Source organism: Natator depressus, chromosome 11 (genome assembly GCF_965152275.1).
Source record: "Natator depressus isolate rNatDep1 chromosome 11, rNatDep2.hap1, whole genome shotgun sequence".
NCBI lineage: Eukaryota > Metazoa > Chordata > Testudines > Cheloniidae > Natator > Natator depressus.
This window is the reverse complement of record NC_134244.1, coordinates 41,399,821-41,688,178: the sequence shown is the minus strand read 5'-3', so window position 1 is coordinate 41,688,178 and position 288,358 is coordinate 41,399,821. Positions and strand designations below refer to the sequence as shown.

The 288,358-nt window shown below is 41.9% G+C and overlaps 1 protein-coding gene across 3 annotated transcripts; it reads left to right on the top strand.

Moving 5' to 3' along the window:
* Positions 1–55,122: 55,122 nt before the first annotated feature.
* OLA1 (Obg like ATPase 1) lies at positions 55,123–283,897 on the top strand. 3 transcript variants are annotated; one of them, XM_074967612.1, is made up of 11 exons: positions 55,123–55,258; positions 56,045–56,148; positions 61,196–61,339; positions 88,978–89,105; positions 167,369–167,544; positions 185,503–185,583; positions 185,875–185,972; positions 257,760–257,900; positions 258,591–258,687; positions 260,796–260,918; positions 265,232–265,449. In XM_074967612.1, exons 2-11 carry the CDS (start codon positions 56,045–56,047, stop codon positions 265,331–265,333), a joined length of 1,194 nt encoding a protein of 397 aa, XP_074823713.1. In that variant the 5' UTR covers positions 55,123–55,258; the 3' UTR covers positions 265,334–265,449. The 3 variants fall into 3 exon arrangements, with proteins under 3 accessions (XP_074823713.1, XP_074823714.1, XP_074823712.1); XM_074967613.1 differs by lacking the exons at positions 55,123–55,258; positions 265,232–265,449 and adding exons at positions 55,763–55,902; positions 283,859–283,897; XM_074967611.1 differs by lacking the exon at positions 55,123–55,258 and adding an exon at positions 55,763–55,902.
* The last annotated feature ends 4,461 nt before the right edge of the window (positions 283,898–288,358 follow it).

Here is a 288,358-nt window from a genome sequence, read left to right as displayed (position 1 = left end):
CATAAATACACTATGGCTAAATCAACATAAATCTTTTTTAAGTCTCAGTGTGAGTACTAATAAAGAAGAATGGTCTAATTACATGAAACAGGTTCACTTCCTTTGAACAAATATTGTTTCCCACCTTCCCTTTAACATGGATCTTTTGATCCGTGCAACTACTAAAGTTGCTGTCTTCAGGAGGTAAAGCTGGGAAACAATTCGTTCATTAAAGCTGATTGGAAGGCTCATGGGTTCACATTCAGGAGCGTCAGACGAAATGGTTCTTCTGTTCAAACGGGGCTCTGGAAAAGAATTGCCAAATATTTTCCAAATACATCGATTTAACAGCAGTTAAATGTGAGGTTGCTGTACTATTTCCCGGGAATCCTAGGACGGACACAGAATTTACACACGGATGCTACACGGGGGGAGGGAGGGAGGTGTAAACCTTTCCAAGTTCAGGAGAAGCAATCAGATTCTCTGCCAAACAAGAAACGTGTGGGGGAAACCCGCAAAAATGCCCATCGCTTATACAAATAATTGCATCCTGCCATTCTTTTAGCATCAGGGTTTCCATATGAACATCTCTCTCTCTCTCTCTCTCTCTCTCTCTCTCAATTATGCTTTTCATTTACATGATACAGACTCCACTATGGATTATGAGAACAGCGCCGAGGGGGACCAGGTGATAAATTAATAACTTTAGTTAAGAAAAGGCTTCCCCACTATTCTATGCATTCTTTGCATTATATTAAAAAGGGGGAGGCTATATAGAGAGAGTGTTAAAATACAGCCCATGGTGCCTGTTGAGTCCCTGAATTATTTCCTCTGTAGAGTTTTTCATTTGTGGGCAAAGATGAAGTGCAGCTTTTGATTAGAAGAAAATCTTTTGTAGTTCATAAAAAGGGAATGAGCACAGGGATCAAATAGATCATGGAAATTAAGTGAAAATTATGGAACTCTCCAACAGTTTGTACTTGAGCTTTCATTTTATATTTGTTACATAACTCACTCCCTCCCACTCCCGCCCTTACCCATATAAATAAAGACCCAAAGATGGAGCAGTTGATGAACGAGGCTTTAATCTTTCCTCTAGCTCTAAGGTGCCACTATTTAGAGGTACCAGGGAGATACATTTCCTCGCAGTTGTGAAATCTGCAGGATATATTGAAAAAATCCTTGTCTCTTAAGTGCTCTCCAAATATTTGCCTATAAAACTAATTTTCTTCCGCTAAATTTATTTGACCCATATATTTTAACCCCCCCTTGTTCTATTTATCTCAAACGAAGACACGTTAACAATTAAAGGGAAGACTGCAGTGTCAAAGGAAGGAAGGTGACTGTAGACTGTATGATGATTTTAATTACTACAATTATTGGAAGATTATTCAACAAGCTTCATAGATTTGTTTACTGCATCGATAGGAAAAGCCTCAGGAACATTTTATGAGGATTTTATCATCTTGGTTCACATTCCTTACAACACTGTTATGGTATATAGATTAGACATGACAAGATCAAACCGCAGCAGGTTTGAAGCTCAGCCAATGCTAGCGTTTTTAGAGCTATCTGTATTAAAATTAATGGGTTTCTAAGTAAAGGGAATTGAATTAGCAAACGATTGGATCCATATTTACAGAGCCTAAAGCTACCTTTTGCATATACGTCGGTTAAAGAAGAAGCTCTGATCTCTTCGGAAATTTGGTAGCGTTTTAAGTAGAGAAACATTGGCCATGTTTATTAGTTTTGCTTTCTAGACATACAAGCCAAAATACCAGCGGTATCATTACTTTCAGATTGCCTAACTTCCGCTCCTTCCTTTAGTAGGGCTTATTAGATGTGAGGGTACTCATTTGCATTGTATAAGATAAACGCGACATTAGACACGTTTGCTCAAACGGTGCACCTGAAAAGGGAAGATTATTTTTTTTAAATCTCTCTTTTCCTGTACAGTACTTCTGATATTGGCCTAGTTTTTTATTAACATCTATTGCAAGGTATGACTCAGTATGTTGGTTTGTGACTAAGAAAACTAGCTGTAACCAATAAATCCTACTGTAGGTTTTGCCCATTAATGAATTGCTGATTTCAATCAGGAAAAATACACTGATTCTCTCCCATCTCTATGTTCCCCTCTTCTCCTTTCCCCTTGTCCTGGTATTAGGACTAGGAAAGACGGAGAGCCGTTCATTGTGCTATAATTATTGGATCTCAAGCTTAAGGTGAATTTCAGCTCAGATCATGAACCATTTCACGTTCAAATGCAAGCTTGCAGTACTTTCGTAGTGGCAATTAGGAGCCTATTACAAGCCATTAGATTGATCAATGTACCTTAAACAATGTGAATGATTTATATGGCGAAGAAAAAACCTTCTTGCATCCATTGTACTGTTCCAGAGACCAACCTGGCCCTGTGAGTCCATCCATCACAGCTTTAAACAAGAAAAGCTATTTATTTAGAAAACTTACATGCAAAGAAACAGGCTCGATTCGTTCGTCTTGAGAGGTATTCGAGCATTGTCTGTTTTTCTCTTTATTGTTAAAGAGACGTAGGCTCGAAGAATTCGGGGGGAGGAAAGGGGGCGGAAGAGATTTGCTGGGTTCCAAACGGATTAATTCACCTTGTACCTGAAAGAAGGAAACAAAGAGACTGTTTCCTAAACAATCCCCTAATCTGCTGCGTAGAGGCAATGCAACGAGAAAAGCACTGGGTTACATGTTTGTTTAACGAAGTGTTTGGGTAGCTTTGTAGCCTTTTAATTACATCGGGGACACAGACCCATTAGCCACTGAAGTTATAAAACGGCAAAGAAGCTGAAACCCAATCTCATGAAGGAAGGGCTATACCACAGCGTTCCTTACAATGGCTAAATATTCCAAGTAACCTAGACATGGCTAAATATGTGCGGCGATCAAAGCCAGCCCAGCCACCCCTATAGGCCTGGGTCTGTTTGCAGTTTTCCTTTCAAGACACATTGAACTTCTCACGAGAAGGAAATTCATTCCAGTTTCTGACAGCCCACAAACCATAGGGCTGAGGGAAAGGACTGACCCACTTCACACTTGCCAACACACTTCTGGTTAGGCTTTGCCTACATTCAGGTCGAAACGACCAGAAGCTGGTTTAGTCTTGACTGTAATGGATGGCCACCACTATTCGTTCCTTGCTTTGGTACTAAACCGAACTAGTTTCTGAACTCAGTGCGAGGGTGCATGTTTCTATCTTAATCACACCGTGATTGGATGAGTTGTTTTTACAGTTCTCTGAATGAAATGCTCTGAATTTAAAACACTGGGAAAGAGAAACCCCCCCAAACTCCAAACTAACTAAGCCTTTCTTTAAAATATCCCAAGTGATCCCCGCTGGGGACAACGTAACTAGTGGAAATATTTGTTAATTAAAGTGTGCACAAGAATTGCAATTGCAATGTATGTGCCCTTCGGCTGGACATTTAATCCGACATGTCACAGTAGTGACGATGTTAACTAGCACGAGATTCTAAGCATTAATTTGTCATATGCCAGTTACCGTCTGGTCTGTTGTTTTCTACATTCTAATCGCTAGCAATCCCTTCAGAGCTTGTCAAAAATAACCCTTTATCACATCATTTGATGAGAAGGAGCAGGAGGTAAGCACAGTGCAACAGCATCGGTACAAAGAGACAGGGTGTCAAATCCCATCAAGAGATATGAGCTGCCTTTTTTAAAAAAACAAAACAAAACAGGGACTGGATACTATTAGTTTAGAATCTGTTTTTCCAATTTGTTCCTATGAGATTCAAGCCTATTTATTTACTAATCTAGTTATCAACTGGTTTCTCTTCTTGATTAAAGAAAGACTTAGTAAAATGCATCATCTATCATGTAAACCGAGCAGTAGAGGCAATAGGACGACACGAACTGTCTTTCTCTATAGGAGAGCCTATAATGAGAGAGGGAGTGTTTCTACTGAGTCTGGCATTACCAAACTCGGTTCTTCCCTTTCTTACAGAGCCTACGCCATCAAGAGCTTAACACACAGAAGCCGCAACGTGTCCTGCTTACCTTAAAGTTGTCCTTTCTTCTAGAGAAGACGTGAAAGAAGAATAAAGGACACGGAGGCCCCGTTCAAAGGCTTTCCACGCACCGTCCATTTAGTCATTTGGCTTTAATGTTTTTTTTCTTTCTCTCTCTCTCCTTTTTCCTCCAAAGCTTTGTACTGGACACCTCTCCCGGGAGAGTTACTGTGCCAACTTCTCAGGATAGGTCCTGGCGTTCCCTTACTTTGTCTCTGCGCAGAAAGTACAGCTACTTAAACTGCCTTCCTCAAGCCTAAACCCAGACTTGAATGCTTGCTTACGAAAAAACAGCCTATGCCTTCATAAAGTGCTGCTTGAGGCACTTATGTTACATCTGGGTTGCATTGCCCTGTAATGCTCAGTCTTCTTATTGTGATCAAGTGAACTTTTACTAATCTCCACATTTATTGTTTAGGTAAATAGATGCTGCTTTTAATCAATATGGAGGGCCACACCAATGCAACTCAAAGTAACTTAAGTCAACTGTAAAGAGTTCAATGTGTGTATAATTACAGAGGACGTCAACTATTCACTTCAATCTAATTCAATGTCTCTGTACGGGGAAGGGCGGGTAGGGGAGGGGTAGGGAGGGAGGAAAGGAAAAGAGAAAAAGCCACAGAGGCCATGCAGCAGCCCAGCTGAACTTTCAGGTTGCTTAACAGATCGAAACAGCTAGGTGAGTGCAAGCGTACAAGTGCTATACAACACTTTCTTCCTACACAAAAGATTGATTGCATCTTGCCCTGGCATTAAATGTGCTATTATCAGAAGAAGCTGAAATAATGCATACAGTCATTTTAAAAGAAAGCAGGTTTCCTTTGCCAATACACCTATTATTTCAACAGTACTCAAGAACTGTTTCAATAGGGCAGGTTGTTGCTTACAGAAATACATTTGAATATACACTGAGATTTTTAAAAAACATTTTAGTCTGAGTTATGCCTGAAATTCACATTAAATTTACCATTTGTAAAGGACAGATTAAATGAAAATGGCTTTTAGAAAAATAGAGCTGGAAATTATTTTGGCCTTTCTGACCTGGAAAAGGTGATAATTTACAGCTACACCAGATATTGAACATGTCTGGGCTTTTAGGCATTCGCTAACAGTTTTAGTTCTCTACACAGCTGAACTCGGTCTGGGACCATCCAGGAAATCATCTTTTTTGTTTGATATGCTTAAGAAAGCGGTGAACTGAAGAATTTCCCACTACAGCTGCAAAACTAGCTGAAACAGTTTTGAGGGAGAACTGGTCCTTTTTAGGACAGAACTGAGGCACGAATGCTGATTGTCAACTCTTTATAATATTTTCAAAGCAAATATAGTTAACTTCTCTCTGTTCACAATCAGTGCAATTCTTCTTTCAGTCATTTACATAAATGTCTCCCCACTGGCTATTTCAGACTTAAACAATCAACAGAGCATTCTGTAACTTAAGACAAATGGGGTCAGTGAGTTCCACCTTAAAGGATCACTTTGAGTGGGATTTCTCAAACTTCTAAGTGATTTAGGAGCACGAGTCCTAAGGACTTTTAGTGAGATGTGTTCTTAGGTGCTTTTGAGAAACCCAACCCTTTGCACTCAGTTTCCAAATTCAGAAGCACGATAAACTGGAGTGTGTCAGCAGATCCTAACTGCGAGATGAGATGAGTCAGGAAGTCAGATGGAAACTAGCTTGTTTTCACTTTTTGCAAAATGAAGTAAAATAGGTTTTTCAGACGAGACTTGTGGAATGGACAGGAGGGGATGTCATGTCTGTCGTGCTCCTACTTTATTACTGTGAGTCAGATCCTGTCGTCCTTACCATGTAAAATTCCCATTGAAGACAATGGGTGTTTTACTTGGATAAGGATGGCAAGATCTGGCCATTTGTTGTTGTTAGCTGGTGGATCACATTCACAGAGAGGATAACACGAAACAGGTACTCCTCCTGTATGAAACTATTTTTGTGAAACGTCATGTCAAAATGTCCTTTTTTGTGGTTATGTATAACTTGCTGTCTCCACCTGAATTAGCCTAAGAAGCATTGCCAAATTTTACTCCGAGCTACATAATTGGGGTTGAGAATCACATTACAGATGCTGTAAACATCTGATGTTTCCTTCTGCAGAATGGTATGACTTTAGGTCTTTAAATGACACTTTAGTTTCCACTGCTTTCAGTCCCCCTAGAGCGTATTCCTATTTAGGGTGCTCAACACAATATATACTTGAATTTTAGTCCTGTTTTAATGGGATTGACTAAAACGTTTTAACTAACACGATTATAAATTCTAGTGGAGAGAGGAAACAAATGTTTGCTGCTATCCCTAGGTGGCAACACACCTTTTTAAGTGTCTCGGCCCAAATATCTGTTTAGTGCCTACACTAAAATTTACAATCCGCTGATTAACACACTTTTGAAAATGGGGGGAGTATCAAGAGTAAACATGAGCAATGCTTGAAAAAGCGAGAGGATTTTAAATAGTTGTCAGTTACTAAATCCCGTGATAGGGTATGGAAAAGTATACACTAACATATTGTTTAGTACTAATGCTCGATTGTGATAGTTTGGGAACCATATTTATCACACAACAGTTTGTTCTTCAGTTTACACAAAAGTAAAACCATTTCATTAACTAGATGAAACGTTTGCAAATAAACTAGGATCTTGTGGGAAGTAATAAAACCTTCAAAATACTCAGTTTTAAGTGTGCCAAAAGTGCAGAGTGGGAATACGACACACCCTATTTACTTTAACATGTGCTTACGTTGTCCAGTGGAATCCATGGGCCAATGTTTATTCGTAGGTGTGAGAGTAATCGTATAAACCTAGATATTATTCCAAGCTAATATGTATAGGAACTTGTGAGGGGTAGGAGAAGGATATCTAAGTGAACCTCTCCAAATGAAAACTATTTGCAACTGATCTCTCTCTCTCTCTCACACTCTCTCTCTCACACACACACACACACACACACACACACACACACAAAAACAAAACTATGATTAGATCAGGATGGGGGAAATCCCTTTAGTTACTTTTTAAGAAAATCCAGTCAGATTAATAGTTTGGTAGTTAGATATGTGACTCCCCTTTTTTTACAATATTTTTCAAACCACAGTTGCCATAGCTACCGAATATATGTTTCTTTAAAAATTTTTTAGCTGTTTGAAAAAAAATTCTTGCCAGAATTCTTCCATAATAGCTTCCATTAACTACAGTGACTTTTATTAGTGAGGCCAGCACTGATGTCTCCTGCTATCACAAGCCATTCACAAATCTAGCAGATGTTTTGTTTGCTAAAGCCAATTTAAGCTTTATAAAACATGTATTTTTTCCACCTCCAAAGAGCAAATACCAATAAGGATGGGATTCAACACTGCTAATTTGATAGCAGATAAAGCACTTGATACCTGCCATGATAGCAGGCGGAAGCTAAAAAAATCTAATGGTCCCAGTCATTTCAACAAAATAAAATAATCCCAAAACAAAGGTCCAACAGTCAGACCCATGCTTTCCCATAAGAGTCTTATATACTGGAGTGCCAAAAAAAAAAAAAAGAGAGAGAGAGAGAGAGAGCCATTTACGGAGAGGAGCAGTTAGTGATCTCAGGTTTTACCATTTAATATATTTCTGTTAAACTCTTGAAATAAATGTAGCTGTAAAAGAGAGCAATTTGGTACAACTGAACACCAAGGACTGTTAAATGGAATACACCTAGTATATTTAGTCACAGCAAAAAAACCCCAAATAAATAAATAAAGAATAATGTGCAGTGAGGCTGCCTGATAACATCTGGAAAATTTTCACAGGGTTTTAGGGTTCAGTTATTGACTTGAATAAGGAATAATCACCACAATAACTGCATTTCAGAGTAACAGCCGTGTTAGTCTGTATTCGCAAAAAGAAAAGGAGTACTTGTGGCACCTTAGAGACTAATTTAAATTGGTTAGTCTCTAAGGTGCCACAAGTACTCCTTTTCTTTTTGCGAATAACTGCATTGTTACAGGCCACACAAACTCTAGAGTGACAATATCGTCAGTTTTTGTTTAAATTCCTAATAATTAATTTTATTGTAATAATTAACTTGCCCTTCCAGAGCAGTTCCCTTCTGAAAAATCTCAAAGCACATTATATACACATCAGTTAATAAAGTCACACAACAGCTCCCTGTCATGTTATCTCCATTTTATAGATGGGGAAACTGAGGCACTGTGTAAATTACTTACTCCAGATTACAAACAGGATCAATATCACATTAGATTTCGCATTTACATTCTATGTGTACAAACTTGACCATTTCACCTTTTTAAAGTAGCAAACACAATTTATTCATTCATATTGCACATTTCAGAAGCTGCACTTTTCTTAAAGGTATACATTCAATAAACCTACTTATTGTAGCTATTTACATTCAGACAGTCCTCTTTGAACTAGAAAGTTTTTTAAATGTAATTTTGTTGCAAATGGCATGGTATCCAAAAAAACAGCTGCATGACTTTTAAGGTTATAACTTCAAGTTTAAGAACCCCTGCCTTAAATTCCAAAATAAGGGTGTGTAAGCTGTGTGTGGTAGTCTTAAGGTTTAGTGAATGGAAAACTAATAAAAGATTATTTTTCTTGGTGTGTGTGTGTGTCTTTTTAGCGAAATGGTAATTTTTTAGGTCTTCTACACTTATTGACTTAAGAATATATCGCTACATACATATGGAACACTTTCTATCCATCAGTTTTAGCAGCTGAGCATGCAATCCGTACTCATGTAAGTAATGCTTATTAACTCCAGTGGTGATACTACAGATTTACACTATTATAATAGAGATAAAGACCTACCCATTGATTTCAGTTAGACTACTCCCATAAGTAAAGGTCAAAGGATCAAGCCCAATGTTTTGTTGGTGTGGTCATTAATGACTTTAGTGAAAGGTCTGTGTTTAAAGCAGCATTTTATATTTTAGTTTCTGTTGTCTGGCAGAAAGAATCACAACTGATATATTTAGGTTAAAATTTCATGAGGGATAGCAATCTCTTCCTTTGCATGTTGGTTTTTATTATTGTGTAACTGAAGGGATAAAACTTTCTATAATTATTTCCCCCCCCACCCCATCCTTTCAAAGTGTTACAAAAATATACACACATATTAATATATTGCAGCTTTTCAGAATGCTGAACTTTAGAGGAGTAACAGCCGGTCCAGAATTGTAGTTTCTCTTTTTGGTTTAGAAACACTGCTGTGAGGAGTCTGATCTAATACTCTCTGATCACTCAGGTCACTTTAAAATAAAAAGTGGAAGTGACACCTCAGACTACTGCAATTTAGAATGACTGATAATATTAAGAATCTTTATCTTCACACCTGGCCCACTAGTTTTTATTTGCTGCATCTTTGTTACCCAGGTCAAGATCCTGTAATACCAGCAATGAGTTTGCTGTATTGAAAGAAAGTGACAAGTAATACATGTTCCTTTGTAATACTGCATATTTTTTGAATGAGCATACGGGTGAGATGTATTATATTTAGCTAACAATTTAAAATCTTTTGTTCATATGCTTTAATAATATAGTCCTATTTCATTGTGTCATCAGAAGTTGCTCTAGGATGTGTAAAAATCCATAAGAAACCTTTCAAATGTAGAACTAATGGCACTATTTGAATTTCTGTACATTTACTGTGGTCTTTGATAATGATTATATCAAATGTGGGTGAGGTAATATATTTTATTGGACCAACTTCTGTTGGTGCAAGAGACAAGCTTTTGAGCTTATACACAACTCTTCTTCAGCTCAAAAGCTTGTCTCTCTCTCCAACAGAAGCTGGTCCAATGAAAGATATTACCTCACCCTCTTTGTCTCTCTAATATCCTCGGACCAACATGGCTACAACAACACTGCATACATCAAATTTACTGTAGGTATCCAAAATTATTTCTGAAATCAATACACACGCTCCTTATAGCTTACTCATCTCAGAAGTTATGAAAACTCTCAGTGTTGATCTTAATTACTTTAACATGACTTTTTATTAGCCTTGTGATTTAAAATAATTACACAAAATGCTTCTTGCTAACTTTTTAAATAAAAACTGCTGCATTGTGTTAATAGAGTTGAATGTTCATCTGTCAACTCTCTACAAAAGGGTTGCTCTTTGAAATGTTCTCTAGAGCTTTAGGGCATTTGAGTGTCTCAGGTTGTGGTTTTATAAGTTTTTGATGATGGAAAACTGTTTAATAAACAATCTGAAAAATATTTAAAGTTTGATTAATAACATACAGTGCCATATCATTTACATAATATAAAATATGAAGTTTAACTTTAACATGTGGCCGAAAGGGTATGTATTCCACATGGTTGGAAAAATGGGAACAGGAGCACTCCCATTATCTGAGCAGGAGGAAAATAATAGTTACATTAAGCCACTAAATAATTTTTTTAGAGTATATTAAACTATTACCTCTCATTGGGCCAGAACATATCCTCTGCATTTGTGGATGGAGGGGATGAAAATCCCATGCATCGCCACCCAGGAGGGTATGGAATTCAGGAGTGCTGCACCTTTGCCCCTCATTACATGTACATCCATTGTTTGGTCACTTTTCAAACACTTTTAAGTTCTAAAAAAGAGGAAAGTGTAAGTTGCATTTCTGTGTTGGAATAACTCAGGAATCAAATTTGGATTTTACAAATAGCATTTTCTATTATAGAAACAAAATTTAGGCTAATTATTACAGTTGATAAAAATGGGCCATTGTGAATTCACAATATGTTGTCACTGATCATGTTCAACTGCAATGTTCTTATTAACCAGATATAGCATAAGGACTTGAAACAAAGGATGATATACTGCCTTTATGCCATCTGTGCATGAAATTCTCATTGACATCAGTTTTGGTTGTGCATGTAGACTGGAAATAGTATATTGCCAAACACGTGTATAGTTAAGTGGTTCACAGCATGTATCTGTGGCAGTTTCCATGTTTAACTTTTGAACTGCTAATTTTACACAATCCTTCAAAAAATACAGAATTGCAGATCTGCATGTCCTCTCCGTTGGTGAAGGCAGATCTAAAAAAAGTGGCATTGTCTTGGTTAAAATACAGAAGTTCCTTCTACAGTATGCTACTATCTGAAATATCCATCCACATTTGGGTCATTCTGCCTTCAGATCTAGACATGCATTTTGAGGTGAACCAAATTGAGGATCTGTGAGATTTGATTATCCTCCCCAAATATGCTTCATTCCAGATTCACATGGAACTCATACTTAAGCTCCAAAAGGGGAAATGGATGGATGTTTAGTAAAAAAAAAAACAAACCATGCTTAGCAAGACATACTAATTATATATATTCTTCTTAGCTTTACATCTATTTCTGGAGCAGTATTACCAACACTCATAATTTCATCTCATGACTCATGATTTTTGGAGGATTGTTTCTTTTTTAATTTTCCCAGGATATCACAATTGCTGGCATCAAATTCACAAATTTTCCTGTATTAAAAATGGCCTCCATCTCACATTGCTTTAAATGGGATTGAAGCCAGAGACAGCCAAAGACTGATTAGGTGGAGCTGCTCAGTCTTCTATGCTGACTAGCTGCCTAGGTCTTCAAAGGTTCTGGACACACATTGTTTATTGAAAGAAATGTGACTGTTTATCTTTTTATACATTTTATTAAAATTCTTAAACTGAAAAAATATACATATCACTCTTAAACTGAAATAAAATATAGATATCACCAAAGCAAAGCTATTAATAATAAACTAAACTAAAAAGGAAACAATACTACTATCACATCAAGATAAAATCAAACAAATTAGTCTCAAAATTGGATTGGATTTAAATAATCAAATGAATACCAAAAATAATCAAGACTTTTCAATTATAAGAATAAGTCTAAAAAGTTCAACTATATATCCCAACTGAAAATGTTGCCAAAGTCTATCCAATTTAGGGCTTGAATGGTTAAGTATTTTAATACTGAAGCCAAATTATTGTCTAATATCTAAACCACAACCTCAGAGCCAATTATAAAGCTTCCTTGTTAGACTATAGTTCTTATGTGATGACTAACTCTTTCCTCTCCCCTCAACAGACATGTGATACAGAGTTTAATAGAGCACACTTGATAAGCAGAAGTTTGGCAACTCTTTTATTTACCAGAAATTATGGATGACAATCTCAAGTCTCCAAGAACTTTTAAATACAGTACTCATTTTAGTGACCATCTACATGAGACAATATTTAGGGCTGTTTAAATTAGAGGAACTTTTCTTTCCAGCACCTTCCCTGTGAGAGTTTTATTGGTATTCACAGACACGTGCACTCAGACAAACTTGTACTTTCACACCCTACAGTTAAATAGGCTGGGACATCTCCCAGTTAAGAAAAACAGAAGACTCAAATAGAAAAAGGAAAAATAAGATAAAAGAGGGAGGTATTTGCAAACTTTTCAGCTTCCATAGTTTTCGGAACTGTCCTAGAGTAGGAACTGAAACTTCAGTCAAGGAGCCAGACAGTGATATTCTGCTAGCACAGTGCTTCTTGCTAGTGGGCCTCCTCTGGATGCAGGGAGACTGTGCAAAGGCTGTAGTGGCCTCTTTGTTGATGTTGCGACTTCCTCTCCTTGAGGTAGCAGTACTGGAGATTCTGGAAATTCAGTCTTCCTTTGGGTGGCTTGCTGATCTGGAAGGCGAGGCTTTTCAGTCTTACTCTTGATTCATATGATTTGCAAACTTTGCTCATTCTGCCTTGCAGCACCTTATTCTTCAGCCAAATCAGGTGCGAGGCTCATCTTGGAATTTAATCCAGCCAGGTTCTAATTAGGTCATCCTGTGTGAATTTGAACTTGGAAAAGTCTTGCTGAAATCAGCAATGTAAAAATATTTAATGTTTACATACCACCATACATATCACTGACATCTGTGACTCTCCAAAAATATCAGATACATGGGGTAACTTTTGAGGAAGAGGGCATGGTCTTATCTGGGGTGAAAAGGTCTTGAGCTGACGTGTCACCAGTTTAAGGAAAATTGAATATAAAAAATCCTATAAAAGAAGCTGGCTGAAAAAGAACCCTAGGAACAACTAGTTACTCAACATTCATCCATCAGCAAAATTAAAAATATGTTCAAAGTTATGATCAGTTTTATCATCTTCAGTTTTTTCTCTGAAACTAAGCATTGACAATATTCTCTTTATTTTGGAAATAAGCTGTTTGATTTACAGCCCATCGTCTGGAATCATCATCTCAACTGAGAAAAGTTGGTTTAAATCTATCAAAATTAAACCCACTCAAAACATAAAATTTTGAAGTTTATACACAGTCTGAATTCCCATATAAACTATTGCTTATGCACTGCCCTCGCTCCAGATAGTCACAGTTTCCTTACAGTCTTTGCACATGGAAGTGAGGCTGTCTGTAGTACAGATGGCCACCAACATTCATTTATTTCAATGAGGCTGAAGTCAGGCTGCCTTCAGGAAAGATGGCTGCTGCTTTAATATTATGACGCTGGTCAGGAAACCATGATGAGACAATAAAAAAAGGAAGGAGGTTGAAAAGGTGCAGGAGGAGACATAACAATGTAGGAAAATATGGCAGTAGGAGACTGAGAGGGTGCAGAAGTAGGTGGTATGCTGGGGAGAGATGACTCAAGGTTCGGAGAGAGAGATTGAGAGGGTGCAAGGAATGCTGGAAGCAGGAAAAGACTGAGGGGGCTCCAAGGGAATCTGTATGCAGGGAAATCAGAGTACAGGGAGGGTAACCGAGGAGGTCCAGGAGAATGGGATTACAAGAGACAGACGGTGATTGGACTAGATGACCTCCTGAGGTCCCTTCCAACCCTGATATTCTATGACAGAAGGGCAGGTAAAAGTCGGTGCAAGATAATGGGAGGCACAGGGAGTGAGAGTGAAAGGAACAGAGGAATGTGTAGAGCAGGAGGAAGACTGCAGAGATGCAAGGGGACACTGAGGGGTGGCTGAGTGGGAAAATGTGAGGGGTATGATATTGGAAAAGAGAGAGAAATATGGGGCAGTTGGGAGACAGAAGACTATGGGAGCGCATGGAGAGAGAATGTGAATAGAAGAATGGGCAAGACAAGGATGGAGATGGGAAAGGAAGAGACAGGATAGTGTCAAGGTGTTGGAGGGAGATTGGTAGAATTGCAGTAGGTGAGGGTAAGTGGATTCTCACTTTGAGTAGTCAGTGGGGAGGCTTGCATTTTCACATATAAATTTAAGGTTGAATTTTGAACCTGAAATGATGACATACACTTGTGGCTAGCAGCTTTCCCCAGAAGGCTCAAAAACTGGAGGGTAAATAATCCCCTCCCCCCCCCCCCCCAAGTAAAAAAGTCTGGTTATTATTAAGAGAATCTCTTGAGTTTTTGTTTGTTTGTTTTTTGTTGTCACAGGGTAGCTGGCCCTTTAAGGGGAAATGAGACCTAGCCCACCTGTGACATTGTTAACTTGTCTCTCCAGGTTGGGAAAATGAAGATGGGTCATGTGATTCAATCAGTCTAGGGTAAATAAGGGAGAGGCCTGGGTAAGCAAAGAGAAACTGTAGCAAAGACCTGGATTCGGAGGCTCCTGTAAGAGATCCAGAAAAGCTAGGAGAACAACAGAGTGGGCTGTTGCTTGCTAGTGTTTCTGAGACACAGAAAAGACAACTCAGAGTTTTGGAACCTCTCTTGAAGGGAAGGACTCTAGGTATGATGGCCTGAGAGTAGCTGCTTGAAGAGTAGGGATATATTCCATCCAGCAGCCCTTCCCAGTCATTTTTAGCTGAAGAGCAAACTGAGACTGAAAAACTTCCCCAGGACTGACAGAAAATGCCAAAGCTGAGTATGAATGTTTGTGTGATAATGGGCTTTATTTTGGGGGCTTTGAGGATTGTTTTGAACTGTTGATATTATTAAATCAGCCCCCAGACAGGGGTGTTAGTCATAAGAAAGCCTTTGTGGATTATTTCTAGGAAACTGAGGTAGGGCTGCTGCATTGCCACCCCTGGCCCCAAGGCTGTCCTCTGAGAGATGGTGACCCTCTTGCAGGGTTTGACATGATGATTGAACTCTTGTGGATGGAATACTGGTGGAGTATAAATTATAAACCCCCTCCCCCCCAGTGAAAAAGTTCCCCCCTCCCCCAGTGAAAATACTGGTGGAGTATAAACCCCCCCCCTTCCCCCCAGTGAAAAAGTTTTTCCTAATATCCAACCTAATCCCCCCCCCCCACCCCCACTGCAACTTGAGACCATTACTCCTTGTTCTGTCATCTGGTACCACTGAGAACAGGCTAGATCCATCCTCTTTGGAGCCCCCTTTCAGGTAGTTGAAAGCAGCTATCAAATCCCCCCTCATTCTTCTCTTCTGTAGACTAAATAATCCCAGTTCCCTCAGCCTTTCCTCATAAATCATGGCTCCAGCCCCCTAATCATTTTTGTTGCCCTCTGCTGGACTCTTTCCAATTTTTCCACATCCTTCTTGTAGTGTGAGGCCCAAAACTGGACACACTATTCCAGATGAGGCCTCACCAATGTCAAATAGAGAGGAATGATCACATTCCCCGATCTGCTGGCAATGCTCCTACTTATACAGCCCAAAATGCCGTCAGCCTTCTTGGCAACAAGGGCACACTGTTGATTCTCATCCACTGTAACCCCAAGGTCCTTTTCTGCAGAACTGCTGCCTAGCCACTCGGTCTAGTCTGTATCAGTGCATTGGATTCTTCTGTCCTAAGTGCAGGACTCTGCACTTGTCCTTGTTGAACCTCATCAGATTTCTTTTGGCCCAATCCTCCAATTTGTCTAGGTCTCTCTGTATCCTATCCCTACCCTCCAGCGTATCTACCTCTCCTCCCAGTTTAGTGTCATCTGCAAACTTGCTGAGGGTGCAATCCACACCATCCTCCAGATCATTTGTGAAGATACTGAACAAAACCGGCCCCAGGACCAACCCTTGGGGCACTCCACTTGATGCCGGCTGCCAACTAGACATGGAGCCATTGATCACTACCCATTGATCCCGATGATCTAGCCAGCTTTCTATCCACCTTATAGTCCATTCATCCAGCCCATACTTCTTTAACTTGCTGGCAAGAATACTGGGAGACTGTGTCAAAGCTTTGCTAAAGTCAAGGAATAACACATCCACTGCTTTCCCCTCATCCACAGAACCAGTTATCTCATCATAGAAGGCAATTAGATTAGTCAGGCATGACTTGCCTTTGGTGAATCCACGCTGACTGTTCCTCATCACTTTCCTCTCCTCAAAGTGCTTCAAAATTGATTCCTTGAGGACCTGCTCCATGACTTTTTCCAGGGACTGAGGTGAGGCTGACTGGCATGTAGTTCTCTGGATCCCCCTCCTTCCCTTTTTTAAAGATGGACACTACATTAGTCTTTTTCCAGTCATCTGGGACCTCCCCCCGATTGCCATGAGTTTTCAAAGATAGTGGCTCTGCAATCACATCTGCCAACTCCTTTAACACCCTTGGATACAGTGCATCCGGCCCCGTGGACTTGTGCTCATCCAGCTTTTCTAAGTAGTCCTGAACCACTTCTTTCTCCACAGAGGGCTGGTCACCACCTCCTCCCCATACTGTGCTGCCCAGTGCAGTGGGAGCTGACCTTGTTCATGAAGACGGAGGCAAAAAAAGCATTGAGTACATTAGCTTTTTCCACATCCTCTGTCACTAGGTAGCCTCCCCCATTCAATAAGGGGCCCACACTTTCCCTGACCACCACCTTGTTGCTAACATACCTCTAGATACCCTTCTTGTTACTCTTAACATCCCTTGCTAGTTGCAACTGCAGGTATGATTTGGCCTTCCTGATTTCACTCCTGCATACCTGAGCAATATTTTTATACTCCTCTCTGGTCATTTGTCCAAGATTCTGGTTCTTGTAAGATGCTTTTTTGTGTTTGAGACTAGCACGGATTTCACTGTTAAGCCAAGCTGGTCGCCTGCCATATTTACTATTCTTTCTACACATCGGGATGGTTTGTTCCTGCAATCTCAATAAAATACAACCAGCTCTCCTGGACTCCTTTCCCCCTCATGTTATTCTCCCACGGGATCCTGCCCATCAGTTCCCTGAGGGAGTCAGTCTGCTTTTCTGAAGTCCAGGGTTGCACATGTCCATCCTACTTCAGGTTTGTGCTTGCCCAGTGCACCAATGTTGGAAACTTTTCCTTTATCAATACCCCTCGGAGTTGCATGTGCCCTCCACTGCCTTGTGCTGCTGCACAATCGTATTTCAAGCAGAGCTGACCTCAGTAGGGGAAAGAGGGTAGGTCATGGAATGGACACATGCAACACCTCTAGAAGAACAACAGTTACGGAACAGGTTAGTAACTTTTTTTTTCTTCTGAGTGATTGCATATGTCCTTTCCATTTCAGATGACTCACAAGCAGCTCAATCCAGAGGTGAGGTTCATAGTCTCTCTGAATAACAACTGAAAGGACTACTCGACCAAACTTGGCATTGTCTCTGGAATGCTGAAATATGGCATAATGAGTTGTGAATGAAATGTGTGTACCAATGATCAAGTTGCAGCCCTTCAAATGTCTGTCATATGCACTTGAGCTAAAAAAGCTACAGCAGTTGCTTGAGTTCTTGCCAAGCATGCTACCTTGCTTGATGGGGTGACTCTGGCAATGTCACGTAGCACATATATATGCAGGGGGAAATCCTGGGAAAACTGGAGGCCCTTCATCTTGTCTGCAACTGTTATGAACAGTTGGGAAGACCTAAACAATCTGGTTCTGGCTTCATAAAAAGCTAACGCTCTTCTGACATGAATGAAGCTTAGGAAAGAAAGTTGCTAAGTCAATCTCTTGATTAAGGTGGAATTGAAGTATTACTTAGTCACAGATTTTGGATGTGGTTATAAGTAAACTTTGTCCTTATAACAGCCTGTGTAAGGCGGGTCAGCTACCAATGTTCATAATTACACCACATTTCTTGCAGACGTAATAGATACCAAAAATATTACTTTGGATAATATCCAAAATATTGGATCAGTGAAGTGAGGAGTAGATAGCCATCGGTTCAAAAGGTGGATCTGTCAACATTGTTAATGCCAGATTCAAATCCCTGGGAGGATAGGATCTGCTGCCTGGGGATATAACTTGTCCAGACCCTTTAAGAACATAATTGACATTGGATTTGAGAATATTTGTTGAAGTGGAAATAATTCTCCTTATGGTCAAAGCAGAAAGGTAAGTGGGTCTAGTAAAAGGCTTTCTTCTATTTAGAAGGATGTTTTGTACATTCCCTGAACACTCTGCCTCCTGGGGTGTTAACTCTGGAGCACCCACGTGGTAAGATAGAGAGCAAATGGGTTGGGATGCAGGAGGTAGTCAAGGGAGATAAGCTCAGGTTCTGGAGGTAGTATCAAAGGAGGCCTGATGAAGATGCTCTGCAGAGGAGAGAACCAATAGTGCAAGGCCAAGCTGGTGCTCTATGGATTGTGTGAGCCTCCTCCTATGTGAGCTTGGTCAACACCATGGAAGTGGGAGGATAGGCACACATCAGATTCTCCTGCTGTTTTGGACAGACTGTGTCCATCGGAGACCCCTGACTGACCTGCCCTTGAACAGAATATATGGTGATTACTGTTGTGCCAAGTAGCAAACAAGTCTATGTGAAGGACCCCCCCCCCCAGTCCTCAGGTTAGGAAAAATGAGTGTCTCAATATCTGGCCTGAGAGACCACTCATGATTTCTGCTGAAAGATCTGATCAGGTGATCTGCCAAGCTGTTATGAACCCCAGGAAGATGGGATGCTTTTAGGTGAATCACACTGGTGATACAAAACTCTCAAAGTTGTGTTGCCTCTTGACAGAGACTGTCAGATTTGCTCTCTCCCTGTCTGTCAATGTAGAATGTCACAACAGTGTTGTCTGTGGAGACATGCAGAGTCTGTCCCTTGATGTGAGAGAGACAAGCCTAACAGGTCAGATGAAGAACCCTCAACTCCCACACGTTTATGTGGAGAGCTAAATCTTGCTGTGACCATAGACCATGAGTCCATTGTTTATCCCTAAGTGAGCTCCCCAACTTAGAGAAGATGTGTCTGTAACCAGTCAGTGTGGGTAGGGGAGGGGCAAAGGGAACTCCCAAACACGTGTTGGTTGGATCCATCCACCTGTTCAAGGAGGCTAGCACTCCTGTGGGCACCTGAATGAGCATGTTCAATTGGAAACAAGCTGGGGAGTACACTGACTTCAACCAGCCCTGCAGTTTTCTGAGATGAAGTTCGGCATGCCAAACCACATACATGCAGGAGGCCCTTTGCCCCATCAATCTGAGGCAGTTACTTAAAGTTGTAATTGGATGGGCTTTTAGCTCTGTGGAAATGGGTAATGTTCTTGTCATCGTCATCGTTGTTGTCATCTGGAATCTGGACTGAGGTAGGAAAGCCCTGGTGACTGTAGAATCCAAGATCGCCTCTATAAACTCTATCCTCTGAACTGGGGACAAGACTGACTTGTCCTCATTGATCAACAGACCCAAAACACTGGAGAGAGACTAGATCTTTGCTAGATTGAGTTCTACCTGATTCTTGGATGAACCTCCAGAACCATTTGGATGCCATCTACATTATTGTTGCTTGCTGTGCACTGCACAATATCTGTAAGGCCAAAGGTGAGTCATTTCACCAGGAGTGGAGTCCAAGCACTGCTGCAATGGTACATGCAACTAGAAACGGCACCTATCATTACTGGGGCAGAAGCCACACACACAAAGGAAATCAGGGATGCTTTTTGCATCTGCATAATGGGTTTGCAGGGTGACATGGATGAATGGGAATGACATAATATAGACTGTTACAGGTTTTTATGAATTTTATGTTTTATAAAAACTGTTTTATTTCAGCACAGCTTATGGATTACTGTGATGTTTTTTGTATTCATTTTAATGTAGTCTGATTCTTCATCCTTGTTTTCAAATTCAATGCTCTACTTTAAACTTGTAAGTAAATAAGTCGTAATTTAAAAATCTTTTAGGCAGACTAGCTGCTGTCAAGATGTAAAAGAAGGTAAATAAAAACTGCATAATAAGAAATCAGAAGAAAAAAGGACAAAACAGCCAAACTATAGACATTGTCACGAGACTATTTTCAATGTTGGTGTGTCCCCTGTGGTGGTGGTCTCTTGAGCCCTTCAAGTAGGTTGCACATGCATGGACTGCAGTTGAACAGGAGTGGAGGAATATACAGAGTACGTTTGACTGTTTAATATGTTCATTGCCTGGGCTATGGACCAGCCAATTCCAGAACTGCCAAAAGGCTGCATAGGCTATAGGACATGGTAGTGGAGAGCGGACTTGGAGTATAGAGCTGGTGCTGCAGCTCAAGATAGAGCCTGCAGCCTGGTTGCCATGAGATTGAACAACCTCTGAAACAATTCCTGCTGCTGCATGCTGTCTTCTTCCCTCAGTCTCTATTCTTGCTCCAGGAACTGGGCTACCAAACTTGTCTCAGGCTGGTCAGGTTCTCTGTTTTTCTTCTCCCTTTGATAAGAAAGCTGCTCCATCAGCTTTACCAAAAATGTCCAGCGTCACTTGATTCCTGACTCTCTCTCCCTCCTTGTACGCTGGTGACAGTGTGCTCCCCCAGGATGTTAGTTCCTTTTTTCTGTCCAGCAGAGGTCGAAGGGCCTGCTAAGGAAAATGAGAGCACTTTATTGTCTGCCCAAGAGGGGGGGAAAATACACTTTTACCACTTGCGTGGGCTACATCCCATCAAGATCAAAGGATGAGGCATTTTATCATTTTTATTTTATTCATACAAAATTAATTACCTTGTACAGAAGCTCCAGCAAGCCAACACATGTCACAGTAAGAGGCACATACCAAAATAAAAAAAAAAGGTGTGTATATATCCCCACACTGTTGCTATCTATCATTTTTATAATCCTTTCAGGTAGGGCAAATTCTGGAGGACATCATTGTTCTGGAGCTCCCTGAGTTGAAGTGTGAAAACAGTTACTAACCTGTTCTGTGACTTTTTGTTTTTTGAGATGTGTTGTCCAGTGCACTAGCATCAGAGATTCTGCCCTTAGCAGTACTCATCTGGCAGCACATGTGCCCTCTGCTGCGTTGTGCTGCTGTATGAAGGTATAAAGGGTGGGGACACTTCTGGCTCCCTCCTCAGTTCCTTTTTACTGGACAGAGTCCGATATAGAGAAGGAGAGTTGGTCATGTAATGGACATGTTATTCAAGATGTTTTGCACAAAAGTTACAGAACAGGTTAGTAACTTTTTTTTCTTTACGTGCTTGCAAATATCCATTTCCCTGCAGGTGACACACAAGCAGTTCAGTCCAGAGCTAGGATCAGAGTATACCTGAACAATGATTAAGGAGTACACCTCCAAACTCTGCTTGTGGATCCAGGGTGATCTGTAACTGCTCTGGCAGCATAGCCAGATTCATGACCTGGCATCAGCACCCTGGTTATTTCCGCTACTTGATCTAGCAGATGCAGTCTCTTTCTTCTGCAATGGTGCCTCTGACTGAGGGGTTATAAGTATGCCATCCTCATTCAGCAGATGGTTATACAGCACTGTGTGTTCTGTGCTTGCCACAGTTCCCAATACTCAATCAGATTCCTCATAGAAGAGGCAGGTGGTAGACAGGGAGCTCCCTGAGGTGCAGTTGGCTTCATGGTAGTTGGTCTTCAGCTGCTTGACTTGCTCCTGGCACTGATAGGTGGTTGGGTGGATCCTCTGGCACTAGCCTTGCCAAGATATTTATGTACACATGATCATTTCTGGTGTTCTTGCTGAAGTCAAATGTTTTGCTTTCCTCTCACCACATTTTTACCAGAATTCAGCTGTGTTCCTCTGGCCAGCTAGTAGGGCCCTTGATGTAGGACTTCTTGTTAGCGCTGGCTCTAGCGAACGCATGGAAGTGTTAACTGTGTTTCCAGTTGAACAGTCAGTATGGAAATGAAGGATTAAACATCGAGCAGAGCTGTATTTGAATCAGGAGGTTGTATCCTGTTTCTGGGAATTGAGTGGGAAGATCGGGGATGGAAGGGCCAGGATAGCATTGGTGGACTCTCCAGGTAGGAGCATGGCTTTAGCTACATCCACACTGCAAAATGAGTGGGTTTGGACCTATGCCACAGACCTGAGTCCTGTCAGGTTTCTGGTGTGAGTCAGAAGATTATTCTTTTGAGTGTGTGGTCAGTAGTGGGGTTTGAGCTCAAACCTCTGTCTGTACCCAGGTTTACCATGCAGTGTAGACCTACATACTTACCCTCCGTATCATGAGCAAAAAATTGGTCACCTCTCATTCAGGTAAGTGGTGAAGATGTCTACCACTCTTCTACTCTTTTACCCCCTGTCTAGAGATCCTGTGTGAGAGTGCAACAGGGCACACTGACCAATTAAAACAAGCTACAGGTCTAGCACTTCCCCATTCTCAATGGAAATCTGGATGTTGTCGTATTCCAGACTGATGGAAGCTGTAGGTCTCACAAGGACTGCTGGGAATGGAGGCCGAACATAAGCAGCTCTCTTTCTTCAGAACAAGAGGTACCCGGAAGGAGTAAGTCCTGTGGTGGCACTCTTCAGTTAAAGGACTGGTGAAAGAGTCGGGGGCGGGGGTTAGGGGGAAGGGTGTGTGAAAGAGTTTGGAAGAGGCTTAAAGTAACATCCAGATAGCTAGGTAAGTGCCTCTATGTGAGGGTCATTTGACCAGCTGTTGAGAAATCCCAAGAAAGAAAGCTAAGGGTCTGTAATAGGGCCAAGTAAAAGGCAGGAAGAGTTCACAACTGAATCAAGTGCCCATTTTGTCATCTAGGGCTCAAGGCTGAAATCCCTGTAAGAGGGAGGACAGCAGCTCTACTTCAGATATAGGGGACCACTGGGGGATGCCTTTATTATAACCGAGAAGGCTGGGGAATTTGCTTTTATTTGGAATTTTTGTGTTGTTGCTTCTGTCAGTTTGGATTTTCTCAGTTCAGCTGGACAGCAAAACAAATTTACTAGTGAGGGAAATTGAGGCAGTGGCCACATTCCTTGACAAGAATCTAAGATCTAGCCAAACAGTGTTTTACTCCCAACTGCTTTAGTCTGTCTTTGATCATGTTACTGACCAGCAGAGAGAGAACAAGCAGGAATGTCATAAACCTGATGGCTGGGAGTTCTGCGTTTTAGGGGACTTGCAACAAGCTCTCATCCTTGAGTACATCTCCATATGCAGAAGCACTGTGAGGACAGCAATCCAGAGAGGGACCTCCATGAAACAGAAGGCTGTTCTAAATAGTTGATTTTTGCCCAGGCAAGGGTTCCCAGCTCAATCAGTGGTGTAGTTAAACAGCTGTCATTGATGTGCCAGGTTCACACTGCCAGAGAACCTAGCAGAGAGAAACAAGGGGGGGGAAGTGCTGTTAAACAGTCACTGCATCCTCAGAGGGGATACTGAATAGAGCATCAGTGCCCTCAACTCAAAGCTCCAGGCCAAATCAAGGCAACAGGGTAAACTCCAAGGATCACAAGCTATTGAAAATGGCTGTGAAAGAAACTTGAGCAGTAACTTCAAAGGGACCAGTTTTAAGCTAAGCAGCTTGACACGTAGGTCCAAGCCTAGAAAGCCTAAAATAAACACTCAGAGATTTAAGCTTCAAGTGATACAAAGAAACGAAGAGATGAAGACTGACAAGATGGGGGGGGAGGGTGGAAACGACGACAAAAAAAATAATATATAATCCTTTAACAAGGGCTGCACCATTGGAACCATTTGACCACTTCTGTGGGGATCTCCTCTTTTGACTGTTGTTGGAAAGGAACTGGCTAGAATGATCTGGGGCTTGTATGATATCTGAGATTGGAATATATTCAGCAAGAATTAGGAAGGAGTATATTACTATTCCAAAGGAGAGAATATTTGAGTAAGTGAGCCATTGTAACTTGTAGCTACAAAGGGGGAAAACTGGGCATTTAGGGCCCAATCCTGCTCCACTGAAGTTTCAGTGGAAGAAGGTTCAAGCCCTTTGTTAGTCTACATTACAAATGGTTTTGTAAATGATTTTCATTCCTGAGTTTCCTCAGAGCTGGGATTGAGTTTTACATATCTCTGAACAAGATGCATCATCCAAATGCAAAATCAAGAACTAAAGGACAGCATGTGGATTTTTTTTTAAATGCTTCATAGAGGATTTAGGGTCAAATCCTGGTCCCACTGAATTCAGCTGGAGTCTTGCAATTAACATAAGTGAGACCAGGAATGGAAAACATAAAGGGCTATATTGTACCTTGACCCTCTGAAGTCAGCATGAGCGGAAAATTTGTCCCATTATTGATACTTTACCATATATTGACCCCTATCTGCATACAGCATATAGTCTATTATAATTTTTTTTAAGTATGTATTTGAAATTATTATTCACCACAATGAATGGCTATTGTCCGGTCAGACACTTAAGAAATCTAGAATTTACATTTGGTTTCCATCACATCTGATGATGTAACTAATTTAATTAATTCTTCTACCACTTACAGCTTTACCTTAATGTAATGTGTTTTATTCTAAGCATTCAGAACCTCACATTAGAACAGTTCTGTTGTGATCTCAACTTTTTAAATAAGCATTTTGAAGTCAATACTTCCTGTATGTAAAATCCTAACACGCTATTTCCATAAAATAGTAGCTATTTTTGTAAACATTACAAAGTGATTATATATTTTCACCTCTTTGTTCAAAGGCATTTAGAACTAGAGCTTATTGTTCAACCTGAATAGCATTTTGGAACCAGTATCCTAAGATGTAGATATTGTAAGCAAAAGTGTGAATTATTAAGGCATGACAGAATAGTCGCCAATAGATTACAAAATATATTTTTTTAAAAAAAGCATTTTTTTACAAACATGGTACAGACTCTGCTGTGGCACTGTATGCTCTAAAAGCTGCGGGTACATTTTAGAAAACACTGATGAAGCCATTACGGCTCCATCCATTTGTTCATAGTATACATCATTATTCAAGAAATTTAAGAACCATAATGATGGAAAATCACATAGAAAGAAAAGAAAAGGAACATGGACTTTGTCAGAAACAAGGGCTACATTTTTATTCAAGAGGTCCATAATGATGGAAAATCACAGTGAAAGGCAGAGACGAAACAGGGATCCCATAAAGGACATGACACACCGCAGTAGTATAAGTAGGAGAACTGTCAGAGCAAGTGCACAAAAATAAAGACAACAAAATTAACTAGAGAAGAACTGGACTAGGGAATGAAGCACAAAACACAAATAAATCACAGCAAATGCTGAAGATTAATTTCAAATAATCTACTGACAATAAACCAGGAGACATGCTACATCAATATTAATGAAGCTGAAATAGAACTTGAAACAACCACAACCACAAAATGACACACAAAGCATTTTCTTTTAAATAGATTGTAGATTGGATCACAGGGCCATCAGAAAAATGAACAGAATTCATAAAAAAAAAAAATTGTATGGCTAGCAGTGTGATAAACAATTACAACATAAATCCTAAAGATAAACTATAGAAAGATTAACCATCATGGTAAAAAAGCAACAACACTTTTTCAACAATTTGTAGATGGGTGGGGAAGAGGAGAAGAATTTATTTTGACACCTAACAATATATTGAAATTTTAAAGAATCTTGCACAGCTTCAGGTCAGGCTAGGATTCTCAAAACTGCCCAAGAGAGTTAGGCATCCAGCTTCTATTAACAAACTCCTTTAGGCAAGTTTGAAAATCTCACCCATTATTCTCTACAGTCAGCCACAATTCCTCTGCAAGAATATATCCCACTTTACAGTTACATTATACTTCAGGAAATAAATTATTTATTGTTCCCAACATTGAAAGGAAAAAGAATAAATAGATATTCTATACAGGTTGGCAGTTAGAACTCTAAGCAGCCACAAAACTAAATCTTCCTGCTAATATTATTTAAGCTACCACACTCACATTAGGCAACCATGACTATAGGGCTTTCAGGGATTTTTGACATTAAAAATTTCTGCCCCATTTTCTTCTAGTTACATAGCATATAGTTAGAGATGAGGGGGACTACATTTAAGGACCTGATTTCTGAAAAAGACCTATACAAATACATAATTTCTCAGATGATGATATCAAGAATCCTGTGAATTGTAACTAGCATGTCAGACATTCTAAGAATTGCTTTGCCTAGAAAGAGGACCAAATGCGTACTTTACCTGATAAAGACAATTCTCCTCATCAGAAAATTCCTTGTGATAAACTTAGTTCTGGTGGTGTAGAGCTGCAATCAGTTGATCTGTTTTACATATGTAACAGCAATGTATCTGACACAACAATGACCACAAAAGGGTTCCCTCCTATCATAAGTTACTATTGGTAAGATGGGGGAAGGAAAAACTTCAGAAGGCAGTTATCTATTCCTTTTCAGCATTCATATACAACAGAATATTCAAAGATGAAGCATAATACATTGTTATAAGCAGCACAACAATCATAGTATAACCACTGACTTTTAAACAAAAGTTTTACTTAAAACAATGGCATGATAAGTTGACAATGCCTTACACACAAGAATGTAACTGGATTGTTTGTATCCCTGAGTGGGGAAAAAAGAGTGCTTGTGACAGCCATGTGTTTTTGTATTTCTTTACAGAGGCCACAGAGGGGAAGCTATAATTAAACCTTAAATTTAGGGTAAGTGTTCACTTTATGCAGATTTAGGCACCTGGGTCTGGAAATCCAGGTTAGCCAAGTCTGGGTATGTGCATCCACAGTATTAAGCCACTCTCAAGTCTTACCCTTGTAGTTGTGTCCACACTGGTGCTGTACTAACTTGGGTTAGGCATTAAGATTTCTGGGGGGATATCACATGGTTCTTAGTGCTGCACTGCTCTATTAACTGTTTCATAGTGTATTGTGGGAGAACTTGTCTGTCCTTTCCTGGCCCCTGTGTTCTTAGCAAGTGTTCTTAGCACACAGGCTCATTAAACTAAAACATTTCCAACTTGGCATGTATCAAACTGTTTGTGGAGATGTTTCAGTTAGTAGCAAGGAATGGATCCAGCTCAGGATGATGACCTGTTCCAGCTGTTGACAATAATGCAATACTCATTTGTGGAATATCAGGTGAATGAAGGGCATGAAATATGGTACAGGGCAATTTGGCAGCAGCTTATCACCTTGATAAGGCAGCAGTGTGCCTTGATGAGGAGATCATACAGACATGGTGGAGTGGAGACAACTGATGCTGGGCTTGATAGCTGTGGATTCCCCCTACATTGACTGGTGGTTCTGCAACAGGACCACAGGCACAGAGGGGTGTTAGTACATCATCCTGCAAACCTGGGATGACCAGCAGTGGGTACCAGAGTGGATTTGATTTAAATCACGAGTCAGAAAATCTTGATTTAATCATGTATTTCTATATAAAAGAGCATTCTTGTTGGTTGTTATAACGTTAATACATATTCATCACGACTCAGAGATGTAGGTTTCATTTTTAGAAAGTACATATTATACATTTTTAAAGTAATTTATTTTGAAAACTTTTCAGATTAGTTTTACAGAAAATGAATGATTGGTTATTTCAATTACCAAAGGTAATTGAAGCAGATATTTATGAAGTCATTGGGAGGTGATCACCAATTCAACAGGTTAATCATTAATATTTGGAAAATTTTCTTGCCATCCTGTATTAGGAGGAGAACATCAGCAGGCCTTGCATTTCTTTTTTGCACTGTTTGCATTTTGCACACATGCCTGTCTTACCCACAGGTAGAGGAACTTCATTAAAATATTCCCAAACTGGGTCTCTCTTACAGCCTGCTGCCATTATAGGTTTTCCCTTCTAGTCAGAGAATGGTATAGTAGATCTCAAATCAATGAAGGCTGCACTCAGAAAGACATCAAGACTTCTGGAATATGCTGCTCAAACAGTTTCACTTTTGTTTCTACTGCCTGTCCCTCCCTTCTCACCTTTATCTCCAGACTTCTTCTCCTTGTCCAGATCTATTCCGCCCCCAATAATCTTCTATTAATTGAACTTTTTGAAACTTTGCACTTTTAGAGAGAGGTAAGGGATTGACTGTCTATACAAATTTGCAGAGGGACAATAGGGTTGAAGTCTGTTATTTCTCACCTTTATTTATTTTATTTTAAAACATTTTTGCTGTTAACAAGCATGTTATCTCTGGAGACACAAATCCAATTTGAGAACTGCAAATCTAAGCATCTCTGATGGTATTTTCTAGCCTGAGCACTGAGTCCCATTGAGTTGATAGAAAGACTAACCTAAATAATCTATACAGAAGCCCCTGGAACATAAAATTGGATCCCTAATCCATGTACTATTGGAACTCATTTACAAAACTTTTCTTAAACATTACATGAATATATTGTCTCATACTATAGAATTTGAATTTATAATCCCTATTCCATGATGAGACATTCTATCTCAAAGATATATCTTAATTAAAACTATCTTGTAGACTTTTTTCCTCAAAAAACATTTTATAAAAAAATCTGATTTAAATTAAAAAAAAAACAACCCACAATTGATTTTTATCCACCCTGATGGGTACAGAACTTCCACATGAAGAAGGACAGCATCGAGGAGATGCAGATGAGATAGGCCAGGCCAGGCCAGGCCAGGCCAGAAGTGGGTTGCTATCTGGAAAGTGGCTACCCTAGACTAATTACAAGTCTGTGAGTAATCAATTTGGTATTGGTGAGTTACTGTTGGTATTGTAGTGATAGAGGTGTGCAAGGCAATTATTGCTGTGCTTTACCTATGGGTGGTGAAGATTGCTAATATCCCCAGAGTAATGGCTGGCTTTGAACGAATGTGATTCCCGAACTGTGCAGGGGTCACTGATGGCACATGTGCCCATTGTCTGCCCCTACACCTGGTGTACATAAATATAGGGTGACCAGATGTCCTGTTTTTAAAGGGACAGTCCTGTTTTTTGGGACTTTTTCTTATAAAGACGCCTATTACCCCTGACCCCCGTCCCGTTTTTTTTTTGTTTTTTTTTTTCCCACAGTTCCTATCTGGTCACTCTACATAGATATGTAAATTGGAAGGGACACTACTCATTATGCAAGCGCTGGTTGACTATAGAGGCAGGTTCATGAACACTAACATGGGAGGCCCTGGAAGGTTGCGTGATGCCAGGATAATAATCTCTACTTTGCCAGCATGCAGCAGTGCATGCTACAATACATGAGTAGTTGCATGTTTAAATTTTTTCCCCTCTGCTTGGAATCCATCTTGGATCACACAAGTCCAGTGGGGGGGCGGGGAGGAGTGAGAAGAGGAAGGAGGGCCAGGGAAATAGCATTTTGTCTGCCTTCCACTGAAGCAAAACCCACCCCACAGCACACAATATCCACACAATAATGAGATAGGTGGGACAGCTTTGCCAGTTTATGACCAATGTTATAATACCCCCCCAAATTGTCAAGCTGTCTGGAGTGGCTCACAAATGTGGGTGCTATCCCCAGGGCAGACTGTTACAACTAGGGCACAAACCCAGAGGTGAAAGTAAGCCGGTCCGATCAGATACAGCGTACTGGCAAGAGCCAGTACGCCGTGCCAGACCAGACTGGCTTCCCCAGCGGTGATTTAAAGGGCCCAGGGCTCCGGCCGCTACAGGGAGCCCCGGACCCTTTAAAGCGCCACCAGAGCTCTGGCAGCGGGGCTCAGGTGGGGGCTCCCCGCAGTGGCCAGAGCTCCGGGCCCTTTAAATCCCTGCCTGAGCCCAGCTGCCAGAGCCTCGGGGCTCTAGCAGCCAGGCTCCAGCAGGGACTTAAAATGCCCGGAGCTCTGCCTGGTAGCTCTGGGGTGATTCAAAAGGCCCCAGGGCTCCCAGCCAGAGCCCTGGGGCCTTTAAATCGCCTCTTCCAGTTGAGGCTACACCACCACTCAGGACTCCGTGTACCAATAACAGGTGAGTCAGACTGGTTTTCAGCTATGCACTTGGCAGTGTTCAGTGAGGCCTACAGGCCTTGGCATGAGCTGGCATCTGGTCTGCCAGCGTCGCAGGCATCATCGTCTAACTAGCCAGCTGTGATGCTGCTTTCTTTCTGGCCCATTCCTTGGTCTCCCCTGCAGAACAAATCCTGGGAATCCGGATTGAGGGAATAATGGCTGTCCTCTGAAGCAGTCGATATCTGCCCCAATTCCTCCAGACCTGCAGTGCACGGTTTGTTTAGGATCTTCCAGTCCCTCTGCTCTGCTCAGGCAAGAACCTCATCCATTCTCAAAAGCCCATCCAGCACAACAGCGAGCTCCATGCCTGGGGCAGGGCTGAGCATCCAGTCAAACTCCTTGCAGTAGAGACAGGTTATCAGTGAGTTGCCAGACTTGCACTTGGAGTCTTTGACCTTGTTCTGCATGCCCTTCAGACTTTTGATTCTTTCCTGCATTGAATTACTGTCTCTTAACCCCTCCTCTGCCAGCCATTTGAAGATGTTCCTGAGAGGTGCTGATTTTGGGTACATCTCCACAAATTGCGGAATTTACTAATTGCACGCCAGAGGCCCACTAGAACCTTGATGTGAGCCTCTGGACAGCTAGCAGCATGCTGGGATGAGGATCTCCTGCAGGTAATCTCTGTTCAAGTGCTATGTGGACATGGAGTAGGATGCATGGAATGTGGGTTGAAATGCTGATCCAGTGTGTATAAACCAGTAAGTTTGAAGAAGAAGGGAGCAGGTAGAAGGGCAGAAAAATATGACCCCAGGGGAATTGTGGGATGTGATTGGAGGACTGTCAGCACCTGAGTTCTGTAACTTGGTTACAGCCTGTGTGCACCCTGCAAAGTGGCTGAGTTTCAGTTTGAGTTAAAGCAGATCCCTGGCTCTAACCTATAAACTAAAGCTGGCCGAAGTTCAAAGCACCTCCAAAAACAGGTAAAAAGTTGTTGTGTGTGGATAGTAGCATGGTTAGAGCTAAAACCTGACTAAGAGCCTGGGTTAATTCTGCAGTGAAGATGTACCCACAGCAATCACATCATCCAGCGCAGAAAGTGAACCATTTTTTGGAAGTGGAATATGGTAACTGTTTACATCTCATAGCAATACTGCACAAGAACTTAGAATAGAAAGTGAAAAATATTTTTTCCAAATTAAATTACTGGGAAAATACTAGTTGTGAGTGCAGCTTTACTCTGCTAACTTTTTCTCAGATGGAGAATTAGGAAGTAAGCTACAACGTAACTGAGATGGCTCTTTTCTAAACAATTAGATGCAGCAAAATAGTTACATGATCCTCTCCTAAAAATGAGAACACTGCTGTGAAATTTAAAATATTGTTGTCCAAGGGTTTAGTTGTAAGCTGAATAACTGGAATTTTCATGATACAGAACTAAAACTTGTCTTGTGATTAATATTTTCACAGGAATCAAACTAGAGGATTCCCTGAGCAATTGGGTTCTACACAAACTTTAGGCTTTTATGTGTTCAAATCTTTGTCTGCAAATTAGCCTTTCTACCTACATCACTATCATCCCAAGGGTAGAATGGGTACCTAGAGCCCATTCTTCTAGGATTGCAGTGCTCATATCGTATTCCTGAATCTTACTGAGTTGTACACCCACTTGATCACCCTTACAATGTACTTGTACATCAGGCAGTGCCTCTGGGAGATGATCGCTGTCTCAAACTCCCTAGACTTTTATACATCTTTTCTCTGCAGTGGAATTTCTCCACCAAGATGCATACTATCTCCCCACTAACATCTTTCTTACCTGCATAGCTATGATGCTCTTTGCTTCTCTAATGAGTAAGGCTACAGGAACATGTCACAGCTCCTTTGAGTGCATTACACTGACCTCTGATAGCATCCAGCCAGTTTTAGTCTCCATCATTATTGTAGAAAGTGCTATCTTTAAAGTGACACAGCTGTTGTAATCTTGTAAGAACTCCAGCTGACATGGGTAAGGTTGCAGCCTGTTCCAGATCTTAAAGAACTCTTCTGTATTTAGTATTTTGTGAACAATGTCCCTTTTTCAGCTATTGTCCTTGAGTAACTTTTTTTCCCCACACCCCAGAAATACAGACTAATGATGTAATAGTCAATGGTATCCTAACACATTAAAGTGTATCAAAAATACTAAGGAGAAAAATTACTCAATGGTGCCCTTCAAAGTGTGTTTTGTTTTTTCATTTTACAATCTTTGACACACTGTATGTAATTTGAGAAAAGAGTAGTTTTTACTTCATCGCTCATGGACTGTGTTTGAATCTTTTCCAACTCCACTGATGCAATTTATCAGATAACCCTATCATAGTCCTTCTCTTCCCTAAAATATACTGGATCCTATGGGAGTGACTCTCCACTGCCTGGACCTGGTGTAGTCATGTACACCTGTACATAGTGATTGATAAGTGCTAACAAACCAAATCTGTAGCATTTGTAATAACTTTACACAGTTGCTAATGACTACACCAGATGCATGAGAGTGGAGTATCAAACTCTATCTGTAAACACTTGTATGCTCAGCTTTTTTTTTTTAAAGGGTGTAGTAAGAATGAATTTTTTTTAAAATAAAAGGTAGGATATTTTTAAGAGAAAAAGAACAAATTGGAGAGTTTCAAGATGTCACTATAACTATACTCATTCTCTGAAGTAAGGCATTTTTCCACTTGAAAAGAGTTGAACGTGCATTAGTCTCATCCCAACTTGAGTTTGGGAGCCTTGCTTTCCCCTAAAACCAATTCTGAGTGCAATTTATCAAAACAAGACCTGTGTTAATAGATCATGATTTGTAGAAGAAATAGGAATTGATTGTGTTGATATAGGAAGGCAATATACAAAAGTAGTGCTCTTCCATCAAATTACAGTGCCACTGATATTTGTATTGCCATGTAGCAGGTCACAAACCATGCACCAATCTTCCCAGTGTGGGTTTTCTTCCTGCCTACCACCTTGACTCTTCTTGGTGGCAAAGTCCAAATACATTAAAGAATCTTATAACAAAGGTCAAACAAGATGTCCCCTCCGTCGACCTCTCTATCGGGATTTCAGACTCTCTCCAGATCTGGCAATTACAGTCAGTGTGCAGTAATAAAGTTCAAACTCTGATTTTAAAAAAACTGCACCTCCACAGGGTTTCTTCCTCCCAGGTATTCATGCTGGGTTGCTGACTCTCTTCAAAGATCTGGTGGGCACAGAAGTGTTGAACAGAGTACTGTAACAAAGTCCAAAACCATCCCCTCCCTGGGGTTTCTTCCTTTCCAGCATTCCTGCTGGGATTCCTGAATTCTCCAGAGATCTAGAAATATAGTGCAGACACCATTTTCCCTGCCTCTATAAGACAGTAGCTCCAACTTCTTCCACAGTCTCTGCATTCTATGAGGAGAAAGTGGCTTTTGTCCCGCTCCCTTTCTGAAGATTTGTTCTGGCTGGCTGAGACAGAGGGGAGCCCTGCCCTGCCCTGCCCTGCCCACTCTTCCAGGCTCCAGTCCCCAGCACTAAGTAGAACGGAGAGTGAGTTTGTCTTTTAACCACCAGCTGATACCTTGAGACCACTTTGTTACTCCTAACCACTGTTTCTTTTGTGCCTGGTGATACATTTTTAGGAACAACCCTGGAATGGGTTAGAATGGTCCTTGAGCCCTCTGCAGCCTTAAAGAGCTAGTATATCTGCCTGCCTCCCAAAATGTACATTATTTTCTTTTTGATGTAAGTTGGTACTTGCTCTTACACTACTCTCTTACTGGGCTAATGAAACAGTTTGGAAACTGGGCCTATAATTTTGTTATTTTTCAGATATTTCCCCTTCAGCTAATTTTTATCTCTCTGGTAGAGTCTCTTCTTTGCTATTCTCACCATGAAAATCACAATAAAAGTTTTAAATTTCGAATTTCAGTTGAAGTTGCCAGTCCAATAATCTAGCAATAGGCAGTACTATGTGAAATATCCAGATCTGATACTCTCTATCCATCCTTTGCTTCTGGCCTTCCAGGGGCTGGGAGCACTGCAGAAGTTACGGAAAAGACACCTTATGTAACTGTAACACATTCTGTGGCTAATTTAGGAGCAGCACTGACTGCAGCTCCTACATTCTGCATTTCTTAGTAGGGAGGACAATGAGCACAACACAGAACCTTGAGAGTGAGTGGAATAAATATAAAATACCAAGGATAAATTGTAATTAAAAAAAATAGGACTTAATTGAGGATGCATCCTGAAAGGGAACTGGATGACTCCAGGGAATAAGAAAATATTGTCACTTAGAAAAATTACTATTCTGGGGAACAAATCAGCCCGGTGATGAGTGCCCTTAAATTCTGCTGAATGAATGTTGAAGGCGCTCACCACCTGACTGAATTGTGCCCTGAATAATACTTTTTAAAATGTCCATGTTTTCATTCCAAAGAGCCATCCAATTCCCTTCAGTTAGCCAGACACCCATACCAGCCAGGACACAGGGTATGCAAAGGCAACATCGCCCCTCCAACCCCCTTGGCTGCACTGCTTAGTCACAGCAAGGATCAGCATCTTTGTATTTACTCTTTCAATTCTATAAAACCTCTCATTTTTGCAGTTGATGATGATTTTGGAGTACATGTATGTTCTAGGCAGCAAAAGGCAAAGAGCATGTTAGTGGCACAAACCATAAGGTGTTTGCAGTATTACGCTGCCTTAAACATTGTTTTTAATCGAGTACAGTTTCTGGCAGACTGTTTGACTTCTGCATGTGTTTTAGTTGTACAATAAGCTATATTTCTGCAGTACTTCTGTGCTGCAGAGTGAAGTTGTCTTTGAGGTCACTTCTATCTCGATTGTTTTTCTCCACTTTTACAACAAATTATTTATATATAACTATGAATTAATTTAAAATACATTTGTCAGTTTATACTGCAGCTTTCATCAATATCAAAGAGCTGTACAGAAAAGTACTCAACACAATGTTTAAAAAAATCACTTGAAAACAGAAATATTTTAAGATTAACCTTAAAAATAGGAAGAGAATAATTGGTGTGAATGTTATATTGCAATGATAGAACCCGACCCTGCAAACACTTAACTGTTTAACTTTTCTACCATAAGTAGCCCCACTGAAATAGCAGCAGTGGTAAGGATCTCTCTCACTCTCTGTTCATCTATACTCCCAGATATCAGGACTAGTGTTGTATGTATTGTAGGATCCCTATAAATGTTCTTCTCTGATGAAATGCTGCCTGTGGGAGGGATTTGGTTTATAAATAGACTATTCTAATTTTTTATTGCCTTTGCTACAAAACACAGCTCCTGGCATAGAGAAGCATCCAGAAATAGGAAAATGTAAGTCAAAGAAAGAGAGAGAAAAAGGAGAGAGATGTGAGCACTTTCAAAACTGCCCTCCTTAAAGTAAGAAGAAAAATTTAAAAAGCAAAGGGAAAAACAAACCCTGCTATTGAAGAGTTCTCTGGAATAGAGAATTTCAGGTCCCCTCACACATATACATGACTGATGAAGTACAATTATGAAACTTTTAAAATAAATCAACAAAAATAACTCGGTACAATGTGACTACAGCAAGGATATACAAAAAAGCTTAAGGACCAACAGAAAACTAAACATGTTCATATAGTGGCCATAAAATGATGTAAGGGCGTGTATCACTTGGCACAATTTTAACTAATGGAAACAGTGTGCTTGTGTTGAATAGTCTTCAAGTATATAACTTATCCACTGAACAGTATACAAAAAATATTCTTAAGGAATACGATGAGGTGTTTAAAAGCCTGGGATGTATTTATGCTATAAATCCCTGTGTTAAGAAAAATACATGCACCACATAAAGGAGTGAGTCTCAACCTTTTCCATACTGCGGCCCCCTTTTCCATACTAGGACCATCCCAATAGCCCTCTCCCATTCATCCAGGCTGTAGAGGGCCCTGACCCCAGATGGAGTTTGCAACCTCCAGGATGAGAACTTCTACAAAATCAAATGTTTAACTTGACTAGATGGTAACATTTAATGTTACCGAGCTGAATTAGGGCACCAGATGTCTGGTCATCAGTGTAAAATCAAACAAGTGAAGGATTTTTATAGATTGAAGAGGTTTGAATAAGGCTATCAAACACAAGTGCTATCCCCTGAGAGAAGTTCAGAAGGTCATGCCTTGTCTTTAAAATGCAAGTGACAAAGGAGTGTGACTGAACCCAAGAAAGGTGGAGGCAAATGGAAATGCACTGAAAAAAGATGTTCCTATAGAGAGATTCATGGACTTGTTAACATCTAAGCAATTCATCCCTAACTTGTCACAATGAAATATTCCCATCAGACTGTTGTTTGAGGACAGTACAGAATACCACTAAGCAGACTGGCAAGAGAAAAACTTTCTGGAATTAAAAAATTGAAACATTGGTACTGAAATATATTGAAATTAACAAAGAGCTTCAGAGCTCAGTCAGGGCAAGCTTTTATGGGTTAAGGGGTTGTGTCTCTGCAAGATGATCATCCAACAACATATGTTCCCAAAGCACTGATTAAAACACAACAGTACTATGTTCAGATTGAAAAAAAAAAAAACAACTCGCAATTGTTTTTCGTTGCAAATGATTTCATTAGTATGTTTGGGGCAGAAATGTTATAAGGTAGAAACAGACCATTAATCGTTGGAAACTATATTACAGAAACCATTGCAAAGTACCTTCTAGATTTAAGAAAATAATAATTAAATTGCAAAAATACTCATTAAATGAGAAATATAGACCCAATAAGAAACTTCTTATTTTAGGTTCTCTTGAAAGCATGCCCATCGATCAGTGGTTCCAAATCTTTTTACTAAGGTGACTGGACAACTGCATTTTATCTTCTTTTGTGACCCAGCCTGCCACCTGCAGGGGTCAGGAAGGGATTTCCTTCTGAGAGGTGGTTATGGGGTTTTGTTTTGTTTTTTTTTAAATCTCTTTCCTTGGAAGCATCAGGGATGGCCACGGCTAGAGATGGGACATAGGACGGAGAGGGCCAGGGCTCTGAGGTGGCACCAAGCTCTCTCTCTCTCTCTCTCTCTCTCTCTCTCTCTCAGGTGTTTGCCTGATTCTTGTGCACATGCTCAGAGGCTAACTGATCACCATATGTGGGGTTGGGAAGGAATTTTCCCCCGTGTCAGACTGCCAGTGACCTTTGAGATTTTTCACCTTCCTTTTCAGCGTGAGGATGAAGGTCACTTGGCAGAATTATCTGGGTATATCGCCCTTAATCATTTCTCTTCAATTGTGGGGCCTCAGGCACTGGTGCATCCTGGTCGTGCCTATTCTCTGCATGTGGCACATAACAGCCTAGTCTCCTGTCCAGTCTAGTCAATGTCAGTTGTTGGGTTTAGCGGGCGGGTGCTGGGTGGTGGTGGTGGCGTGTGACACACAGAAGGTCAGACTAGATGATCTGGTGGCCCTTCTGGCCTTAAATTCCATGACTTTGACATCCAGGGTCTCCCCTCCACAGTAGGCCTGCAACCCATCTAGAACCACCTGACAATCCACCATTTGGGAAACACTGCTATAGAACAAGCAAAGTGCTTCTGGGAGCATATGAAGTATATATGACTCAGGTACTCTGTTTTCAAAACAAAATTTGACAAATTCAAATGAGAAATTAAAAATTACCCTACAATACTGGGAGCGAGTGATCATAGATTCTAGCCAACAGAAAAAAAACACCTCCAGTCATAAAAGCTCTTTGGGACTATACAGACAAAATTGTTGCATATGATAGGATTGTCACAATAACACATAGCATGAGATCAGAAATGATAATAATAGTCTATAGTGCCCATAGGAGTGTTAACAAGTGTAAAAATGGAGCCTGAGATTTCCTTTCCTGGCCAGATATGAATGCTGCTTTCTCAATGCCTGGCCACAGTAGCAGATTGGATGTTAGGCTATCTGAGGCTCAATAAGAAGGCAGAAGATAAAAAGGAAGAGGTGCTGGTTGATTAGAAGTAGCATCTAGAAAGTACAGCAAGGAAAGTGTCTGCCTGCATGACTAAAAGGGAGTGTACATCCCTTGTAGTTGAAGTTAATAATTTAGGGGGGTGAAGGATATGGGGCTGTACTGTCGTAAAATTAATAAGTATTGTATCTTGACCTGGTTATTGGAATGTTTACTGTATGAATATGTTGGGTTAATTTAATAGCAGGCTGTTGAAAATACAAGCAGGAAATGAAATAATGACCTGAGATAAGACATATCCTGGTAAACACATGGAGGTGGGGGAATAAAGAGGAAAAGCCTGAGCTATTAACTGAAGAGCTTAACATGTAGGCTCCAGCTAAGTTACACTGCTTATTTTGCCAGTGCTGGGAACCAACAGATCAAAAGCAGTATAAACAGTTGAAAAGGACTCTCCATGTAGAGGCTAGAGAGTTGCTGTTCAGGTGAACAGTCTGAGACCCACAACCCCAGAGGTCAAAGATTTGGGGAAAGATAGACCTGCCTAAAATTCCAGGTAAGATAGGCAGGCGGGGTAGACATTTCGTTGTTTTTTAAATCTCCTTTCTCTTATGTTATGCTTTGTTCCTACTGATTAGATTAAACAATCCTTGAGTTTGAGAAGGCTGCCTGGTCACTTTATTCCAGTGTTTCTCAAACAGGGGGTCCTGACCTAAAAGGGGTGCAAGCCTATTGTAGGGGTGTCACAATATTACCACCCTTACTTCTGCGCTGTTTTCAGAGTTGGATGGCCAGAGAGCTATGGCAGCTGGCTGGGCCCCAAGCTCTAAAGGCAGGGCTGCCACCAGCAGCAGCACAGAAGTAAGGGTGGTATGGTATGGGGGGGTCATCATTTTTTGCAGGGGGGAGTTGTCACAGCCTGAAATATTTTCAAATGGGGTCCCAGAAAAAGAAGTTTGAGAATCCCTGCATTCACTGCTGGTCAGAGGCTCTCAAAAGGGGAGATTGGACCTGCTTGGGTAAGCATGAATAAGGATACTGTAACCCAAGACCCAGTCTGAAAGGGATAATAACTGGATTTCACTGCAGGAGGGATAAAGGCACAAAGCCTAACACCTGAGGGGGTGCACTCAGAGAAACCAGAGTGGGGTCAGAGGTGCAGCTAGGCCTGTAACCGTAACAAGGGGTACTTCTGGGTCTCAGATTATTCGTGGAGACCAAGTTAGTGTGGGTTTTTCATTTGTGTTTAATGCAACAGTTGTGATAATTTCTCTGTGATCTTTGGAATTTCTTGAGCACCTATTATCTACATCAGTGGTTCTCAAAATTGTTGAGAAAGGGGTCAGTGGTTTTGTACTGGTGACCCCTTTCAAATAGAAAGCCTCTGAGTGTGATGCCCCCCCTTATAAATTAAATACACTTTTTTATATATTTAACACCATTATAAATGCTGGATGTAAAGCTGTGTTTGGGGTGGAGGCTAACAGCTTGCGACCCCCCCCCCCATGTAATAACCTCGCAACCCCCTGAGAGGTCCCAACCCCCAATTTGAGAACCCGCCCTGATCTACATGGTATTTAAGCATGATTGATATAGAGCTTAATACAGTTTTCCTTATATTTGTGACCTCCAGGTAGATTTATTGAAATGAAAGTTACATGAGGCTACCCTGAAGATGACTTGGAAACTGGTGCACAATATGGTAGTCTGCTTCCTTAGTGCTTTTAGTCAAAAGGGGCATATTACATCCATGCTCTAAGGACTGAAAAAGTTCCATATTTACTTCCAGGCATAACTCAAAGTTCTGCTATTACTTGTTATATGGACATATAGTTTGGGTCCTAGATGTATGTAAAACTGCCTCTGTCTCTAAACACTCTGGGCCTTCCTGTCACAAAATGAAAACATGTTTCTTCATGTCCAAGATTATATTCCTTTTATAGAGCTGGTGTACAAACTGGTTATAGTCTAACCTTGACTCCTCAGCAAAGAACATCTCTAGCGATTCTTAAACTCTGAGAATTTTATTTTATAGACTTAAAGTAGGACATGCTGTAAGAACAGTTTTTACTGCTCTCTATCTGTCAGTTTTCTAAGCAGGCAACACTTGATGGAGTCTATCTTTAATGGTTCAGAAAAACTCTCAGCCTGAGTTACCGAGTGTTTCTTTTGAAAATCTTAGATTCTTGGTCTGACATTTCTAATATTCTTTATCTATAATTTGTTTTTAATAGACTGTGAAAGTTCAGCTTTTTCTTCTGAAATCCTCTGAGAGCATCAGGTCAGACACAAACCCTAATATCAATACCTAACTTCACATTTCAGATATTTTGAAACCACACTTTTCAGGTTTCTCCATCATTCACAATTTCCTGTTTTTTGTCACCTTTTCCAGTACAAGATTTTCCCTGATCCAGCTCAGCCACTAATTGACATTATAACTTGTGATACAATATTCCCAAACCCCAGGATGCTACCACAGACTGGAGTCCTTCTGAGGCTGGAAGAAGTTGCTTAAGTCATGAAATTCAGAAGTGTGCACAAAAGAAGGGCTGGGTCATATCTGTACATTTATGAAAGCCTTGTTTTGTCCCTTCTATAGCTTCCCCTTCCTGGATGCATGGAGGGTAGCCAGGCATCCAGTTTTCGACTGGAATGCCTGGTCGAAAAGGAACCATGGCAGCTCTGGTCAGCACTGTTGACTGGACCGCTAAAAGTCCGGTCGGCAGCACAGCGGGGCTAAGACAGGCTCCCTGCCTGCCCTGGCTCTGCGTGGCTCCCAGAAGCGGTTGGCATGTCCAGCTCCTAGGAGCAGGGGCAGCCACTGGGGGTTCCACGCACTGCCCCCGCCCTGAGCTCCAGCTCCACAGCTCCCATTGGCTGGGAACCATGGCCAATGGGAGCTGCAGAGGCGGCGCCTGTGGGTGTGGACAGTGCACAGAGGCCCTTGGCCCCTCTGCCTAGGAGCTGGACATGCCAGTTACCTCAGGTGGCTCCCAGAAGTAAGTGCCGCCCAGCTGGAGCCCACACCCTGAACCTCCTCCCCCACCCCGAACCTCCTCACGCACCCCAACCCTAGTCCTGATCCCCCTCCTGTCCCCCAAATCCCCCGCACACCCTCTCCTGCACCCCTGCCCCAGCCCGTAGCCCCCTCCCACACCCTGAACTCCTCACTTCTGGCCCCACCTCAGAGCCCACGTGCCCAGCCAAAGCCCTCACCCTCTCCCACACCCCAACCCCTGCCTTAGCCTGGTTAAAGTGAGTGATGGTGGGGGAGAGCGAGTGACGGAAGGATGGGGGATGGAATGAGCAGGGGCGGGGCATCGGAGCCTTAGGGAAGGGAAGGAGCAATGGTGTTCGGTTTTGTGTGATTAGAAAGTTGGCAACTATGTATACATGCCATTCTGCTACAGTTGAGGTCAGTGGAGCTACTTGAGCTGGAGCTCCTTTGCTATAAGAGGTTTTGGGCTCCTGGCAGGGTGCTGTCCATGAAGTCAGCTTGGCTCTGGAATTCACTTCCCCGTGTTGGTCTTCCAGAGCCCAGATTTATTAACTTTTGAACATATTCCATAGGCATGTGGGGAGGTGACCATGGGGAAACTTTATGATTTTATTTGGAGCTCTGTTTGCCATTTGGATCATTAAAGGTTAAATATTTAAGCCAGGATGAATAGTTTATTATTTTATTATAATAATTAAATTGGAATTTTTAATGTTGTAAATGTGGCCAGATTTGTGTTGGTACAAATGTGTTGTAAATGGCCTCTTGTTGGGTGCATGACATCCTTTATAAATAAATGCAAAAGACTTGTATATGCACAACTGTCTCTTATTCTGAGAGTCCTAATGCACCACAGTGATGAGTGTGGTATAAGAACCTGAACAGGTTTTCTCTTTTCAAAATGTGATCACTTCCTGGCTGAGCCAAAGGAGCACTGTTGCTGTTCAGCCTGTCTTAATAGGAGCTGGGAGTGCTACCTTCACAGCATTCTCAGGATTGCTGAGTCAGAAAACAGAAGATTAAAGAATTTGAACCCAGATCTCTATTTGGTAGTGAATAGCATTTCTCTCTAGGCTATAAAACTAATGTTTCTTTTTCATTCAAGTTATTGTTTTGAGAAGAGTCCAGGTTCTTGTTTGCAGCTTCCTATAAGCCATAATCATCTCAGAAAGCTTTTGGAGATCATATTCACTAAAAGAGCCTAGATACAAGGGTGTCCTAAATAATAGCATCACATATTTTGACAAGAACAATTTAGGCTGAAAGAACTGTTGTTTTCTTGCTGAAGGCTTTTTTTTTTTTTGCCCTTTATTTATTTATTTGTTTGAAGGAAAGGGCAACAGATGAACTGAGAAATAAGGGAACTAATTTTCAATTAAATAAAATATTTTTAAAGACACAATAAATAATTATACATAGAACTAGGATAACCCGGTCATTATTTACATTCCTGGGGATCTCTGAGGATAATGGTATACAAGGCCATATGCAATTATAACAAAAAAGGATTTCAGGGACATCAAGGAGTCAAAAAGTAGTCATTGTCTGGCCCCTGTAACTGAAGCAGGTCCAGCTCCCCTGTGACAGACCATGTACTTCCAAGTGGGCCAATTAAGGGGGTGGGGCTGCACCTGGAGCTATAAAGGATGTCTGTGAAAAGAAATTTGGGTGAGGGAGAGCAAGTTAGGGAGATGCAGGAAGCAAGACTGCCAGAGTTTTCTGGGAGGGGAGGTAGTAAAAGACTGAGATGGAAAGGGTGTGCTGGGAAATTGTTTTTGGTTGTTGGTTTAAGTTTGGATAATAAAAACTTGCCTCATAGAGACTGTGGGTGTGGTAGTGAGTCCCTGACAAGCTGCCGAGAAGCCCTATTTCATGACGTGATGGAGAATCTGAACACCTTGATCGGCTCCTTATACAAGGGGAGAGTAAGGAAGATTCTTACTGCAAAGTGGAAAAGAAAGATGGGAACTGAAGGTCTTGACAGCGACTGGTCCCACCTAGTTGGGTGATTAAGAAAGATGAAGGAGATATACGTAGGGGTGATGGCGCAGCAGCCACAGATGACTATGTTACAGTGTCAGCAGGCACAGCAGCAAAAAACTTGGGCAATGCTCCAGCAGTTGATGGAGAGCTTGCAAAAGCAACAAGAGGCACAATTTGGCAATGATGGCAAGAAGCCCACTTCAAGCAATAGGAGTGGCTGCAGAAGGCCAAGGGTCTCAGGAGAATGCAGGAATTTCAATCAGTCCCTGGCAAGAGGGGAGTGACTCAGCAGAGATTCCAGGGAGCGGAGGCTTGCTGCACTACAGAGGACCTGGATGGTATGGATTCACAGGCGCCAGCTTTGAGAGTTCCCAGGGGTGCTCGACCCCCAATCCACCCCTTCTGCCAAGCCCCCACCCTGCCTCCACTCTTCCCTTTCCAACCCCCCCCAGCACCTCCTGCATGCCACTGAACAGCTGATCATGGCGGGTGGGTTGCGCTGGCGGAGTGGGGGGAGAGACGGGCAGGAGCTGATCAGTGGGGCTGCCAGTGAGGGGCTGCCACTATTTTTGTGTGTGTGTGGGAGCACGCACAGAGTTGGCGCCTATGTATGGATTAGGTGCTTGGTCCCTTGTGGACTGTTCTAAAGTTTTTGGTGAAAAACTTGGGGAACTTCTTATGTGTATATGATGTGTACTGTGAAATGTTCTATGGAATGTTTTGAGTAATATGTCTTTGGGGAAGATGTTTTGGTTTGGGATGAGAGTAGCCCTGTAGGTTCCTTGAAGGTCAAACACAAACTGTGTGTGAGAGAGGTAGGTTTTTTTTTTTTTTTTTTTTTTTAAAGGATAGGAGGTTAGCACTTGGAGATTAGAAAGGATCAGGGAGAGAGCCAGTAAGAGGGAGTCTTTCAGTGAGTCAGAGCAGAGTGGTTCAGTCAGAAAGAGCAGACTCCAGGGGACTAGAGGAGTCCGCTGAAAGGAAGCAGAAGGTGGCTCCTGGGAGAACACTGAAGGCAGCAGAGAAGCAAGATGGGTTTGCTGGCTGGTGTCCCCAAGATGGAGAGCCAGAGCCAAGGGCTAGAGGAGGCTGAAGGCAGGAGGAGCAGCAGCAGAGCTTACCTGCTGACATCTCCAAGCCTGGAGAGCTGGATCCAGAGGAACCATGAGAGGGCCAGGGGAAGTGAGGGATGCTCCCTGCAGAATGGCTGTGAGGGTTCCTGCTTGGAAGAATAGGGTTACATTCCAGTTGGAAGAGCTGGAGTGGCCTGGTACAAGGGCAGGGAAGGACTGACAGAGTCCAAGTGTGGTCAAAGATGCCCACGTGTGATAGGTAGTACACTGTGGGATGAGATGTTGGGTGATCTTAAGGACTGTTTGCACGGGGATGAGAAATGAATTATATATTTGGAATGTTATTAAGGATTATTTGAACTATGCTCTCGTAATAAACCATGTTTATGGACTAGAGGGTAAGCCTTGCATGGAATTGGGTTACATAAGAGGGAAAACTGAGGCAGGTGCGCCTGTCATGCCACGGTTTGATGGTGGAGGGTGCTCTGGGAGGGGTTGTCCTTCTTACGGTCATCATATTTACTTCACATCTTTTTTCAGTATGGAACTAATTTTTTTATTTAATACAGTTCAGGAGAGTTGGCAGTCTGGGTGACACTTATTACTAGTTAGCTCTCTTCAGTCCATTTACATGCTAAACTTATACAGTGAGGACTGTTACTAGGGATTGATGAGAGAATTCCCTATTCCGGTAGCTGTGGCTGCAACTCCATAGCTGCCTACCATGTGATTTAGTGCCTCAGTGCATAGCACAATCCTCTACAAGCCCCTATGGAGTTATTTTCCTGGTGGATCTATGACCTCTGAAGACATATCACACATGCCCCTGCCTTGGTCTAGCCTGATTTAGCATAATCAATCAGATAGGGCACCACAATGGGAGTTAAGATTCTATTCTGTTCTGCTCAAGTTCTTGTACTCATTTCACTGGTCTGTGCCTCAATTTCCTCCTTTGTACTATAAGGATAAACATATTCTGCCTCTGTAAAGTGCTTTGGGTTTTATGGATGTAAAGCTGCAGTATAGATTCTAAGCAACTATTATTTGTTGTGGAAAAACACCATGGAGCAATGCTCCGTGAGCTCAACGTTGCTGAGTCACCAGGGGTGTCCCCTCTGCAGCCTATCCCCATGTCCTTCTAGAGACCTGTGCAAGGAGGAAGCAGGATTTGCCCTTGCAGAGAGAAGAATGCGTGAAAAAGAAAAACCTCACAGCTTTGATTACCTGTAGTCAAAAAATGGGAACAGGCCTCAGTTGTAGCCCTTTGCTCACACAGCACAGGATGTGTGAACCCTGAGAGGATGCTTCTCTTTTCAGGTGGGGTTGCCACTCTGTTTATCCTCCTCAGCCCCGCTGGCCCTGGCTGCTTCTCCTCCTCTATCCCATTTCTCTGCTTCATTTCACCTCTGTTGCTTTCCTATTAACTTTCCCTTACTGCCTGTTCCCGCCTTCTCAGGATGGATCCTGCTGCTGTCACTTGCACCTTCCTCAGAGCTTTCTTCCTCTGCCCAACCGCCATGGAGCCTTTTGGATTCCAACATTCCAAACCTTCTGTGTTAAGAAAATAGCACCCAAAGTCTGTCTGATCAGGGAGTAGTCAATAAGATCAATCACTCCAATGTAGTTGAACTTGAAGGGGGAACGGTCGTATTTGGATTGAATCTTTTGAGATTAATAGTAGCTTTTACTGTCTGTTTAAATAGCAGTTGATTATCTTTTCCTATGGGCCACATTCTAATCTGTCAATTGGCAGTTGTTCTGCATTGATACAGGCATAACAGATCAAAATCAGCTCCTATCACTCTTGTCTTTGCATGCTGGTATTGAAATGGATATAAAATTACCTTGAGCAAAAAGTGATATATAAAAATGTAGAAAGTTTATTTTCAGTCACACACACACACACACACACACACACACACAAGATGCCAATGTTAGTCTGGTGGGTCCTGCGCTTTTCTTGGTGGGGAGCTAAGATACTACCCTTTGCCCCTGCTCTTGGGTGCCAAGGGCCCCACTATTAGCCCAGGAAGGTGGTAGAGAAGGGAAGCGGGGGAGGGGTCTGGGTTTGCTTCTCGCTCTGAGTCCTAGCCCCTCTCAACGCCTGCAGGTTTCTTACCCTCATCCCCCTTAGGTGGGGTTACCCTCAGTCCTTAAATGCTATGGGGAAGGAAGTCTCCCTGTCCTGCTGGGGTACAGTGTCCCTTACTTCAGAACTCAGGTCTTCCAAATTTCTCAACACACCTCCAAGCTCCAGTCCTTCCTCCTTCTCTAGCTACCAGAAGCAGGGGGGTTTTATTAGGTTCCTAACAGGGCCTTTATTGACTTCAGGTGCTCCAATTAACCTGCAGCCACCTTTCCTAGTCTACAGGGAACCACACCTTAATTAGCCTTGAGTTTATATATTCCCCCTCTAGCACTCTCCCACTGTTCTCTCTCTCACACTCACAGGCTGAAAAGAAACTTTCTACATTGATTTTTATGTCTAAATTTGAAACAAGGGAAAGCACTTGTATACATCATGTTGCAAACCATTGGCTTTTCTATAACAAAGTGAACTTAAAAAATATTTCAGCTAAGGAATACAACTTTTTTTCTTTCCCCTAAGTGACTGAGACATGTGTATGTCTTATTGTTTTTAATGTAATCCTGAAATTGCTGTATGTAGTTTTCTGGTTGCAACTTTGTTGATTTACAGTTGGTGAATTTGTTATGTTTGCATTCAGTAATTGCCATTATACTGTATTATAATGTATTTGCTCATGTCATTCACTTTCATATCACCATCATTATAGATACTCTGTGCTGGATTAGATTATTCATTAATCAATTGTGTCATGACAAAGAAAGATGACCTGGATGTGACCCACCAGGAGTTCTTGTCAACCCATATGATTCAGCAAGTTTTTTTTCTTTTTGCTCCTGCTGGACTACTTAAAATTCTTAATGCTCCCTCAAAAGTGACACAAGCACCTTTAAGAGCTTTAGCCTCCATTGCTGTGTGTCAAGTTGCCTCTAACCAGCTATGGGGTTTTGATATTTGTAGAAGTTTGCTACAGAGTGCAGATGAGCAAAGGCCTACATGTTTTACCTCATCTCTGTGTTTATGTGTGGGATGAGGAGTATGCATCTGTGAGCTTCATTATATCTTCTTACATAAGTGGAGTCATTTGAAGACACACACGGTACATCTACCCTGCAGTGAAAGCCCAAGCTTAGTTTCAGGCTCAAGCACAACGCTCCCTTCAATCTATCTATAATTTTGTCTGATGTGTGTCCAGCCTTCACAGGATGGTGGGTTCGAGCTGAGTCCCATGGAGGCTTGGGCCCAAATTCCATTGTTTTGCAGTATGGATGCATCTCAGGCTCTGGCCCCCACATTTGGGTCCTTAGAGTCTGCCACACTATTCCACGTGGGATTGTGTCCTTTGTCTTTTCTATATCAAGACTGGTCAATTGATTTCCAGGAAATGGAAGCAACTCCCCCTGGTTCAAATATAGCTGTTTGATGTTTAACCCCTTCCATTTTGTTCTGATCACTGAGCTGCAAGCAGAGTGAACCTTCTCCTGTACTTGTAATGGTCACCAGTATGAAGAAGTCCTTTGCCAAGCACACGACTAGCTGGTCACAGGAGCACAGACAGATTTGGTTAATCTCTGGTGTGAGGTTGATATTAGCAAAGTTCCAGGAAGACCATCTGTACTAGCAAACAAGCTGTTAGCATTGTTTCACCAGACTAGTGACCAGTGCAGGGAGCAGATTAAGTAGCTCAAAACTGACAATCTGAAAGCCATGGATGAGAACCAAACCTCTGGAAACTCACCATCATCACCTTTTATGAGGAGTTTGAGTGTTGGCTACTGCACTGAGCCACCAGTGCTTCACAACAGCCTGGTCAGCCAGGATGGAGACCTTCTTACCCTTGAATCCAATATAGGACGGGAAGAGAGCCAGCAAGAAGTGGATGCTGCTGCTGAAGTGACTCTTGTGCTCAAACCAGTCTGAGGAGGATTTCCGACTGGAGCAGCTGCAGCACATTCTGGGTCCCTACTTGGAGAAGCTTCGCAATACCCCCCTCCCAACCCTGGAAGAGTGTCCCACTGCGGAATCAACAATAGAAACACAAAAAGAAAAGGAGTACTTGTGGCACCTTAGAGACTAACCAATTTATTTGAGCATAAGCTTTCGTGAGCTACAGCTCACTTCATCGTATGCATACTGTGGAAAATACGGAAGATGTTTTTATACACACAAACCATGAAAAAATGGGTGTTTATCACTACAAAAGGTTTTCTCTCCCCCCACCCTACTCTCCTGCTGGTAATAGCTTATCTAAAGTGATCACTCTCCTTACAATGTGTATGATAATCAAGGTGGGCCATTTCCAGCACAAATCCAGGGTTTAACAAGAACGTCTGAGGAACAGTGGGAGGGGGAAAAAAAATAATAAGGGGAAATAGGTTACTTTTTATAATGAATCAACCATTCCCAGTCTCTATTCAAGTCTAAGTTAATTGTATCCAATTTGCAAATTAATTCCAATTCAGCAGTCTCTCGTTGGAGTCTGTTTTCGAAGTTTTTTTGTTGAATGATAGTCACTTTGAGATCAGAAATTGAGTGACCAGAGAGATTGAGGTGTTCTCCGACTGGTTTATGAATGTTATAATTCTTGACATCTGATTTGTGTCCATTTATTCTTTTACGTAGAGACTGTCCAGTTTGCCCAATGTACATGGCAGAGGGGCACTGCTGGCACATGATGGCATATATCACATTGGTGGATGTGCAGGTGAACGAGCCTTTGATAGTGTGGCTGATGTTACTAGGCCCTGTGATGGTGTCCCCTGAATAGATATGTGGGCACATTTGGCAACGGGCTTTGTTTCAAGGATAGAGGCAGAAGTAGACCCTCAGCGTACTAAATTTCTGGCTCTCCCAACCCCAACAGGCCAAGTTGGTCTTCAATTTTTAAACCAAAAGCAACTGTAAATTTTAGCTTACCACGGTTTCTGGACTTTTTTTTTTTTTTTTTAAAACCAGGATTAACTCAGTTATGTTCAAGGGCTTGGGAACAGAGACATTTCTCTCTGTAAAAATGAGCTTCAGTATATTCTCAGTATCGTTTTTTGGGCTTGAGGTTCCACAAGGCACTTTTACCTGCTGATGTGTCGAATTTATTTTTGAAGCACTGAAACAATAATGCACTGTTAGATACTTGCATTTAGGTCCTTCAGTCTTTGCTGGTCCTTCCACGCTGGCAGTGCAGGCCCATGGCTGCAATTCCCTGGGATGCAGAACTGTCATGGATTGGTTCAAACAGCAGTGTTTCTGTGATGAACTGATGGCTGACATTCTAGAGAGGGCCAATAAACAGGTCCATAATCAGAGGGAGAAGAATTCATGACAGGTGGAAAGACATGGACAGGCTGCAAAGCAAGAGGACAGATTTTCAGCATGAGGGAAGAGGCTTGCAGCACAGTTTCTAGAGCAGGAACATCAGCTGAGGGAAGAAGACAGATTCCAGAAGAAAGAACTGTTCAATAGGCTGCTTATGCTTATGGCTGCCAGGGTACAGGCTCCTGCTGCACCCACATCATGTTCTGAGTCCCCTCCATGGTACCATGTTTGGACAATTCCATGGTTGAGTGGACAGTGCAGTTGGGACTTAGCAGCTGGGCACGGCAAATCTACACCATGTAGTTATCCACCCTGTGCAGTTTCCCTCACCCACTTCATGCTTCCATTGTGGTGCAGACCCTGGCATCGCTGAGTGGAAGCATTTACAGATGCAAGTATGTGCTAAACATGAAAGGAAGGGAAAGTAGAATGAGGGAGGGTCAAGGGACATGCAACAGTAGGGCATTCATTTTTTGGAAATGGTTTCACTGTTTGCACTGTTCATGCACTGTGTTTTTGTTTAAAGGTTTTGGTGTTGGTTTCTTACTGGTGTTGTAATGGCAGCTGGTCTGCCTGGCAATGATTTAATATTGTGGTTTTCTAATACTTGTTCAAAAATAAATGTTTGTTTTTATTTTATTAAGAAATGTTATTGCTGTCACTGCATCACATACTGTTTGCTATACACATTATAAAAGGTAAACACATGATAAAAGACAACTGGAAAGCTGTATACAAACAGTATTTCTCAATGCATTTCTCTACATCAAGCCATACTATAAATCCTCAATTGTTGCCACATGTCCCTTCCCCATTTCATAAGAAGTCATGCCATGCACTGTACTTATGAATGGCAATCAATTCCCCTCAGCCCCAGTTCACAAACAGTCCTGTCATCAGAAGGAACAATGCATGACAATCAACCCTCCCTTTCACAATAAATAATGAAATGGGGAGGGAGGGAGACAGTACCTCATTTACTGTAAACATTGCACAAACATTCATAAATGTACTATTTATCCCTTTTTTCATTGGCCCATGCAAGTCTGTAATGTGACAGAACAGAGCATCCCTGCTTGGTGTTGCCTGGGTACATCCTGCCCCATGGCTATCCCTAGGGGGGGTGCAGACCCTGTCCCCACTCCACCCCTTCCCCCCAGCCCCTGCCCTGCCTCTTCCCACCCCTGCTCCAACCCCACCCCCACTCCACCGCTTCCCCCAAGTCCCTTCCCCCCTCCTCCCGCCTCTGCCCCACCTCTTTCCAGCTTTCTTCCCTGACTGACACTAGGAGCTGGCAGCGTGGGCTGGGATTAGGTCGCTCACTGCTGCCAGCGCCAGGCCCCCTGTTAACCTCCCCAGGCTGCCCTGGACTCTGAGTCCCGAAATGCAGGGCCTCCAAAGCGCAGGGCCTGGGGTGGTTGCCCCAGTCCGTTTTATGGATGTGACAGCTCTGTCCTGCCCAAGCTGTGATAGATGCACTTTATAATTGAGTGTATTGATTCAGCAATCCATACTGTCACAGTTTCATTCAGGAGCAAATGGCTCACCTTTGGCTTCACAAAGATTGTGTAGAGCACGGCAAGCCACAATAATGTGAACAGCCTGGATGACACTGGAATCCAAATGTTTCTATAAATAGCGCCAGCCAGATTAAAGTCTGCCAAATGCACATTCAATCACCATTCTGCACCGCTGAGATGTAATTAAACCTTTTTACCAGGCTGTCTGAGATCAGGATATAGTTTCATAAGCCAAGGCAAAAGGGGGTATTTGGGGTCCCCCAGGATAACACTGGGGACAGTTACTCCATTTATGACAATGCCATCCAGTGGGTATGGTGTCCCAGCCTGCCCATTAATGTAGATTTCTGATGGGTGGAAAACCCTGGCATCACAAACCTTTCCAGTGCAGCCCACGTTGGCACGTACAAGGGCCTTCATAATAATAGAGTAGTACCTGTTGTGATTTATGTGATATTACTTTTTGGGGAGGGTGAATTATGGCCACGTGATTTGCATATATGGCCCCTATGCATTTCGGAAATCCCATTCTCTCAAAACTAGCAATTACTTCAGGGATCTTGTTTATGCCCACTACCTTTGGATAAATCACATGCCTGATTGCCTCAAAAACCTCTGCGACCCCTTTACACATGGTTGACTTTCCAACATTGAATGGTTGGCAATAGACGTGTAGCAGTTTGGGATAGCCAGTTTCCACATAGTTATAGCAACCTGTTTCTGGACCAGTATGGCTGCTCTCATTTGTCTGTCCTGACACTGAAGGTTTGGGGCAAGCTGCTCACAAGCTCCAGAAATGTACCTTTCTTCATGTAAAAGTGCTGGACTCATTGCTGGTCATCCCTGGTGATGGAATCCTGCCAGTCTGTGCTTGTGGCCCTGCTCCAGAAGTGTTGGTTGAGGGCATCAGCAGCTACACCAAGAATCACAAGCAGCATCAGCCAGTTCAATTCTTTCATGTCTGTGTTGTCCCCTTTTTCCACCAGGCACCTTTGTTTGCTCAGAAAACACTGTCAGAATGTCCACCAGTGTCTGATGGATGCTCTATCTGTTAGCAGAAACAGGAGTGAAAGCAAACAAGCAAGAGAAGCTCTTGAAATGGTGACTCCTTCATGTGGTTGGCTTTTGTTTCTGGGAGCATGCAGATCTAAAAGACGTCTCAACAAGAAGTGTTGGTGAGCTGCGACAATTTCCTGTAATGCATGGGGTGGGCAGTCAGTTTCCCCATATTCCATCTCAAACCAGAGTGGTCACAGCTGGGGAGAGCACTAGGAAGCCTGGGTTATGCTGGTTTGACTCGAATCTGCATACTGCAGGGTAGACATTGGAGCCCTGGATTTGGGCCTGGGTCCTGAAATTCTAAACTGAGGGTGCATGTGCACTGTGTACATTTAAGCCTTGGGCTTGCAAACCTAGGGTCCATGGACTTGAGTTCCACTAACTCTGATCTTACATGGCAGTGTAGACATACCTTTAAGGTTTAGGCTGATCACAAGAAGCTGGGATAATTTGAGAGCACAAATTGGCTTCAGTAGGAATTTTCTGTGGAAAGTGCTTGAGGAGTTGGGGTCTGTATAGGAGAAATTTTTCTAAAAGTGAGATTTTAAATCTCATTAAAACCCAGAGAGCAAAATCCTTCATCACAAATGAGCTATGATAAACACATGTAATGTAAAAGTGTGAGTCTTTCTCCTAATGAGTGAAACTAAGCAAGTATTATAACAGTTCACTTCATCGGATGCATACTGTGGAAAGTGTAGAAGATCTTATTATATACACACAAAGCATGAAGAGTTCCCAGAAGTCACCTACTACAGGACAGGCCTAACAAAGAAAATAACAGAACGCCACTAGCTGTCACCTTCAGCCCCCAACTAAAACCCCTCCAATGCATTATTAAGGATCTACAACCTATCCTGAAGGATGACCCAACACTCTCTCACAAATCCTGGGAGACAGGCCAGTCCTTGCCTACAGACAGCCCCCCAACCTGAAGCAAATACTCACCAGCAACCACATACCACACAACAGAACCACTAACCCAGGAACCTATCCTTGCAACAAAGCCCGTTGCCAACTGTGCCCACATATCTATTCAGGGGACACCATCACAGGGCCTAATCACATCAGCCACACTATCAGAGGCTCGTTCACCTGCACATCCACCAATGTGATATATGCCATCATGTGCCAGCAATGCCCCTCTGCCATGTACGTTGGTCAAACTGGACAGTCTCTACGTAAAAGAGTAAATGGACACAAATCAGATGTCAAGAATTATAACATTCATAAACCAGTCGGAGAACACTTCAATCTCTCTGGTCACGCGATTACAGACATGAAAGTTGCTATTTTACAACAAAAAAACTTCAAATCCAGACTCCAGCGAGAAACTGCTGAATTGGAATTAATTTGCAAATTGGATACAATTAACTTAGGCTTGAATAGAGACTGGGAGTGGCTTAGTCATTATGCAAGGTAGCTTATTTCCCCTTGTTTTTTCCTACCCCACCCCCCCAGACGTTCTTGTTAAACCCTGGATTTGTGCTGGAAATGGCCCACCTTGATTATCATACACAATGTAAGGAGAGTGGTCACTTTGGATAAGCTATTACCAGCAGGAGAGTGAGTTTGTGTGTGGGGCGGGGGGGTGAGAAAACCTGGATTTGTGCTGGAAATGGCCCAACTTGATTATCATACACATTGTAAGGAGAGTGATCACTTTAGATAAGCTATTACCAGCAGGAGAGTGGGGTGAGAGGAGGTATTTTTTCATGCTTTGTGTGTATATAATAAGATCTTCTACACTTTCCACAGTATGCATCCGATGAAGTGAGCTGTAGCTCACGAAAGCTTATGCTCAAATAAATTGGTTAGTCTCTAAGGTGCCACAAGTACTCCTTTTCTTTTTGCGAATACAGACTAACACGGCTGTTACTCTGAAACCTGTCATTATAACAGTGGTTCTCAAACTTTTATACTTTAACATAGCAAGCCTCTGAGTGTGACTCCCCATATAAACAAAACCACTCTTTTTCTATTTAACACCATTACAAATGCTGGCTTCAAAGCAAGGTTTGGGTAGAGGCTGACAGCTCGTGACCCCCCATATAATAACCTTGTGACTCCCTGAGGGGTCCCGACCCCAAGTTTGAGAACTCCTGCATTATAAAATGGATTCTGAGCAGCATTCACACTATACAGCCTTCTCTCTGTAGTACTTTTAAATCATGCCCACTGCTTGGGTGATTGTCTGTAAAAAATGGCTAAATAGAAGCTGAGCCAAGGAGTTCTGAGTTGAAAAGAGAGTACAAAACAACTCTACCAGGGCATCTGAACAGGAAGTCAAGTCCAGTGAGTGAAAGTGTGCACTGAACCACAGCCATCCCAGGTAGAAATAAGGAGTGAGTTAGAGTAAAAATATTTATTTACATAGTACCCATAATCCAGTGTTTTATAGCATATGTATAGTGACTTTCATCCCCAAGGATCCGAAAGCATTTTACCAATGACATAAGAACGATATCATTCAATTGCACAGCACAGAAGTGTGGCAAGCAGCACTCTGCCAAAGTTGGGTGACAGGGGTGGGCTGGGGAAGGAAAGGGACATTATACAAGGATTCACGGCTATTTGTTTACGAAAAATGCCCTGGGATCTGCAGACTAGCCAGGCCCCGGTTTCTACAATCTTATCTGGAAACACCCCCCCTGCACCCCAGAGCCGCGTGACCAGCCGGGCACGAAAGCAGCAGCAAGAGTTTGTGGCCGCAGGTGAGGGGTGACAGCCAGTTTACCAGGCACTAATTTTGAATACAAAGAATCTGAGGAGCCTGACCTCTGCGCCACTGTACATTTGGAGTAATTTCCCCTTGCCCCGCTGCTCGCTCTCGGAGGCCAGCTGCCGCCCCCGTACGGAAGCAGCTCTTTTATTGCCGTGAGAGCCCTGCGGCTGGAGGGGCAGGGACCGCGCCTGTCTCTGGCCACGCACGGGGCCGCAGTGAACGCGTAACAGGTAACGTTAGAGGTGGGCCGGAGCAGCTGGGCGTGGGGAGAGCCGCTCCTGCTGGGTCTGTGGCAGGCCCAGCTGCCCAGGGCGGGGAGAGCCGAACCGTGCGCGCCCCGCACACGGGCTGGGCGAGGGCGAGCTAGCGCCTGACGCCCCCACCCCCCTTCAACCGCCGCCAGAGCCTCCCGCAACGCCCGCGCGAGCACGAGGCTCCCCCTCCTTTTGCGTGACCTTTCCTCTCTGGGCGTCCCCGCGGGCCCCGCCTGTTCCGCCTGCTGCTGGGGCGCCAGCGTGTGTGGCCGCCGTGTTCGCGCTCTCGTGGTTGAGGCCGGCGGGGGCAGTGTAAATATAACCCCCCTCATCGCAGCAAGGTGAACCCCCCCGCTCCGCCCCGGGCGGTATCTAGCGCGGGGGAGCTGGGTGCTGTCACCGCCGCACCGGTTCCTTTCCGGCCCGTCGGGAACGGGGGGCCGCGGAGCAGGCCTCGTGCAGCTCTGCGCCCCTCTACCAGCTGCCCCGGCGTGGGCTGGGGTTCAGCCGCCTCCCATGGGCTGGGGCACGGGGCAGCAGCGGGCCTCCGGCTGGCAGCACCCTCCCCCGGTGGGCCGCTGCCCTGCTCTCTGGTCAGCGGCCAGGGAGCGGCGCCCAGCCCTGGCGTGGGGCGCTTCGGCCTCGCCGTGCCTAGGCGCCCGACTCGGTGCCCAGCTGGCCCAGTGCCCGCCCGGCAGTCTCCGCCGTGCCCCTTACGTCCGCACGCGTCAGGCTTGGAAGCGGAGCAGGAGGCGGTAGCTGCCTCGGACAGGCCGAGTGGGGTGTGTGTTAAATTTCGCTCCCCCTCTTAGTCTCTGAGCCGGTTATTTTTAGCTCAGCCTTGCAGGGGATTTGCAGAAGCTGCAGCAGCCAAATCCATCTTCTCAGCCACGCGAGGTCTCTGTGCTGCGTGAGGGGGCCATGCGCTGCTCTGCCCGGCTGCTGCTGCTGCCTGCGGTGCCCTGCTGTCATGGCTCCCAGAAAGGTACCTGTAATCTCTCTGGGAAGGGAAACGTGTGTAGGGCGTCCGCACGCTGCCTGTTGTAGGCTCTGAGGGACTAGAAAGGAACTGGGGGGGTGGGGAACCGGGCTCCAAATATTAAACGTTTTCTATGTTGTCATTTCAGATGCCCCCCAAAAAGGGAGGTGATGATGGGGTTAAGCCACATCCAATCATTGGAAGATTTGGGACGTCGCTGAAAATCGGCATTGTTGGGCTGCCAAATGTTGGGTAGGTAACTGAGAGGAGAAGCTTTGGGCTTATCCATCCTCCAGACTGTAGCTGGTTGTGTTTAGTATGCATCTTAGCAGTCAAGTGTTGAAAACGTACAGGATGGAACAAAACTTTATGCTTTATTTTATGTGTTTATTAGTTAGATGAAGTGATCTGATTAGGCTCCATTGGTTGTTGAATTTGTTTGCATCGCAGTCATGATCTGGCTTGTCAATTTTATTATATTTGTTTGAATGTGAAGAAACAACAATCAGAGGGCTAAAATGTAATATAGTCATATACACAAATTTGTACATTAAAGCCTATCCTCTGGAAATGAAAAGCAAGTGAATAACTAAATCTGTATAAAGTGTTTGAGGCGTTGACTCCAATTCATTTGTGAAACAAATAGGTAGTTTGTGTGTGTGGTTTTTTTGTTAATGATCAAAATGCACTATGTTTGCGGTGTTGGCTTAAATCGGAACATTTCTGAAAGCCACTCATTTGAAAACTGGTTATATTTTGTGTGGAAACATGTCTAAAATGAAGGATAAAATCTAATTTTTTTTTTTAAGTTTGAATTGCTTTTAGGTTGAGAACATGAAAAATACTATCCTGTTCTACAATAACCTTACATAAAGGGCTGAAAAAATTATAGTGGAGAGAGAATATACTGAAAGAAACAATCCTTTATTGCCAGGGAGATAATGTTAGTAATCTGTTATTACCATTCCTAACTTTCATGCTTCTGTGGGCTGTATGTTGTAATAGTAGCAAATAATGGGTAAATTTAAGAGGGAAGACTGTAGACAGGGCAGGTTAATGATGCCACAATCATAAGCACTAAGAATAACTTTTATATTTTCCCTTCTTGGTCAAGTTTTCTGAGGTCTGTGAATGAAATGAGTTTATATAAAAATTTAGTGCTACATTGTTTGTGTGAGAGAAATTTGATAGGAAGTGTGATAATAGCTCTTTTCATCTGTAGAGCTCAAAAGCCCCTATCAAAGAGGTTAAGTGACTTCTCTTTAATTGAAGATGTTGGAATAACTGGGAAATGCATGAAGTTTATGGTAGATTATTAATAGTCATTGGTGATTATGCTACATTTGGAAAACTGACGCTAAGGTGAGGTTGCATAACAACATGGGGCACAAATGTTCAAACTTGCTGATCATTCGGTTTAGGCCTCTGTTACTCTGCAGCAGAATGTTGTGGTCCAATCTGACGCCATTTGTCTCACATCAAGATGGTTAATGTTCATCTGTATTCCACCATGCGCATCATAACTAGCACGATTTGACCCGCATCAGTGCTGTGGCTCCCCATGTTAAACATCACTCTTCCGCACATCTGCCATGAGGATGCTACAGACAGAATGGTTGACAAGATCAGGGCAGACCTGAGCTTACCACTATACACAGAACTCTTTGACCACCCAAGAATGTGCTTCTTGTCGAGACACCTATTATGGGCAACTTCCCCTGCCCAGATTTCTCTGTGACGTAAGTGTGGCATGAATAATGGTCTGCAGTGGACGTCAGAAACCAGTGTCTTATAACTGACCTGACCATGCGTTTACTCAGCTTTTATTTGCCATGCTGCTTATGGACCACCTGAACCGTTTTTGAATGGGCCAGGGTCAGTGTGCAGCAAGCCTTCACGCCTGGGTCCAAAGAAGGATCCTACGTGCTGCTGTGTCCAAAGATAGTGTCGGTTACTGACGATTGCCCTCTGTTAGTTGTCCCCTGGAATTATTTTAGTCCCGGGTTCAATTGTTCCCTCCCGTAGGCTGGGGGGTGGAACCTCTGGATATGCTCCCAGATCTCAATAGGTGATCAGTTTGGTGGTGGTTTACTTTTTAAAAAATCTTCCTCCTCACATTAAATTTGTATAGTACAAACAGGAATAAAACTTTTAGTTGTTAAATGATTGCAGCATTTTCTTTTTCACTGGCTTATAAAGTATTTTATACAAATATGAAAATAAACTTAGACACTGTTAATTGTTTTGGAATTGATCGTAAACAATTCTGATAACTTCACAACTTAAATGGTATTTTTTTTTTATTTTTATATATAATTTTAAAGAAAAAGGATATGTTGCTTTCCTGTTAGCCAAGAAGTTCCTTTTAAAACTTTCTTAGGACAGCAGCACCAAAAATACTCTTGTAATTATTATTTATACAGGGTATTGCTGTAATACTAATTTAACCATAAATTTCTTTATTAAATCTAAAGACTAGATGCTATTTATACAATTGATCTAAACATGCCTAAAAAGCCTAAATAATAAGCAATTTACTATATCCAACTAGCAACAAAACATTTATAAGCATTTGATCAAGATATTTACAAACAGGTTAAACCCAGGGATGCTTAGAGACATATTGGTCATCTCCAGCTTGGTCAGGCAGATGTTACCATCCCTTGAAGAGTTTACCTTTTGTAATACTCTTTAACCCAACAACTTAGCTAAGGCCAGATGAAGCCATTTTTTAAATAATACATAAAAAAATCTTATTGCTCCTAGTATGTAACTAAGTGTTTTATTTCTATTACTTCAGCACAAACATTAAATATGAACACTGATATATCAAAGGGTCACTTCAACAACACGACGCTTTTCTCATGATCTCACTCTTATTTGGTCATGTACTTTTGGTCTTATTGCTTATGCTAATATCCAACTCCATTTAAAGCCATCGTTCACCCAAATCTTCTAATGTGGGCCTACATTCCTATACCCTCCTTGCTATTTCATTGCATTCTCTGCTCACACCTGCTTGTGCACACGTTTTTGCAGAGCCTGGTGAAAGTTATGTACCAGAAACAAGAATATTGTCAGATATACCAAGTAAACAAACTGGAGTTTTGTCACACTAGTAGGCTAAAAGAAAAGGAGTACTTGTGGCACCTGAGAGACTAACCAATTTATTTGAGCATAAGCTTTCGTGAGCTACAGCTGCAGCCGATGAAGTGAGCTGTAGCTCACGAAAGCTTATGCTCAAATAAATTTGTTAGTCTCTCAGGTGCCATAAGTACTCCTTTTCTTTTTGTGAATACAGACTAACACGGCTGCTACCCTGAAACTAGTAGGCTAATAATTCTCAGATGAAAATGTAATTTTTAAGTGGATAGCATCTCTTTGAGACAAATGGTATTAGGTACGATGCATGTAATAACAAAATAAACTCTCTGATGGTTGTATTGTATATTTAACTCATTCAACTTTCAAAATTCTGATTTTAATAATGGGATTTTTTCATAGCTTTCTATAAGCCACCAAGAATCTTTCTGAAATTAAAAGGGCAATAATAGCAACACAGGAAAAAATAGAATAGTAGACTTATAACTCATGGTCTGATCCAAAGAATATTGAAGGTAATGGGAGCCTTTTTGTTCTCTTCAATGGACTAACGTATTAGGCATTCAGAGAGGATTGAGGAGTCAAGTAAAGTTCAAAACAAATGGCAGACTGAGCGATATATAAGCAGTCTGTAACATGGTGTGAGTGAAAATGCTCTACTTAATAGTTTGATATTGATAGCAGTTCTACTATTGGTGGCTAGCTCACATGGTAAAGAAAGTTTAAGATACTTCTATCTCTCAACTAGAGGAATAGTGTATCCATATAGAATATTTCAAATTGTTTAATATGATGTCCTTTTCAGACTTCTCCTCTTTAGATTTTCCTCTCATCTCTTGTCTCCTTGCCTATTTAAATCTAAATGTTCTGCCCAGCACAAGTAATAAAGATGCTATGGATCTAAATAATGCCCAAGGTATTTAAAGAACAAGAGTTTGTAGAAACAGGGAAAGGGTTTCAAACTCTCATTTGTCAGTGTGGAACTACTTCAGTTGGATAAGAAAATAATTGTTTCATGCCTGGCCATTTTATCTTATTTTGCATGGTAGGAAAAAGTGTAGTTTTTGCCCTGAGAACAAAACATTTTTGTGATCTGCTTTTGGTTTACTGTACCTCTATTTTTGTTTTTGATAACATTTAGTGAGAAAATTTTAAAGACACAAATGAGGGTTGGGTTTCCATTTTCCCCTTTGTACCTTTGAAAGCATCTTGTACTAGAAGAGGGACAGCTGATAATGTTTAATGAATTTTTAACTCCTCTTCTGGTCTGTACTAGTTCATGGTGGTATGATCTTTGTTCATAATATTAATTATTTTGTGGGATCCGGTCTTTGTATTTTGGATCTCAGAATAGAATGAGAGAATTTTTTATCTTGTTCTTTTTAATACCTCTAAATCAGAAATCGGCAAACTATAGCCCGCGGGCCACATCCAGCCCCTGAGCTCTCGGCGGGGGAGGCTAGCCTCCGGCCCCTCCCCTGCTGTTCCCCCTCCCCCGTGGCTATGCTGCCACGCAGGTAGCACCGCTTGCGCCCGCTCACCTCCCAGGCGTTCCAATAAGCCTGTCCTGCCACTCTGAGCAGCATGGTAAGGGTGGGGGGGGGGGGCTTTGGATGAGGGACAGAAGGTCCCAGGCATTAGTCAGGGGACAGAGGGTGGTTGGATGGGGCGGAGGTTTGGGGGTGGTCAGGGAACGGGGGGGTTGGATAGGGGGTGGGGTACTGGAGGGTCGGGGGGTCCTGAGAGTGGGAGGACAGGGAGTGGAGGGGTTGGATGGGGTCCGGGGGGGCCGTTAGGGATGGGGGGTCCTGGGAGGGGGCGGTCAGGGGACAAGCGGGGGGGGTTGGATGGGTTGGGGGGCCTGTCAGGGGCTAGGGGCCTGGGTAGGGGTCAGGGCAGTCAGGGGACAGGGAGCAGGCAGGGTTGGATACGGGGGGAGGTCCTGGGGGGGCAGTCAGGGGCTGGGGTTCCTGGGAGGGGGTGGTTAGGGGACAAGGAGCGGGGGGGGGGTTGGATGGGTCATGGGTTTTGAGGGGGGTGGATAGGGGGCTGGGATCAGGCTGTTTGGGGAGGCACAGCCTTCCCTACCTGGCCCTCCATACCGTTTCGCAACCCTGATGTGGCCCTTGGGCCAAAAAGTTTGCTAACCCCTGCTCTAAATGAAACTGGATTAAGAGGGTCTTCTTTTTGTTTTTAGGAAATCAACATTCTTTAATGTGTTAACAAAAAGTCAGGCAGCAGCAGAAAACTTCCCTTTCTGCACTATTGATCCAAATGAGTCTCGGGTACCTGTGCCAGATGATAGGTTCGACTTCCTATGCCAGTACCATAAGCCTCCAAGGTAACTCTAAATCTTATTTTTTTTCCAACTAAAATGCTTTTTTAACAAAAACTGTCCTAAATTATTGTAAAAGATGAATGTCAGTTCAGTGCTGGCTTTTTTTCTTTAATCACCTTCTTCTAAAGACTACTTCAGTGTGTGTGATTTTAGTTTAGAATTAAGACCTCTTAGAATGTGACTTGAAATGTACAAGTAATTGGAATCTTGTGCCTTCCATCTGACATCTGTGATAGAACAATTAGGAACATAGGAATTGCCATTCCTGATCAGACTATGTAGTCCAGTATTCTCTCATCCCAGAGTGAACAATTATGATTTAAGCTGCCCACTGAGGATCTTTATCAGTTAGAGCTGGTTTATGCCATGATGGGTTTACATCTTATTTTTTATCCTATTTTAAAGTAAATGTATATGCTCTAATTGTCCCTAAAAATATTCTAATCCCTTTTTAAAATTTTACTGAGCTCAGGGCCTCAATGATGATGTATTAGTGAGTTGCACAGGTTATTTTTTTTCTAACTGGTCCACTATTTACTTTGGTGGTTGTAAATTTGCTTTTGAGTTTCATTAAATGTCGTCATTTTTTTTTTAATAAGAGGAAAAAGGTCTGCTCTTAGTTAACCTCTTTCTACTATTATTTTATATGCTTCTATGATATTTTCATTTGTCTCCTATAAACAGTTAAAGAAACAGACATGCATATAAAAGCTTCCAATCAATTTTATCGCCTGTCTCGACTCTTCTTTCTGTTATAAGACATATTAAAGTTATATCTAATATGTTCAGCATCAGACTTGGAGTATACATACGTAAAAGCCAAAAATCTTAATTTTAAGATGACCCCTTTTTATTTGCTTTTGGAAGTCAAAAACTGTATAAACACCTTTCTTTATCGCTTAGAAATTCTAGTTTTGAGGCTGCTGATGTAGCCAGATCATAATCAGTGTGAAATAATCAGACAATAAATGTGGTGTATCTCTGCATTTTGCATGGTTTGTTACAACTCAATTTTAGTACCAAATCAGCAGTAGAACTAAAAGGGATAATGAAATTGTTGGCCAAATATTAATTTCTTAAAACTTGCAAACCTGTTGCTAACTGTAATTGATAGGTACATATTTCTAATACTTTTCAAATAGTTTTTCTAATACTGGAAATCAAATTAGTATAGAGATCTTTGTTATAGATTTCTTCTAATATGATCACTGATAGCATAAGTGATGCTATGCAGGATGTAGAGTAAAGTTTTAGTTCTTGCCCCAGTGAGCTTGCAATCTAAGAAAACAAAACTACAAAATAGCTTATTGTAGAAACACCAGACGTAGTGGTTGCAAGGCATAATGGCTCAGTTGTCGTTTTCTTGAATCCTACTCCAAGACATAGTGGTGTGTTAACACTGATGGGCCTTATGGAAGAATGGTGTTTTGAGGAGGAGAAGGTAGGGGATTGAAATCCTTCTGGGGTCTGTGTTCTAAAGTAAAGGTGGTGACATGGGTGAAAAAATCAAAGGGATAATTTTTTCTTGATCTTAATGCAGTTTAAGCGGAAAAACTTCTGTTTTAATTCAATTTCTGTTCTTTTTATAGAAACAGTATTGACACTTTTAAAGTAGCCAGTTAGTACTCTTTTTCCCATTTCTTAAATATTACTGAATATTGTCTCTTGCTAAACCTTTAGGCATAAATAGTCACAGTTACATGAAAGTCACAGTTTGAACAGCACTCTGATTCATTTTTACAAGCTTGCTTGACTTTATAGATACTCAAAGGATATGGGAATTAGACTGTTTCCCCTGCAGAATTGGGGCTGCAGAGCTGCTGGCCACTGGCCTCTGCAGTGCCCCACTTGGCGGGGGTAGAGGCTCTGCATGGTCTGGCTGCTGGACTTTTTCCTCATTCTCCAGGGGATGGGAGAGTGACTGAAAAACCCAGCTCTGGCAAAGGGTGAGAAAGGGCAGGGCCACGTCACACCATATTCCCTGGTGGAACAGTAAAGAAACTGGGGGGAGTAAAGGGTCTGGGGGTGCAAGTGTCTGTGCTGGCGGCTGCCCTGTGGCTGGGCTCTGGGGGGAGGAGGGTGCAAGTGTCCCCACAGCTGGGCTCTGGGGGAGGGGCGTTCAGGTGTCTGGGGGCCCCATCCAGCACCCCCCAACTGGATTGTTGTAGGAGTTTCTTTAACTCTCTACCCCTGGAGGAGTCTTTCGTTGTTATGGGCATTGTTGATAGGTATTTTGAAAAAAATTACCAAAATAATTGAAACTGGAGTGATTATACTGTTGTTTTTGACAGATAAAATATGCAGAATTTTAAAATATTGTGTGCAGAATTTTTAATTTTTTGGCAGAGAACTCCCCCAGGAGTAGGTATTGCTACCTTTACTTCTGCGGTGCCTTCAGAGCTGGGTAGCTGGAGAGCAGCAGATGCTGGCTGGCCGCCCAGCTCTGAAGGCAGCCAGCAGCGGCACAGAAGTAAAAATGGAAATACCCTTCCATGACACCCTTATTTCTGCATTGCTGCTGGCAGTGGTGCTACCTTCAGAATTTGGCTCCCAGCTAGCAGCCGCAGAGCTTCCTGCAATAGGGGGAGGTTCCTGGAGATGGGTCTGACCCAGCCCCGGGAGTGGCTCCTGCAGGGGAAAAGGAAGTCCTGTCCCTCACCAGCCTGGCTAGGACAAGCCATAGGAGCCCTTTGTACGGTAGGAGCCCTCGGCCATAGTGCCCCCAGCCCTGGCCTTCCCTGGCTCCAGGCCCAGTGCCCTGGCACTTGGGGGTTAAATGGGCCTTGGGCTGGCTGTGTTTGGGGTTGACCACAGAGCCCCCCCTTTCCAACCACAGTGCCCTGGGCAGTCGCACACATTGCCCACCCATCGGGCTGGTTCTGCCCCCACACCATGCCACCCTCGCTTCTGTGCTAGTGCTGCGTTCAGAGCTGTGTGCTCGGCTAGTAGCCGCTGCTCTCCGGCTGCCCAGCTCTGATGGCAGCACTGCCGCCAGCAATAGCGCAGAAGGGTGGCAATATCGCCACCCCTCCATGGCCCCTTTTTGGGTTGGGATCTCCATGGTTACACTGAAATTTCAGTGTAAGTATCTGAAATCGTGAAATTTAAAATTTTTAAAATCCTATGATGGTGAAAAGAAAAGGAGTACTTGTGGCACCTTAGAGACTAACCAATTTATTTGAGCATAAGCTTTCGTGAGCTTATGCTCAAATAAACTGGTTAGTCTCTAAGGTGCCACAAGTACTCCTTTTCTTTTTGCGAATTCAGACTAACATGGCTGTTACTCTGAAACCTATGATGGTGAAGTTGACCAAAATGGGCGGTTAATTTGGTAGGGCCCCACATATTTTGCAGCTTACACTCTTTTAAATCTGCAACCATAAACAATGTCACATTCCTTTACAACAGGCATTTGTTTCTTCTCCTACAGCCAGAATACAATAATATCCTCTCCAAACTTAGCAATTTAAATGCAGTTCTGTATGCTATTTCTCTTGAAGGATACACAATGAATGTTTATATTTTCTGTGTCAACACTAGCATTGTACACTTTAGTTACTTCAATAATCTCAGTTCAGCACCTCAAGACTTTGTTTATTCTATCGCCTAAACAGTTCCGTGCATCTTATTACACTGTAAATCATTACAAAACCATTTATTCAATAAGTTCAGAGTTAAGTCTGTATGTTTTGTGAATTTGAGAGAAGATTGTAGGGTAGTGATTAATGAAGTGGTGGCTTTTTTTATTGTTTTGTGTATGGTAAATGCATTTAATATTACTGAAATACAAGTTAAGGTTTTTTTTTTCTCTTGAAACTTTAAATAGTATTGCAAACCAATAATTTGAAATAGCTTTCAAATAAAAGTTAGCAATAAGTTGCTTTTTTTCCTTATAATTAAAAAGACTATCCTGAATCTCTTTATTTACTGGATTGTCAGATATTTGGGATGAGATTCCTCCCCACCGCCCCCAAAGTTCTCCGTGCTAGCTGAAATCTGCTCATATTAAAATAAACAATGGGAGTTTTACCATTCACTTCGATGGGAACAGAATTGGGCCATCTCTGAGCCCTTTTGAAAATCGTACCTGTGGTCTAATATATGCAACAATTTTTGAGATAAAAACAAAGCATTTAACTCCACATAGGAATATACACAATTTATCTGGATAAAGCACTGCCATGTCTGCAACCGTATAAGATAATCCGTCTTTCCAGAACCACATAAATTTACAGGCCAAAGTTTCTCTAAAACGTATGATTACATAAAATCATCTTTGGCCTCATTCTGTTTATCTTGCACTTCAACTTGTTTGTGCGCCAATTTAAGTCAGCTTGTGTGTGACACTTATATTCTGGCATTAAAAGTAAATGTGCCAGCAGTGAAACAGAATTTAAAGACCACAGTTTGGACTGTCTTTTTTTTTTTTTTTTGCCTGGCAGGAGAGAGCAAAATTTAGTTCCAGTAGTGTATTTTGTTGCTTTGGTAACTTTGTATTCAATCTCTAAAAACCAGGCATCTACAGTAGATTCATCCTGATTCCCTTACGTCTCTTAGTTTCTTATTAATAAGATGTCTTTCTTAATAAGATGGTGCAGACAATCTTGACTCTTTCATTTTTACTTCTTCGAGTGCTTGCTCATGTCCACACACACCTAAGTTGAATGCTCACCACATACACCAGTGCTAGAAGTTTTTTCCCTCAACAGTATCCATAGAGGACCAGCTTTGGTGCCCCCTGGAGTGGCATGCATATACCACGATATATAGGGCACCGCCAGTTCCCACTACCCTCAGTTCATTCTTGCCACCAGTGATGGTGCTGGAACTGTTGCTGCTTCAACTAGTGCGGTTGCTGCTCATTTGTATGAACTAGTTATTTCTTGTATTATAGTGAACATAGTTTTCTGTTAGTGTTTATAAATCCCTTAGCTATAGTTAGAGACTTCGTAGGTCCCGAACGGGACTTTGCCTCAGGATGGGGCATGCCCCGGTCCCCAGGCTTTAAGCCCTGTGATTACCCCAGGAGGCCCATGCCTGTTAGGGATCCACACAGCAGTTGTCTGCGTTGCTTGGGCGAAGGGCACATTAGTGAAAAGCACAAAATTTGCAAGTCCTTCAAGCCAAGGACTAAGAAGGAGCGCTCTTAAATGAATATCGCGCTCCTTCTGGAGTCTGCCCTCACCCCAGCACCGGAGCAGCTCTCCGACTCGGTGCCGAGCACCGTGACCTTGGTATGCAGCGCCCCACTGGGATCGTCCACGGGCTGGCACTGATCCCCATCCATGGCTCTGACCAAGAAGCCCAAGAAGATAGTGCAAGGCCAGTCTCCAGCCTCCCACAAGGGAAAGGATAAGACACAGTGTGATCAAGGTCCAATGCCAGGCAGCTCTTCACCCACATCGGGATCTCTGGCCCAAGCTCCAGTGGAGCGATGTAGCCCAACCCGCTCCCCGCCGGCTACCCCGGATAGTGGCAGAGGCCTCCATCAGCTCCAGGTACTGTCCATGCCAGAGGCCCTGCAGGCAGCGCAGGAGATCATGTCCCACCCAGTGCCACCCACGCTGGCTCCTGTGGTTCCCTGGTCACAGGGTAAACCCATGTTCAGACCGCTTCGGTCCCCATCTCAGCGTCACCATTCCCCGTCAAGGGGGGGGCGTCCTGCCAGCGCTCGCCCTCCTGTAGCCACCATGCATCTGACCGCGAAAGGCAGATGCGGTGCAGTCTCATTTGCTCCCTGGACCTTGCATATGGGCAGAGAGGCTTGAAGCTCAGCTCGGTGGCTACTGGGTGCAGACCTTTGGAGGCACGCGGCCCCCAGGTCCTGATACCTGATATCTCTGAGACCATGGTATCACTCCAGGGACCTGTCGAGAGATCGACGTTGCCATTCCTCAGACTTTCACTGATCCCCTAGGAGGGCATCTCCACATGCGGGTGCATCCCGGCACTGGGCCCGTTCTGACTCCTGGTCCCACTCCTCATCCCTGTACTGCTTGTCAAGCATGAGATGTAGATTGCTGGTTCCAATTCATCAAGTGCCACCGGTTCATAAGACCCTGCTCCAGATTGGACTCTAGGCGGCGTGACCAGCACCAGTCAGGACAGAGCCACCGTTCTGCTTCGTCCTGGTTGTCTGGGAGTGACTGCTCAGGATCCAGCCCTGGTTTGGAGCGAGGTTCCCTGATGGTGGGACAAGTTCCAGTACCAACTATGTTGGCACCGAAACTGGCCCCGTGGCCTCGGGCGCAGTGGCTGGTGCTGTGATACCCATGGAACCCGTGGGGGTTCACCCAGCCCTCCCAGACCACCCACTCAGTGTCTGGAGCATCGGAGAGACCAGCTGTCTCTCTCTCCCGCCCTCCTCCGGTGCAGAAAACCTCGGGCGCAAGGACCCTGCAGGTCCAAGAGGGAGCAGGGGAACAAGCCACTGGGCCACTGATGGTTTTTGAGGACCCTACGGCACTGGCATCTTCATAGTTGTTGCCAGACGAGGCTATAACGGGGTCCCCTCTCCCGGTTCCTCCGGATGATGCTGAAGCGCACTAGGAATTACTGAAGAGGGTCACTACCAACCTGGGTCTTCAGGCAGAGGAGCTAGAGGAGCCCTCAGACTCTCTCTTCGATGTCCTCTGCTTCACAGCCCCGGCCATGGTGGCTCTTCCCCTTCATGATGGGATCTCTAAGATCACTAATGCCTTGTGGCAAACACCCTCTGCCCTCCTGGAGATGAGTGGCAGGGAGGAGCACAAGTACTTTGTGCCATCCAAAGGCCACGAGTAGCTGTACACCCACCCTGCTCCCAACTTCCTAGTGATAGACTCATAGACTTTAAGGTCAGAAGGGACCATTATGATCGTCTAGTCTGACCTCCTGCACAACGCAGGCCACAGAATCTCATCCACCCACTCCTGTAACAAACCTCTAACCTATGTCTGAGCTACTGAAGTCCTCAAATCATGGTTTAAAAACTTCAAGGTGCAGAGAATCCTCCAGCAAGTGACCCATGCCCCACACTGCAGAGGAAGGCGAAAAACCCCCAGGGCCTCTTCCAATCTGCCCTGGAGAAAAATTCCTTCCCGATCCCAAATACGGCGATCAGCTAAACGCTGGGCATGTGGGCAAGACTCACCAGCCAGACACCCAGGAAAGAATTCTCTGTAGTAACTCAGATCCTACCCCATCTAACATCCCATCACAGGCCATTGGGCATATCTACCGCTAATAGTTGAGGATGAATTAATTTCCAAAATTAGGCTATTCCATTATCATCCCTTCCATAAATTTATCAAGCTTAGTCTTGAAGCCAGATATGTCTTTTGCCCCCACTGCTTCCCGTGGAAGGCTGTTCCAGAACTTCACTCCTCTGATGGTTAGAAACCTTCGTCTAATTTCAAGTGTAAACTTCCTGATGGTCAGTTTATATCCATTTGTTCTTATGTCCACATTGATACTGAGATTAAATAATTCTTCTCCCTCCGTGGTATTTATCCCTCTGATATATTTATAGAGAGCAATCATATCTCGTCTCAGCCTTCTTTTGGTTAAGCTAAACAAGCCAAGCTCCTTGAGTCTCCTTTCATAAGACCGGTTTTCCATTCCTTGGATCATCCTAGTAGCCCTTCTCTGTACCTGTTCCAGTTTTGAATTCATCCTTCTTAAACATGGGAGACCAGAACTGCACACAATATTGCAGATGAGGTCTCACCAGTGTCTTGAATAGTGGTACTAACACCTCCTTATCTCTGGAAATACTAGAAATACCTCACCTGATGCATCCAAAGACCAGATTAGCTTTTTTTCACGGCCACATCACATTGCCGGCTCTTAGTCATCCTGTGATCAACTGATACTCCGAGGTCCTTCTCCTCCTCTGTTACTTCCAAGTGATGCGTCCCCAGCTTATAACTAAAATTCTTGTTATTAATCCCTAAATGCATGACCTTGCACTTCTCACTATTAAATTTAATCCTATTACCATTACTCCAGTTTACAAGGTCATCCAGATCTTCCTGTATGATATCCTGGTCTTTCTCTGTATTGGCAATACCTCTCAGCTTTGTGTCATCCACAGACTTTATTAGTACATTCCAGCTTTTTGTGCCAAGGTCAGTAATAAAAAGATTGGTCCCAAAACCGATCGCTGAGGAACTCCACTAGTAACCTCCTTCCAGCCTGACAGTTCACCTTTCAGAGTGACCCGTTATAGTCTCCCCTTTAACCAGTTCCTTATCCACCTTTCAGTTTTCACATTGATCCCCATCTTTTCCAGTTTAGCTAATAATTCCCCATGTGGAACCCTATCAAATGCCTTACTGAAATAGAGGTAAAGTAAATCCATTGCACTTCCTTTGTCTAAAAAATCTGTTACCTTCTCATCGAAGGAGATCAGGTTGGTTTGACATGATCTACCTTTTGTAAAACCATGTTGTATTTTGTCCCAATTACCATTGACCTCAATGTCCTTAACTACTTCAAAATTTTTTCCAAGGCCTTGCATACTACAGATGTCAAACTAACAGGCCTGTAGTTACCCGGATCACTTTTTTTCCTTTCTTAAAAATAGGAACTGTGTTAGAAGCGGTTAACCACCAGGAGCAATGAGATCAACCTGGGGCTACCCCTAAGAACAGAGTCCAAGAGACTAGACTTGTTTGGGCACAAGGTTTATTCATTCTCTAGCCTACAGTTGAGGTTGGCTAGATTGTCTGACTCGATGGGTAGTGATCAATGGCTCCATGTCAAGTTGGCAGCCGGTATCAAGTGGAGTGCCCCAAGGGTCGGTCCTCGGGCCGGTTTTGTTCAATATCTTTAATGATCTGGAAGATGGTGTGGATTGCACCCTCAGCAAGTTTGCAGATGACACTAAACTGGGAGGAGAGGTAGATACGCTGGAGGGTAGGGATAGGATACAGAGGGCCCTAGACAAATTAGAGGATTGGGCCAAAAGAAATCTGATGAGGCTCAACAACGACAAGTGCAGGACTCTGCACTTAGGACAGAAGAATCCCATGCACCGCTACAGACTAGGGACCGAATGGCTCGGCGGCAGTTCTGCAGAAAAGGACCTTGGGGTTACAGTGGATGAGAAGCTGGATATGAGTCAACAGTGTGCCCTTGTTGCCAAGAAGGTCAATTGCATTTTGGGATGTATAAGTAGGGGCATTGCCAGCAGATCGAGGGAGGTGATCGTTTGACACTGGTGAGGTCTCATCTGGAGTACTGTGTCCAGTTTCGGGCCCCACACTACAAGAAGGATGTGGAAAAATTGGAAAACGTCCAGCGGAGGGCAACAAAAATGATTAGGGGGCTGGAGCACATGACTTATGAGGAGAGGCTGAGGGAACTGGGATTGTTTAGTCTGCGGAAGAGAAGATTGAGGGGGGTATTTGATAGTTGCTTTCAGCTACCTGAAAGGGGGTTCCAAAGAGGATGGCTCTAGACTGTTCTCAGTGGTAGCTGATGACAGAATGAGGAGTAATGGTCTCAAGTTGCAGTGGGGGAGATTTAGGTTGGATATTAGTGAAAAAGTTTTTCCTAGGAGGGTGGTGAAACACTGGAATGCGTTACCTAGGGAGGTGGTGGAATCTCCTTCCGTAGATATTTTTAAGGTCAGGCTTGACAAAGCCCTGGCTGGGATGATTTAGTTGGGGATTGGTCCTGCTTTGAGCAGGGGGTTGGACTAGATGACCTTCTGAGGTCCCTTCCAACCCTGATATTCTATGAACCATCAAACCCTCCTGGGACGCTATGATTTTAACATGTGGCAAGCCATGGCTGAGTTGAGGGCTCTCTTCCTGAAGCTTCTAGGAAGGAGTTCCGGGCAATAATGGAGGAGGGTATGACTGCGGCCAGGGTGACGCTCTAAGCAGTGGCAGACACTGCTGCCCGAACCATAGCCTTGGCTGTTGCCATGCACCGGGTGTCCTGGCTGCTCCTCTCTGGCTTGTCCATGGAGGCTCAGCTGTTGATGCAAGACCTTCCCTTCGATGGGCAAGCCCTGTTTGCGGAACAGACTGACAATAAGCTCCATGGCCTAAAGGACTCCTGCACGACCCTTAAAACGCTAGGCCTGTGCGTTCCCGGCCTTGCCCGCAACATTCAAACCTCAGGAGCCTCCCCATAAGAAATCTAGAGGCTACAAGTGGCATCCTAGCCAACAGGCCTTTCTGTCGAGCTCAACCCGCAATAAGCAGGCGGGCAAGTGCTCATTTTGAGGGTACGCCTGAAGGCGATCTATCTGACTGTTCCCAGGATCTATCCTCACCCTATACTTGCTAGCTTTCCTCATTGTGGGGGCATCTATAACATCGGACCGATGGGTCCTTCAGTACGGTGGCGCAGGGTTACACCCTTCAGTTACTTTCTACCCATCCTTCCCACCCCCCTCCCCGTCCCTCTTCAGGGACCCCTCTCACAAGAGTTTCCTTGTGCAGGAGGCAGAGGGGCTACTGCAGCTAGGTGTGGTGGAGGTTGTTCCTCTAGAGTACCAGGAATTAGGGGTTCTATTCCCGCTACTCTTTTAATCCCAAGGGCGGTCTGTGACGTATCCTGGACCGGCAAGACTTGAACCGCTTCCTAGCGATGATGAAGTTTCACCTGGTCTCCCTGGCCTCCATCATCCCCTCCCTGGATCCGGGAGACTGGTATGCAGCCCTTGATCTGAAAAATGCATACTTTCACATCGCCATCTTTGAGGGAACCAAGCACTTCCTCCAGTTTACGGTAGGTCCCAACCACTATCAGTTTGCAGTCCTCCTGTTTGACCTAGCGACAGCACTGTGCGTGTTTACCAAGTGCATGTTGGTGGTGGCTGCTTACCTCGGACATTGGGGTGGCCAGATCTACCCATACCTCGACGACTGGCTAGTCAAGGGCAGCTCCAGGTCCAAAGGGATGTCATGATGCTGTTAGCCACTTGCTATCACCTTGGCATGTTGGTAAACGGCAAAAAATCCACATTAGTTCTTGTACAGAGGATAGAGTTCATCAGAACGGTGCTTGACTCGACCTGCACCAGGGCGTTCCTGCCACTGGAGAGATTCAGGACACAGACGGACCTCATTGCAGAAGTCTCTGCGTTTCCCCTGACCACAGCCAGGGTGTGCCTGTGCCTCCTAGGTCACCTGGCAGCATGCACATATGTGGTGCACCACGCCAGGCTCTGAATGTGACCCCTGCAGCAATGGCTGGCGATGATCTACTCCCAATGCAGGGACCACCTGGAAGAGGTCATTACCATCCACGCAATGATACTTACCTCACTGCGATGGTGGACTGACCCTGGGAAAGTCCTGTAAGGAGTTTCCTTTGTCAGCATTCAGTTGAGTTGGTTTTGGACACCTCTGACCTCAGCTGGGGGGGCGCACCTCGGCACCCTCCAGACCCAAGATATGTGGTCCCCAGAGGAAATGATGCTACACGTAAATGTCAAAGAGCTCAGGGTGGCATGCAGAGCTTGCGCGGTCTTTCTTCCTCAGCTGTCGGGCAAAGTGGTCAGAGTCCTGACGGACAGTACAGCCTCGATGTTCTACATCAACAAACGAGGGGGAGCGTGATCCTCGGCCCTCTGCCAAGAGGCACTCCATCTCTGGAACTTCTGCATTGGCCACGGAATCCACCTAGAAGCATGTCACCTTCTGGGTGCCAAGAACACGCTAGCAGATCAGCTAAGCAGGGACTTCTCCTCTCACCACAAGTGGGTGCTCCACCCATAGGTACCTGGCACAACCTTCCAGAGGTGGGGAACTCCCCAAGTGGATTTGTCCACCACCAGGCAGAACAGGTGGTTACACAGTTTTGCTCCAGATGGGGTCTGGGAAAGGGCAAGAGCTCCCTCTCTGATGCCTTCCTCCTGCTGTGGGCAGGAAGCCTGATGTATGCGTTCCCTCCAATTCTGCTCATCAGCAAGGTCCTAGTGAAAATCGAGAGACCAGGCTCAGGTTATCGGGATTGCCCCAGCATGGCCTCTCCAGCACTGATTTAGGATGCTATCAAGCTTGTTAGTTTTCCCTCTGTGGCCCCTGCCTACCAACCGAAATTGCTGTCGTAGGATCACAGTTGACTCTTGGACTCCAACCTTGCGCCCCTCCACCTCACTGCGTGGATATTGTGTGGCTGAACCCTGAGGAACAGGCCTGTTCAGAAGGGGTCCAGAAGGTCCTCCTTGAGAGTAGAAAGCCCTCGACTAGACAGACTTATCCAGCAAAGTGGATGAGGTTCTCCCATTGGGTGGCTGAACGGGGCATCTCCCCTTTGAGTTCTTCCATGCAGTCAATCTTAGGCTACCTGCTTCATTTAAGGAACCAGGGCCTGGCACGCTCCTCTATCAGGGTGCATCTGGTGGCCATTTCCGCCTTTCATCCACCAATCCAGGGGCAGACTGGTGTTCTCCCAGGACATGACAATTAAGTTCCTCAGAGGCCTTGAGAGACTTTTTCCTCAAGTTCAGGCTCCAGCCCCTCAGTGTGATCTCAATTTGGTTTTGTCCAAGCTCACAGGCCCGCCCGCCCTTTGAGACTTGGCCTCGTGCTTCCTGTCTCACCTATCGTGGAAAGTAGCTTTCCTGGTGGCGGTGATGTCAGCGAGGCGAGTCTCCAAGCTGCGAGCCCTGACCTCAGAATTGCCATACACGGTCTTGTATAAGGACAAGGTCCAGCTTTGGCCCCACCCGGCCTTCCTTCCCAAGGTGGTGTCTACTTTCCACATGAGCCAGGGCATCTTCCTTCTGGTCTTCTACCCTAAGCCCCATGAGATGCTTTGGATGTAAGAAGGGCCCTGGTTTTCTACCTAGATCGGACAAACCCTTTCCGTAAGTTGACTCAGCTTTTCATGTTTACAGTCCAGGTCACTTTTTGAATTTTTTAATGTTTTCCTCCAAAGCACCTGCAACCCCTCCCAGCTTGGTATTGTCCGCAAATTTTATAAGTGTACTCTCTATGCCATTATTTACATCATTGATGAAGATATTGAACAGAACTGGAGTCAGAACTGATCCCTGCGGGACCCCACTTGTTATGGCCTTACAGCATGACTGTGAACCATTAACTACTCTCTGGGAACGGTTTTCCAACCATTTTTGCACTCCCGTTATAGTAGCTTCATCTAATTGCATTTCCCTAGTTAGTTTATGAGAAGGTCATGTGAGACTGTATCAAAAGCTTTACTAAAGTATACCACATCTCCTCCTCCTCCTCCTCCTCTTCTCTCCCCCCCCCCCCCCACACACAAGGCTGTTAGCTCTCTTTGAGAGGGTATCAGGTTGGTTTGACACAATTTTTTCTTGACAAATCCATGCTGACTGTTACTTATCACCTTAGTATTGTTTAGATAATTGCGAATTGATTGCTTAATTATTTGCTCCATTATCTTTCTGGGGAGAGAAGTTAAACTGACTGGTCTGTAATTCCTCAGGTTGTCCTTATTTCCCTTTTTATAGATGGGCCCTATATTTCCCCTTTTCCAGTCTTCTGGAGTCTCTCTCCCGTCTTCCATGACTTTTCAAAGGTAATCGCTAATGGCTCAGATATCTCCTCAGTCAACTCCTTGAGTATTCTGGGATGCATTTCATCAGGCCCTGGTGACTTGAAGACATGTAATTTGTCCAAGTAATTTTTAACTTGTTCTCTTCCTATTTTAGCCTCTGATCCTACCTCATTTTCACTGGGATTCACTATGTTAGATGTCCAATCACCACCAACCTTCTTGGAGCAAACCGAAACAAAGAAGTCCTTAAGCACCTCTGCCATTTCCACATTTTCTGTTATTTCTCTTCCTCTCCCCACCCACCCCGCATTTAGTAATGCGGCCACCCGAGGGCTTTGTCATGTGGTCACTGCCTTGTGGGTGGTGATGGGGGGGGGGCAAAACATTGTTAACAACATACAAATATAATTTTTCACAGAAACAAATTTACTAGCTGGCAAGTCTTTAATAATAATTTAAAAAAAGGCAACCAAAAAAGCAAGAGCAGCAGCAACAACAAAAAGAAAAGAACATGAAAAACACATTATTTTGTTTCTGTTCTGTTTAGGTCCAGTAAAGAATAGACAACTGTACATTTTTATTATTGAGTCTGCAATAAAAACCTACATAAATAAATTACAATGACGTGTGTGTCTGTATATAATATGCATTTTTATTTTTCCTAAAGTTAATTAAGGCCATGTCTACACTACACTTTCATTGTTAAAACTTTTGTTGTTCAGAGGCATGAACGCCCCCCCCCCCCCCCCCCCCGAAGGACAAAAGTTTTAACAATGAAAAACACCAGTGTGGACCGTGCTTCATTGGCGGTAGACCCTCTCCCAGTGACTAAGCTAACCCCCCTCGTTGGGGGCGGTTTTATTTTTTTTTAACTGGGAGAGCGCTCTCCCAGCAAAAAAGAGTGGCTATGCTGTGCACTTTACAACAGCGTGGCTGTGCCGCTGCAACCGCGCCATTGTAAAGTGCACAGTGTAGATATAGCTTAAGTAGTTTAGGAAAAATTGTCAGAGCAGTCACCAGCAAGAGTTGATGGCCGTGCGCTGAGGCTACCAAAATTTTTCTTGTGAGAATCCCTAGAGGGTGCTGTCTGGATGTTCCTGGGTGGAGGAGGGAAAATGCAAACTTTTTTGTGTGGAAGCAAGCCCAAATACGTTAAAATAGCTGGGAAGACAATTAGAGTTCTGCAGTCTTCAGTCATTCTTGGGAGCTGTCTGGGTGTACAGTGCTTCTGGTTATTATATTATGTGCTAAATATGGCAGGCTGCTGCTGCTACCTGTTCCATTGTTGACTGCTACTCATTGTGTCTGCAGGTGGACTGCTGATAGGAAGCATGGCATAACACCAAAAATGCTTTGTAGGAAACATTCTTTGTTGGGGAAAAGTCCTTACTGATTCAGAAATCTGTTTACAGCATTACAGTTTCAAGAGTGAGTATTATTTAAAATAAATCTTTTAGCGAGGTCTCATTTTTAAGCCTTAGAGTCAGTAATGGCACCAAATATCTTTATTTATAGTTCTCTATCATTTTGCCAAACCCAGTTGTGGTGGGCACTTGGCTGATGCTAAATTCTCATGGGGAGAAGCTTAGTTTTTAAAGCTTCCGTTTTGAGCCACAGAAGGCAGATGCAGGCAGCCAGATGTGAAGAGCTTTTAATTTGCTCATTCTATGGATACAGTATACTTCACTTACAAAACTGAGCCCAACAAATACATTTACATTACAAATTTTTGAGGTCCTTGCAGTCTCCAAAATCTGCTCTAGCTTTTCAGTGGTCTTTATTTTAAAGTTCCTACTCAAACACTAACTAAGTTTGGTTAAAAAGAAAAGTGTTGAAATGTCAAAAATGTAAAGGCAGCAGCTGTCAAGTCAGTGAAGTCTGTTCATGCCAGCTTGCTTGGCTTAATCAGAACAGGAGTGCAGGCACTCATGTATCTGAAAACTAAGTCAGGAAAAAGCCAAGTGGACTGCATTATATTTTCAAGCCGTTGGCAGGTGCTTATAGCACTCCAAAATTGCTATGGAAGCAGATCATCTGATGGTGAAACCGCTAATACTTCTGTGACTGACCATAACACAAAGAAAACAAACCATGTAAGTTCTCAAAGAGGGCAGCCTTTAAGAGGTACAGATGAAAGACTAACTTCAGCTTTGTTACACTGATCCAAATTTAAAGTGTTTGTTCATCATTGCTTAAGAAGACTTGCACAGCTACCAGATGAATGAGTGCTATGTCTGATAAGTATCATTCTTTCAAATATCTGACAGGGACTGTGTTTATATATTGGTAAAAGGAAAATCATGCCATTTATTAACTATAATATTTGCTTTACTTACTGCCCTCCAATGAGAGTATTAGTAGGCAACCCATGGCTATCTACTATTTAAAGAGGGGCTTCCTTCATCTAATCTACCTCAAACAGAAACTTGTATGGACAGATGAACCTGGCACTGTGACCTGGAGATAAATAACTAATTTGGGCTCTGCCAGACAGATGCAGTAGTGGAGACTTCCTCCAGAATTAAAATCTGAGGACTTTTCAGCAAATACACTGGATGGTATCAACTGCTGGGATGGCTCATATATAGAGAATTAACCTCTTATGTTTGTAGGACCCTGGATCAAATAGCATTTAGTAGGCTAAAAAGCAATGCCTTCGATTGCACTAGTAAGCAGATAGGAGATAAGTGCAAAGCCATCGCATTAAGGAATGTACATTAATCAACTTTATAAAGTCAAGCAGGTAGACTACTGGAAGCTTCAAGTAGTCTAAACTGCAAGTGGTCTTCAGGGATAGCCTTATGTAGATTGGCGTGCACTGATCCTAAGTAGATTTGATAAAAGGGCATCCTGGTGCACCTCCAAGAAAAAAGGTTGCAATCACCTAACTGACATCACGTGTAAAAATATGCTTTTGGCTATTGCGGCAACCTGAGAAGCCAGAAGCACTTTTAAGGGACCCATGGGTTGCAAATTTCTGTCTCAAATTGTGGGGTGTGTGCAAGCTCTTTCAAAAGAGGAAACAAATGCAGCACCCACCAAACCCGCTAGTATAATTTCTGTCTTGTATATGAACTGAATACAAAAATATTATGCAACCTCTTTTCTGAAGACTTTGCAACAAATGTGTAGCATCTTGTAGTACTGCATACTACTGTGTATGAGGCCATCTATGAAAACAACTTGAGAAATACATTGTCAAACATGCTCAAGCAACATGGAAACAGATGAAAGTATTGTGTGGCTGTATGTAGGGATCTAAGTCACAAATGTGAATTTATAGAGGCATTGCTTTCAGAGACATTTAGTTACTTTTAGATAATCTCCTCCTCTTCCAAGAGGGGTCAGATTGAGAGTTTTCAGGGGGAAAGGGAAGTGTAAGGTAGTACTTGTCCAAACTCTTTTCACAAGACTAGATATGTACACTTGAAATGCTAAAAAGAGATGCTGCTCTGAGTTGTATGTGTGGATGGAGTATGATCATGTGTGATTGCTTGGCTCCACTGCATCCTTCAGGGTTGTCTGCTTTGTGGGGGCAAGGGGAATAAATTGTGATAGTCTCCCAAGACCATCTGTTCTTGAAGCAAAAATGTGCTCTCATTCACAGTAGCTCGTGCAGATCTTCACAGTATTCTTTCCTCCTCTTTATTCCATGCTTTGAGCAGTGAAATACTTTAAATGTCAATATTGTTAATTATCATTACTAGGATCTGAGTTAAGATCCATTGAGGTGAATGAGGCAGTTCTTTAAGCTATAATTTGTGTCTCTGCAAATTCAGCAGACGTGTCTGTATCGCTCTGTACACTCTTTGAAGATTGTCCTCACAACCATAACAAACTAGAACCCCTTTTTTTAAAATGAAAGTTGAAAGCATTGAATTGGCATGCTGGCATGTACTGGTACCTCAACCAAGCTGTTTTTTAGTTCTATAGAATTTCAAAGATAAACTTTCAGTGTCAGTGTGCTTTAATGATGTATAATACTGTAAACATGCTATCACTTGGGACTTAGCATCTGAAAATAATATATTGCTTATATACTCATATAGGGCTCATTCTTCAATTTATCAAGTTATTTCTAACTTTCAGATCAGTAGCATATGCATGTGAATACTGTAAGCAAAATTGTGCATAAAATAGCTTGATATTACAGTACAACAGATACGCAAAGGAAGAATGAATTTTGTTAATATAGTTTTAGATTGGGGTTCTATGAAAAACACAAATTGTATACAGTGCTACTTAAGATATGAAAATAAAACAAACATTTTGTTAATTTGCTAATACTAGTCTAGAAATGTGATCTTTCAGTTACAGGTTGAGATGGCATAACTACTGTTCTAAGGTCTCTCTCCAAAGGCAAACCAAAACCATCCTGTTAAATGTATAATATGTGAACTGCTGACAGTTTTAAAATATAGGGGCCATCCTTAGTTTTTTCAGTTTTGAAAGATTTTGCTGATTTGTAATTCCTTTATGCTTCCAGTGGTATTTCCTCATTTTAACTGATACTAATCTTAAAAATGGAAGAAACTGTGAGATGCCTGTATGCACCATAAAGAAGGCAATTTTTCATGACTCAGAGATACTGGGCCATTACGAAAATTAAGTTAGTTAAATTTGTGAGAGAAATGTAAAATCATAGTGTTTTTTTGAGACAGTATGTGATCATTCAATAACCATAAAAACAAAAGAACATGGAAGGTTGCATAGTCAGTATTAACACTGGCATTCCTGACTCACATGCTTAACTGCAACCTTAATATCTTATTAATATTATTTTGCATTTAATCTGTGAATGATAGTGACCTTGTTTTATATCAGTGTTGCAATGAGCTACCCGAGTCTATCACCTCTATCAATCAGGTGGCTGTCACGCTGTCTGGAGTGGTTCACGACCATGAATGCCAACCTTAAGGCAGACTGTCAAAAAGCAGGATAGACACCCCAAACTATTTGTATGTTCTGTAATTAGATTTCACTAACCCAGTAACAAATGTGAACTCCTGAAACAGTATGACACTGCTTTGGAGTCAGATAGCCCCTTGGGCACTCGTGCCACCCAGGTAAGCTGGATTTAGTGATAGTTGGTTGCCATACACCGAAGATGACAAAAGATTCAGGTTGCTTCCAGTCCCAACAGACCAATCACTTATCCTAGGTCAATTTGTACCTCAGATGTCATACCAAAGACAATGCTTGTAGCCATTCCTATAGTAAACTAAGGATTTATTAACTAGGAAAAAGAAATGAGATTTATTGACAGGTTAAAGCAGGTAAACACATACACACAAATGAGTTAGTCTATGGTTCTAAAAGGTGACAGAGTTATAGTAAGCTGTCAGCACCCAGGTTGACCCTGGGGATCTCTGCTTCTGTTTCATAGCTCCAGCCCTGTCAGAGTCCAAACAGTAAAAGAGATGAAAAATTTTCTTGTTCAGTCTTTATTTTCTTCTTCCAGAATTCAAGCTAATGGGATGAGCCCTTTTGCGCGTAGCCTGTGGAGGGTCAATTAGCGAAGTCTTTGTATCGTGATGTCCCACAATTGGCCATTTAGTTTTGATACTCCTTCCTGATGGCAAGAGACGATTCTGTCTGACAGGTTGACAGTTTCAGGGCAAATATTTTTTTACAGTTAAAGCAAAAACTTACTTACATCTGTATCACATGCTGTTTGGTAATATTTAAGTGAAATTAATACATGCAGCAATTTAAAAGCATTTCATAAAGTCTAAACACGTTGTTATAAGTTCAGTACCCATCTTAACCATACTAATTCATGTTGCTGGTTTGCATCAATGAATTTGTTAGTGTTTGGCTGAGGCCTAAAGCCTTGGCAAGAGCTGGCACCTGGTTTGCCAGCATCACAGTGGCACCTCCTGTTTCTGATAATATTACACTTGGACTTAGTGGGACAGATAGTAAATGTTGGCCTCCAGGCCTGTTATCTGGAAACTGCACTTTTCCCTTCACGCTTCTGGACATCTTTGCTCAGAGATTTTCCTTTAGCAGTGTCTGTTCAACCCATGCATGTGCTCTGTGCAACCTTGCACTGCACACTGAGGATATTTGGGACTTTGTGTGTGAATTGCCTACATTTCCTTCTCTACTGCCTTAGCCTGAGATGGAACACTAGTGTGTCCACCTTGCGTTTTCCTCTGCGCATTCTGCAGTTGTTCTTTTAGTCGGTTTAGTGTTTCCAGTTGGTGGTTGTTAGTACAGAATTAGAAAGGTTTCCCCCCCTTTTCTTTTTTACCCCTCTTTTTTACATTTTTTAAAAATATCTTCCAGGGAGCTTATTTTGCCTGGCTGAGTATGCCTGGTTTGACTGATAGGTTGAGGGTTCAGTTCCTCCCTCACCTCTTCCTGCAACCTTTTACCCACCTCCCCACTTTTGAAGACTGCCTTCCCCAATTCCAACAGGCTTGACAGCCTATTACAACAGCCAAGCCCAGAATATCATAGGAATATGCTCAGCAGGCGCTTCTTCGCAGGCTATAAATGGGAGTTGGACTCTCAAATTATTTCACAGGATATTTCAAATGTGGTGGACCTCTTCACCACATTCAGCAACAAGAAGCGTCCTTGGATCATCTTTGGAGGATGCTGTTCTCCTTCCCTGAACGAAGTCTTTTCTGTGCATTTCCTCCAACCCTGCTAATACTATGAGTGATTAACAAGATCAGATAAGACAAGGCTAGGGTTATCCTTATAGTACCGACCAGGCTGAGACAGAGTCAGAGTCCTGACCTGCTTCACCTGTGTCTCCAATGGTCATTTAAACTTCCAACCATCCTACATCTTCTCTCCCTGGATGCAAGTCCCATGCTTCAGGATTAGAAGCCACCTGCCTGACAGGAGTACCACAGGTATTACTCAACAGTAGAAGGGAATCAACTGGAATTACTTACCTTCAGTGGTTGAATCTTTTCCGTTTCTGTTGTCACCATCACCATCTTGTGCTTTTAATCCTCTTCACTTTTAGTGGTCTTGGATTACCTGCTGAACATGAAGAAATCAGTGTTGTCAGTTTAGCTCTGTTAAGGTTCGTCTAGTTGTGATGTCAGCATTTCATTCCTTGCTAAAAGGGTGTTCCAGATTTGCACGCCTTATGCTGTCAAGATTTATTAAGGGTTTGGGGAACATCTTCCCCAAGTTAAGGATCCTACTGTTACATGGGATCTCAAACTGGTACTTAAATACCTCATAGGACCTTCCATTTGAAGCTATGGCAACCTGCTCCTTGCGTCGCTTATCTGTGAAGACAGCCTTTCTAGTAGCATTACACCAGCCCACAAGGTTGCGATAATTGGGGCCTTGATGGCGGACACCTCCCCCCATTTACAGTGGTTTTCAAGGACAAGATCTCTTCATGGTCACACTCTCTAAATTCTCAGCTAAGTGCTGTTGGATTTTCATCTTAACTAGGCCATTGATCTACCAGCGTTTTTTCCTTAAATCACATAAATCTCAATGTGAGACCTCCTTTCATATTTTAGATGTTAGACAGGCATTGGCCTTCTACTTAGATTGGACCAAGCAGTTTTAAAGATCACTTAGAGACAAACAGTCTATCGCAGGGAGATCCAGTGTGGTCCACAATCTTTACACAGACTTTTGTGTTGGATCTCTGGGTGTGTCATTGCTTGCTAAGAAGGAACTGGTGCTCTACCCCTCTCCTCCCTCTGCTTTCCCCCATCTCCCAAGGATAATAGCACGTTCTCCCAGATCACAGTTGACTTTCATAACTTTATTCAGGAACGTTCTGTTTTGAGCTGCTACATAGGTTTCTATATGCTATACCTTAGTCCATTCCATCAGATCTGATGAGGCACTTGGTACTGCTGTACTGTCTTCTGTCTTGGACTCAATTCAGAAGCTCCCTTCTGGGGATACTGCTCGGTAGTCATCTGAAGTGGAACATCTAAAGGGACACTACTTGAAGAGGTAACTCACCCGAGCACTAACTGTGGTTCTTAGAGATGCGTGTCTTCCCTCCCTCTTCTCTTCCCCACCCCCCATTGGTGCTCTGCTACCTGCGTTCCTTTCCCTTTTTTTCAGATCGTTCTTTGTTGGATATTTAGATAGAGAAGGAACTGAGCTGTGGGCGGTCTGTCACACCGGCCTATATACCTTCGGTGTGTGACACAACGTTCTATAGAGCAGTGGTTCTCAAAGCCGGTCCGTCCCTTGTTCAGGGAAAGCCTCTGGCGGGCCGGGCCGGTTTGTTTACCTGCCACGTCCGCACCTTCGGCCGATCGCGGCTCCCACTGGCCGTGGTTCGCCGCTCCAGGCCAATGGGGGCTGCAGGAAGGGTGGACAGCACATCCCTTTTAAATTCACTTTGAAGTGCAACTTTGATGTATTTTGCCCCCGCCATTCAGAAAATCAAAGGAAATCATAAAATAAAAGGCATAGGCGGGGGTGTGTGTGATATATGCGAGAGAGCCAAAAAAATGTACTATGTAAATATTTCCTTCATCATATATCTTTTTGTAGGTTTGATTCAGTTCTTGTTTTCTAAATCATTGCTTTGGAAGATGCATGGGTGACATCTTGGATATTCATCGGTCAGTTAATGTTTGTTACAGCACAGTGGAGAATGGGTAAAGGGATGAACTCTCAGAGAATATGGACTCCTCTTAATGCATATTTCTCAGAAGACCCAATTAAAATAATAAAAGGCAAAATTAAGTTTTTGGAAGAGGCTAATATGACCTCTAACTTATTGGTACTCGCATTAGTGAATGTCAAATAATTGTATAAAGCCAAGTAGAAAAAATAAAAGTAGAAGCTCACATATTACTGTATTTGCCAATCATTAAACTTAAATACAGAAAGAGAATTTTCTTCACTTTGTTTATATTTTTGTCTAGTAGTTTGTCCTTAGATAAGGCAGAAATATTAAAATTTACTAAAGCAGGAGCAAGTGTATGAGGAAATAAAACAGGAAGGCTCCTTACTTGGCTTTTTAAAAGGGAGAAACTCAAAATGCAGTTAATGGTTTTGGATGAATCAGGGAAATGATCAACATCTGCAAATCAGATTTGGAACACTTTACTATATACACATATGAATCCCATTGTTTATAACAAATATAGAAGACTACTTAGCTGAGAGAAACTTACGGTTGAAAAGAAATTGGAGTGAGTAAAAGGAGAACGTCAGAAGTTTCCAAAGTTTCAGGAAGCCGGCGCAGGACTAGAGGATATTTCATACCAAAAACCATTCCTCTCCTTCAAAATCCTGCAGCTGTATAATTGAGAAAGAGAACTTTCTTCTCATGAGTTCAGATTAGTTGTAATTGGTCTATATTTTTAACCAAAGATTCCACAGAAGATGAATCTGATAAACTTTTCTCCTTTTATTGAATTGGTATTATAAAACTTTCACAAGGCTTGATAAAATAACTACATTTATAGTTTGTTTAGAGATACTACGCAACCATAAGGAATATATTGAATAATATTTATAGCGCAGCAAACACAATTGAAGACTCAGTGTAAAAAAGCAAAAACAAAACCCAGCTATCTGAGTTCTAGATGATAAGGCCCTTAGCAGGGTGGAGTGGCATTTCCTTCCAACAATAGTGGAAATTTGGATTTTGTCTTATTCCTTAAAATGGCTATGGCTAGAACTGAAAGAAATGTATCAGTTAGAAAGAGAGTTTGAGCCCTGTTCTATACTTACTAAGTATGAAGATGCCAGAGGTTGAAGAGCTGGCTGTCCCTGTGATGCAATAATCCCAATTCCAGAAGAAAGGCGGTTCACGAATAAGAATCCAAGATCATGGCAAGACAGATAGAAAAAAGGGTTAGAGCAACAACACAGCACTGCTTGACACCAGTACAGATGGTGAACAAGTTCGTCTCCACCCCATTACAGAGGATGGTGGCGGTCATCCCATCATGAAGTAGCCTGAGAATACAAATGAACTTCAGTGGCCAACCAAACTTAGACAGGACCTTCTATATCCCTTCATGATTGATGGAATCAAAAGCCTTAGGTCAATTAATGCCATAAACTATAGTTGGTGGTGTTCTCTACACTGTCCTTGCCTGTGTCTTATCTCAACCCTCCCCCAAGCACTTCATGGCTTCTCCTTGAATACCCCAACCTAGTCTTTAATTCCGTGTTCCTTGTGCAAGTCCCAGTCTTTCCCAACCCCACTCCAACTCCTTGTCCAATCTGTCTTCTGCCTGCTGGTTCCCTTTCCCACTACAGGGGCACAGCTGCAGCACTGCATCTAATCAGGTCACCAGGATTGTTATTACTGACTTCAGTATGCTGATGACTCTGCTATCCTTGCGTGCACACAGTCCACCCTAGATCTTTTCTCAGGCATCTATCATAGCCTGGGACTTTCCCTCAACATTGGGAAAACTAAAATGCTCCATCAGCCTGCCCCAGCACAAATAGCCCCCCTTCTCCCACAAATTGTCATCGGTAGTGAGCCCCTGGAAAACATTGAGCATTTCCCTTACCTTGGTAGCCACCTCTCCCAGACAACCAATCTAGATGCGGAGATTGAACATAGGATCTGTTGTGCCAGTGTGTCTTTAGAACTGCGCAACTTTCCGATCTTTATTGCTAGAGATTTGCAAATGGAAACTAAGATCCTGGTCTACAGTGCAGTAGTCATCCCCACCCTCCTTTATGGGTTTGGGACATGGATGGCATACCAAAGCGATTTTAAGCGCCTGGAGTGATAGTAGCGCTGCCTTAGGAAGATTCCCCATATCAGATAGGAAGACCATTGCACCAATGCCAGCTTTCTCTCTGCAGCTAACATCACCAGTGTTGGGGCGAAGATTATGAAACATCAACTTAGCTGAGCTGGTCGTTGTGTGCAGGTGTCTGGTCCTTGTCTTCCGAAGCAAATTCTCTTCTCTTAACTTAATCATGGTAAGAGGACCCGTGAGGGACAGAGGAAATGCTGCAAGGATTCCCTGAAAGTATATCTTAAGAAGGGGGCCATTGATCCCACGAATTGGGGAAGAGCTGGCTGGCAATAGACTTCAGTAGCGTTGCATCATACATCAAGCCTCAGCCTGTTTTTGAAGAGAATCACCTTGCTCAAGAGTGAGGCTGAGAAATGGCAGAGGAAAAAGGAAATTGTACAGTATCCCAGCCAGCAGTACTGCTCTCTTTAAGCAATCACCATGTCAAAAACTGTAGAGCACAGATTCGACGATTCCACCATCATCCATGATGTTTCCCCTGGCAGACATCCTCCTTGTATCGAGGGATTGCTGCCGCCGCCGCACACTTACTGAAATCAACCTAGCTCCGGGGCTCAGGAATTTTTCATATCCCTGAATGCTGTAGTTAAGCTGACCTAAACGCTGGTGTAGAAGTGGCTAGCTTGACTTAAGAATTCTTCTGTTGACCTAGCTACCACCACTCAGGGAGGCAGATTACTGACATGGATGGAAAAAAACCCTTCTGTTGAAATATAGAAAGCAGTCTGCCCTACGGCATTCCAGCGTCATATAGACAGTGCTGCAGCAGTGTCCCTATAATGCCCATAGTGTAGGCATGCCCTGATACTAGGTAGGCAAGGAGACAGGGAAAGGGAGCCAGTTGGGGGAAGACTGAAATTGGACAAGAAGTTGGAGTGGAGGTGAGAGAGACTGGGACTTGTACAGGGAGCTTGGAATGAAAGAATAGGTTAGAGCAGGGGTGGGCTGACTTTTTTTGCCCCGAGGGCCACATTGGGGTTGCAAAACTGAATGGAGGATCCACGTAGGAAAGGCTGTGCCTCCCCAAACAGCCTGGCCTCCTCCCCCTCCCACTTACTGCCCCCCTCAGAACCCATGACCCATCCAACCCTCCCTGCTCCTTGTCTTCTGACCGCCCCCTCCTGGGACCCCAACCCCATCCAACCCCCCCCGCTTCCCATCCCCTGACCGCTGCCTCCCAGACCCCCGCTGCCTGGGACACCACCCCCTAGCCAACCACCCCTGCTCACTGTCCCCTGACTGCCCTGCCCCCTATCCACACCCCAGCCTCCTGCCAGGCCCCCCAGGACTCCCACGCTTATTCAACCCCCCCCCCGTTCCCTGCCTCCGTGGGCCGTAGTTTGCCCACCTCTGGTTAGAGGTATGTGAGGAGAGTGGGACTGAGAGGAAGAACCACAAAGTGGTTGGGGGAGAATTGAGATAAGACTGGGGCAGGGACAGGCTGGAGGGGACAGAAATAGAAAGGATTGGGCTTGTGGGGAGTAAGGGAAGGATCTGGGACAACTAGAACACACTCCTTTGTGGAACTTTGTGTTTCTGAATCCTAAGATTTGTCTATTCTCAACAATCTTTGAAACCCACTGGCAAAGTATGTCTTATCCCAGTGTTGTATCAAGTTGAAGATGACAGCCTGCTGCTATCAGTTACTTCATTAGGTCAAGTGGCAGAAGCCTATGCTGTGAATCTGCTTGTGATCCATATGGATGTTAGCATAATTCCTTATAATTTAGGCTAAGATTTTGTCATGGTTATTTTTAGTAAAAGTCAAGGGCAATAAACAAAAATTCACAGAAGTCCGTGACCTGTCTGTGACTTTTTTGCTGCTGCGGCTCTGTGGTTTCCCCCTGCCACTGTGGTGGCTGGGAGTTGTGGGGTTCCCCCTCTGCCCGTGGCAGCTGGAAGCTGCAGGGGAGGGCCTCCTCTGCCTATGGCAGCTGGGAGCTGCAGGGTGGCCATATTTCCCAAAGAGAAAACAGGACACCCACTCGCCCAAGGTGTCTCATTCCCCTGTTGCGAGACTGTCGCCCATCAATGGGAACCATGCAGGGTGCCCCCTGTCACTGGAACCTTCCCAGGGGCCCACTGGCTGCCAGCTCCAGAGTCCTGCAGCCCCTGGGGCTGAAGCAGAGAATGTCACGCAGGTCTCTGGAAGTCACAGTTTCCGTGTCTTCCATGACATAAATGTAGCCTTACTTATAATGTAAGGTTTTTTCAGTTTGCTTCCTAAAAATGCGGTCCTGTTGGAGGAAAAAGAGTGTGTGTGCATGTAATTACAGAGTGCTTAGTAATGCATATGCATTAATATTGCACAGCCAGCCTTAATTCTAGCATTTTCTAAATTTTGTTTGACTTTGAAACTTTAGGTTCTTTTAACATTGTTTTTGGTCCATGATATGGACCTCTAGATCTGATTATGCTATTAATGTACTAGAGAATTCCCTTTGCTTATGGGAATCCTAATCTGATTGCTTAAAGACGTTTTAAATCTTCAAGCTGCTCGAACCCTACAAAGCAGACTTAGGTGGGACAAAGGATCTGGTCTTAAATGCCTGACCTTTATATATATTATGTCTGAGTAACAAGGTTTTGTATGAGTTTGTTTTTCCTGAAAAAAAAATGTGGAAGGTTATATAATGCCCTTCCCTGTCGTTAGATCAGGAGTGTATCTCTTTAGACAGTTAAGGATTCAAATTCTTCAAACATTATATTCATGAAAGGTGACCAGAAGAGGGGAAAAAACAGATTTGTACGTTTTTCTTCTTTGTGTATAAAAAGGTTTGAAATGCTTAAAAACAAAAATCTCTTTCTTGTGTTTACATTCCTGATATTTCTGAGATAGTTTTATTTTCCCTGGTTTGCGGAAGGCTTTGGGGAGTCGGATATGACTTAGGAGTGCTTTCCACCCTTAGTTGAAAGGGTGTGAATGCTGAATCCCTAATAAAAGATTTTTTTTTTTTTTGTCCTTTCAGTTTTAGGTATTTAAAACTTAGGTATTTAAAAATTGAATGTTTTAACATTTAAAAAACAAGCCAGACTATTTATTTTAAAAGGTTTGAATAAAAATTGCTTCTCTTAATCAAATCCAAGGTTTTTCTGAGGTTAAACCTACGAGTTATCTATAGAGTCTACCAGGAAAAATAGTAGACAAGACCTGTATTTAAAATGCATTCAGAAATTTGTCTCATTTTATATCTATATGATCTGTATTTTTTTTAAATAGATCAGGCAGCCTTTATACATCAAAAACAAGAAAAAGGGGACAAAAGACAATTGTTTCTTTTACAGATCTATTTTAAAAACAGAAATAGAGCCCATATTAACCTAAGTACTTCGTAGTATTTTGGATTTCTTTATGTGCTAGACAGTTTTAGTTGATATTGTTTGGTAATGAAACCTTTAACTTTTATCTTTCAGCAAGATTCCAGCCTTTCTGAACGTAGTGGATATTGCTGGTCTTGTGAAAGGAGCCCATGCTGGCCAGGGCCTAGGAAATGCCTTTTTGTCTCATATTAGCGCCTGTGATGGAATCTTTCATCTGATGCGTATGTAAATTCGTTAATTCATGTGAACTGTTTAGCGTAAGAATAATATTGTAACGTTTTGTTAAACAAAAACTATACAGTTAAGTAGAAAATGTCTATTTAAATGGGAAAAAATTTCTTCAGTTATACAATTGATGCCTATTGGGATTCTTTTCATACATGTTTTCGAGAACTCTCCCATTCTCAGATATGTAGTGACTTATTTACTCTTGATGGCATTGTTTGGTGTTCCAGCAAATGTAACCTTGAACTGATTTTTTGGGTTTGTAGTAACTTTATCTTTATCTTGTTTTCGGGGGAGGCTCAGAATGGAGGGATATCTTTAATTTCACAAACAAGGAGGAATGATAAGTGTTAATGGAAGGCTGAACAGTGTGAGGGGAACGTGTGGTGGTTTATAAACTGGTTACAGCACTACCTGCATCTCTGTTCTTTCTGATCTCTGAGTGCATCTCCTCAGATCTTGGACCTGCACAATCCAAGGATATAGTGATCACAATGTGCTGGGCTTCCTGATTACAGGCATCCAGAAGAGGTCCAGGCAACAACTGAGGATCTACCCTTTGAGGGCAAAGTGCCTGAATGGACAAGACACTCTATAGTCCCTTAAGGATTTGAAGATGACACTGAGATCTCAGGGAATTTATGCCCCATTCCATACCCTAGCCCCTCCAGGTATCTGCTGCCTCAAAGACAGAAAACACTCTGGTTTCCAACCAGAATATCCTCTGAAAAAGACCACGCTTTTACAGTTTCAGGGTAACTGCACCTCTGATCTCCCCTCTGTGGTCCTTTTGAGGAATGCCTGCTCAGTTCTCAGGCCTCTAGCTTTCTCCTCTTTCTGGGCAAGGACCTACATCCTACCCCTTCTGACTGGGAGTTTTATGCTGCAGTCCCTGTGCATGTCACTGTGATTATCCCAAGCAGGTCTGATAAAAGTCCAGCCCGGGGTCCTTAGTTTCTCTATAACGACAGTGATAGTGTTTTTTACTAGTGACCACACAGATTTTCCAGATCAGAATATGTTTATTTACAGAGAAGAAGCATACAGACAAAACCTATTCAAGTGCATGTCTTCATAATGAACACCAATAAAAATTTCTTGATTCCCTCTATAAGGATAATTCACCTGGGAGTGGAAATTGCTACTTCTGTGGCAAAGGTCTACTTGTCACTGGACAGATTCCACAAGATCCAGAACCTGATGTCCAGGTTGGTAAGATTTACCAGGCCACTCTGTGTCTGCAGCCACTGGGCTTCCTGGTTTTATGTATAGGAATCATCCCATGGCAAGGCCTCATATCAGGTGTCTGTAAGCTTTTTCTCTTAAAAGGGTGGAAACGTTCATTGCAATGCATGCAAGATCAGGTACTAGTTCCATACCAGTGCCAAAGACTTTAAAATGGGTGGAAAATCCCAGAGATCATTCACAGGGGTCTTTCCATATGCCTTCCAGACCCATGGGTACTGACAAATGATGCCAGTCTATGGGATGGGGGGTACATCTGGGGCACAACAGAATGCAAGGTATCTGGAACCCTAGGGAAAGAAACCAGAGTATCAACCTGTTGGTCTAGACCAGGGTGGGCAAACTACGGCCCGTGGGCTGCATCCGGCCCACTGGATGTTTTAATCTGTCCCTCAAGCTCCTGCCAGGGAGAGGGATTGGGAGCTTTCCCCACTCCGGTGCTCCAGCCAAGGAGTGGGGTTGGAAGCTTGCCTTGCTCTGCACTGCGTCGCTCCCGGAAGCAGGAGCAGCCCTGGGGCTCCACACGCTGCCCCCACCCCAAGTGCCAGCTCTGAAGCTCCCATTGGCCAGATACCGCGGCCAATGGGAGCTGCGGGGGTCGTGCCTGCAGATGGGGCAGCGCACAGAGCAGCATGGCCCCGCCTCCAGAGGGGGGTGGGCCACTGTTTGTTTCCAGGAGCTGCTTCAGGTGAGCGCTGCCTGGATCCTGCACCCCTGAGCCCCCCACCATGCCCCCAACCCTGTGCCCCAGCCCTGATCGCCCTCCAAATCCTTTGATCCCAGTCCGTAGCACCCTCCTGCACCCCAAATCCTTCATCCCCAGCCCCACCCCAGTCTGCTGCTCCAGCCGAGAGCACCCTCCCGTCCTCCATCCCAGCCTGGAGCGCTCTTCTGCACCCCAAACCTCTCATACCCAGTCCCACCCCAGAGTCTGTACCCCCAGCCGGAGCCCTCATCCCCCCCCGTGCTCCCGAATCACCTGCCCGAGCCAGTCCTCCATACAATTTCCATACCAAGATGTGGTCCTCAGGCCAAAAAGTATTCCCACCCCTGGTCTAGACTGACAGCTCTGAGCTCATACTAAGGTTCCAGTTACCTAGAGGGGGATTATGTTCTGGAGCAGTTGAACAACTCAATCACTGTGGCCTGTATGCACAAACCGGGGGAACAGGGAGAGTAACTCTACGTGCAAAAGCAATGGAAGTAATGGAATAGGCATAAAAGAATTGAAAAGGCAGTCTGGCTCAGCAGATGCACTGGCAACAACTCAGAATGGTGCCTAAATCAGGAAGTCTTCACTCTGATCTCACAGGGATTCAGCCTCTTGGTTGTTGACCTGTTTGCCAGTCACAAGAACACAAAGCGGCAGGGATGCAGATCCCAAGGCCCTGGAGACTGATGCTTTTTCACACAGATGGCCACAAGGCCTGCTATATACATTCCCTCCCTTTCCACTTTTAGGAAAGGTGGGTCCAGAGTATAAGGCATGAAGAAGCAAAGTGATAGTACTAGCTCTGCATTGGCCAAAGAGACCATGGTTCTCTGATCTGATGGAATTGAAATTAGAATTACCATTGCAGCTTCCATTGAGACCAGACATCCTTTACCAAGGCCCTCTCTGTTCTGACCCAGACTGTCTGACAGTCTGGCTATTGAGAGGGAAATGTTAGCTGCATTTGATCTATCTTCCAAAGTGATCAGAACTCTCCTCTACCCCAGGAGAGCTTGCACACTAAAGGCCTGCTACGCCATCTGGACCAGGCTTAGCTTCTGGTGTCAAGAATACAATAAAAATCCCAAGGAGCCTGGTGATATATCCGCAAGGAAGTACGTAAACAAGGACTCTTTCTTCTCAAGGAAGGAAGCAAGCAAGCTATGAAACCTGTGCCCTCTTAACTCTGATAGAAGTCTGTCTTTCACCAACCATGAGTGGTCATTGCTGAAATCCATCAGCAGTTCAATATTCTACAGGTGGATGAATCTGGTGAGAGACCTGTTTGCCACCAAGGACAGTGCCAAGTGCCGTAACTTCTGTTTTGGAGGAGGCATGAATCCAGGTGCTTTGCCAGGTGCCTTTTTTTTGCTCCTTCCCATTGATTCTGTTCATCCCCAGCCTGATTGCTGAAGCCAGAGAAGACTGGGCCAGACTCATTCTCATAGTTCCCTACTGGGCAAGGCAGTGCTGGCTGACAGACCTGCAAATGTCCATGCAGCCATAGATCAGGCTGTCAGCTCATGCTCCTCATTCTTGCTATCTTGAAGAAGATACTGCTTGCTGGTCACCTATAATGTGATCCACAATTACACCTACTCAAAGAATAGTTAGTTACCCTATAGTAACTTCCTTTGAGACGTTGTAGTCAGTATGGCTCCCACCGCTCTGTCCTTCATGCCTGCATACGGGAGCATAGGGCACAGGGCATATGCATGGCCCCAACAGACAATGCTATTTAAAAGATTCTGAGCTCACACGCCAGAGGCGCATGTGCCTCTGCAGTGGAATCCACACTGACTAAAACATTTTGAAGAACCAGTTAATTTAGGGTAAGTAACTTTTAATGTTCTTTTAATGATGGAACATATTATAGGAAGGTAGAGGGCCAGATCCTCGCTCAAGTAAATTTGATGTGGGTTCATTGAAGCTGACTTACTCCAGCTGAGGTGCTGGCTCAGAATCTGGAGGCCTTACTGCTTTGTGAATTGACATATGTAAATAGTCATAAACTGCTTGAATATTGCTTGATATGTGTTTGTTATAATTAGGAAACAAAATACATATGTGAAAAACTACTTTTCTTCAAGGTCAGTTTTTGTATAAAGCAGTATGGCAATCTTTTTTTTTTTTTTTTTTAAACCATGTAGTCAGCTACAGTTGTAATCATGCTCAATATTTTTGAAATCTTGTTTTACAGGTATCCTTAATGCACTTTTGTTTGTTGGCAAGATATTCTGAGGTATTGCAGCAGTTATGAAATTATTGTTGCTTTAGGTCTTATTTTCTCCCTAAGAATGAACAAGGCAATGCTGGTGCCTTTTAGATTAGCTCTATCTCACTTTTGCTTGCCCTTCTAGCAACAAGAATGAATGAAACTGCGTTATATTATTATTTTTTTTAACCAAAATTGAAGTCTGTTAGACTTTAAGGTGTGCTGATTGCTCTGTAGACATGAAGAACTTAAGTAATATCTAGGGGTATATTTATTTCTAATTTGAAGCAAATTAGTTTGGATATGAGATGTCAAGTTTTTTTCCTAATGTAAGCTACCTATTTTTTTTTTTTTTTTTTTTTTTGGTACTTTCTCCATAATGCTATAGGGAAAAAATTATGTGGTGAGGGAGACTCTGCATTTTTCCTATCATTTTATTGTTGCAACAAATTTGGGGTTAATTGGCAAGAATATTATACATACCTAGGTCATATATGTGGAATTGCTTTCAGTACTAGGTACTCACAGTATTTGTACTCAAATATGTCTTTGGTCATCTCAACAAAATATTGTACAATGTTTCCAAAAGGGCATATTTTTTTAAATTTGTTTCAGTTAATAGTGTTAATACATCTGAACCATCACAGTGGCTAGATGAAAACTGTCAGTTTTTAGTTACCTGAACCTATCATTTAGAACAAAAGCATGCCAACCATTTGATTTACAGTAGGGTAAAAAATTAAAACTGTGGTTTGAAAGTAAATGGTTCCAGTAGTGCATCTTATAAACATACATTGAAGCTCGCTTTTAAAATCTAATTCAGTAAATATAAGCAAGAATAAAAATTAGTTTTAATTATTGCTGAAGGAATCTGTCCCACAGCTCTTGTTTTACTGCAGTGGTACTATAATACAAAATCTTTGTTCTCGCCACTTAATATGAAAATATGAATATAAGTATTTAAGGATTAAAAGAGGAATCTAGATACACAGTACCTGAAACTGTGCAAACTCTGATATATGAACCAAAAAAAAGCATTTGTGTGATTGTGTGTATGTGTGTGTGTGAGCAAAGATCTATAAGTTGCACAAAACAGTCTGAATGTGAAAACACTGGCAAACTCTACTTTGAAAAATGCAATTAATAGTGTCAGTTTTTAATCTCAACAAAAATGCATAATTATTAGTTGATACACTAGTCATTTTTAGCCAAGACAGACTCTCCATTTATTTACACGGTGCCGTCTAATTCCATTTATTTAGGGGAGTGCAGATTGAACGTGGGGAGATCATTACTGTAAAAACAAAAAAACCCATGCCCCTTACTTTAAAAAAAGTCAGATCATGCAGAATAATTTTAAACCCCTACTAACTCAAGCCAATCAAAATTCTTTTAAAATATCAGAGTGCATATGTTGAACTCAAGGAGTGTCTCCATGCCACATTACATTAAAAAAAAAAAAATACAACCAACCAACTATAGCGCTTCAGCTGTTCCAGACAGAAACCTGTAATCACAAACAGCTTTTATAATGGCAAGTAGGTTTTCTACAGAGAATCCTCTGTTTCGCATAGCTTAGTATTGGATTACCTTGTCAGTAGTTGTTAGAGAAGCATCCATTGGTGGAATTCTTGATGCCCAAAGAAGCCTGTAAACTGTGACCCAGCCCCAATCTGCATTATTTTTCTCCCAGATTACAGCATGTACATGCACTTTTTTTGGTCCTACAGAATTTTGAAGTCCTAGATTGTGAAGCTACTTTTTCTTTTTAAACTATTCTTACGGTAGCTTCATTCTTTCACATTACTATCCCCATTAGAAAGGTTCATTTAGACATCAAGAGAAGCAGCAACAATTGTTTTAACTCGGAACAAAAGCAGTTTTCTGGACAAGTTTCTGTGGCCTCTTCCCATAGTCTCAAGACAGAATGTTTGTGTTCCCAGAGAGCCTGGAGCCAGGTTGGATGGAAGAATTATTCACTTTTCTCCTTGGGCAATCTTTTTTTCCTTTTTCCTAGCTGCATAGGGCAAATGAGTTTTGAAAATAATAGAGAATGTTCTTTCAAAGTCCTCTGTATGCCGACTTCCTACTCCATTCCTTCTGTATCTCTTTTTATCTGAATGTAATGAAGGGTGAGATTATTGCTGTATTTGAGTTACCAACAAAAGTAATAGTTTCTTGTTGTTGTGGGAAAATGTTTTATTCCTCTTGTGGAGATGTTGGCAGCGATCATTCCTTCTTTATGTTCACAGGATTTGTTCAGGCCTGAGGGATGCTTATTTCCACATCTGTCCAGTCACGTCACAGGAAATACTACTTTTAAAAAATATATATTTTGGTGGGAGAGAATTATTTTCCATGCCAACTCTTATTCTGTAGGTTTTCAGCAGGTCCCTTAGTTTTCCTACAATGTCGGCAGAAATTGTGGCACACTTGAGATATTGGGTATTCTTGATATGCTTGGATGATTATCATTAAAAGCTCAGGTGCCTCAAGGAAATCTCCTTTCTGAAAGCTGTTTGCTCTCTCTTCCAGTAATTGGACCTCAGAATAAACCAGAAGTCAGCATTGATTCCAACTCCAAAGTTTACTTTCTTATGAGCGGTTTGAGATTCATGCAAGAACATACCTTATTCTAGATAGGCTTCTGTACATTCGGGTGCAAAAAGATACAATTACTTGAGACTTTCAGGTTGTTATACAGACACTGAAGATGCTGGGGCTTGTGGCTGTTTGCATACTTATGTGATCCCCTATGCCGGATTATGAATGAAACCTCTTCAGAGCTGGTTCAGGGCACATTACAGACCAAAGATCATATGTGCAGCTGGCGCAAATCAGTGCAGCTGTACTGAAGGCACTACAAAATTCTGCACTGGCCCCAAATGTGGATAGCCTTTCCAAGTGGTTGCAAGTGCTTCTGTTGCTGATAAATTTGCTGCAGTTGAGTGTGGATATTTTTGCATAACGAAATATGTGGGATTTGGGACACTCAGTCTGTACTAGAATAATGGTAGGCAAGGAGGCAGCTAGTCTGGAGTGGATGCTCATTCCTATGAGAGAGAAGTTTGGGGAGAGAGTCTTGTGCTGAAGCTTCAAGCAGCTCTTCAGGTTCATAGAAACTTGGTTTCTGGGGAAGAACTACAGCTGGCCCAAGTGTAAACAGACAATATTGCTACAATTCATTTTTTTGAAATCTCAAAGAAAGGAGCTTTCTGGGTACTATGTCAGGGGTCTGGTAAACCTTCTCTTCCAGAAATGAGACTACTAGGTACAAAATACAACATGAAGAATTTCCATTATTATGCCAGCCCAAGCACAGACGTAAGTTGTATGACAGATGCGTTCTTACTCAAATGAGATAAAGACCTTCTCTGTGTGTGAATTTTCACGGATTCCTTTAGTGCCTTGACCAAGATATGAGAGAGAAATATTTTGGTTGCCCTGACATGGTCATATTATTGGTGGTTCTCCAGCCATCTGGATATGGCAGTAGAAGCTCCTGTACAGTGCCAGAGTGCAGTTGAGCTCCATCTCAATAGCACAGGGGTGGGCAAACTGCGGCCCGCAGGCTGCCTCCGGCCAGTTGGACCTTTTAATCTGGCCCTCGAACTCCCGCCCAGCAGCAGGGTTGGGAGCTTTCCCTGCTTCGGTGCTCCAGTCAAGGAGTGGGGTCAGGGTCTTGCATTGCTCCGCTCCGCACGGCTCCCGGAAGCAGGAGCAGCTAGGGGGCTCTGCACCCTGCCCCTGCCCCAAGTGCTGGCTCTGCAGGTCCCATTGGCTGGAAACCGTGGCCAATGGGAGCTGTGGGGGTGGTGCCTGCCAATGGGGCAGCGTGCAGAGCGGTGTGACCCGCCTCCGGAGAGGGGATGGACTGCTGTTTCCAGGAGCCACTTCCGGTAAGTGCCACCCGAATCCTGTTCCCCTGCCCCAGCCCTGATCATCCTCCAAACCGCTCCATCCCAGCCCGGAGCACCCTCCTGCACCCCAAACCCCTCATCCCCAGCCACACCCCAGAGTCTGCACCCCCAGTTGGAGCCTCACCCCCCCCCCCCCCCCGGTGCGTCCCAATCCCCTGCCCCAGCCAGCCCTCCAAACAATTTCCATACTGAGATGTGGCCCTCAGCCAAAAAGTTATGCCCACCCCTGCAATAGCAGAATCAGGGTCTTTTGGACCAAGCTCCTTATCAACCGCCAAGGAGTTGACTTACACTGTTTGTCAAGTGTGCCAGAATGCAGGGGGTGAACAGGTGAGCCTGTGCTCTGATCACTTAGATGTTAATTAGTTCCCACTGAGAAAGCTGATGCGGATAATTAGACAGGCTGGCTGGCTGGGATCCAGGAGGAGCCAGTTAGCCCTTCAGCCCAGGGCTAATAGAGGCAAGAAGGAAGTGCTAAGGTGGGGCGGGAGAGGAGACATGGACTAGTTGAGCCTAGTTACCTAGAGGCCTTGGGAGGAAGACCTGTTTCCTTAAGGTCCTAGGGAGACGGCCAAAAAGCAGAGTGATGTAAATAGACTGTTGCACAGGGATTGTTGTGGAAATGGTGGAGGGAATTTAAAATAAAAGGGTACAGTGAAGGTACAAACGCAAGAGCCTATGCCGTTTCTGCTGGGAAGAAGGCAGGACAGGCGTCATGGCAGATTACATCAGGGAACTACATATACTTAGGTTGCAAAAGCCTTCTGTGTGGAAAGCATAGGCATTAAAAGGATTTCTCTGTGGTTCATAGATAAAGGTTTTAATCCTATTTCTTCATTGATTCAGGATGTGTTCAGCTATTCGGGTGACCTTTGAAAGAAAGGTCTGGTAGTATTATAACAGAAACTGTAGTCAGCTGCCATATCAGGATTCATTAGTGTTTACCAAATGTACTATTTAAATGTTTTTGAAGAGGTTATTATATGCTTACGGGCCTAGGTGGATTTCAGATAACAACCTTGGCTAAACAGATGAAGATCTGGCTTTTGTCCCAAAGAATGTAAATGTAAATTTAGATGTGACACCATGAATGAGAATAACATACAGTAGTTGAATAGGCTATGGTAGGACACGTGCTGATTTTTTCAGTGTGCCAGGGGATGCTTGACCCCTAGTTCTGCCCCAAGGCCCCACCCCTGCCCCTCCTCTTCCTGTCCCGTTCTGTGTCCTCCCCCAAGTGTGCCATGCCTTTGCTCCTCCCCTCTTTCCCCCCTCCCCAGCTCATTGTGGCAGGCAGGAGGCACAGCGAGGTGCTGATCGGCGGGGCCCACCAGCTGTCGGGAGGCGCTGGGAGGGCATGGGGGAGCTGATGGGGAGCTGCCAGTGGGTGCTCAGCACCCGCCATTTTTTCCCCATTCTCCATCCCCACAGCATCCATGAAGTAGGAACCTATGAGGTAGGACAAGACTTGCAGATTACAGCAATGACAAAAGTCTTACAGGGAAGAACATTGGATTTTTGAATAATTAGTAAATTATACAAAAAGCCATATATAAGTTATGTGGAATAGTTTATCTCTTAGTTTAGCACTCCAGGGTAATAAATAAAATCTGTTTTTCAGTGCAGAATAATAAAATTTCAGTATTGTTTCAAATATATTGTTGTTTCTCTCTCTCATGGGCACATTGTTATAGACATTGCATATATATTAGTTCTTGCCTAAAGAGTATGAACTGAAAAGTAATTGTTTGGTATCTTTAACCAAAAAAGTAGTCATGTAGTTTTCTGACAAATTGACTTCTGAAAAGAAAAAATTCCAGAAAACTACATTTTTGGGCACAGGCCAAGTATGGAACATTTTGTTCCCAAGGTTAGATTTTTAAATTTATTTTTTAAAAAAATCATTGGGGAGTGAGTGAAAATGGGAAATTTTAATTGAAACTGTTCTCTATCCGCAGTAGCTTTTGCTCCCATGTTAATGCTATGGTGATATGACACAAATTCTTTAAGCACTTAAGTAACTGAAGCTTTGTCCAGCTTCCATTTTTCTATGTTTGTTCTATATTCTATGAATGATTTTCATATTACTGTGCTCTTTGTAGTGTTTTGGGCACATTTGGGTTGGTGGTGAATTGGAGTAGGAATATTTTCATTGTTGTACAATGTAGATTTTTTTACTAAGGTGGGAGCAATGTTTCTCTCTCAATTGCAAAGCTTTAACTACCTTTCAGCTTTACAGCAGGGTAGTCACAAGCACATATATCAAATTGCTTTCTTCTCAGCATGGTGGGTTTGAAATAGGATCCTTGGTATAAGTGTTAATTTGAAGATCCAACCTTAAATAATGTCTGATATCAGGATGAAGCAAATGGTAGATTTAATAGTTCCCTCTTGATTTCCCCCTTCTTCTCCACCCCCGCCCAACTTTGTTTTTAAACCTTTACCATACTGAGGAAGTTGTTTTTCTAAGCTTGCTTCTAAAGCCTGTTTTCCATTTTAATTCAGATTTCATCTGCCTCACTGCACTGGAGTAGGGACCCTATTTTCTAGAAAACATGTTCTCCCCCCCCCCCCCCATCTGTCATATTTTTTGTTTCTTTAAGCAAACCTTGTATTTTCTTTGTTTTGTTTTGTTTTTTTTAAGTTACAGGAAATCAGAGGGAAATTTTTGTTAGTAAATTACTTCATGCTCTTTTTTAAAAAAAAAAAAAAAATCTTGGTTTAGGAGATATCTGGTAGTTCTGTTGAAATCTCAGACTGTGTTAAGTGAATAGCAAATAATAATTCAGCGTGGTAAATAACACTGGAAAATTCATGGGAGTGCTTAGCAATAAGTCAGGCTTTTGTTTGGGAACAGACAGGACAGAATTATGTCTTATAACCATCCTACTGCAAAATCACATTGGAGGAGAAGTGACTGGTTTCACTAGTCTTCTCCACAAGAATCATTCCCTAAAAAGTTTTAATTAATCACTTTGTTACACAGGTTTAAGACTATGTAACTCCATTAATGTTCACCACATTCCAGCTTAAGTTGCTGAACAGGGTTTGGAAACATATATAAATCCATTCTGCATGAATTAAAATTTGCACACGATGAATTCAGACCATGTGACCTATTTAAAATATTAAGGATCTAATTCAGCTAGTCCTGGAACCCACAAGAGGAGAGGCAGTTCTTGATTTAGTCCTAAGTGGAGCACAAAATCTGGTCTAACAGGTGAATATAGCTGGACTGCTTGGTAATAGTGACCATAATATAATTAAATTTAACATCCCTGTGGTGGGAAAAACACCATAGCAGCCCCACACTGTAGCATTTAATTTCAGAAAGGGGGGTACATAAAAATGAGGAAGTTAGTGAAACAGAAATTAAAGGGTAAAGTGCAAAAAGTGAAACCCCTGCAAACTGCATGGAAACTTTTTAAAGACTCCATAATAAAGGCTCAACTTAAATGTATACCCCAAATTAAAAAAAATAGAGAACCAAAAAAGTGCCACTGTGGCTAAACAACAAAGTAAAAAGAAGCAGTGAGAGGCAAAAAGGCATCCTTTAAAAAAGGAAAGTTAAATCCTAGTCAGGAAAATAGAAAGGAGCATAAACTCTGGCAAATAAAATATAAAAATATAATTAGGAAGGCCAAAAAAGAATTTGAAGAACAGCTAGCCAAAGACTCAAAGTAATAGGAAAAGAATTTAAGTACATCAGAAGCAGGAAGCCTGCTAAACAACCAGTGGGGCAGTGGGCGATCAAGATGCTAAAGGAACGCTGAAGGATGATAAGGGCATTGCAGAGAAACTAAATGAATTCTTTGCATCTGTCCTCATGGCTGAAGATGTGAGGGAGATTCCCAAACCTGAGCCATTCTTTTTAGGTGACAAATCTGAGGAACTGTCCCAGATTGAGGCGTCATAAGAGGTGGTTTTGGAACAAATTGATAAACTAAACAGTAATAAGTCACCAGGACCAGATGGTATTCACCCAACAGTTCTGAAGGAACTCAAATGTGAAATTGCAGAACTACTAACTGTAGTCTGTAACCTATCATTTAAATCAGCTTCTGTACCAAATGACTGGAGGATAGCGAAAAAGGTGACAATTTTTAAAAAGGGCTCCAAAGGTGGTCCTGGCAATTACAGGCCTGTAAGCCTGACTTCAGTCAAGACTATAGTAAAGAACAAAATTGTCAGATACATAGATGGACATAATTTGTTGTGGAAGAGGCAACATGGGTTTGACAACAAGGGAAATCAGTCTACTAGAATTCTTTGAGGGGTCAACAAGCATGTGGACAAGGGGGATCCAGTGGATATAGTGTACTCAGATTTTCAGGAAGCCTTTGACGAGTTCCCTCACCAAAGGCTCTTAAGCAAAGTGAGCAGTCATGGGATAAGAAGGAAGGTCCTCTCATGGATTGATAACTGGCTAAAAGAGAGGAAACAAAGGGTAAGAATAAATGATCAGTTTTCAGAATGGAGAGAGGTAAATAGTGGTGTCCTGCAGGGTCTGTACTGGGCCCAGTCTTATTCAATATATTCATGAATGATCTGGAAAAAGGCTAAAGAGTGGGGTGGCAAAATTTGTAGATGATGCAAAACCCTCAAGATAATTAAGTCCCAGGCAGACTGCAAAGAGCTACAAAGGATCTCAGGTGACTGGACAATAACATGGCAGATTAAATTCAATGTTGATAAATGCAAAGTAGTGCGCATTGGAAACATAATCCCAACTATACATATAAAATGAAGGGGTCTAAATTAGCTGTCACCATTCAAGAAAGAGATCTTGGAGTCATTGTGGAAAGTTTTCTGAAAATATCCACTCAATGTGCAGCAGCAGTCAAAAAAGCGAACAGAATGTTGCGAATCCTTAAGAAAAGGATAGATAATAAGACAAAAAAATATTGCCTCTATAAATCCATGGTACACCCACATCTTGATACTACATGCAGATGTGGTTGCCCCATCTCAAAAAAGATATATTGGAAAAGGTTCAGAAAAGGGCAACAAAAATTATTAGGGGTATGGAACGGCTTCTGTATGAGGAGAGATTAATAAGACTGGCACTTTTCAGCTTGGAAGAGAGGTGACCGGAGGGGGGGGGGAATATGATTGAGGTCTATAAAATCATGACTGGTGTGGAAAAAGTAAATAAGGAAGTTTTATTTATTCCTTCTCAACACAAGAACTAGGGGTCACCAAATAAAATTAACAGGCAGCAGGTTTAAAACAAAAGGAAATATTTTTTCACAGAACGCACAGTCAACCTGTGGAACTCCTTGCCAGAGGATACTGTGAAGGCCAAGACTATAACAGGGTTCAAAAAAGAACTAGATAAATTCATGGAGGATAGGTCCATCAATGGCTATTAGCCAGGATGGACAGGGATGGTGTCCCTAGCTTCTGTTTGCCAGAGGCTGGGAATGAGCAATGTGGAATGGATCACTTGATGATTACTTGTTCTGTTCATTCCCTCTGGGGCACCTAGCATTTGGCCATTGACAGGATAGGAAGACAGGATAACTGGGCTAGATGGGCCTTTGGTCTGATCCAGTATGGCCTTTCTTATGTTCTCAGTACTGCATTACTCCAGTTTTACATTGGTGTAACTCTACTGAAAACTGGGTTGGAAAACTGTTTCAATGTGATTTTTTTTTTCCCCCACTAAATTTAAGCTAGAGTTAATTGGGCTTTATTTTGTGCCTCCTGTTTCTCAGTAGGGTTACTGAATGTATTACCTTAAGTTCCCTAAATTTGATTTTTAAAGAGGAAATCCTTTTTTACGAGTACAGTGCTGATTGCAAAATGACTTCCATAAATAACTAAGAAAGATAACTTATTTTGTATCGTTTACCCTCAGGACTTAATATACTTTTTTAGAAATTTTAAATACAAATTTTGGGCAAGGCAGAACATTTGCTATAAATATGTGATTGATCAAATGTTTATTTTTTTGTAGCTATGTATGTTCTGGGTATGCAATATTTTTGTGATCTCAAAGTAGAAATCATCCTTGCTGATTTATGCTGCTGGAAACTGACAGCTATAAAGAGGAGATATATGATGATATATCACTTAGCTACATTACATTGCACCAGCATTTCAGTGAATAAAGAATCTTGTCCCCATGTGTAATCTTTGCATTGGCAATTATATAATGGCATCATTTCTTTTGTGCTGTAGTTTGGTTGTGTCACTATTTTCTGATATTTGTAACTTACATGTCAAAACTCACCCTGAAATGAATCAAAACAAGAATGGCATCGGTGTCTCTCACACAGTTTTAAACTATATTTTTATTGTAAGTTTTAGCTAAAAGTTTTAGATGCCCTTTTAAGATGCATTTACACGCTCTTTTGTTTCCATGTAACTAAAATTAATTGCAACTGTTAACTTTTTAAATAATGTAGGATAATCCCTTATTGCTGTGGGTGCTGGTGTTTTGGTGTGGTTTGTGTTTCCCAGATTAACAGGATTTAGGTTGGAAGGCTATGACAGATACAGAGGCAGCAGTGGGAGTGACCCAAGTAGTGGAAGACACAATGAAGATGACTGGATGTGGAAGCTGTGGTAAGTACATGATCCTGGAGGGGGTACCTGGAAAGAGTTTTTTGTCTGCATGAAGTGCCTCCTGATAAAGCTGATGGAAGAAAAGATCAGAGGACTGGAGATGCAGGTGGAAAGTCTGGTTGAGTTTAGAAGGGAGTTCAAGCAGATTATGGAGCAAAGACATGAGGCGGCTGAAGGGAAAAGCTCAGACTTGCAGATGGAAGCAGGACCGAAGAACTCTGAGGGGAGAGTGCTTGGTGAAGAAAATGGACAGTGGAAGCATGTGACTAAGAGAACCAAGCAGAGGAAAAGATGGGCTAGTGAAGGAGAAATAGAGCTCAAGAACAAGTTTGCAGAGTTGGAAAATGAAGAAGGGGCTCAACAGTTGGTCACTGAAGGTGGAAGGGCAAGGAAGAAGAGAAGAGTGGCTAGTCCTATAGGAAAAGGGGAAGAGTCAAAGGAGACTACACCAAATATGAGCCCCAGGAGGATACAGGATGGGTTGAAGAGGATTACAAGGGAGAATAGGAATGGAAAGAACTTGCAGCCAGAGGGAACAGGGGATAGACTGGAGAAACGCACCGTCACCAGGAAAAGGCAGGTCTACGTGATCGGGAACTCCTTACTGAGAGGAATGGACAGGCTTGTAACCAGAGCTGATCCAGAGAATAGAAGGGTGTGCTGTCTTCCAGGTGCTAAGATACGGGATGTGGACCTGAGGTTGAAGAGGATCCTAAAGGGAGCCGGAAAGAATCCACTGATCGTCCTTCATGTGGGAACAAATGATATGGCTAGATTCTCGCTGGAACGTATCAAGGGAGACTATGCCAGGCTGGGGAAGATGCTTAAGGAAATCGAGGCTCAGGTGATCTTCAGTGGGATTCTGCCTGTTCCTAGAGAAGGGTAAGAAAGGTGTGACAGAATTATGACTATCAACAGATGGCTCATGCAGCGGTGCTATAAGGAGGGCTTTGGGATATATGGCCACTGGGAGGCATTCATGGACAGAGAGCAGGTCTCTTGGGATGGACTTCATCTGAGAAATAAGAAATAAGTGATGAAATGGATAAGACATAGTCCGTCTGGGCAAAAATCACATTGGGGAAGAAAACTACTAGAGTCCGCGCCGTGATAGTGCTTGGGGTGTGCTATAGACTGCTGGCATCCAATTGGGATATGGATAGAGCCCTCTTTAATGTTTTTAATGAAGTAAATACTAATGGAAACTGCGTGATCATGGGAGACTTTAACTTCCCAGATATAGACTGGAGGACAAGTGCTAGGAATAATAATAGGGCTCAGATTTTCCTCGATGCGATAGCTGATAGATTCCTTCATCAAGTAGTTGCTGAACCGACAATAGGGGATGCCATTTTAGATTTGGTTTTGGTGAGTAGTGAGGACCTCAAAGAAGAAATGGTTGTAAGCAAAACCTTGGTTCAAGTGATCATGAGCTAATTCAGTTCAAACTGAACAGAAGGATAAACAAAAATAAATCTGCGACTAGGGTTTTTTATTTCAAAAGGGCTGACTTTCAAAAATTAAGGAAATTAGTTAGGGAAGTGGATTGGACTGAAAAACTTATGGATCTAAAGGCTCACATTCTTTACCCGATTAGGCACAAACATTCTATAGCCAGAATTTTTAATGAATCTGTAAACCAGAGGTTGTACTGTATGACTGGAGAATTGCTAACATAGTTCTTATTTTTAAGAAAGGGGGGAAAAAAGTGATCCGGGTAACTACAGGCCTGTTTGACATCTGTAGTACGCAAGGTCTTGGAAAAAATTTTTGAAGGAGAAAGTAGTTAAGGACATTGAGGTCCATGGTAAATGGGACAAAATACAACATGGTTTTACAAAAGGTAGATCGTGCCAAACTAACCTGATCTCCTTCTTTGAGAGAATACAGATTTTTTTTTTTTTTTTTTTTTTTAAGACAAAGGAAATGCAGTGGATCCAATTTACCTAGATTTTTAGTAAGGCGTTTGATACGGTGCCACATGGGGAATTAGTTAAATTGGAAAAATGGGGATCAATATAAAAATTGAAAGGTGGATAAGGAATTGGTTAAATGGGAGACTACAGCGGGTCATACCGAAAGGTGAACTGTCAGGCTGGAGGGAGGTTACCAGTGGAGCTCCTCAGGGATCGGTTTTGGGACCAATCTTATTTAATCTTTTTATTAATGACCTCGGCACAAAAAGTGGGAGTGTGCTAATAAAGTTTGCGGATGATGCAAATCTAAGAGGTATTGCCAATACAGAGAAGGACAGGGATACCCTACAGGAGGATCTGGATGACCTTGTAAACTGAAGTAATAGTAATAGGATGAAATTTAATAGTGAGAAGCGTAAGGTCATGCATTTAGGGATTAATAACAAGAATTTTAGTTATAAGCTGGGGACGCATCAATTAGAAGTAATGGAGGAGGAGAAGGACCTTGGAGTATTGGTTGACCACAGGATGACTATGAGCCGCCAGTGTGATATGGCCGTGAAAAAAGCTAATGCGGTCTTGGGATGCATCAGGTGAGGTATTTCCAGAGATAAGGAGGTGTTAGTACCACTATACAAGGCACAGGTGAGACCTCATCTGGAATATTTTGTGCAGGTCTGGTCTCCCAAGCTTAAGAAGGATGAATACAAACTGGAACAGGTACAGAGAAGGGCTACTAGGATGATTCGAGGAATGGAAAACCTGTCTTATGAAAGGAGACTCAAGGAGCTTGGCTTGTTTAGCCTAACCAAAAGAAGGCTGAGAGGAGATACGATTGCTATCTATAAATATATCAGAGGGATAAATACCAGAGAGGGAGGATAATTATTTAAGCTCAGTACCAATGTGGACACAAGAACAAATGGATATAAACTGGCCATCGGGAAGTTTAGATTTGAAATTAGATGAAGGTTTCTAACCATCAGAGGAGTGAAGTTCTGGAACAGCCTTCCAAGAGAAGCAGTGGGGGCAGAAGACCTATCTGGCTTCAAGATTAAACTCAATAAGTTTATGGAGGAGAAGATATGGTGGGATAACATGATTTCAGCAATTAATTGGTCTTTAACTATTCATGGTAAATAGGCCCAATGGCCTGTGATGGAATGTTAGATGGGGTGGGATCTGAGTTACTACAGAGACTTCTTTCCTGAGTATCTGGCTGGTGAGTCTTGCCCACATGCTCAGGGTTCAGCTGATCGCCATATTTGGGGTCGGGAAGGAATTTTCTTCCAGGGCAGATTGGAAGAGGCCCTGGAGGTTTTTCACCTTCCTCTGCAGCATGGGGCACAGGTCACTTGCTGGAGGATTCTCTGCACCTTGAAGTCTTTAAACCATGATACGAGGACTTCAGTAGCTCAGACACAGGTGAGAGGTTTATTGCAGGAGAGGGTGGGTGAGAGTCTGTGGCCTGCATTGTGCAGGAGGTCAGACTAGATGATCATAATGGTCCCTTCTGACCTTAGTATCTATGAATCATATGCAAGAAGTGCTAGCTATGATGGAAGAATGTGGAGTGATACACACACATGCAAGAGTATAATGTACTAGCATCAGCCAGTTTGAAAAGAAAAGCCAGTACTAGTGCCATTGGATTTTTCTCAATAAATACAAAGGACAGCAGCACAGTAGTCTGTTTTTTGTGTAGAAAAAGTTCTGGTAGAGAGAAAAAACATTAATAGAGGTATCTGTTCAAATAAACCACTTGAGAAATAAGCATGCAGGATTGGGGTAAGCATTTGCATAGCATGTAGCAGAGTAGATGGTGGAAATTGGGAGTAGATTAGAGGCAAGACCAGACATCCCATTGTGTGACAACCATTATTATCCCTTTACTCATGCCTATTCTGGTATACAGTGCTATGGAAAGAAGTACTGTGATGAAGGCTGGTGCTGCAGACAAATTTTGTCTGATGATATAACCTACTTTTTCAATAAATAGTTGAAAGAGCAACAAAATATAGCATAAACCACTCTAATATGGATGGTTAATACAAAATTGGCCAAAATGCTGGTGATGAACATAAATAATTGTAGTCAATAAGAAGCTAAGAATTTTTGGCTGTTTCAGATTATGCAGTTCCCAGTAACAAATTTAAAGGAAAAATTGATTCTTCGAGTAGTGTCCCTATCGGTGCTCCACTGTAGGTGTATCTGCATCCCAGCGCTGCTGATCAGAGAACTTTGGTAGCAGTGTCCAGTTGGCCTGCACATGCGGTGTGTCTCCTCGTGCTGTGCCATGAGGCTAGCCCCAGTGCACATGGGTTAACTGTCCTCAGTTCCTTCTCAACCACCCCAGCTAGAGATAGATGGCACTTTAGTTGTCCATTCACGTATCATTAACTCTTTTTTGCAATTGCTATTTTTTAGCTGCCTTTGAAGCGTCTTTTGTGTGTTTAACTCGTTCTACTGTTTGTTTTCCCATTGCCGAAAAGGAAAAAAAGACTTGTTCTTTGTAAACCGCTGGAGAGGTACAGGGGAAACAGAACCCCTGGAAAAGAGTAAGCCCCAGCTCTCTCGGTGTCAAGAAGTGCTGCACTTGTAGTAAGGTGATCCTGGTTGCGGACAAGCACTCCCAGTGCATCCGTTGTCTCGGTGAAGGCCACAGCCAATGAAAGCGTTCCCTCTGCCAGCAGTTCCAGCTAAGATCCTGTAAAGACAAAGAGCGTCGCCAAAAAATTATCTTTATGGAGGTAGCTCTCCAACCCCAGCTTTCTCGCAGGCATGAGTCTTCCCCTCAGCCTTAGACTTCGAAGGATAGTGGGTCAAAGAAACAGACTGGGAACTCCTCTCTGAAGTCAAAAAAAAGAGAATGGAAAGTCCTCTCACCAAGTCTAGGGATATCCAAAAGCAATCGCCATCTTGCTTGGTATTCTCGGCACCGCCGGCACCAAGACCACAATCTGACATCACGATGACTGTCAGTATCTGGTACTGCTGACAGGCCCATGGACTCTTTGGGCACAGGAACCAAATCTTCTGTCCAGAGAGAGAAAGGAAAACACCCTAGAAAGATGCTTCTGGTACACGAGTCAACATCAGTACCGCCATTGACAATAGTCTGCCCAGCAACAGAGAGACTGGTACAGACAAGGTCTCCATCTCCCTTGGCACCACCATGGGATGATCGGTACCAGCAGAATTCCACCAGGCTGGTGACCTGGGCATGATAGAGGTACCCGGCTCTCCACCCTTTGATACCGATGTCATGGCACTGAGCCTTTGCCAGGCATGTTGAATATTCCCGCAATCATGCCTATCCCCCTGTCGAGTGAGGGGTTGGATAGTGAGCCTGAAGAGTACTTTCACAGTACTTCTCCCAAGCTCCATATGGGACCCACTATCAACAGGTTCCAGGAATATACCCACAGATGGCACCACCACCATCTTGTTACGGCCACCCATGGGCACCTCCGCCGGGCCCTATGCCACTACAGTGGCCATACTGGGATCCTTGGGCACACACTGCCAGCACTGAGGGCCTCAGAGCCTTGGGAGACAGAGGAGCAAGAAGGGCACATGGAGGAGGAGGTAATACCTAAAGCCATATCCTCCTCTTCCCCGGACAAAGTGGTCATGCCTTCACCACTGTCCATGTCCGACAACTTCTGTCTCTTCTAGGAGCTGGCAAAAAGAGTAGCGGATACCCTTCGCATACCATTGGAGGAGGTCAAAAACACACACCACCAGCTCATCAATATCCTCCACTCACTGTTGTCCTCGAAGATCGCTGCCCTAATCAACAAAGCTATTGTAGACCCTGCTAAAACAGTGCGACAAAACCCTGCATTGGTATCCCCGACGTGCAAGTGTGCAGACAAGAAATACTATGTGCCTGCAAAGGAATCAGAGTTCCTTTTCTCCCACCTGCCACTCACTTCTATCATGGTGGATGCTGTAAGCTCTCGTGGCTGGCAACATCATTTCAGGGCAACTCCCTAGAGCAGGGAATGGAAGCGCCTCGATCTCCTTGGCAGGAAGGCATATTTCTCTGCCACCTTACAATTTCTTATTGCCAGTTACCAGGTGCTCATGGCAACCTACTATTACACAAATTACAATAAACTGAATGACTATTGATAAGCTGTCAGAGTGTCATCGGGAATCCTTCAAGGCCATCATTATGGAGGGACAACTGGTGGCAAAAACATTGTTGCAGTCAGCCCTCGATGCCACCAACATGGCAGCCAGATCCATCTCCATGGTTGCGGTGATGATATAGGCATCTGGCTCCACTTTTCGGGGTTCCCGAAGAAGGTGCAGACAACAGTGGAGGACCTCTCCTTCAAGGGTGTGAAGCTCTTTTCTGAGAAGATCGACTCCTCCCTCCACATCTTGAAGATTCCAGGGCCACCCTCAGGTTGCTGGGGGGAAATCTGCACACCGGGGCAAAGGAGACGACATTTTAGTTCCCAATCCAAACACAGAGCTTATTTGTCTCAATTCCCATCACAGCACCATTTATGAGCCACAAAGAAAAAAGGGAAAATTCCCGAAACGTAAGCTGTTCTATCCACAATTTTTGACCCAGCCCCCTGCCTCTAAGCACCAATTTGATGGGCAGGTCGAGGTGCCGCAAGACCACTTTCCACTACTGTCTATGACCGTGCACCCATTTGGCCATGCTTGGCAGCGTTCCGCAGTGCCTGCGAATGTATAATGTTGGACAGATGGATTGGACAATCTCTAGGATCTGGGTACTCCATCCACTTCACCTCTCTACCTCCTTCAAAATGCCCTTCCCTGTCCCTCTTCCGGGACCCTTCTCACAAGAGTCTACTACAACAGGAGATTGACTCCTCCAGTTAGGCACTATAGAACCAGCACCTCAGCATCTACAAGGCAAGGCGTTCTACTCTCATTACTTCCTAATACCTAAAAGGAAGAGTGGTTGGAGACCCATACTTGACCTCAGAGCTCTGAACAAGTTTGTGAAAGCTCAGTAGTTCAAGATGGTCACCTTTGACGATCATTCCATCTCCAGAACAGATACTGGTTTTTGACCCTCGACCTACAGGATACCTACTTTCATATTTCAATACTATCATCTCACAGATGATTTCTCAGATTCACTCTGGGACATGATCATTACCAATAGAGCGTCCTCCCCTTGGGACTCTCATCAGCCCTGAGAGTATTTTTCAAAGTTTTCCTTGGTATCCACTCATTTACTCTTGCAGGGATAATGATCTACCCTTACTTGGATTATTGTCTCCTCAGAGCCTGATTGCTCCAGGAAGCTCATGGAGCCATAGACACCATGATAAACTTGTTTACAGAACTGGGCTTTCAGATCAACACCCAGAAGTCAACCATCATGCCAGTGCAACACCTGGAATTAATAGGGGCTGACTTGCTCTACAGGCTAAAGTCTTACTACCTCGATACAGGTTCCTGTCCCTGGTCTCGCTCATAGACATGGCTCAATGCAGTCCCCAAGTACCAGTCAGACTCTGACTCCAACTGCTGGCATACGGCGGCAGGCACGGCTATGATATTGCACGCCAGACTCCACATGTGGTGCCTCCAGGTATGGTTCATTTTGGTTTACAGACTGAACAGAGACTGTCTGGACAAACCCGTCACTGCCTACCAGGATCAAAAACTCCTTGGACTGGTGGAGGAACCCAGCTAATGTACACAAAGGGATCCCCTTCTCGCAGACATCTGCATCACACATAAGATGGGACGCACATTTTAACAGCCTCCGAGCACAAGGCAGATGGACACCTGTGGCGATATCACTACACATCAATCTCCGTGAACTGAGAGTGGTCAGGAATGCCTGCGCCCATTTCCTCCTGCTGATGGCAGGATCACATACAAAGATCCTAACAGATAACATAGCCTGCATGTACAACATCAACTGCCAGGGAGGGGCCAGGTTTCCCTCCTGATGCACAGAAGCCATGAGACAATGGAACTGGTGCATCTCTCCCAACGTCACCTAGTCCGGGGCTTACCTCCTGGGCATGCAGAACTTGATAGTAGACAACCTCAGTCCCAAATTCCTGCATGATCATGAGTGGGAGATGCGTCTGCCAGTACTCCATGACTTGTTCACACGATGGGGAACACTGTCTACAGACCTGTTTGCCCCTTACCAGAAAAAGAAGTGTCCACACTACTGTTCCAGAGTGGGGATGGGATAGCACTCTCTGGGTGATGCTGTTCTCCCTTCGGAGAAGGACTTTGTTTATGCCTTTTCCCCGTTTCTTCTATTGCTGAAGGTCCTGCTAAAAATAAAAAGGGACGGAACTCAGGTCATCCTGACTGCTCCTACTTGGTTGACACAGACCTGGTACCCTTACTTGACACAGCTGCAACATGCCTGCCAATTTCCCAACCATTCCACTCCTCCTCTTGCAGGATAAAAGGTGTACCCTACACCACCTAAAAGCATGTCTCCTGCATGGTTCCAGCACCTAGGAAGTTCCTGCTCAAAAGAAGTACAAGAGGTTCTATTACACTGTAGAAAGTCCTCCACATGACTGACTGACTTGCAGTAATGGTCCAGGTTTCAGATTTGGTGCATGTCCCAACAAATCTCTCCAATGTGAGCAACTCTTCCACATATTCTGGAATATGCTCTGACCCTTAACAAATTGAAGTTATCCCTAAACTCTCTTAGGGTCCATCTAGCAGCTATCCTAGCTTTTCACCAGTCCATAGAGGGGTACTCGGTACTATCGCACCCAACCACTAAAATGTTCCTTAAGGGTATAATAAACCTCTTCCCTCAACCTTGACTCCCTACCCCCCCATGGGACCTAAACCTGGTTCTGAAAGATCCCCGCCCCCCCCCCCTTCGAACCCATGGCCACCTGTTTGCTAATGTACCTATCAGTGCAAATGGCCTTCCTGATAGCAATTACCTTGGCTAGAAGAATAGGGGAGATACATGTGCCATCCAAGCTGCTCTTTCGTCCCTCCCTCCCCCTCCACCCCCAAGTATTCTTTCCAGACAAGGTTATATTGAGGCCGCATCGAAAATTCATTGCTAAGGTAACCTCTCCTTTTCACATGAATCAGTCAGTTCACTTTCCAGTCTTCTACCAAGCCTCACCAAGACAATAGGGAGGCTGTACTATGTATCTTAGACGTTAGAAGAGCCCTAGCATTCTATTTTGATAGGACAAAGGCCTTCAAGAAGTCTCCTAGACTTTTCCTCTCTGTGGTGTAAAGATCCAAGGGCTCAACGACATCAGCCGAAAGACACTCTTAAGTGGGTCTCGAATTGCATCATACAGTGCTACCAAATTAGTAACGTGACCCCTCCAGACTCAATTTGTACACATTCCACAAGATAGATTCCTCATCTATTGTCACCTTCAAGGATATCCCTATCTCAGAGATCTGCAGGGTGGTGACATGGGCGTCAATCCACACCTTCACAGAACTCTATGCGATCACTGGAGACTGCCTCCGATGCCATCTTCGGCTCCATAGTACTGTCATCTGTAATTGACCTGATTCCGAAGTGCCAGCTCTCCAAAACAGGTTCTACTTGGGAGTCACCTACAGTGGAGCACCTGTAGGGACACTACTCAGAGAAGAACTTACTCATATTGTGCATTAACAATGGTTCTTTGAGATGTGTGTCCCTGTGGGTGCTCCACAAACTGCCCCCTTCCCCTCTACTTTGGAGTTTTCATTTATGACTCTGCGATAGAGAAGGAACTGAGGATGGTTAGGCCCCACATGTTGGCTAACATTGTGGCGCAGCTCAAGGAGAGAGAGAGCGCGTGTGTGGGCCCAACGGACGTTGCTACCGAAGTTCTCCAATCAGCAGCTCAGGGACGCGCACACACCTACAGTGGAGCATCCCTAAGGGCACACCTCTCGAAGAACCATTGTTACTGCACAAGATGAGTAACTTATTTTCAACCAAAGGGGTCCTAGACTATTAAAATCATTCCAAGCATTGCTGTCCAAGATTTTGATATAATCTGAAATAAAATATTGCTGCAATATGTGAACTACTGAGCTTCATGTATGTTACTTTGCAGTGGGTTTGCTTTCCTTTCCAGTGCACTTCAGCTAAAGGCAATGAACAGTTGTCTGTTAGCAAGCAGTGCTGTGAAGCTTTGAAAAGAGCTGCATTTCATGTAGTGTATTGGAAAAGCTTTACGCCAAAAATGCAGTCGCTTCCTCTTGTCTTAATTTAATCTATATAAATACTTCTTGCAGGCTTGAGTTAGGTATTGTGTATTCAGTAACACTTAGGGTTATGTCTTCACTGCAGAGTTAACTCAGGTGATTGGCCCTTTGATCAGTTTAGCCCAGGTGTGAGCAGCCATATTTGCAAAACTGGACCTGGGTTACTATATTCTTGCTGGTGCTTCAGTCACCTGTGTGCTTCGCTAGGATTTCCAGGGATATATGCCCTAGTTCTTCTATACTGTAGTAGTACAAGGTGCTTTAGCAGTGAGTTATGGGAGGATTTGTCTGTCCTGAGCATGAGCAAATTATGGGAAGTCACTGAAGGACTATCAGCACTTGAGTGATTGTAGCCCATGTCCTTATTTCAAAGTGGGTAAGTTATCAGCCAGAGTGAAGTGGGCATTTCAGCTTTAACCCTATCCCCAGCTGGCTCAGCCAGCCTGGGTTTAAAGTCACCACCAAACTTGAGTGGGAGGGCCTGTGTGTGGATGGGATGGGGGTTAGGAGCTCCACTGAAATAAGAGCCCAAACTCTGCAGTGAAGTTTGCCTTCAGAAACAAACCACTGTGGCATATCGTGGTTTTGCATTGTAACTGGTTTATATTTGTTGACAGTGGGGCATAAGTAACTAACTTGAGTTTGTAAAAAATAGAAATACACGTGTCCCCCACAAAACGCTTACTCAAATGGGAAGGTTCCAAATATTTACATACACAATGAGAGACCGATCTCTCTATCTTTTAAATCTTTAGGAAGCATAGAGTCATGGATCTTTAAATGTTCTTTATTGATTAGTGACATGAATTTTCATTATGCATGTACATTGAATTTTGACATCACATGCTGAACGTTTTCATTTTATTTGTACGTGTGTGATAAGGTTTTTTTTCAACCTTAACTACAGTGTTCATTATTGCAAATACTGCATTAGGGTTATAGTTTCTTGACGCATTGCGTACAACTCCTATTAGTTACTTGCGGTTGCAGAAAGAAGGATTTCAGTCTTACTTTTCTTATCTCTGGCCTGTGCCAAATTGTTGGATGTCTTACCATAGTAACTAAACCATGACTCACTACAGATTTATGAAGCCAGCAAACTCATTCTGCTTTAGTTTAATAGATTGTGAGTAACATCCTTTTTTTTCCTTTCCTTTTTTTTTTTTTTTACAGGACAGATTAAACAAAAAAATTAATATCTAAAGGACAGCACCTTTAACAGTGTAACAGCATCTAGTGCAATGCTATATATAGATGGAACTTAAGTTTCCTCAGCAGGAACTTAAAAATATGACCTTGTAGGCCAGAAAGGAGAGCTGCCTACTGAGTGAGCTACAGGGGCAATCTCTCTCAATTCTACAGACTATAGAGAAATTTCTAATATATTGTTCTGTGAGTCACAAAGTACTTGACCAGTAACATTTCCCCCCGAGAATAAAGATCAGGCAGATTATTTTTTTTGAGTCACCAGCATCTGACTTATGTGCAGCTATTTTTTATTATAGTTTTGTTTGTTTCATTCATATGACAGTGTGTGGTTGCTATATAGGCAACACTGACACAAATTTGAAGCATTTTCCGTATAATATTTTCTTAGGAATTATGGTTCCTTATGTTATAGCTAGAGTATAAGGGCTGGCCAGGTGGCCCCTAAATTTTTGTAAACATGTTTATTGGCTTTAAGTGGGTACCTGATATAGATGTACCTGATATATGTACGGTTGCAATACAGTATAATGGATATTGTGATTGCATCTACATAGATAATCAAGTCAAGTGTTGAAGATAAAGTGAGCTGTAGCTCACGAAAGCTGATGCTCAAATAAATTTGTTAGTCTCTAAGGTGCCACAAGTACTCCTGTTCTTTTTGCAGATACAGACTAACACGGCTGCTACTCTGAAACAAGTCAAGTGTGTTAGTCTGTGTCTTAGCTATTCAACAGATGAGGGAATGGCATTATGCAAATCCATGAGGGAATCAAGCAGACTGTGGTGATGGGTGAAGCCTGCAAATATGTGGCCTATCTCTTATTACCGACCACAGCAGCAAAGGTGAGAGTCATGAAGGCTCCAGTCATCATTAGCAGCACATCTGAGGTGATTAAACCTCACTCAAAGGTGATGTGGAAGGTTAAAACCAGGGGGCTAGATTGTTGAATCCATTATGAGGGAGGCATTGGTTATATTTGAAGCTTGTTCTTGCCACCTAATATGCCACCTTGTATACTACCTGGAGGCAGTATTGAGATTCCTTAGGGGAATTGTCTAAATCGGGTGCTATGAGCAGAGACAGTGGTTTGGTGGATTAAACATATCTTTAAATGGATATGGCAAAAGTAACTAACTTGAGTTTGTACAAAATAGAAATACACATTTCTCCCACAAAACCCTCTCTCTCAAATGGGAAGGTTCAAAATATTAACGTACACTTTTGTGAATGAGACACAGATCTCTCTCTATCTTGAGTGTCTGCCCACTTTCTTTCTTTTCACACATTGATCACTTTTCTTCATTTTTTTTACATAGAAATTTTCTGTGTTTTGCCTTGGATTTGTTTGGAAGCTTGAGGGAAATACTTCAGCTTTTTTTTTTTTTTTTTTTTTTTTTTTTTAGCAGCTTGTTATAAGTTGGTGTCTGATAAATTTGAAACCCTGGTCGCCATAAGGCTGGAGAAAGTATGAAGAGCTTTCTTAAACAGAGTGAAATTGACACTGCTACGCACAGGGGCAGAAAACCAGCATTGTAACTGACCAGAGATTTGTTAATATCACTTGGCACCTGTTGCTGAAGTCTACCAGATTAGTGAGTCTGCAGACTCAGAAAGCACTATGTTGGTTCACATTCCATGTTGAGGTAGTTTCCCCCCCAATACATAGCTAATATAAGTTGGAGTAAGAAGGGTTTTTTTCATATCCAATGCATAACTTCAATCTGAAGATGGTTTCTGTAATGGAAGATCAAAATGACATTTCTGTATTTCCAGTAAAAATATTTGTGACTGGAGACGTTTTCTCCTAATGCAGTTCCACTGACAATCCATTATTCTGCCACCTTCCCCTACTGAGCTATTTGTAAGTCCACCATTGGAGTTAGAAGGAATATTTTTATTGATATTTGTGTTTACATCTGTCCTGAAACAAGGACTTGTTTAATTATGGGAAAGGAAAGTTCATACTTCATTTATTTTTAAAAGCTATATACTTGACAGTTGGTTGAAGGAAGTCTCACTCCCCTTCTGGTTGTCTGTGGAAAGTGCATGAATGTTGTCATGGGTGAGGGTAACTTGGTGGACCCCCTGTAGACACCCCTGTTGAGAAATAGAGCCAGAGCCTACATTTTACCTCCCCTTTGGACTAGGTCTCCAGTTACCTCACCCTTGTTTACCAACCAGTTTCCTCAACAGGTCCAACTGGGTTTGGCCCTTGCTATAGACTGTGTTTCAGGAGCTGTGATCAATAGGAGAATGACACCAAGTAACTTCTCCAAAATATGGCAGTATTTATTCATAGGAATGTAGCAATCGGAGAGAAAAGTGTTAACACTAAAAGGCCTGTATGCATATTGTTTTACCTAAGCCCTGACTTATTCCTGGTACCCCCAACATCTGGGTGAGCAGGATGGTCTTCCCCCACCCTCAGTTCCCTAATCTTCTCTGTGATGGAAAGGGCAGCACCATATATTTCACAAACAGTTTCAAGAAGAGGCCATGAGGACCTTGTAATGAAGCTAGAGATGCCAAACAGCTAAGACCAATGCCAGAGGCTACAGGCCCAATGATTTAAGGTCAATTAACACTCAGCATTTCTTGCAGCAAGGCCCACAGCAGTAATTTTAAGGACCGTGATGAGCATTCCTTGGTTCCAAAAGAACTGATAATGGAGTATCCCTTGGAGCAGCAAGGGTGAAAGAGGGTTGATTGGTTTGGTCTTATGGAGGATCAAAAGCAGCTGGAAGGAATTCCTGAAAATCACTGAATGTATAATCTGTTGGTGTTTCGGGGGAATATTTCTCAGATGAAACTTGCAGTGGAGAAGCCAAAATTCTGAAGGATGGTTACTCTGGGTGAAGCTGATGGTTTATATGCAGTGTGGACTGGTGAAATCTGTAGGTTATGGGGTGCTGCAGAAGTCTGAAAGTTTGAGACCACCTTCTGAGATGGTGCTGGGGTTTCAAGGACCCCAGAGTTCTGAGCTTTATGCTTCCCCTTGTCTGCTTTTCTGCATGAAAGCTAAGCTCTGATAGAGGTGGTACCCTGATTCATGGCAGAGAAAGCAAGGGGTGCACACATGTCCTCATTAATGGAATGTGAGGCCTGCACCAAAGGAGTTGAAGTAACAGAGCACCAAAAGGGAACTGGCAATGTAGAGGAGGAGTAGCCAGTGTCCACTGAGTCACTAATTTTGAAGGACTGTCATTTGAGCTTGTTTTAGATGATGGGATAAGGGTGGTACAGAACTGAGGATGGATTTCAAGATTTCACCTACTTAGTAAATGATGGATTCAGTGGTGAAACAGGTAGACACTAGCACTGAGCAGCTCCGGGGTCCCTCTGCTGCTGGCGGGGCTGGGAGCTGCGGGGGGAGGGGCCGCTCACAGCAGCTGGGGTGCTGTGGGGGGCCCCCAGCCTGCAACCATTGAGCAGTTTCAGGGTCCCTCTGCTGCCAGCAATGGTGGTGGCTGGGAGCTGCGGGGGGCTGGGGTGGGGGAGGACTTCTGTCTGTGGCTGCTGAGCAGCTCTGGGGTCCCTCTGCTCCCACCAGCGGCGGCTGGGAGCTGCTTGGAGGAGAGGCTGCTGCTTGCAGCAGCTGAGCTGCTGCAGGGGGGACCCCTGCCAAAAGCTGTGGGAGGGTCCCCTGCTGCCCACAGAGGCTGGGCTGCTTCAGGGTCCCCCGCTGCTGGCTGTGGGGCCCCCCAATGTCATGGAGGTCGGATTCCATGACTTCCGCAACCTCCATGACATAATCTTAGCCTTAGTCATGGCTCATTCCACACCGTGTGTCAGGAAGCTATAAAGTTTTGGATGTGGTGCCTTCCTATTGCATTGGAGAAAGACATTTCTGTAGGCATTCCCACCTATATCACTGTTACCTAGGGTCATACACAAGATTCAAATAGGCATGGCCAAGATTTTTCCAATAGCACCAGTGAGAAGCAGACATCACTGTTGATCCATTGCAACTCACCAAGCCACATTGTCCCATTTGCTTCTATTATTGGACCTGTTGTTCCAGGCAGTAGTCAAGATGCTCCAGACAAATCGACTCTCAGCGTACCTTGTGGCTTGGACGATAAACTTCTAAGGAGCCCCAACTTTTCTTGCTCTGGAATAGTAAAATAGGTTCTCTTGTAGTCCATGACACCTGAAACTAGAAAATGTTATAGGTAGAAGTGGAAGCTTGTGGAATAGATGGCCTTTCTCAGAGCCCATCCCTGTCTCTGTGGTCCAAGGTCATACGCTATACTTCAAAGGCTTGTGCATTTCATTCCTAAAAGTTCATTTAGCTGTAGTTGCAGCATACCAGTAATCCATTAATGAATCCAGTGTGTTTTCCTATACCATATAGAATCATAGAATATCAGGGTTGGAAGGGACCTCAGGAGGTCATCTAGTCCAACCCCCTGCTCAAAGCAGGACCAATCCCCAGTTTTTGCCCCTGATCCCGAAATGGCCCCCTCAAGGATTGAACTCACAACCCTGGGTTTAGCAGGCCAAGGCTCAAACCACTGAGCTATCCCTCCCCCTCATAGTTACCTGATTTCTGAAAGACCATGTCAACATTCTTCTGACTGTAGAAGAGCCTGGTCCTGTGTGGGATTTGGACTTTTTGTAGATTGTAAGGCCAGAGGGCCTCGGATCATCTAGTTCAGTGGTTCTCAAACTTTTTGTATTGGCAACCCCTTTTGCACAGCAAGCCCTCTGACTGTGACCCCTTCCTTATAAATCAAAAACACATTTTTTACGTTTAACACTATTTTAAATGCCAAATGTATAACCCTATTGTTTAAAATGAATTTACCTTTTTTCCTCTGCTTTTAAATTAAGTCTAAAACACATTTTTATTGAATTATTGTTACAAGCAGAAGTTTTTTTTTTAAATAGTTACTGTTTAATTCTGGGGTGGAGCGCGAAGAAACTTTGTCAATATTTTTCACAGCAGGCTTACTAGTGCCCCTTGCCACCCTTACTTCCGCCCTGCTGCTGGCAGCAGGCATTGCCTTCAGAGCAGGGCAGCCAGAGAGTGCCACCCTTACTTCTGTGTAACATTTGACCTTTGCCTTGGGAAGGGTGGCTACAGGGGGAACTAAGGCAAAGTTTGGGGTGGCTATAGCCCCAACAAGCTCTGTAGTGCTGCCCCTGCCTGTGTGTTTGACTGTTAAATTATAAATTTTTCTTTGGCCAATCTTAGTGTTCTGATTGGGCTGCATATAATGCAGCTGTTCAACTGCTGAACAATCAAGTCCTCTAATGTTATCGCATTCCCAGGCTGGGTGAACTTCTATTTTGGCACCTTGTTTTTGGAGGCGGAGTGGGGTTGGGAGTGGAGCTGGGCTGGAGGGGCTTGAGGCTGTCAGCCCGGCTCAGGGATGTCGGCCAGAGCCCGGGCTGACAGCTCGTGATCCCCAGTTTGAGAATCCCATATCTAGTTTGACCTCTGCTATAACACAGACCATGGAACTTCCCTGAGATAATTCCAGTTTGAACTAGAGTATATCTTTTCAGAAAAGCATACAGTCTTGATTAAAAATTGCAAGTGGTGGAGAATTTACCAAAACCTTGGTAAATTGTTCCACTAATTGAAAGGATTTATCATATTTGCTGTCTGAATTTGTCTAGCTTCAACTTCTAGTCATCCGATCTTGTTATATCTTTGCTAGGTTTGAGACCATTATCAAATATTTGATCCCCAGGTAGTTTCTTATAGACTATAGTGATCATGGCACCTCCCTTAACCCTCTCTTCGTTAAGCTAATAGATCGATTTTCTTCATATCTCATTAAGAATGCATTTTAATCCTTTCATCATTATTATGGCTCTTCTCTGAACCTTCTCCAGTTTATCAACATCCTTCTTGAATTGTGGGCACCAGAACTCAACACTGTATTCCAGCAGCTGTCAGACCACTGCTAGATACAGCAGTAACCATGTCTCCTACTCCTGATAGATTCCTCTGTTGATGTATCCAAGGATTGCATGAGCCCTTGTAGCCCCAGTGTTGAACTGAGAACTCCTGTTCAGCTGATTATCCATCAGGTTGTCTTTGGAGATTCTGTGGTTCAGGAGAAGGAACTGAGGTGGCTGGGGCTGCACTTCTTTACGCACATTCCAGTATGGACCACTGATACCAATAAGTGCAAGCACAGCCCTGGTAGACATGGCTTTGGGAGAGGTTCTGTGGAGTTGATGCAAGGGGGTCCCAACCCACAAGTGTCAATGCACAGAACTGGCTCTCAGTGAACAAAACTTACTAGTAAGTAACCTTTCAGTCGCTCTTGTTGTTGTCTCTCTCTTCCCCTTCCCCAAAGTACGTTCTGGAAGCACCGTGGATTTGCACTTAAAGCATGGATTCAACTCAAATTTTCAGCACATTTTAGAGTACCAAATGAATTTTCTGGGAATTCACAAATTTGTTTGAATTCAAATGATTAAAAATAGATTCTTTTAGCACCCTGTGTCATAGTTTCTTTATCCTGATAATCTTAGTAACAAATTAACATACATACTTCAAACTTCCATCATGGTTAAAATTCTTTTTTTGTTGTTGTTGTTGATGTTGCTTAGGCTAAATTTGTGGGGGGGAGGAGAAGGGAATTAATGTTTGTTTGTTTTTTTTTTGTTTTCATTTTCCTTCATAATTAAAAGTTTTTTCTTCAAGCACTTATGAATGTTCTGTTAGAGGCTTCCATGCATAACTGCCCTTTTTCTAAATAGTGGCCCTCTCCCATTGTCAGTGGAACTGATATAATTTGTTCAGCTAGGTGGGCGTTTTAAGAAGTACTCCTGTCTATCTTTGTTGTTCAATAGAATTGAAGCTGTACGCTGCTCTTATCAAAGATGGTTCTTGCTTCACTCTCAGACAATGACAGGTGGTGGCCATTTTGATAGAGGATAACTCATTGGTTCTCAAACTTTTGTACTGGTGACCCCTTTCACATAGCAAGCCCCTGAGTGCGAACCCCCTTATAAATTAAAAACACTTTTTTATGTATTTAACACCATTATAAATGCTGGAAGCAAACTGGGGTTTGGGGTGGAGGCTAACAGCTCGTGACCTCCCATGTAATAACCTTGAGGGGTCCCGACCCCCAGTTTGAGAACCCTGGGATAACTCTTCATAAGTGTCTCTGAAGATTTTTATGCACCAGCCTTTCAGTTATGAAAATTAATAACAGTAATTACCATTAATCCTAAACATTCTTTAAAAAATTATCCTTTAACAGAGAGCCAACTTTAACAGAGAGAGTAGGAGGGGGAACTAGGGGTGTGGGTGTGGGTGAGGGACAAGAGAGTGAGGGGGAAAATGTGCGTGCATGCATGCATACAGGGGAAAGTGGGGAATAGGATGGTAGGAGTGTACAGGGCAATGTAAGTGCAAGAGGAGGGGAAACTAGAAGGACAGGAGGTTGAGGGATTCTGGTTGCATATACTGTCATAAAAATAAAGGGAAAGGTAACCACCTTTCTGTGTACAGTGCAATAAAATCCCTCCTGGCCAGAGGCAAAACCCTTTCACCTGTAAAGGGTTAAGAAGCTAAGATAACCTCCCTGGCACCTGACCCAAAATGACCGATGAGGGGACAAGATACTTTGAAATCTGGATGGGGGGGAACAAAGGGTTTGTCTGTGTGTGTGGGATGCTTTTGCCGGGAGCAGATCAGGAATGCAGCCTTACAACTCCTGTTAAATTAGTAAATAGTCTAGCTAGAAATGCGTTAGCTTTCCTTTTGATTAATGGCTGGTAAAGTAAGCTGGGCTGGATGGAATGTATATTCCTGTTTTTGTGTCTTTTTGTAAGTTAAGGTTTTGCCTAGAGGGATTCTCTGTTTTGAATCTGATTACCGTGTAAGGTATTTACCATCCTGATTTTATAGAGGTGATTCTTTCACCTTTTCTTTAATTAAAATTCTTCTTTTAAGAACCTGATTGCTTTTTCATTGTTCTTAAGATCCAAGGGTTTGGGTCTGTGTTCACATGTACAAATTGGTGAGGATTCTTATCCTCCTTATTCTTATTCTTACCCCCCAGGAAAGGGAGTGTAGGATTTTGGGGGAAGACATCTCCAAGTGGGCTCTTTCCCTGTTCTTTAAGAGGCTTGGTGGTGGCAGCATACGGTTCAAGGACAAGGCAGAGTTTGTACCTTGAGGAAGTTTTTAACCTAAGCTGGTAAGAATAAGCTTAGGGGGTCTTTCATGCAGGTCTCCACATCTGTACCCTAGAGTTCAGAGTGGGGAAGGAACCTTGACATTATACTCTGGCTGCTTTGGGCACCTATGGCCAGTGTTCTCTAGCAGCTTATGTGCCAGCGTGACATAAAGCAGTTATAACAGTGATACTCAGACCTCAGTGGTTCAGGAGCCAAATTAGCAATCAACATTACCCAAAAGAGCCACAGTAGTATGAATTCATTGTTCTTCTTCGAGTGCTTGTTCATGCTGATTCCATTCTAGGTGTGTGTGCATCCACATGCGCGGTCATCTGAAATTTTTGCCTTAGTGGTGTCCGTAGCGCCCCTTTGAGTGCCGCACCCATGCGCTGGTATATCAGGCACTGCCAGGGCCCTACACCCTCTCAATTCATTCTTACCACCCGTGGTGGTTAGTCAGAGCACCTTTCCTTGCTTATCAAGGGCTAGCTGCCCTTTGGACTTCGTGCCTTATATCCCTGTATATAGTAGATGCTTCAATAGTTATTAATGACCTGTTAAGTCTTTAGTTAGTAGTTAGAGTCCCAGCGGGGGCATGCCCTGATGTATGGGGTTCAAGCCCTACGCAGACTGTAACAGGCCTCTGCCTGTTAGTGACCCCCATGGAAGTTGTTTCACGTCCTTGGGAGATGCACACAGAAAAGACAAGTGCCTTATCTGCAAAAACTTTTGGCCCTGCACGCAGAAAGAGTGGGACATTAGACTTTGGGCTCTCTTGATAGAGTCCGGCCTCCGAGCCATCTTGCACGATTTGCTGAGCATCTCGGCATCAGTGCGAAGTGCACCCCTGACACCGAGCTCTGCTTGGCACCATTTCCCATCACCGGTATTGAAAAAGAAGGCCAAGAAACACATCTCCCCAGCACCAGGGAAAAGAGCCATTTGGCTGCTGGCAAAGGACCCGCCTTGGGCCATCCGTCTACCCTGGAGCCATGCAGTCGGCCTTCTCCCGTTGGGGCCGTTAGCCCCGTGAAAGGTGGTCCTCCGACTCCTGTGATTAGTATTGGACCGATGCCCTCATGTGCTCCTCCGGCATCGAGAGAGCAAGGGCCACAGATGCAGCAGGGGCGCAGGTTTCGGCAAAGGCTCCCCAAGAGGGCCGATAAATCTCCCCAGGGAGCAGTGGAGTGCCGCCAATCTCTGAGACAGTGACACCCCCTCCAACTCCATGCTGCCAGTCACCAGAGCCACCACCAAGATTATCTGGTGCTTGCCATTGGTCACTGGCACGGTGATCGGGTCCCCATTGTGTCGACATGGATTATGAGAGAGAGGTGCGGGTCCCCTTCCTATCTGTACCGATCGCCTTCCTGCTGTGTCGACGCTGATCCAGGTCACCCATGCTGTGGGAGCGTTCTCCATCCCACCTCCAGTCCCCTGGCACTGACACCGGTCTCCACTCCACCAGTACCAGTCCCCTTATACTGGGCACTAGTCACCATTATCTGTAGTCTCTAAGCAGATCCAAGTATCCACGGCCCCTCAGTGATCTCCAGAGGGCTGGTCCTCTGGTACTGAAGGACAGTTTAGCCTGTCATCTAGACCCCAACAGTGCAACTGGGCAACCGAGACCGTAGCGACCGCATCAGTGCAGTGGCAGCCAGGTTAGTGGCCTGTGCAGTGCCCTTATTGGAACACATGGAGAGTTCCAAGGGACAGAGGCACTGGGTTTAGTCATCGCCACCCTTCTACTTCCTGCTCACCTGCGCAGCTTGGGCAAGCAAAGCAGCCCGGAGGCCAGAAGCGCTTGTTTTGATGGCGCTCTTAATTCCATATTCCCGGGTCACAGGTGTTTCCTCTGTTTCCTAGTGGGCGGGCACCATTTTCAATTCACAGCGCTGCCCTTTAGCCTGTTTTCGGCCCTAAGGGGGTTCATGAAATGTGTGGCGGCTTACTGGAGACATCGAGGGGTCCAGATTTTCCCGTATCTTGACGACTGGTAGGTCTCGGGAGCAGGTGCAGAGGACCCTCAATCTGGTGCGTTTCACCTGCTATGGTGTGGGCCTGTTAATAAACATTTTAAAAGTCCACATTAACGCCAGTCCAGCACATAGAATTCATCTGGATGATCCTTGACTTCACATGAACCAGGGCCTTCCTTCCAGAAGCGCGTTTTCAGGCCATGTTGGACTTGATCTCCCATTTTAAAGAACCATCCGTTCACTACAGCCTATACCTGCCTACATCTGATGGGCCACATGGCTGTGAGCACGTACGTGGTCACTCATACTTGACTCCATCTACAGCCTCTGCAAGCGTGGTTGGCCTTGGTTTATATCCCCCACAGGCACCGAGTGGTCAGGGTGCTGAACCACATCCTATTGTCACTGCATTGGTGGTTGGACCCCAAGTTGGTGCTGCAGGGAGTTCCCTTCTCAGCTCCCTCCCTGTCGCTGACCCTGGTCTCTGACGCTTCGGATCTGAGCTGGGGAGCCCACCTGGGTTCTGAGCACCCAGGGCTGCTGGTTGTGAGACAATCTCACTCTCCATACCAACATCAGGGAGCTCAGTATGGTTTGCCTGGCCTGCTGGGCTTTCTTGCCCCACCTGAAAGGCAAGGTGGTGCAGGTCCTGATGGACAATACTGCTGTGATGTATTACAGACAACGCTGGCTTTGGCAGAGCAGGGCTGCAAGACTGAACTCCAAGCCCACCTCCGTTGATACTGCTTGTAAGTGACCTAGAATGGAATAGGCATGAGCAAGCACTCAAAGAAAAAATGGTTACCCACCTTTTCATTACTAACTGTTCTTTGAGATTTGTTGCTTATGTCCATTCCATTACCCGCCTTCCTGCCCCTCTAAGTTGTCAGCAAGAAGGAACTGAGAGGGTGTAGGGCTAGCAGCGCCTGATATACCAGCACATGGGCGCAGCACTCAAGGGGGTGGCAGGGACCAGTCCTATGGATACCACTAAGAGAAAAATCTCTGACGTGCATGTGGGCGTGCACGCACTAGAATGGAATGGAACACATCTCAAACACTTTATGAAAAGGTGGGTAACTTTTTTTTTTCATTTACACTGTGTGTGCGTGCGTGTGTGTGTGTGTGGTCTCACAACAAAATGACTCACCAAGTATTCTACAATTGTTTAATAACTTAGATTAGGTATTAATTAAATCAGTGTTTTAATATCACGTGCTGCAAAGAGCTCCAGGAGGCACATTAAAGAGCCACTTGTGGCTCCTGAGCCTCAATCTGAATATCACTAAGTTCAAACATACCAGCGAATATGGCCATAAATGTTAAATAAAAAAAAAAAAGGGAGATTTAAGGGTGATACTCCATATCTTCAAATCATTAGAAATGACGCAGTCAGGTGGAGAGGAAAGGAAAAAAATCTAGTATCTTTGAACAGTGTAATCTAGTCTGAGACCACAAACGTTAAAATACCTTAATTATTATTATATCATGGTGTCACTACAGGGAAGAGTTAAGGTTATTAGGGCACCCAAACTGCATTTCTGAACCTTTTTTATGTTTAGATTTCTTTAAAATTTAACTTCAATTCTGAATTTCATGCATTTACAATGCTACATTTTGGGATAATTTTAACACCCCTGTAATTTTATAACCTAAATTACAGATACAGTCAATCAGTCATAGCTTTATTTTAACTTTAGTTTTTGTCTGGGAATATTCTGCAGTTGAAAAGAAATTGAGAAAAGTATTAAGTCCTGTGCAATGTTGTCCTTCGAAAAATTTGTGATCTTACAACGTGTTATGGTTAAACTAACAAGACTCTTTTGGACTGCAGTATTTTTTCTACATGACTATAGTATCTTTGATATCTTTGTATCAAACAGTGAAGCAAATATGTAATTCTCTCAATTGGTTTGGATAAAGAACTCTGCAGTTAAGGATTTCCTCCATAATATACTGTAATATTCAGTTGTCATATTTAAAATAACTTTAGAAAAAAGAAAAATCAACACAAACAATCTAATATTATAGGATGAATTATGGAACTGAAGTTCAGTTATACAGAACATGTGGTACTGTAGTCTTAATTGTTTTAATCTGTTGTATTTCAGTGTTTTTTGGGTAACTGTTCTGCCTTCCTACGTGTTTGTACAACTCCTTACTTGGTGAGGCCGTGATCCTGATTGGGGCCTTAAGGTGCCTACTGCAATACAAGTGAATTTACTTTACTGTATTGTGTATCTTTTTAGTTAATATGTTGAGGTTTTTTAGCTGTAGAAAGGCTATAGCTGGTTCTTCTGACAAAGCATGTTGTAAAAATGTTATTGTGAAGAGTTAAAAAGCTCTTTTCAGTGTGTTCTTTTTACAAGCCACCTGTTGCCTTAGATGCATAAGTGTGTAAATTCAACTAAGTGCTCATCACTTGTCAGACATCAGTGGCAGCATAAAAATTACTTGTGGTGCTTGCTTTGCAAGAAGTTCTTTTGTGTTTGTGACATCAGCTTTGTTTTATACAATTAAAGTATTACACGCTAGAATAATCTAAATTGCAACCACTAAATGGTGATGTAGTTCTCCCCCCCCCCCCCCAAAAAAAAAAAAAAAGCTGAATTTGTTTACTGTTTGTATGTAGCTATTGACTACTGTTTAATGTGACAAATTCCTTTTGCCTTGAGTAGTCTTGGGAAGAGGGTACGTGTGATGGGGTTTTTTCTGTTTTTTTTTTTTTTTGCGCCACTATTGGATGCTTTTTTATGCTTGTTAAAAAGTTCCTACATTTTTAAAAATAGCGAATTAAATGCACATAATTGGCTTGCAAGAGGAGAAAATCTTATACTGAAGAGATCCAGACCTCAGGAGACAGTTCCATATGAACAGATTATGACATAACTATGCATAGTTATATACTCCTCTGTTGTTAAACCATTATATTGTGGTAGCGCCCAGAGACTAAACAGGTCAGGGCCCCTTTGTGGTAGGAGATGTACAAACATATAGTAAATGACTGTCATTGTCCCAGAGATCTTACCTTATCTCTGCATTTATTCGAATCCCAATGTGTACAGGTCTTTGCATTTAAAATTAATAGATTGCGAGTGAGTTTGTGTGTACATATGTGATATCTATCTGATTCTGTCGTTAAATTGAGTTCAGTTTTGCTTATGCTAAGGCAGAGATAATGAATTTCATAGATATGTATGAATAATAAGGTATCCTCCCGAAAATTACAGCACTCACTCTTTTTGAATTTTCAGAGAATTTACAAGAAAACCCATTGATTTGTTTGAGTTAAATTAATTAAACCACTTAAGAAATGTGATATGTCTGAGACTTTTTTTGTCCAATGTGATCTTAGTAATAGATTAACAGACTCCTCAAATTTCCCATACAGGTAAAATTAGTTGCAATCTTAAGCATAGGCTGTATTTGAAGAAATTATGTTGTAATTAAGGCAAGTTATTACTAATTGTTGTATCAGATTGTTGTGGTAATATAGGCTACAGACAAAGCCAGCTCAACAGTTCAAGTAAGGGCAGGTCTACACTAAAGGGCTAAGTCAACCTAAATTAAGCAACTCCAACTCCAGCTCCAGCTACATGAATAACGTAGCTGGAGTCGACGTACCTTAGGTCGACTTATTGCGGTGTCTATACCGTGCTGGGTCGACGGGAGAAACTCTTCCGTCGACTTACCTTATGCTGCTTGTTTTGGTGGAGTACCAGAGCCGATGGGAGAGCGATCAGTGGTCGATTTAGCAGGTCTTCATCGACCTCCGGTGGATCGATCGCTGCGTGTCGATCACCCGGTAAGTGGAGACAAGCCCTAAATTTCAACAACTAACTTGCATGCAACAATTATATTGATTCTGATGAGTCGGTGGTATTAGGGAGACTGGAGACACATCAAACTCTCCTTGGTAGATTGGTTGGCCCAGCTTTAAAGGTTCTGTGGCTGCATACTACATTGGGGATCTGTGTTTTAAAGGCTCTTGGGTCTGCCCTGTCTGCTCCTAATGCTGGAGAAACTTAGTCAGAACCACTTGAAGTGCAGAGACATTGAGACGCATATAGGGTGCTATTCACTTCCTTTCTCAGCACCAGTCTCACTAACCTATCCCTCTAGACAAATAAGCAGATTGCAAATTAAGGGCCACATGCACCAGTGAACTAGTGCATTATGCTGCTCTAGTGAAGCAAAGCAGATGTAAACCCAGCTTAATTGGAGCGTGTGATCTGACCACTTTGTGGTGCTCTGGTGTACCAATGAATCTACTATTAAAATAAATTAAAGTTGATATTGCACATCTTAAAATCATTAGACTATATATAGTATCTTTCTCTTGGGGTTTCTTGTTGTGTGTTCTTGTGAGACATATTTAATGGGGACGGGGGGAGAAAAACCACTCCAAGGACATTCAAAGGCACAAATATACATTAACATGGAGTTCAGGTTGAGAGTAATTTACGGGTAAAAAGTAGTTTAAGGGATGTTGCAGTTACTTCACAAAAGGTATAAACTCAGGAAATTCAAAGTTAAAGTTACACTTAACAGAAATCCAAAGATGTTAAAGTATGAAAATGCACAGTTACGGCACCCAAACATTCTTACTTCTCTTCTGTAGTGTTATGTAATCATGATATGATTATTAAAATATTTTAGTGTTTGTGTCTAAGAGTAGATTAAACTGATATATCTTTAAAAGACAGTTTTTATAACTCTTGATTTTGGGATAACTGCAACATCCCTATAACTTTTACCTGTAAATTGTTGAGGCATACTTTCAACTTTAACTACATTTTAACATAGTTTTTTGTTCTGAAATATGTATAAAAGAACAGATATCCAGAAAATACTTTGAATCAAATTTTATGTACTTTTACGTTCTGAAGGGCCTGATTCTGCCCATTTTTACTCATCCGGTATTAACTATTTCAGTGGAAATATTTGCAGTCAGGTACTACTCGGTGGAAATAAAGGTGGCTGAGTCTAGCCCTAAATTTAAGGAAGTGTTTAAAGAAAGTCTTTTTGATTGTATTTGAAGAATGCCTTCATAACCCAATATGTAAATGCATAATTATTATCTACATAGGTAAACTTGTATGTATCCGAAAATAAAGAATAAATCAAGCTCAAATTTCTGATGGCTAATTTCTCCCATGTTATTTAAACAAGTAAACAGCATTAATATATTGATATTATTTAAAATGAAGTTTTTTTTCCACTTATTTTTTAGCGATAAATGACTGAGTGGTAATGGAATGGAATTGCTCTGTGAAAGCAAATTATTGCATGTTTTTTTTTATACGAGTCTTTTGAAGTATCACTGTTAGATTTGCTTTTAGCTATTGTTACAAATCTAAAGTACAATAAGAGTACATTTAGCCAGGGTAAAGGTACCCCCTCAAGCTGAATAGGCCACTCAACCCGCACACAGTGACATGCTTGATGAAAATCAACAGGGGTTCAGTGATTAAAGTAGAAGAGAAAGTACAAATAAGGTTCCTTTTTTAAAAATGCCAATGTAACCTTTTTGGAAGAGCCGAAGATATGTGCAGCTTCTAAGTTTGTCTCTTTTACCAGAAGTTGGGCTAATAAAAGATATTACGTCTGAAGAAGCTTTAGGTATTCATATTTCCTTCCCTGCTTTATGTTTAGTGTGATCTTTTGGTACTAAGATATTGTGACTGCATTATTTGAGCAAGTTTCCAAGTGTTATGAATCATGAGGCACAGGGGTGCCGGAACAGGGCAGGGCCAAGGGGCCAGGGCCCTCCCACTTTTTGAAAGTGGAGGGGCCTGTCCTGTCCATTTTTCACCTGGGCCTGGCCCCCTGCCCCTTCTTTTCCCACCTGGCCAGAAATTGGAGCTTGACCCATGATAAGAGTGGCCTGGGCAGCTGTGGGGAGACATGGACCCTCCACCAGCCTGGGATGCACTAGCAGCCCCCAGCCCATGTCCCTGCTCCCCGGGCTCCATGCCCAGAGCTGATGAAGGATCTGTGGCTCCCCACAGCTACCCTGGCAGCTCTTACCATGGCCTGACTGCAGCCAGGCCGGAAGCCAGAGCTGAGTCGGGGTAAGAGCCATGTGGGCAGCTGTGGGGAGCCAGAGACCCTCCACCTGCCCTGGGCAGGAGGTCTGGGGGGCAGGGACATGGGCAGGCTCTGGCTTGGCTGGGGGCTGAGCCTCAGAGGAAGAGGAGGGGTGGGGCCTCGCCCTCCCACACTTTAGGCAGAATCCATGGCCCCTGATTAGGGACAACATTTGCTTTACTGTTCTGATGTCACTAATCAGCATAGCTATTCAGATGGAAAGGCTTGATAAATTTACCAGACACTGTCTAGCTGAAGGAGTAAATGCATGAGTTACTGGCTAATAAACATGTGTATGGTAAGGGGACAAGTGAGATCCATGGAGACAGTGCTACTAATCAGAGGCCCGTTCTCTAAAGTGGGAGGGTGTTTACATTCCTACAATGGAGCTGTCAATGTACTCTGGTGTAGGGATACATTTTTCACATGCTCCTCAGGCTTGTAAGTACCAGATCACAGGAAAGTCCTCTTGCTGTTGGAAGAGAGGGTTCTTTTTTTCTGAAACCTAGCTGCTGGATAAGGAGAGTTAGGGTTACGTTGTTTCTATTTTATCCTTTTTGTCCTATGCTTGGATTTTTCGGCTGTTCCTTTGTGAATGTTGTTGGTGCATGTTTGTGTTGCTTCTTGCAGCTTTTGCTTGCATTAGCAGAGTAATGCTGACATGATTCTTAACGGGTTTTGTAATTTACCATCCTCTTCTTAATTTCACTCTGCTGCTGCGTGGCTAACCATGAGAAACCGCAGTCTGTCGGCAAACTCAGGAAGACTGCATAGCATCAGTTCACATCTTGATGGTTATGTTTGCGACCAGTAGTGGCTGTACGCAAACTGTTTTTAAAAAGAAATGTTAAATTTGGCCTAAATTGATGGATTAAGCCCCAACTCATCCGGAAAGCTTCCTACTCGGTGGTGGTGAGGTTGAGTTTTAAATCTTTGCTTTCAGAAGTCATAATTGTTTCTTCTGATTTGGAACAGCATAATTATGTGGACTGGCCCTTTTAGTATGTGCAAACATAGAACAGAAACAATCACCCAGTAACACACAAAAGAACAATCCAATATGTTAGCAAGAAAAGGCATTTATAATTTTTTGGGTGGGTGCAGAAGAAGAAGAAGATTTGTATGATTGCAGGATTTGAATTATTAAATCAGCAGCACAGGTACAACTTAAAATTATTACTAAAGTCTTTATATTTCTAGTAAAGAAGTTTGCTTTGCAAATGTTTGTTGCGGTGGGGGTGGAGTCCAGATGAAAGTTGCATCTCTCAGCAGAATTGAGACCGGATACTTTGTGGGAATACAAAATGGCACTGTAGGCCGCTGCTGGTGGGGGATATTGTAATAATATCAGCAATATTGTGTTGAAAGTTGGAAACTGGTAACTAAAAACACATTGTAGGGAACAGATGATTTTAATGACATGAAAAACATTTTTTGAATGTTAGTAATCAGCAAACCACAAAACAAAATGATCTTGTGATCAGAGTTCTGATTTTTCACTGGGAGCTATAATCTAGTCAAAGGTAATCCATCTTGTCTTCACCCTGCAATTTTTTTAGCTTTATTGCATATAGGTTTTCAGAAAGGAAAATATGTACCATTAAGTAGCATGACAGAATGTAAATTAACAACATTGTGTGTCAGAACTTTCCCTTTCAGAATAACACCATTTCAGTCTGCAGGAAATAATTCCATGAAAACAAGTCTTTCAAAAATTATTGGTATTTATTTATCAGTGTATTGGTACACAGACTTTGACCTACTTTCATTGCTTTGTAACAACTAACTATACTATTAGCCTTTGGATTTTTACCAAGGGTGATCTCTTGTAGATCAAAATGTACTTTTATTCTAACTGCTGAATGGTGGAGCTTTCCTGCAAAATGGCTGGGAGATAAACTGAACAGAATTGTTTCTGTCTTTAAACTTCTATGATCCTTTTGTTTCACGGTCATTTAGGATAGAACACTTCTTTATGTAATAGGTAATTGTGGTGCTGTGGACAGGAAGTGAGTGTTAACAAAATGGAAATATTTGGACTGTAAACAGTGGTATTTGAGGTGAGCCAAATTGGTGTGGAAAAATAAACTTTTAAAGAAACAAATTCACTTCAACAGGTTTATTCTGTGCTGCCAAGATACCTTCTATTGAATCTACTTTTTGAAGGATAGTATTAGACACATCTGGGTAAATTCTTTCAAGTTGCACAGGTTTTGAGCATCCTCAAAACTTGACCTCTTTCTCCAACCTATTATGCTATCAGTTTTGAAAATACGTTGGAAAGCACAATGGATTCTGTTTTCTCTGTTAATGAAATTGGCCAAGATGTCAAATTGTTAAATAGTGGAACATATTTTTTTATTAAACTATTGCATCTTTACAATGGTATGGATACAAATCAAGAATTATCATACAGTATGTGAAAGCTTTTAGTGAAAATTGCCAGGAGGTTGGTTGAAAGTAGTTGGATGAAATTCTGGTTCCACTGAAGTCAGTGAAAATATTACATAGACTTCAGTGAAGCCAGAAGTTCACCCAGTAATTGCCGAGAGAGAGAGCAAGCGCTCCCTAAATAGCATAGTTCCTCTGGCATACTTGGAGAACGATTGGATTTTGAGGGGGGACAGAACCTCCATTTTTCCAGGGAGGAAGGACAAACCATGGCCGATGGATGGATTGACTGTGTGGAAAAACACAAACTGAAGCAAAGAATGCCACACATGGGAACCAGTGACTGAAATGGGGACCCGACTGCAAAAGAAATTTGAAAGAATGAGAATGGAGGGAGAATCTTTTCTGGATACTTCTTGAAAATGCTGACTTTTTAAGTGATAGTGCTTATACATATCCAGTCCTTAATTAAAATAAAATACTAAATCCCATCCTGTACAAATGCACAAAGGTAGACAAGAAGGCAGTAAAGTAGAATCTTGGGAATGGAGGTTGTTTTGTAACTCTGAAATGTTTGCAGCTCTGAACAAAACTCTCTATAAATATATCAGAGGGATAAATACCGGAGAGGGAGAGGAATTATTTAAGCTCAGTACCAATGTGGACACAAGAACAAATGGATATAAACTGACCACTAGGAAATTTAGACTAGAAATTAGACGAAGGTTTTTAACCATCAGAGGAGTGAAGTTTTGGAATAGTCTTCCAAGGGAAGCAGTGGGGGCAAAAGATCTATCTGGCTTTAAGATTAAACTCAATAAGTTTATGGAGGAGATGGTATTATGGGATAACATGGTTTTGGTAATTAAATATTCATGGTAAATAGGCCCAATGGCCTGTGATGGGCTATTAGATGGGGTGAGATCCGAGTTACCCAGGAAAGAATTTTCTGTAGTATCTGGCTGATGAATCTTGCCCATATGCTCAGGATTTAGCTGATCGCCATATTTGGCGTCAGGAAGGAATTTTCCTCCAGGGCAGATTGGAAGAGGCCCTGGAGGTTTTTCGCCTTCCTCTGTAGCATGGGGCACGGGTCACTTGCTGGAGGATTCTCTGCTCCTTGAAGTCTTTATCCTACGATTTGAGGACTTCAGTAGCACAGATATAGGTGTGAGGTTGTTTTTGGTAGGAGTGGTGGGTGAAATTCTGTGGCCTGCGTTGTGCAGGAGGTCAGACTAGATGATCATAATGGTCCCTTCTGACCTAAATATCTATGAATCTATGAAAACGTTATGGTGGTTCTTTCAAAAATTTACAACTGAACATGGACTCAATACAGTTTTGAAACTTTACTAAGCAGAAGAAAAACGATTTTCCTTTTTTTAGTAGTTTACGTTTAACACAGTACTGTAATGTATTTGTTTTATTTATTTATTTTTAATCGCTGCTGCTGCTGCCTGATTGTGCATTTTCCAAATGAGGTGATCCATTCGTAACTCTGGTGTTTAAGTCTGAGATTCTACTGTAATGTGAAGGGCAAGAACATGCCACTATTAGATTTTCTCCACTATGAATCTTTTGTTTTCCTTAAAATGTTTCTTGTTCACTCTTCATAATAAATATGAACATGAATTCTGAGCATTTGAGGGGAAGAAATAATTCCTGTTGCCTTGCTTGAGACTTTTGCTGCATGTTAGTATGTGTGAATGTGCATAGTGACATTTATGCAAAGAGGGCTGTTGTCATGTCTGTCTTTCATAAAATAACAAACTGCAGAAAACGTCTATGTTTTTGTACACATTTCTATAGTGGAGATGCAGTTATGAGTATGAATACATTTATTTTAATGGGAAATAATGATTGATAAGTGGAAAAGAGGGTTAACTTAAAATCAAAACAAACATATATGTAATGGATGATGGCAGGATTCAAATGGTAAAAAGAAACGGAAGTTGCTTCCAGATGAAACTAACAACGTAAAGGGAGACTTCTTTTTGGGGCAGGGACTGTCTTTCTGTGAGGGTGCTACTAGAATATAAAAAATGATAAATATAAGACACAGGACACATTATGTAATAATAGCATGGAAGTTAATTCATCTGCGGTATATGTTTGGTCTTTTTTTAAAATGGTGGTTTAATTTAAAAATTTTTTTTTGTCTGATAAAGACAATGTGTTGGTGATCTAAAGCTGCGGGCCAGTGTGTAGGCTTAGTGCCTCATTGAAGTATCACTTTAATGAAAAAGGTGCTGGTGGGCTTACTTCTCCCTGCTAACTGATCTGTAGGTCAGCACGGTTGCTATTGGAGCCGTCCTCTGCTTGCTGTCCCAGTCAGAGGTCAAGTGCTGTGATGATACAGCATAGTAACTTGCTACTGCAGAAATGGTGGAGCTACTACACTTAAGTAAAGACTGCAAAGACTGAGCCTGACTTCAAATGTGAAGCCTTACCGAAGAGCACCTCCAGTTTATGTTGGTGTTTTTGTATTGGTTGTTGCCCACATTTTGTGCAAAAATAATCAGATGAGGATAATCCCCTAAAATGCTTATTTTTTTTTGTGTAAAAATTTTACAACATTATTTTGACTTCTACAGTAATGTAATCTAAAATTCTCGAGCCAAGTTTCTAGTACTCTAAACAAGGGGGGGTTTCAAACAAAATAAATACTTTCCTTTATAACATCTTTGTCTTTTGCATCATTAAGAAAAGTGTTTCTGTAATGTTAATTAGCTAGTAACTGCTGTTTTCAGTGTGCTTTAATTACTGTATGTTGCTTGATTATATGTTATGAAATAAACTTAAGTTTATTTCATGATTGTTAAACAGAGTAGTTATGTATTAGCTCACTGTTTAGGATCAGGCTTTTGAGGATATGGTAGAGGGAAGCTCAAGAAAGAAAATGGTTAAATTAAGGCAGAAGTCTGACGAGATACATGAACACTTTAAGAATTTAAGACAATTTAAAGTTTCCATTTATAACTGATGATGATAAAAGAAAATACTGAGCACATATTTTTAACCATATTTACATATAACCACATAATAGCTAATGAAAATTGTGACTTTCAAATAATTTTAAGTGTAAATTTTACTAATACAGACATTTGACGGTTCAGTTCTGCATCATACAATATAATTGAGAAATGTCTCAAGGATTTTTTTTAAAGTTCTGTATCCTCAGTTTTATTCAATAATAGCTGCAGTACTGGTGGATAATTCATTTGTATATCTGCAGGCCTGCGTACCTGATTCAGCACTGTTGTATTGATTGTTGTAACTTTAAGAAGCTTTTTAGATAAAATTAATCTATTCATTGTTTTATAGCTTGTATAAAATTTTTGACTAACAATGCTAAACAGAAAGTTGTGGTTAATGTTTGTGTAGCTACCTGACCTTTTTAATTATTAAAAATTCAAGATAAGTTTCATGTGCGTGAGATAAAACAGCGGTTAATATATGGATTTGAATATCCTTCAAATTGAAATGAAAAAATTGGAACCAAACTTTTTTTTATAATGTGAAATACTATCTATAATTTCTTTGGCTCCTTTTATGAGAATATTTTTAAAGACTTTATACTGGCTGTTGAGGTAACCAACATTGGAAACCACTAGCAGTTTTAATATTCTTTTCATATAATTGTCTTCAACTCTGGTCTTTGCAGGAGATGGTACTTTAACTACCCAAGAGATTTTCCTTGATGTCTTTTTCTGAGATTCTAGTGGTTTCATTTTAGCAATCAGATGTGGCCATAAACAAACAGCTTACATTTTCAGTTGATGCATAACTTTTTCATTTGCTAGCTTGATCCCTAGTTAAATTTTGTGGTCATATTTACATACTTTTTCTCCTTAGATCTCAGACAAGTTTAATATACGAAGCTGTATAGCTCTGATCATGACTGACTTTGAAAAAAGTGGAAAATATATGGAGACAAACATTTCTGTATTATGAAAGCTTTTTCCTTGAAGACATTGATCCTTCTTTCTTTTACAGGAAGGTTTTAAAAGCAGATGTTAAAATATGGTCATTATAATTATTAGCTATCAGTATAATACTGTTGAATAAATAATTGAATCCGTGGCTATTCAAGGTCTTTAGATTTGTTTTTAAACTTCTCTTTAAAATGTTTTATAAACACTTTAACAAAGGAAAATGATAAAGCTCAACAGAAATATATTCAATATAGATTCCAAAAAGAAAAAAGGCATTTTAGGTTTGTTTTCATTGGCCTAATAAATGGGATTTCAAATGCTGTTCTGTTGTAGGGTCTAAATTGGGGTAATGGATGCAGTTGATTTGAGAACTGCATATTACAAGCATTGAACAAACACTTTTTCTCTATGAAAAAACTATCTTCCAAAACAGTAAAATAACTTAAAATATTTCTTGCTAGTGCAAGTATGAAAAAAACCCTTACATTTGGTAAAATTACATTAATTTCCCAATTAGTGTTACGTTTTGGGGCTGTGTTTTTTCATGAAGTGATCAAACCTATTGTAGTTCATCATGGTTTTAGTATGAAGGCCTCTGGGCATTTTCAAGTGACTAAACATTTTAGTTGTGTTACTGTTGGTCTTGGTCTTGTTAATTACTAGAGATAAGTGTTTATAATTATTGTAAACGTCTTGTCTTCTGAACTTTAAAATCATCTGAGTGCTGATAAGTTTCAGTTAAAGGTTTTTTTAGTCAGTGCATTTTGCTGCTGTGTATTCTGGGTTGGAAGCAATAAGAATTAAGTATTAACAGGTATTTAGGGAAAAAAACAAACATTTGTTACATTAGTTTGAAAAAGTCTTAAAATATGAATTTTGCCAAATTCTTATGAACAGTAAGCAGTTTGTTAAATAAGTTGAATCAAGCTTGCAGTTAAATGTGTATGCAGAATTAATCAAACTGGGATATTAGACTAAAAGACTTTCAAGTTAAAGCTTTTCTGCACGATAGTCTTATAATTATTTCAATGGTTGACTGCAACATTTAAGAGAAGAAAAATCTTACTGTAACTCCGAAACTGTTAGGGAAATGGGTTGCATCATCAACAGCAACAAAATCCATAGAATCATTCAAATAGAGATTTTCTTCAAGATCTTAGCCAGTGCTATAGTTTATAATTTAACTGGCAGTTATGTTCTTGCTGATTGAATTTATTAGAACATGCCTGAAAAATGACTGATAGATCCAGTTTCACTTATTTAGTGCTACAAAACTGACTTATGAAGAAGTTAATTGCAATTTACTTCCATAGTTTCTTGAGCCATTGCAGAGAATAACAGAGTAAAACTGGATTTATACTGATTTTTAAGAAGCAGATATTTGTTGAAAAGCAAAGTGGGAGTGCAAAGATCCATGTCAATATTCAGAATTCATATTTCCCTTGAATGGATGGTTGTGATAAAAAAAAAATGGTACATGTGGTGTGTTTTCATTGCCTGTTGAAAGACTTTCATGCAGTTAAAATAAGCATTTTGATGGTGGTTGAATTAAGAGTTTTTGTCAGTCTCTTCTCATCATGGATGATTAGACTAAAACGTCTGCTTGTCTTGACTTGAGATCACCACAGCTTCAGATAACATGCTTTGTGATTGAAGGTCGAAATATTTTGAATTCTAATAGGCTGCCAGATGAATTGCTTGAAATAGACTGTAAAATTTCAAGGCTTCCTTTTCCATCTGCTGTGAAAAGAACCATTGGGAATGGTTGAGCTTGATGATCATAGAATTACTGGATGGTGATTCTAAAACCCTCAAAGGGAAGTTGCTATGGAGATCTAGTTCCAAACTGTGAAATGATTCACCTTTGAAAGGCTTCAGGGTCTGAGAAGCTGAACACATCATTGTTCAGGTGGTCATTGGTTAGGAAATTGCTGGTGCCTGTGTAATCAGCACTCCTGTGGTAGTTAACGATCTAAAAAGGTTTGTTCTGAATGATGTGGGACAACAGCAATGTGCATAAAATGGCTTCTCTCAATCATAGTTTGCTCAGTCTGGTGCTTGTAAAAATACAGTGAACTAAATGTAGAGAAATGAACTGCTTCATTGAGGAAGTCTTTTAAAAACAAAATTTTGCTTTGTGATGGATTTGACATCTAAAGTGTAAGGAGAAAAATCGTTTCAGTTTAAAAAGCTGTGGTTAGATACTGCAAAAGTATTATATTCTTTTAACATTTTTATTTTTGCAAGCAGTAGGAGGATGGGGGTTGTGTATTCTTGTTTGTGAAGGTTAAAGGACTAGCACTGTTGGAAGTTGAAGATTCCTATTGAATCAGAGCTCAGGAACACTGCAAGTAGCCGCGATACATTTTACTTATTTTGGCCCTCAAAGGATTTTTGGGCCTACCAGAAGCTGTGCTTAGGCAGTTCTGACAAATGTCCTGGACATCCAAGACTCAAGTAAAATCAAAGGATGGTTTTTTCTTTGATAACTTATGGTATATTATGTGTTTGGGAGAAAATGAAACAGTGTACTGAAATTGTTTACACAGATGTGCGCAATTAATATATTTTATAAACTACTGCCAAGAATTTGGCCAAAAGTGCTGCTTAATTTACTTGACAATTATTTAATTGACCAGTGTGACCAGTCTGTGCTCTTTCAAGGTATTGCTGGGTGTAGTCAGCAGCTACCCCTACATCAAAAAATTTTCAGATGTATGACTGTTTAAGTACCACCTAATGTAGTATATGTAAAAACTCTTGAATATGGTAGTGGAGTATATAATACTATTGCTGACCTAGGTGCTATTAATAGGATCAGGAAAAGATGACACTTGTGACTACTAGATGGTGCCAGATAGTTACAGAATGCAACTGAACATCATTTCAGAATATAGTTATTCTTCCAGTTAAATACTATTTAAAAATCAGCATAATTGAGATCAAGATTTTTACCTCATTCAAAGAATATGGAGGAGTAATTACTGCCTGTGTACTAGGCAGTCAACCAATCTTGAAAGAGTAACCTGTTTTTTATAGGTGAAGGAGCTAACATTCAAAATATCATGTAAGCACTGAATTGTATCTGGTTCATAGTTACATAAATACATGTAGATGTCTAATAGAAAATACCAAAAAACTTTCGCTAAAGATAAAACTTTTATTTTATGGAGTTCTTACCCTTTATTTTGATTACTGGGGACATTGCCTGAAAACAGAATTCTTATGGCTTAAGATTTCACCTGTTTCTGGTGTTTGTTCCTTATCTGAGGGTCTCAGAAATGACATCACAATTAATTGAATGGTGGTAACTATATGTGATGAATAAATAGCAGGAGCAAACAATTACTTAACTCTCATCTCCCTTCTTTATAAATGTATTGATATCAGCAAGTAATGTAATTTAATGTCAATTACTCTATGTAAAATATACCTTACAAATTATCATCAGGCCTTTTGAGGGGATATTTGGCAAATGCTACTCTGCAACATTTTTACAGTAATTAACTATTAATCCTGTTGAGATTTACAAGTGGTTATATTCTGAAAAACACTTACTACTCTTACTGTGAATTATATATATAATAGTGTGGGTGGGTGGGTGTGCGCGCGCGCGCAAGTCTCAACAGGATTAATAAATAGTTAATTACTGTAACCAAAATGTTGCAGAGTAGCCTTTGCCAAATATCCCGTCAAAAGGTCTGATGGCCTGGAATGCCAAGAAACAAGGTGTGGGATCATGAATGGCATGCAGTAACACCAGTCAAACTAACCATACGTTTTTTTAGCATTGAACACTGCGGGTCTCGCTTTGTTTTTTATGTTTACCTGGACTAACTTCCATAGTGCTCAGAATTAGAAGATATTCAAAGGAGAACCATGAAATTGTACAGATATATAAAATACTGATAGTAATAACAGAACAATGAAGCCAATTAAAAAAATCTTTTAAATACAGTTTTTGTTTTAAGAATTTCAATGCTAATTTTCTCATTGTAAAACAATGCCTAGGCAGTACTTTTTAGTGTACTTGGTTGGACAATCCAATGTTTGATATTTGTATAAAGTATTAGACTAAATTGGTTCAATCATTATTATAGTATGCTACCATTAACAGAAACAAGATATTTCTCAAAATATTTAAAATTTAAATAGTTGTTAAAATAACCTTTTGGAAGCCGAAAACTTCTCTCCTGAGTTTCTTAAATTTTGCAACGAGGGCTGCCTCAGTTTAGGCGTTCAAGATTGCAATTAATTTTCTCTTTGTTAGCTTATGTGTATTGTTTACATCCTATACTTCAGCAAACAAGGAGTTTTGTTGGATATCTTTAAATATTTTCTGCCCTAGTTGTAATATGGAGACTGCACTGTTATCACTAATTGATGATCTAGCAATAGATGAAGGTCAGTTGTACATGCTTTCTTTCAGATCAGTCAGGAGCCTTCAATACTATTGACCATAAATTATTTTTGACTTGATGCTGGCCCAGTGTAGGGAGTGGACGAGGATTGTTAGCCAATGATTTTATCCTTTCCTCACAGAAATCCAGGTGGGTGGGTGTTGGACAGTTATTTATCCAGTCTGAAGAGTTTCACTTTTTGTAATCGAGAGAGTTCTGTAGTCCCTGTCTTGTTTAACATGTAATTTTTATTAGTGTTGATTTTTATTACAGTATCAACAGAGGCCCCAATCAGGATCCTTCCCCATTGGGCTTGGCACTGTCTAAAATTGAAATAAAAGAGCTTGCAGCCTCAATAGGGACAGACAACAGGTGGATGTAGAAAATAAAGGGATTGAGGAGGAGGAGGATGACAAAGGTGAAAGTAATAAGAACCCAAAGTTTTACAGTTTGAAGTCTTCATGGTTTTTGTTCTTAATCAAATGAATGCAAATCACTATAGCTGCTTATTATGGGACTACTGGGGATAATTAATTATATTTGGGTTTCTTTGTCACTGGTATGTAGATGACACAGTTGCATATCTCAGACATCTTCACTGGCACAGTACTTCTTACATCTGTGTTTCATGGAAATCCTGTGATGACTGCTCTTGGATCTGGGACTTGTCACTGTTGTCTGTCTTTGTACTTCCAGATTGGACCTTTCTTTGGAAATCACTTGGACACTTCAGCTGATTCATAGCATGGTAGACTGGCTGATTAGAGGGATTAACCTTAGCAGCTCTTTATACAAGAGATCCATGGACTAGATCTGGCTTCCTGTTCCTTCCCAGATGTGGTCATTTCTAGAACTCGAATGGTACAGATCCTACAGGAAATGCCTTATTTTTGTGCCCTCCATATATCCATTCAGATTAGTTTATAAACTCTTTGGGTCAGAGACCATCTTTTTGTTGTGTTTCTGCAGTGTTGACGCTATCACAGCACAAATAATAATAATGGGTTACAGTACACCACTTTTGAACAGAGAAGGCTATAAATCATGCTTCTTATTTATGTTCCTAATTAAGAGATGCCTCATTTCAAGCATACAAGATTGCAAATTATGGCCTATCTGGCTACATATTTATGTGCCCTTTGCTGTAGTATCTAAACTCCATATACATAACTAAAAACAATACATCTGATACCGAAGGACTGAAAATAAGGCCTCTGTTTCTAACAACAGACAAAGCATTATCAGAATGGAATGAACACCACAGGTTCTCTTCCCGTGGGGGGCCCCCCCCCCTTTTTTTTTTCCTTTCTGTGGCCTAAGGGAAGACTCTTAGATCTTGTTGTCTCTGCTACTAGCAGATTTCCTAAGGAAGCATTCTTCAGATTGGTCAATACTAGCCTTTCTAGGTCCTCCCAGAGAGGAGACATCTATCCCTGTGTGAAAATTAAGATGGGAAGATAGATGCTAGCAATAGTTCAGAGGGTATACTGCATACTGTTTACACAGCTTTCCCTCATATCTAGGAAAATGATGATATCTTGCTCTTGTGACATAGATACAAGACTCAAAAGTCCGAATAGTTCTTTTTCGTGTGGATAGGACTGATAATCTTGAAATCAGAGAGAGCGTGAGAATTGTATCTAATTTATTTTATTGCCCAGAGGAAGTCAGGAGGGGCCTTGACCATTAATGGTTTAGAACCAGTTTGTAAACAAGAACAGATCAAAATTCATGAGCTGTGTCTAAAACGGGTTTTGTACACTGATGGATCATCAAAATGCTTCCTTCTGCAAACTGTCATGTGCTGGAAATGGCCCACCTTGATTATCATGCACATTGTGAGGAGAGTGGTCACTTCGGATAAGCTATGACCAGCAGGAGAGTGAGTTTGTGTGTGTGGTTTTTGGAGGGGGGTGGGGGGGTGAGAAAACCTGGATTTGTGCTGGAAATGGCCCACCTTGATTATCATACACATTGTAAAGAGAGTGGTCACTTTGGATGGGCTATTACCAGCAGGAGAGTGAGTTTGGTGGGGGGGGGGCGGAGGGTGAGAACCTGGATTTGTGCTGGAAATGGCCCAACTTGATGATCACTTTAGATAAGCTATTACCAGCAGGAGAGTGGGGTGGGAGGAGGTATTGTTTCATGGTGTCTGTGTATATAATGTCTTCTGCAGTTTCCACAGTATGCATCCGATGAAGTGAGCTGTAGCTCACGAAAGCTCATGCTCAAATAAATTGGTTAGTCTCTAAGGTGCCACAAGTACTCCTTTTCTTTTTGCGAATACAGACTAACACGGCTGTTACTCTGAAACCTGTCATTATGCAAGGCACTGCATTTAGCCGTATGGAGTGGAAATCTGTCAACTGCATGAAAAAACTTGTACAGATACAGACAGACAGACATCTTCCTTTCCAAATGCAAACAGATGAACATTGTACCAAAAGGACTGAAGGTAAAAAATCCATTACAATCTACATACCACACAGACTATGCTGACAGCCTGTGCCACACGCTCTCAAAGAAACTGCGGAATCACCTGATCAACATCCTCTACAGCAAACAGGGAAAGATTAAGAATGAGCTCTCAAAAATGGATACTCTCATAAAAAACCAACCTTCCACACAAACTTCCTCGTGGCTGGATTTTACTAAAACTAGACAAGCCATTTACAACGCACACTTTGCTTCTCTACAAAAGAAAAAGGACACTAAACTTTCTAAACTACTACATGCTACAAGGGGCCACAGCAATGGTTCCCTCAACCCACCCAGCAATATTGTTAATCTATCCAACTATACTCTCAGCCCAGCAGAAGCAGCTGTCCTATCTCGGGGCCTCTCCTTCTGCCCCTCCACCCCCACGAACATGATACAGTTCTGTGGTGACCTAGAATCCTATTTTCGACGTCTCCGACTCAAGGAATATTTCCAAAATACCTCTGAACAACACACTAATCCACGGAGGCCTCCCTACCAACATTACAAAAAGAAGGATTCTAGGTGGACTCCTCCTGAAGGTCGAAACAGCAGACTGGACTTCTACATAGAGTGCTTCCGCCGACGTGCACGGGCTGAAATTGTGGAAAAGCAGCATCACTTGCTCCATAACCTCAGCCGTGCGGAACACAATGCCATCCACAGCCTCAGAAACAACTCTGACATCATAATCAAAAAGGCTGACAAAGGAGGTGCTGTTGTCATCATGAATCGGTCGGAATATGAACAAGAGGCTGCTCGGCAGCTCTCCAACACCACTTTCTACAAGCCATTACCCTATGATCCCACTGAGAGTTACCAAAAGCAACTACAGCATTTGCTCAAGAAACTTCCTGAAAAAGCACAAGATCAAATCCGCACAGACACACCCCTGGAACCCCGACCTGGGATATTCTATCTACTACCCAAGATCCATAAACCTGGAAATCCTGGGCGCCCCATCATCTCAGGCATTGGCACCCTGACAGCAGGATTGTCTGGCTATGTAGACTCCCTCCTCAGGCCCTACGCTACCAGCACTCCCAGCTACCTTCGAGACACCACTGACTTCCTGAGGAAAGTACAATCCATCGGTGATCTTCCTGATAACACCATCTTGGCCACTATGGACGTAGAAGCCCTCTACACCAACATTCCACACAAAGGTGGACTACAAGCCGTCAAGAACACTATCCCCGATAATGTCACGGCTAACCTGGTGGCTGAACTTTGTGACTTTGTCCTTACCCATAACTGTTTTACATTTGGGGACAATGTATACCTTCAGATCAGTGGCACTGCTATGGGTACCCGCATGGCCCCACAGTATGCCAACATTTTTATGGCTGATTTAGAACAACACTTCCTCAGCTCTCGTCCCCTAATGCCCCTACTCTACTTGCGCTATATTGATGACATCTTCATCATCTGGACCCATGGAAAAGAAGCCCTTGAGGAATTCCACCATGATTTCAACAATTTCCATCCCACCATCAACCTCAGCCTGGTCCAGTCCACACAAGAGATCCACTTCCTGGACACTACAGTGCTAATAAACAATGGTCACATAAACACCACCCTATACCGGAAACCTACTGACCGCTATTCCTACCTACATGCCTCCAGCTTTTACCCTGACCACACCACACGATCCATCGTCTACAGCCAAGCTCCGTGATACAACCGCATTTGCTCCAACGCCTCAGACAAACACCTACAAGATCTCTATCAAGCATTCTTACAACTACAGTACCCACCTGCGGAAGTGAAGAAACAGATTGATAGAGCCGGAAGAGTTCCCAGAAGTCACTTACTACAGGACAGGCCTAACAAAGAAAATAACAGAACGCCACTAGCCGTCACCTTCAGCCCCCAACTAAAACCCCTCCAACGCATTATTAAGGATCTACAACCTATCCTGAAGGATGACCCAACACTCTCACAAATCTTGGGAGACAGGCCAGTCCTTGCCTACAGACAGCCCCCCAACCTGAAGCAAATACTCACCAACAACCACATACCACACAACAGAACCACTAACCTAGGAACCTATCCTTGCAATAAAGCCCGTTGCCAACTGTGCCCACATATCTATTCAGGGGACACCATCACAGGGCCTAATAACATCAGCCACACTATCAGAGGCTCGTTCACCTGCACATCCACCAATGTGATATATGCCATCATGTGCCAGCAGTGCCCCTCTGCCATGTACATTGTTCAAACTGGACAGTCTCTACGTAAAAGAATAAATGGACACAAATCAGATGTCAAGAATTATAACATTCATAAACCAGTCAGAGAACTCTTCAATCTCTCTGGTCACGCAATCACAGACATGAAGGTCGCTATCTTACAACAAAAAAACGTCAAATCCAGACTCCAGCGAGAAACTGCTGAATTGGAATTCATTTGCAAATTGGATACTATTAGTTTAGGCTTAAATAGAGACTGGGAGTGGCTAAGTCATTATGCAAGGTAGCCTATTTCCCCTTGTTTTTTCCTAACCCCCCCACCCCCCCAGACGTTCTGGTTAAACTTGGATTTATGCTGGAAATGGCCCACCTTGATTGTCATGCACATTGTAAGGAGAGTGGTCAGTTTGGATGAGCTATTGCCAGCAGGAGAGTGAGTTTGTGTGTATGTGGGGGGGGGGGGTGAGAGAACCTGGATTTGTGCTGGAAATGGCCCACCTTGATTATCATACACATTGTAAAGAGAGTGGTCACTTTGGATGGGCTATTACCAGCAGGAGAGTGAGTTTGTGGGGGGGGGGCGGGGCGCGGCGGAGGGTGAGAAAACCTGGATTTGTGCTGGAAATGGCCCAACTTGATGATCACTTTAGATAAGCTATTACCAGCAGGAGAGTGGGGTGGGAGGAGGTATTGTTTCATGGTCTCTGTGTATATAATGTCTTCTGCAGTTTCCACAGTATGCATCCGATGAAGTGAGCTGTAGCTCATGAAAGCTCATGCTCAAATAAATTGGTTAGTCTCTAAGGTGCCACAAGTACTCCTTTTCTTTTTAAGGTTTGTAACAGAATCCCAGTGTTTTCAGTATTGTGCCCTTTAATCTTGCCACATACCTAAGAAAGTTAACCAAAATTAGGTTAGTAGTAGCCTTCAGGAGAAACGGTATCAGTAATTCGCTATCTGGATGTGTGGCTAATATGCGATTCATCTCTTTCATCATCAGTAACAGCAGTATGAGCTGCCTGAAATTTATTGCAGGACCTAGGACTATTGACTGATCAAACACAATAACTCTTTAACTCAGTCAGGAGATTAATCACCTGGGATGCATTTCTATAGTGACAAAAGGAGAGTCTTTCTGTCTGCAGGAGAAGTAAGCAAAATAAATCAAGAGAGGGGCAAAAATACTTACCTCTGAAAATGAGACTGGAGCTCCTTGGTCTTCTGATTTTTTTTTTTTTTTTCTGCTTGGAAATGGTGCCAATGGCCTGGTTACTTTCCAGAGGAGAAGGATGTTTTTTCAAAGAATTTGGACACATTGTGCTTTCCTAGGGAATTCTGCATTTCTCTGAAGTGGTGGTTGTGGGATTTCTGTCTTCTCAGAAAAGTAACATTATTTCAGAATGGGCAATACTCATGATATATTGTGCTGGGTCGCCCCTCCACATCACCAATATTCTGTGGCACTTGATAAGGTCAGTGTCACATCTTAACATAAATACCTAGAAAAAAGAGTGTCCAGAAGTCCCTCCCGAACAAGATTTGGTGGACAGTGCAGTGATTGCATCTGCAGTAAACAATCAAGGGGAGTTGTAATGGGCCTGTGGGTTTGGAAGCACAGAGGGCTCTAAGATTCATTTCTTCTGTCTTCAGATAATTACCCCTAACTGGCAAGAGCAATTTGATAACCAATCTCAGCAGGTAGAAGATTCTGCCAGTGGAGTGATGACTACTTCCAATTGTGGGAGTAGCAAGATAGAACGATAGCACATTCTAGACATACGTTGCAAAAGGAATCTGTCACCAGTGCTTGTCATACAGATACAAATGTCCATACCCTGAAGCAGTATTTGTAGGTATGTTCTTTGTTCCCTTGGACTGCTTTCTTGGTTAAGTCTTTCCCTCTGCTAAAATAGATTTATTAGGATCAGAATTGTGTTCTCTTCCACTGAATTCTCAGATGACCTTAAATGAACATTTCTGCCTCAGTTTCTCCATCTATAAAATGGAAGTTATAATCACTCACCTTTGTGAAGTACTTTCAGATTGTTGGATAAAAGTTCCTCTTATGTAAATGGAAAGTGTTTTTATATGGATTGGTTCATACATTCAGGAACTAGATGCTATATTCTTTATTAATACTTTTAAATCAGGTACTGCTGCTATTGTCTTGTTTTTATCTTGCATGTGCTCTCCCTATACATTAGTTAATGTACAAATAGATTTTGTCCCTTCTATAAAATAGTTGTCAAAAGATTGATTTTTGTGTGCAATTTCCTCTTTGGTGCTAGAATTAGTTTCTCCTTACCCTAACTGCTACTAGACATTCAGTGCTACTAGACATTCAGTTCATGACTCGCCTCATAATAGAGAAGCATCTACTTTCCACATGCCCCCTGTGTGTATGTGTATCAGATTGCTTGAACAAAGTATATTAGGTGCATAGTAACTAACAATGCAGCTCAGTTTCTGAACTTCTTTTTAGTTATTTAAAATCAAGGCTAAACTTAACAAAAACAAGTGTTTTGAATGGGAATTAAAATCTTCTCATGTTACTACAGTATGAGTAAAACAAAATAATTATTGCCACAGTCACTGAGTGCTTGCATTTAAAATAAATTTATACATATTATTTAAAAAAAAATCTAGTTAACTTTAAAATATGTAAGTTTTCTTGTCATTTAGGGTTCTGTGAAGCTGATCATCAAGAGGGTTGCAAATCATTGGCAGTTTCTATTTTCAGAGTTCCACATCCCAGAGTAATTTGCTTTAATTTCACCCAATTTAACCTATACTTCACACCATCACCATTCAGCTTTAATAGCTATGTTCTATGCATAAGAAAAGCAGATAAATGTCCACAATTAAGCTGCATATGATTACAACTAGTTAGGGCCTTATGAAGACAAAACTTAAAGGACCATGGCATTAAACAAAGCCGCAAAAGACATCTGAAAAATTTTCTCCACAAGTCAAATCGACCAGGGTGTTTTTTGTTGACTTTTTTTTTTTTTTACTTGATTTTACTTATGTTTAAGATATTAGGTATGCCTTCTTTAACTGGAAAAATATTCTTCCTTAAAGAATATTAGATCTCTGTTTACAATTAATGGATTTTTATTATAAACTAATTTCCTCTTAAAGAAGGTTTAGTATATCTGCCCCTTGCATTTGTAGGAATTTATTAACATATATGCAGCATTTTAAGACATTTTATGGTATGTTTATCCAGTAGCATTGGTTTTTTGCTCATAAAGTATATTTTGTATATAAAGTCTATGTTGTAAAGTTCAGTATCTTCAGAGTTAAGCACTTTTTCTAATGCTTAGTGTAACATTACCACAATAGTTAAGGGTGTCTGTTTCCATTACAGATCCCCCTAATTCTCAAGATACTGGCATGCAAGATCTTCAGTCTTAATATAGGTGGCCTTTGTACATATTTTTAATTGATATATATCAATCAGAAGTTTTGTTTTGTGCATTTCTGTTGCTCACTGGAACATCCAATTTTTACTTTTTAAAAAAATGACAAGTCACAGCACTGTTTTATTTGGTGAATGGACATTATAATGACTATTAATTCTGGGTCCATATCAATGTACATGGTGTGTGCATGTTTTTACAAACACACAAAAAACTCTCTTTGTAAATGGGAACTGGTTTAATAACATGTGTTGAATATTTGCTGGAGAGGAGCAAGTATCAACTACATTTCCTTACTGTTGTTCTTAAAAGTCAGAAGTATCAAACTTTCTCTTACCATTTCTTTACAAGCTTAAGTGGGTTAACTTTTTCCCTAAAAAAATACTGTTAGAAACCCTAAATTTATATAGATAATTTGTGATACATTTCAGATTCTGATCAGTAGGAATACTCTTATTCATTACTCATTGTGTAAATACTTATCCAGTTAGTAAATACGATACTAAAATATTTTACATTGTATTAACTTTATTGTAAATTTAACCTCATGTCAAATACTAACTTTTTCACCTTTTTTTAATTAAAGACAAGGATAATAACAAGAAGAAAAACATGAAGCAGCAGATAGTGTAAAAGATCCCTGTGAATTAATCTTGAAGACTCTTATTAATTGTACCTAATTGCATTCAGAATCAAAATATTGAAAAATGAATAATTGCAAATATATTTTTACATCTATCTGTGCTGCAAAGTGGTCTGTGATAAAGACAATAAAGCTTATGTTATAGGCAGCTTTGTATTTGTATCAAACTAGTTTCGTATGCTATATCATAAAACTTTCAGTCCAATCAGCAACTACATTTAAATACTGCAAATTGTAGCAGCAAAACAATAATTCTGCTGATTAGCCTCTTTCCATTTCTTGTAAGTGAACTGTTTATGCTGTTGAGTACCTTTTGAAAAAAGAAAAAGCCAAAACAGCCTTGATTAGTCAAGGAGTAATTGGATGACTTGATTTTAGCAAGAGAATGAATTGGTTGATGATAGCCTGTAACTAAGTGTAGTGGTTCTGTTCAGATGAATACATAACATAACGTCGTCGAATCTTGACAGGTATAACATAAGCATTGCAAAAATCTCTGGAGGTTTAGTGGTAAATTTTGTCTCAAGGAATTTTGAAGCAGATTCTTGAAAGAAGTGGAAGAAAAATGTGTGCATTGATCGGGTGCTATTTAACAGATGCCTCCTTTTACTACCATATTATGTGCATATTTATCTTTTGTTACTTTACATGTTTGTGCCTGTGTAGGTAAGAAATTTACATTAATAAAATGTTGAGGTTTCTGTGCCCTCAGTGCTATTAGTAACTGACATATGGGTAGCTCTTCCTTCTCTTCTTTAACTGGCAGGTCAGCAACCAGTGAAAATGTTCAATTTTGTGACCCCCCATGAGCAGCCATGCCATTTTTCCCCTCTTTTGTTGCCCCAGTTTCTCCAGCCTCACTTGAAGAGCAAAGCAACAGAACCAGACATCACGCACTGACTTTACAGTACAGATTTTTAAAGCTTTTCTTCTTCTCAGAATTATATTTCAACTCTTGAAAAATGAGTACCATTGTAAGGTGGCTTTCCCTAAGGACCTGCAGGTGCATGGAGGGGTTCCTTCTGCACTGCTTTTGGCTACAGATGAAGTCTCAAGACTCATCCTTCCCTGCTAGCCTACATAGTCTAAGAAATGCAGAGAGCCCAAGACAAATCTTTCCTTGAAATAGAACCTTGAGATTCAGGCCCACTGGCAACAGGAGAAGAAACTGGATTTAGGAAGGATTAATTTCCAGACCCCTCCCTTTCCATCAGCTTCAGATTAGGTAAGTAGTATTTTGCCCTGTGATAATTTTGTGACTCAGTCAGATGGTTCCATAAAACTCAATGTGTCTTTGACTTTCTGCTTTGATAGCCTTATCTGCAAACTACTAAGTGATTGTGGGGATTTGTCACCAGACTTGTTTCCAGCAAGTCTAAGATTCCTGTCTCCCACTTCTATCCCCTCTTTCTCTTAAATCAACAGAAGATAAGGATACATCTTCCTAGCTTGATTGATGTCCTCTAGTGTTTTCCAGAAGAACTGTTTGAAAGGGCGGTTTGGGGGAGTGGGAGCCTCCATATGAAGAACATGGCTAAGACATTTATAATACGACTGGTGAAAAAGGAAGTTAACTCCATCCTAAAGCCCCCCACTTTTTTTTTTGAGGAATCCTTGTTAATTTCTTATTTTGGTAAAAAGATAGTTAATGTTTGTGTGGAGAAACTGAATGTGAGTGGACCATACCAATTCCATAATTAATCATCATAAATTAGACAGAGAAAACCAGGATGATTGGTTAGCTTCCTCCCAGATTAGCCTCTCTGACTGTGTGCATTTAGTTTTTATCCTTGCGGTGGGTTGAGCTTTCATGGACTCAACAGTACATAGTGAGCCATTACTAAAGATTTTTTTTTTTAACTTTTCCATTAAACTTGCTTTCCCTAGGATGCAAAATCCACCACTTTGCAAAGCAGTGGGGACAAATCATAGATGTCAGATGGATTCTTCCAGTGCTCTTCATTGGGCACTACCCATTTACAAGAATCTCCACTCATAAGGAAGTCTCCCATCCCCGAAGAGCTAGAAGAATTGGAGAGTAGGGAAAACAGTGGTGCTGTCATTTTATTTTATTAAAGGCACTGTAGACCTCTTCCCAAAGAGAACATTTTAAGGAAATAGTTCTTGCCAAAAGTTCCAGGAGCATACACCTTGTGCTCAGTCTCAGCTGAATACTTGTTTGTATGGTAGATCCAGATTTTCCGAATTTTGATTTTTAACTTTGTTGAAAAAATTACGAAAAGAATATCAATAACATTTACGTTTTCATGCTTTTTACTATGTCTAGTAGCTTTTGGCTTAAATACATGTCATCATGGAGATTCTCAGGAACTTTGACGGAATAGAGCCGGTTGATCTTTGCACGAAGAGACTGGTTTATCTACCATCTGCAGTGACTAAAGTTTGGGACAATGGCTGAAGGATGTCCAATCTGCCACCTGTAAAACTGACGCAGTTGGTGAAGGCTAGTGAAGAAAATTGATATTGTGATAGCTTTAGAGTAGGCAATCTCAAGAATGTAATAGTATGTCCAGTTTTGAAGAAACCCATATTTGGCACCAAATAGTCTGATTTCCAGCCTGCTTCTTTTGCACAAAGTCATTGCAAAGGTGATGTTGAACTCTCTTCAGGAAAGGAGCTGGCACAAAGATAGCAATGTGGGTGGGCTCTGGTTGATTACCTCTGTTTTTTGTTTGTTTTGTTCCTTGAACAGAAAACACCCCTCTTCTTCTTCAGCCCTGCTGTTAACAACAACCACAACAAGAAGCTTAAAACAGCCAAAGTTGCTGGTGTGTTGATGCCATTGCCTGTCATGCAGACAAAAATTCTCATTGTTTCCATGTGCTCTCCCACCTGTCTGTGTATATCCACCTCTCATCTCCCGTCCTACACTTAAATTGTAAGCTCTTTTGGGGCAATGACCACCTCTGTGTGTGTTCAGTGCCTAGCACAATGGCGTCCTGGTCCATGACTGGGGCTCTTAGACACTAATACAAAATACAATTCAGCTATTATTTTTGAAGTAGAATATTGTGATTACAGTAAGATATATTAATGTAACTAGGGTATTGTAGTACTGAAGTTTGTAATTAAAATCTAAATTCCATCAAATGACAGCATGCTTTTTTACTATTACTTTGTGCTGTGTGTGGTATGCTGGCTCTGTAGGGAATACGGCATACTTAAGCATCTAACTTTAACTTTGTTTTTTAATTTTTTTTTTTGCTTAATGTTAATTTATTTGGGGGTTTTTTTGTATGAAACTTCCTTATGAACTATTGTTTTCCTTTTACAAGAACATTTTAAATGATTGGATAGGAAATAGTTATTTTAAAAAGTCTCCTCCAGTATGGTTTCTCACAGTCTCGCTTTCAGAGATATTTCCCCTCTTTTAAATAAAAATAATAGTCTAGTTGCCTACGGTCACTCACAGTTTTTGCCTCATTGGCATCACTTGGTCATTTATTACATATTTAGTACTGAAGGCCAGATTTACCAGAATGTTAAGTCTGGTTTGCACCAGTTTTACCAGTGCAGAGCAGACTTGAAGTTGTCTTTACCAGCTGCTTAAGGATTCCCCCTCACAAGAGAGTACCCAGGTGGGATAAGGCAAGGGGAATAGTAGTGGCTCCTTTATTGTCCCAATTCTGGCCCTGTACCCCCACCCCTTCATCTGCCTGCCTATTGGACTAGCGCCTGGGACCCATTTGCAGCCCTGAGGCTGATCTGTTTTGTGTTGGTCTAGGGCTGATGCTTTTCAGCCTCTGGAACAGGGAGTCACAAAGGTGGCTTAATGCCATGCCACCTCACTCCCTCAATTTGTGCCAAGCACGCAGCCAGTTCAGTGAATCTGGGGCTTTGTGTATGGCAATCTTACAGTTAAATTATTTTTAATTTCTTATTTTTAGATTGTGGCCTTTGAGTTCATCTCAGTGGGAATAGTTTTGGTTCAACTTGTCTAGACACTCGGATAATTTTTAATATTTCAGATGGGAAGCAGAGAATTCTCTCTGAAGAAAAATAAGCTTTAATTCTTTTAATGAGTTCTAACAAAGATTATTAAAATATGGATCATATTGCTTGCCGTGCAATGCAAACACTCGTAGTTGAGACAATAATATATATATCTGAGTATGAAATATTTCTTTGTTTGTATTTATTCTTAACAATGAAATATTTTGTTTACCTGTCTTATTGCAGTAATAAACTGGATTATGACTATAGGGATTTTTCCACAATGATCCCAGAAATATTTCTTGGCCATGGCCAATTCATTTAAAGTAAACACTGTGTGTTTCTTGCAGTTTTTTCCCCTCACTTCGGTTTATTTTGCTAATTAGCTGGAGAGGATTTGTACGAGTCCTTTAACAAAGTAGTCTTTTGGTTCCATAATGGATAGTCTTTTTTCATTTAAATAAAGATTATAGCCTCTTTCCTTCTGAAGCTAGTCTTGAAAAAAGTAAACTGCTTTAACCCAAATGCAAAGGTTTAAAGCTAGTCTTGAAAAAAGTAAACTGCTTTAACCCAAATGCAAAGGTTTAAAGCTAGTCTTGAAAAAAGTAAACTGCTTTAACCCAAATGCAAATAACTGGTTTTTACTTCTGTAGAAGGAGGCCCAGAAGGATTTCTCCGTCCTCCATTCCCTGTCTCCCTTTCCACCTCTTCTCCATCTACTCCACAGACTCTTAAAAAAATGTAAAATGAGTCATAAGTTTGTGATGTATCCCAAAAATCAGTTGACTAACTCTCTCTCCTGAAAATCTTTGAGCTAGCTTTATGCTTTTAAGATTAGTTTTCCTCCTCTCCAAAGGGTGAGGGAAGGAGGAGCGTTTGAAGGCCTACCTCTACTTGTTAAAATTTTTTGGCCCTCTTTGAGGTATTTACTGAATCAGTTGCTCCCTGAGGCAGCTAACAAGCCGTTGGTTTTGCCAGTTATTGGCACAGCAGCTGCATCCCACTCTCTGTTTGGAGCACATGAGGTGCACACCATGTATATCCTTCACCGCCCATAACTCTATCCCCTCAGGCAATGAGAGAGAGGCAGGGACAATCTTCTGCTGCTTTGAATGGGAGTCCTCAGTCTGTCAGAAGGGATGACTCCCTAGCTGAGACACCAACCAGTCCATAGGCAGAAGCTCTAAGACAGCTCACTTGTCACCAGAGCTGCTAGTGGGACCTATAGAACAGCCATTGCTGCAGCTGTGAGGAAGAACTGGCATGGAGGTGAAAACTGAAGAAACTTTCATGAAATACTGGGGAGGGAGGAAGCATGGTGTGTCTGGAATGGGTACTGGGACAAGCACGGGTTAGAAGGATTCAATGGGCAAAGAGTGAAATTCAGAGATTTTGGGGAGATAGGGGTGTACACGAATGACATAGAATTCACTTTTTCTTTTTTGTGTGTGTGAGATGTGGGTTTTGAAGAAAATAGAATTGATGTGGGTTTTGAAGTGAAGGAATGAAAGAATATGGAATTGATGGAGGCATTTATTTTTGTGAAGGGCAGAAAAGTGTTTTATCCAAGGACTATTGTGTGTTGTCTATTGAGATAGAGTTTAAATGAGAGTCCCTTTTAAAATTTGGCAGCATATCACTGGTTTGTATGTACTACATTAAATGTGTTCTGTACTTATTGGCCCATTCACCTACAACATCTGGTCCTTGGAATAGCTTTTCTTTTTCTCAGGATCAGAAATCCCTAATTTGACTGTCTATATTAACTACAATGTGACATCCTCATCAAGTTGATATATTACGCTAATTACTATATTATTTCTCATTCTTTTAGATGAAAGGTTCAAAAACAAATGCAGTATTAACTATTTTCAGGGATTGGTCAAAGCTTCTGAAATTCTTGTTTTTCCAGTTAACTTAGAAAGATGCTGGTTCTTATTAAGCAAAAAACCTAACAAAAACCAAAGTTGTGAAAAGGTCCATCACTTTTCGCACATTCAGAGTAATTTTTCTAAGATAGAAATGATATTTTTGCTAAGGTGGAGAAAAATGTTCTCTGTCCAACTAATTTTTATAATGTCATCATTGATCTACAGAAACCTATTTCTTTGCGTGGTTGTCCCTATGTGTATTGCACTTTTGGTTGTGCATGCACCCAGAACCAAATAATTTTCTCTGTGTGGTCTGCGTGTGCCTCTCTGCTCTCCTCATGCGCCGCACCTACGGAATAAAAGGGGCTGCTGGATTGCAACCATCTTGGTTCCTCCTACTGCTCGTGGTCTAGGTTAGAGCTTCAGTGTTCATTCTGACTTCAACTCATTGGTGTTGATAGTTTTTTAAAAGTTTTTAGTTGCTTAGTTCTTAGTACAGTTAGTTTAACAGAGTCTGGATTCTTATCTTGGACAACCCTCTGGGGCAGGAATCTGTTGCCACCACCCCACCCCCACCCCAATCTTGGAGTGGTTGTGGGGAGTTTGCCGAGGATAATTGGCTTTAAAAACTGTGATATGTGCCAAGAATAGGGCTACCTTTTAGTCGCAGATATTTTTAGTAAAAGTCATGGACAGTAAACAAAAATTCACATCCTTTGACCTGTCCATGATTTGTACTATATACCCCTGACTAAATGTTGTGGGGGGCAGCCCAAGGGTAGCCATGGGTGCTCTGGCGGGGGCAGTCCTGGACCGCCGCTAGTGCTGGGGTGGGGTAGGGGGTTGGTGGGGCTGGCAGGCTCCTTATCTGGTTTTGTGTGGCTCCCTGGAAGCAGTGACATGTCCTTCCCTCAGCTCCTAGGCAGAGGTGCAGCCAGATAGCTCTGCGGGTCGTCCCCCACCCCTGAGCGCCGGCTTCGCAGCTCCCATTGGCCGGGAACCACAGAAAATGGGAGCCGCAGGTGCCTGCGGGCAGAGGCAGTGCGCGGAGCTGTCTAGCCACACCTCCGCCAAGGAGCTGAGGGAGGGACGTATTGCCACTTCCGGGGAGCCCCCCAAGGTAAGTGTCACCCAGAGCCCTCGCACCCTCCTGTGCCTCAGCTCTGAGCCCCCTCTCAAACCCAAACTCCTGCTGAGACTGCCCCAGCAGAGGCCAGTGCAGCTGGCCTAGCGGCTGCCTGAGCAGCTCAGGCAGCCCCTGTGCCAACTGCACTGGCTGCTGCAGGAGTCCCGGAGGTCCTGGAAAGTCACAGAATCCGTGACCACCATGACAAACTCACAGCCTTAGCCATGAACCTTTCTGATCAGGGACTACAACACCTGTCTATACTGCCTGGGGCAAGAGTATGTCCATTCCAGGTGCAGTGTCTGCATTTTATTACTGAGTATGATTAATCAGTCCGGGCTGTTTTGGCTCTGTAAGTTCCTCATGGAGGAAGCCATGAACAATCTCTAAATGCGTCAGTCTGAAGAAGGTAGGAATGGCTCTTCTTTGGTCCTAGTGGCTCTAAAACATCCATTTCCCCCCTCTGGCTCAAAGAGACTCTGGAGAACAGAGCCAGAGTAAACACTGGCAGATGGATATTTTGGTTGATGCGAAAGTCCAACACTGCTTGAGACACAAAATTAGGATGCAGCCAAACCAAGTCATCAGGAGACTCATGTTCCAGAGCAGAACCATTTAACGCCAGGAAGGACTTCAAAAGGGAAAACTGCATCACCCTCTGGTAGCTCACGAAAGCTCATGCTCAAATAAATTGGTTAGTCTCTAAGGTGCCACAAGTACTCCTTTTCTTTTTGCGAATACAGACTAACACGGCTGTTACTCTGAAACCTGTAAGAATGGCAGAATCACTTGGGATTCCCCTGGAAGAGGGCCAGAAAGCACCACAAAAACTGCTGGACACTTGCATAGCTTGGGTTGAGCAGAGTGTTGCTTCCTGTTAATGAGGCCATCCTCAAACCTGCCAGGGTTCTCTGGCACACACCAACCAGTATCCCAAGTGGGCTGAGAAGAGGTATTTTGTATTTGCAAAAGGATCAGACAACATATTTTTTCACCTGCCTCCCAACTTGGTGGTATCTGCGGCCACCAACTGTAGCCAACAAAGACAACCCAGATCTAGGCCTCATGAGAAGAAAGCGAACAGACTTTACCCCTTTGTTAGGAAAGTGCATTCCAAGGCATCTCTGCAGTTTCTAGTCTCAAAACTGCCAAACTCTGATGGCCAAATATGATTACACCATCTACCACAAGCTGGCTGCCTTTGCCAGTAAGATGCCTCAGGATGCTAGAGAGAGGTTCCAGGCCCTGATTAATGAAGGAAAACTGGTAATGAAATTGGCGCTTCAGACTGCTTGAGAAACAGACACAGTGGCAAGATTCACGGCCATGGCTGTGATGATGGGATGCTCGTTGTGGTTCTCCTCCTCAGAAATCCTGAAGGAGGTTCAAACGAGAGTGGAGGACCATCCATATGAGTGCAGTGCTCTATTTAGAGCATGATGAATGAGGTTCCCACTCCTTGAAGGAGTCCCTGGGTATCACTGGGTATTTATAGACCTGCAATCAAAAGAAAACCCCGTGAGCCACAGTGTAGATGATGCCACACCTACCTTTTATCACCAGTGGCAGCATGAGCCACTGTGTAAGCATCAGAGGAAGCAAAGAAAGGGTGTCCAAGGTCAACTATCTTTCACCTCTCAACCATCATCAGCCTTGAGACCAGCGTTTTGATGGGACCCTCAAAAGCTGCTCACCAACTGTCCTTCTGGATCTGCACAACCTTTCTGGTCTCTCTTCCCTTTGAAGGCTGACTTTCTCACTACCTGTCTGCCTGGACAGAAATCATAATTGACAGATGAGTACTCGAGGTCATTTCCTTGGCATACACGATCTAGTTCTCTTCCCTACACAACCCCCATTCCTCTTCCCTATCCTCTTTTAGGACCCATCTCTCAAGACAGAGGGAGGAACGATAGAACAAATACCTCTGACAGCAAGGGGAAAGCAGTTTATTTGAGGTTCCTTGTCGTCCCCAAGAAGATAGTGGATGGAGGCCCATTCTGGACCTCAGGGAACCGAACAAATTCATCTATAAAGTTCAGAATGGTGACCCTGTTGGCCTCTATCCTATCACTAAATCCAGACTATTAGTTCATGACCCTTTATCTCAAAGATACCTACTTTAATATAGACATTCAACAGTGTATTCCTGAGATTTGTGGCCAGTCAACAGCACTAGCGATACAGAATTTCTTCCCTTTTGAGCTCTTGATGGCACTTAGAGTGTTTACCAAGGTACTGTCAGTGGTAGCAGCTCACTTGTTGGAAAGGGGCAATGTTTTACTTTTACTTAACCAGCTGGTTGCTGAAGGGACTTCTTACCAGAAAACATGGGAAGTAACCAGTATGCTTCTACATCTATTCAAGAATTTGGGCATCAAGGTGAACCTGGAGAAGTCCACCCTGGAACCCTCGCAATCCATATAATTCACTGGAGCAAGGTTGGATGCTGTTACAGCCAGGGCTTGCTTACTGGTAGTGCCCTGCGCAGATACAAAATTTATATCCGTTGTGGCAAATTGCCGGCACTACTCTGATGGGTCTCGTGCTTTATCTTCTTGGGGAGGGTTCAGGGCACCGTTTCTCGCCCCTAAACTGGGGTATTAACTGTCCCACTAGTGTCCTAGAGAAGGGGAGTGGAGAGGGAGGGACCCGGGCCCACCCTCTACTCAGGGGCCCTAGGGATAGCGGTAAACCACTTAAACTAGTGGTTCCTTCCCCTGGGCTACTTCCTTCTCCTGCCCTTCAGCTTGTGGGACTTCCTGCCCTCCTTCTGCACAAACCAGGTGTCCCTTTACCCAGGGTCTTGGTCTTCTTAGCCCACCACAGCAATTCTCCAAACTCTCCTCTGCTTCCCTCCAAACTGCTCTCTGCTCCAAAACCAATCCACTCTGTTTCAACTCCCCCAAACTGCTCTTTGCTCCAGTGCCAATCCACTCTGCTTCAACTCTTCCAAACTGCTCTCTGCTCCAACACCAATCCACTCTGCTTCAACTCCTTCCCTTGTCTGATTGAAACAGGGGTTTTTTATCAGGTGATTGGCTTCAGGTGCTTTAATTAATCTATAGCAAACTTTCTTCCCTCTACAGGGAATAAGGCTCCCTTCTAACACTCTCCTGCTGCCCTCTGGCCATGCTGTATCACACCGTGGCTATAAATAGATATCCACAGAGCTGCAGTACTCTAGTAGGAACTGCAGTGGCAAAAGCAGCAGCATCTCCAGCTGCTGCTCCCAGGAGCCAGCATACCGTGCCCTCTGGGGCGGGCACCAGACTCACCAGCAGCTGTCCCTGGTCACGCTAATGCATGCAAGTGGCTCGCATGCCTGGACAGGAATCCCTTCCACTCAGCGGTCTGTATTTCCTGTCCAGGAGCTTGCAAGCTGCTTGCACACACTAGCGCAAGCTGCTTGCACACACTAGCGCAAGCTGGCAAAGCTGCTGGTATGCCTGGTGCCCGCCCTTTGGGTGAGGCTGGACTGGTATAACCATGGTGGAGAAGCTGCCGGTGCAGGGCGCTGGCTTCAGGGAGCAGCGGCCCAACATGCTGCTGCTTTTGCCACTGCGGTTCCCAGTAGAACCCTGCAGCTCCATGGATACAGATTTATATCCGTGGATGCGGATATAAATTTTGTATCCACACAGGCCTCTACTTACTGGAGGACTGCTTCCTCTCCGTCACTGGGTTCATTTAGGGAATCTGAGCCCAGATCGTCCAGATGATCTTGCCTGGTATTGTTGAGCCATATGGCTGTGTACACTTACGTGACCCCATTAGTAAGACTTCACCTCAGATGTCTACAAGTATTGTCTATGTGCCAGGTAGGCACAGTGTTAACCTGCTAGTCATGATTCCGCAAAGAATCTTCACTCCCTTTTGCTGGGAGGACAGACGTAAAGTATGTGTTTGGGTACCATTCCATCTCCCTTCTTCTAACCACGTCTTTGACCACAGATGCATCCCTATTAGGTTGGGGTTCGTACATGGAGGGACAGGTTGTCCAGAGGTATAGTCCCCTCATGATTTTACACTTCACATCTATCTGTTGGAACTGAGAGCAGTCAGATTAGACTGCAAACAATTCTTCCCACACATCTGCAGTCAGTCAATGCAGGTATTATGGGACAATGATTGTGGTCTATTATCTCAACAAGTATGGCAGAGCAGGTGCTTCACAGCTCTGTTTGGAGGCTGCTGCCCTCTGGAACTGGTGCATTCCAATGCAGATTACCCCAACTGCCAGGGATTCATAACACTGCACTGGCAGATTCTCTGAGCAGACACTTCTCCACGACCTGATTGGGTGGCATGGGGTCTCCCATCCACGGATCTCTTCATGTACCACATGAACAGCAAGTGCAAGAAATTGTACTCCAGACGGGGTTGTGGCCCAGACTTTCTCAGAGAGGCATTTCTCATACAGTGGTTGGGACTCTTGTGGTAGGTGTTACTCCCGATATCTCCTCTTACCTTGTGTTGAGGAAAACCAGACCAGTCAAGGCACAAGTCATTCTTCTAGCACTAGATTGGGCCTGACTGTTCTGGTACCCAGCCATGCTTCACCTGAACGAATCATATTTGGATGCATTTCAGTGTTGGAGAGGGCCTGTTTGTCTCATGTCCAGGCAATGCTGAGAACAGCAGTAGGAAGGACTTCACCAGAAAATGTTTTATAAATGGTACTCCTGGGAGAATTCTGCGCTGCTGCACACATACAGAGTTCATGAGTTCCCCCAGATTTTTTTTTTCTCCTCAGAAAATACATTCACCTGGAGAGGCGCTGCAATTACCTTTCACCTCCCAAGGGCTGCTGTGGTGCCAGATCAGAAAGCAGCTAGCTCATGGACAGTAGCAGCCATCAGCCGGCCGTGTTCCTCACGGCACCCTGCCCGTGGGGCCAGATTAGGAGGCATGGGCTATGGGGGAAGGGAGGACAGACAGTGGGGCACATGGGGCTGCTGGCGGGGGTCACATAGAGTGGGATTCAGAAGGGCTAGTGAGGGGGGACAGACTGGGGCAGGGGCGGAATGGGGGTGCAGTGTCACATGGGGATGGGGGAATAGGGAGTGGAGGGCCACGTGGGAATAGGGGCAGTTGTGCCTGACTGACTGAATGGGAGAGGCTAGAGGTCAGCCAAGGTCTGCATGGGGGAGGTTCCCCAACTCCCTAACAATTCCCTCCTCCCAAAAAATCTTATTCCTTACTTCTCCCACTCACACCCAACAACCCTCCAGGTTCATTCCCAGGCTCCTTCCCAGCAATTACTTCCCTCTCCTGCAACTCCTCTGTTACCCCTGGTTCTCCCAAGCCTTTGTACTGCTTCTGCAGGGTATGGGAAATACATTTCTGTATTGCAGTTTAAGTGAATTATTACCCAAAGTTCTGTATGAATATGCCTAGTCAGGAATCTATTTGTCAAATAAAAATACTCTCCTTAATCTTTTTTGTTGTCTGTATTGTGTGGCAGAGCTCTGACCTTGTCCCCGTGGGTCACACGCTTCTAGGCGGTTTATGCTAGCCTCAGTGGCATACTGCAACCCTCCACATAGCCCTTCTCTCTCTAGGGCCAGGGTTACAGTTTGCTCAGCCCTTTTCATCATAACCCAGCAAGGGGGTTGTTGAGAGAACTCCCACAGTCTCTGTTGTCCGTAGGAGCTTATTTCAGAACAGTTTAGCCTCCTGTCCTGACAGGGGCCTGTCTTCCCCTCCTAGGAGGTGTTTCTATAGTGGCAGGTTGGGGGGGAACCCGGGCCCACCCTCTACCCCGGGTTCCGGCCCAGGGACCCTAATGGTAGCAGCTGTTGGCAGCCGACCTTTCACTGCCAGAGTTGCTACATTTCCCTGGGCCACTTCCCCACAGCTCTCCTGCTTATCTCTTCTTCACCCTTACCTTAGGGCTCCCTTACTGATGGTTTGAGGGTGTCTTCATTAACCAGCCCTTCAGCCATACTTCCTCTCCTCTGGCTCCCTGGCTCTCCTCAGCCTGACAGGAGTGAGCCCTGTTATAGTACCAGAAGGGCCTTAACTAGAGTCAGGTGTTCACATTACCTCAGTGGCCTCACCTGACTCTTTGCAAGTTAATTGGAGTCAGGTGTTCTCATTAGCCTGGAGCAGCCCCTGCTCTGGTCAGTCAGGGAACAGAAAACTGCTAATCCAGTGGCCAGTATATCTGCCTTCGACTATTTTGTTGTACCCAACTGGCTTGGGTCTATCACAATTGTTAGACAGACTTGTGGACAGGTATTTTGAAATACATTACCAAAATAATTGAAACTGGCATGATTATGTAGTGTTATTTTGACATGTGAAATATGCAGAATTTTCAAATATTGTGTGCAGAATTTTTAATTTTTGGGTGCAGAATTCCCTACAAGTAATGATGTGGAAAATATTTCAGTTTTGTGTAACCAGTGAGTACTTGCCTCTTTACAGGCTAAGATCCCAGACATGTGAATTACAACTTGTCATTAAAATCCTTGGGATTATCTGTTAGCTCCATCAGAGTACACTTGCAGCCATCAGCACCAATATACGCCAACTCTGTATTTTCCTGCCCAGTTCATGAAGGGTGTGATTTGCATCTTCCCTCTTGTGATGAAACTGGTACTGCCCTAGGACTTGAAACTTGATAAACCCTCACTAAGCCTCCTTTTGAGTCCCTGGTGTCCTGCTCTCCTCTGCATCTTTCTATTAAAGTAGCATTTCTGGATAGAAGAGTTGGTGAACTAGGGACACTCATGGCTAATAACCGTCCCTCACCACCTGCCTCTTCCCCCCTCCCTCCCATCCCCATATACAAGGATAAGGTTTCTATGAGGCTGCATCCTAATTTTGTGTCTCAAGCAGTGTTGGACTTTCGCATCAACCAAAATATCCATCTGCCAGTGTTTTACCCTAAATCCTACTCAGGCAGAGAAGAGATGGCATGGCAGTCACTGAACGTGTGTAGGGTTCTTGGCTTCTACCTGTCTGAAAGTCCACTAGAGACACTTCATTTCATTCACAGAACTTTAAAAAGAAGAAGCCATCTCGTCGCAGAGGCTGTCAGAATGCTATGAAGTGAACATCACCCTTGAGGCCAGCATAAGAACTCACTCGACTAGAATTCAGGCAGCTTTGATACCTTCTTTAGAGATGTTTCTGTTACTGACATTTGCAGATCAGCAGCTCGGAATTCTGTTCACACTCTTGCTAAAAAACTATGCACTGGTACAAGCAGCTGCTTCTGATGCCTCTATAGGCAGGACAGTTTTGGAATCAGTTGTATTACTGGACTCTAGGCACCTAACACATCATAAAGATGGTGTTTTGTGAATTACCTGAGCTGCACTACACATAGGGACGTCATTCGAAAGAGGGGTACTCATCTAGTAGTAACTTGAGTTCTTCAAGATGTGTTGTCCCTATGTTAGTACACTGCAGCTCTCTGTCCTTGCTGCCTGCTTTCCGCTTTTGGGAACTTGCGGTAGGGAATGGACTAAAATGACAGTAGTCCAGCAGCCCCCTTTATTCTCTTGATGCAGAGCATGAGGACAGCAGGAGTGCATATATGGACCCACAGGGAAACTGCTAAAGAAAATTCTCTCGTCTGGGCATATGGCACACATGCCCAACTTGAAGTGTACTACACATAGGGATAACACATCTTGAAGAACAGAAGTTATTACAAGGTGAGTTACTCCTTGTTAATAACATTTCTGTTCATATCCAGATGTTATATTGCTAAGCTTGGTGTATGTTCGAAATGGTTTTTGGTTGCAAGTCTTTTAGTTTTAGGGAGCTAATTGGTATGCTTTAGAGAATTTCAGAAGAAAGGGGTTCCCAAGCTGCTGTTAGCATTTTCTACAATGTGAAAATGGTTTGGACATTGTGCATCTTCATTTATTCCATCTGTAAGCTACACACCTGCTGTTGTACCTGAATAACTTAGATATTCTTATCATGACGTTTATTTAAAACATTTAAATTTAATCCTTTTATTCTAAAACCACTCTCTTCAGCAATGACAGGTATCAGAGTAACAGCCGTGTTAGTCTGTATTCGCAAAAAGAAAAGGAGTACTTGTGGCACCTTAGAGACTAACCAATTTATTTGAGCATACATGGCCACAGTATGCATCCGATGAAGTGAGCTGTAGCTCACGAAAGCTTATGCTCAAATAAATTGGTTAGTCTCTAAGGTGCCACAAGTACTCCTTTTCTTCTCTTCAGTAATTAATTTAAAAGTGAAAACTGTTGAAATGTGGTAGAACATTAGTTTTCTGTACAATCTAGCAATTGTGAACTATTGTTTTTAATTTAGAGTAGAAAATACCTTGCTCTAAATTTGGTGCAGTAAGAGTGAAGTCCATTGATTTATTCCTTCACAAGATGGTCACATTTGGTGAGCTACATTCCAGAAATTCAGTAATATTCAAAAGTATATTAGTTTTGTTTTTCAAGCTGTCTTTTAATTTCTAAGTAAATTTTTGTGCTAAGGAATTTGTATAGTGGGGTCATTACAATGAAATCCATGAATACTTCACAAACTTCCCCCACTCCCCCCATTTAAAAACTTCCTTAGGTTTTGTTTATTTTTTGTGATGCTATTCCTTATCTGATAATTTAAGAGTAAATCACAGTTGAGTTATGTTGCCACATTGTCTTCAAAAGAGCATAAAGTCGGTACACATGCTTCAATAATATCTGGGTTTTTTTACCCTTATGTTTCCAGTTGGCAATTTGAAATTATGGCTTCAGCTGCACTTTAAATATGTGATAATAGATGTGTTTCTAATAAGGGCCAGCACCATTTTGTTCAGATGCTGTGAATGGTTGTCACTCATATATGACAAATGCACCTTCCTCCGCTTCTTTGATGGCCTCCGAAAAACCATACCCTCAAATCAAGGCGATGAAATTAGCTGCTGTGTAAATTGTGTGTCTGAGTGGTTCATTATCCAATCACCATCAGAACCACAGTGATAAAGTAGATTGAAGCAGGGAAAAGGTCTGCCAGATGATTTCAGGCCTTTTTCTAAATCCTGTTTCCCTTGGAAACCCTAGACAATGTGGTTCAGAACTTCAAAATTCTTTGGCTAGAACTTCCTTATGTATATTTTATGTACAAAACTTGTGGCTAATGATAGTGTTACGATGACTCTTTCTTTCTTCAAACCACCATTAAATATTTTAATCAATACAAAGGTATTTTATATTGGGGTACCATGTTTTACTGCTGATAGTGGAGACATTTTTAAGTAAAATGGCCCTGACTTTCAGGAAAGTGCTTAAATCCATCCTCATTCAGGAAAGCACTTGAGCATGTGTATAAACTTAAGTGCTTAAGTGCTTTTCTGAATTGGGGCTGGTATGACTACTGTTCTGTACATGTCCCTGTAAAGCTTGAAATAATGGGGTAACCACGTTAGTTAAGAATGAATTGCTAAGCACTTGAAGTACTATAGTGTTGTAAATTAACATATTAAATATTGTGCAGAATATTGTAGGCAACTGTTCTGCACTGGGAGAAGAATGGTCTATTTTTTTCATCTCTGACTTTCTATTATTATTATACTTTAATGTTGTGTTTTGTTTATTTAGGTTTAATACTTAATTTAAGTGTTCTTTTGTTCTAGGATCATTTGAAAATGATGATATCACTCATGTTGAAGGAAGTGTGGATCCCGTTCGTGACATTGAAATAATACACGAAGAACTTAGACTTAAAGATGAGGAAATGATCATTCCAATTATAGACAAACTAGAAAAAGTAGCTGTGAGAGGAGGGGACAAGAAATTAAAACCTGAATATGTAAGTAAAAAGTGTGTTGTTAAATGTATCATTATTTCCTGTACAAGTATGTTTTCATTTGTGTTCACACTTTTAAAAATCATTATAATGTAAAAGATTACCATTATTTCTGTATTTATTTTAAAATTATCACTGCTGCGAGGTCTGTTGGGTTAAAATCATTAAAATGAGCTTTGTTTTCTGTTGATAACCTAGGTTTACACTGAGGGAGCTAGATGCACTCCATTTAAAGTGCTCTGACATAACTCAGTCCAGTCTTGCTCAAAATGAGGGAGATGATGCTGACCTTTAGTGTAATCTGAAAGCTCATACCCGCCTAGATGGATATCCCAGCTCGTGCCTCTGTGTGCATGACACTACAAAATCTCAACTTGCATCCAGATAGTCTGTCACCTATAAATAGGGTGATATTCCCATTTATAAATCTGTAATAGAGATGTCTATAACCTGGTCAGACTTGATAATTTCAGAGCTCAGCACGTAGTCTTCAGCTAAGCACCAAAGGCCTAAAAAGTCCTCCAGAGTTTGAAATTGGGATTTGCTCCCAAAATCTGAACAAATTCTGATGCTGTGCTATTCCCAGTGATTGGTGTCTAGGATCATTTGTTTGCTTGGCTCCTCTTGATCTCATTGAGAGAGGGCCCACAGTTGGAGCGTTCTTGTTGAGCATGCTGGCATGAACATGTGCAAAGCATTGTGGGGGTGCCACATCATGTCCATCCTATGCTGGGCAAGGAGAAGTCCCTCTTTTGTAGCCCAGCATCTCCCACAGTTCTAATAATAGACTATTTCACTCTTGTCTATAGTTTCCGGAGGCAGTTCAAAGCTGCAGCACAGCCGGTGTTAGCCATGCCCCTTTCTCTGGCCTGCTGCCAGATTTTGTGCTGCCATGACTGCAGTCAAGTGGCAGTTCACTTTGCTCCTGACTTTTCTGTAGTAGCCTATTTTATTCATTTTTGGGGGCAGTAGTAAGCAGCCTTTCTTTATTCTTCCTTTCTCCGTATTGAGCAGTGCAGTGGTCATAGCCACTGGAGTTGGTAGTATAGTGCATCCCTGCTCTCCTCCCCCAACCACTCCCCAAACATGGTAGAGCTGTTGTTCAGACACCAAGGTATATCCAAAAAGTGTTGTATTTGTGAGGCAGCTTTTACATGCTCTTTGGAGGGCGAATTGTGCCCTGCCTTTTCTCAGTTAGCTGACCCCTGCACTGCTAGGGCACAGGGCTTTGAGAAGAATGGGCATGTTGGGTCCCCTCCTCTGTGCCCCAAGAAGCTGAGACTCCAGCACAGAACATCCGATATGGAGTTGCAGAGTAGGGATGAGGAGGACGCCAGCCAGCCAGTCTTGGGGAGAGCAACAGGGATCATACTCAACTCCCTTTCTTGCCAGCTCAAACAGGGAATTCCGGCAATGTGACCATCCCTGGTATAAGAGGAATGGGACCCCAAGTGGGGGAGACATTGAGGGATACCTTTCCAGGGGTCTCAAGGTATTGCATAAAGCAAACCACAAAAGACCATGCTCTAGCCACAGCTGGTTGGCACTGTTCCAAAGCAGGTTAAGAAGACTAAAAAAAATCTGAAAAGGTACCAAAAAGTCTTCTGACTCAGACACCTCTTCCTCTAGTACCGTTCATGTTCTGAACAGGACATGTAAAAAATGCAACAGTGTTCCCCATGAGACGTTTGAAATAGGACAAGGCTAAAGGCAATACCTGCTTCGCAAGACAAGAACAACAGTGCCTGGCTGGATGACCTTAAGGCCATGAACATCTGACTTCCAGTCTAAACTTAAGAAAATTTCCTTAACAACAACATTTGTTGGCAAATGCTTCAATGCATACGATGTGATTTTTTGCGGGGGGGCAGGGCCATGGTATCCATTTGAGCAAGCTGGGGGCCACATGTAGTTTCACCCCTGGAAGAGGTCAATACTCACTCCAAACAAATACTGTCCTCATCTAAATTCACAGATTCTCTCCTCTTTGGGGAAAAACTAGACAAAATATTTGCAGAAAATTCTACCAAACCAAAATAGTCCTTCCTCTTCCCTCCTCACTCAGTGCTCTAAGGAGGGACTATAAACCTTATAGACAGAAATGTTCCTTTTGTCCAATTTTCTCACAGAAATACTAGCGGAAAGATAACACGTATATCAGGGTAAGCCCCAGAACTGGGGAATGGGTGGAAAATCCAGAGGTGGTTCCGTTGACTGTAAGAGCCCACTATGACAATGAACAAATGTGCCTTCTCCCAGTTGGGAATCTAGAAGGCAGAATTTTCTCAGAAGAATGGTCTGTATTGATCAGACTGACAGAGATGGGCAAGAGAGATAGTGAGTTGCAGATACTCCCTTGAACTAAGAGCTCCATCCCATACCTTCTCCACCCAGTCCCCCATCTTGAGCAGCCCTGTCATGTGAGCTGGTGTTAAATTAAATCTCGCGTCTACTGGACATAGGAGCAATAGAAGGAGTTCCTTCAGAAGAAAATTTCTTAGGTTTGTACTCCGTTTTGTTCATTGTCTAAAAATGTACCAGTGGAGTCAGAGCCATCCTGGACCTCAAGCATTTCAACAAATAAATGAAATAAGTGAAATTTTGGATGGAGACCTAGCTTTAGTGGTAGCATCCCCATCCCAAGGGGACTATCTTGCTGCTGTGGATCCAGCAGATACATATCTTTATAGTCCCATGTGACTGTACCACCTCAGGCTGCTAAGATTTGCACAGCTCACTGTCAGCACCAAACACTTCTATTCAGTCTCTGTCCCTGCCCCCCAGTTTCTTCACCACAATGCTGGTGAAGATGCGGGTGATGACAGCTAGACACATCTCAGGGCATTCACCTGTGTCCCTTCCTGGATGGCTTTTTGATTGGAATTCCAACCCAACCTGCAGCACATGGGATCTCTCCCGGCCTCCGTGAGTTCTGAAAAATAATTGCTAAAGGGTTGGCTCTCTATAGCCAGTTCCTTAAGTATTCTAGGATGTATTTCATCAGGCCCTACCAACCTGAAGACATCTAACTTCTCTAAGGACAGTTCTATGCTTAAAATGCTGCATTGATGAAGATGCGTGTATGCTGGCAGGAAGGCTTCTCCTACAGGTGTAGTTAATCCACCTCTGCCAGAGACAGTAACTATGTTGATGGGAGGAAGCCCTCCTGTCAACATAGCGCTGTCTACGCCGTGGGTGAGGTCAGCATAACTGTCACTCAGGGGTGGATTTTAGGTAGCAGTGTCCATTCAGCCAGCACCTGTGGTCTGCCTCAACGTTATCTAGCACTGCGTGGGCGAACCACGCTCAGTTCCTTCTCAACCGCCCTTGGCCTGGAAACGGAGTGAGTAGCAGTCCAGTTTCCTTATCTCTCTTTATATTGATAGCGTTTAGTTTATAGTTTTCAGAAGTTCAGGATGGTCTCACTAGCAGGCATTATTATAGATTGATTGTTGGCTCTCAACCTACAGGATGCCTACTTCCACATCTCAATTCGACCGTTTTGGGAGATTCCTCCGATTTACCTTTGGCAGGACTATTATCAGTACAGAGTGCTCCCATTTGGCCTCTTGTCTGCACCCAAACTATTCTCCAAAGTCCTCTCCATCTGCTTCTGGGGGAATTCTGTGCTATTGCACATGCAGAATTTGCTCAGAAATTAATGTTATGTGTGCAGAATTTCCTTTTTCTCCCACAGAAATGGGCTGCAGCGCTACTGGCTGCTACTAGGGGCTGCTGGACCCGGCAGAGCTCAGCTCACAAATAGAAAATACTGCTGCTAGTGGGAGGGAGCTGGAGGGTTCTTGGCCCCTGTAGTTCTCAGCACACCCTGAAGGAAGGAGGTGGTGTGCAGGAAACAACATACAAGCCCCGGGACCTAGCATCAGGCTGTTTCTCCCTGTAGATCCCTTGGCTCTGGGGGGCAGGGGGTGCAGCTGTCTGGGCTGGGTGGACCCCGCAGCTGGACTCTGGTGGGGAGGGGGTGCATGCGAGTGTCTCGGTGGGGGGCGGGGGAGTGTATGGGTTGGGTGGCACCCTGCAGTTGGGCTCTGGGGAGTAGGGGGTGTGGGTGTCTCCCCCTCCCGCTGGGCTCTGATTGGGGGAGGAGGAGGCAGAGAAACTGATTTCTTCAACTCTAGTCCTGGGGGAATTTTTTTTGTGTATGTATTGTTACAGACATAGTTGCTGACAGGTATTTTGAAATAACTTACCAAAGTAATTGAAACTGGTGTGATTATGTAGTGTTATTTTGACGAATAAAATATGCAGAATTTTGCAGAATTTTTAATTTTTGGCACAGAATTCCCCGGAGTATCCATCGTAATAACACACTTCAATTTACACTGGTGTTCACTATGTTAGTTCTCCAATCACGGCTAACCTTTTTAGTGGAAAATGTAAACAAAAAAGGTATTTATCATTTCAGCCATTGCCATGTTTTCTGTTGTCTTTTCATCCTCACTGAGCAATGGGCCTACTTTGTCCTTGGTCTTTCTCTTGCTTCTAATGTATTTGTAAATTTTTTTTTTGTTACCCTTTATGTCCCTAGCTAGTATAATCTCATTTTGTGCCTTGGCCTTTCTGATTTTGTCCATGTATGCCTGTGTTGGTTTTTATATTTGTCCTTCATGTATGACACTTTTTTTTTTTTTTTTTTTTTTTTTTTTTTGGAGTTTCAAGTCGTTGAACATCTCCTGGTTAAGCCAGAGTGGTCTTTTACCATACTTCCTATATTTCCTATGTATTGTTTGACTATGCAGAGAGAATGACAGGAGACATTAGATATGGGTTTAATCAGGCTGCAGCTTTATTATTGTTAGAAGCCTGGGACTAACCCAGCAGATAAAATGTGCAGTGCACATGAAAACCCCCACAATTCACTTGAGGGGGGGGGGGAAAGGGGTGAGTGCTTTTTTCCAGCTCAAACCCCCCCCCCCCTTCTGTTTTGTCCCTCCAGCAGTTCCCTGGCAAGGACCTTACTAATTCTGGGCGGGGGAAGGGGGGTTCCACCTGCTGCCCCCACCTTTTTATCCAGGTCCCTCCAGCAATTCCCTTGCCAGGACCTTACCACCCCCGCTCATAGGAGGGGTTAAGGTATAATGATGGAGGGTTGGCTCCCTGCTGTACCAATGAGAGGAGTCCCCAACTGCCCCCAGCTTGCTCAGTTACCAAACACCGCTCCTTAATTCTTTTTGCAAGCCATTTATCCATTCTTTTGTGCCTTAATTTATGGACTACCTGCACTGAACATCCGCCACAAGGAGGCACCAGCCAGTAGTTTGGCTACCTCCTCCCCACACCCAGCTGGGTTCCCAGATATCTCCCAATGCCCTCTTTTATATCAACCAAAAATATGGCAACATCTGAGTCTGACCGGTGCACCCCATCCTCCCGAAATAACTCCGGTGCCCCATAGAGTATGCCAGGATGTGAAATTACTGTCCCCGCAAGGGCAACAAGAATTTGGCCACTTCCCTGTTCACATACTTCCTGGTTTTGTCCACCCTGGAAGGGTTCATGGCTCTCCGCCAGACCCTGCGCTGAAGCATATCCGTCCAGACAATGTTAACGCCCGGAAAAATTGCCAGGATCTGCATCCGGTCCCTCCTAGTTTGAAGGATTAACTCTGCCCCCTTTAGTGTTCCCAGATCATTTTCTCCCAAGTGTATCACCAATATATCCGGTGGCCGCTGACGCACCCGCACAGCATACAACAGCAGTATCAGTTGATCCCTTAACATGACCCTCCATGCGTGCCAGCTGAGTAATGCTTCACCACCAAATCCCATTTGGGAGCCCTCGGGCAACCTGGATGCGTGCCTATGCACACAAAACACAATACTGTGCCCACAGATCCACACCCTCCTGTGTATAGCTGGTTGTCCCGTATCTGAAATGAGAACACAACCAATCAGTGTTGATTTTCCACCTGTGGTCTTGCATATATTCGGTATGCATTAGACTGCCAGCGCCTGATTGCCTGAATAGCCTCTGCTTCCATACCTATCTGCGCTGCTGCCGTAGCTGCCCCTATTCTGAATGAGTGGGAACCAAATTCATGGGCTGGCAGCCCCAACCTTGTTAGCCCCCGTCTCAACATGGTAATCAATTGATATGCCATGAGGGGACTCCCGTCTCTGTGTACAGAAAGGGGGCCTTCTACCATATTGTCATATAGGCCCTTAATGCCCAAATGGGGCAGACCCCAGCCTTGCTCCCTCCCATAGGGTAACGAATGCACCCTAGCCGACTGGATCAGTCTTCGACCTTTGCAAATGTAGTATCACTGCATGCTTGTGCCAGCTTATGTCACGAAATTCCAAAGCCTTTCCCGTAGAATCCCTGATGGACCCAGGCACTAGCTCACTGATCCTGAAAGCACCAAAAAATGCCGTCAAGAATGCTGCCCTGAATAGGGACACGTGTCATATGTAATAGCGCACACCGAGGATGTGAAGGAGGTCCCTGAGCGTGGAAACCCTGCTGGGATGACAGGAATCCTCCATGGGTCCACCGCTACATGACCATCCCACCAAAAACCTTCACACTAAGAAACCCCCACAAGGATCTGGGTAGCCATTTAGCCTACTGACAAGTGTAATGGCCGAAAGGCGATTCGAAATTGTGGAGGACACCAGTTAACGGGTTGCCAGTGACAGCATGTACCGCAGCACCTGTTCCTCTGTAATGGGCCACATTGCCGACTGCCCTTCCTGCTCCTGAAATTGTATGAATGCATTAAAACTTTTCTCATAGCGGTGCCACGTGCATGGTGCCACTGATCTCTGGACTGCACTTACAACTGTGCTACGCCGTGGTTCCCTACTGTGAACAGCATTTGTCTGGGTTCGTGGATGGCGATTCCTGCCCTGTGTGTCTACCACTGCTCCTGAAATTACCTGAGCGGGATGTCCTGGATCTGCATGACCTGTTCCGCTTTGTACAGCCTGTAGTGCTGTGGAAACGACCTCATACACAATACATTTAATTACTCGTATCAGCTCCATGCTAACTGGTCCCCCATCAGATGCCGCTAGCTCAGCTGGGTGAGTGAGAGCTGCATCTGGAGCCCCCATTTTCCCAAGCCTGATAAGCTGACTTTGATACTCCAGTGTACTACCCCAGGCTCCCCCAGCCACTTGCCCTTGCTGTGTGGACTGTGCCTCTGGCTTGCCCTGTGTGTGATTTGATTGCTTTCTGGGTTCCTGTGGTAACGAAACTAACTTGGGGGGGGGGTAATGCAAATTCCCCCCATCCTGTTGTGTTCTGGCTACAGCAGAGGAAGACTGCATCATGATTCCCTAAAATTCATGTACACTGCAACTGCTATGGGAGGGGCCCGCTCCCCTAATCCTTTTTCTTCTTGTACCTATACCTCCTCTAATGACCTCTGCCTCCCTTTGTGAACCTGTTCTACTATTGCTACCCAGTTCCACTGGTGCCAGAGGAAAAGGAGAATGAAGCCTTCCCTTTTGTGCCTTCCTTTCCCCTTTTTGTGTCCCCGTGGAGCCAGGCTGAGACTGCTTACCAGCTCCTGCCCCTCTGCCTCCTTGACTAAAACAGGGAATGGCTTGTAGCCCCCATCCACTTCCTATCCCCCAGTCCATCCCAATCACTGTTTTCCCAGGGAGTGGGAGGTTTCTTCCCCCCCTCCTCCCCCACTGTATGGGCTATATGCGAAATTGTGTTGATTCCAGTGCCCTCTTTCTCCCTCCTGTAGTGATTTGGGAGTTGGGAGGAGGGTTCGTGCCTTTCCCTACCTGACACTGTCTGGCTCTATGGGAGAGTGGATTGAGCACTATTTTTGCCCCCTCCCTGCTGCCTCACATGGGGTTTCTGCCCCTTGCCACTATGTCCCAACTCCACCCTGTTTCTATGGCCTGAATTGGGGAAGGGGCTTCTACCCCCTTGCTGTTCCTGTTCACAGTCCAGATTGATTCCATGTGGGGAGTTCTATGGAACAGGGAACCAGTGCCTGCTCCCCCCTGCTGCCGTGTCCCAAACCATCCACCACACTGACTGCTTTTCCAACAGTTTTACGTCTCCCCTCCTCCCGCAAGGCAGAAAGCATTGCTCTCTTCTCCCAGCTAGCCGGGACACCCCCCGACCCCTGCTTAAAGTGCGGGGTGATGATTGGGATAGTTTGCTCTTGCTTAATGCCTCTTTAAAAAACTTCCAGCTCTCCTGAACTCTTTCCCTCCCTCCCCCAGGCTTGCTTCCCATGGGATCTTACCTTCCAATTCTCTGAGTTTGCTGGAGTCTGCCTTTTAGAAGTATGTGGGGCAGTTAAAGTGCGACACATTACTGCACTTTACAAATCACACCCCTCTAGCATGTCTTGCCAGTGACATGTAGACAAGCCCATAGTCTATCATCTGTGCTGTGAGGAGAGAACCTGGAATTAAACTATTTAGTAAGTTTATCAAGTTCCTGTACTTCAGTTTTAAGACTTAGCTTTTTTTAAAATAAAGGTTGTGAATGTGTTGGATTGTCAGCCCTGGATACAGAAAGGTCCTGTTTATTCATAGAACAGATACATCACAGTTTGCAGTATTGCAAACTTCACCCACACTGTAGTGCCAGTGTCACCTTAGAGGACCAGTGTTTATATTCATTCAATCCTTGGTGTTTCTGTTGAGACTGCCAATAAAAGTGGAAAATAAATTTCTAGCGGTAGTGGCTTTGTGATGTATATGCTTGTCCATTAGAACGCGATCAGCAGTTTAGTTTGGTTTCAACTCTAAATTTATGCAATCTCCCGAGCCATCTTTCTTTAAAATAAATACTTCAAACAAAACGCAACTTTTAAAATAAAGAAATAAAATTAATTGGAATGTTAAAAAAAACAAACATTGAGGATACTTGAGTAACTTAAGGAATACGTTACTAGGCTTCAAGGAAATATTTCTATTGTTGATGTATGTAATTATGCCTAAAGTCTTTAGTGGACTGTTTACTGTGCTTAATGGGGTATTTAGAGGAAGTTAAAATTCTTTATAAGGAGTGTTTTGAATGCATCAAAAATATTCTTGACAGATGTCGTGGTGTTAGAGCGTAGGGTGCTTTGCATATTGTGACTTCTTTTGATATTACCAGTACGCACAGAGAAGTTAGTGCCTGAACCCCTGTAACAAAACTAGTCTTTCCAATGTAAACTTGTTTTATGATGATGATATCTGACCTAATATCCAGTGGATTTTTAAGATTTTGCAAGGAATTTCTGTAAGAGTGAGAAGTAGATTTGTTCAGAAGAGAAATGCAGTGTTGCTTTTAAGTGAAGTTTGGCTATCTAAAGTTGAAGTAACATGAGACTGCTACAAGTATTCATCCTTGAAATACAGCTTTCCCCATTCATATAATTTGCTTGCCTTTTGTTTTGAAAATCTACAAGCATAGCTGATGATTCCTATAACTGAAAACCCCCAGGATTCGCAAGGCTGATCTACAGTAGAGAATTTTAGGGTTGTTAAAACAAGTACTCACCTGGGATATTTGTAAAATGCTTCATATCTGCGCACACAAATTCCTGTGATGTTTCACAAATATTCTCAGTATTATTACAACTGCTGTAGCTCTGAGCAAGTCTTAGAGCAGACAATTCTTGCTCCAGTTCAGTTTGTTAGGGTAGGAGGGAAAAATAGATGATACACCTGTACTGGTTCAGTTCCTTCTCCTGTTGCATTCACCCAATGCTCTTGCTTACCTTTCAGTAATGGTGCTGAATATGGTTTCTGCCACACCTCAACTCCTTTTCACCCCACCTGATGAAATTTAACTTTGTCTCTTAGTTGTGGATATATACAATGTTGCATCATAATTATTATAAAGGGCTTTTGTCTCAACTTGTGAACTCTGTTTCTCCCACTCAACACAGAGGGGGAGAGACAGGGAAAAGGAAGAGTAAGTCTTGTACATACTTTACTAACATACCTCTTGCCAGTAGCTTTTCTGGTGTTATGAGTAACAGACTATGTCTACACTACAGACCTTACAGCAGCACAGCTGTACCGCTGCAGCTGCGCTGCTGTAAGGTCTCCTGTGTAGCCGTTCCATGCCGTGGGAGAGAGCTCTCCCAACCAGAAATAATTAAACCACTCTCAACGAGCGGCAGTAGCTATGTCAGCGGGAGACACTCTCCGCTGACGTAGTGCTGTCCACACTGGTGCTTTTGTCCGTGAAACTTATGTTGGTCGGGGTTTTTGGTCCCCCCCCCCCCCCCACACACACACCCCTGACTGACACAAAATTTTGCCAACAAAAGTGCTAGATTAGACAAAAAGAAAAGGAGTACTTGTGGCACCTTAGAGACTAACCAGTTTATTTGAGCATGAGCTTTCGTGAGCAAAATAAAAGTGAGCTGTAGCTCACGAAAGCTCATGCTCAAATAAATTGGTTAGTCTCTAAGGTGCCACAAGTACTCCTTTTCTTTTTGCGAATACAGACTAACACGGCTGTTACTCTGAAACCTAGATTAGACAAAGTCTTAGACAGGTTTCAAAGTCTTAGGCAGTAAGTTACATCTCATTAAATACATAGCATGTTCTACCAAACTGTTGTTCTTAATATTAGCCTTTTTTCAAACACTTACAATGTTTTTTAACAATAAATGTTCTACAAGATGTCTTTTTAAACACTGTTTTTTTTATAATAAACTTTTACTTAACTTTTGTTTTACTTCTTTAAGCCAGTGGGTCTTCACCTTCTAAAAAAAAATAGAAAAACCACAATTAAGAAATGAGGGAACAGGGCCTGAAACTGAATGAAAAGTTACTTTTGTGGGGGGAGGGATAGCTCAGTGGTTTGAGCTTTGGCCTGCTAAACCCAGGGTTGTGAGTTCAATCCTTGAGGGGGCCATTTAGGGATATGGGGCAACAATTGGGGTTTGGCCCTGCCTTGAGCAGGGGGTTGGACTAGATGACCTCCTGCGGTCCCGGCCAACCCTGATATTCTATGATTCTATGATAACATAAGCACAGCCATGATTGGAAAGATGTGTTTACCCACTAAATTAGTTTATCTTAACCAAGGATGACGAGTGTGGATACGTTAAACCATTTCAGAAGTAAACAGTTCAATAACCACTTAGCTGAACCATCTAATCTTGAAACAGTGCAATCTTCTATCAGGATTTGAAAAGGTTTCATAGTTGGTTGATTTATTTATTTATTTTAAAGGTTGGAAGGGACCATTATGATGATCTAGTCTGTGCATAATATAGGCCATAGGATTTCCATTAATTACTTCCTGCTTAAAGTCCAATATCTGAGGTTAAACTAGACCATATCTTCTAGAACAATATCCAATCTTGCTTTAAAGATTTCCAGTTATGGAGAATCCATCGTAACCCTTAGTAATCACTCTCATTGGTAAAAATGTGCACCTTATTTTCATCTGACTTCAATTTCCAATCACTGGATATTGTTACACCTGCTAAATTGAAGAGTCTTCTATTATCTAATTTCCATCTCCCATGTAGATATTTGTAGATGGTTATCAAGTCACCCCTTACCCTTCGCATTTGAAAAGATTTAGCTCCTTGAGTCTTTTACATTAATGCATGTTTTACAAAGACTTAATTCTTATGGCTTTTTTCTGAACCCTGTCCAACTTATCAACATTTTTCTCGAACTGTGGACACGAACTGGACTCGGTATTCCAGTAGCGGTCGCGTCAATGCCAAATGGTAATTTAACCTCCACACTCGGATTTGATATTCCCCTGTTTACGCTGTGACAAAGTTCCTGCTCTACCTTGGTGGGTCTTGCGCTTATTGGTGGATTTGCTTGCCTTGGCGCTTCACGGCAGCTCTCAGCTTGGCCGTTTTTCTGAATTTACAGTCCACGTCGACGACTCCTGTGTCTGACCAGGAGTTGGGGAGGATTTGGGGGGAACCCAGGCCCGCCCTCTACTCCGTGTTCCAGCCCAGGGCCCTGTGGAATGCAGCTGTCTAGAGTGCCTCCTGGAACAGCTGTGCGACAGCTACAACTCCCTGGGCTACTTCCCCACGGCCTCCTCCCAACACCTTCTTTATCCTCAGCATAGGACCTTCCTCCTGGTATCTGATAATGCTTGTACACCTCAGTCTTCCAACAGTCCGCATTCTCACTCTCAGCTCCTAGTGCCTCTTGCTCTCAGCTCCTCACACGCACACCACAAACTGAAGTGAGCTCCTTTTTAAAACCCAGGTGCCCTGATTAGTCTGCCTTAATTGATTCTAGCAGCTTCTTGATTGGCTGCAGGTGTTCTAATCAGCCTGTCTTAATTGTCTCCAGAAGGTTCCTGATTGTTCTGTTACCTTACCCAGGGAAAAGAGACCTACTTAGCCTGGGGCTAATATATCTGCCTTTTATTACTCTCCTATAGCCATCTGGCCCGACCCTGTCACAACACATACAAGGACTGCATTAGTCCTTTTTAGTTGAGCTCATGTTCAGCTAATTAGTCACAGTGACCTCAAGTCTTAATCAGTCACTGCTTCCCAGGATAGAGTCCCCCATCTTGTAAATGACCTACATGCTTTGTTCCTAGGTCTAAAGCGCACAATTTGCTTGTGCCCAGATTACCAAATGATCCAGATTGCTCTGTATCAGTGACCTGACCTCTTCATTATTTACCGTTTCTCCAATCTTTGTGTTATCTGCAAAGTTTATCAGTAATTATTCTGTTTTCTTCCAGGTCATTGATGAAAATGCCCAAGTAGAAGCAGAGAGAAGCTGACATAATTCTTGTCAGTTTCACTGCTGTACACATAAACAGCAGCAATCAAATTGAGCAACTGTCATCAATTTCATTTTGCTGCTGCTTGGGAAATCCAGAGGTGAAAGTAAGCCGGTACACCCCGGTACGGCGTACCGGCAAGAACCGGTGCACCGTACCGGGGTGGATCGGCTTCCCCAGGCGAAATTTAAAGGGCCTGTGGCTCCCAGCAGCGGCTGGAGCCCTCGGCCCTTTAAATTGCTGCCAGAACCCCGCTGCCGGAGCCGAGGGGTAGCGGCGGTGGGGCTGGGGCGGCGATTTAAAGGGCCCGGGGCGGTAGCAGCGGCCGAGCCCTGGGCCCTTTAAATCGTTCCCGGAGCCCCGCCACCGCTTCCCCAGGGCTCCGGCAGGCTCCGGGGACAATTTAAAGGGCCCAGGGCTCCGGCTGCTGCTACCACCCAAGGACCTTTAAACCGCTGCCAGAGCCCCCTGCTGCCGCTGTTATCCTGGGGAGGGGGAAGGAGGCACTTGCTGGTACAGCGTGGGCCGGGGCTGCTCTGACCCCCCCCCCCCAACCCCACCCCTTCCTGCCCAAGGCTCCCCCCCCCTTCTGGGGGCCAGAGCTGGCCCCTTTCTCATCATAGAATATCAGGGTTGGAAGGGACCTCAGGAGGTCATCTAGTCCAACCACCTGCTCAAAGCAGGACCAAACCCCAGTTTCCCCTCCAGATCCCTAAATGGCCCCCTCAAGGATTGAACTCATAACCCTGGGTTTAGCAGGCCAATGCTCAAACCACTGAGCTATCTCCCCCCCACAACCCAGCCGCATACCAGTAAGTCCCTAGACTTATTTTCACCCCTGGGGAAATCTGAGTAGCAGGGTAATATTTATACATGAAGGTTTTAAAACCTTTGTAAGAGTCTGACACCCTCATTGCAAAAGCATTTGCAAGAAGCTGAAACCTTGATGAGACCACACCCTGCTCACTAGGATGGGCTGTTACTGACCTGTATCAGAATTCCAAGCCTGAGAAAGAGAGGAGTGCAAATATGTGGTACTCCAAACAGTTGTGTAAAATGTCGCATTACTTAAATATACTATATTTACACCGAAGTGTACTTTTTTTTTCACTAGAGCTGTCTGTCAGTGGAGTCAGGAAGTCATTGCTTCACTGAGACTTTCAAATATGATCTGTAATCTTCACAACTGCAATTTATTCCCTTCCCCCCACCCCAACGATAGCTTAAATTCTGCAGAAATTAATTACATGCCCTTTCAATTTCCAAAGGAAAGCTTCCCATTCTCTGGTGCCAAGTAGACAAGTGAATTTTTCAAGCCAGGGTTTAGTCCTTGATGTTGTACAAAGTATTTGGCACTGAGAGATATTACTACTTTCAGCGACCCAAAGGATTTAGCAATGTATGCACATGCACACATGCTTTTTTCCTCACTGTGACAGGGTCTGATGAAGTTTATCAAGACATTCTGTGAACTAGTAGGTGTGGGTGTATTAATTCACAATATTATAAACTGCTGAGATTTATTGGGTACAGCATTCAACTCATGGTTAAAAATCTTCGAATTGGTTGCCTTGCTTTCTTAGGCAAGGCAGGGAACTCCAGAGCTCAATCCTGGAGGACGTGAAGATAAATTAATGTATAGTATTTGGCATTTCAGATATGGCAGGCTATATATATTTTCAAAGAGATGATAAAAATATCTATTGTCAAAGATAAAGTGTATTTCCTGTAAATTTAACTATTGTGGGCAGTAAGTGTGTGTGCTTGTTTTATTGTACTCACTGTAGCATTGCTGGCCCAAATAAGAAATAACTGTACATATATCATTGAGCAGGGAGAAAGAGATCATTCCTCCAGTGAAAGAGTTACATCAAAGTAGGAACTGGATAGACCAGACCTGATGAAACAAACAAGGTCATCTGTCTGTATTTCAGCTTCGAATAGTGCTAAATTAACTAGGAGGATGATTAAATATTTGTAGATGAATGTTATAATTTTAACCAACTAAGATAATTGCTAGATTAAAATTTTTAGGCCAAAATAAAAGCAATGAATTAAACTAAACAACAAATGATGTAGAAGATTAAATATAATCTGAAAAGCTGTCACTAACTTTTAAAAAAATTATTATTATTTGACCCTAGAACACTGGGTCAGCAGGTGAGCAAGAAATATGTGAAAATAGTTGTTGTTCATATCTCATCACACGACTTTGCCACACTTTGTCATTCAAAGATTATATATCCTTTAACCTGGGATCTGGCATGTATGCTAGTGAACCTTAATTTATCTAGGCCTTTTCTAAATTTTCAGACTATCCACTTTACTTTATATTCAGTATAATTGCATCAGTGAGAATATAAATTTGCCTGGTATGACAGAGATACTTTATTCTTTTTTTCTTCTCTAAAATTTTCTGAGATCAGACATAGAGGAACGTCCTGTTTGTTTTATTTATTTTTATATTATATTCTGTTGCTCCATTAATTTCTGTGTAAAATAAATTTTCCAATTTACATCACTATATGTACTGTAGGGAACTCTTATTGAGAATTGTCAGTCTTTAACTTATGTTAACAGAGTTTAAAGTTAGACACAGAATCTGTTATAAAGTTAGGCAGATAAAGTCATAAAGTTAGTCACATAGTCTGAGCCCCTCTGAAAAATCAGCATGGATTTAGACATGTATTTAGGCAGCCAAGTTTTTTTAAAAAGTTATATAGTGACTTTCTTCTGTATGTTTTCACTATTACTTTTTTCTAGATTTGAGAGGGATCTGTAGAATATGCTTATCTTTCAGAGAGGGCAAAGCTACTTGCTTCACCTGTGTTTAAAGTTTCCTGAAGGTTTTAATCCACTTACCTGCCCTTGACCTTTGTGTCTTTTGCTGGGATAATCAGGGGCAGGTCAGAAATAAACTGAGTATACAAATTTTGATATATACACACCCTCACGCACGTGCAGGCAAGTTCAAAAACTTAGCTAATTGGTCTCAAAAGACTTGAGTATGGCTGTATGGAAAATACTACTTCCAGAGAACTCTAATTAGAATTTAATTCCTTTCAATTCTTTATCTCAATTTTGAGTGTCCCTAATTAATGTGATATAATATGTTGCTACTGGGGAAAACTGTAATGTCAAACGTCTTTGTGATGGGATTTATAAGTGTATCCAAAATAATTTTAAAATCAGAAAAATTATGCAAGCAAAAGGTTCCTTCACTAGTTAACAGAATTAGTTGAGGAGCTAATGATTTTTGATGAAGCAAAAGCTGAGAAATAGCACTTTAGTCTTACAGCTTACATAAAGTAGAGTTTTTCCTTATATATTTTTATTGATTAATTAAAAAATGAAAAACACATAGGGCTAAAGGATAAGATAAGATGGTACTACTGTTTTCTTCTTTATGTGTAATCTTGTTGCATGTCTCTACATAAGCTGTTCTGGCCACTCATCATAGTAACCAGCTGGGCCATTTCACCTGCTGGAGCCATTAAAGAGGACTCTCTCCCCCTAGATTAATCCCCTCCGACATTAGTTTTTTGCACTGACAACTGGAGCAGGCATTCAGAATTTGCAGGTGGCCAGTGTGACACACATAATTGCCTACAATTGTAGGCAATGAATAAAAATGGTCTACATTACTTGTCAAAGGTTGTATATGCAATGCCAAGTGAGATCTATGGGAAGCCTTTTAGGGTTTAAAGAACAGTTAATAGCAAGGCACTGTGCTTTTTTAATCATAATGCATTTGTAATATAGCACTTTGATCTTCTCCTTGTAGGAAATGGTGTTACATTAGCCACTTTTAAACATTTATGAGTGAAATTCAGTTATAGGAGAGTAAAAGTGATTATTCTTAGTCAGAACACGTTAAATTTCATTAAAAGTTTTCTGCTTGTCCCTTCCTTGTTAAAATCTGTGGGGAGTCCTATTCCTGGAGGGTTTCAAATCAGGATCTAAGCATTTAGAAGAGTCTTTTCCTTGTTTTTCCCTAAGGCAACTGCAAAACTGGGAAAAGAGGGTATACTAAATAGTGGGGCTATTTATAGCTATTTTATAAATCTGTTTAACCTACATATCAGTAAGAGTAAATATTCTGTGCACTGAAGAAAAATTTCGGCAACAGAATTGTGTATGTTAAATATCTAATTGTATACCACACCAGTTATAACTTTCAATAAATGCATTATTTAAAGCATGACCATAAATTATCTACAACAAAAAATAGATGACTCTAAAATGCACTACTCCTAGAAGAGCCAAGTTTGACCTTTCAGACCCAAGAGCCTTTTATTAACACCTGCCTGTAAGGAGAACCTTGCCACACGCAGCTTTCAGATTCAGAACCACAAAACTGATGAGGAAAGGCTTGAAGGGTTCAGTTTGTGTCACTTGCTGTTTGCCGTTTCCATTTCACAGATGATTAATCTTTCTGTGAAGAAAGGCCAGAGAAACAAAGCACATTGGGCTCTTCCTGTAGTTACTCCTTCTGAATGCACACTGGCTTGCTAACTAAAAGGCCTTTAGATTTCCTGCAGAGAGAGATGTTCTGAAAGTGAGTGCAGCTGGTTGGAGGTCACCAGTGCAAGGCTCTTGCCATTGTGTAATGGAGGCTTTGGCAGGTTTCATTTTTTAGGGGAGGGAGAAGGTGTTGGCAAAAAAATTAATGCAGAATAAATAAGGTTTTGGATATTTGAATTAATTTCTTGAAGGGTGGATCATCAATAATAGGCTCAATTTCTTTTGCTAACAATTTAAAAAAATATATTCACTCCGTTTTTTCCTCCTCCACCCATTCCCCTTTCTAAATAGCATGTTTATATTGTATGTGGTCTCACCCACTGGATGCTGAAATGTTACATCTTAGTGAGTTGCTTACTGAAAAGCAATCTAAAATGCCCTTGGATTTTTACATAGGGTTTATGATCTCTACTAATTTGGGGAGGGTTGTTACTAAAAATTCTGTGTACTGAACTTTCTAATTATAGATGTTGTGTTGTATTAACATTCAGCATTGCTTTTTAGTGACTTGTTTAAAATGGTAATATATTTTTAGCTTCTGAAATGAAATTTGAATTCATTTTTTGGTCTTTTTTAAGGGATGTTAACTAATTTTTAATTTGAGTATGTATTGTGTATTTTGATATGAATGTTTTGCATATGGAAAATAATTGTCTGGTATCCCGCTGAGTTTGTTCTTCATCTACTTTAATTACTTTGTTTCCTCTTAATCCTGCTTAGGACATAATGTGTAAAATCAAAACCTGGGTAATAGATGAAAAGAAACCTGTGCGCTTCTATCATGATTGGAATGACAAAGAGGTAGGCTATTATCCCATGCATAGACTCTTAATATTTCTACCTATTATTGTTTTCACTTGGTAAAAATATTTAAATACAAAAGAATCCATGAGAGTTATAGGGTATTGAATTGAATGTTAAATTTATCAGTAGATTTTGTTTATCATAGTATACTATATATATATTATTACTTGAAGCAGTTATTTTCCCTTTCAGAAATACAAATAATAAAAAAGAAACTGAGTTTGAAAATGTTGATTACAGTAACTGCGTTCTGTTTTTAAGATTCTGCCTTTATATCCTCATTTTTAGATTGATGTGTTGAACAAATACTTGTTTTTGACTTCAAAACCAATGATTTACTTGATTAACCTCTCGGAAAAGGATTACCTTCGATGTAAAAACAAATGGTGAGTTTGCTTAGTTTTAATATATGAAATTCACACTTTCATAGTTCTCAATGGCACATACTTCACTATTTTTTAAAAGGACGTAAGGATTATTCTTATTATTTTACTTAATAGAAATCAATATCTTTCATACTTATTATATCTCCCTAAAAGTTCTGCCTGAGTGCAGTGGTGATAAAAATGCACCAATGAATTTACAAAACAGAAGGAAATCCTTTCCCCTCCTTCAGTTTTTACATAAACTTAACTGTGAAGAAAACAAATCCATTTCAGAAATGGACTCAATCTGGTTAGAAACCATTACTTTCCAATAAAACTGGCTTTTAAAATTATTAAACACTGATTATTCATATAATTGCTTTTCATTTGTTATGTGCTGAAAGAGTAAAACTATTTAATTTGTAATGCGACAGAATTTTTTTGTACTGTGGCATTAATTTATTATTGAACATTTCAACAATACACTTCCATTTATGTTTGAATGCCAACAGTGCTTGGCATTGTTAACAGTTGTGCATAATACACAAAGGAAGATGTTTTACAATTTCCTTGTAGTATTTAGGCCTACTCTCTCATACTTATATAAGCAGTATTTTTATCTTCATACATGGTTTTTACTCAAACAAATATTCTTGTTAATGTCAAGATGACTTGGATGGATAATGGTTACAGAATAAGGCTCTCTATCAGACATGCAATGAACTGGATGAAATCCAGTTCCAACATGGTGAAAATACTTTGGGTTTCCATTGTTGAAAAGCATAGTGCGTTAGCTTGTCATAAAAAATAGCAGTTGAGACAGACCATTGGATTGGAGAGGAGAGGCAGATTAAATATTACACTATAAAGAAGAATTAATGACAACATACTTGTTCTAAAATTTACAACAAATTATATAGTTTAAAGATTTGTAAACACTTTAATTGTGAGATCTTTAAGGTTTTGGGATATAAATGTATGTTTGTGAATAGAGAGCTGCATTAAGTCATCCAAACAAATGAAAAGTATCTAAAGCAAAAATCTGAATTCTCCTAAAATGCACCTTCCATTTCTCCCTGTACTTCATTAAGTACTTAGATGCACATGGTTTCAATTTTCCATTAAAAATTCTCATTTCCATTAAAAATTCTCATTTCCATATGATATCAAAGAGCGAAAAGGCTTTAAACTGAAAAATAAACGTTCATAGACTGGAAGCCAAAACAATAATTAATGTCATATGGTTAACTCCAATAAATCATTAGAATAAATTTTCTGAAATTACTGCAACTAAAACTGTCTTGTTGATACTACTATAAGACATTTGTATTTATGATAGGGAACTAAATTTAACCTTTCTGAAAGTTTATATTTTTGAAAATACAGACTTAAAATTGAAACTTGGCAGAAACTGTGATAACTAGTCCTAAATTCCTCCATATTCGGTGAGGAATAGAATTTTTAAAAGTTTATCCCCTGACAGTGCAGTAAATCTTAACTGTCCTAATTTAAGTGCAAATGTTTGAGGTTTTCTGAGGCTCACTAGGACAGTACAAAGTTTATTTGAAACTGGATGAGTCAGTTTCCTTTTCCAAAAGGGATTTTCACACCTGTATTTGGATGATTACAGGTAGAGTTCAATGGCTCTAATTGTACAGTAAATACCGTTTCCCAGACCCTGATGGTAAACAGACTACTTGTGAGATGCCAGTCTGTGATTTAGCTGTTGCCAGACATTCCCTGTTTTTTTTGTGAGACCAGTTGGGGCAGAGATATGGTTATAGCCAATTGAAAGCAAACCTTTGTATAAATTACAATTTTTAATTTGTAAAAATCTAGACGTTTGAATTGGGAAGTCATATAATGCAATGATTTAACCGTTTTTATGCACAACTAATGATTTAGGTTTAAAAAAAAAATTCCAGCTCTCATGAATGTTAGTGTAATTGTAGCTGAAAGATCAAAGCCTGTGTAGCTGAGTGATGTTCCAGAAGAGAATTTACCACATAGCCATTTTCAGTACAGTTTCTGCCGCCTGCTGTTCCTATTTTCCCTCAAGCTAGCCATTGACTACCCCCTGTGCATCCCTGCTCGTAAAAAATGATTGAGGAAGTATTTGTCATGTATTTATGAGTGGGAAACATTGTGTGATAGGGAATGGCATCTACTGGAGCCAGAAAGATTGCCATTTTCCTTCATTGAAGCATTCTTAAAACTTTAAATCCACAGTTTGTGCAACATAGCTTTTATATTAAAGTACAGAATAATTTTTTACTGTGAAGGATGCTAACGGTAGGCTTTTGTCATTGCAGTGCAGACAGATGCAAATGATTAGTATATATTTACTGTGAGATGCTTTTCAATTTGTGATTTTTGTGTGTGTATGTGTTCATGTTCTTAATCTGAGCTACATTTGGATTAGTTGCTCAACTAGCGCAAAAAAAAGTTTTTGGAATATAATTTGTAATATTATTGTAACAGAGTTAAAGTTAATGCAGAAAATCCGTAATATTTTCATAGTTTTTTCAACATGTAGAAAAGTATTTAAAGCATTAGCAAAGAGATGGGAGAGGATTTTGATTGTGGCTGCAAGAGGAAAACTAAAATTACCTTTGTTTTAGGGTCACCCTTTCAGAATTAAAGATCATTTTAATTGCTAATTTAAAACACATTTAAATGTAAGTGGTAATGGTATTTTTCAATCTTAGAGAAGAAGAAAACTGTGAAAGATAAGACTGTTGTCTGTGTGAGTACGTGTATTGACCTTTTGAAAAATGTAAAAACTGGAATGGCTCCAAGCAGCTACTCGCTGGTTTTAACAGTGTTGAATTAGTCATTCAGTTGATTTATGATTAAGACCTAGCCCTTGAAGAGAAGCTGCTATGACAGCTGTGTTAGTTGAACTTGTTTTATGATCAGATGACCGTAAGGATGAAGTTGTGTAGAGGAATCCACAGAAACCATTTTTATTACATATTGCTATTCTTTAAATGAATAAAGTAATCCAATTATTTTTAATCCTTTTAATCCTTTTTCAATCCTTTTAATTCCTAATAATTTTATGGGGACCTATAAACTTAACACTTTCTAAACATCTTGTTTTACTCAGATCAAAGAACACTAAATACAGCATATTAATTTTCAGTTAAAACTGCCTAGAAGCAAACACTGAACATTAGAAATGTCAAACCATCACTTAAGGGTGTAAATTTCAGTCTTGGCATATTTGGTGATTCAAGTGGGTCAGAACATAGTATCCATTTACGAGATATATTGAACATAGTAATACGAGAATGTACGTTGCTCCAATATATCTGTTGGTTTTGATATGTTAAAATGTTTTTTTCCCCCAACTTAACATTGATAAAGTTTATATATATCAAAATTGTAGAAATCGAAACTTTGGACCCGAACTTCATTTTCTACCAAGTAAAATTTTCTTGTACTAATCCTTTAATGATGTTTTAAAGCATTTAATAGTGTAAATTGAGAGTATTTTCTTATGTTGATTTTCCTACTTCATGTAACACTACTTATTTGGGATAAATAGTTTGTAAGAATTCCTAAAAATTGATTTGTCAGTGCTAATCTTTTGTGATATAACTCAGATTTGAAAAACTTCTAGTGTGTCCAAATATATATGCAGTACCATAATTTCAGAACTATATTTCAAAAATTCACTGCTAAGAATTTCAGTGAACTATGAGCACGAGCTGTTGAACAGGCATTGAAAGTCAATGGGAATTAGGTGCCTAACTCCCTTAGGCTCCTTTGAAATTCCCAGGCCATAAAAATAGAAAAGACTTGTCATAAGCGCTCTGTTACACTATACTAAATTTTCCTTCGTTGTTGTAATATTTCATACCATGCAAGTCAGCTTTCAAGCCCCTCACACGCCATTCCTACCACCGTCAAAACTTTTTGTTGGATAATTGCAAGGAGTCTTGTCATTGTCTTATTTGATTAATCCTAGCTTGTGAGAAGTTAATTAGTGAAATAACCACACACACACACTGCAAATAGTAATTTGCTATTTCACTAATTAACTATATATAATATAGTCTATACATAATTTTTATTATTGGGGGGTGTGTGTGTGTGTGTACACCCCCAATAATAAAAATTATGTATAGACTATATTATGTAAATTATATTCATATTAATAGATTTTTCAGGGCAGAAAGGGACCATTATGATGATCTAGTCTCACCTTCTGCATATCAGGCCATATAATTTCAATAGTTTCGTCTATTTCATTTTTCCATGTTGTCTCAAATGTTATGACTCAAAAATAGAAACAAATTACACAGTACCAGGGGAGAAATGTGAGGCAGAGAGTGGGTGATTCAGTGAACGGGGAATAGTCTTTAACCTAGAGATCAACGGTTCAAATTCAGTGTAGGTCAGTAGGAAAAGAAAGTTGTTACTATCTGATCATTGTTTAGGATTGGTGAATCTCAGTCTAGTCCCCATTTAAACCCTGTTCTAAAGTCAGAATTATTCATTTTTAATGGGCTTGTCTATACTGCTTATCGCTACAGTATATGAGTGCTTCACATATGTCTGTTAATTTATCTTCACAATGTCCCTATGAGGGGATTGGTAGACATACGAGGGGGGTAATATTACCCTCATTTTACAAATGGAGGACTGAGGCACAGAGAGATTGAGGTTGAAAGTATCTGCTAATTTTGAGTGCCCAATTTGAGACATCAAAGGCCTGATTTTGCAAAGTGCTTAGCTTTGCATATCACTTCATATGTTAAAAGCACAACAATTGACTTCAGTTGCAGTTGTGAGTGTTCAGCACTTCTATAAATTAGACTCGAGAGGCTCAACTTGGGCACCCAGAAAATGAGGAGTCTGTAGTTAGGCCTGGTCTACACTACACAGTTGGGTCACTGTAAGGCAGTTTATGTTGACCTAATTATGTCAGTGTCTGCACTCTACAGCTTTGCTCCTGCTGATGTAAGTGCCCTACTACTTCGACGTAATAATTCCACCTTCATGAGAGGCATAGGGCTTTTGTCGGTGTAGTTAGGGCGACAGTGTCAAAGTAAAACTATTTCCCCATGCTTATTTCCCCCCTCCCACTGTTACTCTCACCTTCTTGTCAACTGTTGGAAATAGGCCATCCTGATTATCATACAAAAGGTTTTTTTCTCCTGCTGATAATAGCTCACCTTAATTGATCACTCTCCTTATAGTGTGTATGGCAACACCCATTTTTTCATGTTCTCTGTGTATATATATCTTCCTACTGTATTTTCCACTGCATGCATCTGATGAAGTGGGTTTTAGCCCATGAAAGCTTATGCTCAAATAAATTTGTTAGTCTCTAAGGTGCCACAGGTACTCCTCGTTCTTTTTAGTGTCTATGTAGACGCTGTATTACTTACATCGGTTGTTGGCTGTCTTCTCAGAAGCCGAGAAACTGACAAGAAAGCCAGGCAGCTAGAGCCCAGCTCTCCCCCGTCTCCACTCCAGCTTTCCTGGAGACCTGGGTGGCTGGACCCTGCTCCCAGCTGGGAGCCAGGGCAAGAAGCCCAGGGGGCTGGACCCTACTCCCACCAGGGAACACTGGCTGTCTTGTCAGTTTCACAGCTGCAGCCATAAACAGGTGGGGAATGAGGAAGTGAGAAACCCCAGTGGCTTCTCCCACTCCCAGCGGCAAACAGGGAGCTGTGGGGAGGGCACAGCCCGCTGGGAACCTGTGGGGCAGCAGGGCTCCCAGCAGGAGCTGCCAGCGGAGCTGAGAGACGGGGCTCTCAGCTCCCCACAGTGCCCTTCTTAGGTCGGGGGAAGCGCTGCTAGTGTGGACATGCACCACTGCAGTAATTACTTCGGTGGCCGTAAGTCAACCTAATATAGGTAGTCTTAAGTTTCTAGTGTAGACACACCCTTAGTGACCACCTTTGAACTAGGAACTCTGTGGCAGAGGCAGGGATAAAATCCTGTTTTCCAGGGCAGCATTCACCTGTCTTAACTATGGGACTGTCCTTCCTTAAATCCCATGTCTCATTTGCTACATATCTTCCAGCTGCTCCTGGAAATGAGGCAGGTGTTCCACACACAAAGTCTCCTGTATTACACAGCCCTGATTCACCCCCAGAGCAAGTCGATCCTGCGTACTGAACAAAGCAGTGGCCCCATGGAAAAAATAGTATTTGACCTTGTAATTAAAGGCTATCAAATGTATATACACAAGAAGGCCAAATTAAGCTTGTGTCTGTGCATTGTCCAGAAACATCCGGAAGGATGCCTCTTAGCACCATATTTTCTGGCCCTGGAATGGAGAAGCACAGGCTGGGGACTTCTCTCCTTGACCTTCCCATGACAGCAGGAGACATTCATAACCATAAAGGCAGATCTCCCTCTATGTCCACCTCTAAGAGGAAGGATCCTTCCCTGCTCCATCAGAGTTGAGCATGTTGTTCTGGCCATGTCTCAAGGACTCAGTCCCCTAAGCCTCATGGTTGACCAGAAGGTGCATAATACTAAGACTCCCTTGGTGCCAGCCTCCATGTTGTCAGTGGCACTGACTTTGCCACAGTAAACACCATAACCCAAAGCATTGGGAACCATTGGTTCTGGTTAAGGACAGTTGGTGGGAACCCCCATGCATTGTTGGTACTGCCTCAGTCCTGCAAGGAAACACTGATAACAAAGAACCTCCCCAAAGCTCCTTTGGTGGTACAGGTAGACACAATTCCATATCCCCCAAGAGGTTTAGAGATGTACACTGTTCCAGAGGAGCTGAAAACTACGACTCATACCACCTCCACCTATTTTGGCGTCTGCCTGACACAATTGTCCCATAAGTGAAGGGTGACAGCAATGGCCAGCTAGGTGCTGGATATCCTCTATTCCAGCTATACTGTCACGTTAATCTCCTCATTCCTTTCAAAACCCCTTCCCTGTCCCTTTTCAGGAACTGCTTGCACAAGGAGATCCTCCTGAAAGAAAGAGAATATCTTCTTCTGGGTGCAGTAGAATAAGTACCACCACAATATTAGGGGAAATAATTTTATTCAAAATATTTCCTGATTCCCAAGAAAGAGGAGGATGGAAACTCATTCTTGACCTCTGCCGGATCAATGTATTTATTCACAAATGGAAATTCCACTTGGTTACACTGGACAGAAACTGTGTGTGCACAGCTCTCAACATGAACGATGCATAATTCCATGTGGATGTCCAGCCTTTTCACAGAAGGTTTCTCAAGTTCGTGGCAGGTCCCAACCACTAATAATACTGTTCAGCACTCAAAGTATTTACGAAAGCCTTCACAGTGAAGGCAGCAGAGGCCTCTCATAATGGCTGTCTTCTCATACCTAGTAGACTGGCTCCTGACAGGCAGGTTGCGACATTCCCCAGGGTACAAGCTGGACTGTTGGGACAGCTGTGTCCCGTCAGCTCTCCAGTTGGGGTGCCTTTTACATTGCTTTGCTGTGAGAATAACCACTCCTGGTCTACTTGGACGCAGCCTCTAGCATGCAAAATGACTCCCAGCTGAATCATATGAGTGCTTCTAGCCAGCCACTCCTGAATTATATTGCAGAGTGACACCGGCAAATTTCCAGTCCCAGATTTGTCCCCAGAAATGTGTGTCTTGTATTGCCTAGCTTTTTCCTTCTGTGCAGTACAAGTTCATAGAAGGTAGGCATTTCATTAATAGAAAATGATATGCATAAACCATGTTACCTCAAATAGAGGTACCAGATACTTCAATCCAAACACACACTGTGTGAGAGAAAACAATAACACAAGTTTATTAACTACAGAAAGATAGATTTTAAGTGATTACAAATAATGGGGCATAAAAGTCAGAATTGGTTACAAAGAAATAAAAAGTGAAACACTGATACCTAAATGAATTCAAAGCAAAGGTTTTTTTCACCACATGCTTTTACTGGCTGAACTCTTTCAGTCAGGAACACTCTCCCAGTTCACTGATGCTTCCTTTGTCTCTCAAAGTTGTTGATGCCATGACTAGAGATGAGGGGATTTGTGTCCTCTGTTCTTCCTTCTTATAGCATTTCTCTTCTTTGAGAATCATCTCCAGCTGGGGTTCAGGCAACAGCAAGTCTGTCTGCCGAGATGTACATTTCTTGCTCACACGCTTCTTCCTGCCAAAGAATGGCCGCTCAACCTGGTAATAGTCCACTTGATTATGTTGATACCTCACAAGGCATACTTTGTACAGAATTCGTGATAGTCTTGTAAAAGTGGTGAACATAAGGTTACAGGCTGTCACACAGGTGCTGACTAGAAGTTCTGACATCAACATCATTGCTGCTCCATCTCCTAACATCCGTGGGAACATGTGTGCAAACAGAACCATCTAACCCAAATCCCATGTAAACTATAGAATTCATAGGCGTGACTCTAGACTCAGTCAGGGCAAGAGCTTACCTCACTGTGGACAGTTTCCAGTTCACGAGCAACCTAATCAATCAGGTAATACTGTCCTCAGAGATCAATACAGGTATACCTCATATTCTCGGGCCACATGGTGTTGTCCTTATGTGACATTTGCTAGGCTCCACCTCCATTGCCTGCAGGGTTGGCTTTGAACAGTGTATATGCTTTGCTAACACAACATGAACATTATGGTGGCTGTCTCCCCTCCCTTCAAGGTTAAGGCCTCACTGATGTGGTGAAAAGGCTCCAAGAATGTACATGTGGGAGTTCCCTTCCTCCCTCCCACACCTGAGAAAACCCTAGTTAGAGATGCCTTGCTTCTCGGCTGGGAAGCCCACATGGATGAACCCACAGTGCAAGGCATCTGGATGCCTCAAGAGACTAGAATGCATATAAATCTCCTAGAGAGAGCAGCCTGGGAAGACATAAGGTGTTCTTCCCACTCATATGATCCCAACATATCCTCCTAATTTGAGAGAACATTATGACTGTTCTATATCAGGAACAGAGAGGAGTGAAATCTATCCCCCTTTTGTTGAAGTAGTCAACTTATGGAATTGATGCATCCAACATTGTTACCCTGTCAGCAGTATACCTTCCAGGTGTTCACAATTCACTGGGGGATGACCTCACAGGCATTTCACCACTGACCATGAGTGTGAACTACACAATACCATACTAACCAGAGCTTCGCTCAGTGGGGAACCCCTACATGGGACCTTTTTGCATCCCACAAGAACAGGAAATGCAACACATTCTGCTCCACTGGTGCTCAGGGACACAGATCCAAAGGCAATGTCCTCTTGCTTTTGTGGACAGGTCACTCAAGAAATGCCTTTCTTCCCATCCCACTGTTACCTCAAGCCCTCTGAAAGATCTGACAGGGCAGAGCACTAGTCATTCTCATCACCCCCAGAGACCCAGGTAGTTCTGGTTTCCTGTTCTTCTTCTAAAAATGTCAGCCTGTCCACCCATCACCATCCAAACCTTCCTGGAACTCTTGATCCAAGACAATGTCAACATCCTAATCCAGAATTTCTTCATTTTATGGTATGGTATTTGGATGGGCATCAGACCTAGAACCATCATGGTCGGAAGCAGTTGAAGAAATTTTTAATAGCGGAAAGGATTCCACTGGAAAGTATTATTTATCCAAGTAGAAATGATTGTCTGGGCCCAGCAACACCATCTCTCCCAAGACGTAGCTAACATTCACTCTGTTCTGGATTATTGCTCAATCTTAAGGCTGCGGGTCTCTGTTAGTTCCCTGTATGTTTACCTGGTGGTGATCAGTGCATGCCACCCACTCACTGATGATCACTGTGTCTTCACTCACCCAGTGATGGCCTGGTTTCTGAAGAGTTTGATTAGAACCTTCTCACCAGTAACAAAACCAGCTCCACAATGGGATCTTAACTTACTACTCTTTGATGTTAACTAGACTACCATTCAAATTGATGGATACATGCTCAATGTCTCATTTGTCACTTATGTGATCTTCCTGGTAGCCATCACTTCACCGAGAGGGTTGGCGAACTTGGAGCTTCTGTGGCCCATTCACCATATACAGTGTTCCACAAGGACAGAGTCTTGCTAAGACTTTACTCTGAATTCACCGTAAAGGTGATTTGGGATTTTCACATAAACCAGACAGTACATTTACTGTCTTTCCCAAAGCTTCATGTCACCAGTGAAAGAGACTTCATTACCTCGACATGAGATGGACTTTAGGCTTTTACTTGGAAAGAACAATATCTATTAAAAAGTCACCTAGATTGTGGCTATAGGAGAATGAATGCTTTATTTGACTCTAAATGGATTGCTGGCTGCGTTCTACTTTTAGTTTGCACATATTCATCCCACACAAGAAGTGAGGATTTATTCCACTAGAGCACAAGTGGCTTCAGTAGCATTTTGTTGAGGAGTGCTCCTACTTGACATTTGCAGAGCAGCTGTGTGAAGTTCTGTTCATACCTTCACAAAGTTTATGCCTTAGTTCAAGCCTCCACAGCTGATTTATCCTTTGGAGTGGCAGTCCTACATCCATACTGCCTGCATCCTTGCATTTGCCTGTCTCCTCTCTGAGTCCTGCTTGTCAGTCACCCAAAGTGGAATATACATAGCGACCAGCACTCGAAGAAAGGAAAGAACTTACCTTATTGTAACTAGAGTTCTTTGATGTGTTGTCCCTATCTGTATTTCACTACCCAGCCTCCTTCCCCTCTGCTTGAGAGATCCTTCCTGGTGTTCACAGTCCAAACCCCCATTATATCCTTGGTGCAAACATGAGGCGTGCAAGGCACAGACCAATGAACAAATGACAGCTTACAAGGTGGCTGCAGGAGAAGATTGACAGACTGTCTAGGTCTCATAGTTGGTCCCAAAAAAGGGGACAGCCTCTTAAAATGTGCTCCAGTACCAAGTCAAGGTTTGTTCATAAACATCAGTATTCACCAGTACTGTCTGAGACAGAGCCATTGTGTCTTCATCTTCCCTAGTGGTGATCTTCACACCTCCAGCACCATTGGGTCCCTTAGCACTTGTTCTGTATGATGAGCACTTACCTCTGATATTGGTACTGTCAACTCCTCATGCATTCTTTGAGGCAAAAGACCTATTCTGCCTTTTATGCCTGATTATCTATAACTATTGTGACAGGGTCGGGCCAGATGGCTACAGGAGAGTAATAGAAGGCAGATATATTAGCCCCAGGTTAAGTAGGTCCCTTTTCCCTGGGTAAGGTAACAGGGAAGGTTCAGAACAATCAGGAACCTTCTGGAGACAATTAAGACAGACAGGCTGATTGGCTGCAGGTGTTCTAATCAAGAAGCTGGTAGAATCAGGGCACCTGGGTTTAAAAAGGACCTCACTTCAGTTTGTGGTGCGTGTGTAAGGAGCTGGGAGCAAGAGGCGCTAGGAGCTGAGAGTGAGAACGCATACGGTTGGAGGACTGAGGAGTACAAGCATTCTCAGACACCAGGAGGAAGGTCCTATGGTGAGGATAAAGAAGGTGTTGGGAGGAGGCCATGGGGAAGTAGTCCAGGGAGTTGTAGCTGTTGCACAGCTGTTCCAGGAGGCACTCTAAACAGCTGCATTCCACAGGGCCCTGGGCTGGAACCCGGAGTAGAGGGCCGGCCCAGGTTCCCCCCAAACCTCCCAACTCCTGGTCAGACACAGGAGGAGTTGACCTGGACTGTGGGTTCATGAAAACGGCCATCTGAAGGCCATCGTGAAGCTCCAAGGCGAGCAAATCCACCAATAAGTGTAAGATCCACCAAGGTAGAGGAGGAACTTTGCCACACTATGCTATTTGGGACTGATAGCAGTGGCTTAATCTGCAGTAGCACCATGTACTTCCATGGCTCCATTGGCACCAATTCCTTATCATTATTGTGGCACAGTCTGAATACCAGCTGGCATTTTGTTCTCCACAGCTACTTCCCACAAGCTTTAATGTATGGATCTCTGGGGTTGAGGCCTCCAGTAACACCCACTGCAGCATCTCCTCCATTCCCTGAAGAGTGTTGCATCGCCTCCTCCTCTTCAGATTGGGAGCATGACAGACTTATTTTTCTACAAGATTTTCCAGGTTTCTTTATAGATAACTGTGACAGGGTCGGGCCAGATGGCTACAGGACAGTGATAGAAGGCAGATATATTAGCCCCAGGTTAAGTAGGTCCCTTTTTCCTGGGTGAGGTAACAGGGAAGGTTCCAGAACAATCAGGAACTTTCTGGAAACAATTAAGGCAGACAGGCTGATTAGAACATCTGCAGCCAATCAAGAAGCTGCTAGAATCAATTAAGGCAGGCTAATCAGAACACCTGGGTTTAAAAAGGAGCTCACTTCAGTTTGTGATGCTTGCCAGGAGCTGGGAGCAAGAGTGCAAGAAGCTGAGAGTGAGAAAGGCATGCTACTGGAAGACTGAGAAGTACAAGCATTATCAAACATCAGGAGGAAGGTCCTGTGGTGAGAATAAAGAAGGTGTTGGGAGGAGGCCATGGGGAAGTAGCCCAGAGAGTTGTAGCTGTCACACAACTATTACAGGAGCCACTGTAGACAGCTGCAATCCACAGGGCCCTGGGCTGGAACCCAGAGTAGAGGGCGGGCCCGGGTTCCCCCCCATCCCTCCATCCCCCCAACTCCCTCCTTGATACCGGAGGAGTTGAACTGGACTGTGGGTTCCACCAGAGGGGAAGGTCTCCGGCCTGTTGCCTGATCCACTAGGTGGATCAGCAGAGACTGCAGGGATTGTTCTTCCTTTCCCCGTACTGGCCAGTGCTGAGGCTAACTCAGTGAATGGCAGATTGGAGCCACGGAAGTTGCCAAACTGAGGGCTGCCGTGAACCTCTGAGGCGAGAAACTCCTCCAATAAGTGCAGGACCCACAAAGGCAGAGGAGGAACTTTGTCACGGTAACATTCCAGACACACTCACCTGTGGTATGATGCTAGAACATTACCATTACAGGGATGTTCCAGTTTGGTGCCCACCAGCCATAGTTAATTCAAAGAGTGGATTACCCACCCTGGCCATTGTGGACTGCTCCCAGGGCTTCCAGATTGCCTTTTGCAACAGGCTTTAAGAGCAAGTCAGCATCTCTAGCACTATGTCTGTCAGGGAAAGACCCTCTTCTGGTTATTCAGCCATCCCCCAACTTTGAAACTGACTGAAGAAGAGGAGTGTCGGACAAAACCCATGGATTTTCTTCCTCGCGTATCTTCTTTTCCTGATTAGATACCAGGTACCGTCTGCTGGGTTCAAGTACTTTTACTCAGACCCTATTTCCAGATGCTTTGCGGTCTTGACTGTTCAAGAGAGATCCCACTGAACCAAGAACACGCCAAAAGACAAGGGCATGAAACAGTTCAGCTCAGTCTGTTCAGGAGAAAGATTCCTCAGCCTCGCTCCAACTGAGGGTGAGCAACTGCCAAACCCTCTTGGCCACATGTGACTTCCCGACATAAGACAGAGTGACACAGTTCACCCACAAGCTCTGTTATGATAGCAGGGAAGAGATTAATGAGATCATTTAAAAAAAAAAAAAAGACTAACTGGTGGTAAAGACAGCCCTGCAAGTTGCAGTGGGCATCTCAGACACTATGGCTAGACCCATGACCACCACAGTTGCCAAGGGGGTCCTGGCCTGTGGCATTCCTTGAGAGGTTTGACTGCAATCAAAAAATGTACCTGTAATAGTGTCCTTGGCAGGTTAGGTGGCGTAGTGGTTAGTGCACCTAGTTTCTCCCCTCCACCCCTAGTGGGTTGGTCTTATAGGTCCTCCTTTAATCAGAGGTGCAGTGAGATGGACAGGTGGTTCAAGACCCTCTTAGAATGGGGCCTGTGGGTAAGGGAGCCCAGCCCACCCACTGCACCAGGCTCTGACCCATGGCCCTAGGTAGGTCAACATGGTTCCCTCTGAGTTACTCTCCCTGGGTCACTTCCTATCGCTGCTTTTCTGTCCTTGCTTTCAGTCCCTGATAAGGTGAAAAGAAAAGGAAACCAATCAGCCCCAACCTGACTCAGCATATAGTCTTACTCCCTCCGGGAGACTTCTGCAGCACCCTTGTCAAAAGTCTTAAGAGTAGGTCTGTTGTGTTCTCCAGCTTCCCTCTTCTGATCATGGTTGCTCCCTGTTCAACCCAGTTGGACCATGATTTGCAGGACCGGAGAGGTGGGGCTACGTGGGTCCAGTGCTGTCCTTCCAGACCAGTGTGGGGTTTGTATGCCCTATAACAGTATCATTCAAAGGAACTGAGCTATTCAGCAAGAAAACACAGAGGCCTACTCCAGCTCAAGGACTCCAAGGTGACCTTATGTTCCCTTGGAATCTGCAGAACCCCAGCATATTGCAAAATGTATCATCCTCAGCCTCAAAATCAGCAAATGGCCGTGGATGCCTTCCTACCATGGGCAGCAGGAATATCACTCCAAGAAATATTTGAGGTATGGTAGAGTTGTGACATCTATCTTTCTCTAGTTTAATAAATTTGTTTTATTGTTTTATCTAAACCAGTGTGTTTTGGTTGAAGTGTTTGGGGAATCTCTACTCAGGTTAGTAAAGATTGGTGTATAATTTCCATTGACAAAATGATGGACTATTAATGCGCCTGCATTGTTCAGTAATGTGCTGGACAGTACAAGATGCACGGTTTTTGGGGTGCAAGTCTGGGGCTAAGAATTTTCAAGTGTCACCCTGTATGTAGTTCATGAGTGTCTGGGAGAGCATTTGCATAACTTTGCTGGGAGTGACTTGACATGCTAATGGTTGTGTGTGAGCAGAGACTGGAGTGGCTGCTTTTCACTAGCCAAAGGAGTGTAAAAGGCACCATGGACAGGAGAGTTAAAGGGACACATCAGTTCAACAGTCCAGATTGTACCCTGGGGGATGTCAAAAGAGTACATCAGTCACACCAGCACTCCAACAGCATGTCAGCACATTTGATGATACAGTCAAGAGCTGCACTAGGACCTGCTTAAGGAGACTTCTTTCAGTATTTCCTTATTCTGAAAAAGAAAGGGGGCCTTCGCCCTATCCTAGACTGAGAAGAATCAATAAATACATATATTGCCTCAGATTCAGGATGGTAATGTTAGCCTCATTGTTCCAAGCTCAAGGCTGGTTCATGGCCTCAAAGTGCAGGATGCATGCTTACATATTGCCATTCATCTTGCACACAGAAAGTACCTTATTATTTATGGTAGGACCCAACCACTACCAATACAAGGTCATGCCCTTCTGATTCTCCATGGCCCTGAGACTGTAATCACCCACTGCCTGGTTGTAGTGGCAGCACATTTAAGGAAACACCAAATTCATGCCTACCCATTCCTGGATGGCTGGCTCCCTGGGATGAAGTCACAGGATGTGACCAAGATAGCCCTGATAGTCTTCCTTCTTTGAGTATATGTTCCTAGAGGTGCTCCACTGTAGGATGTACGCATGCCTGCGTGCTCTCCATGGAGAATGCAAAGCCGTGTCTGCAGGCCTGCAGCTGCAGAAAGCATCCCCTTGTACCTCCAGATGAAGGCAGAAGAAGCCTCTACTCCCCTTCTTAGGTTCTTTGGAAGGGCACAGTTCACCCCATAAATCCTATTTTAAGGAGACTTCATGTCCCTTGAAGGGTACAACTGAGGTTCCATCCGAGGCAGTGGTACAGGATAAGAAGGAGCAACCAGATCAATCTTCTAGCAGGTAACACAGGGAGCAGCTGGTACCAACTGAAACTGAGGCATCGAGAGTTGCATAGGCCTCCTGCGCACGTCTTGGTACTGTTGTCTCCCTTGCACTAGGGCTCCAAGGTTAGAGAAGCTCCTCTGCGAGCCTCGCCAATACTGCACTTGCCCTCTCAGCTCCACCAAGACTCAGTACCGACCCAGATGTCTGGATGTCATAGTCTTCTAGCACCCTCCAGGTTCCTTTCCCTGGATGAACTGTTTGTACTGGAGGAACTGAAGTCTTCCCTACTATATTCCTCTACCAGGGCCCCTGACCCGGTAGTGCCCAGATGGATTGAACCATGGTCACCCCTTCCACCTTCAGTACCAGCACCTATTCTGAGGCTCCCCCCTTCAGCCCAGGGAAGGATTCTTCAGTCTGTGAGATCTTGGTACTGGGCTCCTTTTTGGCACCTTACCCACCCACACCTCACTGAGCCAGTACTCTGAATAAGCTCCTTTAGATCCCACCAGATGCCCTAGAACCAAGAGTTATGGCTATCCATGGAGACCCTTTCCCTATCTGCCCCCCCCCCCCAGTGGGCTTACTGGAATCCATCCTGGGGTCACCTTGGTGAAGTTTTTTATAGGGTCCCATCCAAAAAGAGATCTCTGGATCAGCTGGCACATTATTCACAGGCACCAACTGTCTGACTTTTGGCACCACAGGATCATCTGGTACTGCATGACCTCCTTCCAGCAACCTGCGTCCCTTTTGGCCACCATCATTAAAGCCCTCTTCATTCCTGGATGAGACAGTAATGCCTCCATCACCTTCTTACACTATCAACTTGTAGGCCTTTCAAGACCTCATGAGGATCCCTCCAGAATCCATTAAAGGAGTTTCAGGTGTCTTAACGTTTGGTGGGCATTTTAAACATCACCTTTCAGGAGACCTCAGTTTGGTTCTCAGTGCCCTCAGGAAACAGCCCTTTGAATCAGCGGCTACCTGTTCACTGTTCCATCTCTCTCTCTCTCAAGCCTTGATTCCTCATAGCCATCACTTCATCTAGACAAATGGAAAAGCTTGGTGCCCTGATGGCTTACCCACCATATACCACCTTTTTATAAAGACAAGGCCATGTTGCATCCTCATGCTCACTTTCTCCCTAAGGTTTCTGTGGAATACCATATTAATCAGGATATTTGCCTGCAGTATTCTATCTAAAATCTCATGCTTCACCAGAGGAAACCAGTGTATGCACATTGAATATCTGAAGGCTCCTTGTCTTCTGCCTTGACAGAACAAAGACCTTCCAGGCCTCTCGTAGGCTATTTGTGTAATTTGCAAAGGATGAAGGGATAACTTATTTCGACAATCAAAGTGTGTTTTGAGGTACATATTAACCTGCTATGAATCTGCAGGCATGCAGCCCCTTCGCAGAGTTACTGCACTTTCCACTAGGGCTCAGTCCACATCTGTAGCACTATTCAAGAACATATTCTTATCAGAAATTTGTAGGACTGCAACTTGATCTTCCATCCATACCTTTTCCAAGTATTATGCCATCCTACCTGCATCCAGAAATACTACCTTTGGTGACGTGGTCCTCCAAACTGTCCTGAATTTGTCTTCTCAGCACCCACCTCCTCATTGTGTTACTGCTTCGGAGTCTCATACGATGGAGTACCCATAGAAACATACACTTGACAGTGGAGAGATTACGCAACAGTAACTTGAGTTTTTCAAGATGTTTTGTCCCTATGTGTGTGTGGGTCCATGCTTCCTTATTTGTCCTTGTTTGGAGGTATGAGCAGCTGCTCTGTGCTGGCATGGGCCTGCAGACACTCCTTTGCATTTTCCAGTCAAGAGTATACAGATGCATGTACGTCCTATGGTGGAGAACCTAAGGGACAAAACATTTTGAAGAACTCAGGTTACTGTAAGTAAATAACCTCTTCGTTCCCTGTTTTTTTTTCAGTTAAGGCCTTGATAAACTAAGAGAAATTGCTGCTCTCCATTCCAGATTGTCTCAAGTAAGGCTCCTATGAATTTTATGAATCTAAACCTTCTGTTCTGGAGGACTGATTAAAGTAAGAGTAAATCTGACCACAATAGTTTGCAGGTGCCTAGTTCTACTGGGACACATGTCCATGTGTGCATACATGATACCACTTGCCAGACCACCTGTGGCCACTACAGCACTGGCTACAGACTTGTACTCCCCAGCTAAGCACCAAAGGAACAGACTAGTAACAGGGCTGACCCAAGTTCTATAAGAACTCACTTGGTGGGTAGACCTCCTAAATGCGAGGAAAGAAGTGACCTCATCCCCATCCCAGCAATGAAACTCATTACAGATGCATTAGGGACACGCTCAGGTGCCCACCTGAACCATCTTTGGATGCAAGGCTCGTGGTCCCCTAATGAGCTGAAGTTACACTTTTAATGCCCTAGAGCAGAGTCATCAGGTTGAATTGTATAGCATTTCTTCCTGTTCTCCAGATTCTAATGGACAATACATTGGTGATTTAGTGTACTAGCAAACAAGGCAGAGCTCAGTTGTCCCCAATGTGCATGAAAACCATCAAAATTTGAGAATGGTGCCAGCAACACGGTGACTCTTCTAGTTTGTCGCCTCCCTGGAGTCAGCAGAAACCTGTGGTGACCAACCGTAAGTCTTTGCTGTGGGAATCCATCTGAGACCCGATATTCAGGTATTGGGGAACCCCGACCAAAGACTTATTAGCTGTGACAGAGAACATCAAATGCAAGAACTTATATTCCAGGGAAGGCATGAGCCCTGGCTTCCTAACTGATGCATTTTTCCTTTGATGCTCTCAAGGTTATAATAGTCCCATATTGGCCAAGACGGTTTTTGATGTCACACTTACTTCAGCTTCCCAAACACCTTCCTCCTTCTTCAAGTAATGTCCCTATGGGTGCTCCATTTTAGGTGTCTATGTGCCCCTGCACCTGTAATCGGAGATTTTTGGTAGCAGTGTCCTGTTGAGCCTGCGCGTGTGCTCTCCCTCCCTCGTGGTCTGCCTGGAGGCTATTTAGCACTGCACAGGGGAACCTCCCTCACTTCCTTCTCTACCGCCTTTGGCCTCTGACAGAATGAGCAGTTGTCCCTGCCTTATCTGTGTCATTAGCATAAGTAATGTTTTGTTTTGTTCTCCCTAAAAGTACTCAGGCTAGTGTGTGGTGTTGTTTTTTGTTTTGGTTTTGGTTTTTTGTTTTTGTTTTAAAAGAAAAGAACTTCACTTTCCTTCCCCATCTGGGGGCATTTCCCTCCCCCTCCCCAGGCATCTAGTAGACTCATAATTATTTCTTTTTCAGTTTAAAAAAAAAAAAAGTAAAGACGATGTTCTTCTGCATATTCCTCCCTGCTAGAAGATGACAACCCCCTGCCCAGGGGCTTGCCTGGCTCTCTCCGCTCCAAGCGGTGCCTCTCCTGCCAGGAGTCAGTTCCTGTAATGGCCAGACATTCACTGTGCCTGGGAGGCCCTCACAGTAGTGCTTTACCTGCCACACCTAAAACTGCAGCCTCACAGGAGCTGGGAGCTGAAGTAAAAATTCCTCCCTATAGAGAAAACACTTCAGTCTGCAGGGGACTCCAGTGGGTGTTGACCCTGGATTATCCCCAGAGCCTTCACTTCAAAAGGGGGCAAGTGGTGAAGAGGAGAAGAGAGAGAGAGAAAGAAGAAGCCACCAGCAGACTCCCCCTGGAAAGGCTCCTCTGAGCAACTGGCCAGCCAGAACTGGTATTCCCCAGTGCGGCCATCTTGGCACCGACCCCCGAGCAACTGGCTAGCCAGAGGGGTGTTCTCCAGTACGGCCATCTCGGCACTGTACCCTGAACAAGTGGCCAGCCAGAAGGGTGTTCCCCAGTGCGGCCATCTCGGCACCCATCCCCGAGTAGCTGGTCAGCTAGAGGGGTGTTCCCCAGTGTGGCCATCTCAGTAGGACAGTACCAGCAGAGGAACCTCCTGCTGTGAGCTCAGCTGCCGCTCAGGTTCCGCACCGAAGCTCTGAAAGCTGAAACCTCAGAAGGGGCTTCGTGCTGTGAGGTCTGCCCTGCTCTGAGCTCTGCTCTCCGCATGGACAAGGGGCTTCTGTAAGCTCTGTGCTGCTCTGAGTTCTATTCTGGGCAACTACTGCACTGAGAGGGCACAATTACCATACCATCTCTAAAAGAGCAACACAGAGAAGTCCTGCTGTCAGCTCTCCTTCGGCACCGAGACACCAGAGGCTTCCACCATCATGCTCTGAGGCAGGGGTACCATCCCCTAAGGAGAGGGGACAGTTACTGTACCATCTCTAAAAGAGCGGCATAGAGAAACCCTTTGGTACCAGATGCAACAAAACTCCCATCTAGGAAGTGTTCTACACCTTCCCAACAATTGATACTGACTACAAACAATTCTCTGGGGTTCCGGATGAGCCCATGGTAATACAGGTACTCTGATACTCTGGAGACCTGTGGCCTCAGTACCGAGGGAGAGACCATTACCATACCATCTCTTTTTTTTAAAAAAAAAAGTGGCACCAACAAACTTTTTGTACTGGGCAAAACTCTCATTTAGGGAGTGCTCTGCCTGACTATCGGTACTGACAATGTACCACGGACCCTCCTCTCTGGTACCAAATGAACCCACGGTACTGCATGAGCTCTGGTACCCTGGAGACCTGATGATTGGGGAATAACCACAATCCCCATTACTTGGTACCAGGACCCCGGTATCGAGCACATCCCGGCACCCAGAATCACTCTTAGCACTGGGCTGTATATTGCCAATACCCCAGTCAGCGGCACCCTTACTCACTGACAAATCGGACGCTGGCCAGGAGAAGATCATTCCCTGTCTCCTCAAGGTGGCCCACCACCACATGACAAGGGTCATCCCCAATTCCATCACACCAACCGCCCGTGCCTGCCTTCCTGCCTCTCCCTCCCAAGGCCATATTGTAACTCTTCGGGTATATACACACACGGCACGACCGTTTCCAGTGTCTCTCGGGGAGAGTCCACCAGATAGTTTGCTACAGCCTGGCACCTGAGCCAGGACAGGAGAAAGCTTTTTCAAAACAGGAAGGAAGGGGAAAAACAAATGAACAAAAAAACACACCTGAAGAGGAAGCTACCTCTTTAGCATACTTCTCATCTCTCACAGATGAGACTGTGCTGCCCACCCCTCATCAGAAGGTGAAGATTTAAGAACTTTCTGGATCTTACCAAGAGGGTGGCAGCCGAGCTGCAGATTCTCTTACAGGAGGTGGCAAATACACATCACAAGTTGATGGAAATTCTGCACACTATGTTCTCATCTAGTACTGTCCCCCCAGTTAATGAGCTGATTCTAGATCCTACCAAAATCATCTGGCAGAGCCAGCCTCCATCGCATCAACCAGCAACAGAGTGTAAACAAAAACAACCCTACATCTCTACCCAAAGAGGCAGACTTAGTTTTCAACATCTGCAACCCAACTCCATCATAGTGGATGTGGTTAATGCATGAAGCAAACAACATAATGCCAAGTCAACTCCATATGATCAGGCTTCACAAGATGGCCTATTCATCAATAACATTACAATAAACATTACTCTTTGGAGTCATAAATTACCAAACTGTCATGGCCAAAACAATTTTGTTAATCTTGGGAAACCCAGGATGTTTCTGAAACATTAGTGGAAACACACAAAGAACAGATTCAGACGATTCTTAGAGAAGGTCAGTTAATAGCCAGACCGGACCTAGAGACACCACTGGATGTAGCTGTTACAGCTGCCTGCCCAATCTCCATGACAGTGGTACTGAGGTGGGTTATGGGGTTTTTTTTTTGTTCGCTACACCTCTCTAGATTGCCCAAAGAGCTACAGACTTCCAATTTGAAGGGCCAAACTCTTTGCGGAGAAGACAGATTTTCTCTCCACATCCTGAAGGATTCTCGGACCACACTACACTCCTTAGGAATCTACACTGTGGAACAGAAGAGAAGATATACCGCTCAACCACACCACAGATCACAATCTTCTCAATACTCACTATCTCTGTACTGTTATGAGCCACCGTGTAAGAGGCCCAGGGCTCAAAAGTGAGAACAGTCTGCACCCCAGTCCATGACCTCTCAAACTGCCTCTTTCCACAACCACCACTCCCAAGAGAAGGAGGCGGGTGGTGGTGGTCCAGGACTCTCTCCTCAGGGGGACTGAGTCATCTATCTGCCGCCCTGACCGGGAAAACAGAGAAGTCTGCTGCTTGCCAGGGGCTAAGATTTGCGATGTGACGGAGAGACTGCCGAGACTCATCAAGCCCTCGGATCGCTACCCCTTCCTGCTTCTCCACATGGGCACCAATGATACTGCCAAGAATGACCTTGAGCGGATCACTGCAGACTACGTGGCTCTGGGAAGAAGGATAAAGGAGTTTGAGGCACAAGTGGTGTTCTCGTCCATCCTCCCCGTGGAAGGAAAAGGCCAGCGTAGGGACCGTCGAATCGTGGAAGTCAACGAATGGCTATGCAGGTGGTGTCGGAGAGAAGGCTTTGGATTCTTTGACCATGGGATGGTGTTCCATGAAGGAGGAGTGCTGGGCAGAGACGGGCTCCACCTAACCAAGAGAGGGAAGAGCATCTTTGCGAGCAGGCTGGCTAACCTAGTGAGGAGGGCTTTAAACTAGGTTCACCGGGGGAAGGAGACCAAAGCCCTGAGGTAAGTGGGCAAGCGGGATACCTGGAGGAAGCACAGGCAGGAACGTCTGTGAGGGGAGGGCTCCTTCCTCATACTGAGAATGAGGGGCGATCAGCAGGTTATCTCAAGTGCCTATATTCAAATGCACAAAGCCTTGGAAACAAGCAGGGCGAACTGGAGGTCCTAGTGATGTCAAGGAATTATGACGTGATTGGAATAACGGAGAGTTGGTGGGATAACTCACATGACTGGAGTACTGTCATGGATGGTTATAAACTGTTCAGGAAGGACAGGCAGGGCAGAAAAGGTGGGGGAGTAGCACTGTATGTAAGGGAGCAGTATGACTGCTCAGAGCTCCGGTATGAAACTGCAGAAAAACCTGTGTCTCTGGATTAAGTTTAGAAGTGTGAGCAACAAGAGTGATGTGGTGGTGGGAGTCTGCTATAGACCACTGGACCAGGTGGATGAGGCTTTCTTCCGGCAACTCGCAGAAGCTACTAGATCGCACGCCTTGGTTCTCATGGGCGACTTTAATCATCCTGATATCTGCTGGAAGAGCACTACAGCGGTGCATAGACAATCCAGGAAGTTTTTGGAAAATGTAGGGGACAATTTCCTGGTGCAAGTGCTGGAGGAGCCAACTAGGGGGGGAGCTTTTCTTGACCTGCTGCTCACAAACCGGGAAGAATTAGTAGGGGAAGCAAAAGTGGATGGGAATCTGGGAGGCAGTGACCATGAGTTGGTCGAGTTCAGGATCCTGACACAGGAAAGAAAGGTAAGTAGCAGAATACGGACCCTGGACTTCAGGAAAGCAGACTTCGACTCCCTCAGGGAACTGATGGGTAGGATCCCCTGGGGGAATAACATGAGGGGGAAAGGAGTCCAGGAGAGCTGGCTGTATTTCAAGGAATCCCTATTGAGGTTACAGGGACAAACCATCCCAATGTGTCGAAAGAATAGTAAATATGGCAGGAGACCAGCTTGGCTTAATGGTGAAATCCTTGCAGATCTTAAACATAAAAAAGAAGCTTACAAGAAGTGGAAGATTGGACAGATGACCAGGGAAGAGTATACAAATATTGCTCGCGCATGTAGGAATGAAATCGGGAAGGCCAAATCACACCTGGAGCTGCAGCTAGCAAGAGATGTTAAGAGTAACAAGAAGGGTTTCTTCAGGTATGTTGGCAACAAGAAGAAAGCCAAGGAAAGTGTGGGCCCCTTACTGAATGAGGGAGGCAACCTAGTGACAGAGGATGTGGAAAAAGCTAATGTACTCAATGCTTTTTTTGCCTCTGTCTTCACAAACAAGGTCAGCTCCCAGACTACTGCGCTGGGCAACACAGCATGGGGAGTAGGTGGCCAGCCCTCTGTGGAGAAAGAGGTGATTAGGGACTATTTAGAAAAGCTGGACGTGCACAAGTCCATGGGGCCGGATGTGTTGCATCCGAGAGTGCTAAAGGAATTGGCAGCTGTGATTGCAGAGCCATTGGCCATTATCTTTGAAAACTCGTGGCGAACGGGGGAAGTCCCGGATGACTGGAAAAAGGCTAATGTAGTGCCAATCTTTAAAAAAGGGAAGGAGGAGGATCCTGGGAACTACAGGCCAGTCAGCCTCACCTCAGTCCCCAGAAAAATCATGGAGCAGGTCCTCAAGGAATCTATCCTGAAGCACTTGCGCGAGAGGAAAGTGATCAGGAACAGTCAGCATGGATTCATCAAGGGAAGGTCATGCCTGACTAATCTAATTGCCTTCTAAGATGAGATTACTGGTTCTGTGGATGAAGGGAAAGTAGTGGATGTATTGTTTCTTGACTTTAGCAAAGCTTTTGACACGGTCTCCCACAGTATTCTTGTCAGCAAGTTAAAGAAGTATGGGCTGGATGAATGCACTATAAGGTGGGTAGAAAGGTGGCTAGATTGTCGGGCTCAACGGGTAGTGATCAATGGCTCCATGTCTAGTTGGCAGCCGGTATCAAGTGGAGTGCCCCAAGGGTCAGTCCTGGGGCCGGTTTTGTTCAATATCTTCATAAATGATCTGGAGGATGGTGTGAATTGCACTCTCAGCAAATTTGCAGATGATACTAAACTAGGAGGAGTGGTAGATACGGCGGCAGGTAGGGATAGGATACAGAGGGCCCTAGACAAATTGGAGGATTGGGCCAAAAGAAATCTGATGAGGTTCAACAAGGATAAGTGCAGGGTCCTGCACTTAGGACGGAAGAATCCAATACACCGCTACAGACTAGGGACCAAATGGCTAGGCAGCAGTTCTGCAGAAAAGGACCTTGGGGTGACAGTGGACGAGAAGTTGGATATGAGTCACCAGTGTGCCCTTGTTGCCAAGAAGGCCAATGGCATTTTGGGATGTATAAGTAGGGGCATAGCCAGCAGATCGAGGGACGTGATCGTTCCCCTCTATTCGACATTGGTGAGGCCTCATCTGGAGTACTGTGTCCAGTTTTGGGCCCCACACCACAAGAAGGATGTGGATAAATTGGAGAGAGACCAGCGAAGGGCAACAAAAATGATTAGGGGTCTGAAACACATGACTTATGAGGAGATGCTGAGGTAACTGGGATTGTTTAGTCTGCGGAAGAGAAGAATGAGGGGGGATTTGATAGCTGCTTTCAACTACCTGAGAGGTGGTTCCAAAGGGGATGGTTCTAGACTATTCTCAGTGGTAGAAGATGACAGGACAAGGAGTAATGGTCTCAAGTCGCAGTGGGGGAGGTTTAGGTTGGATATTAGGAAAAACTTTTTCACTAGGAGGGTGGTGAAACACTGGAATGCGTTACCTAGGGAGGTGGTAGAATCTCCTTCCTTAGAAGTTTTTAAGGTCAGGCTTGACAAAGCTCTGGCTGGGATGATTTAATTGGGGATTGGACCTGCTTTGAGCAGGGGGTTGGACTAAATGACCTCCTGAGGTCCCTTCCAACCCTGATATTCTGTGATTCTTATAAGCACTTTGATGAGCTGGTCGGGGGCCTGAACAATGATACCTTACAGCTTCAGCTGCCATCTATACACCTGTCACGCCACTCAAAAGTCATCTTACCTTACTTCACAGCAGTTAGGACCAGCTCTAAAGCAAAGAGAGTGATTTCTAGCCCTGAACTTACAGGGTGCCTACTTCCATATCTCAATACAACCAGCGTACAGGAGATTTCCTACTGCTTACCTTTGGCGCAGGATCATTATAGGTACAGACTGCTCCACACAGGGTAGTCTCCAAGGTTCACTTCATTGTAGTGGCATACTAACCCCGGTACAGTGACTGGACTTTAACAGCACCAACCTGATGCAGTACAAGCGAGAGCGCTCCTCTCACTACCCACATTCACCACCCTGGGACACGTCTCCCTAATATGCTGGGGAGCTCACCTACACAATAACAAGGTTCAGGACAAATGGTCTTCCGCAGAAATGACCTTCCATATCACTCTTTTGGGGTTAGGGGCTGTCAGGACTGCCTGTGGACAAACTCTGCCTTTCATCAAAAACAACACACAAAGGTTATGATGGACTTAATGTGACCTGTATGTTTTTCATAAACTGCCAAGAAGCTGCCAGATCTCCCTTCCTCTGCAAGACAGCATTCAAACTTTGGAATTGATGCACCCATCACAATGTGCTCATCTCAGCTGTCTGTCTACAAGGGATACAGAACGGGATAACCAACAGTCTCAGTTGGAATTTTCTCACAACAATGAGTGCATACTGAATTCACAGGTGTTTCAAGATATAGCCACCCTTTGGGGAAGCATTCACTGGCAGTTGCCCTCATCTTCCCAGCGGACAGGGTCCACTTGTATGTCTTTTCCCAGTTTCCTACCCTATCCAAGATTCTGTTGAAAATTCAACGAAACAAAGTGAGAGTTATTGTGATTGCCCCTCTTGACTATGACAAGTCTGGCTCCCTTACCTGATGCAGATGGCAATATGCCCTCCTGTTCCTCAGACATCAGCCCATTCCTCACCTGCTCTCTCAAAACAATGGGCTGACCCTTCACCCCAACCCATGGGTCCTCTGCCTCCAGGCTTGGATCTTTCTTTGTTCCAAGGCTTAGAAGCAGAATGCTCTGACAAGCTGAAACACATGTTGCAACACAACCACAAGTTGACCGCTCCACATACCTATCTACAAAATGAAAACTACTCCAAGTTTGTAACATTCCAAACGGACAGACCCAACATCATCTTTCCTCCCTCTGATTTTGCACTACATTTTAAACTCTCACTCAGCTCCCTTAAGGTACATCTCATGGCGAAAATGGCTTCCCACTTGGAGTTTGCTCAACCACTAATGCGTAGACTCTTTAAGGGCATTGGGACTCTTTTCCCCCATGTGACACCACCCGCTTCAGCCTGGGAATTTAATCTAGTTCTCAGGGCTTGGACTAGACCTCCCTCTAGTCCAGGGCAACTTGTTCTCTCTTACACCTGTCCATGACGACAGCATTTCTAATTGCCATCACCTCAGCTAGGCACATAGGAGAAATAGCGTCCCTGATGGCACACCCATCATTCACAGCCTTTGTCTTTAAAAATAAATAAATAAAAAACAACTCTAAGGCCATATCCCAAGTTTCTCCCTACTTTTTCTGCATTTTCCATATGCACCAACAGATCCATCTCCCTTTTTTTTCCCAAAACCACATTGTGACAACTGGGAGACAATTGTGCATATGCTAGATATTAGAAGGACATTAGCATTCTACTTGGACAAGACTAAGGACTTCAGGAAATCCCCTAAACTCTTCCTTTCGTCCACAGAAAGATCCAAAAGCTCTGTGATATCTCCTCAAAGACTATCCAAATGGGTCTCTAGTTGCATCAGTCACTTAGCAAGGATGCAACTTGCTTCCATCCATACGCACCCCATGAGATCAGTTCCTATCTCAATCACATTCCATAGAGATACCCCTATCTCCCCAATCCGTTGAGCAATGATTGGGGCCTCTGTCCATACATTCGCAGAACATTATGCGATCACTGAAGATTTGGCCGCTGACACCATCTTCGACTCCACAGTACTCACTGTAGTAAAAGATTCCGCTCCAAAGTCCCAGCCTCCAGTGATGGGTACTGCTCCGGAGTCCCCTAAAGTGGCGAATCCATAGGGACACTACTCGAAGAAGAAGAGGAAGTTACTCACCTGGTGCAGTAATGATGGTTCTTCGAGATGTGTGTCCCTATGGGTGATTCAGAGTGATCTGGATTGCTTGATAAATGGGCTGCAAGCAAACTGTGTTTTAATAGGTTAAATGTAAATGTATGCATCTAGCAACAAAGAATATGTGCCATATTTACTTATGGAATGGAGGATTCTATCCTGGGAAACAATGACTCTGAAAAAGATTTGGGGATCATGGTGGATAATCTGAACGTGAGCTTCCAATGTGAAGCTGTGGCCAAAAGAACTAATGTGATCCTGCGATACCAAAACAGAGCAATTTAGGAGTAAAAAGGTTATTTTACCTGTGTAATTGGCTCTGTTGTGACTGCTGCTGGAAAACTGTGTGTCCTGTTCTGGTGCCGACAGTTCAAGAAGACTGTTGATAAATTAGAGAGGGTTCAGAAAAGAGCCATGAAAAAGATTAAGTGGTTAAACATGCCTTATAGTGATAGACTCAAGGATATCAATCTATATAGCTTAAAGAGAAGGTTAGTGTGTAAGTACCCCTATGGGGAACAAATATTTGATGATGGGCCGTGCAGTCTAGAAAAAGGTATAACACAGTCCAATGGCTGGAAGTTGAAGTTAGACAAATTAAGACTGGAAAGAAGGCGTACATTTTTAACAGAGTAATTAACCATTGGAACAGTTTACCAAGGATTGGGGTGGATTCTCCATCAGTGACCATTTTTAATTCAAGAATGGATGTTTTTCTAAAGATATGCTTTAGGAATTATTTTAAGGGAGTGTTATACAGGAAGTCAGACTACATGGTCAGAAAAGTCCCCTGTGGGCTTGGAATCTATGAATTGGAGGAGATACAGGAACCCAAAGTTTCCTGTTGGACTTTATTCTTACATCTAAGGGCAAAGTCACTTTGCCTATCCATGATATTTTGCTGGCCCCAGCATGTACTGTATGGCGAACTCCAGCTGCTGTACCAGCAATGTCTAAGCAGGATGACAACAAATACTACATTCTACCTAGAGTAATTTTTCCTCCCACCGTCACCCATCTCGCTGGTTGTAGAGGCCATTAATGAACAGACAACAGCAGTTCTTCTTCGAGTGCTTGCTCATGCTAGGTATATGCATGCCCACAAGCACAGTTGCTGGAGATTTTCCCTTAGTGGTATCTGAAGGGCCGGCCCTAGTGCCCCTGGAGCCCCATGCTCTTGTGCCAGTATTAGGATTGCTGCCAGTCCTATGTCCTCTCAGTTCCTTCTTATCTCCTGTGATGGTTGCTGAAACGGTCTCTTGCTCTTTCAGGGCTTTTTTGCCCTAGTGGGTCAGACTTTCTCAATTGTATATGGTTTTCTCTCATTAGCTAATTAAAGTAGTTAGTGTTACAGTGTAGATAATTGTCCCAGTCTGTGTGGGACTTCGTCCCTAAGACTGGGCATGCCCCGGGGGTCTCTGGGTTTCAAGCCTTGCTCCACCTGCAGCAAACCCAGACCAGCTTGTCTGAAGCGCCTCAGGGACGCTCATGTCAAAGACAAGTGCAAGATCTGTAGAGGCATCAGGCCAAAAACTCAGAGAGATAGGGGCATTCTCCTGAAGGCTCTACTAATGGTGGCTCTTAGATAATCTTCAGAGCCATCTCGCTCCAAGTTGGTGCCAAGTACTTAACTATAAGAATGGCCATACTGGGTCAGACCAAAGGTCGGTCTAACCCAGTATCCTGTTGTCAAGGCTGATTCCCCATTCTGGCACTTGGAATGCAGAAGGTGGGTCCTGGAAGGATTTTAAAAATTAATACTGGCCACTCCAGGCTGGTATTAAACTCCCAAGGTCACAGCTTTTTTCTGACCTTGGATGAGTAGATGCTGCCACCACCCAAGTGAGCCCCCCTCCCCTTTTGAGAACCCAGGAAGAAACACTTGGGAATTCCTTCCTGTGGGATACCCTTAAGCCCTTTCACCCCCTTCCCAGGAAGAGCTGAGGGAAAAAAAAATGGAAATCATCTGTTGCCACCAGCTAATTAAACAACATATGCACAAACCTCTTAGGGACAAAAAATCCAATCCTGTTCTTAAAAAAGGTAAATTTATTTAAAAACAAAAAGAAAGAAAATACATGTGGATCTTAGATGTGGATCCAAAATACATGTGGATGCTAAATCTTAAAAGAAACAATTACAAAAATTAAGCATCAAGATAGCTCTCTTGAGTTTCAGCTTAAAGGTTACAGACAAAACAAAAGCATCTGGGGTTAACACAGAGGAGTCCACAAGCCAATAAGAAATAAAAGAAATAACCCTAATCCCGTCTTGCTAGACATTCCCTAATTTACTTACATATCTGAGGCTTCAGATAAGTAGGTTCTAGGTATGACTTGGTCTATGATCATACCTGGCTTAAAGCTGCTTACAACATTGCTGCTCTTTTTCCGCTCTCTCCTGGAGAACCACAACACACAGACAAAGGGAAGTTTTTTCCCAACTTAAAAAAGTTCTAGCCCTCCCATTGGCTCTTTTGGTCAGGTGCCCACTGCTTTTCCTTTACCTGGGGGACTTTATCCCTTTACAGGTAAAGCAAGCAGAGAACAGCCACCAAGAGGGACTTTATAGCAAACTGGCTAGCTGGGTGTCCATAAAAGGGAGTCCCACCCCCCTTCCCCCCCAGCCGCCCTTTATTTATCACACCTGTCTTCTGCCAGTGCCCAATGCCAGGTGCTTCAGAGGGAATGAACAGAACAGATAAGCAACCGATCCATCCCCCGTTGCCAATTCCCAGCTTCTGGCAAACCTAGTGCAAAGGTCCATCAAGCCCAGTGGCTTGTCCTCTGACAGTGGCCAATGGCAGGTGCCCCAAAGGGAATGAACAGACAGGTTATCATCAAGTGATCCATGCCCTGTCACCCAATCCCAGCTTCTGGCAAACAGAGGCTAGGGACAACATTCCTGCCCATTCTGGCTAATAGCCATGGATGGACCTATCTTCCATGAATCTATCTAGCTCCCTTTTGAACCCCGTTATAGTATTGGCTTTCACAACACCCTCTGGCAAGGAGTTCCAGAGGTTGGCAGTGCATTGTGTGAAAAAATACTTTCTTGTGTTTTAAACCTGCTACCTATTAATTTCATGTGGTGACCCCTAGTTCTTGTGTTATGAGAAGGAGTAAATAACACTTCCTTATTTGCTTTCTCCACACCAGTCATGATTTTATAGACCGCAATCATATCCCCTCTTCATCATCTCTTTTCCAAGCTGAAAAGTGCCAGTCTTATTAATCTTTCCTCATGTGGAAGCTGTTCCATACCCCCCAATCATTTTTGTTGCCCTTTTCTGAACTTTTTCCAATTCCAATATATCTTTTTTGAGTTGGGGTGACCATATCTTCATGCAGTATTCAAGATGTGAGCGTCTGTGTTCCCTCTAAGCTGCACGATTGGATGGCCACCCAGGAGTGATTCAAGTGCCGTGCACTTGATTAGCAGAGCCACACATATCCAACAGCATGGGGGGGCTTCCCTCCAGCCCGCTGCTTTGTAGCCACGTTGCACCTGTCGCTGCTCCTGGGCAGGGCCAGCTCCAGGCACCAGCTTTCCAAGCAGGTACTTGGGGCGGAATTTAGAATGGGGCGGCAGCCTGTGTCCCAGGGCGGCAATTCAGCGGCAGCTCCGCCGCTCTTCCCTCTGCGGCGGCTTTCGGCGGCAGCTCTGCTGCTATTGCGGCAGCAGCAATTTGGCGGCGACTGCTTGGGACAGCAAAATTGGTAGAGCTGCTCCTGGGACCCTCTTGCTGGCTGTGCAGAGTGGGGGGCGGGAGGGAAGGGGGATGCTGATGTCAGTGTCCCCCTTCCCCCACTCTTGAACCCCATCTGCACAGAACAGGGGAGGGGGACAGCCTGGCTTAGGACTCGGAGCAGGAGAGAGCTTCTGAGGTCTGAACCAGCCTTCCCTTCCCAGTGAGTGAGTGCCTTAAAGAGACGGTGCAGGGTCTCTGAGACTTCCCCTATGCCGAACACACGCACACACAGTCTCTGTGTCTCACTCACTCATGTGCGCACTTCCTCTCTCACGCGCGCACACACACACACACAGTCTCTGTGTCTCACTCACCTCCCAACACATACTTGTACTATTCTTGCTGTTACTTCTTAGTACTTCCTGCAATACACATATATTCTCTGTAATTTTATTCTTTCAAAGTGTGTTTTAGTTTTTTGACTGGTCTATGCATTTCACAATTTTTATTTTCCTCTTATACTTAAAATTAATTCTTTGAGTAGTGAGTTCTAAAATGTCTAACCTGTCCTGGCTGGAGTAACTGTTCCTATGGTAACTTTTTAAAAATATATATTCTATCTAGGTTTTTTGTTTCTAATGGTGGCGCACATCTGCACATACTTTGGTGCACATAACAAAATTTATTTCGCACATGGATAGAAAAAATTAGAGGGAACATTGGTGGGAGTTTCATGGATTTATATAGAGGCAATATGATATTTTCTGTCTTCTTATCTGTTCCAAAACCACCTCTAATGACACCTCAATCTGGGACTGTCCTCAGATTTGTCACTTCAGCCTCGGTGCAAAGTGTGCCATCCAGCACCACTCGCTGTCTCTGGCACCGAGGAGGCAGTACAAGGAACAGTGTGCAGAGAGAGGTCTCGCCAGCAATGAAAAGAGACTCAAGGGGAGCAGGTGATGTGTTGAGACCCATGCTGGGCCACTTGTCCTCCCCAGAGCCGCAGTCGGCTCCATCGGCTCCGCCAAGGGCACCAAACTGTATTTGGGGCCCACCTCCAATTCCTGGGAGTGGTCACGGTCCCTCGTCCCTGTGGGCCCCTTCGACACAGGAGGCCTCCAAGGCAGCGAAGGACTTATTGTCCCTCCCAGGGCCACACACTGTCCATGATCCTATCCCAGCAGGGGATAGGGGGCTCAGATTGGACAGTTCGGTAGCAGCATCCTCCAGGGAGAAACACTGGATTGTCCCACCACAACAGTCACCGGTCTGGCATTGGTCTCCAGCTGCCGGCACAGCTTGGTCCTGCCTTGGTCTCAGGGTGAAGAGTCTTCACTGGACTCAGAGGTGGAGTCAGTAGTGCCGCAGAAGAAGCACTGGGTACCGGCCTCTGCACTGGAATTCGGAGCTGGCTCCGCAGCCTCAGCTTGGCCACTGGCCTGGCCTATACAGGGGCAATATTGGAACCCTGGGTGTTGTCAACGGTACCGGAACCCTCGTTGCACCGATCTTATTTGGTGGCATCAGAGAGGCAGACTGCAACACTTTCCCACCCAGCATGGGAACCCAGTTACAGTACTGACCTACAGATACAACTAAGGGAAAAATCTCCAGCAGCTGTGCACGGGGGAGTGCGCACACCGACATGAGCAACACATCTTGAAGAACAACATTTATGGAAGGTTAGTAACCGTTTTTTCTTCTCCGCACCATCCAACAGAAAACGAGAAAGACTGGACCTTCTAGGCCACAAGAGCTACTCCTTGGCCTTGTTGCAATTCAGAGTACCTAATTACCAAGCCCTCATGGCAAAATACAATTTTACAAACTATTCCAAGTTTTCCTCTTTTATTGAAAACCTGCCACAGGATCAAAAGGATCTGTTTCCAGCTCTCCTAACAGAAGGCCAGACAATCACCAAGGCATTTATCCGGGCTTCAGTGGATGCCACCAACACAGCTGCACATTCTATGGCTACGGCAGTTGTCATGCACTGAGCACACAACACTGCTGAGGACCTTCCAGTGCAGGGGCCCCAGCAGCAGTACAGTCCTAATTTTTTTTGAAGTACCGGTACCCTGCCCCTGTTGGAGTGACTTCACACCTATGGTGCATGCAAGGAGAGGATGCACTTTTGTTTCTCTGTAAGTGTCAGAATGGCATTCCCAGTGTGTTCTGGCTCTGCTACAGTACTGGGCTCAATGTTTAGTGATGGCACGGATGGGTCCCTTCATTCTCCTAAAAACTCTCAGGCAACACTACAATCTCTGGGTATCTATACATATCTGGCAAAGAGAAAGTACAGGATATTGCAGATGGCTCAACGGTCTCACCCAGTCTACTATCATCCCATGGGAAAGACTTAGCCCCCTAGGAAGAAGCCCAGGTTTACTAGGAATGGACCGTCCTCTACAGTGGCCACCTACTCGGTGACATACTCAAAATGACGATTTTGACCCATTAGTTGAGGGTCACAGACTTTCCAATTCCAGATCCTACACATTATCTTCCCCTGTCCTTCGTCACGCTCATGGGGTTAGTCTCTCCCATTACCTACCTTCCTGGGAGCTCATCACCTTAGACAGGTGGATCTGGAGGTGATTTCTATAGGTTACTCCATCCACTTCACCATCTTTCCACTCCTTTACTCGTCCTCCCCATCCCTCTTCAGGGACCCTTCTCATGAGAGTCTTTTGAGGCAGGAGGTACACTCCCTCCTAAGACTGGGGGTATCAAACCTGTTCTACCAGAGTTTGTCATAAAAGGATTCTATTTCTGGTACTTCCCAGAAAAAAGAGGAGACGGAGACCAATTCTGGGCTTCAGGACTTTGAACATATTTGTCTATTCACCTAGCAGCTATAATTCCCTCTCTGCACCTGAGAGATTGGTTTGACTTCCTTGACATCTGTGACACTTATTTCCAAAGCTCCATGCATGCTTCACACAGGCATTTCCTACATTTTGTGATGGGCAGAGACCACTACCAGTATCGCATCCTACCTTTCAGCCTCTCCAGAGCCCCAAGAGTCTTCACCAAAGTTCTCTCAGCTGCTGCAGCCCGTCTTTGCCAGGTGGGAATAATGGTTTATTCCTTGCTGGATGATTGGCTCCTCAAAGGTCACTCATTTCTCGAGGCACAGACAACAGCCAGCCTGGCTCTATCCTTGTTCCACTCATTGGGCCTCCGTCTCTATCTCAGAAAAGTCTTCTCTCACCCACTTAACAAATAGACTTCCATCAGGTCCACTCGGACTCCACCACCACCAGAGCATACTTGCTCCAGGACAGATTTGTCACTATGTCCTGCCTTGACTCAAAAATACATCAGAGTCCACAAACCACAGCAAAAGCTTGCCTGCAACTTCGGGGCCATCTGACAACTGTATACGTTTGTGGCACCCTTAGCAAGACTGCAGTATTGGCATTTTCAAGTCTGGCTGAGAATTGTCTACATCCCCATCAAGCACAGTTTATCCAAGTGGGTATCTGTATCTTGGACTGTCCTCGATTCTCTAAGTTGGTGGAAGATTGACAAAAGGTGTGCATGGGAGTTCTGTTCTTTCAGCCTCCTCCCACAAGGATCATCACTATAGAGTCCTCCCTGATAGGCTGAGGTACATGCTTCCAAAACCTCACAGCTCAAGGGAAGTGGACCTCGTAGGAGGTGATCTTCCATATCAATATATTAGAACTCAGAGCGGTTTGTTATATGCTTGCCAGCACTCTTATTATATCAGTCCTCAAGGAGGAGCTTGTTCTTATGCACCAAATCTGTAAAACTGTAGAACCAGTGCATCTTACATGGCATACAGATCTCAGCAGTGTATCCACCAGGAATACAGAACATAGTGGCCGACTCCCTCAGCAGGCATTTCAGCATTGACCACAAGTTGGAGCTGAACAACGAGATGCAGGAGATGTCTTACCTGGTGTCATCCATAGATAGATCTCTTCGCAACACCATTCAATGTGAAGTGCAGATGATTCTGCTGGAGCCATGACCGCAGCTTGACAGGAGATACCTTAGTCATTGGCCTCTTGTATTGATATAACATTTATTCCTTGACTTACTCACTGCCTAAGGTCCTGACCAGATTGAAACAAGAAAGATTAGTAGCCATCCTCATAGCACCATCATGGCCAAGACAGGTGTGGTTCCCAGAACAGATTCATGTGTCTCTCACCTCTCCACCTTCCCCTGATAGTGAATGTCTTCACCTGGAAGTCAGGATCGATCACCCACGCAAACCTCTCAGTACTTCACCTCAAGTTGTGGCTACTAGATGGCTCTCTGGTATAGAACAAGACTGTTCTCTAGAGGTATAAACAGTACTGCTTCATAGCAGGAAACCCACAGCAAGGAAAACTTACCTGCAGAAGGGTAAACACTTCTGGCCTTAGTGCAATCACTGATCTATACTGCCTCTTAAGTTTTGTATAAAGTGCATTCTGGATTGTGTGCTCAATTTGAAAATTACAGGCTTAGTGGTGAGTTCCACTAAATTTCATGACTTCGCAGCTTCTCTCTCTCTCTCTCTCTCTCTCTCTCACACACCATTTCAGGGGTTTTCAGACTTCACCCATTCTTCTAAAGCAGCAATAGGTTAAAGTCCACTGTGGACCTTTTAGTGCATGGTAGCAGGATCCACATGGCCAATTAGTGCATAGCAGTGTAATGCGCTGTAGATTTATACCCCGACTTGTCATGTACTAAGTCTCCTTGTGAACAAGCCCTAAGGATCCTCTGTGACAGTCTCTTCAAAGGAGCAAAATTATGGATCAGTAATTTTCCCTTCTTTAAAAATACGATTCCCACTTTTGAAGGCTGAGTAGCTCAGGGGATGTCTCAAAATGCTAAACAGTGCTTGCTGCAGTCGACACTGCAAGAATGAAATTATTGCACAAAATTAAGTAATATTAAAATTTATTCTGCATGTATCTGGTAGCAATTCCATAATTAGTTATGTTTTTAGAACAGGCTTAAAATGGGGCATAAATTCCTTCCTCACCCTGTCCCCCATCTGAAAAAAATAGGTGGCTTGTTGGGTTGAAATGTCACACCAGGTTATTTTTTTAGATCCCTTGAATTTTCTATATAATTTTTGTATGGTTTCTCTTTAGTTGGAAAAGTTTGAAATTTCTGGCTCTGGTTCATATTTTTGCTTGGCAATACAATAATTCTCTTAAATATTGTTTATCTACACAAAATTTGATAGAAAGGTATATCCTTAGTATATCTGGTGCAACGGTATGGTTTTAATTGTATTTCGTGTTGTTTTTGGCAGTTCGTCACAGGCAAAAGTTTACTCTTGGTGAGATATTCTGTGTTGTCCATTCTCATAAACTCTATGTGCTGTTCATGTGCAAAAAAGTCTTTTATTTGCAGCTGCTGGCACATAAGCCACGTAAGTGCTGCAGCTCATAGTATCTGTGTTAGCAGCTGCACTTCCATTCACCCCACTGGGCTGTCCGCCCATCTCGAAGTGCCAACATTAAATCATTAAAAAATACCTGGGAAATTAATATACAAAAAACATAGTTGTGAAGTAATTAGGATTGCTGCAAACATAATTTTAAATGACTCACGAAAGCAAGGTTAGTTAAAGTTAAGACACGTAAATAATATCCTCTACTCTTTCATTCACACACATCCTATTATCATACACTACGGACAACATACCACAACCTTAACTATGTCCCCCCTCCGCCAATGTGGAATGCCATCCATCCATTACCATCACCACCCCCGCATGCACTACTGCATCAAACTTCCACAACCAATAGGCTTAGGCTAGTTAGGTAAAGAAAGGGTTAAGGGGTCAGAGTTAAGGTTGTAGTGCATGATCTATGTTGTATAAAGGCTTTGGGAATGGTAAGGTATGTTGTTTTCTATGTGGAAACATCATTAGACCAAGGTGATACTAATACTTTGCCAGTGGGTTTCACAGCTTTTTGCAAGACAGCAAAGGAATGTAGACATTCAGAAATAATGGGGTCAATTCCAGGTTCTTTAGGGGAGTGTGATCTAGGTATTACAGACCATTCTGTCCCCCCAGCCTCTCCCTGTCCCCTTCTGCTCTTATCCACCTCACTTCCTGCCAGCTCTTGCTCGTCTCGCACCCCCCCCCCCCTTACCTGTCTTCTACCCCCTTTGTTCCTGGCCATGACATGCTTCCCCCCACAGGCTCCTTATCCCTCATACCCCAGCCCTGCAACTCTTCCCCTCTTTCTCCCTGCCCCGATTTTCACCCTCTGAATTTGAGTCAGGTTGCTTCCCCCCTCCTCCATACTGCTTAAATGTCGTAAAAGGAAGACTGAGCACACAGGAGAGACAGCCACCCTTCTCTCAATCCAGGTGCCTGGTGCCACAGGAGAGAGGAGCCCCAGTTGCTGAAAAAATTCACTTGGGGAAGACAACCAGTATTGAAAATTACACCCCAATTTGTTGTCAGCACAGGTTAAAAACAACTGAAAACAGGGTTCTAAAATGGAACGTGTTGGGCAGCCTGAACTATAGACAACAGTACCTGTGCATCTGTAATTATTGAGGTGCTGGTCACAACTCCCTAATTTAGGTTGTGTTGAATTGTCTTAACTCAAGTATTCAGTCTTTTTCATAAAGAATGAAGTGAAACTTCCCAAATTTATGCCACATAATCTGTGAATAAAGTTTGAATGTTCTGATGATATTCAAATTAACCTGTTAAATCTGAATTAAGATTAATTAAAATGTACTCATTAATAAATTAGTCCCCTTGTGTGTCATTCTGATAAGCATTTTAAAAAAAACTTTAAAAAAAGTGTGGACTGTTTGAAAACAAAAACTCCATAGTGCCCCACTGAACTTAATACTCACTCTTAGGTATAGGTCACTTTTCAAATTTTAAACTTGTTTTTCTAAAACGTTATTTACCTGGTTACTTCATAACAAAACTTTTGTCAGCAGAGGCTGGCGAAAAGAATATTCTTCAGAGGAATTTCCCTTTTTCAAAATAGCTACCACCTCAAATAAGATGGGCACCACTTCTTGGCAGCCTGTAGGTGGAAGTGCAGGCTGTCCTTAGAAAACATGGCCACTACCTTCTACTGTTGCCCACTGGTCTACAGCCAGGCTGCTATTAGTTAGCCATTTATAGCAAAAATGCTTTGTTAAAATTTGCTTTCCACAAACTTGTCAGTAAACCGCATCATTGAAATGTCATGGAAAGTGAACATGATTACAGATTAAGTGAATTCATTCATCCATTGAATATTTTTTACATTTATTCATGCTGCTCTAGAGCTTCATTTCCTCTTTACGATACCAAACATCCATAATTAATGGTTTTGGGAGGGTGATGTTAGCTAGGATCTTTGTGGGGGCAGAGTGCTGTCTTGCTTTTGGTAGTATAGTATTTGTGGTGGTGACAAGTTGCATGCCTTTGGAAGAGTAGATCTTACATATTGTTCATTTCCTTGGGTTTTTTGGTTTTGTCATGTATGTTATATGTGCAGCAACTTTAACTGTTCAATTTTTGGTGTATGAAATTTACTGTGTGTGTAAATGAAGGAGAAAATGGATCCAAAAGGCAAAAAGAGGTCCTGTGTTTTAATCGGGATCACCCTGTGGGAGTCCAGTTTTCTTAATCTCCTTAGAGCATTCAGGACTGCACCTACACTCAGGTTATCAGTATGTAGTTGCTGCACTTTGAGACACCAAGTCACTCGGGGAGATTTTCATGACCCAGGGTAGACACATCAGTAATCAGTACAACTCTTTGCTACCGTAGAACCTCAGAGTTACTAACACCTCCAGAATGGAGGTTGATTGTAACTCTGAAACGTTTGTAACTCTGAACAAAACATTATGGTTGTTCTTTCAAAAGTTTACAACTGAACACTGACTTAATACAGCTTTGAAACTTTACTATGCAGAAGAAAAATGCTGCTTTTAGCCATCTTAATTTTAATGAAACAAGCACAGAAACAGTTTCCTTAACTTGTCAAATCTTTTTTTATAACTTTCACTTTATTTTTTAGTAGTTTATGTTTAACACAGCACTGTACTGTACTTGCTTTTGTATGTGTGTCTGCTGCTGCCTGATTGCGTGCTTCCTGTTCTAAATGAGGTGTGTGGTTGATTGGTCAGTTTGTAACTTTGGTGTTCCGAACTCTGAGGTTCTACTGTAATTAATTAGAAAGACCAATCCTGGTTTGGTAGTTTCTCTTATCTGAAAAAGCTCTGGTATTGTTAACCATTGTGACAAGACGAGCCATATGTGCATTGCTTCCACTGAGTCTTGTACTAGCACTGCTAACACTGTTGCTGTGATGTCAGTGGTCTAAACATTGTTCAGATTAATGTGTAACTTTTCCTTTATAACCACTGAGTCCACATTGGCATTCCTGTTTTGCAGAAAACTGAATTTCTGTACCTGTAAATTTCTGCTAATTAGAGAAGACCATTTTGAGCACATGTTGATGCATTTCTTGCTACCAAATATTCAACTGTTCTGTTAATCCCATTGAATTCTGTTATTTAAATAGTTTTTATGTACAGTACTTTTACTCATTACAATTGATATTTGAAAATTTTATGGTGGTCTGGGGACTACTCAGCTGGAGAGTTTCCTATTGCAGCATCTCCACTCTTATGGAGAAAAGCTTCAGGATTATTGTTCTGTTTGCTACCCATCAGAGCCAAAAGGAAACATTAGTCAGTCCAGAATGTTTTATCGGGCAGGGAAGTTCCTTTTTCCAAATGGGAATGTAAACTGCTGTAGCCTTGGCACAAAATTTTCAGGTTTATCTTTGCACTGAAGTAAATACTTAGTTTTCCTGTTGACAACTACATCTGTCATTGCCAGTAGTTTTTAAAGCTTGTGCATTTGATACGATTCTATTAAATTCCACTTTTTATTTTACAGATATTTACAGTTAAGTTTTTTCTTGTACAGAGAAGATATCAATGGTTTCTTTTAACTCTTTTTTCCAACTAGGATAATTTACCTTTGTTTATAAAAGAACATAATACTCTCATCTGATTTTGTTTATAATGCACAATGTAAATAATTTCAAAATATTTCCATGTAAACATCAATTCCCAAATACTTATAACTTTGGCGCCACTGGTGTAAAATTTGGTACAAATTTTATTTAAATGAGAAGAGGAGATATTTCCTGCTATCTAAATTGGAGAAGGTGCTCTTAAAACTGTACACTTCTAAACATCTGGTGTCAGATTAAGAATTGTGTGTATCTTCTTACCTATATTAACATCTTAGATTATTAAAAATGGCAGTTTAAACATCTAGTTTACTTTTCAGCAGTAACACACTAATGTTTGAGTTTTTTTGTGCTTTAACAATATTTTCTTCAACCCAAACAGGTATTTAGATGTGTCTTTTTCCAAGTATACACATGTTTATTCATTGTTTATTTTTTGCCTGTCACTCATCTTGGACCATGAAAAGGGATTAATCAGTTGCACTTCTTTTGTTTTGTAGTCAATTTCCCGTACTGGTTCTCATCCACTGACAAAGTGTAGCAATTTTGGGGTTAAAAAGGGTACATTTAAACCCAAACAAACTGTTTTCATTTTAAAACCTATATTTCTAGCTGTTGGGTTGGGTTTTTTTTAAAAACCTACATTTTGTGACTAAACCACATGACTGTATTCCTTTAGCTTGTGTTAAATATCTGTGGCTCTCTGCGTATGTCCATAGGATCATACGCATTTTTATTTAGTAAAATATTAACATCCCAGGACACTCAAAGGTTAATGGACTGTTGTTCAGCTTCCATTAGGGTTTCTTAAATTATTTTTTATTTAAAATATCTTTTCTGGGTGGTGAATGTTTGTCTTTGGCTCCCTCTATCATCCTGTCTCTATTTGTCTTTTTGAATTGCTGATTTTCCACAACTCTCACTCATCAAACACATTGGAATCAATTGATCAAGTTTCTGCAGACATTCCATATTTCTGCTCTGTTTGTTTGTATATTTATTTATTTATTTAAAAGTACTGTAGAAAACCATATAAGACACTGGAAGCGAATGTATTTATTCAAGCTAAACAAGGTAAAAATAATATGTATTACAATATCTTTCTGAATCATTTTTCATTATTTTACCCCAATCAAAAGTCTGTCTACTTTATCAAGTATTTTTAGGGCTGCCATCACAATAGTCTGTAAGTGCTGAAAATGTTGAACGAGAGGCATGGTTTTAGTTTCCTGTTTTGCAGCAGTGTATTTAATATCGTTATATGGTAGCTTTTATGTTTCTGATTTCTAGTTATTTTAATGCCCTTTTCACATAGAGGGTAACTGGATTGTTCTATTAGTGGTTTCCGACAAATAGAAATGATTTGATATGCTAAGCTATTTCTGACAGAAGATATAAAGTTTTGACAAACATGCATGGCACAGCAAGTGTCCAATTCAAAAGAGCAAAATAAATGCAAACCACCATTATGGGGAACACAAACAGCCTGAAAGCAAGTTATCAGTAAGCAAATAATTGTTGAACTGTTATGAATGGAATAGGACGTTGAAATAGGGCATGATTGGCTGATGTTACATATGTCCTTGATTACCTTCCTTGTGCTTTTATCCTAATAAGTGACATTCTTTGTATTCCCTTGGATGGCTAGACAATCTGACACTGAAGAAGAATAAATATTGCATGTGGTACACATTAAGCTGTCATCTAAGACAGCATTTATAAAAAGTAACTGGAGAAATTCATAAGAAATTCTGCAGTGCTACAGTTTCCTGGCTCCAGTCATAATTGTCAAAGTTCTTGACATATTCAGGTCTTTTGAAATGATTTAGGTTTACAGTTGCTTGGTGAATGAATAATTATTATGGATTCATTTTCTCAGATAATTCAGACTGTTAATGTTAGTTACCTAAATGTTGTATTTTATTTGTACATGGCTTTTAACGAAGGGATACCTAGTGGTAACATGAACATGTCTGGTGCTGTTGCAGTAGAGGAAACCAGTAGATGCATGTACGCAGAAGAAATGTGGATAATATTAGAAGCTCTTTCAAATGCTTACGTTTCTTTAACTAATATTTTATGGGAAAACTGCTTACAAGTGTGCAGCGTTAATATCAACCTAGTTTGTAAATGGACCTACATGTAAAAAAAATCAAATTGTTTTATTTCTCTCCATCAAGAACCCATGAAAACCTAAAAGCAAGATTTATTATTTCTAAAATTGCAGTGGAAAAAACATGTGTTTGAACTACCTAGATTGATGACTTAATGTTTGATCACTCAAGTCTTTATTTTTATTTTTAATCTGGAGGGGACAGTATATGTAGTTGTATTCTTTGTAGCCATGATTCTCTGAATTTCTTTTGATATACTTAGCCCACTGACCGAACCAATGGAAAAAGGGTTCCCACAGGCTCTTTGGAGTACGGACCATGTCTTACATGATATATAAGCACGTACAAATGTAATGACTTGATCCTAATTGGGGCCTGTAGGTACTGCTGTACTATAAATATTTATAAAAATTATTGTAGCCCTATCCTTGAGCTTGGTCGTGTAGCACTGTCAGTGTTTATTGGATCCGTGACATAACCTGACTTTGCTATAGCAAGGATTAAGGTCACCAGCTTTCATCCATTTGTAGGTCTGTGGCCCTGCCATTGTTACCAAGAAGTCTTAAATGAAGTAATTAGTTTGAATTATTTTACTATCCAGTTAAGAATACCCTATGAGAAAAATAGCATGCTGCATCATCTGACGTAATTGAAGACTAGCCTTGTTTTATGGCAGACATGTTTTAGTAATGTCACCCAAAAAACTGTACAGAAGAACTTCCAATGAAAAGAGACCTATTGGCTTTTTCATACAATTTGCATTTAATATTAATGAAAAGCTGAGACATAATTCTTAGCAATGTGTTTGCTTCGAAAATGTGCAGGCTTGGAAATAGATAAATCTAAAACACCTATTTGAAGAAACTTTTCTCCAAGTATAACACCGCTCAAATGTTACCTATAACTGTTAACTCTGTAGACCACTGCAGAGCACAAAATATTTGCCCAACTGGTAAATTGAACTGTAAGTCCCACTGTGGGAAATTGCTTTGCTGTGCTCCAAACAGCAGTTATCTTAGTAATTGTACCTGAATTCTCTTGTGTCTAATAGACTGTTGATGTCCTTTTTACTGTGGTAGAATTATTTTACCTTAATATTATTAATTGCAAAACTAAGATATGATGTATTATAGAGTAATTTAAAATATATTATCAGCATGATTTTTGATTGGTGTTCTGGGTAAACAATCTTTTTGTTCCAGTTGAGAGTGCACATACCGAGCATTTCACATTCTAAACTGGAGCTCACAACAAGGGGCTTATCAGAGCAAATTGTCTAGTCCATCCCCTTCCTCACTCAAAACCTAATGACCCTTTATCATCATGGTTTAGATTGCTGGACACAGATGTGAGAAAATACAAGTAATCTACAGGTAACGACAGTAGCTGCACTGATGTTCTCAGAGAACTGACTGCTGGGAAGATAAAAAGCTTCCCACAGAGTCTGTGACTTTCCAGCAGCAAAGCACATCATGAGCTCATACATGAAGTTTTATTTGCTGAAGATTTACAATAAGATGCATTAGGACATTCAGCAGGGACCCTTTTTAGAAGAGCACAAGAATTCTGTTAGGTTATTAGCTGTTGCACTAGTGCATGGCATCACACTAGAACAAGAAAGGCCAACAATGCTAACAGTGTCTGTTGTTAAGAACATCAAGGACTATAATGTGACATTAATATTGAAATGGTTAATTTCTTGATTCTAGATGGTTTAATTTAGTTTGTGCACATTTTCTTGTTGTAGAAGGTGTTCAGACTGAAGTACTGTACTAAAAACAGTTTTGTTAGGCATTATTTATACTTGAAAGTAATTCCCAAAAATTTAACAGTAAATTATATTTGAAAGGTCTTGTTTATTATGACCAGATACTATGCTTGTCTTAGCATTCTTTATTGTGATCAGGAATAAACACACAAATCTATTTATATGCAATTGAATAATTCACCTGAGGGACAAGAAATAGTCCTTGGATAAAGTTCCTGCACCTGTAGCTTAGATAAAAAGTTAATGGTTTCCTTTACTATTTAAAAGATTATAGTTTCAGTCAGGTTGAAGGAGCAGCTAAAATACAGAAAGTGATATTTATTTACCTTTTTCATTTGTACCCAATAAGCTGGAAGTTTTGTCTATTACTGTAAATGGAAATGTAGATTTTAATCCTTTTCTAAACTAATTTAAGTGTTACCACATCTTCTTGTCTAGTAAGATGAGCACGTAACCTAAAACCTTTCTATAAACTAGTATATTTGGCTCTTATGGTGGGAGGATGGGGGAGCGGGAAGATATGTGGCCCCAACGAGCTGTGTTTTTCTTGCTTCGAGGCATATACATTGCAAGAGTAAATATCTGTAGAAGTAATTGTTGAATAGCATTTGTTGTTTAAGCAGGTGGCAAGCATTTAATTACAATAATGGAATGCTTTATAGAAAATATTGATTGTATCAGAAAATTGATGCTAACAAAACATAACTATTCTGCTGATTTAAATCCACACCCCTCTACTAGGCTCCTATATGCCTTTGCAGCTTGTCAGGCTGCTGTATCAAGAGTCACAGTTTATTCAACGAGAGAGTGGGGATTGGCTGCAAGGCTGTGGGAATCAAATCAAACCAGACCAGTGACATCTGCCTACAGCAGCTTTGATTTTGTGCGTTGCCATTGATTGACCACTAGAGAAAATTACAAGATACTGAATGCCATACAGCTGCATACTATTTTCCACTTTAAACCCTATCACTCTCATGTACTAGTCCCCCATTTCTACCTTTCTTATGCCTTTTTCTGCAGCTTATGTGGACATAATTGGTAAAAACCATAATCTCATATTACAATGATCAATATAGCACAATTGCACACTGAAGAAATGATTTTGAAGCATAATCACGTAGAATTAGTTCCTGATTTCGATTTCCTAATATAGATCTGAAGCAGGAAGGTTTTTTCCACTTAGTGGCAACATGTTTAAATAAAAGTAACAAAACTGAAAATTCCAAAGATACTCTCTTGTCCTTGTTTCTTTGGTGGGGGAGAGCAAAGAAGCATACATAATATAAGACTTGGTTTTGCATTTTTGTTCCTGTATCACCAGGTTAAGTATAATAAAATTCACCTGCAAGTTGCAGAAAATGGTTAATAGCTTGTTTTTTTTTGTTTTTGTTTTTTCATGGAATATAGTAGTTTATATTCTGTAGTGGTTTGAAATTCTCAACAGCCGCCAATATAGTAAAAATTAAAAAAAAAAAAAAAACTTGTCTGTTACAAAGTTTTGTTTGAGCTTTTTAAACTGAGTGATTAGCAGAAATAATGACCCTGTCAGCCTTAATCACATTAAAATGTGGTTAACATCATTTAATTTTTTCCACTTAATATGCAAAAATTTCCAGTAGATTTGCAGTGAAGGCCATTGAAATTCCATTAGAACAAGAATAAAAATTTCAGGCATCATTTATTCAGAGAAGGAATAAAGGTCTCGATTGAAAACTGCTGAATCTTTCTATTAGAGAAACTATGAATCATTATATTGAACTGTACCTTCAGTTTCTATAGTACTGAATTTGACTTACTTTCAAATGGATGAAAAGCATTTGTAATGTAGTGCTTTGTGAAAGTGACAAATAAAATTTAGTAAAAATTTTATAAACACTTTACCTAAAGGCTTACTCCACAGTATGTTGTAAGTACTGCAGCTAGTGAAATTTTCATTAATACAGAGTTTAAACTTGTTTTAATTAAACATTTAGAAACGTTGCATGTTTACAGATGAATAAAATAAAAAAGCCTGTTTAAGTGCTATATAATTCAAAAACCTATTTCCTGTGTCACAGTAACATTCTGCAATAAACTAATAAAGGAAGGAATGTTCAGATAAGGTCCAGACATTACTTTAAGTTGTCTCCTCTCCCTGCAGTTCCACTCAGATGTTGCTAGGATATGAAATATTGAAGATCTAGTATACTGATAAGGAGACACATTGAAGGGCAAAGTTTCAACTGTACCTTTTAATTTTTCTGTCTGCTTTCAGTTTAACTACAACTGAATAAAACACATTAAAATTAAGTTCTTCTAAGCAGGTTGAATGTAATGAATGAAGGAACTAGTAAAGCAGATGTATTTTTGTGATCTCTGTGCTTTTGTAGACTTCACTGCATTATATGGAATGGTTTTTAAACTGATTACTGTATGTACCTGATAAGCAGGAATGTCTTTCTAGAGCCATTTTGGTATCTCAAGTAATTAAATAATCATACAGTGGATTGTTGGAGGTTTTTTAGTTTGTATTTTGTTCCTGAGCCATTTCAGACTATTACGTAATTATCCTGTGGTCTTCATGGTAAAAATCCTGGTTAAAATTAATAAAGAAAATATACTGCACATGTGCATGACATGATTTTTAAACTTCAGCATTTTGTTGACTTGTGTGTATGTTTCTGAAATATGGGGGAAAAAACCTCATAGTGGAGTAGTCTCTTGCTAAATTTATTTTTTGTATTCATTGTTTTTCCAGGGGATGGGACTTGGTTATTTTATTCCTTAAGGCACCAGTTATCAGGATCCTTAAGCACATGCCTAACTTTAAGCATGTGAATATTCCCACTTAACTCATTGGACTGAGCTCTAATTTATTACTGCCACCATATTTGGTCCCCATGTCAACCCTCTCTCCAGTTAAGGATGATTGGATGCAGCTCTTAAGAGCCTTTTAATTCTGCTCTGTCCACTGCCCAGGGGGAGGGGGTTTTCTGGCCATTCAAGCAAAAGACAGAAATATGGGACTTAAACCCCACTTCGTACATAGTAGTGCTGTGCGTTACTGTTGTTCACTTGGGCCAGTTAATTCATATACTTAAAAGAAATAGGAGAAAAGATACAACAGGAAAAAGTCTTAAACAATAAACTTCATGTATTAAAGCTAAAACAACTGAAACACTATTTAAGTTGGAGTGGCAGAGGACAGGAGAAAACCTGTGCTTATGGACTGACCTGTTTCTGACTCTGGTATTCAGCCTGGTACCAGACATCAAGAGCCAGCTCAACAGGACCCTGCAGATCAAGAAGTGGAGGAAGACCATCCACAGCTAGAGCTGGCTTCCTCCCCTGAGGAGGCTGTCTCAGGATGGGGCTTGTTTACTCCCCCAGGTGACTATAAGGCCACCAAGAATTGTTAGGATTTCCGTAAGTCTGGGCATACAGGTGGAGTAAGTAAAAGAATCCTTTCACTGCCTGGTCAGTATTTTAGCTACTGATGGGCCTTCCAGTGTTGTACTGCCTCAATGAGGCCATTGTCAACCTAGTTAAGGGACTGTGGCAAATCCCTTTCCCCACTTCCAAAAGGGTCGAGCACAAGTATTGTGTACATGCCCAAGGTTGAGTTCCTTTACTTCCATCCCCACTAGGGTCCCTGGTAGCATTGGATGCCAGTGAGGGAAAGGCTAGGGCATCAGGGATGCAGTCCTAAAATCGAATGACTCAAAGTTAGACCTGTTTGGTAGGAAAGTTTATAATACCAGGGGTTGCAGCTCAGGACTGCAGACTAGCATGCACTTTTGTGCAAGTATGACTTTAACATATGGGACTTCATGCTAAAATTTAAAGAGATGCTCCCAGAAGATGCTAGGCAGGAGTTCTCCTTGCTAGTGGATGAGGGAAAATCAGTGGCTAAGGATTCGCTGCAAGCTGCTCTGGATGTGGCCGACTCACCTGCCAGGTCCCTGGCTTTGGCAGTGGCCATGTATAGGAGTTCCTGGTTGCTATCCGCGGGGCTCCCACAGGAGATGCAGCATTTACCCTGTGCAAGACCTGCCCTTTAAGGGATCCTCACTCTTTTCAGAGCAGACTGATGCTAAGTTCCATGGGTTAAAAGTAGGGCTGTCGATTAATCGCAGTTAACTCACGCGATTAACTCAAAAAAATTAATCGTGATAAAAAAAATCGTGATTAATCATCCTGTTAAACGATAGAATACTAACTAAAATGTATTAAATATTTTGGGTGTTTTTCTACGTTTTGATATATATTGTATTGTAATTGAAATAAAAGTATATATTCTTGATTACAAATATTTGCACTGTGAAAGATAAAAGAAATAGTATTTTTAATTTACCTCATACAGTGCAATCTGTGTTGTGAAAGTGCAACTTACAAATGTAGACTTTTTTGCTACATAATTGCACTCAAAAACAAAACAATGTAAAACTTCAGAGCCTACAAGTCTGCTCAGTCCTACTTCTTGTTCAGCCAATCGCTAAGACAAACAAGTTTGTTTACATTTACAGAGGATGCTGCTGCCCTCTTCTTCTTTACAATGTCACCAGAAAGTGAGAACAGGTATTTGCATGGCACTTTTGTAGCCGGCACTGCAAAGTATTTACGTGCCAAATATGCTAAATATTTGTATGCCCCTTCATGTTTCGGCCACCATTCAAGAGGACATGCTTCCATGCTGATGACGCTTGTTAAAACAATAATGTATTAATTAAATTTGTGACTGAGTTCTCCTTGGGGGAGAATTTTGTCCCCTGCTCTGTTTTACCTGCATTCTGCCATATATTTCATGTTATAGCAGTTTTGAATGATGACCCAGCACATGTTCATTTTAAGAACACTTTCACTGCAGATTTGACAGTACGCAAAGAATGTACCAGTATGAGATTTCGAAAGATAGCTACAGCACTTGACCCAAGGTTTAAGACTCTGAAGTGCCTTCCAAAATCTGAGTGGGACGAGGTGTGGAGGATGCTTTCAAAAGTCTTAAAAGAGCAACACTCCGATGAAGAAATTATAGAACCTGAACCACCAGAAAAGAAAATAAACCTGCTGGTGGCATCTGTCTCAGATAATGAAAATGACCATGCATCGGTCTGCACTGCTTTGGATTGTTATCAATCAGAACCCGTCATCAACATGGACGTATGTCCGCTGGAATGGTGGTTGAAGCATGAAGGGACATATGAATCTTCAGCGCATCTGGCACGTAAATGTCTTGCGACATTGGCTACAACAGTTCCATGAGTACTCCTGTTCTCATTTTCAGGTGACGTTGTAAACAAGAAGATGGCAGCATTATCTCCTGCAAATGTAAACAAACTTGTTTGAGTGACTGGCTGAACAAGAAGTAAGACTGAGTGGACTTGCAGGCTCTAAAGTTTTACATTGTTTTATTTTTTAATGCAGTTATTTTCTGTACATAATTCTACATTTGTAAGTTCAACTTTCATGATAAAGAGATTGCACTCCAGTATTTGTTTTAGGTGAATTGAAAAATACTATTTCTTTTGTTTTTTTACAGTGGAAATACTTATAATCAAAAATAAAAATAAAGTGAGCACTGTACACTTCGTATTCTGTGTTGTAATTGAAATCAGTATATTTGAAAATATATAAAACATCCAAAATATTTAAATAAATGGTATTCTATTATTGTTTAATAGTGCGATTAATCATGATTAATTTTTTTAATCGCTTGACAGCCCTAGTTAAAACTCAAGGGCAACCCTAAAGTCTCTTGGGGTTGTACACCCCTGCCTTTCCAAGCAGCATTTCCAGCCTCAGCAACCCCTTTGGTAATCTGCTCCAGCCATCCGACAGGACCTGCAGAGAAAGAAGTGTAGAGGTTTTAGATATTGACCATCTCATCCTTCTGCCTCTACATAAATTCCAGCCCCACCTAGATATCCAGGGGGTTTGAAGCAGGTGTTTTGATTAGATGCTCAGGGACACCATACCAGTTCCCAGGATGCCAGACCCCATTTTTCCTTTGTTTGCAAACCGCCTTTCACGTTTCTGCAGTGCTTAGTCCTGTATCACCATGGAGCATTGAGTGATGAGCACTATAGAAGTGCAATACAGTTTATTTCAGTTTATTTCCAATTTATTTCTTCTCCCCATCCTTCTTCAGGGACCCCCTCACACAAAACTTCTGGTCCAGGAGGTTCAGTCTCTCCTTCAGGTGGGAGCCATAGAGGAGGTTCTGCAGAATTTAAGAAGGAAGTGTTTATACTCCCATTATTTCCTAATCCCAAAAATCAAGGGAGGTCTCAGACCTATTTTAGATGTGTGTCAGCTCAATAGTTATCTCGAAAAAATAAAGTATTGCATGGTCACCCTGGCATCCATTATTCTCTCTCTGGAGACTGGTACGCTGCCTTCAATTTAAGAGACACTTACTTTCATATATTGATATACCAAGGGCACAGAAAGTTCCTCACATTCATTGCGAAGCACTTGCATTTACCTGTTCACAGTGCTTCCATTCGGCCCGTCTGCAGCTCCTTGGTTGTTCACAAAATGTATGGCTGTGGTAGCAGCATTCTTCAGGACACTAGGAGTATAGGTCTACCCTTTACCGGGACGACTGGGTAATCAATGCCCGGTCCAAAGCTCTGGTTATATACAGCGTTCAACTCATTCAGTCTGCCTTCAGGGCATTAGGCCTACTGATCAATGCAGACTAGTTTATCTTTTGCCTGGTACAGAAGATAGATTATAGGGGCAGTGTTGGACTCTGCCCAGGCAAGAGCATTATACCCAGAGTCAAGATTTCAGACTATTTGATCTCTTTTGACAGACCTCCATCATCCAATCACAACAGCCTGAAGCTGTATGAGGCTCCTAGGACACATGGCCCAATGCACATATGTAGTACAACACACTAGGATGTACCTCAGATCCCTACAGATGTGGCTGGCCTCAGTGTATTCACCAAGCAGTCTTCGTCGGGATACTGTGGTCTCAGTACCTTCATGGTTGCTAATTTTGCTGAATTGGTGGTTGAATTCTCTCAGTATTTTGTGCAGGCGTTCCCTTCCTTCACCCTCAGCCATCAGTTACTCTGGTTTCAGACATGTTGGCTCTGGGGTGGGGAGCTCACCTGGGACCCCTTCAAACTCAGTCTTTGGTCCTCAGCGGGGCTTGCTCTTAATATCTCATCAGAGAGCTCAGGGTGATTCAGCTTGTCTGTCAAGCTTTCCAGTCTCACATCTGGGAGAGAAACCGGTTTGTTCTTAGAGACCACATCACAGCAATGTTTTACCTCAACAGGTAGGGAGAAGCTTGCTCATCCTTCCTGTGTCAGGAAGCAATTCATCTGTGGGAATTTTGCATAGCCCATTCAGTTAACCCGGAGGCCTCTTACCTTCCAGGAGTGCAGAATGAGCTAGCAGAACAAGCAGGCTTTTTTTCCAGCCAACACAAGTGGTCTCTTCTCCTGAATGGAGCCAGATGCATTTTCCAACAGTGGGGCATTCCCTAAATAAACCTATTTTCAAACAAGTACAACAGAAAATGTCACCACTTCTGCTCCTCGCAAGATCACAGTCCAAGCTCCATCACAGATACCTTCCTACAACCCTGGACAGTAAATATTAAGCTTTTTCTCCAGTCTCACTCCTACACAGAGTGCTGCTAAAGATCAAGCGGGATCACTCCTGGGTAATACTAATAACCCCAGTGTGGTCCCACCAATAGTGGTTCTCCACTCTACTGAACCTCAGAGATGCAACTCCAATCTCATTCCCATTACACCTGGATTTGATCTCTCAGGACCACCCAGCTCCACCCAATTCTGCAATTCCTTCATTTGAGAGCCTGGGAGTTCCATGGTTAAATCCCAGAGAGTAGGCTTGCCTGGGGTAAGTTCTCCAGGTGTTATTAAGAAGCAGAAAGCACTCTACCAGAGTTTTCTACCTGTCAAAATGGAAGCAGTTCTGTGCCTGGGATGGTCAAATCTTAGTCTTGCCAATGCATTCGTCTGTCCAACAAATACTCAACTATCTACTGCGCCTGAAACAGCAATTCCCTCTATTCAGGTTCACCTGGCAACAATATCTGCATTCCACCCTTGAATGGGTACCTGTTTTTTTTGTTTTGTTTTTGTTTTTCTAGTGACATGACAATTAGATTCCTTAAAGTCCTGGAAGAATTGTACACTCAGTTAAGGGAGCCTGTTCACCCTTGGGACTTTAACTTGGTTTTGTCTAAGCTCACAGGATCCCCATTTGAGCCTTTAGCAACATGCTCCCTTCTACACATTTCGTGGAAGGTGGTTTTCCTAATTGCTATCACTTCTGCCAAAAGGGTCTCCAAGCTGCACATCCTCACATTCAATCCGCTGTACACAGTCTTCTTTAAAGATAGTGTATGTATGCTCTTATCTGAGCTTTCTGTTTTAGGTAATTTCATATTTTCACACAAATCAGTTTACTTACGTGTGTGTATTTTACCCCAAACCAAATGCAAATAGGGATGAGCAATGCAGTTGGTCATCAGACAAACACTGGCACTCTATATAGATAGGACTAAATCTGGTGTTCCACCCAACTGTTGTGGCTATAGCAGATAGAATGAAAGTTGTTCTAATATCAAAGAGAATTTCATCTTTGACTATTTCTTATATTCTTACTTGTTATGATCTGGCAGGCATTTCATTACCAGATAAGCTGACTGCTCACTCCACAAAATTGCAAGCATCCTCAGTGACATTCCTAGCGCAGATCCTTACCCTGAACATTTGTGAAGCAGCAGCCTGGTCATCTGTGCACACTTTCTCCTCCCAATACTCAAGAGATGATGCCAAATTTGGTTGAGTTGTACTACAGTCTGTTTGTACATGAACTCTGATTCCTCCGTCTAACTGCTTGGGAGTCATCCAGAGTGGAATGCATATGTGCAGTCACTCAAAGAAAAAAGTTACTAACCTTTCATAACTGTTGTTCTTCAAAACGTGTTGCACATTTGCATTCCACAGCCTGCCCTCCTACCCCTCTACATTGGAGTTTCTGGAAAGAAGGAAGTGAGGGGGCTAGGGGTCAACAGTGCCCTTTTATATTGGTGCCAGCAGCACACAGCTGCGGAGCAGGCTCGAGCAACCCCAACAGGCACTACTGAAGGAAACATTTCTGGCAACTATGCACGGGACACACTTACACCAAGAGTAGAATAGATAGGTGCAACACTTTTCATAACTGTTGTTCTTCGAGATGTTAGTAACCATTTTTTTCTCTCATTGCATTTCAGGCTGTGTATTATAATGATTGTGAAGTGGGTCTTTTTCTATCTTTTATTTCAAACAATTTACCGTTCCTGCAAGTTGTATGTATCAATCAACAGTCTGAATATAGATTGTCAGTATTTATAAATACGCAAAAATCAAATTCCACATATATTCTCACATCCCACAGAAAGTATTCTTTCAACTTAGAGAATGCTTGTATTGCCCTCCCTTAAGCATAACTTTCTTGTGCTTTCCTCACAACTTTCAGTAGTCTGCTGTTCTTTACATGAGGCATATTAATACCATCTTTGTCCCGGGAAAAGATTGAGAACTTTATACAATCCAGAGCTACATTCTGTTGTCTGAAGCACCAATTTAACTAACTTAGATTCTAACTTGAAATTAATACAACTTTTGTGTGAATGCCCAAGCTTTTAATTACTATCATTTTAGCCATTGTTGTGAAGAAAACTTTTAAAATATAAACTTGAGTACTGCTCTCCCACATGTACCAACACACAGATGGTCATCCTATATGGCCACCACAAACACAGGAAAAGCAGTATGCAGCTGTGTATGCTGTGGCTGTGGGGGGGTGAACAACTTTTTGTGGAAGCATGGGAAGTAAGCAAAGAGATGGGGATCCAACAGAGTCTTTAAGAGGCTTGTGTGGACAGGAAGAGGGGATTGGGTGTGGGGAATATAGGGCTGTTCAGGATGTCTGGGCTGGAGGGGAAGCTGAGCTGAGTGTCTCAATGCTGAGACAGCAAAGCTTCATGGCCTCTGTATACTGCTGCCTGGGCATTCACCACCATAGCCCTTATAAGCTCTTTGCTCCCTCTGTAGCCATACGGATTAGCCCTGTGCCACTTCCTCGTAATCCTGTTCTCACCCATGTTCCCCTTTCCCGCGTCCCCCCACCCCCACCCAATTGTCCACGGTTCAAATTATCAAAACATATGGATAGGGCTGGGGAGTAAGGCTACTTCTGGGCAGGCTTGAAAGGCGAGCTGTGTTGAATGAGGCCATAGGGGCAGTATACTGAAGAGGGAAGGAAGGCAGGAGAGGGCTAATGCTAGAGGCTAATGTGGGGAAGTTCTGTGGCTGTAGAGAGAGGGGCAGAGCAGACTTAAGGGAGGGAGGCATGGCTCCTCCCTTCCACTTCCACTCTGTCCCCTCTCTCATCCATTCCCGTTTCTGTCATGCTGCCTATAGTCAATCTTGTTGACGTGTATTTTAAGTAAAAAGTAAGACAAAAGCATGTTTCCCATTTTCCTCTAATTTCTGTCTACTTGTCTGCCTGTGTGTCCTTAGATTGTGGGCTGTGCTGGTCAGGAACCATTCCTTCTTAACTGTGTGGAGAGCACCTAGAAGATAGATACTACTGGAAACAAATATTAATATTGCTACACACATAATATACCTGCTATAAAAGCAAGGAAATGAAAAATTAAACCACCTAGTAATTTGTACCTTCTGCTCCTCCACTCACATATATGCACGTTACCTTTGCCACCATGCTCTACAGCCTTAACTCTGTCATCGTTGAGCCAATGTCTTTTACAGTAGGCATAACATATAGGGGCAGATCATCAGCTGATGTAAATTTTCATAGCTCCATTAACTTCATTTGGAACTATAGCAACTTAAACCAAATAAAAGCAGAGCCCATAGAGAGCTTTATTTGTCAAGGCAAGATGAAGTAAGGTGTAGTCAAGTCTTAAAATGACAAAAATATGAATCAGCATCTTGGAGTATATGTGTAAAAGGGTCTGTATTAATGCATCTAATTCCTAAACTGGTCATAGGATAGCTTAGTAATATGCTGATTCTGAATAACTCCTAATGAAAGCACATACAGATCCCTGATGAAGTTGAGTTGACAAGAGACGTCAGTAGGATGTATTCTTATGTTTCATAAAAATTACAGGTGAGCATTTGAAAATTTAAAGCATAAGTCACTTCATTGTACAAGCTTGTACAGCTCAGTGGTATTTCGCACAATCAGTCGAAATGGAGGAACAGATCTCTATCTCTGGCTTACAGAGCAGCTCAAGCTGAAACAGTGAAAAAGAAGGATGGTCATAGGATGCCATCACTACATGGGCAGAGTCAAGGTTTTATGGTTGGTGGTGTATAACTGATGTGGTAGTATATGGGGTGTGGGTGTAGGAGTAAAGAATATGTATTGTTAGGTGGCTTACCTTTTAACTTCCTTTCTTTTGTGGTTTTGTGTTAGGTATGCATCAGGGAACCAATTTTCACGCCAATATTTTTATATGTGAATAATATATCATCCATTATCTACTTTCAACTGCAAGCTTCCAATTCAATGTTGTACAAGATATCAAACTTTTTTTATCAAAAGAGACAAGATTTTTAGATTGTTGTTGTTATGCAATACACAAATATGTTTTACATTTCCAGTGGTTTGATTTGAAGTTCAGCAATCTGCAAATGCTGAATTTTTGGCAAGAGAGTTTCTGGTAATCATGGTAGTTAACAAAATTCCATCATAGTGTGGGTTACAGATAATCTGTAATTGCTGCTATCATGCTGTTAATGTAAATTCACTCTTGTTTTGAATGACTGATAAAATCAAATTTGAACCACCATTATAATATGACAGGTGGTGAACAGTTCTTGTCAGGACTAATCAAACTATGTTATCTTGGTAAGGAGGATTCTCTGGCCCTGCCAAAGGCTATCTCAGTTCAGTAGAGTCCGTAACCAGTATAAAATTTGCATTTCCCTTATGAATATATTGTCATACATCGACTTCCATTCTTGCTCTGCTCTGTTGCTAACAAAGCAGTCTTTAGCAGAAGAGGTGTCACACCCATTTAATTTTTTTTTTGTTCTAGGCTCTTGTAAAGATGTCAGAAAAATATGTTTTTCATCCAGATTCCCATACATCAAATGAGAGCATAAGTAATTTAATTCATTCTCATTAATTAGGACGCTTATATGTAGTTATCTGACACAAATAGTGCATTTGTATACTTTGCGAACCTGCTTTTTAATATTTAATGTGTTTAAAGATGAAAAGTGCTACATAAATGCTCTATCTATACAGTCGGTTACCAAAGCAGAAAAAGTAAATGACTTTCCCAACCCACAGGCTGTGTCTATGCTAGAATCTTTCATGCTGCTGTTTAACACTGATGCAACTCCACCAGTGGTAGCAACAGTGGAAGCATTACCATATACCAGGCTCCATGGCACCACTTTTAACACTGCATTGAGTGATCCTGTTCTGAGCAGGTTTAAACAGCTGCAGGAGCCTTGGTTACTCTGGTATTACTGCCCTTGGAGCTGTACTGGCATTAGTGGTGGGGAATTTGTTCCAGAAAGGCTTACAATTATACAGGATCACAGAGGAAAAAATTCAGTGGGAGAGACAAGATTTGTGGCCCCCAGTCTTGTACTCAGACCAACTGACCATATCTCCTGTTTAAATGGTCGAAATTCAGAGTGGCAGGAGAAACATAAATAAGCAGCTGTACACACTTTATCATTTTAGTATTTTTTAATACATAGAAATCTTTCTATAAACAGCGTAACGCATCAATGACTGATTTATCTTCTAACAAACCACCAGTAAACAAATATAGCCCTGTCCCACTCCAATGTTATTTCATAAACTTCACATCTGTAAACATAACCCCCATGTACTACAGTAAATAACTTCATATCTCATATAGATATGAGATATACCAATAAAACACCTATTCTGCCACAAACAATTTGGTCTCCTCTCCCTCATGTATATTAGAACTGTTGCTTTGTTCCCATTATAATCTCTTTTTTTAGCTACATATATCTTTCTAAAGTTTTAGCCTATTGGGCTGACATTTTCCAAACCTGGGTCTCTGATCAAGGATGACATTTTTTTAAAGTTTGAGCAGAACAAGCATTTTGCTGTTTTTGGGTGGTAAGAGTAAAAATAATACTTTTCTCATTAATTACAAAATATTATTGAAATCTTTTTTTTTTGAACAGCTCCCAAGCTAAAATCCGGGAGGGGGGTGCAAAAGTTTAAATTTGGCATGGAAATAGTCTTCTCTGAGAAGTGCCTTTGAGCGTTCTGTTGAAAATAGGTTTTGATTTGGCTATTGTGAGCCTTTGAGATTCATATGTTTCTCGTGCAGTATAGTTTAACAAATTGGCAGTATTTTTAATGGTAGCCAAACATCTGGAAGGATGTTAAACTGTGCACAACTAACTTTGCTGCCACCATGTGAGTATGCATTCTGATAACCTTTTGATTTCATAATCAAGTACAGTTTTTTTCAACAAGACCTCTGCCATATTCAGTGCACAGGATGGATGTGCAAGAGGGGAGAATTAAGTTTGCAGAGGCAGCTATAAATTTGGCACTTCCCAACTTTTGAGTACTTAACTTGGCAACCTAAATAATGTTCTTTTAACTTTGTGTTTTCATATTGTATTAAAAACTATGTCATGTAGTAGACTCTTTCTGTTCCACTGGAACTTTAAAATAATTGATATCCGTTAACTATATCGTATCATAGTTGGATTTGAGCTGCTTTTAGAAAATGAAATGATGTGATGTTTATCTACAGAGAAATGTCAAAAATAATGCATTTATATGATATGGAAGATTTGTAAGTGCAAGCTAGCAATTGATAGCAATATTATAATTAGCTCTTTGTACAGACGGGTTTTTTTATTCATGAACATTTTCAGTTATGTTGACAACTGTCATGTATGTGGAGCCTTTCCTTTGTTAGGAGAGATGTTGAATGTGAATTATTTTTTTTCACGCTTACATTCTTGATTTTCTGTAAAAAAAAAAAAAAAAAATGGTTTCAGGGGCCATGTCATGCAGCTTATTGGAGGATCTTACATTTTAGAATGATTCTAGATTCACGTGTTTTTATATTTGGCTGCATCTTAAATTAAATGGTAAAACAGACATCAAAAGAAACTCAGCCTAAAGATGGCATTTGTTTTTAATTGAATATTCTTTGCCACTAATATAATGTTAAGGAGAATGTTTAATAATACAGCCATCAATAAGAGTTTCAACTTTAGATAAAAATATATGGTTTTATGGTAAGCCAAGCTTTAGTTTTGTATTTATAAAATGGATTTTAAAATATTATGTACATGTATGCATTCATACACAGATTTAGGGGTACTGACTTTTGACAGTAATAAAGGCTATGTCATCGCGGTTTTTTTAGCCATAAAAAGTTCCTTAAAATTTAGCAGAAGCATTACTATCCCTGAAGTGCACAATGTACTTTCAACTAATAGTCTAAATGCCTTTCTATATCACACTCTTGCAAAAATCCTACTCACCATTCCCCTGGGACAAATATTTTTTTAAATAGTTAACTAAAATATTGTTAATATTTTTTTATCTTTATCCTGCTAAAGGTGGACAAGTAGATTTTTGTGACTAGACTGATAAATTTTCATGTCTCCTTTGCAAACTAATGAAGTCTATTTCATATATTTCAGCAGTTCTCAAACTGTGGTCCGCGGACCTGAGCTCCGCGGACCTGAGCTCTAGTCAGGTGGTCCGCAGATAATTCCCTCTAAGATGCACGTCTGGGCAGCTGCACACAAGAGAATGAGGGACCACCCATCTAATTAGTGGAGCCACGCAGGCTAATGGTACAAACAACATTTGGAAAGATTATTAAGTGATCCGCCAAGACCCTCAGCAATTTTCAAGTGGTCCGTGGAAAAAAAAAAGTTTGAGAACCACTTGTATAAAACATATGTTTAGTATTACAGAAGGTATAATACACACTTATAAAGTATTTAAATGTGTATTACATTATGTGTGGGTTGGGCTATTTTCTACTGACTTGCATAAATGTTAATACCTTTTTTAATTAAAAGTCACAAGTTACTATGCTAATAAGAGTCTTATTTACACTACAAAAACAAGGAAACTCAGAGATGTGGCTAACTATTCAGGCTATATACATCCCTAATTCATTTTACTTCAACTCTGTGAAGCTCTCATAACAATACGTGTTGCTACATTTCATAAAGTTATACAGTATTTTGGTAAAGTATAGTGAGTTATTGTCGCCTCGATTTTAAGCATATAGCTAGTTTTGGTACACATAGGTTCATGTATCAGTTATTCAGAGATCAAGTATTTAACATGAAACTTTCAGGGTTCCTTTTATTTTTTTTTAAACTAAGTAGGGTTTTTCTGTCTAAGAACCAGATTACTTCCTCCTGCAGAAAAACTCACTTAGCGTGGCCAACTCCTACGATTTTATTATAAGTCTCATGATATTTGATATTTTTCTTAAAACCCCAGCTTCTGGGATAATGTGACTTATTCAGCTTTCTTTTCTTCTACCTTTCTTTGGCCAAAAACTTGAAAATGTGATTTAGGTGAAAAGTAAAAGCTTAAATACCAGAAGGTATATATAAAAAATTCCAAATTTTATTATTTTTAAAAATATCATGATTTTCAATCCAATCTTAAGATTTTAGAGGGTCTGTTACATAATCTTTAATTAGTTAAGATTAATTAGTTAAAGTTGGCGGTACTGGCATCAATGGCCGTGGGGAAGATTTATGCAGTGTTCCATGGTGATGAGGAACTCCACACTTAAGATAATACGGCCAGGGAGGGGCTGTGGCAAGAGCATCTACCCCTATTCTATGCAAGCAGGATAGATTCTCTACTCCAGTCCAGTATGGAAAATCTGGCCCATTTGTTTGGATTTCACAAAACTAGGTGACTGGGCAACAAAATGGCAGATGAAGTTCAATGCTGATAAATGCAGAGTAATGCATATTGGAAAACATAATCCCAACTATAAATACAAAATGATGGGGTCTAAATTAGCTGTTACCATTCAAGAAAGAGAACTTGGAGTCATTGGTAGGTAGTTCTCTGAAAACATTTGCTCATTGTGCAGCAACAGTCAAATAAGTTAACAGTTAGGAACCATTAGGAAAGGGATAGATAATAAAACAGTAAATAGTATAATGCCGCTATATAAATCCATGGTATATCCACACCTTCAATACTGCATGAAGTTCTGGTCTCCCCATCTCAACAAAGATATATTAGAAATGGAAAAGAGGGGCAACAGAGAAGGGCAACAAATGATTATGGGTAGTGAACAGCTTCCATATGATGAGAGATTAAAGAGACTGGGACTGTTCAAATTGGAAAAGACAACACGAAGGGGAGATATGATAGAGGTCCATAAAATCATGAGTGGTGTGAAGAAAGTGAATAAGGAAGTGTTATTTACTCCCTTCACATAACACAAGAACCAGGGGATCACTCAATATAATTAATAGGCAACAGGTTTAAAACAAACAAAAGGAAGTACTTCTTCACAAAACCCGCAGTCAACTTGTGTTACTTGTTGCCAGGGGATGTTGTGAAGGCCAAAAGTATAACTCAGTTTAAAAAAAAGAATTAGGTACGTTCACGGAGGATAGGTTCATCAGTAGCTATTAGCCATCATGGTCAGGGATGCTGTCCCATGTTCTCTGTATCCCTAAGTCTCTGACTGCAAGATGCTGGGAGTGGACAATAGGGGATGGATCACTCGATAACTGGCTTGTTCTGTTCTTTCCTTTTGAAGCATCTAACATTGGCCACTGTCAGAAGACGGGATACTGGGCTAGATGAACCATTTGTCTGACCCAGTATGGCCATTCTTAAATTAATCTGCCACTCTAAGATGAAACACAACACATATTAGAGTCTGAATTTGTGTTACTCATTGCAGGTTTTTAATTAGCAATATATACCTAATTGCTCTTCAAGTCTAGTATCTTGTTTCTAGTGTTGTCAGTATATATTTATTTCATTACATGGGAGTTTTATGTAGACCAGATCTTGTATTAGGCAACATGGCATTATTTCTAGGTTGGTTTGTATGTGGGTAATGGGCGCGAGGTGGAGGGAATTGGATCTGATGGTGTGAACATAAGGTGATGTTCTATGTCATGTATTTCATGCTGGAGAGACAAGACAGTGAGATAGTATCTTTTATTGGACCAACTTGTGTTGGTAAGAGAGAGAAGGTTTCGAACTTACTCAAAGCACTCCTCCTCCTCCCAAAGAAGAGATGTGATGAAGCTCGAAAGCTTCTCTCTCTTACCAACACAAGTTGGTCCAGTAAAAGATATTATCTCACCCACCCTGTTTCTCTAATATCCTGGGACTGATACGGCTACAACAATACTGCATACAACAAAGTATTTCATATAATATTTCCACAGTAAAGAAATTAAATATTCTTCTCAAATATTCTCTCTGTATATGTATCTTCAGTTCCTTGTTATGATTGTTTAGTTTGAGACATTTTTCAGTAACTGATTTTATAAATAGTCTGACTTTTTTTTTTATATAAGGCCTTCTTTTTACCAGAATCTAAGGAGCAAAATTTTCAAAATAGCACTAGAGAAGCCCATGTCCAAAGACTGTCTAAAAATATTTTTTTAAAAACTGTCATACCATGATGTATTCCTGAACATTGAATATGGATCCATACTCCTGGCCTATTTAGTATACCTCAAAGATCATGCCTTTTGTATTGTATTAATTTAAATTAAATACATTTTTTATTAATGTATCATCCTTTATGCCTATGTTTTTGTCAGATTATTTTCAGAAAATGTCTTTCCTTAACAGAATGAAGTATAATATTAAATCATCTTTTTTGAACTCCTGCAAAATTCATCCGTTTAAACCTATACCAACTGATAGCAAATAAAAATAAATGTACCGTGAAATATTTTCCCATCCTCAACATGTCTGCTCCAGTCTGATTTCAGCCATGATTTCTGAAACATGTTGAATGTGATTTGCTCTGGATTACACTTGCAGTTAAACTGTGTTCAGCAATAGTTCAGTTGTGCCTGTTGCTAATACCCATTGACAGCAATGTGGAATTTTCTTACTATAGGTAAAGTTTTATGTTCAGAATTGCAGAGGCATCCAAAAGAGGATGCATGAGACTGCTGGCCTTCTGCCTGGCAGCATGTATTTGACCTGCAATGAAAAGACTGCAGTTTTCATTATTGTTTGAGTAACCGATATTTTTGCTGTAAAAAGAACTATAATCTGCTTACAAAGAGATTTGTGAACTCCTAAAAATCAGATCAAAATCAGGCCTCTTTTAAGCTAAATTTAACATGTTTATTCTGGATCCTTTAAATTTGGTACTGGTCACAAATCATGTTGTTACCTTGATGGACCTTCGAGGGGTTAGAGAGAGAGACATTGTAGAGCAAATTCAAAATCCTTCATTATCAGCAGCTTCACAATCTACTGTGGGGAAAAAAACATCCTGGATTCTTCAGTCTCCATGCTTTTATGTAACCCTACAATCCTGATGTTTCTTGGTCTAAGCTTGTTTTTCAGGTCATCAGTTTGATTTCTTTGTTTTACAGTCTTCAGTATTTTAAGTTAGAAAAGTGTCATGTCCGTCAACCATTGTTTCTGTCTTCAATTTTTCAGTTAGCCTCCTGCAGTCTTATAGCATTTCTTTCAGACTTCTTACCTACTGCAACAGCTAAGCAAGTTTAATGTTGCTTGAAAAGTCAAATCTATACCATTGGTTAGTATGAAATATAAAACAAATATTCCCAATATAAATTTGCAGTTAGTAGAAACTTGGAAGTGTTGGATCTTTAGTAAGGTCTCCATATATTTTAGGGTTTACATGGTACTTTTATCATACAAGTAACCAGTATGCCCTCCCTAAAATTTCCCCAGGTAAATGACCATACCACAGAAGCAGAAAGCCATATGCCACTAAAAATCTTCTATCATCTTGGATGTCGTAACAGTAAAGTTCTTCTGTTTTGGCAGTGTATGGTCCTTCCATCTGACTTTCTAGTTGAAATCGTAATTTAATTTTCATGTGCCCCAATATTTTTCTTCTGACTTGGAAGAGATCTAATTCTGTGAGGTTGCATATTTGTGTCAATCCTAATCAGATGCCTATAAAACTATAAAATATATAGTTGTTATATATATAAACAACTATAAAATCACAGAACGGGAAGGGATCTCGAGAGGTCATCTACTCCAGTCCCCTGCACTCAAGGCAGGACTAAGTATTATCTAGACCATCCCTGGCAGGTGTTTGTCCAACCAGCTCTTAAAGATCCCCGATGATGGAGATTCCACAACCTCCCTCGGCAATTTATTCCAGAGCTTAACCACTCTGACAGGAAGTTTTTCCTAATGTCCAACCTAAACCGCCCTTGCTGCAGTTTAAGCCCATTGCTTCTTGTCCTATCCTCAGAGGTTAAGAACATTTTTTCTCCCTCCTCCTTGTAACAACATTTTATGAATGACAGTTACGCTCTCCTGTTAGGGATTCATTAGTAAGCTAGACACAGATATTACTGCCTAGTGTCATGTGACATGAGAAGCTGATGGTGTTTCTTCTTTCTTTGTATTCTCACAGAATGTAGAAGTCCCTACCAAGATTGGTCTCCACTGGGCTAAGCACTATGCAAATATAGAGCAAGAGACAATCAATGCCATGAAGAACTTACAGTTTAAATGGGCAAGATAGACAAAGGGAAAGTGGAGAAGCAGTGACACCAATAGGTGAAACAGTTAAATCAAGATGACATATCAGGGCAGTGCCAGAGCTGGGACTGCCCAGGTCTCCTTACTCCCAGTCCATTGTCCTACCCACTAGACAACACTGCATTTTTTATTGCCTTTCCTGTTGTAATATGCTGACAGTAATTATAAGGTCTAATTTTAGAAGTGCTAAGGAAGGGGCAAAAGAAGAGAGGAAGAGTAGGGTGGATTGAGAGGAAAATAACAGAGAGAGAGAGAACATTAGATAGAGAAAGGAAGAGACGATACGAAATATCTAGGGAGAAAGAGACAAGTGGAAGGGAAAACAAAAGAGATGGGGCAGTAGAAAAGAAAAGGGTAGCCCTTCTTAGATAATGCCCCTTGTCATTCATTAACAAAGAAGCACTGTCTTGAATAAAACTGATTTAGGATTCAGAAAGTGGTAGGACCATTACGGGAGGCCTGAATAGTCAGTTAGATGTAAAGTAAGACAAGATCAAAACAATAACTTTTTGAAACTGTTCCAGATTGCAGAGTGCCCCACATTGGGACATTTTTGAAAATGATTTTTTTTCTAAATGTTTTGTTTCTGATAAAAAAAAAGTCTGTTTAAACATCTACTCGTATCCAGTTCACTTTTTGTGTGATTTTAAAAGCTGGCCTTCCAAGAGGCCAGCACAGAACAGGATCTCTCTCTTTTCTCCTTCCCATTTATTTGGGATAATCAGGACTTTGTATGTAGGCTAACATGTTCCCCACTGAGAGAAGTATACTTCCAGCAACTGTGACTGGTCTCTTTTTTTCCTCTCTTGTCTGAGATGGGATGGGAATGAAGCTGCCTGGATAATGGTCATAGGCTGGCTCTGTGCTCCACTTCCTTTTATCACTACCTGACAGACAGCACAAAGGTCTACTTCACCTTAAAGTGGATTTATGTCCTTCCCCATCTCATCCTATAAGGAAAAAGGGAAGTCAGGGCCAGACCCTGGAGCACGTGGTAGAGATCCAAGCAAACCAGTTCCAGAGAATCAGTGATTTTTTTAGAATTTACTCCTTGTCATTTGCAGTTCCCAAATGATCCATTTGCAGCTCCCAAATGGTCAGCATGAATACAGTAGTTCTTAGATTTCAAGTTGCTCAATTCTTCCATTAACTATAAGCACTTCAAAATAATAAGTATTCCATTAATTGTGTAGCTGCTCTTTAGTCTGGAGACTTCCTCAGTTTGTTGATTTTTCAGAATGCGAACTCTCATGTGCCCACCACTCCATCTCATCAGTTTCTTACCATTTTCCATTGGTCCTCAACATTTTTAGTACTTCACTTTGACCTAGCATCAACACTTGAACTTTCTTCAAAGATCCTGGTTTTGGTATCTGCAGCTGTCAGTCACCAAAATTTCAAATTTTCATTTACCCAGATGACTGGCTCATAAAAGCCCCCAATTGCCAGTCAGCCTTGTGAGCAATTTTCTCCTCTCTAGGCTTATAGGAACACAGGAATTCTCATTCTGGATCATACCTGAGGTCCATTTAGTCCAGTGTCCTGTCTCCAACAGTGGCCAACAGATTAAGAGGAAGGTAGGTAGATGTGGGGTAATCTATTTGCCACATTAGATCTCATCCTGATCTCTCATAGTTGGAGATTAGCTTAAACCTGGAAGCATGAGGTTTGATGTCTCTTCCACAACAGTTTTATGATTAATATAACAATTCTGGATCTTCTTGCTATGCATATGAGTGTCCAGTCCCCTGTAGAATCTTGTAAAGTTTCCCATATTTTATGTTTTGTGGAAAAGTATTTCCTTTTATCGGTTTTGGATTCCCCATCTTCTGATTTCATCAAGTGGCTACTTGTTCTTGTTTTATGAGACAGGCAGAACAGAAGTTCCCAATCTACCTTCTCTAGACCATTCATTATTTTATAAACTTTTTTCATGTCCTTTACATTAGAAAGGAAATTAATAAGAAAGAATCCCAGACTTCCAATGTCAGAATGAGATTTCTCCATGCCATGAATCATTCCCATCACCCTGCTCTGAACTCCTTCTAGTTCTGCAGTATCCTTTTTGAGATGAGCAGTACTTCCCATAGCATTCCACTCAAGGCTGCATGATTGATTGATTTATAAAAAGGCATAGTATTCTCTGTATTATTCACCATCCCATTTCTTATCCATCCTAACTCTTTGCTTTTTTTTTATTGTAGCTACACATTGCGCAGGGGTCTTCATTGAGTTGTCTACACTGACACCTGAGTCCTTTTCTTGAGTTTATAGGGTTAATTTAGAACCCCATAAAGTGTATGAGTAGTTTAATTATTTTCCTTCACTATGCGTTTCTTTGCATTTATTGACTTTGAATTCATGTGTCCATCACATTGCTCATTCGCCTAGCGTATTTAGGCTTTTCTGAACTTCCTCATGGTCCTGTCTGGTCCTGACTAATCTAAATAATTTTGTGGCCTCTGCAAATTTTGCTATCTCACTACTGACCAACCACCTTTCCAAATAATGTATATTATATAAAATATATTAAGTTACATTGAACCAAGACCAGAACCTTGAGGCCACCCCACTGTTAAACTTTGGTATGATTCATAGATTCATAGATATTTAGATATTTAGGTCAGAAGGGACCATTATGATCATACCTTTGGTATGATGAAAATTGACCATTTAATCCTGCTCTTTGCTTTCTGTCTCTAAGCGAGTTTTTGATGCATGACAATACAATACTTTGCTTCTCACCCCATGACTATGTAGCTTTGTTCGCTTCTTGTATGGGACCACTACTTTATTGACATGTTGAAAGAAATCTAAGATTAGTGAGAGAGTTTTTCTTTGCAGAAACCATACTGGTTAGACCTGTCCTATAATGATCACGTAGGTGTTTTATTATGTTTTTAGTTGTCACTTCAGCCAGTTTTCTAGGTACAGGTGTGTAGGGTTTACACATTTCTGATTCCCCAGATCATTCCTAGAGCTTTTTTTAAAATGTACAGTAAACATCTCCAATCATCTGGAACAGTGACTGGTTTTAATGACAGATTGAATATTTTTTTTAGCAGCTCAGCCCCCTAAGCACCACCACTTAAGCTCCTTCAGAACTCATGGATGTATACTATATGGGCCTGATGGGTTGTTGCTTTTTAAGTTGTGTATTTGCTCCAGCACCTTTAGCAATATCTGAATAACTCATCTTAATGACCAAAAAACCAGATTCAGTGTAGGTATCTCCCCAACATCCTCTGTATTAAAGACTAATGCAGAGAAATCCTTTAGCTTCTCAGAAATGTCTGCTCTTCTTATATTGTTTCCTTTAACCATTTATCAACTAAGACCAAGTTTATTTCAGTCCATATTCATCTGAGCGTCATCTTTGACACCAATATGAGGGCAGCCTTCTTTTCACAGGAGACAGTGGAAAAGTTCATAGTGCAGAGAAGTTCAGGGAGATGCAGACCCCATCAACCCTCACATATTTCAGATACTGGGAATCATGAGCATCTTTGCAGAACTGCTGTCATGGACCAAGACGCATTCTTGTCCTCTACTAAGAGCCCTCTTGACTCAGTGGAACCACTAGTCAGATTAGTTTCAGTGTCCATGTATTTTCAGTATGGCAGACAGTCAAATCCCTCTGATAGCTAGAACTACCAGAAAATTATTGACTAGCAGGCCCTCTCAAGAGCCGCAATGGACAGTGAAATTCTCCTATCCAGAAATTCCCAGAGGGTGGGGTCCAGACCAGAAATGAAAGCACACCTCAACTTTCTCAATCTCAAAACCATGAGACTAGCCTTATTTTCTGGTTCCGGGGCATGATCAATTACCAGGCAGGAACTTTTAACTTGAAGGCAGATTAGCTGAACTGTCTGTCAGTCTGTTTGCTGGAGACTATGGTTCAGAGTTTGGGTCCTGCTTAGGAAGTTATCAACAAATTAGTGAAGATGAGTTGGTGTCTGAGGAGAAAAAAGCCCTCAAATCTTCTGTCATTTGATTTGTGGATCTGAGGCTCTGATTAAGCAAAGGAGCAACCTGGCTTCCAATTTTTGGCACACTTAAAAGAAGTGCAATGTACAAGTAGTACTAAAAATTTCCTTTTTCCCATTTTTTTGAGGAAAAAATATTTTAATTAAGATTTTGTCCCATGATATTGTTACATACACTCTTACTCTGGTTATAATGTACAAAGGAGAGCAGAAAGTATTTAGTTACACTAGGTTCTACATACTAGGTCTTTCCACAGTTTCAGCTCCTCTGTACTCCTCTCATTATTTCTAGCAGTATAAACAATTTTCACTTGTTTTTAAAATATGCCACTTTCACATTCCAGCAAAGATGATGCCTTTGAGAGCTTCATTTTGTATATAATATAGCATTTGGCACATGTGAAAAATATATGGAATAGTTAAATACTATATTCAGTATAATATAGTTTTCAGTTACTGTGTTTAAAGGGACACTGTCAACTTGAAAATACGTTTTTAAAAATTACTTAAAATTAGTTTTAGGTACTACATCTACCCCTGAATCTTCCTGCTAACAGTGGTGGTTTTACCATTATATTTTCCTATTTTAAAATATATTTATCTCCCCAGTTACTTGAGAGATCCACACAGCCACAGAGAAACAGACTGACTGTACAGGGGAAACTGCATAATTAGTTTCCACTAAGGGCTTGTCCACATTATCTGCAGGATCTATGGGCCGTGATCGATCCAGTGGGGGTCGATTTATCGCGTCTAGTCTAGTTCGTCCATCCGTCTCTTCCTCCTCCTCTTTCCCCCCCCACCCCACCCCCCCCACCCCCCGGTCTAAGTGCTGGCAAATGCACAAAGTAAGCAAAGTTGGAGGAAATAAGTTTTTTCTTCTCGTTCCTTTTGCTTACAGTTATTTCAGGTGCTGGTATAGTCGTTTTTTAAAAATTCAGACAATTGCAATTTTTAAGTTGATAGTGTTTCTGTAAACTAAACAAACTATGAAGAAAATTGTTCTTCCTTTCTGTCAAGTATAACATTAACTGGTTGGAAAAATTCTCTAGGATTTGCTTACCTTAGCACAATTCCAAATAAGTGTAATATCTCCTCATCTTTTTATAGACATTTCCAGCATGTTCCAGTAATAATAATGCACACAAAGAAATGTAGAAGTTGGCATTAATTGTTACTACCACAACAGTTTTTTACAGGAAGTTTGTTCTTTTTTGGCAACTTTGGTACTTTGCATAGGAAACCAAGTTTAACATTTTGATTCTTGCATTCATTAAGTTATCAGTCACCAATATACGGTTTGAAAGAGTTCAGAGTTTTGTTCCACCAGGCTTTATGCTTCTGGTACTCTTTATTTTGGTAGTCTGTTTTGGTCAGTGTTAGGGAAATTCCTCAGTGGTGGTTTTTTGGTTTTTTGGGTTTTTTTTTTTTTATTTCCTGTGACATTGAAAGTCACAAAAGTGAAACACACAGACAGAGAACCTGACTGTCTCTACAGAGTGTGATGCAGTACCTTATTCTTTTAGTGAGGCTGTGGCAGGTCTGATGTCAGTCACTTCAGAGACCTTTAGACCTCAGTGCTCATTTATTGCTAAAACGTACCAGCTCTGCTTCTGCATTATGAAGATCATCTGTCAACACTTTGAGATATTCCCCTTTGTTATTAAGCTTGTGATGCTCTACACTGTCAGGATTTTTGCCAATTATAGTTAAGGTACAATGGTGTATTCACTGGATCAAAGTCTCTCACTGGCGGTAGAAAAATGATTTGTAAGTCTTTATTCATCTGAATTGTACAATAGAATACCTGAGGAATGCAAATAATCCCTCTAAGGACTCAATAGAAAAGCTGTTAAAATGACAGTGTAGGACTATTATTATTCTGAATTGATGTTTTATCCAAAGTAATTATTTCTTATCTTGTTGTTCCACAACAGTTCTTAGTTTGAGTTATGATGACCATTATTTACCAAACAAAATTTGTATCTGATTTTAGACATTATTTTTACACAGATTTCACTTCCTTTTGTTTGTGTAGTTCATGCTTTTCTTTCACTTGGTCACGTAGTACATTATCTAATTAATATAAAAGCCAGAATAATAAGTGTTTACTTTTTAAACAAAATAAATATACACCCTTTGAAGTACAGCTGTGAATAGCAGGATTTCTAGGTATTCTTTTAAGTAAAAGGCCAGTAATGGTAAATTGTAACTTTTGATATATGAATAGTTCAATAATTTGCATTACCTAAAATGTCAGTTTGAGAAATACTGCTATTCTGGGGTTAAATGTCCCATGAGATTTCAGAAATGTGAACTAGTTGGTGTTATTTTTGGATTAGATACTTAGGAAGTCAACACTGTCCCAATATCAGTCTTCGCTACCAGACTATTTTCACTCGATAACTGAAAGAAAAAAGATTTTTATAATGAGCACTGAAAACTACTGGTGGGGTATTTACATAAGAAAATTATAGAAGAGCAGCCTTATATAACAAACATGTGAAAACTGTTGAGTGAACTTTTATATTCTTTGTCCCATCTAAAACCCTACTCAGTGGGCCATATACTTAATCTCATAATAGCTCTGATCCCCTGCTATTTTCTCTGACAAATGTGTGTAGATGAACTTGTGGTTTAGTTCTTTTTTTTTTTTTTTTTTTTTCCTGAGGTGACATTTGCATTGATTATTTAAAGGATTGCAGGCCACACTTTCAAAGCACTTTACCATAATAGCTGTTAAAACCTTAGTTTAAGTCTGAGAGATTAGTGGGACTAAGAGTAAGAACTCGGCAAGCATAAAAACCATATGTTACGTGGGTACTTTAGGTATGAGGCATCCATACTGCTATATTGAATTCTATACCTTGGATCTCAAGAATATTTCCTAGACACCATACCTGTAAAATTTACTTTCTGAGCATGTCAGGAGTTAATGGAAAAAATAACAGCCTACTCTAAAATATTCCCATGTAAATAACATTACAAAGACATAATCCTTTTCAAGTAATTTGTGAATGTCTTCACTGAATCTCCTAATATATAGTATTTGTAATCACAGATATGCTTACACTTGTAGTTTAAATTATTTTAATGATCTTTTAGTTTGTTAAATTATTTTAATGATGATTTAAATGTACTAGTAATTTATGAACCTATGCACTAGTTTTTACAAAAACATAACTGTTTGGTGATAGGATGGTAAACCCTTAATAAGATAGTTCTACAAAACTGTGTAACCAGTCCTGCTTATCTGAAAATTGGATTGGGTGGAATTATAAATAGCAACATATTACCGGTATTGCTAGAGTTATTGGTAGTGAAGAGAAATAGTAGCACATTTTTGTGACTCTTCATTCAAAAAATAAAACTATTCCTACTGTTCTGAGGCTTTATCCCGTAGAAGTAATGGAAGGTGGGAGGAACTAGAAGAAACATGTGATCATGTTTTCATGATTCATTAGCTATTCATTAGCTATTATACAGTCCGCAATCAATAGCCAACAGAACTGGGGTGCTGCTTGCTATATAGGAGCCTCTAGAGCCTTGTGTTCTTTCTACCTGCCGATATCAGCTGCTGTAGCCTCTAGGACATGCTCATAAAAGGAGATAGATGAATTAAAACGGAAGATCCTATTTTTGCCTTACCATATGGAAGAAAGTACTGTATCACTTTTGGAAGTCTAAGAAAAAAATATGTCCATGGAACCTTAAAGTTTGACTGAATCAGGCAGCTTTAACTTACACAGCCAAAGATTTAGTTATTTTCTAAAATCTATTCTTGTTTCTTATACAGTATATACTGAAGTAAAACCAGATAACAGTAAAATATTAATGTTGTACACCTGAAGCAATTGCTGCCTGTTAATGCCTTGACCTTGGAAAGCAATACACAAAAGATGGCATCATAAAACCGTGCAATTCTTATGAATATGTATGTGCTACTTGATAATAATGAATGTGATACAGTCATGCATGCACTACAAGATAATGTTGTGCCCTTTTTTGTCTACAGGTTGATAAAAATTATAAAGTGGGTGGACAAGCATGACCCAGGTGCCTTGGTCATTCCTTTTAGTGGGGCCTTGGAACTCAAGTTGCAAGAAATGAGTGCTGAGGAGAAACAGAAGTATCTGGAAGAGAACATGACACAAAGGTTAATTAGCATTCATTTTCCCTACACTTTATTATCAACTATTTCCTTGCAGTAATTTAATTGCTTGTGCTGATAGAATAATAAATGACAGAGTAATTACCATTATAAAGAGGGAATCTTCTCCTTTCTTTACCATGAGACAGAGTGAAAAGATTTATTTTAAATTAAGTTTTTAACTGTCATCTGTCATCTCTCTACAGTGTTTTAATTATAACATAGGTATTAGTTATGTATATTTTTGAGAAGGAATGATCACCAAAACTCTTTCGTCATGTATGGGGAATTAGGATGGTGAGAAAAATTTGCCATAATTTTTCTGAATAACTGTAATAAATTGTTTGAATATTGAATTTCAGTCAGACAATTGTTCTTTCATTAGCTAAGGTCCTGGAAATAATTTGCGTGAGACCAAAAGTACTGTGTGATAGGATGATTTAAATTTCTCCTGTCTTTCTGCATTTTGCAGCACAAACAAACCAAATACTGTCTGTGTTGGCGTAGTAAAAAGTGATTCTCCTACAGGGATTTTTTTAAAAACAACTATTCGGCTTACCAACATGTTTAAAAGTAATAAGAAAAAAGATCCAGTGTCTTCCAAATGTGTGTTGCTTTTCCTTGTAAATTGATTACTTGAGGCATTTAGCTGTTTCTTGCCTATATGTTAAATGAATTGGTTTGATTTTATTTCAGTGCTTTACCAAAGATCATTAAGGCTGGGTATGCAGCACTCCAACTAGAATACTTTTTCACTGCAGGCCCAGATGAAGTGCGTGCATGGACCATCAGGGTAAGATTCATACTTATTCATCAGCTACATCCAGTTCCACACTATTGAATTCAGATTGATATCACTGACTTTGAAGTTTGTCATGGTGGCGGTTAGCTAGTCATTACAGATGAGGTTTTTGTCCAGGATAACTTTAATTATTTGTGAGCTGCTGAACAGTGAAAGTGGAGCTGCATTGATTGAGGCAGGTAACAATTGATTCTGCCTATTACATAGTCTGAATTTCTTCATCCTGTAGAATCTGTCTACCCTCCTCCTGTGGTCAGAGATAAGACGTACCAGTATTGTGCTTGCTTAATCTATGTGACCGGGTTTGTCTGCAGTGAAATTGATGTTGCTTTTCATTTTGTATTCGCGAAGTTTGTTTGGGTTGCGGGTGGTTCTTTCCTCCTTTGCTTTGCTCGGATTACATTTTCAGCAATAAAAGCAATATAACATCATTATATTCCTCATGGATACACAGTTGGGCTCAAAAACCTAAAATCAGTGTAATAATTAAGGTCTTTTACTGATTTGAATATTTAGAAGTAGTTTATTTTGATAGTTTAATATGTTCTGTCCAGTTACATATGTCTAAAAATTATATTATATGTGTTTAAATATCCATGTAGACTGATTACAACCATAGAGATAGACTAATTTATTCCCTGAGGACAATAAGAGCTGAGCTGTAATGGTTTGGTTTTGAATGTAAATACATATAATATAGAGATTAGTACTAAAAAATATTTTGAAATGCATATACTTACAAATTTCATTTTACAGATTATAAAAATATCAACTTTCGGAGGTAGTGAATGTGTCATTGAGTTTTAATCTGCTGCTTCCATTTATTTTAGTGCTATGTAATGAATTTCAGTGCTGCTTTGATTTCATTTCAAAGAAAATAATTTCTGTTTTCAATAACCACTGTAATTTATTCCATTAAATTTTTATTTTGATTTAATATTACTAAAGATGTTTAGGCATTTCAACTTCGATGTTAAATATGTTTTTCATGGGAATTTAATTTTAAGTTTTCTCCACTCCATCCCCCTTGAAGTGATGACTCCTAGCCAAGGTCCGTTATATAGGTTCACAAAATAACATTAAATCATGGATGTATTGCTACTCTGCATTATTTGCCATTGTTTGAAAAACAACCTTCCAAAACGCCAGCATTTCCAGTAGGAAAGATGTTTGCCCTTTCCTAGAAAATTTGAAAGCTGGTTTATCTTAAGACTGATTGTAAGTATCCTTGATTTAATGTGCTAAGATATTTAGTCAGGTAAGCATCAGTGAGTAGCCATATTAACCCAATACATCTTTTATTGTAAAAACTGTGCTTTACAGTGTCAGACTCCTTAGCACTTTAACATGCTTTATTAAGCATCCTTTAGGTCACCATTATTTCTCAAATTTCTTTCCATGGTTGTGTGTGCACAGAATGTATGCCCTTGTAATTCAAGACTGGCAGCATGCATTGTTCTACATAAATTTAAATTCTCTTTTATGAAGGTTGCATGAATATATGTAGTTTTATATTTTCATTATGTATTTATGATTAGAATGTCATTGGATGGCAATTTTTAAAAAAATATTTGTTCCATATTTACACTTATTAAAATTGTGGAATAAGATGTAATATATTATTCAGGTTTGAGATTTTTAAAAATGTATTCATGGTTCCTAATATACTTTTTGAGTAGATGAAGTAGTCTAATTGAAAGACGGTGAACATTTATTTGGACTCAACTGAAGTCTTTGATAATTCAGCTTTAGAAGTTACTTTAAAATCTTTAGTTTCCTCACTTTCTTTGGAAAGAACTGGAGATCAAAGTGAATCTCACAACAAAACACAACCACAGCTTATAAAATCAATACTGCTGTTGATAGCCATTAGGAAAAAACAAAGCTGCCCTTCTTTAATATCAGTTGGTTTATCTGTGCTAAGGGCATCTATCTATATGTCCTAATATTGAGAATTCGCAAGTTGTATGCCTAACATTTTAACTGATATGAAACAAAGTTTCAGTAGAGCCTGAAAGCATATGAGAAAGGAGAAACCTCTCTCCTGCAATCAATCTTCTTAAATGCAATTAATTTTCTTCTGGTCTTTTCTTTGACAGAAAGGGACGAAGGCTCCTCAGGCAGCAGGAAAGATTCACACAGATTTTGAAAAGGGATTCATTATGGCTGAAGTAATGAAATATGAAGACTTTAAAGAAGAAGGTTCGGAAACAGCTGTCAAGGTGAGCTCCCCATCTTTTCCTGTGCCCCTCCCCCATACACACCATTTTCCCATTTCAAGACTTTTCTTTCATTGGGAAGAAATCTCTGGTGGTAAGTGAATCTGACAGTTACCTCTAATAATAGACCACAGATGAACTGTCATTTTATACTTGGAAAAGAATTAAAATACAGTAGTTTAACTAACAGAGATGTGACAATTTTAGTAACTGAAATATGACAGCTAACAGACCAAATGTCAACATTACGAGCAAGAATTCTGATAAAGTTTCACATAGGTTTATAATATTAACCATCTAATCTTAATATTTTAGACCGTGGTGATATTTTGGTAACATTTAAAAATATTTTGACTATTTAGAAAATTGACTATTCCTCCCCCACCCCCCGACACACACACACACACACACACACTCTCTATTTCTATTAATATGAAGTGAGTTTGTTTTGAAGTCAGCAGTGAAGGCATTACATTACAACTGTGTGTCAAATTTCTAATGCAAACATTTAAGGAAATATTTTATGACTGAAATATAATAATGGTTTTGTTAGTAGTACCCTGTCATAGTAGGCACGATTAAAATGTTAACGTTTGCCATGTTCAGCAGTTAATTTTATGAAAAAATGTGCAGGCTGCCTCATCTTAAGTATAGGACGAACTGCAGATGCCATGCATAAAATCAATGCTGTGATGCAGTAGACATCAAGATTTTATAGTGCCCCGAGTAATTGTATGTAGCCTATTCTGTACAATAGATAGTTTCCTGGCTATTTATTTACGGAATAGGTTATAAGCTAATAAATGAAAAACTTTTTTCTTGTAGTGACACTTCATAATTTCTTTTCTTGTGCTGTACACGTTCATAAAGAATGAGGCATTTTATCTGCATTCTCAACACTAGAGGGCAGAGACTGATTGGGTGCCCATAGTTGGGCCCTTATTACTTCTGATAAATTAAATCTGATTTGCAGTTATTAAACACAGAGTAAAATTATACATGGCAATAAATGCAGTAAGAAGAGCTGTATATCTTTGTAATGCTGTTTCAGTCTTTGCAGTTTTTGTTTTTATTATAAGGAAGTAGAATTTCCCTTTATTTCACATAGACTTGGTGAGTGTTGCATTTCTAAATTGAAGATGTGTATTTTATAACATTGAGATTTTAAAAAGGTTAGTTAGATTTAACCCACCACAGTATTTGAAGGCTCCTACTATAATGAGTTAAAGAATTTAAAAGGCTCTGCCTCGTTTTTGCTATTTGATAGTTTGAAAACTATGCAAAATTGGTTTCAGATTCCTCTTATTCTCAGTAGTATCACTAAGGAAGATGATACTGAGCAGCAAGGCTTTTATAGGTCTGTTTGAACCCCAGGAAGTGGGGGGGCGAGGGGGAAATCCCAGTATAATTGGTTCATTGCGGCATGTGAGCTATCTTGTGAAAAGGGAAGTACAGCTAAACCACAGTATAAATAAATCAAATATTCCTTAGTCAGAAAACTTGTTTATGTAGCTGGGACTGAAATTATACCAACAGTAGTTGCTGAAATTCAAATATGAGTATCCTGCGTAAGAGCTATGTCACCTTAGTAGATATTGTGATCTTCAGTAAGTATTTTTCTGGTAAGTTTTTTGATTTAGATGTTTTCTCCCAATGTATGAATCCAGAAATTAGGACTTTTTCTGTGCTCCAACTGAAAATCGTAATTAATTAGATTTTGTTATGAACAAATTTGAAGATGTCTGTAGAGCACAGATAATTACATTTGCTTATACAAACTTTTTAAAAGCCAAGTAAAAGGAAATCCTTGCTTTTAGAAAAATGTATGATATTACATAGGCTTTTTAAATATAATTTGAAAAATGCTGTCTCAGGCTATAGACCATATTAATTAACTTATATTGCTGTTAGATTTCAAAATTAAACTTGGGAGCTTTTGGATTCAGTTAAAATAACAGTGGTATTTGGAGTTGCTTGCTTTGTATGTTATCAAGTTGATCGATTTTTAAGTTTGATTTTGTGTGTGTGTAACACCAGTACAGCATAACTAATTTAATGCCAGTGCTGTGAACTATATACTGAATAGCTCTGTGTGGGCTTTGTAGTCTACAGGGATATCACATTATTAGCAATCATATCTGCTTAGGCAAAGCTGGCTTCTACAGATGGCTGCTTTCAAGTGCAAATGAACTGGTTAGACGTGTCTTGTTTAATACATACTCAAGATTCACAAATGGGTATTGATTTTTTCAACCAGTGTTTCTGGTAGCAATGGAAATGGATTAAATGGTCTCTAGAGAATTTAAAGGAACACTGTCACTGTTAATTGTAAACTAGCAACAGAAATACATAAATGTATATTAGTATGTCAAAATGAATTTAATGAAAGAAGACTATACCACTTTATGACAGAATGTAGTGGTGTCCTAGAAACCCTGAACTGGGTGCTGCTTTTTGTAAACTAGGTTATTCTGTAAATATTTGTGACTAATGAATCTCTCCTTTCTCCAGTGGAAAAGTGTATTTATCTGTATGTATGTTTTATGTATGTATTTATCTGTAAATAGTCTACATACCTGTGCATGCGGATTATGCTTGCTGATAATTTTTTGCAGCAGACTGTTTTATTAGTGTTTATGCTGCCAATTAGTCTAATTACTCTTGACTTAGAGCATTATTAGTATCTTCAAAGGGAAGATCTACTAATATTACTTGAGAGCGAATCTTGTATATTGTAAGTAAATTTCCAGAAAAAGAAGTCAATGTTTTTAAGCTCTTATTTCGGTAGTAATAGACATGTCGTATGGGATAGGGTCAGTTACTATAGCATGAGGTGTTCGTTGTATAGGCTCTTGCATCTGAGAGATTTACTGAAGAGTAAAGTCACTGGTCCTCCCATTTAAATTGGGAATGACAGCTACAAGATCATTGAGCTTCTAGATTCCTACACACCAACATGGGAAATGTGGTGTTTTGCAAAGGAGGGTTTTGTGGCAGAAAAGTACCTAAAGTACTTATGTACCATTAATCTGACCTGTTTTGTTGTAACTAAGGTAATTAGTTAACAGCTTTTTTACAGTGGTATCTTAGCATGCCACCACTGTGGTAGGTCATTGAGAATACTGGCACAGCAAAATCTTGCATGGAAGCAGTTTCCCTTGCAGGAGAACTCTTCAAAACACAAAGAGTATTGAGCTACAGGAGTGGGTCTCATCTTTTCCATGTTATAGATCACATCTTCAAAGTAAATGTTCATGTAGACCTCCTTAACGCCCTGCCTCACAGCGTTGATCCCACACCTTCTCTGTAGCCCTTATAATACTTGTCTTAATAAAAACCAACCAACCTAGGACAACATTGAAGAGAGAAGAAAATTATCACACACTTCAGTGCAGTGAGGTACCAACGTGTAGTAGCATCAACACCTATTTTGTATCTGCTCTCTTTTTTCTCCCAAAGTGTAGGATTTTACATTTGAGTTCCAAATATCCTGTCATTGCCTCCAGTCTGCTCTTTCAGCCCTGTACAAAACTCAGCAGCCCACCTTTGAAGGTCACTTCTGTCCTTTTGTGGGCTTTCTGTCCTTCTAACTTCTGTGGCACCGGTAAATTTGATTAGTTAAATTTACTCCAAACAAATACGTAGCAAAAAGACTGAGACTTTATTTTGTGTTTCTCAGCCCTTCCTGTCCTGTGCAGAAGCATAGAAGGAAGCTCTGCTTGAAGAGTACTGCATGCCCAATTTTAACTTTCTTACATGGTGTGATGATCTTTGTTTTGACCATGCACGCTTCTTCATTGATAGCAGCAGCTCAGTAGATCACCTAGAAGTGGTCAACAGATAGATAGTATGAGAGCCGTGTAGTTAGGATACAAACCATTTTTTATTGTCTCTCTAGCAGTAAAGTCTTAGATTGCTATCATTAGTATTTACACTTGAGGACATTTTGGAGGTGGGAATAAAAAGCCTAAGAACTAAAAGAAAATGGTGTTTTATCCATTTTGTTCTAATGAGTTGCTGGTGTTTACGGACACATCAGAAATGTACCATTAACATCATGTAATAAAGCTTCATGATACTGTTCTAATCATATTTATGTACCATAGTTTAGTGAAGAGGAAATTATGGTTATCTATGTATGTAAAATCCAGTTCTGCCCAAATCAAGAAGTCATTACAAGAATCAAACTCTGAATTTGAGATAATGGTACTGTTTTATTTTAAATAAAATATATAATATTTTTAAATCTGGGTTTTTTTATAAAAACTTAATTTTAAAGTAATAATCTGTTTTTCTCCTGTCTTTTCCGTTTACAGAGTGCTGGGAAATACAGACGACAAGGCAGAAATTACATAGTTGAGGATGGAGATATTATCTTCTTTAAATTTAATACACCTCAGCAATCCAAGAAGAAATGAATATTAGATGTTGCTCATTGTTCACAATAAACTGTGCTACTTCAAAAAGGATATGAATTTTTATTTAGACAGAATATCTAAAACCAGAAAGCATACAGTGTATACCTAGGGGGAAAATCCTCCCCCCCCCCCCCGCCCCATGAAATTACTCGTTTGCTCTTAATTAAAATATGGCACCCCCAGTGAACACACAAGTTCACTAAATGTGAACAGCTTTGCATTTCAAATGATTAAGACCCTACTCCAAATTGTAGAAGCTTTTCAGGAACCATATTACTCTCATGATACTTCATTAATCTCCATCATGTATGCCAAGCCTGACACGTTTGACAGTGAGGACAATGTGGCTTGCTCCTTTTTGAATCTACAGATAATGCATGTTTTACAGTACTCCAGATGTCTACACTCAATAAAACATTTGACAAAACCAGCCTTGGTGTGTTTGGGGATGTCTGTATTGACTGACTGTGGTGTGCTGAATGCGATACGGCACCTGCTGGATGCTGATTACAGAATTTAAAGACATGTGTATGATACAGTAACCGGCAGCGTGGGGCAGCTGCAATTGTATCTTAAAAGTGAGTCTTTCATGGGACTCAGAAGATTAGGATGCCAATGATTTGTCTCAAAGTTAATGAATTTGTAGATGGACATTCATTGAAAGATGATAGTAAGGATAATAAAAAGGATATAGCATAAGTGATTTTGACCACAGAGAGCAAAATATATGTAGAAAAATCATATTGTCTTTGAGGCTAAAGCATTTTTGTTAAAATCATTCTGAAAAGAATATTTAATTCCTGCTTTGAAATTGTAAAATTGCAGAGGCTGGCCCAGTGGTGCCCTATGTAAGATGTCCTCCGTTCAAGGTTTTAGGGCAATGGAGGAGTATGTAATAGTCTTGAAGAAAGAGGTCGTGCTGTTCTGTCAGTCAGACAGTTCCACTGACATGGACTGTAGCTACTGGCTTACCCCTTCAACCATGAACAAGAGCAGATTTCTCTGGATATTGTGGAAGGATAAGTTAAAATGGGGATACAACTAAAAATATTAACTCACTTCAATACTTTGAATAGCTCTTAAAATGCATTCAATTAATTTAAGATATCTTGTTATTTTTCTAAAATGAACCCTAACTCAGTTCGGTTTTACACGCTGCAGGGGCTCCAATGGGCAGTGTTAGGGAAGAGAATGATCATTGGAGTGGAGTCCAAAGGTGAATAATGTTCTTATGTCCTTTAATCACTTCCTATAAATGAAGAAATTATGCTAGAAACCAGAACTGCAGAATTTGGAGACTTCATCTGACTGGATTTCTTAATTGCATTTTAATTTCTTCATGACTTGACAGTAATTTTGTTAGCTGTATATTATAGCATTTCCAGTATCTCCCCAAATTTTAAATTTCGTCACAGAAACTGGCCTGAACTAGACTTATTAACTGGACTGAAAAGTAAGTCATCTCTCGCTGAATAATTTGTCTGGTTCACCTAATAATTTTAATTGATCTTTTAAAAGTGTTGTCTAAAAAAAGCATAATCTGACAACTTTGCCTGTGATCAGTACTCTCCAATCTCCAGTGCTGCCTGGCAGCTACCACAATAAATATCTGGGCACAGACAGTCCTCATTTTCTCCAGCAGGACTGAGAGTCTGCAGGGCTCTAAAATGTAAACTCATAAAATCTAACTGTTCTTGTAATGCCTGTGAACACTTATAATTTTATGCACAAATTTGACTCAGTCCCACACAATCTGCGTGGTAGGAAACTTCACTTAAGACCAACCAACCACTCCTGCATACCAACCTGCTCAATTGCTTCAAGACCCATATATGGCCATGCCCCACACACGTCTGTACAAATGCGTTAAAGTCCATACAGATTTGCCCCATCACTAGTGCAGGAGACCCACACAAACTGGTCACTACAGTGGTTAGAATAGAATGAAGTGGAGGGAAAGCTCTTGCTACACCAGCCAGATGAGGAGCTGTTGTGGGGGCACTGTTCCCCACCTCGGAGAAAGGAAGGAAGCGCTCCCTTTACAGTTGGCAGAAGAGGTGAAACTGTGCTCCCTTCAACACCTGAGTTACTGTAAATGTGACACCCTTTGATGGCTAAAGTACAACACAAGCACTGACAGAACAAGAAAATTGTTACCTGCCCCCAGTAACCGAACATAGGGGAGGGAGCCTGGAGTTTTGCACCAGCGCAGGCAGAGCAGAAAAGGGCCTGGTATTGCCTTTTCTGGACAGCACCAACTCTGAGCAATCAGTAGGCTCCAGCGTGACACTTTGTTTCTGAGGCACGCCAAAAATGTGATGTTTCAAAGCTCGATAAAGCATAAAATACATCACTAAAACTTAAGGCTTCAGACTACTGACTCAATGGATTCATTAAAAGTATAGAAGGCCAATTCCCAGTATCTGATTGACCTTGATGCAGGACCTAGATTGTCAGGGGAACATGATTTAAGCCACCTTTCTGCTCCCTTGATCTTGGGTTTGACTGGCTCAAATCAGTCCCACAGGGAAGGTTTCACCAGCCAGGGATCACCAAATTGCAGTGCTCTGGCCACAGCCCCTTCCTCCCAGGCTGTCTATGCCTAAGAGTGAGGGGGAGCATGTGGTAGAGTCAGCTAGGCTGGCTTGATGCCACCTGCGGGTTCCCCTAATGTTGGGGGATCCCCACTGGCCCTTTCAGATTAGGTTTCAGGTCCCCAAGAGCAGCACAAAGGGGACAGAGATGAGGCCCAGGATCTGGTCCAGAGTGTATAGCAAAACGTAAAGTGGTTGTTTCCAGAGTACGTTAGTTCAAATGAAACACCATTGCGGAAAATATGAAACTAATAAATGTAGTGATCGTAAAAAAGTCAAATTCAGGTGCATCTGAGCTCCTCTTGAGAAGCCTAAATGTTTGCTTTGCTTTGGAAAAGTAGTTGTACCAGCAGTGAGAGTGCAGATTACCCTCAGCAATGTATGTTTAGCTGATCAGCATCCATATGGGCCCAGAATATTTTATTTGGAATGCAGGGTTTCATCACTTTTGTAGTTGTAGAATATAAATTTAGTATATTCAGTCTCCCTGCATTCTGCTGCCTCAGGCAACCACCCAATTCACCTTTCCTCAAAGGTCACCCTGAAAACACCCAAACGTTGCATAATATTTTTCTTTGCTGTGTTTATTTGCACATTTTATTAAACGTTTCACTTTCTTATTTGCTCAGTTTCACCTTTATTTGCTCTTTCACTGTGTGTCTGTTTTGTGGTCCCTTGCTATTCCAGCATTACATTTCCTCAGTTGTGTACAGCTTGACTGGGGCCCTGTTTGCTACAACTTCCCATCCGCCTCCCTCCTCTCACCACCTGTACACAGTCTGAGCTCTTCCCAGACAGAAGAATTTAGTTAATCAATGAGCTTATATATCAGGGAGTCTGGGTTAAAAGTAGATGGGTGAAAGCCGCCTTTTTGTTCCTTACATACCTCTCCTCTCATGCTACACAGAAATCTTGTCCCAATGACTATAGTGGGGCTGGGATGGCTTAACTGAGCTCTTTTCAGAACTATATTCATTCTGGTCATGATTGCCCAACTGTTTCTGCTAGGGGCAAAAGCCTCACCTGCTGAGAGCCTCCTGCAAAGTACTCTCCAGCCCTGCTGGCTCAGGCAGTAAGAGCTTCCAGTTTGGAATTCAGATGGGTGGGCTGTGTGGTAGCATGTGCCACGGGAAGCTACGCCACCAGGCTGACAAAGAACTCTTTTTAGCTTCAGATTGTAGCAGTGCTTTTCCAATGTCACGTTTTGTTATGTTCTTAGGCCTGCTTTTTAAAAATGTCTGCAGAATTTTATGTAAAAAAGAAGTCAGCCATGGTGATATATTGCCCTCTTTATCAGATGTGGTTAAATAGTGAGCATTACTCAACCCACATGTAAGCTCAGGCTATAAAATCCTGTTGTAAAACAGAAGCATAAGAATATAGCTAAGTGCAATTTGTAAAATTTAAAAACAAGCATATTCTCTCTTCTCCCCTCCTCTGATGACCTCCCAGGCTCACCTTCCCTCCCCCCACACACACTAGATTAAGTGAGATCGCCTTTCAGAACATTAGTAATTGTTTAAAACTGAATTGTCCATTTTCATTTTGACTCTTTGGAAACTACTAATTACATATGTTTGATTACGCTAATTCTATCATTTCACTTCACTTAAGCTAGGAAAACCACTGGATGCTTTGGAAAAAAACATAAAAGTGGTGGCATTCATCACTGTGTTGCAAGGGATTGAAATAGCAGTGTTGTTTTAGCTTTTAAAGTTTTAATGTAAGTTCTTTGGTTTTAGGCTCTCTTAGAAGCAGTTGTTACTTGGCTTCTATCTACAGGTAGGGTCCATTTCTGATCTTTGAGAGCAGGTACATATTGCAGCACATTGTAGCTTGTAAAATTGCTCTCGTACAATTGCTCTCATAAAAGAGCTGAGTCGATATGTCTGTACATCAGAGATCCGAATAGTTCTCTACATGGACAGAATCCCCTAGGCTTTTATTTTCAATACACACAACATTTGATTCTGCTCAGTGCACAAGCACTTTATAAACCACATAGCAAAATCAGCTACTGCTTTTGCAAGTGCATGTGAAGTAGCAAATTAGCCACAAAATAGATTTTTCCCGGCATGAGAATGGAATTGAGTCTAAAGATTTAGGATGGATGAATAGAAGCACATGTAGTCCTCCCTGGCCCTTTAACGTTCCACCTATCCTGTAGAAAGGGAGTGCCTTTATTACAGGAACTCTGTTATTCACTGGAATTCCACCTGCAAGGCCGGACATCTGCACAACAAAAGGAATTTTAAAGAGCCAAGGCTGTATATAACTGAATATGTGCAATCAGGGGTATGCAGTATGGTGTGGGTTGTTTCGGTGAGTAGAACTGATGCAAGAATCACAATGCTGTATTGACTACATTTTGATGAAGTGTTTCTAAAAGAGTGGGAATGTTCCCGCTAACTGGGACCAGGTGTAGCATGGGGAGCTGCTGGGTGCTGCTCATTCCTGACTTGCAACAGCTGCACTGTTCCAGCCCTGAGCAGAGAGTGACAATTATTGCAGATTCTGATGTGACTTTGGAACATTTCTCCATCCAACTGAGACCACCAAAAAATTGTCAGTTGTGATCCAAGTCTAATTTGACCCAGGCTTCAATCTGGTGAGTTAAATCACTTAACCTCTAAACCCTTAGGTAACTGGCCAGTTCCCAGGTGGCAGAAACCTGGGGACTAGCTAACTTTCATGGAGTTGGTGAGGCCATTTAGGGGGAAACTTGGTGGGAGTTAGGGGAGAGGGTCTGTGACAGCTGAGAAGGGAGACTGGGTCAAACTCCTTCAGCCCAGGAAGCCAAGAGAAATGATGGGCCTACAGCAGGGACTTTGGTGTTGCCTTCCAAACAGAGATCAGCGTGACGCTGGTTCCTGAGAAGACTGAGTGGGGAGCCTCTTCAAACAGCCAGGGTTTAATTTATCACAAATTTTTAACAATGTTATTAATTTAGTATAAATCAGTTTGGTTTTCATTCATACTGAGAGACTTCATCCATTTAAAGAGGCCCTCTAGAAGTGTTGGGTTGATGAAACAGCCGATCAGCACCTAAAAGGGTACTTGGAACATTGTTCTGCCTGCGTTACACACAAAAAGTGTTAGAGCATGGCTGCCCCTCACCATGCTAGACAATCACGTGGTAGCATGATTACAGCCGTAGTGTAATAAGAGTGCATCAGAGCACTGGGAGAATCCACTGCACTAATGGGCTAGTGAAGAGGCAATCACAGCTACAGTTTCAGCCCAAAGCTACCTTCTATACTGGACCCAATTCCTTACCTTCCTGGACTTGCCAGATTCTTGCGTTCCAGTAAAAGGAAAAGCTCTCTCTTGCAACATGTGAAACTGAGATAAGAGCGCTGTAAATGCGCTTAACACCTGCTTTGGTGTTTTCTGTGTTCTGTTGCTGAAAAGACCCATCAGCCAAAACAGGCAGTAAAGGAAACTGCATTTGCTCTCCTTTAAAAACTGCAGGAGAAAACTACTAGCTATAAGAGTTAAATTTCCCTAACATAATAATTATGTGCAAACTATTAGGCTTTGGGTATAAATTCTATTTGTTTCAAAGCACAGTATTATTGGAGGTAGCAATAGTAACATCAAACAGCCTTGATAAGATCAACAAATTACTAAGTATAATTGTTTCTGCTGGGGTGTGTACAAGGAGATAAATAGCTCATAAATTAAACCTGAGTGCCTGAGGGTGAGTCATTCATGGACCCATAGGTGTCCTTATACTCTCAAGCAAAAATAATTTTCTCTTCAGTAATTATACAATTTCAGCTCCAAGAACTGCAATCATAAGCACATATGCCTGGAAAATTAAGGGGAAAGTGCAATAACTGGCTACAGGAGTCTAACCTTAATAACAATAAAAAAGCCTCATTTGTCTTCTCGGGAATAGTTTAATTGAAGTACAGTTTTTGAAACTGGATTTTAACTCATGTAGAAGAGCAGCAAAGTGGAGCCCTCACTCTCCCAAATGCTGCTGGAGGCAGAGGGAGCTCAACACATAGTACAATCTCTCCCCAGGACAATTAAATCATCATGTATGACTTTTCTCATAAGCCCTGGGGAGCCTCTCTAAACAGGGATGTCCTAGGGAAAAAGGGCACTAATACAATCTTCTGTTTATGCAAGATGTTCTGTTCTCGCCCATTACAAGAAGAGGAAGCATCTTAAGCCACCATTTTGATCTCCATGTATTTCCTAATGCTCTGCCAGCCATTTATTATGACCAACATGCCTGTTTAAGGGTTACTCTGCAATACTGAGTCAGAGATGAAATACCACTGTTAGACAAGTGATGGAAATCACATTTATTATCAGACAGTGGTTGCCCAGTGTAAAGCTGCACACCTAGAGAGAGAACCTAGTGCATTCTAGAATCATTCTAATGATTGCTGTTTCTGCCTGTTAGGCTTGGAATAATATTCCTTCCCACCCTCCCCCCATGTTTCTAGATGTCTGTGTGGCTGGAAAGGAGGTGGAAATTCTTTCAGTGTAGGAAGGAAAACTTGACTGTGATAATTAAAAGCAAAGGTGAACTGTCCACTGTGTCATACGCTGGCTAAAAGGATGCTTTCGAGTTTTGAGGGACACTTGGTAGTGAAGCATGCTGTGACATTCAGATGGCTGAAACCAGTGCTGTCACTCTGAGCAAGGGAGCTGCAGCCAAAGGAGTTAGAAAAATATTCCTAACGAACCAGATAGAGCCTGAATACCTTTCCCAAAGGCCCAAGAGGAGCTGGCAGTTTTGGTCAGGTTTAATCACAAGTTGGATGATGCACAAATAAGATGTTTAAATTACAGATTGATTTACCCCAAGGAAGTGCTGAGACACAAGATCAGGTAAGCTCCAAATTTCTCTCAAGGTCAGGGTCTTTGTATCTAGGGTTTGGCCCATCCCTAGTTAAGACAATCAGTACTGCAGGGAACGAGGAGAAAAAAATTCCCCACTCTTTATCCCTCCAAAAATAATTCACCTCCACTCCTGCCTGCAATTGGGAAGGAAAGAAAAGACATATGCCTTCCCCACTGCCAAGGCCTCACCTGCTTCCTGGCGTCCAAAAATCAAATCTCTTCCCACCTCTCTCCAACTGTATGGAGGGGGAAGAAATACCACTGCAGTGCTAACCAAGATCACTGCAGTGCCATTTCAGTGACTACAGGAAGAAGAGGTCTCTACATCTTCTGAATGCCAAAGTCCATTCTGTTCATTCTGCAGATGCTTCCTGGATAGTAAGAGAGAGGGGAAGCCTTGGTGGAATGTGCACAAGGCCTCAGTCTTTACTGGATTGATACCTATGCCACAGCAAACCTGGCTTTCCCCCATGGAGTATGACTACACTTGGAGCTGGGAGCAATACTGTCGCTGTCTCGTGTTGAGCTAGTGCACTAAAAATAGAATGTAGCCTTACCAGCGCAACCAGCTGAAGGAGTTAGTTGCCCCTAAGTGTGCCTAGGGTCTTGGACAGACATACAGTGTGGGTGGGCTAGCCCTTCCCACTCCAGCTACATTCTTATCTGTAATGCACTAGCCTGACAATAGCACATGCCTGTCTCCTCTAGCTGGGAATCACCCTTCCAGCTCCATGTGTAGACAGAATCCTAGAGTAGTAGGAACAGGCATTTCTGTGGCTAGAGAGGTGGTTTTAAAAAATGGAAAGTTCCTTCTCATTCCCATTTTAGGGTTGCCAACTGCCCAGGTTTTCCCAGGATCATCCCTTTTTGGAGGTTGCTGTCCTGGGAAATCTGTCACAGTGCTCAGTACACGCTGCCAGCTGCCTAGTTTTATCAGCTCAGGATCATCCCACATGTCCCAGTTTTTTGTACCTCAGAGATGGTAACCCTATTCCCACTGCCTCATTTCCCTGTATGAGACTGCCAGAGAGATCCCAGCAGATCTCCCTACTACTGTCTTCATTGCTTCTGCCTGCAACTCACACGTCAGTCTGCTTGTTTAGCTACTGTAACATCCTGCTGCGGACCCCCAAAGCAGTGAGCCGCTGTAACTCTGCCTCAGCAAGAGTGAGCTTTGCTGGTGATTAGACTGTGTCAACTCCCTGCCACATCAGTCTGTCTTCCTCACCTGCAAACTCCTCAAGGCTCTCCCGGCCCAAACTTTGCCTAGCAGCTTACAATAAGTGATCTCTAACCCCTGAGCTCCTCAGATATGTTTCTCTGCAATGCACGGCCCCTATGACTATACATTCACAGAAGATACTAAGTTTGCTGCTCTTTTAAAGAGTTAGTCCATTACCCCAGTTAATAAGCCATAAACAGCCTCATCCCTTCAAACACAGCACTGTGTTGGCTTGTACTAAAAATAAAACAAGTTTATTGACAATAAAGGACATGGGTTAAGTGATACCAAGTAGAAGGAATAATGATAGAAATGGTTACAAAAAAAAGTAAAAATACGCTTTTGAATGGCTAAAACCTAATTCAACAAGCTAGAGTCTTTGTTCAAGGTACTTTCGTCACCAACCTTCCTGTCCCATTAATAGCTGGCTAGCTCTTAGCCAGGACCCCACCCCCAAGTCCAAGGTGCTGGTAGTCCTTTTTCTCCTGCGGCGAAGGGTAAGCCAAAGGCTTTCTGTGTATCCTTATATCTCAAAGTCTGCCTTTGTTTCAAAGGTCAAATTAATCCCCTGGGGTTCAGTCTTCTGTATCCTCCCAGGGGGCCAACTCCATCTTGATTAAGCTGTGTCTGGTGTGTTCTAATGTGATGCAATTGTACAATGTAAATGTTCTTCTCCTGCAACCTCCAATACAAATGCATAGCCCACTGAATTTGGTCACACCTAGTTGATGTCTTTCCTTTGTCTTGAGAAAACCTGTTTTGTCAGCTGCCCCTGACATGCCTGGTTTCAACACCTTTTAGTCACAGACTTGAAAGCATAATATCCGTGAGTATTCAGAATCCTCACACAGCATTGTCACATACATTTCACAATGGTATTAGTGACTGTGCGGTGGTAGTTTTCAGATGATACCTCCCAAGGTGCATTCTGTCCAAATATCACTGCAGCAGCATGTAGGGTGTGGACACGGGAGTGCCCAGGGTCCCAGCTACTTGTATGGCTTCTATCACCATAATACTGAGCATCTCACAAACATCAATTAAGTGATTTGCCTAATCTCAGCCAGAGAGTTGGTGATACAGCTGGGATATGGGTTCTGATCTCCTAAGTTCCAGGCCAGAACTTTAAGCACATGACTATCCCTCCTCACTGAACCGCGTGAGCTGACATATTTAACACATTAATTCCAGCCTGACGTATCTGAGAGGCAGAAACATCATTGGGGGTAAAATTCTCTTTTTAAATTACCTTTATCTAATTACAACTGTTGTACCCTGATGCCTATCTCCTCTTCCCTACCTCCTTGCTATTGAAGGCCCTTGTCCAGGGTTTTCTTGCCGATACTAGCAGTGCTGTAGAGGTGCAGTCACTTTAGCTGGTGTACAGAGACATTACAAGGGAAAGAGAATTCTGTTGTTAAACGTAGACTCATACAGGCTGTGTTTCAGGCAAAGTCTCTGTACTGGACAGGTTCAAGTCTAAAAATGGCTTACTGATTTTTAGGTAGGCGTTTGACAAGCTGTGGTCAGCCATGGCTTCTCCAGCAGATGCCACTTTGGGAATAGAGGAAAAATATTTATTGTCTCAAACAAAAAAGCTACATGTATGCTCCTTTAGTCCCGAATCAAAATGCTTTAACGACTGGAGCATTTAGCACATTGGGGTTGTTATTATTTTCAGTGATGTGCCTGTCTGAAAGGAGAGCACTGATGCTTAGGCTGAATGGAGATTGGGGCCGCTGGTATTTGTGCTTTTTAAAACATTTTCTATACTACTTTAAGAGAAAACTGTAAAATGGCAATAATGACATATTATTACAAGTAAATTACACTGGGGAATAGCTTTAATACTGTAGTCGAAACCTAGAATTTGAAATAAGATGGAAATATTCATTTGCACATGGCTTTTGTTCTTATCAAAAACAATTTAGATTAAGAATGAGATTTACTTATGCCTGCACATATAGTCAAGCTAATGTTCAGTCACCTGGTTCTAATGCAGTCTGTCAAGCTCATCTGTCATGTGTTGCCACAACACCCCTCAGGCGAACCACAGCGCACCACAAGAGTGGCATAAAACATTACACGTTCTGCAGAGAATGGAGATATTACAACAAAACAAAAAAGCCCACTGCTAATAAAGAGCTTGTGTTTAAAGAGAACACAGGCTGGTTGTGACTGTGGGGAAGGGTAATAGCTCTTTCTTTTCAATTTGACCTTGATGATAAAAATAGATCCATCACACAGCATGTTAAGTATACTCTGTTCTCCCATCTAATGAAGAAAAATTAATATATAGGAATTAGATATTAATAAGCCAAAAGCAGATGCAGGCTAACTAGTCAGGGTTCTTATAGGTAGCTAGAGTGGGACTAGGACTTCCGCTCTCCCTTACAAAAATTGCCCTGAATGTTTGGCAGGCCTGTTCTTGATCTGCTCTTCTATGTTTGCTAAAAATCTCCCTGTCATCTTTATGGCAAAAATCAAAGAAACCCTAGAAAGGCCACTGCTTAACGGTGAATTTTTGCATTTATAAAGTCCACACGGGAAATCTCTCAGGGCTGGCTGCATAACTTCATTTGGGTCCCCCTTCTTGATGGCCTAATTGTCATGATCAAAGTGTAGCAAGAGATGCATATTTTCAGCCTGGGAATGTTCTTGGTCTAACATTTTCCCCCAGAATAAAATACTCCTGATGCCACTTGTGACGTGTAATTCCATATTCTTTATGAAAAATACACTTATGATATGAATATGACATAACTGAGATATACTTTATGCAAGATGGCTCATGTGAGATATCATTGGAAAGGTTATGATTTACTGAATGTGATTATTCAATTTGTATGCCTGTATCATTTCTGTCTCTGAAATTAGGAATATTGACTATGTATCTATATTCCAACTGTTACTTTGGGTGACGCCCCCTGCTAACACTTCAGGTACGACATTGAAAAAGCCTGACAGTGCTGATGGCCCATCAGCAAGAGCCAAATGGACTGTAAAAGAGCTTAGTCTTCCTGTGAACGTGTGGGTCAGCCTGTGAAGAATGGCGAGAAGGGCCCTACAGAGTCAAGTGATCTTGTCACCTGATGATAAAACATAACCTGGGACTTCTTGTAACTTTCCACTGGAAGGGAATGGGGGTCAAACTAGGAAACAAAGGACTCCTGCCTTATGCAAATCCTATTTAAGGGTGGGGAGTGAGGCAATCCTGGTCGTCAGTTCTCCGCTGGTACCCCACCTAAGATGACTGCTGGAAACAACTAAGACTGAACTGTGGGAAAGAACTGAACCGAGGCTAGAAGATGTATCTGGCCTGTGAAGAAGATTATTAGAACCATATTTAGGGTGAGAACTTGCATGTAACCTGTTTCTTTAGTGTATTAAGCTTAGTTTGCGTGTTTCATGTTATTTTCTTAATAATCTGCCTTTTTCTATCTCCTACCTCCTTAACTACTTAAAATACACCAGTTAGTTAATACATTTATTTCTGGTTTACAGTATAACCCAGTTTATGTGATTTTTAACTGGGGGGCAAGAAGTTGTGTACACTCTCCTCCATATTGAGGGAAGAGGCGAATTTCATACAATGTTGGGTTTGTACTCCAAGGTGGGCAGGGGTGGACATCTGGGTTCTGTGGCAAGCCCCTTAAGCTGAGCCTTCCCAGAGCAGATCTCTCTCTCTCTCTCTCTCTCTCTCTCTGCAGCTGGGTGTAGCCCTGCCTGTGTTCTTGGCTGGAAAAGACTGGGGAGCCTAACCCAGCAAGACAAGGCAAAGGGAACCCAGGCTGGCAGAATAGTCTGACTCAGTGTCCCAGCACACCAGGTGACATCCCAGGGGGTCCAACCCATCACACCACTTGCTGCAAAATTTTGAACTGTGCAATGTACCTACCATTAGAATTTTAAGTGTTGTTCTAAACTCAAGCATAGACTTTCTTTGAACAGCCTTAGTACATATATGCAGGGCCCCTGGGTACTTGTGTAGCAAGAAGCCCTAAATTGCAAAGCAGCAACTCTTAAATTCTGTTCCATCTCCATGAAATACCCTTGATTCTCAGTGAGAATAAAAAACTGCCACGCGGGTGGCCATATGATCAGTTAAAATGTCCATCCAAGGCATGAGGGGAAAAGTAATTGGATGCCTATGTTGCTAAAGCAGAGGTCCCAAGAATCTCAGTATCCCATTGACCATTTTGTCATAACTCACTTGAAAAAGAACTGCTACCACCAGCTCAAACTCAGCTCCAAAGATGATATCCATCTGAAAAACTGAGTATCCGGCCAGTCCCCTCTTCTAACGTGTCACCTGTGCCTTCCAGAGCTTTTTAACTTTCAAAAGTCAGAAGACTGATTATTTTGAAAGTCTTAGATGATCCAGTATCTTGACTTTGGTGGATGAAACAAACCCACTAACATCTTAATATTCATGAGAATCAGACCTTGTATCATCCTAAAGAGCTAATAGCTCAGTGGAGTATAACGAGAGAGCCATGGGATGCTGCAACCTCATATATGAGAGACCCAGAAATGGGTCAGGGTCGCCGATTATTGTAGGTTTCATTGTGACGGACTATAACACCTACTTCACTGGAATGGTGACACGTGTCTCTGTTTTGTCCCTTAGAAGTATAGCTATCTTTAAATCTATTTCTGCATGTCATGGACCATCAGAGCTATTTGTGACTGATGATGTGCTATCATGTGCTTCTCCTATCTTCACTACTGAATAGGTTTGAGCATCACACCAGCCATCAAAAATGCCCACAAGAAATGGGAAGATGAAAGAGAAGACCAGCTTGTTAAAGAATTGTCGCAATACTTTGCTGATCCATGCTTAGTTGTCCCAGAAGTAGGTCCCTAAGAAATATATAAATTCACTCCTCAAACCTGTGTTCACCACTACCAGATTGTGAGAAAATATGTCTTGCAAAAGGCTGTTTAACCAGAAACTTAGGGTTTTATCCAGACCAGCGAATCTGGGCATCTAACAAAGCAGCCAGCAATCCTGTCGATTCTCTGTTAATTTCCTCCATGATCCTACACCACTGAGGGTGGGATATGAAATGAGGACTTCACATGAAAAATCAGGCCTCTAGCTTTTAACAGCTAAAATGGGTATTAGCTACAGAAGCAGAGTGAATATAAGTTGGATGGGTATGTTTGTTTAGATAACAACATTTGGCTAGAGTATTGTGTACACAAAAACAGTTTGTTCCTAGAAGGGGGATGTGGTAAATGCTTAGGAGTAAATTCTATAATCTCATCTGCAGCTGTTAGGAGGCAGCATATGGGTATCTTGACAAGGGGTGTCTAACTTCTGGGACAATGAGTCATCAGGGTAACTGTATGTGGTACTGCTACTTACTGTATCAGTCTGTATCTAGCAGAGCTGAAGGTATCCTGTAGGACCTGACTGGCATGTCTGTAATAAGGCAGTAAATCCTGAACAAGCTAACTGATACTGCCTCACAGTTACTCCAGGTCCCAGACTATGTTACTACAGGATCATGTATATTTCCTACAGGAAAATGACACTCCGGTGATGCTTATTGTAGTTCTGCAAAGTGCTTTACGTGCCTCCTGCACGAATGATGCTCCAGTGTACTGTGTAAGGCATTCTTATTAAGCAAATGATTGTTTATCGATACAGAAAACCACTTTAAAAGGTTGGATGTGTATTATGCAATTTAAGCTTGAAACACTTGCCCCCAGATTGTTGGGTCTATTTTTAAAGAGTAGAATGATCTCTTTGTAAAATTGTCACATGTTAATTGTGTGGCTAGCTGCATTTTAAAAGCATTTTTACTTACTTTTTAGCTATCATCCAGATCAGATGTTTTATTTAAAAGTGGTACCTAATTCTTCTATAGCTCCTCTTAATCTGAAAACTCACTTTATAAATATCATGAATTCATCCTCACAGCATCCCTGTGGGACAGGGGAGCCATTTCAGCCAGTATCCTCAAAACTGGATACCTGGAGTTACACACCTACACCTAAATTCAGGCACCTCAAGAAGTGGTCTGGTTTTTCAGAGGCACTAAGTAACCATGGCTTTCATGGAAGTCGATGAGAGCTGCAACTGTTGAGCACTGCTGAAAATCAAATTGCTTTTTAGGTGCTGTCATAAATATAAAGGGAAGGGTAAACACCTTTAAATCCCTCCTGGCCAGAGGAAAAACCCTTTCACCTGTAAAGGGTTAAGAAGCTAAGGTAACCCTGCTGGCACCTGACCACAATGACCAATGAGGACACAAGATACTTTCAAAGCTGGAGGGGAGGAAAAACAAAGGGTTCTCTCTATCTGTGTGTTGCTTTTGCCAGGACCAGAGCAGGAATGCAGGTCAGAACTCCTGTAAAGAGTTAATAAGCAATCTAGTTAGATATGCATTAGATTCTGTTTTGTTTAAAAGGCTGATACAATAAGTTGTGCTGAATGGAATGTATATTCCTGTTTTTGTGTCTTTTTGTAACTTAAGGTTTTGCCTAGAGGGATTCTCTATGTTTTGAATCTGATTACCCTGTAAGGTATTTACCATCCTGATTTTACAGAGGTGATTCTTTTACTTTTTCTTTCATTAAAATTCTTCTTTTAAGATCCTGATTGCTTTTTCATTGTTCTTAAGATCCAAGGGTTTGGGTCTGTGTTCACCTATGCAAATTGGTGAGGATTTTTATCAAGCCTTCCCCAGGAAAAGGGGTGTAGGGCTTGGGGGGATTTTGGGGAGAAAGACGTTTCCAAGTGGGCTCTTTCCCTGTTATTTTTGTTAGACGCTTGGTGGTGGCAGCAATAAGGTCCAGGGACAAAAGGTAAAATAGTTTGTACCTTGGGGAAGTTTTAACCTAAGCTGGTAAAAATAAGCTTAGGGGGTTTTTCATGCAGGTCCCCACATCTGCACCCTAGAGTTCAGAGTGGGGAAGGAACCTTGACAGGTGCCTAACTTTAAGCACCCAGATTTGGAAAATGTCCTTCATTTCCATTTGTTGCAATATGTTAATATAATAGAGATGACATACTAATAGCAAAGCATTCTCTCGCACCATTAACTGCCCTGTGAACATAAACAGTGGCATCTGAAAAGCTATTCCGAGTCATGAGGTGTAAGTGTCCATATCCATTCATCGTTAGTAAGAAAAAAATATTATCAAATACGTTTGTTTTGAAATGTCTCCCATGAGACAAAGAAATATAACTACAGTTTGACAAAGTTGCCTCTTTATAATAGTGAGCAAGTCTGCAAAGATGAGCACCAAGGAGACTGAAATATAATGATAGGGTGGCATAAGTCTGTCATGCCAACAGAAGGGCATTAACTCTTCAGGTCTAACAAAACTAACTCAGTTGATCCTGCAAAAACTTGCTATGTACTTACCTTCTAATCATCTGATTAATCCCAGTGAATTTAATGAAACTACTCATGTGCTCAAAGTTAAGCATGTGCCTATATCTTTGCCTAAATGAAAATACATCATTATAAATGAAGTCTGGGTCAAGTTAGAATAGGATTATCACTGTCAGATAGGGAACTGCAGAGTTTTTCATGGTAAGAAATCAGAGGCGATTTATGTATCTTGGTTACCTAGTAGTTTCTCAACAAACCTCCACATTACATATATAGGCACTCACTGTCTACAAGTAAGATCTGTGAGGATGCCACAAGGTAGTGAAAAACTAAAACTGTGCCATTAAATTCATAATAGATTTTGGATATTGCCAAAAAGACATGTTTAGGTTTCTGGATATTGTTCATAGACCAAGCTTAGAACTCTTGAGCTCATCGTGTGTCTTTTTGCTTCCACATCTTGATAAATTCAGGGACACACTTCTGAAAAGGTCTGTCAGCAATGGTCTCTTCTGTACATACCCTCTTTTCCAGGGGTCTATGGTTCAAGTCTCTCAACTGGAGGCTCTTGTCCACACACACTGGTTTGTGCTTTTGGTCATGCTATGCACAGAGCTGGGAGGAATTCTGTTTCATAAAGAGGAAACTAGATACATTTGATGGCTTTCTAAATGCATGTTTGCTCTTATTTCTGAGGAAGGGAAAGTTATGGTTTAGCATCCCTACACCACTCTGTAGGTCTCTGTGCAATCTCAGTTTCTATAGAGGATTTAATGGGGAATAGAAATCATTTGGTGGTGGTGGTGGGGTATTTGAGAATTTTTTTTAAAAAAAGGCTGTATGTTGATAAAAATAGTAAGTAACCTAGACTACTTCATAATGGTTTCATCTTTAAGTTCATGCAAGTTTAGGGAACTGTAAGTGACTAAAAAGATGAGTGGCTTAAGATTCACTGAGTGATACTGCAAATGCAACTACTGAAATACCAAAGGAGTAAAGGATACATAGACCTTTGCCCATTACATCAAGAAAATGAAAAAGTTAGAAAGGGGGAGGATTCCTGTGTTATATTTTTCAAGTCGTACTCCAAAAGGGGTAACCAGCTTATTAGTATAGGTGCCAGGAAACTTGCTTTTGTGACATCTTACCAAGCATACCTACATTCACTGGACCATAGAAAGATCAATCCTGTCTGAAAACCACCCATTACCTAAGACACCTAATTTATATTAAGCTCAGTAAAAGGCACTGTCTGGCCCCCAACCTTCACTTACAATGATAAAGAGGATGTTTTACACCATATGTGACACTTAATCAAAACCGATATTCTTTAACAAACCCTTAACCTTTAGCACACAGAAGTCACTTGAGGCCAAGGGACAAGACACAGATCCAGCTCAGGGTGGCATATCCTTTGATTAAGATGATACAGATTTCCCATTTTTACAAGGGTAACAAATTCTGGATATATCCCCTTTTGATTTGTCAGCATTAAATTTCTGTAGAGGTTCAAGCCAAAGAAAGACCACAACTAGTTCTATCTTCAACTGTGTATTAGGAAATAATTTCTCAAAATTCTCTACAGTAATGATCCTCAGATCTTCTGATCTTTCTGTAAGCAAGTTTTTCTGGGAACCTGGATTTAAACTATGGCACAAACCTTGCTTGTATCTGGGTTCTTTCTTGAGGAGGAGTATCTAAATACACTTATTCTACAAGCCCTGGAACAGACCTTTTTTCTTTCCTCAGGTCTTTTTCAAAGAGACAAATCTTCAAGTGAGGTCTTTCACCCTCCCTTGGATTTCTGGGGCAGGAGGTTTTACTTATCAAGTATACAGTACTTTAGACAAGCGTAGCAAACTTCAGGGGGTTAGACAATTTTTACTATCTGCAGTATATTGGAATTCTCCTCAGTACAGTCCACTTTACTCCAGTGTGGTATTTTGTACAGTTTTAGATTTTTGTAGATATCCAATTTGGGGAGGTGAAAGACTCAGATCTTCACTGGTGTAGGGAAAAGTTTTCTGTTTTATCCATCAAAGATATTAACTCAGATTACCTTTAGCCATCTTTGTAAAGCGCTTTGAGATCTACGGATTAGAAGTGTGACGTACGTACTAATTATCCTCACAAGTGTTGAAAGAAAAACTAAATGTATGCCCTATTTTTTTTCTTCTCTATGATATATAAAGAAAGGAGTGTGTGTGTGTGTGTGTGTGTTTGTGGGGGGGAGAGGATTGTTTTATTTTTTGTTTACATTCTGCATATTTTAAACAATAGAAATGTAAGCCTTGTCTACTCTGTCAGACTCTGTGGATGACTGGAGAATTGGTAGAAATCATAGATGCCAAGAAAGTGAACCTCATTATTTGTGATTTTTATTCAGACTGTTCAAAAAAATGTTGTCTTTGTGTTTGCGAACACCTGTGTCACCAATACACTTAGGTCAAAAGCTCTTTTTGTTAAGGATTCATTCCGTTTCCCTTGTCCTTTCCATTAGGAGTTCATCCAAGAAGTCCTGTAGCAAAACAGGAGAGAGAAGACTTAACATGCCAAGGTACACCAAGAAAACAAAAGACAAGTAGGTAACAATGGATTTAAAATCTTCTGGGCTTTCTTTATACATAATAAAGAACAAAAAGGAAGAAAAGCCATTTTTTTTCTTCATGCAAGTTACTCTTTGAGTGAGGGGTGAGAAAACTTCAATTGTAAATGGAGGCCTGTAATCATGTTAAATTATCTTTAAGGAAAACTTCTGTTTAGTGAATGCAAAGCTGACAAGCAAAAATCTGGAGGGCTGGTTCTAGTTTATGACATAACATACATTAAAAAAAATAAGTCTTTTCTTCTCCATCTCCTTCTAGTTTTTAAAACTTCAGTACTAAGCAAAAGCATTCAAAGGAGGACAAAGATTCCTGCTGTTTACCCTCAGCTACCCACCTATCTAGAATTCTTAATCAGAGAATTAACTGAACACTGAAATTTTTAAATTTAGCAAAATCTCAAGATTTTATGAGGGCACTCTGCTGGAAACAGTCTTTCACTTAACATTTCACAGAATTGAAGCTTAAGGAACCATGTTATTTCCTGAATCAAAAACATCAAAGTTTGTTTTAACTAAATATGTCCTTTGTATGGTTTTTTTCTCTTTATTCCAGATTGAATCTATATTGTATTTTCTCAGGAAGTTAAATTTACTGCACTGCAAAATACTTCAACACTCATACATTAATAGTCAATAAATCAAAGTAATCAGCCCCTTTGCAATACATGGAGGGGGAGCAGTACTGGGTAGGTTTTCACTGGTCCTAAAGCCACCTTTGATAACAAGTATGTTTTGGTGTTTTACACGACAGGAAGAAGAGACAGCATCCTGTATCACTGTCTAATTAATACATTGACTATTTTTTATTTTTTCGCGATGCAGTAAGAATTGAAAAGGGCTGTAATCTCAAAGTCTTCCATTTTTGAAGTGTTTAACAGCATATTTTAAATGCAAATGCTTTTATGCATGCTTTTTTCCTTTAGGATTTTGTGGGAAAGAAAAATGCACATAATGAAGAGGTTAGTAGAGGAAGTAGAACTTGGTGCAATCTAGTCCAGATTTCATCTGAAACACAGTTTAGTGTAAGTGGGAAGCTGGTCTCAAAGCACTAGGTAAACCCCAGTGCATCCAAGAACGGCTGCATTCCACAGCATTAGAAAGCAGCCTAGTACGGTTTTATGGTTACGGAATGTTAACAAGGAGATCTGTGTGGCACAGAAGGGATTTATTCCCAATATGTTGTAGAGAGTTAATTAAGATCAATGCTTTTTCCTACTGGACTCATCTGAACTATCTTTACTGATAACAAATGTCTGATATTTATTTTAAAAATGACACCTCCCCCTCAGTATCTACATCAATATTTTTTAAATTTAAAGAACTTTATGTAAAGTATCAATACAGTTCCTATTAAACCTCATCAACCCAAGAGTAAATATTTGTTTAAAATAGCTTTTTGAATGTGAAATGTGCTGAATGTACCTCTCCCCAGCATCTGAAATACTAAACAGCACTTTTCCCAGAGTTGGGGGAGAGAAGCCCAAGATTCTGATCCAAACACCGCACAAACTGTGAGGAAGCGAAGATCCAAGCAGAACCTTGCAGCTCATGCCTATCAATTCTTTTAAACTAAAAACTACTTCAGAAGTTTGTATTCTCAGGCATGGAACACAAAGCCCATTTTGCCCATAGTTTATTCATTTGGTTTACTGTTCATTACGTCCCAGTGAATAAACACATTTATTCTCAAACTACATGGGAGGGTATTTAATGTTCCAGATTTAAAGCTTTCTTTAGCAGAACTTTGGCTCCACAGTTCACAGGAAAAATATGCCTCTAGGGGGCTGAAGGGCTGGATTAAAGTATTTACAGCTCTCTCCAGGTTGACTTTACATGTGGGGTCAGTTAAAAGCTGCAGAGTCCCATGGCAAGGTGCCAGTTCTGTGTTTTGTTTTAAATTGAAAGCTTTTAAGGGGACTGGTCAATGGTTTTTAAGACCAAGATTTGACCCCCATCTTCAAATTGTTGTTATGTGATGAGGGGAAGTTTTTTGGATTCATTATATAAAAATAAACAAACATACCCCAAACCAACCACTCTGTAGCTTTGTGCTCCCTCTACTGATTCAGCTGCTACAGCTCAGTAAAACAATATCCCCAGAGCTTTGCTAATATGTAGATCAGCCCAGATCTTTAAGCACAGCAGACACTGGAGGAGCTGAAGTTGTTTTGTTAAATGTAAAACCACAACCCAATTTCAGCTCCACTCAAACACAAGAATAAAGAAAGATGTATTCACTTTCACCATTTTAAGACAGTGCTCCAAGCAATGGCAAATAAATAATAAACTATATAACAATGCGTCTCATCCTCTTTGTCAGCAAAGTCACTAGAGATTGTACCTTCTTTAGTTGTGCTGATTTAACCTTCTTTGAAAGAGGTAGGAGCTCAGATTCCCCAGCCATAAGGGAGAACAGAATTAGTTCCCTCCTGTAACTTCATGCTCCTGCAAGTCTGTGGTGAACTGTTGCCTATTGACAAATATAAGGTGCCTACTACAGTTCTGAGTGCTGTGACCATAATAATAAGCAATAGAAGACCCATACTTCTGGGCTGGCAGAAACATTTCCAGAGCTGCCAGCCTTACTTACTATAGCCTGATACCTACTCTGTGCCTAAAGCCCGGACAGCACTGGCAAAAACAGGAGCTCTAATTCACATCTGTGCAGCTCCGCCAGGAACTTTCAACGTGGCGGATTATTTTCAGTGGTTATCATTCTGTTGGTCTAAGCACTGTTTCACATCCACCGGTGCTAGCACTGGCATTTCTACCACCATGTTGTTTAGACCAGCCCCAAGCAGACTAACCTTAGTTACAGCTTTTAAAATGTTTGTTTATTTTCAGCCTAAATCAAAAGCAGGGTAACAAAGCAGCTGGAATGGTAGCATCACTGCTTGACTATGGGGCATGTGTAGGAAAAGGCAATTGGAACTAGTGTCCCCTTTCTCTGCACTGACTCTCGACATGAGGTTGGCCTTTACACTCTACTGAGAGTTTTCTATGCTAACTTATAGCCTGCAGGGATACACAAAATCTTAACTATGTATGCTGCTTTGCAAACACAAAAACAGAAAAATCATGTTATCAGACACTAGGGAATTAAGAAGTATGCGTTTTAATCAGTTCTAGCCATTGGAATAGAATACAGAAAAAAGGCATCTATTACTTTAGGCAACATTATGGTATAGTATTGCCATCTCCTGTGCTGAACAGTTGACAAATATTAATAGCTAAAACGCAATTAAATAGTCGCCTGGAAAGCGAACATGAGCTTAGAATAGCTGCATGCTTTTTGGAAGCTTTTTAAATGGCTAGTGTGACAGTCTTATGAAAAACTATAACAATGTACAGTTAGATCTCAGCTGCCTATTTTCTGAAAAATAAATTGAATAAACGAGCAGTTACTGCCACTGCAATTAGGCTCCAGTGTACGCTGCTGACAACTTTGAGAAATTTCAGCTATGAAAATATCAAATGTCATGAGGTGTCAGAGACTAACAGAAAAATAAAACAGAAAATTATGTATGCCCTTTAAAGGTTTGTCACAGGACAATTTTAATTTTACAAATAAAAGCCAAAATCAATTTATGGACTGTTATTAATTCTTTACACCAGTACAACAAAACTTTATTCCCCTTCCCTGTCAGGTGGAGTGAAAAAATGGTTACAACAAAGTGTAATAATAAACCACAATGGATGGCGATGAAGGGAGGTATATAGTGGATTACCCAAGGGGTCAGAGTTCAGATGAGTTTTATTTAACACTGTCATTAATGATCTGTGAGATGGAGCACATTAACAAATTCACAGATGATACTAAACTGAGATAAGTTATGAACATTAGTGAAAGTAGAGAAATAATGCAAATGGACTGAGAGATGTTAGAAAGATGGGCAGACAATATCAATGAGATTTCACTTGGAAAAATACAAGCAATGCCCGGCAAAAATAATCCAGAATGCAGATAGTTAATAAGAGATTGAGACCTGGGAAGCAGCAGTGCTGAAAAAGACCTAGAGGTGATAGTGGACAACAAATTAGACATAAGTTTGTAAGTGTGCTAGGGCTTTAATACATCACATCATGAAACAGGAGACTCTGGTGCAACTGTACCCAGAACATTCCCTTCAGTTCAATGTACTACATTACTAGTGAGATACAGTATTGACAAACTGAAGGAGTACAGCGGAGATCAAGCAAAATGATTAGGAGCAGGAATGAGTTATTTACAAGGAAAGATTAAAACAGGTAAATATGCATAGCTTGGCTAAGCAAGCATGACCCAGATTTATAAAGGTACTTATGTGTTGCTCCATTCAGTGTTGCAAGGCCTAAGTGATTTACCCAGCTAAGTCACATTTTTCAAAAGTGACTGAGGTACTTAAGCACCTAAGT

Excerpts from the sequence above, each read along its gene's own strand:
- OLA1 (XM_074967611.1), top strand. Across the intron at positions 185,973-257,759 it reads CTTCGATGTAAAAACAAATG|GTTGATAAAAATTATAAAGT; the intron begins GTGAGTTTGCTT and ends TTTTGTCTACAG. Across the intron at positions 257,901-258,590 it reads GAAGAGAACATGACACAAAG|TGCTTTACCAAAGATCATTA; the intron begins GTTAATTAGCAT and ends ATTTTATTTCAG.